General features: G+C 37.9%; 17 protein-coding genes across 37 annotated transcripts; 6 read left to right on the plus strand and 11 right to left on the minus strand.

Annotated features, from left to right (window-relative positions):
* Positions 1-12,755: 12,755 nt before the first annotated feature.
* On the minus strand, positions 12,756-20,818 carry ttll6 (tubulin tyrosine ligase-like family, member 6). 2 transcript variants are annotated; one of them, XM_066666367.1, is made up of 13 exons: positions 20,696-20,818; positions 20,160-20,278; positions 19,937-20,067; positions 19,327-19,483; positions 19,067-19,210; positions 18,808-18,893; positions 18,345-18,570; positions 18,026-18,204; positions 17,625-17,813; positions 16,711-16,858; positions 15,572-15,817; positions 15,199-15,472; positions 12,756-13,477 (listed from the first exon to the last, which is right to left on the minus strand). In XM_066666367.1, the coding sequence occupies exons 2-13, from the start codon at positions 20,178-20,180 to the stop codon at positions 13,251-13,253; spliced, it is 2,028 nt and encodes a 675-aa protein (XP_066522464.1). In that variant the 5' UTR covers positions 20,181-20,278; positions 20,696-20,818; the 3' UTR covers positions 12,756-13,250. The 2 variants fall into 2 exon arrangements, with proteins under 2 accessions (XP_066522464.1, XP_066522465.1); XM_066666368.1 differs by lacking the exon at positions 19,067-19,210.
* Positions 20,819-26,930: 6,112 nt separating this feature from the next.
* On the minus strand, positions 26,931-56,979 carry srcap (Snf2-related CREBBP activator protein). 3 transcript variants are annotated; one of them, XM_066666363.1, is made up of 35 exons: positions 56,789-56,979; positions 53,961-54,034; positions 50,724-53,785; positions 50,359-50,400; positions 49,708-49,959; positions 48,953-49,138; positions 48,723-48,863; positions 48,315-48,504; positions 47,499-47,668; positions 47,305-47,392; positions 47,112-47,201; positions 46,697-46,867; positions 43,910-44,145; positions 43,625-43,802; positions 43,394-43,530; positions 43,134-43,303; positions 42,778-42,970; positions 42,505-42,641; positions 41,945-42,131; positions 41,580-41,749; positions 41,303-41,460; positions 38,539-38,757; positions 38,248-38,412; positions 37,915-38,088; positions 36,959-37,270; positions 36,637-36,797; positions 36,211-36,521; positions 35,898-36,100; positions 35,543-35,712; positions 33,779-33,975; positions 33,491-33,605; positions 33,275-33,394; positions 32,992-33,171; positions 32,806-32,889; positions 26,931-32,684 (listed from the first exon to the last, which is right to left on the minus strand). In XM_066666363.1, exons 3-35 carry the CDS (start codon positions 53,310-53,312, stop codon positions 28,497-28,499), a joined length of 12,084 nt encoding a protein of 4,027 aa, XP_066522460.1. In that variant the 5' UTR covers positions 53,313-53,785; positions 53,961-54,034; positions 56,789-56,979; the 3' UTR covers positions 26,931-28,496. The 3 variants fall into 3 exon arrangements, with proteins under 3 accessions (XP_066522460.1, XP_066522462.1, XP_066522463.1); XM_066666365.1 differs by lacking the exon at positions 50,359-50,400; XM_066666366.1 differs by lacking the exon at positions 37,915-38,088.
* An 847-nt stretch (positions 56,980-57,826) lies between these two features.
* Positions 57,827-71,605, minus strand: fbrs (fibrosin). 4 transcript variants are annotated; one of them, XM_066666059.1, is made up of 19 exons: positions 71,139-71,604; positions 68,254-68,860; positions 67,683-67,844; positions 67,407-67,439; positions 67,220-67,249; positions 67,078-67,126; positions 65,995-66,328; positions 65,520-65,731; positions 64,175-64,452; positions 64,006-64,050; positions 63,778-63,873; positions 63,348-63,431; positions 62,501-62,530; positions 62,321-62,392; positions 62,002-62,161; positions 61,564-61,644; positions 61,238-61,321; positions 60,940-61,147; positions 57,827-60,836 (listed from the first exon to the last, which is right to left on the minus strand). In XM_066666059.1, the coding sequence occupies exons 2-19, from the start codon at positions 68,551-68,553 to the stop codon at positions 59,255-59,257; spliced, it is 3,840 nt and encodes a 1,279-aa protein (XP_066522156.1). In that variant the 5' UTR covers positions 68,554-68,860; positions 71,139-71,604; the 3' UTR covers positions 57,827-59,254. The 4 variants fall into 4 exon arrangements, with proteins under 4 accessions (XP_066522156.1, XP_066522157.1, XP_066522155.1 ...); XM_066666058.1 differs by having other exon boundaries at positions 57,828-60,836; positions 63,348-63,416; positions 67,683-67,862; XM_066666057.1 differs by having other exon boundaries at positions 57,828-60,836; positions 67,683-67,862.
* chmp2a (charged multivesicular body protein 2A) lies at positions 70,504-77,079 on the plus strand. Of its 2 annotated transcripts, XM_066666063.1 has the most exons (7): positions 70,504-70,600; positions 71,744-71,778; positions 74,595-74,762; positions 74,854-75,033; positions 75,474-75,604; positions 75,699-75,760; positions 75,884-77,079. In XM_066666063.1, the coding sequence occupies exons 3-7, from the start codon at positions 74,595-74,597 to the stop codon at positions 76,003-76,005; spliced, it is 663 nt and encodes a 220-aa protein (XP_066522160.1). In that variant the 5' UTR covers positions 70,504-70,600; positions 71,744-71,778; the 3' UTR covers positions 76,006-77,079. The 2 variants fall into 2 exon arrangements, with proteins under 2 accessions (XP_066522160.1, XP_066522159.1); XM_066666062.1 differs by lacking the exons at positions 70,504-70,600; positions 71,744-71,778 and adding an exon at positions 73,692-73,852 and having other exon boundaries at positions 75,884-77,070.
* Positions 77,080-77,348: 269 nt separating this feature from the next.
* Positions 77,349-82,344, minus strand: msl1b (MSL complex subunit 1b). Its single transcript, XM_066666061.1, has 9 exons — positions 81,707-82,344; positions 80,448-81,205; positions 80,162-80,358; positions 79,769-80,073; positions 79,608-79,672; positions 79,441-79,508; positions 79,227-79,354; positions 79,033-79,105; positions 77,349-78,614 (listed from the first exon to the last, which is right to left on the minus strand). Exons 2-9 carry the CDS (start codon positions 81,102-81,104, stop codon positions 78,524-78,526), a joined length of 1,584 nt encoding a protein of 527 aa, XP_066522158.1. The 5' UTR covers positions 81,105-81,205; positions 81,707-82,344; the 3' UTR covers positions 77,349-78,523.
* A 6,361-nt stretch (positions 82,345-88,705) lies between these two features.
* snf8 (SNF8 subunit of ESCRT-II) lies at positions 88,706-92,078 on the plus strand. 2 transcript variants are annotated; one of them, XM_066666117.1, is made up of 8 exons: positions 88,706-89,052; positions 89,683-89,733; positions 89,880-90,018; positions 90,734-90,838; positions 90,994-91,066; positions 91,206-91,347; positions 91,435-91,509; positions 91,801-92,078. In XM_066666117.1, the coding sequence occupies exons 1-8, from the start codon at positions 88,999-89,001 to the stop codon at positions 91,936-91,938; spliced, it is 777 nt and encodes a 258-aa protein (XP_066522214.1). In that variant the 5' UTR covers positions 88,706-88,998; the 3' UTR covers positions 91,939-92,078. The 2 variants fall into 2 exon arrangements, with proteins under 2 accessions (XP_066522214.1, XP_066522215.1); XM_066666118.1 differs by lacking the exon at positions 88,706-89,052 and adding an exon at positions 89,218-89,431 and having other exon boundaries at positions 89,682-89,733.
* Positions 92,079-92,086: 8 nt separating this feature from the next.
* Positions 92,087-99,526, minus strand: calcoco2 (calcium binding and coiled-coil domain 2). The gene is made up of 15 exons (XM_066666116.1): positions 99,459-99,526; positions 98,815-99,027; positions 98,399-98,501; positions 97,868-98,028; positions 96,387-96,512; positions 96,159-96,302; positions 95,933-96,048; positions 95,094-95,163; positions 94,826-94,981; positions 94,337-94,522; positions 93,806-93,901; positions 93,508-93,688; positions 93,315-93,340; positions 93,071-93,222; positions 92,087-92,425 (listed from the first exon to the last, which is right to left on the minus strand). The coding sequence occupies exons 2-15, from the start codon at positions 98,998-99,000 to the stop codon at positions 92,419-92,421; spliced, it is 1,710 nt and encodes a 569-aa protein (XP_066522213.1). The 5' UTR covers positions 99,001-99,027; positions 99,459-99,526; the 3' UTR covers positions 92,087-92,418.
* A 1,175-nt stretch (positions 99,527-100,701) lies between these two features.
* stx4 (syntaxin 4) lies at positions 100,702-109,877 on the minus strand. Its single transcript, XM_066665131.1, has 11 exons — positions 109,669-109,877; positions 108,646-108,753; positions 107,424-107,523; positions 107,185-107,259; positions 107,035-107,105; positions 106,790-106,898; positions 104,757-104,830; positions 102,703-102,840; positions 102,282-102,392; positions 102,121-102,202; positions 100,702-101,695 (listed from the first exon to the last, which is right to left on the minus strand). Exons 1-10 carry the CDS (start codon positions 109,696-109,698, stop codon positions 102,122-102,124), a joined length of 897 nt encoding a protein of 298 aa, XP_066521228.1. The 5' UTR covers positions 109,699-109,877; the 3' UTR covers positions 100,702-101,695; position 102,121.
* A 724-nt stretch (positions 109,878-110,601) lies between these two features.
* On the minus strand, positions 110,602-117,179 carry si:dkey-220f10.4 (tubby protein homolog). The gene is made up of 12 exons (XM_066663924.1): positions 117,138-117,179; positions 116,622-116,778; positions 115,694-115,933; positions 115,476-115,592; positions 114,608-114,748; positions 113,821-113,996; positions 113,149-113,307; positions 112,093-112,205; positions 111,886-112,000; positions 111,700-111,798; positions 111,130-111,301; positions 110,602-110,778 (listed from the first exon to the last, which is right to left on the minus strand). The coding sequence occupies exons 1-12, from the start codon at positions 117,177-117,179 to the stop codon at positions 110,645-110,647; spliced, it is 1,665 nt and encodes a 554-aa protein (XP_066520021.1). The 3' UTR covers positions 110,602-110,644.
* A 1,188-nt stretch (positions 117,180-118,367) lies between these two features.
* On the plus strand, positions 118,368-127,390 carry snx11 (sorting nexin 11). Of its 5 annotated transcripts, XR_010801933.1 has the most exons (9): positions 121,054-121,163; positions 121,279-121,330; positions 121,923-122,009; positions 122,153-122,253; positions 122,343-122,438; positions 122,802-123,026; positions 123,355-123,655; positions 124,363-124,594; positions 125,554-125,680. XR_010801933.1 is itself a non-coding variant. In XM_066665608.1 (8 exons), exons 2-8 carry the CDS (start codon positions 121,286-121,288, stop codon positions 125,686-125,688), a joined length of 990 nt encoding a protein of 329 aa, XP_066521705.1. In that variant the 5' UTR covers positions 118,368-118,538; positions 121,279-121,285; the 3' UTR covers positions 125,689-127,390. The 5 variants fall into 5 exon arrangements, 4 of the variants coding, with proteins under 4 accessions (XP_066521705.1, XP_066521706.1, XP_066521703.1 ...); XM_066665608.1 differs by lacking the exons at positions 121,054-121,163; positions 124,363-124,594 and adding an exon at positions 118,368-118,538 and having other exon boundaries at positions 125,554-127,390; XM_066665609.1 differs by lacking the exons at positions 121,054-121,163; positions 124,363-124,594 and adding an exon at positions 118,900-118,922 and having other exon boundaries at positions 125,554-127,390.
* A 716-nt stretch (positions 127,391-128,106) lies between these two features.
* arsg (arylsulfatase G) lies at positions 128,107-138,966 on the minus strand. 2 transcript variants are annotated; one of them, XM_066665603.1, is made up of 12 exons: positions 138,837-138,966; positions 134,747-134,984; positions 133,968-134,155; positions 133,736-133,783; positions 133,295-133,403; positions 133,045-133,179; positions 131,335-131,528; positions 130,914-130,994; positions 129,481-129,589; positions 129,286-129,406; positions 128,726-128,816; positions 128,107-128,394 (listed from the first exon to the last, which is right to left on the minus strand). In XM_066665603.1, exons 2-12 carry the CDS (start codon positions 134,968-134,970, stop codon positions 128,117-128,119), a joined length of 1,578 nt encoding a protein of 525 aa, XP_066521700.1. In that variant the 5' UTR covers positions 134,971-134,984; positions 138,837-138,966; the 3' UTR covers positions 128,107-128,116. The 2 variants fall into 2 exon arrangements, with proteins under 2 accessions (XP_066521700.1, XP_066521699.1); XM_066665602.1 differs by having other exon boundaries at positions 133,045-133,182.
* Positions 136,635-147,260, plus strand: LOC136692311 (monocarboxylate transporter 7). 2 transcript variants are annotated; one of them, XM_066665604.1, is made up of 6 exons: positions 136,635-136,715; positions 140,344-140,598; positions 140,697-140,840; positions 141,135-141,263; positions 141,541-142,359; positions 143,268-147,260. In XM_066665604.1, exons 2-6 carry the CDS (start codon positions 140,361-140,363, stop codon positions 143,462-143,464), a joined length of 1,527 nt encoding a protein of 508 aa, XP_066521701.1. In that variant the 5' UTR covers positions 136,635-136,715; positions 140,344-140,360; the 3' UTR covers positions 143,465-147,260. The 2 variants fall into 2 exon arrangements, with proteins under 2 accessions (XP_066521701.1, XP_066521702.1); XM_066665605.1 differs by lacking the exon at positions 136,635-136,715 and adding an exon at positions 139,778-139,880.
* Positions 147,261-147,412: 152 nt separating this feature from the next.
* On the minus strand, positions 147,413-154,048 carry LOC136692314 (archaemetzincin-2). Its single transcript, XM_066665611.1, has 7 exons — positions 152,675-154,048; positions 149,964-150,246; positions 149,654-149,827; positions 149,340-149,468; positions 148,951-149,114; positions 148,626-148,802; positions 147,413-147,687 (listed from the first exon to the last, which is right to left on the minus strand). Exons 2-7 carry the CDS (start codon positions 150,244-150,246, stop codon positions 147,556-147,558), a joined length of 1,059 nt encoding a protein of 352 aa, XP_066521708.1. The 5' UTR covers positions 152,675-154,048; the 3' UTR covers positions 147,413-147,555.
* A 1,294-nt stretch (positions 154,049-155,342) lies between these two features.
* On the minus strand, positions 155,343-161,914 carry gna13a (guanine nucleotide binding protein (G protein), alpha 13a). Its single transcript, XM_066664650.1, has 4 exons — positions 161,600-161,914; positions 160,684-160,910; positions 158,394-158,444; positions 155,343-158,217 (listed from the first exon to the last, which is right to left on the minus strand). Exons 1-4 carry the CDS (start codon positions 161,877-161,879, stop codon positions 157,648-157,650), a joined length of 1,128 nt encoding a protein of 375 aa, XP_066520747.1. The 5' UTR covers positions 161,880-161,914; the 3' UTR covers positions 155,343-157,647.
* Positions 161,915-162,682: 768 nt separating this feature from the next.
* On the plus strand, positions 162,683-190,068 carry rgs9b (regulator of G protein signaling 9b). Its single transcript, XM_066663195.1, has 19 exons — positions 162,683-162,760; positions 167,037-167,133; positions 169,978-170,028; positions 172,374-172,480; positions 172,576-172,627; positions 172,814-172,872; positions 173,017-173,093; positions 174,214-174,295; positions 174,719-174,781; positions 176,481-176,510; positions 177,300-177,361; positions 178,004-178,117; positions 178,831-178,946; positions 181,316-181,403; positions 182,014-182,152; positions 182,253-182,335; positions 183,128-183,251; positions 187,432-187,850; positions 189,421-190,068. Exons 1-19 carry the CDS (start codon positions 162,695-162,697, stop codon positions 189,575-189,577), a joined length of 1,986 nt encoding a protein of 661 aa, XP_066519292.1. The 5' UTR covers positions 162,683-162,694; the 3' UTR covers positions 189,578-190,068.
* A 2,244-nt stretch (positions 190,069-192,312) lies between these two features.
* Positions 192,313-227,995, plus strand: mrtfab (myocardin related transcription factor Ab). 7 transcript variants are annotated; one of them, XM_066663188.1, is made up of 19 exons: positions 192,313-192,423; positions 197,364-197,563; positions 200,528-200,572; positions 212,370-212,435; positions 215,977-216,032; positions 216,194-216,269; positions 216,967-217,113; positions 217,235-217,395; positions 217,964-218,080; positions 218,174-218,430; positions 219,759-219,936; positions 220,022-220,390; positions 221,933-222,652; positions 222,844-223,047; positions 224,336-224,452; positions 224,633-224,776; positions 224,948-225,034; positions 225,179-225,239; positions 226,104-227,995. In XM_066663188.1, the coding sequence occupies exons 2-19, from the start codon at positions 197,440-197,442 to the stop codon at positions 226,649-226,651; spliced, it is 3,477 nt and encodes a 1,158-aa protein (XP_066519285.1). In that variant the 5' UTR covers positions 192,313-192,423; positions 197,364-197,439; the 3' UTR covers positions 226,652-227,995. The 7 variants fall into 7 exon arrangements, with proteins under 7 accessions (XP_066519285.1, XP_066519286.1, XP_066519288.1 ...); XM_066663189.1 differs by having other exon boundaries at positions 225,182-225,239; XM_066663191.1 differs by lacking the exon at positions 224,948-225,034.
* Positions 227,996-237,573: 9,578 nt separating this feature from the next.
* shisa8b (shisa family member 8b) lies at positions 237,574-273,918 on the minus strand. The gene is made up of 5 exons (XM_066662763.1): positions 273,792-273,918; positions 272,950-273,554; positions 257,252-257,373; positions 243,809-243,934; positions 237,574-238,055 (listed from the first exon to the last, which is right to left on the minus strand). The coding sequence occupies exons 2-5, from the start codon at positions 273,510-273,512 to the stop codon at positions 237,574-237,576; spliced, it is 1,293 nt and encodes a 430-aa protein (XP_066518860.1). The 5' UTR covers positions 273,513-273,554; positions 273,792-273,918.
* Between the last annotated feature and the right edge of the window lie 7,376 nt (positions 273,919-281,294).

The raw sequence follows: 281,294 nt of genomic DNA on the forward strand, positions 1-281,294 counted from the left end.
AGGAGAGAACCGTTTGAATTACGGTAGCAGTTAAAAGAAGTTAAGAAACTGTTAAAATCAGAAGTTATTTCGTTGTTTTTATAGGTGAAGATGAGTTAACATGTTATGCCATTTTTTTTACTTTTTATTACAGCTGTCATGGTCGAGTTTGAAGTAAAATCACAACATAAAATAAAACACGAGCCATAATTTTTGCACAGGCCTCATTTAATCAAAAACATTCAGCATTAAAACAAGAATTGTGTATTAAATGCCCAGTGTGTTCGCTGTGGTTTATGGGGAGTTCCTTTGACGTAGAAAATCAACAAAATCTGGGGTGGCCAAACTTACTTTATACTACTTTTAAAAAATGTGATTCGCGCAAATGGTTAATAAATTATAAAGAGTATTACTGTTTATTAAATTAAAATGAAACAAATGTTTACCTGTGGAGTTTTTTCTGTTAAAACACTTTTGCCTGATTCACTGATGAGTGTGAAATATATAACATGCTTTTAAAAGACTCTGTTCAATTTGTATTAACCTACTACACAGCGATGACTTTACAGCATTTTACAGTTATGACAGTAATGTACAGCATTACAATCACAGACAGAGTGAGCAGTGGTTTATATCAGAGACTGAGGCACAATTCACCTCAGCAACACGAGACCAGCATCAGCTTCACACTATAGATACTGTCACAGCTCCACCCACAACACCAACCTCCACATTCACTCCCCCTCTGTAATAACCAGCATCATACTGGTCTACTTATGTAGTTATAGCTCCACCCACAACATAAACCTCCTCATTCACTGACCCCACCTATTTTATTGACACCATCAGACACATGCTCGTCTACATAGATATAGTATAACTCCCCACAAAACCAGCTCATTTGACAATCAGAGACGCACTCATCCAAATCTCGCTGTAGATAATGTAGCTAATGCTCCAACACCAAATTTTTATTTCACGAATTCCACCACTAATATAAGCGCCATTAAAAAAACATCTAAATATCATTTAGCTATGGCTCCAGCCACAACAACCTGATTCACTCACTACGCTTTCTTTATAAACACCATCAGAGACACACTCATCTACTTCACTGAGATACTGTAACTATTGCTCCACCAAAACATCAACCTCCTGACTCCACCACTTTCATATACATTAGACACACTTCTCTGTTTCCCCCTTCAGAAGCTAAAGCTGCACCATAACAGCGACCACGTGATTCTCTAACTACAAACCTTACAAACGTCATTTCCAGAAAAAAATGCGTCGTGTTTAAAATACAGTGGAAAAAAGATTGTGATTTAGTCATTTATTTTAAAGTTTTATTTTTACAGACAAAAGCACAAAGAATATATGTGTTTTAACTGAACAATTTGGTTGTATTTTGCAAATATAAACACGTTTAACATATGCCTGCAACACACTCCTAAAAAGTTTGGACAGGAATTTGTTTAACTTCGTTACATTTTCTTTTCATTAAACAGTCAATTCTAGTTTAAAATTCACAAAATGACTTGTAATGACTTGTGACTTTACCCAATATTTTTGTCCATATTTGGGTATGTATTAAAAGTGCAAACGGCGAAATGTTAATCTCTCTCTCTCTCTCTCACACACACACACACACACACACGCACGCGCGCGCGCGTCTGCGTGCCACGGCAAAACGCGACCGACTGGTGTATTTACATAGATTTAAAAGCATGACATATGGACACGGCACAATGCTTACGCATGAATACGCACGCCAGTGATTAGTTTTTCGTAAGAATCAATACACATAGATCAGCGGACCGGGTTGGCTTAGCAATCCAAAGCATTGCTTTTTTCTCCTTCACTAGGACACAGATCTGGACTGCGGGCAGGTCAGTCAAGCATGTAATCTATGTCTGTGGAGCATGTTGTTGTAGCATGTACAGAGTGAGGCCTGGCACTGTCTGGCTGAAATAACCATGGACTCTCTACACACTTAACATGTTATGGTCCTTCAAGAGTCCTTTAGTAAAGAAAATGGTTTTATATAGAACCCTGACCACTCACAGCACCCTCTGCATGATTAAAGTGTTCTCAGTTAAAAAGTTCTTTCGATGGATAGAGTGTGTGCCATAAATGCTTCTCTTTAGCACTTTTTAGAAAGGGGTTTTGTATTACACCAAAAGTGCTTCTTCTTTTGTAATATAGAAGCCTTTAGCACAATTATAATGGTTATGAAGAAGGCTTTCACAGTGCAAAGAACCCTTTAATCACAGAAAGTCCTCTTTAAATGTTCAAGGTTCTATACATAGAACCATTTTCTTACTAAATCAAATTAAATAAAATCAGATCAAAGTTTATTTGTCACATACACAATTATACATGGTACAACTTGCAGTGAAATGCTTTGACAACTGTCCAACACGTTTAACAATATACAAGTTAAGTACAGGAACAGGAAATAGAAAATAGGAAATAAAATACATTCTCAAAATAAATAATATTAAACTAAAACAATTAAAGCTAAAACCGCACAACAAATACACAAGAATAATAAAACTTATAAAAAAAATTAAAAATATAAAAAGTATAAAAATGAGCTGTGCATATGGCATACGGATGTGGTTTAAAATGCATAATGTGCATCAAAATGTGCAAATTAATGCAGAGCAATGTATAAGTGACAAAAGAAAAAGTGTGCAGTAAAAGCAGTTAACAGTCCTGTGTGTGGTGAGCTAGAGGAAGTCTGGGTTTAGACCTGGTTCAGAGGTCTATGTTGTCTTTATGGCAGTCTACACTGTAAAAAAAAAAAATAAAAAAAAAAAAAAAAAGGGAAATTTACTGTGAAAAAAAAAAAAAAATTTCACAGTGAAACATGCGGTCAAAATGTATATGACATTACAGTATTATTTTTGGCAATCATAAATTTTACATTCAAGAACTTTTTGGTGTACAGTATTTTTCTGTTAAAAAACAGATGCACACCATAAAAAACCTATAGTATTTACATAAAAAATAACAAAGAACCATTGTTTTGCCATGAAATTAAGATGTAAATTGTGTGACAAATGGAATAATTGAGATATAGTCATGCTGCAGCCTATATTCATCCCTTAAAAAAGAGCAAGGTAATGTGCAGTATCTAGGTGGGAGATCCTATGCTGGGAGCTCTATAATGAATCTCAGCTCCTCCCAGTACTTAGAAACCTGTACTTCCCCCTAATGGTTTGTGCGTTTAACAGTGTAAAAATGTATTTATTTACAGTAAAGAGATGTAAAAATGTGTATTTTTGCTGATAAAAAATATTTGCGGTATTTCACTGTTACAGAAACTGTTTTCAACCTTTTTAGAGTTTACAGTCATTTACTGTCATGGTTTTACAGTGTTTCACCATAAAATTTACAGACATTTTACAGTGTATGTGTTTCCAAAAACCCAATGTCCACACCAATGGAAAATTCTCACATATGCAGGTCACGTATGCTGTGGTCACTGATGCACATCCTATATCATGAGAGATGTTGGCTTTTGCATTTACCTTTGATAAAAATCTATATGATCCCTTATGTCATTAGCATGGAAAACACAATGTATTTTAAGATGTTATGCAATGTTTTTTTTTTCTTTTTTTATTATTTGAACAAAATCAAGTGGGAACAAACAGATTTCTCCTGAACCCTTCAAAATATTTGCAATATTATATACAGTTAGCAAAATATATTCTCCTGCTTAATATGGAATGATTCAGAATGGTATAATTGAATAATCTATTACATTTTCTTTTTTTATTTGCTGGGATCAAATTCTTCTTCAGTGAAAACAAAATTTTTTTTAAGCTCAAGGGCTTCAAGAGAATGAATATATCACCGTTTCCTTTCTTTTTACTGCACTTTACAAAATGTCTATAGTTTTCTGAAAATGGAGTTTGTATATAAAGATATTTAGAAACACTCCCATCTATTAAGTTTGTACAATATTGGAAGAACTGTCACTATAGTGATACCTTTTGCCGTCTCTGTGGTGGTACCCTCAAGAGTACATCATCTGTACCTTTAATTAGGGAACAAGAACGTATCTTATTCTATTTTAATTGTAGATATTAAAATTGTGTTGGTTTCATACTCAATTTCATCATTCATTTATTCATTGTCTATAACAACTTATCCAATTTCGGGTTGTGGTGGGTCCGGAGCCTACCCAGAATCACTGTATGCAGAGCAGGAACACACCCTGGAGGGGACACCAGTCCTTCGCAGGGTGACACACACTCACACAGTCACTCACACATTCAAACCTATGAACACGTTTGTGTAGCCAATCCACCTACCAACATGTGGTTTCCTCCTGCAGGATGAAACCCAGAAAAACCCACGCCAACACGGGAGAACTCCTCACTGACCCATAGTGGGGCTCAAACAAACAGCCATCTCTGGCACCTGGGGAGCGTTTGGGGGTTCAGTGGCTTGCTCAAGGGTACTTCAGCCATTGATGTTCCTGCCGGTCCTGGGGATCGAACCAACAACCTTATGGTACCAAGCTTGATCCTCTAACCATGCTGTGCCCTACATTATCTTCTCCAGAAGGAAAGGTGAAAGTTTTCTATACTGATAACTGATATGGTGATTTCCACAATCATATTTTTTTTTAATTCAGTGTCACCTGAGGGTTCTAAGATCAGAGCCAGGCAATATTGGTTTGGGGCAATTCCTTTGTATATAGACATTTCTCTGGATACTCTGAAACTTTAAATGACATTATGCACTGTAGATGATGAATTCCCAATGTTTTTTTTAACTTAGAACATGATTCTAGAATTATTTTGATTTTTACCTGGGCAGTCTTTGACATAGTTTTAAATCCCTCACCATCTTTCCTTATGTAAGATTCTGCCTGAGATGCATTTTAAAAACCCATTCATGTCACTGACCTGTTGACAGTTACCTCATTTGCAGCATTACACAAATTTACAGTCTTTAAAGAGGACATATTATACAAAACTCACTTTTTGCATGCTTTTGTATTTCCACCTGGGTCTCTACTGCTCCTATAAACACTCCAAGACACACACAAAAAACATCCATTGGTTTTCTATGAGTCAGTTGATTCTATGAGTCAGTTGAGTCACCAAAGATTTTGGTGTCAGGAATCATATGTTTCTACGAGCAGTATGGATGGTTCCCTTATTGTGACGTCGAATTTAGGAAATTTGCATAGAACCACCCTGGCACCTCCCCTCACCTGCCAACCCCCAACGGAGCCCCACCAACTAGATTTGTTGAAAATCCGCCATTTTGGTCTGCTGAATTTACAAGTGGGTGGGGCGTGGCCAGCAACAGCTTATTTACATAAAAGTGACAGAGCCCTTAAACGGCTCATTCTGAAAGGGACTGAAACGGGCAAGAACAGAGCTGGTGAGATCTCCTTATGTTAGAGTGATTTTGTGAACATGTATCACCCATAGACATATTCTAACATGTTTAATAAGAGGTATAATATGTCACCTTTAATTCCTGCATCTCAAGTTTTTTTGGAATGCACTGCTGGCATAAAATGTATACACGTTTATAAACAATACACTTTCTCAGTTTCCACAATATATAAATTTGCAACATTTAAATATGTCCTTTGTGCATTTTTTCAATTAAATACAGACTTTAAATGATTTGCATATAATTGCATTCTGTTATTATTTACAATTTGCAATGTCTCGAATTTTCTGGAAATAAAGTTTTTATTTCATTGTTGTGATCTCGGTTTTATTTTTTTTATTTTTATTTTATTCATTTAGTATTTAAACTTTTAGGTTATAATTTTTCGATTATATTTTTATAGACAGAAAAGAGACACTGCAAGGAATCTTTGTTTTTCACAGTATTGATTGGTGTTTATTATTGTGAAATAGGGTGCTTTTTGGTACTGAGCTTCTGTTTAGTCTATTTGCTACTGAGCAATATGTCTGTGTTGTTCCCCTTATTCCACTTTATTATCTAGTCCTGAAAGCAGATCTTTTTCTCTCTCTCTCTCTCTCTCTCTCTCTCTCTCTCTCTCTCTCTGTGAGCTCCTCCTCACTAAATTTTTCTCTTGTACCATTCTTCAGCTTGAGTGGGCTGCAACCACCGCCTGTGGCAAAGACAGAAGAACAGAGTACACAAGGCAACGCTGTTATCACAACTTGGGACCCTAACCGAGGTCATGTCTGAGCCCTGTGACATCCTACTTTAGCGACACTGGACACATCCCAGTCAACTAACACTGAATAAAGTGAATTGATGTAAACATTAGCTCCATACACACAACTTTAATATTCTCAGTACAATTGCATCAAACTCTGTATGGAGCAGCTGCACATAAACTTAAGGTCATCATGCCCAATCCCAAGTGTTGACTGGGGTTGTTGTGTATGAGGAGGGTATGTGGAGTACCAGAAATGGGCTGTGGAGTAATGTAGGTGCAGTTTCTGGAGTGATTAAGCAAAATTGAAAATTTGTGGGCCCTAAGTGACATTTATGTGGATGAAAGAAAGTGTATCAAAATGTTTCAAACCGTTCTTGACTTGTTTCGAAATGTTCATTCATTCATTATCTGTAACCGCTTATCCAATTCAGGGTCGCGGGGGTCCAGAGCCTACCTGGAATCCCACCGTGCTGCCCTACTTATAAATGTGCTTAATTGTTATCACAACATGCTGTATATATGTTCAAGATCTATTTATTAATTTTCATTAATAAAATGAATAAAAATAAAATGTTTAATACAGTATAAGATCAAACACATAAAGAAAAAATCAAATCTGTGACACAGCGACCCTGAACTTGATAAGCAGTTTCAGACAATGAATGAATTAATTAATTAATCTGTGACGTTTTAAAATTAGTATGACTATTAAAAACTATATTACTCAGTTAGTACAAACCCCAGAAAAACTGGGCCATGTTGTGAATGCGATAAACACACAAATCTGTTTTATTTAACTGACAAAATTAGAAAGAAAAGTTTTCTGATGTTTCACTTGGTCAAATTGAGCTGCTCTCATAAACAGCTAAGCTGTTGCTTTGTGTTGGTGCCGTAGTATGACAAAGCAATTCTATTGTTTCGAAGAAAGTTAAAATGTTCCTGAAAAGCATTGCAGTAATACAAGATATTGAAGGATACATCTAAGATTGTGGGGAACTGCAGTTCTCTCTGGTATGTTTAAGTTCAGAAGCTCCAAGTCTTTTATGGTGGAACATTATGTTTGAGGGGGAAAAAACACTCTTGTTTGTAAGTGGCTGAAGTTTAACTTGTCTGTAAATGTTAATCACGGTTTGAACCATGAATAGAGAGAGAGAGCACGCAAAGAGACCTAAGAACTAGCAAAAGGTGAGGAAACATCTGAATTTAATACAAATCGTTTTGTGGTTACAATCTTAAACGTATTCTTTAAGTGTTGTTTTACTTTAATCTGTACAAAACAAAGAAAATGGGAAAGCAGGGAATCACACTGTCTCAGGAATGTTTTAATTTTTTATCAATTTGAAAATAAAAGTATTTCCATCACAAATGAAGCACAGTTCTCAAATCAGAATCAAGGATTCACAATGAAGATGAAATTTAGCGAACAGATCGTAAGTGTATATTAAAAAAGGCCTGGTGGATTTCATTGAGAATATACATATAATATAAAGGCTACTTACATTTGTTTAAACCATTCTGTTGAATAGCAGTGACACTAAGAGATTTAAAACTTCAACAGCATATGCCTTGTCTGATCCTCTTGAATCAGCACAACATACACTCAACCACATCCACATCAGTCACGAGTGCTGGGTATTATTAATCATCCAAATCATACCTGGTTTTTCTTTATGGACAGTGGATGAAGAGTGGAGCTGAGAGACTGGAGAGTGAGTGTGGAAAGAAAGATTATAACTGGTCGGGGTGGACACATTTCTATGGACACCTTTAGCCTATTCTTTTGTATATATATATATATATATAAACTAAATTAAAAAATATTTGGTATTTTCCAGATAATTATTGCAGAATAAGAGCGAAAAGTTTAAAAAAAAACTCCCTGAAACACCTCTTTGGAAGCTTAAATAACTTGAGATAATGCTTGTTTTGTTATATTTCTTCTCTCCAAAAACGCCAAAACTTCACGGCATAACGTGTGATGAACTACATCCCAATCCTACAGAATCAAGAACAGAACAAATATAAACATGAAGACTGAATGAGGAATTAAGCTGAAAATGTGTTCCGTTGCTCCAAGTATTCAACTTTGCAGCTAAGCTAAACTGAAAGGCGCGAAAGACGTTTTATGAGGAAACACCCACCTCCGTTTATAACGCCTAATTCTTATGTCATAAAATGTAATTGGGTGTAATAAGCTGATCTACAATCTACTAAAATGACGCCTAAAGACCAAGGAATGGAGGCTTGGCTTCCTCCTTTAACATATTTTAGCTGTGTTGTATAAGATTTGATAAGAAATGCTGGAAAAACAAAATCCTCCCGAAATGTTCTTGCTGAGCTGAACAAAATGGGAGAAATATAAATGAATTGTTCAATGTGGATTAACTTTAGAAGAGACCGCTTTTTTCTCACAAACCCAGTGCAATTAACGATTTAATTACATGTATTGTTTTAACTAAAATATTTTTACAGTTAATGAATACTTACATGAATTACAGAGTGGGAGACATACAACCAATTGGTAAAAATAAGTATAACACGGTACTAAAATGAAGTACACAAAAGTAGATATATACAAGAAGCATCACAGTAGCTCAAAATTTCAGAGTAAAAGAAATAGGTTCAAAATGTACCATAACTTTTGATCAGACAGTTTATCTTCTGCTTAATTTTCCCCGATATTTTGAATTCAGGAAAAAAAAAAGTATTTTTAACAAATCAACCAAAATATGATCTGTCCCGTTTAAGCAGCTACAGTGTTTTACTCATCTTCAACTTTAAGGCCTTCTCATGTGTAATAAAATGTAATTGGGGGTAATAAGCAAGTCCGCCTTCTATGTGAATGTCCTTTAAGGGGCATGGCTCTCACCTTGGGGTCTTCCGCAGAAATACAGCTGGTGAAATCGACCACCTTCCAGCAGCTTGCTCTAAAAGGACAAGCTCCCTGCTGCAGGGATCTCCGGTGGTCTCTGCTTTGGAGTCTGTGGTGCACAACGTGCGTGTGTGGGTTTGAGAGTGTGTGTATGTGTGAGTTTAAATCAGCAGATCTGCACTGACTTCAAACAGCACAGCACTGCCCCCAGACTCTGTGAAAACAATACACACACACTGCGACCAACAGGGTCAACTCCATGTTAAATTATCCTTGTTAGTTTCATCAGAAATTCAATATACTCACAATATTAAAGCAGCCCCTCTACTTTAAGATAAAAAACGCATATAAACAAACAGCGGAAATTTTCCCTGTTTACATATATATATCTGTAGCTCAAACTGACGTCCAACACATTGTAAACACCACCTTGATCCTTGATCCAAAAACCTTGATCTGAACTGTATATCCGAGTCATGTTCAGTGACCAGAATTATCGAGCTAGTCTCACCCAACTGTGATGATGTTGAGGATGGTGCTGATCATGAGAGAGAGAGGGGGAGTGGGCGGTTGTTATTTTGTTATCCTGTTGACTATAGCCTGGCAAAATCCTTAAAATCCTCAAAATGTCTCCTGGAAATTTATTTGAAACCGTTATAAATTAGTTAACATAAAGTTTATATGAACTCTATTAAAACAATTAAAACGTTCTATTGAAACGTTTCCTATTTTCCATGTTGGTAGCCATTTTGGGGGCTCGATGCTAGCTAATATGGTCTAAACATTTCTGATCTTACAAACCTAATATAGGTTTCACATGTAAACCTACTGGTAATTAGTCTAAGATTAAATATTAAAAATTACCACCTTAACAGCTTTTGACACTAGGCCTAAATGTGTTCCAATAATATTTGACTGCACATGATGTTGTGGTATTTGAGTCTGCATTATTGAGTCCACAGTATACATTCGCTAAACATTCTCAGCATAATAAAATGTGTTTGTTTCAGATTAATTTATGACAACACCTTTATTTTCATTAGTCTGAAGTAAACGTGGATAATCCTTGTTGTTTTAAATATTAATATATATTTATGTATTCAGTAAATTGGCTTCCTCTCGCGTCAGCAATGTTTTCAATGATTTCAGAGCAACAGCGCCGCCTTGTGGTAAACAAACCTGCATCAGCCCTGATCTTCACTCAGGGGGTTCATTTTATATATAAAAACATGTTTTATGTTCTCACAACGGCAAATTGGATCGTGGTCTGTCAGGGGATAAAAAAGCTTTAAGAAGATAATAAACAGGAAACGAGGCTTTAACCTCCGTATGAAAAACACTTTTTAACCCTTTAAAGCCTGACACCTGAAATGATAATACAGTAAAACTGCGTTTTTTTTAAATCACACATTATGTGGCCCTTTAATTAAAAATCAAAATGCTGTTCATTTATACATTTTGGATCAAATAATTTCTGAATGCACCATATTTAAGTATATGCCAATATATATGTGTGTGTGTGTATGATCTTTCATTTAGTTCACTGCATCAGTTAAAACAGTTTTACATTTTTTTCTTAATTTTGATTACATTTAATTAAACAATCAATATTAAATGATAGTCTCTGTTCTTCAGAACTTTTCAGGAAAACATAAAATTGCTCCAGAGGCTCTTGACCTACTAGTACACTCTAGTAACACCAAAACCACAAAGGCTATTTTTTGTTGATCTGCACAATCATGTCTCCACATTTAGAGAATCTACAGTTGTTTCTGTTACTGTCTGAACCTTGGCTTGATGTATGAGGTCATTCAACAGACCTCCCACACTCACCTGTATCATCAGCTTCTTCCTCTGAATCTGTCTCACAAAACAGAGCCAACACATTTTGCACACAAAGGCTTTTGGAAAACTAAAAATTAATTTTTGTTTCATAAAATTATACTTTGTAAAATTATCTAAATATATTTTGCTGCTGTAAAGAACAGATTGAATTTTCTGAATATTTATTATAATGAATGAGCATTTGAGAGGTAGAATACCTCTATGAAATGAAACAAAAATGCTTAGTTTTACTACAAGTAACATCATTCAAATCATACAAAGTAGCCTTGAGATTTTCTCCTGTGTTTTTCATGAAGATAGCAACAATTCTGTAATGGTTTGGTAAATGCACGGAAATGTTTCCACTTCATTCACAGTTCAGTAGAGAACTCAGAACACTTGCCCCAAAAGGATGGAAGTTTGTTTCGGTATTTCTCTTCATTAGATAAAAGAATCACCTCTAAAGGTCATGTATCATATTTGATATGTTTGGCTTTATAGAGTTAAAAGCCTCTATGTCAGAATAAAAGAATTACTACCAAAATGAAGAACGATCTGATGATGATTACTTATTTTCTCATTATAATTCCCGTTTCATTGACAAAAAGCAATAATCAGTTAAGCTTTACTGACGGTGTTTACAATTCATTAAGTTCTGAGAAATTCGGAGCAGAACTCTCAGTGAAAATGCTGGCGTTTATTTTATTCTATTTTATTTATGTTACACTTACGGTTTCACAATAAATAGTGTATTTTATTATACCAACAAATGACCTTCTTTGTTTGTTTGTTTGTTTTTGCCTTCCACTGTAGTGGCCTAAAACTAAGTTGTATATTCATGAGATGAGCAGTACGAGGGCTCCATGGTTCGGACTATTTTTTTTTAGGACACAGATGCTTTATCACGCTGAGGTCTGGAGAATGTGAAAGCCAAATCAACACCTCAAAGAATTTGTCATGCTCCTCAAACCACTCCTGTACATTTTTTGTAGAATGGAAGTTTGCATTTTCCTACTGAATTGGACCACTGCTATTAGGGAATATGTAGTTGTGTATTTCATCTGCAGCAATGTTTAATGAGGTGAAACATTTCAAGGTAACATCACATGAATGCAGGACATTATCTTTCTCAGAACATTGCCCAGAGCATCACACTACATTCGCCATCTTGCCTTCATCAACTCCTTCACAAAAGCCTACACACACACACACACACACACACACACACACACACACACACACACACCCACACACACCTTATTCCTTTGCTCCATGGTATAGTTCTGATATATGCCCTGTATAGACGCTTTCAGCAGTGTACAGAAGTCAGCATGGACTACCGTTCTGTAACCCCATACACAGAAAGCTGTGATGCACTGTGTGTTCTGACAGATTTCTCTCAGAGAAAACATGAACTTTTTCTGCTGTTTGTGCTAAATCAGTTCTTCTGTGGGATCAAACCAGACAGGCCTTGTCTATCTATGAGCTTTGGGTACCCATGAACCTGTCACTGGTTCCCAGATGTCCTTCTTCATTTTCTGGATCTATTCAGTGCATACTGGGAATACACCAAAAGACCTGCTGTTTTGGAGAGGCTCTGAAAACATGACATAAACTATTGATCAAAGTTGCTTAGATTTTAGTTTATATTTTCCTGCTTATTGCTCACATGCTGTAAATTATATCCACCCATCAACAGCTGCAACACTAAATCAAGAAAATCAGTGTTACTTACCTCACCTGTCAGTGTTGGAGTGGAAGAATGGATTAGTGTATGCATTCATAGTTTTATTTTAATGCTTGAAAGGGTTAAATAAGGCACAATCAACATAAGTAGAATAAAAAAAAACACATGTTTTTTCACAGTCAATTAAGTTTGTTTTTAACATTATTTAAATATTTCTGCTAATGTATTACAAGAAGAATTCTGAATTAAAAAAAAAACATTAAATCCATATAATATTCTTGTTTAGATATTATTTTCTCTCAACATGTCCTTTCATATCTCTGAATAAGCTGTGCATAAACATGAGAACTGGTATACATTGATCCCATTTTTTACACCAAACAATACTGCAAACAACAAAGGACTTATAAGATTTATTTAAATACTAAGTAGACCCAGGGGGCTCAGAAAACTCAATGAAGAAATTCATTAATCAGTTGTGTATTGTATTATCCAAAGAAATGATTAAGAATTATTCCCATTAATTCATGTATATGTGTGTGTGTGTGTGTGTGTGTTGCAATCACAGACAAAGAATACTTTCTAATTAAAATACCATCACCAGTTTTTCTCAAGAATAAAGCTAGAGCTTATTTCTGATTGTGAACGCTGAATGTAGGTGACTCCTGAGATTGTTTTTTCGAGCACTGTTATGTAGAGCAGTAACTCATACCATATTAATGGCTCTGCGGAGGGTCTTTATGGGGGGCTTTGCGGAGGGTGTAAGAGAGCACTGGCCGGGAGACCAGAGGGGCCGCACTGGAGATGACGAACAGATTTTGCAGAGCTTTAGGGTCAGAACATATCGGCGCACAGTGCAGTCGTCTGGAGATCAGCTGAGGCACAGCAGTCCGAGTCCTTGAGTCAGCAAAAGAAGAGCTCTGCTTTACTTGAGGGCTAGTAACTAAGAAAGTTAGGTAGACCGAGAGAGAGAGAGAGAGAGAGAAATCTAATCATCTAATATGCTAGCAAAACCATGTCATTGTCATTAAGCTGAGCAAAATTAACAACAGGTTGTGAAGTGTCCAATAAAAATGCCCCTTAGACCTTGTCTAACTGGACCCATTTGTTGTTTTTTTGGGTATTTTTGTTTTTGCCTAGAAAAGGTATTGTCTTTTTCTGACAGACTGACTGAATGTTGAAACGCGAATGCGCGGGCCGGAACCTTATTTCACCTTCTGCTGTTTGTTCGGTCATCTTTCACAAGGTGGCGCTACTACACCGTCTGTTGTTAGTTCAGCCATATTTCATATGTCGCTTTTCCAGCAACGAGGGAACAGTTCCAGTTCATGAACTAAATTTGGAAGCATCCGTTGAGTTTCCACTGACAAACTGGTTCGCGAACCAGAAAAATTAGTTCCCAGCTGGAACCAAAGTAGAGTAAGTTCTTAAGCGTGAACCGTTACTTCTTTCCTGGGCGTGTCGAGGTTCAGTAACTCAAAGAGCTCAGAATTTGGAGGGGGGGGGTACATGAGCTTTGCCTGACGTAAACAAGGACTACTGACATGCAGACCGACCAATTAAATGTTTACAGAGAAGGTTATCAACCAATAACGGTCGCTCTATAGTCAGACCGTCCAATCCGAAGATTTTAGGCTACTTTACCACGCCCCCTTCTCACTCAAGCGAACCAAACGGAGTAGGGGAGGGCGGGACTAGTTTGTGAATGAAACGCGTCTCGAAGTTCTATGTAAACTCTAGAAAAACAAAATACCGGACGTTTGTGAAATTCCGGACATTTTTTAAGTCTAAAAATGAAGACATGCCCGGGTAAAAGAGGACGTCTGATCATCCTACATATACATAAATAATAGGAAATAAAACAGGAAACGGACTGTTTGGCTCTGCGTTAGTTACGTTACTCTGCTGTTCAGAAGCTCAGCAGGACCACTCGGAACTCTGTAACATTTACACACTTATTATATCACAGAGAGAAGAGCACTGCTGAATTTGTCTTATTTCATGTGAATATGTGTCTTTGCATGAATTTTCGTAAAGGGAAGTGGTGGGGAAATTTTTATGGTGTTAGTGTGTTTATAAAACTCCATATATCTGCACACAGCCACATTAAACTTCATGTGTTTTACTCTAACCTGTTACATTGAATAAATACGTAATTGTTCTTGGTCTTTTTTTGTTCTTTGGTGGTAGATCATCTTGTATTTATTTTAAAATAAAATAAAATAAACAAGGAAAACACTGATGCTGGTGTTATATATTATAAACAAAACTTTGTGCTCCTTTTTTTCATTTCTGCGTTTATTAGTCCTGCTCTCCACATGTTCTGTACAACACAATCACATCATAAAAGACACTTGTAAACAAAGACATTGATATGAAGCACCAAAGCTTCTCCAGACCTTCCAATGACAAGGGTATGTATTTTGGGCTTTCCTGTTTTTGAAATGCCAGAAACACCTCTGTGAAAATGGCTATATGGCTAATGGTGGTTCAGCAAAACTAGGCTTGCCTAGTTTTCTTTTTTCTTGTTTTCTGGACAGAGAGATTATTGGACCATTTTGACTTTGGGCTCAACTTATGTGTTTATCTGAAAAATCTTACTTTGTAAGCATCAGCACATTTTACTGAAATACATTACTGAAAGTGTCTGGTGGGTGTGCTTACTTGTACACTGCATGCGATGGGCACTGGTGGCTCTTCTGTGATCTATGAGACCAGGCTGCTTGGCTGTTGTCATTTCCAGTAGGTAGTGCTGCAGACTGGTGGGTTCACTGAGACCAGGCCGAGCCGACCTCCACTCTTGCATGACCCACTGTGTGTCCTGCTGTAGGACACGAGTATGAACATATTGAAGACAGGGCTTAGCTCCTACAGGAACCTGCCTCTGGATAACAGCACACGGGTGCTTCTGCCTCCAGAACTCTGCCAGACAATCCAACTGCAACAATACACAACAATATATGAGGACAAATTGGGACAATAAAACTAATTGACATAACCTAGTTTTTACAACTCTGCCTCCCTTTCCCTCTCTTACCTTGTTCAGCTTCTCATGTCTGTTGTGTGAATGAAGATTGGCTTGTTTTTGTAATTCTCTGGCAGGTTCCAATGGAGGTTGGGAGCCCTGGAGAAGTCTGTAAACCTGATCAACAACACCCAGTTTTCTCAGCAAGTTCTCCCTCTGGAGGAGTTCATTCATTCGCTCCACTTCCTCTTCCTCAAACACATCCACAGCCAGAGAAGTGTCTCCTTCTGGAGCAGGTAGCGGGGGCATGGTCAGCAGCTAAAGAGGTCAACAAAGGGTATTCATAGAATATGTAGTAGGGCAAAACATGGAAATGTATAAAATAATGAGCCATAGGCTTGATATATTTAAATAAAGTAACAAATTAATTTATTGCATGCACTGGATCAGTTTTCCACAGGTTATGTGGGACTCATTCTACAATTATGTAGCTCCCTCTAGTGGTAGATTGAAGTTAACTACAACAAAACTTCCAAAATGATTTAATTCTTGAATTGTTATTTCATTATATAATTTTATAATTATTAATAGTTTTGTTAAATAGTAAAGTATATAGTAAGCTAGACACCAAAAGGTGTTTTAAGATTTTTTAAATTCCATATTATGAAATTATTTCAAATAATTTTTGGGAACACCAAAAAGTGTTTCAATTACATATACTAACAATATTTTTTGTTAATATAAATTAATCATTCATTCATTCATTGTCTGACACAGATTCTGGGCCATGGCTGGTCGGGAGCCTACCTGGAATCTTTGGGCACGAGACAAGGACACACCCTGGACAGAGGCATTCCAGATGTGGGTTTTATTAAAATGAATTTTTACAGTATAATTTTCTATCATATCCTGACCCACCCTTACAATTTTTGAAAGAATTTCTTAATGTACTTTAAGACATACAGTAAGTACACAAACACTGTTCTGTTTCACTCATTATATGCCTGATTCATAAAGGGGCTCCAGAGGGGCCCAGCAGTCTAAGCACAGACACTATCATTGTGCTAATAATTGAGATTATGTTTAAAAAAAAATAATAATAATAATAATAAAAAAATGTATTTACACACTACACATCAATTAGAGGTTAAGATTTACAAAGAGATTCAAAAACATTCAAACAGATACAGGCATTCTAGAAGATGACTTACATTTTTTTGTTCAGTCTTTCTGTTGTAGTTTGCAGACTGAGTTGGTGGCTTGTGTGCTTTGGCTTTTTCACCTGCAGATTCTCCTTGTAGGTCCCGCCTCTGATTTCCCTTCTGCTCCTGCTTCACCCGCAACTCCTGCAGCTGCTGCCTGGATACAAACACAATAACGCCATATTGAGAGTCCAATGTCTTACCAAAGACAGCTTCCAAAACTGTTACTTGAGTAATGCTTTATCCACATATTTTAGTATAGGGACTGAAAAAACATGCATTATTTTGAATTCAGCATATTGCTCATATAAGGTATTCCATGTGTAAGCATACTTTCTCTGTGAGCATTTGTTTTTTGAACCTTATCAATGATATTTTTTAAAATTATCCTGTAAAACAGTATTCCAAACCTAATGTTATGTCCTGTGTACATTTTCACCCAGAATGGAACTGGACTCTAAAGTTCAAGGTTGTTTAGTAGATGAACAATGCTACATGTAAAAACAAACCACCACCTTAGTGTATTGAAATGACACTCCAAGTCCATTACACTTCAGCATTCTTATATATCAACATCAACAACTCACATGTAGTCTAAACTGCCAAAATATCTTAATTACCATATTTGACAAGGTCTACATTTTTGTGGATATTTGTATATATGAATTTGCATTATTGCAGTTAAGCATTCAGTAGTGTTACCTCGAACATACCATAATAAGGAGCATAGGCTTTATCAGTTTTATTACAGAGTGCCTGGTGACATTCAATGGAAAATGTCCATACGGAAACATATATCAATTTTTAATCATACATCAATTTTTGAAAGAAAAAAAGAAGTAATTCATTTTTCTCTTTAAGAACCTGCTTAATAAACGTTGCTTACACATTGATGACACAACATTGCTTAAAGAGGTATGTACCTAGCACATTCCTCCCTCGCTTTAGAGGCTGCTGTCTCCTGAAAGAGAGAGCTGCTATGTTTAAAGTATTTCTCATATTTCTCTTCTCCGTCTCTGGGATAGATACGTCGGAATCCTCCCATGTGTTTGGCTTCATATTTCTGCATCTGCTCCATACTGGCTGCCTGGAACTGGCGAAGTTCCTCACTCCTAATCACAGAAAAGATTAGCAAAGGCTTTGTTAATATAAATGATGAATTTCATCAAAACTCACTTAGAATTTATTTGGCCAGTACCATAAAAAGGATTTCCATTTCCAATGCTTTTGAAATTATTGAAATTTTGCTTGAAATCATAAAGTATACAATATCAGTATGTTTACAATAAAATGTAAAATGTTTGTCAAAGCAGCAGTGCAGGACCTAGCCTCTTTGGAGCGATTCTGCTGTAGACGTTCTTTCACCCTACGCTTGTCCTCTTCTATAACCTTCTTGCGGTCACAAGCTCCAAGGTTAATCAGCACCAGGGTGTCATACAGCAAGCCGTCTTTCACCTCACGGTCCAAACGAGAGTCTGTTGTGAAGCTTGGAGAATGGTTGACCTTTATATTAATACAAGCAACACAAATACAAAAATAAAACACTGTGAGAATGCTTCAAGTCGGATAGACCTGATAAAAGGTGATCCAGTGCTTAATAATGACTAGATAAAAAGAATTAAATACTCCCAAATGGAGCCCACCTCCAGGAGCCAGGGTTTGAGACGGTGGTCGAGCAGCACATCAAAGCCTAGAATCTCAAAACAGGCACTGCCTGATGCATGGTTAGGAAAACAGGTGTGGTAGTTGTGCTTAAGAATGGGGTGAGCTGAGATTAGGGTCTTTATGATCACATCCTCAATGTCCATCCACACTTTATCTGTGTCACAGCTCATGGTCTCTAGATGCTTGTTGAAGGTAGATAGTTTCCTGTCAAGAACAATGTTGTAAAAAAAAAGCAAGTTATTATGACATTTGGAGAGTTATAATAATAGCTATGTTATTTAGTTGAAATGAAAGATAATATTGAATGAACAGGCAGCATTAACACTCCTATTTATTAATGCTTTATACAGTCCTACAAACTACCGTCCTTTGAATTTTTAAGATTATTGTTTTTTCCACTACCATTTAGTGTTACAGTACAAATTAACTTGTATAGATCACCTTTTGCTGCCAGTGTCATCATCCCGAACAAAATTTTCACTGTGCTTGTTGATGGCATAGTTGGTCAGATGCATACAAACTTCAGCCTTCAAAAATAAGGGTGAGGATAAAGAGTGAGATCAATATTAATGGGTGAGTATTCTGTTTCTCAAATTTGGTATCAGCAGTTTTTGCACTTTTAAATGACAAGTATGATGCTAAAGGTTTAAACTACAGTTTTTCTACTTTGTAAGTCACAGAGTTGTGTCCTGCCTCTCACCATGTTGTTACTGGTGGGTTCAATGTACTGGGTAGTGCAGAAACGAGCCAGTCCCTCTTTGTACACGAAAATACGAAAAGGATCGCAGCTAGTCACCAGCACATAAATGCGCAGGTCAAATTTGAATCCATCAATTATGAATGGCTATGGAAAAGTAATACATTTTAACATAAAACTATGGTTATACAGTTCAGTATATGGTGCACATACTGGACAGAACAGAACAGTTTACTGTTATAGCTGTGTAAGCAGTGTCTTACCCTGGTTATATACACCTGGCAGATCATGTGCTCCCCTGGTTGAATGTCCTTGCTGGATTTGGTGAGAAAGATACCACGACCTTGGCAGCCAGCGTCTGGCTTGCAAATGTATGTCTTATGCTTTTTGGCTCTGATGTAGGCTTGAAAATCACTGTAACTAAAGAATATTTAAAAAATTTGATCAGTGATAAAAATTCCTAATCGAGCACATTTGGTTCATATTACTCCATATTACAATTCATCATATCTTTCTCCTCCCATTCTTAGTGCAGATTAGCCTCATGAGCAACATCAACACTAATGTTATTTATATAACCAGCCAATGAAGACTTTGTTTTGAGATTGTTTGCGTAGTACTACACACAGACACCTAATTTTGTCCAACACCAACTACTGCTAAATTTGACCAGAAAGCTCCAATATCTGAATATTAGAATATTTCAAGATTTACAGGGTCATAGAGCTACAGGGCTATATTTTGGCACATATTGATTTCCTCTTGTAAAATTCCATATGAACAAGTAAATCCTACAGAATTGCAATTTTACAATTTACAAAAATAATTAGCCTCCAGTGTTACCAATGCAACAGTAAAGAATAAATACTCAACTCTGCAGGGAGGCACCAGGTTCGGGGAAAGATGTTATAATCTTTGGGAAAAAGCTTCAACATTCGGTTCATGTTTCTAGCAAGAAGATCCTTCCGGCAGATCTCGCTCATTCCTGGAAAATGGTTGATTTTCTGTATGGCAAAAATGAACATCAGTGCAATTATAGGACAGCTGACAACAAGCATAGATACTAGCGTGTACATAAAGAGGTATGAATAAATACCTGATACCGCTTCATATCCATGACTCTGTCCAATGAAACAGAACAATCTGTCCAGAATAAGGTCCAGTCATCCCCTTCCCCTGCCTCTCTCAGACCATATTTGTGAGCAGCCCGGCGCACTTACAGAAAAATCAGAAAGCTCAGGTAAAAACATAATACCAATTATGGTATCGGTCAGATGTTATCATAGACTACGTTTGGTCATGTATGATAGAACAGTAAACTTGTTAAAATGGAACTCATCAATGAAACTCAGTTATAAATGAAGCCATGGGCAGGTGCTGAAGAAATGTTTAAAACACATGACTATATAATGTGAGTTCTAAACAACAGCCATTACATGCTAAGAACAAAGGACATAGCAAATCTACCTTTTTCTGTAATAGGTTTGTAATGTATAAATTGCTGAAAAAAACTATATCTGCATGATACAAATGAAGGATATGAGAATTAAGCTGAGTAATGGTATATTACTCTTTTAAATACACCACTTAATACAAAAATAAATCAATAAGTCCATTGCATAGGAAACTTACCACTCTCATATTTACAGTTGGTGAGATTGATCCACAATCATCTGGAAGACAGGAAGCAGACAAAGGGACAGACCTGTGCATTGCTCACAACATCAAATCGTATGACTGTTATATTTTTTGTTGCCAAGACAAACTAAGATACATTGCAACAAATACAGTGGCTATTTATCATCTGTTGTGTTTTTACTGCTCAAGATCAACATTTGCTGATGTAAACTGCTTACCTCTTCTTCTTTTTCTTTTTCTTCCTGTTCTCTGTAGATAAAGGAGGTGGAGTGCAGGCTTCAGCATGGCTGTCACTGCCCCAGCCCTCTCCCTCCTCCCCTGCTTTGGGCTCACACTGAAACGAGTCCTGGGGCTCTGGACTCTTTGCAGGAAGCCCCATTCTTAGAGATCAGAAAAAGCACTGGTGTCAGCCTAGAAGTGACCATGTCAAATTTACCTTATATGATCTGTAAAACCTGTCACTGTGCCAAGAAAACTGTATATGAATAGTATATGAATATTTAGGCATATATTTTGTTTATTTTCAGAGATTTACAGTCTTCAAAAATGAATGTGCCCTAAAACTTTTTTACAACACTGTGGGTCTAAAGTCTGTTTAAAAACCAAAGCATACACACAGCTTGGTTTCAGAGCACTCTGCAACCACACAGAGCATCATACAACTTGAGGGTCCTGTTCATGTCCTGTCGATCATTTTATTTCACATACGAGTTAAAAAATATTTAATGAATACACGAGTGAACACAAACAATAATACAATGTAAACATTAAATTGTTTATGCACATAAAATAAGGAATTTAACACTGTATTGGTCCTGAAGGAAATTGTAGTAAATAGCTAATACATAAAATTATGTTCACACACAAAACTTGTGTGGCACATGGATAATGTTTATATATATAATTTGTTTGAAACACAACAAATAAACTAATAATCAACTGAGATTTTTCAGCCAGTATTAAACAGTAATACTTTTTTTAATTATTGTGAGGTCACTCATACTTTAGTGCTCCTATATAGCTGCTTATATTTTATACAGTTAAAAAAAAACAGTGCATACACAGTAATACACAATATTTTCAGCCACTTATTAAGCAAATATGCACCCATTTGAGGCAGATTTCCCTACAGAGAAAGTGTCGCACAACACACATAAACCATATCTGCAGATTTACACATATTCTCAGTGTAGTTTTCAAGAGCATCCTGACTGTGAATGTGCCAAACTATTTGATGTCATGTCCCCACACTGAAACTTAATCAACCATCTTATCATGTTAGCCTGTAGCATGCAAAGAACAAACTAGCATCATGTTACTATTTCTTTTTTTTTTCTCCACAGGAAAACTAGGCTATCTGTCAACAACAATACAATCCATATCATTATACAAGAGTAATCATGAATAATGGGAAACATATACACAGGCAGAGTCGTTAATGCCTCATTACTGATGGACAGCTATATTGACCTCTGTTGGCCAGGTGAGTGTGCCGGGACATCCCTGAGAGCTGTGGGAGGCTTGGGTGCTGGGTAACTGTATTTTGATCCACTGATCTGGATAATCCTGACCATGAACTCTTGACTCTTGAATAAACTGAAACGGCCTACTGACCTAACAGGCGGCTAATGTTACAACTGAACAGTCTTGTTGCTTTCAGTACTGGAAGAGCCTGTTTGTACATTTAAACATGTAATAATTTACTAAAGACCTGTCTACATTGTATGAAAAAGAAAATGGTCTCCAGTTTTTACACAGTACTTCACCCTTCTGTACCTCTAATCCACATCTAAACACCGTGAAGAATCAACTCAATGACTTTTAAGGGCAATAATTAGATGGACCAGGTAGATCTTAAGAAGCTGGAGCAGAGTTAGTGATCTCTGCTCTATACTCAGAACATTTCAGGAGAAGGCTGGCATTGTTGACAAAGGCCTTGGCAACCTCCTCAAATTGAGTCGGAAAATGACTCTGCCTACATTAAATGTCTGCTTTCCACTGAGGTGCTGTCATTCTCACTGATGAGTATCTCCTCTCTCTTAGTACTGACATGTAATGGCTGAAAAAAGTAACAAATTCATTGCCTCTGAGAAGGGATAACTCAATACGGAAACCATCACATGTCAACGCACCAAATCCTCAAGATCAAGTGACCAATTAGAAACACATAAGTCAAACACTTGATATGTGCCAACGATACAGTGAGGAACAGTAGGCAAGTAAGAATAAGAGAGGGGAGATAATCCCTCATATTTGTCCAAGGTAATTAGAGAAGTGTTCAGAGATTTTTTTGAGCTTTCTAAATCTGTGTGGGAACAAATACAGAGGGTCTAGGATTTGATCAGTCATTGGAATGGAAGCAGCATTAAAAAAAAAACAAACAAACAAAAAAAAAACATTGCAAATAAGTTAGTCATCTGTACTTACATTTATACTTGTAAACAAATGCTAAATTAAATGAATAACTGTGAGAAATTATTCAGCAAGTATAAACTTTTATGATTCCATAAAAGAGGTCATATGAATTACATTTACAAATATGTACAAGTAAAAGTCATTTCAAATATACAACATTTGCAAATAGGGCCTTTACCACGCTTAAAGGAATCAGCAAATAAACAACTCAGAGATATGAACAAAAAGCAGTTTTGTTTAAAAGCTGAAATTTCTGGTGTCCAATACATTCATAAAACAAATTAAATTATATAACTTGAATTAAGGGTGTGAATTTTCCTGATATAGTAGAGGAAAATAAAACATGGAATTACTTAATGTTGAGAAAAAAATGTAGAATCGCCTAACAATTTGCATTTCTAAGACTAATCCACACATAAGTTAAAATGGAGTGCTTAAAGACTAACAAGTTTTGGACTTAATGAAAGAAAATACACCCACGACAAGACAGCTTTAAAACAAAGAATATATACACTTCAAGCAGGAAACCCAAAACTGAATGTGGCAAACGGTGTTGCATGTTCAAAATCAGCTGGGTCTAAAATTTGGTACAAGTACACAAAAAGCCAAGATAACAGAAAACCATATTTGTACACCAAGGTAGATGTCACTATATTAAGATGGACATCTCGGAGCAATATGCTTTGAAAAAAGTATGTGTACAACAAAACAAATTTAAATGTTAATGTTTGTGACAAAAAATGAGCTGAATGAAATAGGATTTAAATCTAAAAACCAAACTGTAACCAGAACTAATTACTGAACAGAAGAAAATAAAGTAAATAACGAGTTAGAGAAGCAATCACATATTATTGGACTTAAGTGATATTCAGTGATGAGTCACAAATCATTAACAAAGGGGACGAAGCTGATACATTTATCGACTTTTTGAATGAAAAACAAAGCAAAACAATCAAATTTCAAACGTCATAGGGTAGGACACAAATTTGGACACATTTTTCATTCCATCATTTTTAATTAAATAGTATTTACATTATGTTAATGCATCTTGTCACTGAGAAAAGACTGATAAAGCTTTTCCACAGGAAAACATGTCAACTCAATGAAAGAAAAAATTGTTTTATATTTGTGACTTGTTTATTTTCTATGAAGTAAACATCCTCTAATATTAAATCTGCCATTCTTTGAACATCTTTGAGCATCTTTACAGCAACATGTAACATAAAACATTGTTATCTGGCCTACATAACTAAAGAGCTTAAGCCACAATATTTTGGATGCTCCTGTTCACTTTATTAAGGTAAAATTGTCCTTAATATTTGAAAGGAAAGGTTAGAATGTCTTTACTGTCCTCAGGCCAGTAGCTCGGTGATGGTGAATCACACATTTGTATTCGACAATGAAATTACAATACATTCTGCTCTTTTACATATCTAAGCTGCTATCTGCAAATAAACCTAAAAATACAGCTACTATTCCTGATTTTTGAATTATTATAATACATTTTTAAGTTAAAGGAACTGAATGACTTCCAAGATACAGGAAAAGTAGCGCGTGGAAGGTAAAATTGAGATTGTTGATAAAAAGGCACAAGACAACATAGCTTAAGGAACTTGTATGTATTTTATACAGGGAAATTAACTCTATTCATTGTTGAAGTGGATCTCGAACAGAAAGCTTTTCAAAGCCGAAAGACTCAACCTGAGCGCAGTCCTCCGCGCGCGACTGCGTATTCATCATTGCCATGGAAACAGAACGCTTTATTATAAACAGATTAGCAGCTAGTGTGGCTAACTACGCACTACACAGCCAGAAATTAAAAAAGCCTATTGCAGAATGACAAGAAATACTTACCTGTTCCCATTTGAAAAGGAGACAGCAGCAGAATATGGACAAGTCAGGGAGTTTTTGTCATGTCCAAGTAAAAGCGTGTCCTCCGGACGTCTCCGAGCGTGAGGCGATTAGTGCAGAGGGTGGGTCAAGAGAACGGGGTCGACCAATCACGAATCGTGCTCGTACAACAGCTTCGTTTTGATTCGTTTTTGATCTTATCGACCTTGTAAAGTGTTCTCTCCTGTAAAACCCAGGGTAGTTTGCAAGCCAAGATTTTCCAAGTTAGCCGGTTAACTTAATTCAGTCCGGTCCATTATAAAAAGAACGGCGGGGCATTCTGTTGGACAAATCCTGCTTTGTGAAATACAATGCCTTTCCCAGAAAAGTATGATTTATTAATTATCTCAAAGTTTTGTTTAACATTTAAATGTACAAAGGAAAAATTTGTAATAAAAACGTATTTGATGCCTGCAACACACTCCAAAAAGTTGTAAAAGAGGTAAAATGTGTTAAAAAATATTCACGTTACAGTTTTTTCAAACATTAAACATTACAATCAAGTGAATATAAAGGGTAAAAAAGGTGGAGCATGTTGAAGAGGACAATCTGATGACAGTAATCATGAACTGTTGAGCAGCATAAATTCCAATTTCAGCTATTTTTGAACCTCATTTCCCAAATGGTTAAAAAGTGTAACTAAAACATCAGGTGATGTCACAGTTGTCAACATGACTGACTCAAAGTTCTTGGTGTGTTGAATGTATCACACTCTAAATTGTTTATATTTGCAAAATACTATTGTGTGTACATCTTGTAAATTGATCGTTTTCAGTGGCTTACAAGTCTGGACTGCAGGCAGGTCAGTTTTGCACCCAAAAGTTTTACTCTAGAGACATACTGTTATATACACCAAATATGGTTTGGCATAGTCTTGCTGTAAATTGCAAAACCAACCTTGAATAAAGTGTCTGAATGGCAGCATATACCAGTTATGCACACTCAATCAGTGCAGTCTTTTGAACTGTGCACTTATCTCAAGCTGGTCCCTCTCCTCTGTAGCCTGGAGGGCATTCATGATTTCTAAAAAGAAATTAAAAATTTCCACTGATCACATGACATACTATTTCACTTCACTTGGACCCAAAGGGTGGTGTCTTTTCTGGGTCCTGCATTTATATGCTTAGGTCTTTGCTTGGTAATGTTGTAATTTGCATTTATAAACACAGCAGTGAATTGTTTGCACAGATTATCGGAAATGCTTCTGAGCTCATGCAATGATTTCTTCTAAAGAATCTTGTCAGTTTTTAATGCAGTACCACCTGAGGGCACAAAGACCAAATAGTAGCTTAGATGTTCCACCTTATATTTTTAAAGCATTTTACATTACCAATCTGTTGATATTTTCCCAATTTCAAATTCAAAACTGTATAGTTTAAGGGGAAAGTAAAAAAAGCAAAAAAGCAGCTTTTTACTATTTTTAGAATTAGAATCACTTTATCGGTCATTGTACGGAGGAATTTGATCTCTGCACTTAAACCAATCCATGCCCTAAAACACACATATATACACACACACACAAACACACACACGTGACCTGCCCGCTCTGGGGACTGAACCAGGAACCTTCCAGTTACAAGCCCAGTTCCCTAACCATTAGACCATGGCTGCCCCACAGCTTCAGCTTGTTATTAAATAGGTTATTCATTCATTGTCTGAAACCGCTTATCCAGCTTAGGGTCGCGGTGAGTCCGGAGCCTATCTGGAATCACTAGATGCAAGGCTGGACCATGGGAAGAAACAGGAACACCTAGAGGAAACCCACACGGCCAAGGGGAGATCACTAATTTTTTTTTGCCCTTTTATTTATTTTCTTGGAACACGGTTTTAGTTTTGAAGCGCAACAAGACTCAAATTTCCTTAACATTTTTCCTTTTGCATCCATTAAGAAAAGACTACTAAGTTAAGTAATATTTTTGGTCTTTTTATTCAACTGACTTTTGTTGTTTCAATCTTTCAAGTAAAACAATGTGGAATTACAAGGGAACATAAGGAATGTAACACATAAGAGACCAAAAAAAAAAAAAATTATAAAAATAAGACCATCACATCATTCTACCCCATCATACCCCAAAACACATCTGTAGCCCCAAAACTGGGACAGACAGCAACATACTGCCAGACTCAATTGAAAAAACAAAGGAGGAAAAAAAAAAAAAAAAAAAACCTAAAGAAAATCTCAGAGGGTTCTTGCAGGAGTATTTCCATTTTGTCTTGCCATAAAAAGGACCAAGTGTAAGAAAAACATGACAACGATTTACACTTGAGGTGTTTTCAGTTTGGTTCCACTTCAACAAAAGATACACCTCTTGTGTTTTTGGATAGAAATGTCTTTATTACACTTTAAACACTAAAAATGTTTGAAGCCCAAACGTCTTTCTTAACAAGGCATACAGGGATCCCCTCCCTTGTGGATCAACAGGCACTCTCATTTTGTCACACTGATTTGAGACTGTCTAACAATAAAATTTAATGAGAAGTTGACCATATTGACTAATACTTTGGAAAAGGGTGAAAAAATAAGGTTGCCTCTCATATCTGTATTGCCACAAAGCAAATGACAAGCAGACTTCAAGACTCATCACAAGCTCGAGAGCTACACATATACATTGTGAGGTACCAGTAGAGAAGTAATTTGATTGAAAATGATTAAAATAAACTGTCACAATGCACTCAAATGCCAGGGACATTATGTGAGATGTGCAAATGGAAAAATGCAGGTTGGACTTAAAAGTAATGGCCAAAAAAATTACAAGACGAGGTCTGAGCAAAGACTAACTCCAGCATAGTGCAGCAAAATCACATTTACAGACCTGCTCTCTTCTTTATACCCTGGAAGAAACCACAGAATATTCTTACTTTATAAACTGACTTGAAACAAACAATAGTCAACAGCTGGCAAACAGCTTTTCACACTCCAGCTGTTTAAAAATGTTATAACAATTATACAATCCCACTCAACCATTTGAATGTAGCATAAATGACTTTTCGAGATCCCCTCTGCAGCACAAGTAAACTCTGTATAAAGGGTACAACCTAAGTGACCCATCTGAACACATACTTTTTTTTTTTTTTAGTATTCCAGTCTTTAAATGATTACAGTACATAGTGTGAACTAATAACAACTGTTGCCTCCTGCCCAGCATACCAAAGTCCTGGTGGTATGGTGAGGTACTGTCCTTATGATTTCATCACCAGAACTGCAATGCCACATTTAACAGGTACCCTTTTTGCCCCATCTCGGTCCTGCATCTATGCTCCTTCTCCACACTGAAGATGGCTTAACTTGACAAAGTCGAGAATGCACCAAAAGTGAGTTCTGCTCTTGTCACAAAGTGCAACAGATTCAATTCCCCCTCTCCTCAGCAACAGTGTTTAAAAAAATGGCAAGTCACACAATTGATCTTCAATGGCCAAAACCAGTGAAACCTTTCTTTATCTCTGCATTTCATTGTGTTTCCACCAGCCTACAGTTCTATATCTTTCCTAATCATGTCTTAGCATGCCGGTGTTGGGATGTAGAAGATCGAGTGTTGCTGGCCGGGGTGCGAGCCTGGGCTGCTGCAAGTGCAGCTACACTACGAAGCACCCTGTCAGGAGTTCCCTCACTAGATCCAGCACTGAGCTCTGGTTTCTCATGCTTCTGCGAGCGTCTCTCTCTCCTGCTTTCATGACCTCTGCTCTCTCCTGTTTTTTTCTGCCTGCTTTTACTTCTTTCTGTGTCACTGCCAGAAGAAGGGGCTCTTGAGCGTGAGTGCGGTGGTCCAGTACTCCGTGAACTCAAGCTACGAGTGCACTGGCTACTGTTGCTGCTGCTCCGGCTCCTGCTGCTGCCAGCACCCCTTTCACTACTCAAGCTACTGCAAGCACTGTGGCCTCTTGAAAACCTTGTCTCTCTGTTCTCATCCTCCATATCTTCCTTAGTGTCAGCAGTTTTTTTCTTTTCCTCTTTTTTCATCCTCTTGTTTTCAGCTTCCAGTGGAGGGACAAGGCTACCTGGCCGCTGCCGAGTAGAGCGGGTAGCAGAGAGATTTGCTTCACTGGTCAATCGAGAAAAATCTGATGAACGAGTTGGGGTTTGTTGTTCACAACCTGTTTTACTATTAACTGCATTTGTCTTCGAGGAGTCCTGCCCTATCTTACCCTTAGACTTACTGCTTTTTTCAGAAGTTGGTTGCTGCCCAACAGCTTTACTCTTGGAGTTAGGACTTGGTGTATCTGGTCCTCTTCCCCTCATAGCCAAAAGCTTAGCAGCAGCATTGAGCGCTGAGCAACGTTTGCCCAGTACTTCAGGCTCAGGGGAGGTTGAAGTGGCCAACTGTGAAGCACGCTGAAAGCCTGTAGATTTACGAGTTACCCTAACAGGAGTGGCTCCTCTAGAGTCCTCTTCTGTATTGGCTTGAGGACTCTTTCTGTCTGTACATCTCTTCCGTCTCTCATCCCTGTTGTCTTTTCTCATCTCTTTCTCTAAACATTTTTGTGATGAGCGCGTAAGGCGTCTTTTTGGGCTAGATGGGTCTTCAGAATCTGAGGAAGAGGAGGAAGAATTGGACCGTTGTCTCCGAGCAGGTTTCACAGGCTCTTTACCATTCCCTCTGAATGTAATCTCTTTTTCAGAGTCTGTATCCACTTTTTTTCTCTTTGTAGGAATCCTACTCTGCCCAGACTTTTTTGACCTAGATGAACGGGTCCCACAAGAAGAAATGGAGGATGGAGAAGAGGACCGAACTGATTCTTGACTGCTTTGTCTGCTAATGCTTCTTTTCTTGCATGAAGCTCTGCTTTCTTGCTCCTCAGTGGTACTCTCTCCTTCTACAGGCTTATCAGCCCCATCACTCTCAGATGCAGTCTGCCTCATCATTTCTGAGGAGGCAGGTAGAGATGCATCAGACGTTTGACCCTCTGACAAATTCTCCAGTCTTCTCCTTTTGGCCAGAATTTGGGTATCCTCTTTGTCTACTTGTTCAACTTTTTCAGAGGGCTCCACCTCCATCTCCTTCATACTTTCAATTACCCCATCCTTATGTGATACATTTGTGTTGCTTTCATTCTCAGTCACAGGCTGCTCTGCAAAGGAATAAAGTGTGTTTTCAGGGTTCTGCCTGGAAGACTGTGTAGGCTGAGGAGGATCTGTTGTTGTTTGGATGGGTGATGCTGGGGAAGGGACAGATGCCTGAGTAATTTGGCTTGAGGGTAAAAATATTCTTGTTTTTTCAGGCTTCAAACTTTCAGAAAGAGCGTTAGAATTAAATGTCAGTTCTTGCACAGTTTCTGGTCCATCAGGTACATCAGAAGGCCCAGATAAGTCAGATACTTGTGTTGGCTGAGGAGAGCCAGTGGTCACATCAGGTTCAGCTGAATCATCGTGGGACAGTTGTGGAGAAGGTGAGGACGGCAGAGATGTACTAGTTAAAGTGGTTCCTAGAGAAACTTCTTGAGTGCTTGTATGTAAAGCCTCACATTCAAGAGATGGCTGCGATACCAGTTTACTAGGTGCAGTTAAGTTTAATGGAACAGCTGCACTTTGATTAGATTTAAGTGCTAGCTGCGAAGTAGCATCACCGCTTGTGACAGTTGATATTTGTAAAGTAGAAGTGGTTACTGGGTTGCTTTGGGACACAGACGCAGATGAAGATGAAAGATATTGGGCTGGTACAGGGGCAGAGCTAGCAACAGTCTTGCTTAGGGTAGCAGCAGGCTGTAGTGGAGTTGAAGGGTCTGTGTTGGCCTGACTAACATTTGCTGTCGGAATGGCTTCTGACAAGGTTGTAGTTGAAATGGTTTGAGAGTCAGAGTTTGGAGATGTGGACTCCGGATTTTTATGTTCATTACCAGTTGAGATTTCTGATGTGGCTGTTAGGTTTATCTGAGATTCCACTGGTGTGGAAAGTGAGAGAATATTTGTAGTGGACTGAGTGTCTTGAGAGTCTGATTTAGGATCTAGGCTGAATTCAAATGATGTGCAAGTACCGTCAGCTGAAGAGTTTACCCGTGAATACTCAACAACCGATGGTAAATCTAAAGGTTCAGTGTTGGAACTTGATACATTATTGTTCTGAGAGGGAAGGTTTTCCTGCAGTGGTGAAGAACACTGTTCCTCTTGTCTAGATGAACTAGTATGCATAATATTTGTGGTGGATACTTTGCGAGGACGGCCCCTCTTCCTTTTTGGTGAGAGAGGTGGACTCTTTTCTTCAGTCCTTGATTCCTGGACAACAGGCATCACCTTTTCTGTTGGTCTTAATTGCTTAGATGCATTCTTGGGAGGTCGACCCCTTTTACGCTTCACAATTGTCGAATTAGCTGCACTGGGATCAAAAGCAACAGAAGGACTGGCAGGGCTTTCCTTAGAAGAAGTAGGCTCCTGTTTCTTTGGTGACAAGTGTGTACGCCGGTCTAGTCCTCTACCTTTACCTGCATACTGTTCTCCTAACTGAGCAGCCATACGAGACTCTGTCTCCAGGCGCCGGCGCACTGGTAAGTTGCGAAGGACGGGCATGTCTGGTGAATGTGTAGGAGAGTAAGGCTGGTACTCTTTCCCTGGACTTGAGAGTGACGATGATGGGGAGATATGGTCCTGACCTTGCTGAAACTGCAATGGAGATGTGGAGGGTGATTTAGGAAGAGTCTTTTCTTTGAGAGGCTGACTTTCTAGATCAGGAGATTTAGAGAAAGAATCTTGTACTGTCTCAGGTTGCTCCATCTCTTCTGATGAACCTTCAGTCTGCACACCTCCACTAGCCCCTCTCTTCCTCCGCCTTGGTTCTTTCTCTTCAACTACAGTCACCAAGCGACCAGGAAGTTTCCTAAGGACCTTAGCAGATGGGGAATCTTCTGGAAGGCCCTTGAGGACTTCTCCATCTGCAGTTTGACGTTTACGTGGTGAACGAGGATGTGGAGAAGCCACCGAAAGACCATCCTGTTCTGATTGATGTTCTGGAGAGCAGATGGAGTCTGATGATATAGATGTCCTTCTTTCTCTCTCTCTTACAACCTGCTGAAGAGTACATGTTTGTGCCTCTGCTTCAAGCTCATCAGCTGCTTCTGTGTTTGCTTTCGTCAGCGTAGAACTGTGTTCACTGGAGGTTTTGTCCACTGATGGAGAGGTTGCTGCTGAAGGCACTGAACCAGAAGGAGAATGGGGTACATGATGTGGGGATGGTGCTGGTTTGGGCTTTGGGATTAAATCTTGTGTTGGGACAGACTGTGCTTCCAAATCTGAAGAGTGTGGATCAGACTGGGATTTCGCATGCTCTATCTGGGTGGATGTTGGGGAGGCTACATGTTCTTTTGTCACCCCTCTCCCCCGCAAACCACCACGAAGTCTTTCAGGCACTTCTCTAGGCTGGGGAGACTTGTGGCTGGAGCTGGACCCAGAGGAACGGCTCCCACTGGGTTCAGAAAACAGCATCTCCCCTCTCCTCCCTCTCTCTCTGTCTGGTGATGGATGTGTTGTAGATGTATCATCATCCATTTTAACAGGTGTTCCTCTAAGTCTACCACTAACCCTTGTAGATGGGGCACCTTTCTCTTTGTGTTTTCGTGTACGGCGAGTCGGTGGCTGCTCTTCAGGAGTGGGAGGCATGGAGTCCTCTTCATCATTATCAGATGACTGATGCAGTTTAAGACCCTCCTCCTTTGCCTGATCAAGTCCTTTCCTTGCAGCTTCAACCTGTTCCTGTTGAAATAAAACGTCATTCTGGTATTTTAAAGTATTATAATCACCATCATTACTGAAATTTATACCAATAATTTAAGAATTAAGTCACAATTTCTATTTCTAATTAACACTTGTTTACCTCTGCCTGTTTCAATTCCTCTTTGCAAATATCCTCAAGAGAAGCCTCCAGGAAATTCATGGCATATCGCTCAATGGGAGTGAGCTGTTTAGAAGAATAAATAAATAAATTAAAAAACCCATAATGTTCACAGGGTATGACACACAGAATGTAAAGGAAAACCAATAATTTAATAAAAGATATTACCTGCTCAACTAGAGCTGCAATTTCTTGCTCTGCCTTTGAAAGTTCCTCCTCTTCTGGGTCTCTGCTCTCACCCTCATCCAGAGGAATATTTTCATTAAATTCTGCTAACTCGGCTACCTGTTCGGCTTTGGCTTGGGAAGCCGCTACTATATCTTCCTCATCTTCAGCACGGCACAAGGCCTGATAAGAAGAGTAAAGACAGTTGTTACGACAATCACTTCAGAATAATTGAAATGCAGTAAATCTAAACATGTATGCACAAGTATGTAACAGTCAATTTTACCTGTTCTAAAATGTTGGTTTGTTGTTTGTTGATAGCCTCTTCATCATCTGATGGAGGTACACTTGACTCAGATTCTTTCTTCTCCCCTTCAGAAACATCAAACAGCTCCCTGATAGTTTGCTGCAAGATAAAGAATAATAATACACCTTAAATTTGTCTCATTGTGCATGACTTTAAAATACAAGTGGGGTGGGGACCAAACAAAAAGATATTCACCTGCTTAAAAAAGGCAGTGGTGAAGTTTCCCCCTTCAATTGCCATATCCCCCAGCATTCTCTTCTGGTTGGCTTTTTTCAAGATGTTTTCCTCCACAGTTCGCTCACTGATCAGCCTAAATAAATTTGTATATGAATAAATATATGTATATTGTACTCAGTATACGAAAAAGTGGTCTACAGAAATGTTGTCTCGTTTACTTTCTTTTCACATTATTGTAATTTTGATGTTTGCTTAATCTTTGTAGAAAAATGTATATTTAATTAAATATTAAATTAAAGACTGCACCTGTAAATGTGAACATCTCTAGTTTGCCCAATACGATGGCAACGGTCTTGGGCCTGGGCATCCATGGTGGGGTTCCAGTCACTATCATAGAATACCACTGTGTCAGCGCCTGTCAAATTTACTCCCACGCCACCACTACGGGTGGACAAGATGAAACAGAAGATGCGGCGGTCTGCATTAAAGCGTTCCATCAGGGCCTGAGAGGTAGAGAAAATAGTGTTTATCAAAAAATCTAGCTTCATGAAAATCATTCAGCTGTGGGGGGGGGGGGGGGGGGGGTAGGGGAAGCAATTGGCACACCCAAACATCTCAAATTTCAAAATCTGTGCTTGTTGTGAATTTCTATCACTGGCAATGGGAATTTAAACCATTTCAGTTACAGCTATTTTATTCATTAACTGCTTCAGTGTTAGGGTTATGGTGGGTCCGGTGTCTGTCAGGAATCACTGGTCTCAAGACAGGAACACACTCTGGACAGGGGGCCAGTCCATCAGAGGACATAACACACTTAACCATAACACCCAAAGTAAAGCCACAAGGACACAGCAACACTACCTATAGTGCCATCATTCCACCCTTGCAATTTCATCATATGATAACATTATGCACTGTTAAATACAAACCCCATTATAAGAAAACTGGGAGAAGTCTAAAAATTAACTACAATGAAATCTGTAATTTGTTCATATCTGAGAACATTTATGTAACAGACAAAAGAAAAGATTTTCAGTGTTTATATAAGGCTAAAATAACAAACTCCAAAACAAATCTGGGACTGAAGTACCTTTACCACTAAGTCACATCACCGGCTATATAATTTATTAATTTAGATTTTTAATGGAAGGTATTATGCAATTGCAGTTCTGCAAGTGGTATTTTGCACTGACGGCTTCCTTTTTGCATAATAAAAAGACGTGCCTTAGCCGCAGAATGTTAAGCGACAAGTCTTCTGGAGTACTCCCACGCCAATGTGGGCTATATTTCTCACATAAGCATGATCGATTCTCATTCAGTGCCATCCAACGGTTTGAATATTATGACAATTCAACAGCAAGTTGTGGCCTTGCATAACATGGACAGAAATTTATCTGGATTTCCTGAATATTTTCATAATTCTAAGAAAGAAAGAAAAACTGGCAGTCTTGCTTTAAAAAATTTAGTTTGAACTCTTTAACAATTATCTCATTACATTTGGCACAAGGTAATGAGCAATGACCTATTTTTGTTTGCAAAGACTGAGCTTTGGTGATTACTCCTTTTATATCTTATGATGTATTACACTATATGCAGGTGAATGTATAACACTTTACTTCATTTTCTTTCAAGTTTTCACTCACTATGCCCCTGTCCCAAATTTTGGAATGTGTAGCAGGCAACAAATTCTAAATGCATTCATATCTGAAAATATTTGTTAATTAAAAAAATATATTATTTCTATGTACTTTTGTCAGTTAAGTAAATGTTCAAGAGAATTAACAAATCACAGATTCATATTTTTACTGCATTCTCCAAAATATCTTTTCTTGAAAGGTGCTTTTAGATTTTTAAACATATTGTACTCTGCCTGTTTCAGTTCAGTTTCCAGACTACTGGCAGTGTTTTAGTGCTAACATACACAAGGAGATGTGTAATTGTGATGACAGAAAGCAATCATAAGTCTGCCTTAGTGGGTTATAGGTCTTCCTCACTGCTATTGTCTCTTAAAACCTTAACCTTGTTGATTAGACACTCCAACCATGTGGTTTTCAAGTTTACTTTACTCACTTGTCTCTGCTCAACTCGCGTACTGCCATCAAGTCGCAAGTATATGTGTCCATTGTAGTTGAGGAACTGCTCCAGCACATCAAGCATGCGGGTCATCTGAGTAAATATAAGTACTCTATGACCTCCAGCCTTCAGTTTCCGCAGTAGGACGTGGAGAGTCTGCAACTTCCCTACACGCATAAACAAAAAGCCTCCATTATAGAACTACATATCTTACACTGAAATTCAGGAATAGCAGTTTAAAACACAGACCTGTAGAAGATAATTGTCCAGAACAGTAATAGGGTCAGAACTATAACAGTTTAGCAATTTGCTACTCAGCTAAATAAGCTAATAAGTGTATCTGGGCACTCACCACAGTCGTACTGAATAAGTCTAAGGTCAGGAAAATGAGTCCGCATATTGCAATGAATACGATGCAGTATATGCATAAGAGGGGATAAATGGGCAGACAGTGTAGAGGAAATAACAGCCTTCTGGTGGCTGAAGGAAGGTGGAGGATGACAGCAGTGCATGGTGATGGGCTTTGCCTCCACTGGTGGGATGACAAATGTGAACCTGGGAGAAGGAGAATTAGTTATGCATGAACATTTATACAAATGTTTTTTAACATTTAAAGGACTAGACACTGTAAATACAAGAAGGATTGACAGAAACATTAGGCATACCTGTCTATGACTCCAGACAACAACTGAAGTCTCTCCTCATAATTATGAATGGCTTCCCGCAAAGTTTTGCTTTGCTCCAAGTAGTCACTCTCATTCTGTGATTGAGCAGTAAGGCAAGAACTATACCCAAGGTTGTTCCACCTGTTGATATTGGGACGAGCTGACGCAGGATTCGGTCCTGGGAGGAATGTGAGGAAATCCAAAACCTCTCGCCCGTACACGGGCTTAGCAATGCAGTGACGTTCATTGACTCTAATAATCTGAGAGATTCTACCATCTCTCTGGGCTTTACGTCGATCTGCAAGCCAGGACTGTTAGAAGAGGAATACAAACAAAATTGCAATAGATCTACATGAGAAAGAAAGACAGAAAACCAGAAAGAAATAATCTTTGAAATGCCACCATGTAGAACATTTTTATTCTTACCATGTAGAATGGGGATCGTGGTGGAGGAGGAGGCTGGACTCGGGGACGGTAAAATGTAGAGCTGCTGCTCTGAGATGAGCATGAAGGCTTAGTATTACCCATTCGCAGGGTGACAACATCACTACCACTCGCTTCAGATCCTAATGAAGAATTCACCTTAGCTAAAGGGAAAAAAGGAGAATTAAACATCAAGATGTAGATGTTTTGATAATCACTGTATACTTCAAACATGAACATACCAGTGAAATTTTTATAGTATAATGTCTTACAGTATAAAATGTGTAATGATACACAAATACTATTTAATCAAACATCTGCTCACCTGGCTCTGAATTTCCTGGTGATTCCTGTATTACCTTGAGCACAGGGCATGTCGGTGGAGGTTGGCATGTGCCCAAACTAGGAGCTCGAGGAGAAGCAACATGAACAGGAGGCCGATGGGGAGGCTGTTGAGGAGTAGGTGGTCTGAAAGCAGGACCTGGGGTACCATGTGGGTGTAGCAAAACAGACTGAGGAGGGGCAATCCTAGGGGCAGTGGGCACAGCTAGAGTGGGAACCTGCCCACCCTCATTGCCTGCTGCCTGGCGCACAACAATTTTAACAATTCCTGGTCCGCTTACCATGGTAGATGGTACTGCATGAGAGAATGAAAAACAGAGGTCAATATTTATTCTGAACCCCACTTTAGCTTAAATACAGACAAAAGTGCCAATTCGTTTGGACTGAGCTCCACACTATGCTATTGTACTATTGCTATTACTATAGCTGATAATTTCAAGCATATTTTTTTCTAGCAGAATCTTTGGGTCTTAAGCTTAATTCCAAAGGCATGTAAGGCTTGAGGAGGGTATAACAACATAACGCATATTGTAAACTGCTTACTACAGCCAACTTTCACCAGATGAAAAAGGTAAAACATACAGAATCATGTGCTGTACATACTGTTTAAAAATCACACCACATGGTTCTGAAAAGAGCACCTCAAAAATATTCAATCCAGTAAAATTAAAGAAAAAAAAAGCCCACTTGGCTCCAAATTAATTATTCCCATGTGTCCTTTCACAAGTTACAAAAAGCTGTCCATTCAATCAATTTTTTAATGTATCTTCTATTTAGTACGCCATTGTTCACGCCACTCACTGCAAACAAATCACCCAATACCAGACTACCTGTATCGTGCTCTGCTGAGTAACAGGTAGTTTGGTACCCAGGGTACTGCACCATAGCCATTATCATGAGAATGATAGTGAGGAATGGACTCAAGGACAGCACCAGTACCTTGAGCAGCAGTGAGGGGTACTGCTAGTCCAGAGCAGGTTGGGGTTGTGCTGCCTGGGATGGGATTTGCTGAGCTGCTAACTGACTGACTAACTGTATGGAGGACTGCCACCTGAGCTGGCTGACTAATAAGGTGGTGCTGCCCACCGCTGGATACCAGATGCATTACATTTCCTAAAGAACACACAACCACAGGAGAAAGTGTTAGGCCATAGACTACACCAACACTTACAACAGACTACAGGCGTGCAGGAATATGGATCTACCCGTGGCTGTTCATGCAAGAAATGGACCCAAATGACAACAGATAAGTGTGACAAAAGTTGTGCTCACCTTGAATGGGCCGTGGTTGGGGCACAGGCACTTGGTGAAGCGGGGCACCAGAGAGGGTGAGTTTGTTGCCTTGCAGCTGGAAGGTAACAGGTTTACTGCCCTGACTGGATGACACTGGACGACCAGCTAAAGAGGCCAGTTGAGCAATACTGACCACCTCTCCAGCTGTGTGTAAAGACAGAGAGAAAAAAGATTTTAAGTCTCATTTGTAAAAACAGTCAGCAGCATATTTGAAATAAAGTATATATTTATACGAGATAAAGTACAAAGAATTCAGTGATGTGAACTTACATGGTAATCTAGCCTGCATGTCAGGGCTTAGGAGGACCCTCTGTGTCATGACATTGCTGGGGGGTTGAGGTGAAACCGGCACAGTCTGGGTGCTGGAGGGTGGTGGGGGTCGAACAATCATGGCTGGCTGCGGAGTGATTGGCCTGATTGCAGAAACAGTGGAGGAACTACTTGGACAAACAGGAGCTCGTGGAGCAGCGACAGGAGTGACCGGACAAACTGAAATCCACAAAGGTAGGTAAAGTAGAATTTAAAATCATTAGAAAAATTCACAGAAAGTTGTTGATTCTTGCTTTTTAATTAGGCAACATTTATTAAAGGGTATGTGCACCCTGCTGGTTTAAAAAAAATCTACCCATTTCAACTTTGACAAATGCTCAAAAATGGGACGGGTGGCACTTATGTACTGGATGAGGTGGGGCTAAAGGGTTAACACTGAACTTTGCCTGTCTGTGTCCCACCCCATTTCCTGTTCACCTTTGTTTGCCCACCCAAAATATCTAAATGACAGCCAAAGATGATATCCTAGTAATGCTTTATATGCCCCAGGACCTTTTCTCTCTCTGCCTACTTGCTGGATCACTCCATGCTCTGTGCTCCCATACACTGTTTCCTAATGGTAATTATTTAGGTTGTAATCACATAAAAAGTCAAGCATTACATTATGGCCACTTTATTGTTTCTACACCCATGGTCTATTCTCTCAGCCCCCCTGTCCATTCAGCAGCACTTAGTATTTCTACAGAGTGTACTCCATATATTGCTCTGAATAAATTGTTAGCCTCCCACCTCCCTGTTCATCAGTGGACAGGAACCCCACAGAGCAGGTATGATTTGGGAGGAGGATCATTCTCAGTGCTGAAGTGAAAATGACATGGTGGTGTAGTGTTTGTGTGTTGCACTGATAGGAGTGGATTAGACACAGCAATGCTGCTTGAGTTTTTAAACCCCAGTGTCACTGCTGGACTAAGAATAATTCACCAACCAAAAACATTCAGCCAACAGCATCCTCTGTCCACTGATGGACTAGACGACGAACAATACAAACTGAAGCAAGAGATGAGATGCTGTCTCTGAATTTTATCTACAAGGTGGATGAATGAGTTAGAAGTGTCTAACAAAGTAGACAGTGTGTGGATACAGTGTTTAAAAATTTGAGCAGCACTGCTGGGTCTGAACTACTTGTTCCAGTGCAACACAAACTAACCCCCAACATATCAGTGTGACTGCAGCACTGAGAATGATCCACCATCCAAATCCAAATTGAGGAGCTGAGAGTATAGACCTTGTGTGTAGAAACAAGGATGTTGTCATAATGTTATCGTTGATCTGTGTATAACACAGAGACAGAAAGGGAAACAGTGATCTGTTATTTGACTAATAATGAACCCATATCCATCTACCTCAGATCTCCAGAATACAGACGTTAACGAGTTTAACCATGTAACCACAAGGTTTAATCAATCAACCACAGACAGAATGTCTTTTAAGACATTGACGAGAATGTAGTGTCTTAACATATGAAAAGACTAGATTCACATTCTCAGGTCTTAGCTTATTCTTTGCCTTGATATTTTCAGTTAATTCTCTGACACTTTCATTTCTAAAATAAAAAAAATGTTAATTAAATAATATTTAAGTTGTTTACAACATCATATATATCCATGTAATAAACAAGTTATCAATAATTTATAAATAACTATAAATATACAGTGGAACCTCTACCTACGAATTTGATCCGTTCCGTGACCCGGTTCGTAAGTGGAAAAGTTCGTTTCTCGAGTCAATTTTCCCCATTTAAAATAATGGAAAAGCAATTAATGCATTCCAGTCCATCCTGAAAGTCACCCTTTTTGCACTGATATATGTTTACAAAACTCTCAAATTAAAAAAAAAAAAAAAATTACATATAGCATTACTAAAAATAAAACGGTAATAAAAAAGAAAAACACGTTACATATCGCTACCTGGAAGACGTGACAAGGAGTGACAAGGCTGGAGGGGTAAAACAGGCACTGGCTGTATGACGGGAGGTGGGGGGTGGGTGGAATAACGGAGAGTAGGTGGGTGAATGTGTGGAGACGAAGCGTAGATACGGCTTAATTTAGCACGAATTTTGATGTCTGCTATTTACACTAATGCTAAATTGCTAAAACTACAATTTGCTAATCTTAAAAGCTCACTCAAGTCGCTGGGAGACTCGCCTATAGGGGTCAGTAGCCATTTCCAGCCACTGGCTCGGTGGAGGCTCGGGTTCGTTTCTAGAGTCATGGTTCGTTGGTGGAGGCAAAGAATATTCAAATGCCTGGTTCATATCTTGGAAAGTTCGTTAGTATAGGCATTCGTTAGTAGAGGTTCCACTGTACTCTTATTTTAGTAGTACTGACAAAAATATCTAAAACCCAACTGAAAACCCCCTTGTTCCAGGCTTGTATGCTTCTCATACTTCTGAGCACGGCACATAATGGGTGTCAACGAGGAGCAGTAACACTGTTTGACTGATTTGTAGAACATGATTTCGTCACAATTTGGGACGAAAACATGTCATCTACATCTATAGCAATCTTGAAGCAGAGGGGAGCTGGAGAAGTGGAACTGGCCACAATTTTATAAATAAGTCAGAAGGCCTGTTTTATTTTAATATTACCATTATTTCCATTATTAAATAAAAATATTTTAGGATATAATTATTCTTTAAATAATTGTTACAATTGTGCTGTTTTATAGGCCATTGAAAACTAGCTGCAGAGTGGCCCAAGCTGACCTTGTGGTGCTGGCTGTACAGGGGCCTGAGGGGGAGTGACCTCTGTTATTAGAGGTGGCCGTGGAGGCTGAACAGCAGGTGAGATGGGACATGAAGGTCGTGGGCTGTTCCCAGTTGTTGATGCTCGCCCTTCAGATTTAGGAAGTGGCTGGAACATCCTTCACATATACACATACACAAGTTACCACAGGCCAAATAAAATTTCATCAGATTGTTCTTTTTACAGAATACTAGATCAAGGGATTATATTAAATAATGAAACCAATTTATCCCTTACCTGTTCACCTTCATGCGAACTGGTTTTGGTCGGGGTGGAGCTTCAGGGGATTCCACAATCTCCTGAATCAGCTCACGAGTCACTTTCCTGCGAGGAAGGTAAATGTCTGCTTGATATCGTGACACGCGTCCCTCCAGACCAACAAGGTCAAACATGGAGAAGTCACAGCGCTGTGGGAGGAAGAAAATGTAACTGGACTAAAACAATGTTTCCAAACAAATAAAAAGAATAATAAAATGTTCACACCAGTAAGCAACAGATACCAGCACATTGTGTGTCCATTTGAAAAAAAAAAAAAAAAAATTGTGGCCCTTATCACAAAAAGATCATTTGTTCATGTAAAACAAAACACATGGAAAGCTCACCTGAAAAGGAGATGTCTCTAAGGCCTGAAGGACTAGGGAGGCAGTGGAGTAGACAATGGGCTTCGTGATGAATGGAGACTGGATGGGTCGTGGATCAAACAGGTTGGGGTGGTTACACACTTTACGCAATTGCATCAAGATGTTGATCACAGACATAAAGTGGCCACTAGCCAGAGTCTCCTTTGTACTATTGAATGAACAAAAACACAAATTGAAGAAAAATTGAGATCATTTAGGAATGCTGATGACACCACAAAATTCTGCAAATATCACCAATTACAGCATACAAAGTAAGCTTGCAAAATCATGAACAATGTACGTTCTCCCAAATGCACTCCCTAATCATCGCTGATTGATGAAGGTATTATAAGGCTTATGCTACTTGGCCCAAAAAAAAAAAAAACAGCAAAGCAAAGCCATCGCCAAAGATAATTGGTCACAACTAATTAATACCAAATATTATTAGAGCATTTCAAGCAAAGCAATCAAAAATAATATGTCAAATTCTCTCTTTCAACAATGTGTCACCACCACCTTTATGATATTCTTTGGACACTCACGATGCTTGTGCCATAAAGTCATCATAGAGGAAGCGCTGTCTTTTGGAGAGGCGACAACGCACAACATGCTCATACTTCTTAGGCATTTGTTTCTCTACGTCCGCCTTAATACGTCGAAGGAGGAAAGGCCTCAGCACCTTAAACAACAGAGGCATTGAATATAGATTAAACAGAAACAATATATTAATGTAGAATAAATTTGTTTGAATATTCATGCAGTGAAGGAACTCTTAATTTATTCACAAGCACACCGTGTTACAGAGTATTACATACCTTATGCAGCCTTTTGACAAGACCCTCATTATACTCTTGACTGCCCTCAATCATGCCTGTCAGCGGGTTAGAGAACCACTCTTTAAACTCACGGTGAGACTGGAAGACATGTGGCATGAGGAAGTGCATGAGTGACCACAGCTCCATCAGACTGTTCTGTAGGGGAGTGCCCGTGAGAAGCAGACGCCGGTGACTGCACAGGATAACAATCGAAGAAGGAAGGAGAAGAGGCTTTACTAAAATCTCACAGCAATATTTAATGTATAATTTAAAGTTTTTCCTCTAATAATCAAAATGGAAAACAATGTATATGACAGGAAATTGTAATGAGAGAAAAAATGCAGTTGCTGAAGCACCTATTGAAGTTTAACAGACTCTGCCAGCGTTGGGACTTGAAGTTCTTGATGTTTTGAGCCTCATCTAGAATCAGGTACCTCCAGGACTTGCGCCTAAAAGCTTGATGATCCTGCAAAACCAGCTTATATGAAGTGATGCATACATGAAAAGCATTGGGTTTGGTCCAGCCCTAACAAAAGAAAGAGGAAGAAAAATTATCACAAGTAACACACAGACTTATTCAGCTAATTATATGAAATAACAAGTACAAAAGACTTACTTGTCTCTTCAGTTTTCTCTCTTTCTGACTGCCATAGTAAGTGAGGATTTTGAAACCAGGGCACCAGCGCTTCAACTCCATCTCCCAGTTCAGCATCACACTTGTGGGCACTATAATCAGGTGAGGCCCCCAGTTACCTTTGAGAAATGCAAAAGTTGTTGTAAAATGTAACCACTCTCCTCATAAGGTACTTAATACATGGATGAAACATATCAGCATAGTGACCTTTACCCTTTTCACAGGCCAGATGTGCCAACAGAGCAATAGTCTGAATAGTTTTTCCAAGTCCCATTTCATCTGCCAAAATGCCATTGAGTTTCTTTTCATACATGGTGACCAACCAGTCCAGCCCAATGTGTTGGTATTCACGCAGATTGCCGTGAAGTAAGAACGGAATAGGTGTTTTCACCTTAAATGAAAGAAGAAAAAAAAAGTTTTACATATTACATAATCGTACTACATAATTTAAGAACTAGATCACTGGGTTTACAAGGTCTATATAATTTAAATCCTTACCTTTGTTGTGGCCAGGGTGTATCCTTTAGGTTGAAGGCTCTCAGCAGTAGCAGCTATATGACTGATCTCCTTTTTAGGACGTGTAGACGTAGATACAGAGGGGCTGTGTTCTCCTTCTCCAAGTAAAATTTCCATTCCCTCTTCTCCATCATCATCGTCATCATCATCACCATCATCATCAGTTTCCTCAGCTACAGCTTCCTCCTCTTCATCACTATCTTCAGCTGCAGCTGAATCTGAATGATAAAGAGTAAATGTTAAGGAGATAAATTTTAAAATAATCAAAACGTTTAATTTAAAAAAGACAACCGCTTACGGTTATGATGTATTAAACAAACTAGTAACAATCTCCAAACTAGTTATAAGTAGAAGTATACTTAAACAAGAGCAGGTTTAATGTGCAGTCATGTGAAAAAGTTAGTACACCCTAAGATAATCTTGGTCTTTTTGAACATATTTAAACATATAAACATTTGAGCAGTACTGAGAGATGGAGCATTTATAACTAAAGAAATTATTTATAAACATAAGTTGTAAAATGTAATGAGCAAAAATGTACATTTCTTGTGAGGAAAAGGACACCCTATACTCTAATAGTTGGTATTTGTCCCTTTGACTGAAATAACCTCAATTAGATGTTTCCTGTAACCATCTACCAGTCTCCGACATCGACATCAGTTTTTCCCATTCCGCCATGCAGAATTCTTTCAGCTGTGTGATATTCCAGAGGTGTCTTGAATGCACATGACCCCACAGCATCTCAAAAGGATTAAAATCCGGGCTCTGATTTGGCCATTCCAGAATTCTCCATTTCTTACTTTTGAGCCATTCCTTGTGAATTTACTGGAATATTTTTGGCTCATGGTCATGTTGCATGGTCAGATTCAGTTTTTGGAAAGATATTCTCACATTTTCCTCAAGCATCCTCTGATACAGTGAAGAATTCAAAGTAGATTCTATGATGGAGCTTACCAGGCCCTGCTACAGCAAAGCAGCCCCAAACCATGACATTTCCACCTCCCTGCTTCACGGCTGGGGTTCTTGTGCTCAAATGCTGCTGGTCGTCTTCTGATACTGTGGCCAAATAATTCAGCGTTGGATTCATCTGTCCAAAGCACATTGTTCCAGAAATCCTGATCTTTGCCTTGTGCTTTCTGGCAAACTTTAGTCTTGCCCTGATGTCTTTTTTTACATCAAGGGTTTCCTAGTTGTGCAGTCGTTTCCTGATGGTAGATGCATGCACCTTGACATCAACTGTAGGTCCCGTGATGACATTTTAGGATTGTTGAATACTTCTTTATCCATCTTGCGGTCTGCTCTTGGACTGAATTTGTTAGGATGACCTAACCTGGCCATGTTGGCAGGTGGTTAAAAGGTTTTCCACTTAGAAATCAGCCACTCTACTGTCTAGAACATAATTTACAATTGTTTTGAGATCTTTCTACATCCATTCCCAGACTCAAACATCTATAACCTTCTTTCTGAAGGCCACAGAGATCTCTTTAGATCTCAGCATGGTGATACCACTAACTTCAAAACTAAGCAACTAAGGGCAAATCATACAAATGTCTGAGGTTTAAATAAGAGCCAAATCCAATGTCCTCTTTAATGCTGGCCTAATCATTTGCAGCTGATGTGGTGCATTTGATTCTAGATAAAGACATTTTAAACAGTAATAAATGTAGGAGTTTCCTTACTTTTTCCTCACAAACAATGTACAACTTAAATTAAATTTCATTAAATTTTACAGCTCGTGTTTATAAGTAATTTCTTCAGATTTGTTTAGTTATATAAGCTCCATCTCTCAACACTGTTCAAATGTCCCTATGTTTCAAAATGTTCAAAAAGACAAAGGTTTTCATGGGGTATCCTAACTTTTTCACATGACTGTATATGAAAATAACTCCTTATTACTGACTTCAGGTATTTCAACCACAACCAGGTTAGTAAAATCAAGAACATAGAAAATGGAATGTTTAAAATTGTCATAGGATCTCACAAGCTTTGTAAAGTAATGCCTGCCCTTCTATAACTGCCCTTATTAGCAGAATGTGCTATTGTTGTGAAATGGAAGTGTGTGAAAACAACTGCTTAACTACAAAGTAAGACACCACAAAAACACAGTAAAGCTGATGAGTGCTAAAACATGTAGTGTGTAAAACCTCTTACCCTCTGCTGCACTCAAACTGGTTTAGGAAGCATCATCAGTACAAGGACATTTAGCTGGGAGCTGCGATAAAAGAGTTTCAGTACCCGAGCAGCTGTACTATATGTACTATGGAATGATGAACCTTACTTTATTGTCTGGCTATCTTGACGGAAAAAAAAATCAGCTTTTCCTTTGCCAACAATTATGGTCAGTCATTCATTATCTGTAACTGCTTACCCAGTTCAGGGTCGTGGTGCGTCCGGAACCCACCCGGAATCACTGGACATGAGGCACACCCTGGAGGGGCACCAGTCCTTCACAGGGCAGCACACACACAGGCACATACACACCACTGTGCACAATTGTGAGTTGCCAATACACCTACCAACACGTGTTTTTGGACTGTGGAAGGACACCGGAGCACCCAGAGGAAACCCACGCGGACACGGGGAGAACACACCAAACTCCTGACAAATGGTCACACAGAGCGGGAATTAAACCCACAACATCAGGTCCCTGGAGCTGTGTGACTGTGACACTACCTGCTACGCCAGTCTCCATGCTACCATGTCTCCCCAAGAAGAGTATTTTTTTTTTTTAATAAATGTGTGAAACTTTATATCATTATATGGAACTACCTGAAGATGTTCCACTGTCATCCCCACTGTCATCCCCTTCAGTTTCTTCCTCTTCCTCCTCTTCAGTGCCCTCAGACTCCTCTGAAGATTCTGGTGATGCTGATGGCTCCTCAAAGTCAGAAGCATATGCCCCTCTGTATTTCTCCAACAGCTCCTCCATACTCATCTCACCTGAAGGACAGGATACAAAAACATCAGCAAATTGCTCAAAACGTGCTCATCAAACAAACTTATTATTGTTATTTGAATCAAATATTTAAAAAAATGTGTATATGATAAAAGATATCATAGGTAGGGTTGGTCAGGAAATAATTATTTAAAAGATGATGAGCTAGAAAAACATGAATAATTAGAAGAAATCTTTTTTTTTTTTTTGCATTTAAACGAACACAAAATAAAAAGCAAAACTGTTTACCCTCTCGGGCCAAGTCATCAAGTTCCTCTGCATGATCTCCATCTCCCTCAATCTTCTCCTGTGCTTCAATTGTGTCTTCAACATCTTCCGCTTCAGAAGTAAAAATAACAATCAATACCAATGATCTTGAAAGGCAGAATTGACTCATGATAATTCAACAAATGAGAATATGTCAATATGTTTAAGAACTCACCATCTTCCTCATTAGCAGAAAATTCTTTGTCCTCGTCCTCAACTGGACTAGAAGACTCTTCTGAAGCTTCTTCCTCTGAAGCAGAGTGCTGTGAGAGCAACAAGTATCACAGTAAGTAGATGTTAAGAGCAGACAACATACAGAAGCCATTGATTAACAACACTACAGGGACAGGTGACTAGAATAAACAGAACCTGGGGTAGAGTAAGGGTGCTGAGCAGCTGGTCCAGTGGAAGATTTCCCTCCTCTCTCAGTAATTCTATCTCTCTTCTCCGCGTCTCTGCATCATTCCCCTCTTGTTGCTCCTCAACCTCGATTGTCTCTTCATCATCCTCCTCCTCACCAGGAGGTTCAAAATCTCTATCTGTATTGGATAAGAAACATTTTAAGTTTCACAACAAACAACAATTATCTTATATAACTGAGCATGTAATGGCTGAAGCATTAGTTGCAAATTATTGACTTGAAAATATATCAAAATTATTAAATAAATAATTTTAAAATATAACAACTGAGAGTGAAAGATACCAAATATTTGAGGATTTAAAAGCCTCAGAAAGTTATTCCATTATATGGTTGCAAAAATGCTGCCTAATGCTGAAGACATTTATTTTTATTTTTTTTTTAATAGTTATGACATTGAACTAAAGTTATTTTTTTTTAAACCATTTATGGTAGAAAGGTACATGTGGGAAAGCTGTAATGTATTCAATAAACCAAATGTATAAAAAAAATCCACTATTTGTCATTTAATATAAAGAAAAAAAAAAAACCCAACATGTTCAGGTGTTAAATTTGGACAGCAAATATATATATATATATATATATATATATATATATATATATATATTTGTTTTGTAGACACTGCATCTCCTTTTCCATGCAATTCAATTACAAAGAAATCTGAGTTTCTCTTGAATGCACCACGCCATTTTATGAGACTTAGGGATGCCTTAAAATGATTAAATTCACAAAGATTTGCATTTCCAGTCCAGGTAGGTTTTCCTCACCATCCTCATCAGTGACATTCAGTTGAGAATATCGTGGAGGAATACTGGTGCTAGCTACAGGTGTGGCTTGCAGGGACTGACTGAGCAGGTCAGAGTATCGCTCTGTCTGGCCAACAATGAAGTCCAACTGGAGATCCAAAGCCTTTTTTCGCTTTTCCTCCAATCGAGACTGTTGTTTATACTGCACTACCTGTGTAAGAGGCAGATATCAAACATGTAACACAAAAGATAAAAATTAATTTTTTTTTTTTTTTTAGAAAAGTGAACTGAATTTTTAAATTTGGTCAATCAAACGCTGTCTTTAAATCTTTAGTCTGGCAATTGTATTTTTGTTTAATCAACTTTTAACCAAGCAAAAATATCCAACAATAATGAAAATCATTACAGCATAGCAAACAGAAGCATCACCTTCTCAACACTGCTCCAGAAAGCACGGACTTCTTTAGCAATGGACGCTGCAACTCTCCTCAGTTTGGCCTGCTCTTCGCGCTTTGCTCTCTCCTCTTTCTGTCTTAACTCTTCATGATGTCTCATTACCATCCGCACAACCTGCAACCACAAGCTAATTTATCTCATAATTTTGAATAACAGGGCATTTTTTATATAGACCATAGTTAGAATACAAATTCAAAACATACTTTTCTTGCCACTCCTCTCTTCCACCTCCTTTCCTGTGCAAAGTCAGCAGAAAGCCACTGCATTTCCTCACAAAGATAATCCCATTGCACCTTGGGTCGGACTGGCTCTGTCACACGAGACAAACGCTTTAGAGACCAGAATCCTTCTCGTTTCAAGGCAAGCGTCCGATGCTCAATCTCTGCTTCCTGTTAAAATCAGAATGTATGGTAGTCAGTGTGGTTCAAACAAATAAATTACCATGCAATGAATAAAGCTAATTTCTGATCCTAATTATGTTATGTTGGTCTACAAAGTAAGGTTAAACAATACTATGCACCATACTGCACCTAACATATTCCTTGGAACTGGATTTCAAAGAGTCTAGAACATTGGTGATTCGTTCTCCCAGTACACAAGATAGCATTCAGTTTAAATTTTATTGTACACATTTCAACTGATGTCATTTAACGATCCATAATTATGTTCACATCATACACAATTCATATACTGTTTGCTGCATTTGTTGTGAAACAGGAAAAAAAAAAAAAATATATATAAATATATTATATATATATATAAAATATATATATATATATATATATATATATATATATATATATATATATTTTATAGGCTTTGGTACATAAGGGCTTGGAAGTTTATTTGCATACTGTAACTTTCGTAATTTCAGTACTGTGAAGATCCAATTCTATATTAACATTAAAAATACACAGCTTTAGAACAAGGCAACAAAAAATGAAAAGGCTACACTCACATGCTTGGCCAACTCCGCCATGTCACTGTGCTTCTCTAAGCGAGGCCGCTGGGTGATTGCTTGATCTGACTGTGAACCTCCACCAGAGATATGGGAAGAAGGATTATGTTTGCCGTGTGCGCTGAGAGTTGCAGTCCTGTCTGTGTTCAGGTGGGTCCAGTCACCCAATGAGGACGCAAGAGGTGGAGATGGTGTACGAGACGTGGAGGGAGTAGAGCCTGCGGTGGCTCTGCCTGCTATCCATTGACGAACCTTGGAATGGGAAAGTACACAATGTAAGTTAGTTAGTTTGTTTGTTTATATATATATATATATATATATATATATATATATATATATATATATATATATATATATATATATATATAACATAGAAATATAAATATTAAGAACACGGAATGAAACAAGAACGCAAAGCTGTTCATAAAGACAGCAATAATGGGTCTACACATACAGGGATCATTTTTGTTTTTAATCAAAAAACCTTGGTATTCCCTATCTTATATATGTGAAACATGCAAATGTGAAAGGAACTGAACTTTTCTGTGAACTTAAACTAGGCTTTAGTTATGTTAGAATTAGCAGAAGTGTCAGTTCAGACTGACAGTCTAAAAATGAGAGATGCCCAGTGAAACTTCTGACACCTCTTACCTTCATAAAAAAGGCCTGCCTGTGTGTCCTGCTCTGTCCATGCTGCAAAAAACACATGGCTCAACATGCAGCCAACTAGTGCACCAGAATCGGATGATTCACACAACTATGAAAAGTGCAAATAATTATGAACAAGCAATCTACAACAGCACTGTTAACTGCTTCCTGACACCTTTCTTTTAACTTACAGAAGTTGACTCAGTTTTGTTTTCAATTCTAACACTGACTTCATTTGTTAATTTTAACTGTGAAAACAAAGATAATAATCAGGCAATACAGGCTAAACAGCATGCCTTATTTTCTAATTAATAAAGCATGAATACACACTTAATTTGATCAAAACAAATTAACAAGATATTCCTTACCTTGTTCTGTGCTGAACTGTGCATAACAATGCTATCATCTGCTTGGGCTTCCATAGAACACTCTGCTTCTCCATCACTGCTCTCTTCTATAGAAGCATCAAGTGTGTTTTGCTGAGAATCCTTTGCTCTTGCCAAATGTTGAGCTGGTGAGTGCTGTTCCACCACGTCCAACTCACCCCCCAACAACATGGAATCTTGGCATGGTTGTTTAGCAGGAGATTGTTTAGGCTGTATCTGTTCAGCAATGGCACTGCACACACTTCTCCATTCACTGCCTGAAGTTGGAGGCAGGACAGGCGAATTAGGTATCTGAGCTGGGGTAGATGAAGCAGACTTTGAGAGAGGCTCACATTGGAGATTCTGGTCTTCAAGCCCTAGGGAATATTCAGATTTGATTAAGGCCTCTTTTTTCAACTCATCCTTTAAGGATGAAGTAGAGATATTGTGGGGGAAGTTTGGGGCAGTAAAGCTGTGAGATGACATGGTCCCTTTTTCCGATGGACCAGCTATGCTTTCACGCACAGAATCCATGGCTGAGACATTTTCAAAAAGGCACTCAACAGAGACTGCGTCTGAGCTATCACTGGGGGTGCCAGACTGAACATGTGGGTCTGGGTTCCTGGAAATCTTAGCTGACACAGCAAGAGGGTGTTTTAGAAGAGGAGTCTCACCTCTTCTCAAGATGAGCAGCTTTGGATCAATAACACCAGATGGAAGAGAAACACAGGACACACCTGGCTTCTTTTCTGTCAACTTTACTACTTCCTCTTGCAAAGAGGAAGTTGCATTGATCAGGTTGGGGTCTGACAATATAACTGTGCTATCAACACTGGAGCAGACTGTGGATTTTGAAACCATATTTTGCAAGCAACTTTCCTTTTGGGTGGAGATTTCTTTTTGGATGGAGGGCGCAACAGTTAATACCTCCAGAGGGGTTATATTTGTTGGGTACGTTGAAGCATTTTGTGAAGTGAAAACACTTTGAGGAAGAGAAGACGTTCTACCAAGCTCCCCTGTCGATATTTTGGTCAAGGGTTCAATAGAGTGTTTATTTGTGGGATCATCCTCTACATTTTCTGGTAGCAGCACCTTAACCTCTTCAAGAACAGTGTCTGTTGGTAAACATGGCACTGCACATTCATAGAGACCAACAGACGACACAGATTCAGGACAACACACAATGGCATCTGTGCTAACATCCACTGACTCAACATCCTGAGTGCTTTCACACTGTCCCTCTATCAAAGAAGACTCACTTACAACTAACCAAGTATTTTCCATACTAGGCTGCATTAGGATACCTACATCAATTAAATTTTTCACCTCAACAGTGCCTAGTCCAGATAGAGCCTCTGAACTCTCAGTCTGCTTGTCATCCTCATTCATATCACCTGGTACAGAGAAGCTATCATTTACACATATTATTTGTGAGAGCTTACTATCTGTTGGAATGGATTCCTGTTGAGTCAAACAGTCACTGCTAAGGCATGGCTGATCTGAGTTCAGTCCCTCTGAAGTCATACATTTGCCTTTTTGTAAGAGACTGCTCCCATCGGGTTGGCGATCTGGGAACAGAGTCACTTGTATGCTGTTGGCACAGTCATTCTGTTGAACAATCACGTTTGTGAGACCACAAACCACTACATGAGACCCTTCAGTCACTTTGGGGGCCTGTACCTTGCGAGTGCAAGTCCCATCCCCCAGCACCTTTGGTTCTTCTACAGAAATATTATAAAGTACTTCTGTAACCGCCACACTGTCAAACAGATCTCCATCTAAAGACAGTGTGTTACTCCCCTGCTCCCCAATTGCTCTAGTCTCATTCTCAATTAAAACTGGTTTAGGTGTTTCACAGCTATTCGCAGAGTCAGGGCTCAGCTGGTTCTCTTTTGTAGTCTGTGTATTTTCAGGCTCCTTAGATGGGACAGGTTTCTTGTGAAGGAACATTGCATTAGGAATAACGGTTCTCTGTGCAACAGAGGCCAATTCAGTCTCCACTGTAGCAAGGGGAGGTTGTTGGAGGCATTTAGGGAGGTAGCCATCACCTTCATCAGTGTCATTTGGAGTGTCAGGTCCATTGTCTGTGAGAACAGGCGAGTTAGACTGAGTATTTTCTTGCTTTGCAGACAGTCCTCCTGAGTTTGGGTGATGTTCACTGCATGCTTGGCTCTCTTTCTCAGCTGGTTTTGTACCTGAAAAAATACTCTCCTCCTTTGTGATTTTATCCATGGCATTCCTTGTATCATTAGGCTCACTGGAGATTTCTCTGTTGTCTGTGATGATTGTTGCTGTAAGAAGAGAATTTTGGGACTGCTCTGTATCTCCAAGTTGCTTATGGTCTCCGTCTGTTGCTTTATCTGCAATGTAGATAGCTGAGCTGGACTGAGATGGAGAGATCTGGGTGCTTTCTCCTGCTGTGTGCAGAGTTCCAGACAATAGCTCATGACCAGTCTGTGACTTGAGTCCCACATATGCTTTTTCTGGAACCACATATGCCTTTTCCACCTCAGCAGGAGCAGAATCATCCCCTGTAACTTCTGTGCTAGGAGTCCAGTCTTGGCAGGGGCCCATGCCTGTGCCCTCTGCCATGTTGGTCTCACTGTGTGCAAGGCTTGTTTTCTCAGTGTTACACCCGTAATGTAAATCTTGCTCTTTTCTAATCCGGTCTGTCTCACAAACTGCACGCCTGTGTGAGAGATTTTGTGAGTCTCCAACAGAAGCTGACACCAGTTGTGTTTGGACAGCCCCAGTACTGAAATCCAAGATTGGTTTCTCCTCAGACTCCTTGGTATTGCAGTTTTGCCAAGCCACTGGGATGCTCTGCAATTTATTGGCAGCGTCTGTGTCTGTTTTCTGCTGCTCCAACTCAGTGGCTGGTCCAACCGGCGGTGGAGGTAGGAGGGCAGCTGCGACCGGCTGCAGGGCATGCTGGGGTGGCCCGGCCACATTCTGCGAAGCCGCAGGGATGCCACCCAGCACAGCCACAGCCGGAGGGGTGCACTGCTGCACCACCTCCTCCTCAAGTCTCCCTTCTTCTAGACTGACTCTGCTACACACTGCACCTGAAATAAAGAAGAAAAAACAAGGATAAACTAAGCTATCCATACTCAATACTCACAGAAATCTGACAGCTTAACAAAAACCCTAATATATGTTCCAAATCATAACTTCAGGGAAAGCAATCAGCCAGCCCTGACAACCAGTCAAACCATAATAATTTAAACAGCAATAGATTACCTGTATGTGGTGTGGGACCAGTTTCTTCCTTACTTTCCACTTCCAGGATGCTGAGATCAAGGATACCACTGCATCTAATGTACAAAGGTTAAAAAAAAGTTAAGATACATAATCTTCATAATCTGCTACATAAAACGAAGAACAGTTAACAAATGATAAACACAGAGAAACAAAACAAGCAAATTTTTTAACAACACAAATTATAATGCTAGTGGTAGAAATGTGCATGTGTGTTGCAAACTGTCTCAGAAGTTTCTACATGTTTGATTTTTAAGGTTCAGAGGCTTACTGGGAATTCAACAAAGCAGTATATCTCAGGTTAGCCAGATCAATTAATCCCAAACCATGCCTGTCCAATAGAAACAGAGCTGAGGGAGATTGGACTGCCCTAAATTTTGGGCCTAAGTTGTTTTGCCAACTGAAAAATCCTGCTTTGTGGATTAACCCCCAAGTAACAGTGAGATTATTTGGCACGCAAGATGAGGACATACTCTAGATATGGTTTTGATTAGTCTGACAAATATAGTTGAAGGAATGTCATAGAAGTTAGATTCTATAGTGCAACACAAACAAAATTGTAGGCATTATAATTAGTTACACATCATATATTACTTTAAAAAAATAAACAATGTAGTATGAATAAAGATACATATTTAGTATTCTGTCATCTGTATCAGTGGCATAATGTTTTATTTCCACTGTCTTTAAGGAAATCATATTGTGATCTGCATGATATAAACACTTGTTTAAAAGAAGGTGATAATGACAAAACGTGATAATTCAGAGTAAAGGTGATAAACAGTTTAAAACGAGTCCAGGATAGGGTACTTTAATTATATGCAACTATACAAAACAAACACTGATTCTGGTGTAATTATAAAGTTCTAAACTATAAATAACATCTGTAAGACTGAGCTTATATGTGTGGGTTAAAACTTGTCCATGTACCAACCCCACAACTAAGTGCAGCCCCTGAATTTGCACAAGTGGGACTGGTTTTAATACTCAGTCCACGAACAAAGTAAGTGTAGATCGGAGACATTATAGAGGATGTTCTCGTTCTGTGGCCAAGCTGAGACCCAGGCTCTCGGAGGCGCACTGTTTGGCCTGTTTATTTTAAAATAACGATACACCTAAAGGGACAGGTTCGCTTGATAAAACATAATCACAGCCCGAATACTCGTTCCGAGTATTTGTGTAAACGAGTGTGTGTTCATGGTGCAGCAGTAACGTTAATGTGAGCTGTGCAGCGTTGTGTGCGCGCTGTGGCGAGTTGCCGCACACACGGGCCTCAAAACACATTAAATATTTCTAGCTCAAGACCAGATGATTTATATCTATTCATTCACGATAACTCTACGCCACATCCTTCGGTGTTTGGTGACTCGTAAGGCGTTAACACGGAAAACTTGCAGCTATTCCTAAGCTAGCTAACGCTAATGCGGCGCCCGGCTACCGCGCTCGTCGAGCTTATGTTAGCTACTGCGACGAGAAGGCCCCTGTGATTTGGACTGAGTTTTTAACTTGTCCACCACGGCCTGTCTACTAAAAGCGAAAGTAACAAACACTCCTTTCTCTCATACACTGATAAGTTGGCTAGCTAATGTTAGCCCAGCTGATGACGTCATTACGTGGGGTCACATATGTGTGGCGGGGAATCGATCCTAAAGAATCGACTCTCCAATTTCACAGGTGATGGGATGTAGAGTCGATTCCAAAATTTCTGAATCGATTCCACAACGTGACAGCCAAGTTTCCCGCGTCGCGCACGGCGTGATTATAGACATACACACAGATCCACTTTTTAATAAATACACCTAGTCACAACAGCCGTGCTGAAAAATACATCACTCTACAAAATAAGTTGACTCTCTCTCTTTGATTCAAGCGGAACGATTGAAAAGTCCCAATGCAGCTTGATATTTACCAGTTCTGAATTAATATGAACAAAGGAATACTTTTAGGTATCCCCGTTTGTAAAGTTAAAGTAATAAACGTTAGCTCTCCAAACTGCCATGGAAAGAGGTCTAACAAGTAAAGTCACTAAATGAACATTCTAGCGAGCGCACAAAGTTAATGTGCTAAGAGACCTTGTCATTCATAAGGCAAATCATAGCGGTATAATATGAAGCTGATTCATGTGGTCTGTGCTGTTGTGGCGTGATCCAGTGGAATCGGCTCCTTCCTTTGGAATCGGTATCGACAACAGCAGCACAGTCTGACCAAACGATGACTGTCAACACAGCCTGCACTGTTTGAATTTTTTATTTGATACTTTCCTATTTAAACCACTGTAGAAAATGTAAATACTTAAACTTAATTGGGTTTTAAATTATTAACGTTTAAGCCAAAAAACATTGTGAGATGATTAGCCGTCTTTATATTGAAGTGCTACACATAACATGAATATACATCATTTTAACGAAAATGATGAAAACACTGCAGCGATTTTTACATGTCCTACAGGGAGCTGTTTAACATTAACTCAATAACCAGATGGGATTTCAAGTTCAGCTGTTTTAAACTGCATTCTAGTAACACCGAGTGATGTGAACCCCATTAGCTAGTAAAGTGAGACAGAACTGGTTTTCTTACAGAGTATTAATTTTTTCTCTCCTCTGTTGGATTTAATTTGACCAAATGAAGAGAACCTGGTAAAAGCCCTATGAATCTGCATCTTTATGAAACTGCATAGGTATAAAGAGAAAGTCAACTTATCCCGCCATGTCCAAGTCCCCCAGTACCTCTAAATACCCCCACCCACCCCCTTACTAACCCCCCCATCCCCCCTCCTCCTCTCATCGCCGCCATCTTAAGTTCCCACCTACCTGAAATTTCCGAACACTTTTCTTTTACTAAATTCTCGCTGAAGGAGTCGCCATCCGCGTCAAATCGCACTCAATCCGTGACGGCGCCGCTCCGAACTATCTCTCGGTACCCAACGAGGTACTGGCAGCTCGGTGAGATCACGTTAAAAAGCGGTGTGAAAGCGCCGGGGCTCGGATCGCTGAGCGGAGCGCTTTGCGGGGAGGAGACTTGCGACGCAGCGAAATGGAGGACCGAGCGGCGACGGAGCGGTGAGTGAGATCTCGCGAGATTTTAACTCACCGTCCGCGCCGCTCTGCCGCAGTTCACAGTGAACAGTCTGATCCTGAACTCTGGAGCTTATACATTCTCAATAATAACAGTTTTTTACACTCCCTCTGTCGATATATTCCCACGATTGTCACAGAAATCTAGAGGCTCCAGAATTAAATTTGTGTCGTTTAATCGCGAAGAACCCTGGCATCTCTATTTCTGGAGAAATTGCATCAAGATAACTAAAGGAAATGTTCCAAAACCACAAAGTTAATAATGTTTTCTGTCTGTTCATTTGCATTTTTAAAATCATTTATTTTTAGTGGCGATATGGAGGATTAGTTCCCATAATGATGTTATTACACACAGCAAAACTATCCCACCAGCTATTACAATATTATAGCCATCCCCATCTTTATACATGAACAATTTAGATTGTCATTTTCACGTCATTCACTATTAAGACTATAACTAAACGACCCAGGTTAATTGGGAGAATTTCAGTATATGATATCTCATATTGCATGACATTATATTAAAAAAATGTAAAAAACATTGATTAGTAATATGCATACCCATTCTAGATATCCAATTCCCCCAACTTTTACTAAAATTCAGTCTGATCATAATGTTATCAATAGTGTAGCAAAATGTTTAATTGATAATAAACATGTTTACAGTTTAAGAACCCTAGTAATGTAAAAAAAATTCCAGGGCAGGTTAGCCCTTCCATTTATCATTACTGATAAGTAACAACAACCTTAGTAAGTAACTTTACAAGACTTTAACCCGATAATACCATAAATAAGTTCCAATATATGTTTAAAAAAAGACAAATAAAAACGTACCGATTTTCACACAATGAACTTCTTGTAAGGAATACACCAACACACATGTAAATAACCAACAATTTGTTTAATAATTAATCTTTGTTGCTTTCTTTTCAAGGGGACCATATTTAAAAGGTATAAAATTGTTTTTGCTCAAATAATTAACCCAGAATGTCCTGTACTTATGTTAGAGTCCCTTCAATCCTGCTGTTTGTTTGCAAGTACAAAGCACTCCATTTGTCCAGTGGAGGCCCCATACTTGTCTGCGCTGTCTCTTTTGTGGAAGATGTTATCCACCTTGGGGACTTTTCAAAGTTCACCTCAATCTCACATCATTCATAAATATATTCAGAAACCAGCAACATGTGGGACAAGTTTTGTGATGGTTACAAACCCAGTTCACTGGCAATTTATATCTCATTTCTTGTAGCAGTTGTACAGTTCCATTTCCCGGATAAAGATAGTAAGTTATCCTTACAACGGAGTGCAACTGGTGAGTCCTGAAACAATGACATTATGACAAACAGTGAATATGTTTATTATATAAGGTAATTAATGTTAACAATAATAATTACAAAAGCAATATCACTATTCTACTGTATTCTGTCCCAGCTCATGTATTGAGTCAGAGTGTAGAAGAATGAGTTTTTTTCATTTTAAATTTTAAAATATTATCAAACAAGATGTACAGTTAATAATAGTTTTTAGAGATTAAAATAAAATAAATCTGTAGACGTTCATTGTAACGTTCATGAAAATTGTGCCTCTGCTGTGGACTGATTAAGAACAGGATGCTGAAGATGTGTTTCTTTAAATTCATTTTACAACAGTGCTTTTTCATCTCTCTAGTTATAGACAGAGCACACACTACACAATCTGAAAAGCACTACTTCAGCCATTATTCAACTCATTTTTTTCACTTCTTCATATGCAGATTTCAATCTCTACAGGTTTTTACAGCCATGAGTTCATAGAAGGTAATAGATATATCAACCAATGTGTTAAAATGCAAACATCTCTGAATACAATTCTGGATCCATTGGCCTGGAGACAGCCTTGCAGGGCTTGTATGTATATCTCTTCTTAGGACATGACATAGCTTTTAGTCTCTGAACATCCACATGCCTCTTTGAGAAACACAATCCTAAATATAAATCAGAAGCACAGGGGGAAGGGAAAGAGTACCTTAAATTGCACCAATATAACCACAGTGGATAAATATACTAAGCAGCCCTGTGAAGTCTCCCTGCCCTCCACTCGGGTGGTCTGAACACTCATGTATGATCATTGTAGGTTCAGCAGGTTGGGCTCCTGTGTATAATTCCATTAGCAGGAAGAGCAGTTCAAAAGCAGCCAACCACATAGCTGCTTCAGCCTCATCTAGTACTATCTGGACTCGCCATCTTTGTGTGTACTGAACAGGGCCAAATCTCCAGCCCCAAGTCTGGAACTGCGTGGTGGAGTGGAAGGCCTTGATACAGATGGAATGAGTGGTGGGGGTGCACCCACGGGCAAGGTCCCAACTAGACTTGGGGCCTTAGTGAGAATTCCATTTGGAACATGAGAATGTGGATGCAAAGGGCCCAAGCGAGAATAGAGACTTGGGTGATGTGGCGAAGGTGCAGAAGTTCCAGCAGGATGGAGCTGAGGGTGAGACAGTAAGCCTGCATGCAGTTGTTCTAGGTGGGCTGCAGAACTGGACATATGGGGTGGTGCAAGGTGGTGCGGGACTCCGAAGTAGCGCACCCTTTCAAAGTCTTCTCGCAGTATCTGGGCACGCTGTTCCTCATCCAGCAACCCACCACCAGGAACGCCAACCTGAGGAGGGCGTTCAAAATGAGACATCAATCCAAACTCTGGTCGTGATGCAGAGGATGACGCAGAAGAAGTGGAGGTAGGTACCGGTGGATGATGTGGGCCAGCTGCCACTGCTGCTGCTACAGCTGCTGCTCTTTCTGCCTCCAGATAACGTGCGTGCTGATGCTGAAGTAGGCGGGACAAGTGCGGGTCAGTGCGCAGTGCAAGATGGGGATCTGGTCTTAGAGCCAAGACACTCTCTCTACGCTGCTGCTGTTGGGCAGCAAGATCCCTCCAAGGATCCCACGGGAAGCTGTGCGGAGCCTGTGTGTGAGCTTGGGGTGGCGTATGTGGATGGACTGAAAATCGATCCCCTGTGGCACCTACAACCAGTCCAGGGGGGCCACCTGCACTAAGGTAAGCCTCAATGGCACGTGAGCGATCTAACAGAGAGAGATGGTGGTGGGGAGGGTGAGGGGTAGGAGGGGGTAGAGGCACTCCAGGTGTAGGAGTCAATGAGAGGGTTGAAGAAGGGGTTGAAGGATGATGAGTGTGGCGACTGTTAGGCCGTTCAAAGCTATGAGGAGGTACAGCTGGATGTGTTAAGGATATAGGAACTGGTTCAGGCTCTTCTTTTCTCTCTTCTTTCACCTTTACTGGGGGATGAGGAAGCACAGGAGGGAGACCAGTGGGTGGTTTAGAAACTGGAGTTGTGGTCCGATCTGGTTTCTTGACTGGAAGTGAACTGACAGAGGAGGAGGAAGAGGCTGGACCGCTACCCTCTCTTTGGGATGGATGTGAGGGCTCAGAGGTGAGACCATGTGTTTGCCTGGGAAATAGGTCCAGAGGAGAAGGTGCTGAGGCTGCACTTGGGGGAGGGGTTGCATGAATAGATGATGTGGACGAACGAGGTCTGTCTGGTGCTGTGGAAGAGGAAGCTGGTGCCCTGGAGGCTGAAACTGAATGCTGTCTCTTGTCTGGTTCTCTATCTCGCTCCCTTTCCCTTTCACGGTCCCGTTCTCGTTCCCGGTCCCTGCTTTGTCCATCTGACGGCCCAGAACTCAACAGGCCTAGTCCATTCACATGGGAACTGGGGGTGTTGCTGCGGTGCTTGAAAGATGGAGCACTGGGAGACATTCGCACAGGAGGACGGCCATACATCATGTTGTCTCTGTCAGAGGGGAGGTGCAGAGCAATTAGCATGAAAGCATATATACAGATGTGTAGATTTTAACATATTAAAACAGACAAAAGATACAAATCCGGATGCATACCTGTCCTTTTCATCTTTTATGTGAGTAAGTTCTCTCCTTTCCATCTCTTTCCCTCTATCTCTCTCATCCCTTTTCTCTAGTCCTTTGCCCCAAGAGAGCCCTGAGGGAGGAGCAACATGCAGCCGATTCCAAGGATCATGTGGGTTGCCCAGACCTCCTACTGCACTTGCAGAGGATTCTGGCTTATGGCCAAAAACAGAGCTAGCAGCTATGGAAGACAAAACGAAAAGAATGGGTCAAAACAAGAATGAGCATAGATTTATACTAAGTAAGTTGTTTCCATAATAAATTGACTTACTCAGTGAGGGGCTACCAAGTCCTCCAAAGGCACCAGAGCCTAGGGCTCCCAGAGGTGGGAAGGGGGGTGAGCGGCCATATGGATCTGTAACAGACAACACCCAGCATTAGCATTGTCATTCAGTGATTAACGAATGCTTCTGTGCACAAATGTACATTATTAAATGAAGGGCCCATTTAGGTTACTTTCACTTCAACACATGTTCTTTCATCCACTTGTGTTTGATGCCACTGATCAACTTTAAGTATATGACCACTTTTACATTTTTAAAAACTAGGCTAGGCTACAGCTAGGCTCATATAAGGCTCAGTGGTCCAGTCTCTTACCCAGGTGTGCAGCTGGGGTGAGGAAAGAAGTGTGGGGCGTTGATGGAGAGATGAATGGAGTGGAGGATGGATTGACTCCACCTGAGAAGACACAGTGGTCAACTCAAATACTTATTTAACACCTATTTATGGAGTAGCAGTAGCTCCATTTCAATGTCCATTTTATGCCCTCTCCACACTTTATCACTACATAGCTTAACACTTAAAATCAACAATATTCATTTAATTGCGTTAGACAGCATGGACTAGACAAGAGGTTACATTTTTTTGGTAAGTATGTCATAGCTTTCAGCTGGTAAATTAATGATTTTGTTAATAAGGCATTACTTGATAATGCATTAGGGGATTAATAAAAATTCTCTTCATATTAGTGTATATCAAGTAACTGTCCCCATGAGGTACAGATTCACAATTCACATTCATGATAAAAGCACATACTAGCTGAAAAAAGGCTGCCTGGTCTGGCGAGTTCATGTGTTGTAGTCAGAGGCGCACCAAGTGGTCCCAGACCCCCTATTCCTCCAATTCCACCAGGCCCTGGTAGACGTGGCAATGGGTCATTACGGAAGTCCAGCTTTTGAGGATCTGCCTGCATCAGCTGAGGAGAGCAAAGCATTTAATTATAATGATTACAAAACATGGTTAAAACATTTCACTGTAACACTTCATCATACCTTGAAACTGTCAGAAGAACATTTCCTCAATATATCCCTCAAATAAAAAATCCCAAACAAATCAGGAAAATAAATATACGCACCTTAACTTTCTCTTGATGCCTAAGAATCATCCAGGCAACACGCACATGCATAGCACACCATTTTCCAGGCTTCTGTATTGTGTGGAAAAAAATTCAAATGGTACAAGCTAATAAGCAAAACAGAACATTCCATGAAAATAGTAGTTTTAGGTGCAGAGAATTTAGGCTTATATTACTAACCTTCAATGATGCTGGAAATGGGTCTGTGATCTGTGAATACAGATGAGAAAATATTAACAAGTGCACAACTATGACCGATGAATTTGTTTAAAATATGAGCGATACATGCTGTAATTAGATAAGTCACCATCCCATATGTACATGAGTTGTGTGGATTCCTGAAGATCCACATCTACTGCAAAGCTTTTCCTGTTCTTGGTTCAGCTGCAGAACAACTTGCATAATTATCTAACAATGACCATGTTCACATCTGTCTGTAATGTGAACAAGTCTGTCCCTGAAACAGCATGAATGCGCACATTGATTTGTTTCTGTGGCTCCATAACAAACAGGTCCTTGTGCGGTTTGATGTAGTTCCTTAAATAACTTTGACACCGAAGTATTGCGCAATGTGTCCAACACAAATCCATTTATATTCAGTTAACACCTGCACAACTCAATTTCTAACATTCAGAGCATTTGATTTAGTGCAGAAGCCATAGTTTCATCACTCACACCAAGCACTATGTAGGAAGCAGAGAGCCATTTGAGACACAGCCTGCATTTCGCTACCAGTTACAGCTCTAAGTACATGTGCACAGGCAAACAAGATGCAGAAATATCCAGCCTGACCATTCACATACATATTGCATGTCCATGAATCTGATTCTAATTTGATATGGGACCACCACCACACCTCCGTCCCTCACCAACACAACAGCTGTGTCACATTAAGACATAAAAATGTTTTTAAGTCATATTTGAATTACTTCGGCCCGGTAGCATGAGCACAGCCAGTAAAACAGACTTTTGCAGTAGAGACAGGCGTCTCGGACCAAAGCAGGTACCTTGTATTGAGATCTCTTACCCTAGGGTCTTTAGGTTGCAGATGAGGAGGTACCACGCCAATACGAGCAGTCATGTCTGGAGCAGGTCCCTGGAGGGCAACAAGCTGTCAATCACAGGACACTGTTTTAACCCATTATAAATATGGCTCTCTAACAGCATGCATTAGTTTTCTTATCAAATGTAGTGATGAAAATAGGTCTTGTTAAATGAAAGTTATTTATTCATTCATTCATTATCTGTAACCGCTTATCCAATTCAGGGTCGCGGTGGGTCCAGAGCCTACCTGGAATCATTGGGCGCAAGGCGGGAATACACCCTGGAGGGGGCGCCAGTCCTTCACAGGGCTAAAGTTATTTAGCTTTTCTTATTGCAAATTTATGGTTTTAATAAGTCATGCCATAATAATAATATAAAAAAAAAACCTAAAAATAAATTAATAAACAATTTACCTTAGGCTGAAATGCCCCTTGCAAGGAACTAAGTGGTCCTGTGGGGGGAAGGACAGGCTGAATTCCAGGCACAGATGGCGGGTACTGAGGGAAATACTTAAGAAAACAAAACAGCAATGTCACTTCATTTGTAAATCTTTATTGATGCAAATGTGTCCAAAATATTGTCTGTTTAAACAGTCCCGTCACATGATGTAGCTTCCAGATTTTGTAAAGCAGAGCACTTACCGGGTGTCGAAAAAGACCTTCTATCTTGCCTGGATATTTCTCAAACTAAATGGGAAATAGAATAAAGAATAAATAAAGAATGCAACAGTACTACCCTAACCAAGAACAAACAAATGTCTCAAAATAATAATTAAATTCTATCAGATATAAGCATTTGTGACCTCCTCACCATAGGGGGTGCTGCAGCAGGTGGATGCAGAAAGTGTTGGTGAGTGTGAGTGTGCTGGTGCTGATGGTTGTGGTGATGGAACTGGTACATAGCTGGGATGGAGGCCTGAGCCTGTGAAGACCTGCTGGAGCTGCTGGAGCTGGAGGCAGAGGCAGAAGGTCCTCCTGATGCTGAGCTAACACTGACTCCGGTACTGCCCCCTGAAGCTCTGTTCTCACGCTCTGCACTCTGGGAGGCCAGGAAGTGTGAGTTCAGCTCCTGACGGTATAACTCTTGATCTAGACACAGTGGAGAGAACACACTAGTTTTTCAGAAATTCAAGAGACTGAACGAACAATGGTAACAACTATTTAATTAAATGAAACCCAAACCTATCTAAGTATTTGTTTATACAAACAGTTACTCCACATGCATAATTAAAAAGTATACAGGTGGCATTATTTTCATTGTGAAATAGTACTGTTTTAGTTTTGCTGTCCAGCTTTAGTATTCAAGTCCAACATAGAATTTCAGAAATGCATGACAGAAAGTTAAATCATATGCAATAGCACAAAACAAAACAAATAAATAAATAAATAAATAAACAGCTGAATATTTTGGACGGTTTTTAAATATCAAATCGTTTGCATCTTAGTACCTTAACAAGGATTTAGTAATATTATTTCTACTGTACAACAATGTTCACAAACTGAAATAGGTTGTGTTAGTTTCTGACCATAGGTTCAATATTCACAATGACTATTTTTTTACTCTCTAGGCTTGTAGCACTAGCTGCTATGTGATGAATTGTCATGTCATTTTAAATATCAAAATATGTTTGCTTATTAATCACAATAAAATAACAAAATAAAAATACATGTTACTTATTAATATATTCAGGCACTGATCCCTTTTAAAATTTGGATAAAATGATTTCAAATGTCAGATCCTAACAGTACAGCTTAATGTGTACAAACAATGCTACGTTTTTATGATCCCTAGTTTTTGCCAGATCTTCCCACAAGTATTAGTTGACTTCAAGTCCACCCTTTAAATGACACCAATACGTGCCACCAGATTCAGGAAGGTACAGGTAAACACATGCTTCCTCCAAGATACCTGAAGCCAGTCGAACACTTTTTTTTTAATGCCATCAAATATTTTAACATACAACAGTAGAAGAAAATGTACAGATCTGTCATATAAGCAGACAAACACTTATACCAACTAGCAATGTGGGCAGTGATACGCGTGAAAGGGCTTTCCTACCCAACCAGAGAGCGAGATCAATTGTGGTAAAACTGCTAGCCACAGTCAGCTTTATATCTGTGCAACTCAGGTGCCAGTACAGTATGCTTAATTGTACCTGTAGAAGAGCGAGGCGACTGCAGAAGAGGAGGAGGTGGAGGGAGGCCAGGTGAAGGGGTGAACAAAGCTCCAGGACTGGGCCGAGAAGAGGGCCGCAGCACTCCTGCCCCAGAGGGCCCTCGGCCAGCAGGCACACTCGTAGAAGGTGTGGAAGGTCGAATTGATGAAGAAGAGGCAGATGAAGATGGAGGCTTGACTGAAGAACTACTCCTGATAAAAACCAAACCAACAATGTGCAAACATTCCTACAAAAATATTTGACCAATAATATTTATATTTAAAAGTTATCTAAATTTGAACTAAGTGCATAAAATATTTCTAAAGAGCAATATAACAATTTGCCACCCTGCATAATTTGTCTCAATCTAATGTAAAGTTCACCTAACTTCAGTTCATATTTTTACTATATACTTTCAGAAAGCACCAACACTGACATTAATCACATACTTACAATAATTCTGAACTCTACTAACCTATTGTTGCCTATACCAAAGCCAGAAAAGCTGTGAAAGGGCTTAGGCTTTGGTCGTGGGGGGCTGCAGTCGCGACGGTGGTGCGGTCCAGTGTTTCCGTTCTGCTGCTCAGAGAGGGGAGCGGCAGCAGAGGCAGGAGAACGGGGCAAGAGGCAGGGGAGTGAGGACGAGGTAGAGGTTGCTTCAAGGTGAGGCAGCTCCAGACTCCTCTCCTGACTTCTCTCCAAGCCAGAAACTCTGAGTGTCACAGAGAGACGAGGCGGACCATTGCTCGAGGGCAACAGAGTACAGCCATTGCTCACAGAAGAGGCCATGTTCACTGGATTGGACACCACTGAGGAAAAGACAGAAATTATTCATTCATCTCAGAGTCCAGGTTCAGGCTGTTTTGTATGTTTTTTTTTAATCCAGATATGTGGTTCACAGGACAGCACAGTCAATGATATAACACTTTTTTTTTAAGCATGGTGTGACATGAGGTATATGGCCAGGTTGCTTAACACATACGTTTTCAGTTTTAAACTTGATTAACAGTTGATAAACACTATTTTTTTCACTGATATGGTAAAGAAAAAAAATATAAGCATATCTGACATGCTATTCAGGCTGTAACATGACAATAAAAAGCTTCAGGGTGAGTAGGATAAATAAAAACATTTTTAAACAAACTTGAGCATTTTCTCTAAGAAAATGTGTAATACACAGAAATAATGTGGATTTGCAAACATATTGAGAATGACAGTGAATGGCAAAACCTTTTAAGTGACTTCTTATTGTTGTTATTATCAGGAAATTGAATCACTGTTTTAGTTATTGGTCACAAAAAAAAGACAAAAAACAAAACTCTGTTCTTATGTAGCGTATGTTTAATTAAAATTCAAGCTGTTGATATAATATATACTTTTACACCTGGCCCTTTTTATTATGCTCATGTGCACTCTTTTTTTTTTTTATCAAATATTACCAACAACCATTATTAAAAAAAAATAAATAAAAAAATAAAATACTATTAGACTTTAAAATGCAGTCAATAATTGCATAGGCATTATTTGGTGGAAGTATAACAGAAAAACATCTACCTACCTTCTCTAGTGCTTACGATGAAAGTACGTTCCATATCATTGTCAGAGGCCTAGATTTGAGAAAATGAAACATTAGCCTTATTCACTAAAAGAAAAAATAAACATACTTCAAGTTAACATAAGATACAAAGAAAATAACATACCTTATCTCCTGACTCACTCTCCGTGTCACACTGACATAAAAACAAAGGCACACGAATGACAATACGCACTGGTAAACATTAAGACACTCAAGCACATCTATAAAAACAGTCCCATATTTATAAAGGCATATTTATAAAACATGAGTAAAAGAACTAAAAACATTTAGAAAGGGGAAATTATACTTACAATGTATCCTGTCTCCATGAGATTTCCAGAGACCTGTAAAACAAAATCACAATGGTTGAAAATGACCCAAAAACTATTACTTTTTTAAACTCTAAACAAAATAAATAATGTCATATTTATGCCACGTATTATTGTAATAATGATGAGTAATATCTTTTCAAATGAGTAAAACCGAAAACCCAACAGGATCAAAATAATTACAGTAAATGCTGAAACGGAAGCGAAACTGAAAATCTGAAATCAGACAACAAAACGTCACTATGCCTTTTCTCCCACCTTAGCCTCTCTCTTCCTTTTTTCATTCCTGCGCTTCTCCCAGCTACTGGTGATTGAAGCGGGAGCACCTTCCTCTGGCTCTGAGAGAGGCCCTCCATTCTCATCAACGTCTCTCTTTCTTTTGTTCCCTCTTACAATCAGTACACCAGCTTGCTCTGGAGGCTTCAGAGAACAGTCCATCTATTAAACACATATGTACTGTGAGTTATGATGAGTGATGGCACTACTCAAAATGGCATGTGTCATATAAAGTTAAAAATATTCTGTAATAATTGTTTAAATAGCCCAACTAAAAAACATTGTGTATGGCAGAAAATTATTTTGTATAGCAGTGTAAAAAAATAAATAATAAAAAATTAGCATTATAAAACATCTACAGTTATTACAAGCATTTGGGCAACCCAAATAAAATTTTATGAAAACACATCCTGAGTAATCCAAATAAAGTTAGAAATTTATGTAAGATAACCATCAAAATACATTTTGACCAGGAGCTATCTGGGTTTTGCAAACAACTCTGTAATATCTATAATAAACTTTTGCATTTTGACAAAGATATAATGATACATACCTCAAGGGCTTCCAAGCTTATGAAGCTTGCTATTGCAAATCCATCAATAATGTCTTCCTCGCAGGACACCGATTCTCGCTTCCTCCGTCGTGGAGGCCGGTGTCTGGTGCCAGGAAATACAGGACGGCATTCTCCGCCACTGGCACCAAGGAAAGAGTCTCCTCGACAAAGCTCCTGATCTGAGGCAGAGGAAGGTGAGGAAGGACCGAGGTCTGCTCTCCTCCTCCGTCTCTCTCTGTCACGCTGAGAACGAGAGCGACGGCTCTGTCTCAACCCTCCACTTCGGCTTGGACCATCCATGTCCAAAAAAAGGTACTGTAAGTCCAAGTTAAAGGCACTAACACCTCGGTCTATGAAGGGAACCTTACTGTTACTGAAGACACCCAAAACCTCCTCAATGGATGCGGGTATCCCAGTTTAAAGCAGAGTTAAAATTCTTGCCTATATCTTGATGCCAGTTGAAGACTGCATGGTGTCACCACACTGCTGTCTTATGAGAGTCATGCTGGTCCATCTGTAAGCCTGTTTTCATTAAAAAGGCTGTTGTGTATTTCAGGAAATTCCCTTCTGCGTTATTGTGTCCGTGTCAAGACATGGTCAGCCTCATCTAAAGGGAAGAGAAAAAACAAAAATTAATGAACTACCAACAATTCAAACATCCATTTGAAGATTAAGGAAACTGTATCAAAGAAACATCATGAATTTGAGGACTGCCATCTTTATTTTACAATGATGCTTCCACATGGCAAGGTACGAAATTAATTGCAGTAATGATGTCAACATAATGCCAGCCTCTAATTGTAAAATTATACTGGTATAAACTTTAAAGCGGGGCAAAATTTAAAAGGACATCGACATTAGTTATATGGAAAATGTCTGTAATACCCCTTTACTGTCAAATAATTACTATATGATAAAATTTCTTGAAGCATGTCTAATTGGCTACTAAGAGGATTCTTGTTTTCTTTCTCTGTTGTTCTCTGATTGCTCAGGTCAATGTCAATTCCCCTAAAATCTTTACAAGAAACAGCATTTGACAAAAAAGGAGAAATGAAACACATTAGAGTTAAGTTACTTAATCTTTAGATAAATATGTGTTATTGTCTCTGCAATTCTGAGCACAACTTGTGACTTAATTTCAATCTTTGCTATAACTAGACAAAGTCGATTTTACTTTGCTCAATTGAAAAGCTCCTCAAAGCTGGCTGAACACCAGCTTTTGTATCTTACACCAACATTTTTTACTTCATTTAAAACTGATAAATTAAATATGTAAATAAATAAGCTTATAACAAAAAATATATATATTTTCTGTGAATAACATTTATCTAAAATATACATTCATGGCACTCCTCTGCCAGGAATGTATATTAAGAAAGAAACCTCTAAAATTATATTACAATGTCTCAGGAATTAGGCACTCATACCTGTACAGTAACTTTCTCTAAAATTCTAACTTCAAATGCCAGATGACATCTGAATTCAGATGTCTGGTTCCTATATCTATTTGTGTGAAAATCTAAGTTTCCCTAGACAGGAGTATTTTAATTTGAACCCATTTTGTTTATCACCTAACCATTGATTTATGAAGAATGGATTTGTATCAAAATCTTTTAGATTGTATACTTAGGAAGTTTCTATATGATTAGCCAAAAAACTATCATATTTAAACATTGATATAACAATGGACACTACAAATTAAAATGAATGTATCAAATGCACAACAGGAATATTACAGGCAGGTTTAAAAATAAAAATAAAAAATAAGTTTAGACACCACTTAGTTAACACATCCATTAGAGGAACACATTTCGCCCAATTACTATTCATCAGCTCAATTTAACATATTGTCTAGAGCAGGGGTTATGGCATATATTCCGGTTCCAGTATTAACTAAATCACATAATAAATATTTACAGAAACTACACAAAGTATATGCAGAAAATGTTATATCTCGTTTCGTTCACATATTGTGACTTAGAAAAACGAAACGTCATCTGACGAAGGATGTCACAACATTTCACATACGACAGTAACTGAACACTACTGAAGTCCCGTACTATTAGAAATCTTACTTCTAACACACAATACCTTATTTTTAAGACATAATGGTTTATTTGGCCAATTAAAACGACACGTTCGTTAATGCGAGCTGAAAATCTCATTTTAATTTTTTATGTTAAAACACTGAAGATAGCGAGTGTTTGATCTAAAATGGACTAATAAAACGGGCGTTAAAAAGGGGTAAAAATGAGTATTTGCCAGAATCAGCTGTGTGCGGTTGAAGGCTGAGGAAGCGCTGGCTCGGCGGAGTGGCCTAGCCGACCTACAGCCTCCACAAATGACGGTAAGGTAATTAACATATCGCTAGCTTCGCGAATTGATGCCTTCCAAAATATTCAGAATAAACACTGCCTTTAAGAACATTTTGGTTATTTACTGCATAAAGAACATGTCACTGACATTAAAATCACGAAAAGCGCGTTCCTCATCTCCTCTGCGTCTTTCAGACACATCCATTGAAAACAGCTGGATCTCGGCACCGTTTACAGCCATTTGCTAAGAGCGCTATCCCCCGCTAGCTTCAGTCTCTACGTTCAAAAATTCACTCCCAGTGACACACCGCGAACTCTCTCCCAGCTTTAATATTGTGAATAATACATATATTACAAATTCAGACGACCACAGCGAACCTGTTTGACCACTTTAAAGAGAAAAAACACAAAACGCTTGGTGGGCTAAATGCAGCTAGCAGCCGAGGAGAGAAAGGTGATTTCACCCGAGTTAAAAAAAAAAAAAAAAAAAAACTCTGTAACACAAGAACACAATTCGCCTGTTTGTGTTTTCCTCTTTAGCTGAAATCCCGTAATCCCGCTCGTACCCACCGCTCCGATGTGTCTGATCGCTATCCCCTGTCCGCTGCCCGTTCCGTTTCTCCATCAGATCATGAGTCCCAACGAAGGCCCGGAAGCCCCGAGCTAGAGTTTCAGCCTCAGCGGCGCCGGGCGAGCTCCGAGCGGCCGGCCGACACAAGCTCTTCTCGCTCGCGGCCCTCACTACGATACACTCCACCGGACCAAGTTGGATGTATCTCCGTCTTTTGTGTGGGATTTTCTCTCTCTTCGACACTCTCCTCACAGTGTCCTAACACGCGGGGGCGAGTCCCGATGGTGCGGGGTGGATAAACTCGGGGCTCATTATCAGTGAAAGGCTGGCGGAGGGAGCGCTGGGCGGATAAACCCCACAGCGAAACTGCATTGTGTGTCTCCGTCGATTTTCTGTTTCCTCAGCGGCGCTCTCTCAGCTTCCAACAGCAGCACTGCCGCCTGGAGGACCGGCCTAACACGCTGAAATACATCCAAGTTATTACAGTCTCCAGTATTTTTATGGGCATACACCCATCAGTCATAACATTAAAATAACCCCCTTGTTTTACACTCTCAGTGCATTCTCTCTACTCAACTGACTATACTTTTTCTTCAATCGTCAGGACCCCAGGACCACAATAGGACCACCACTGACCAGGTGGGTCTTTTTAATTTTATGGCTTATTGGTGGATATACACAGTTCAATATTACAAATGATGTAATTAAAAAAAAAAATATTACATTGTCGCTTTATCATTCTGATTTAACTAAACATCAAGTGAATAAGAAGTCTAACAAACAAGAACCTGTCTTTTTCACTCATATTATTACTACAGTTATTCACAGTGGTTGTGTTAAGCTCCTCACAGTCAGTCACTCGAGGCGGGGCTCAAACCCACAACCACAGGTCCCTAGAGCTTTCAAAAACAGTAAAGAAATAATGACAAATTGACTAACAAACATTTTTATTGCTTAGTTTTATTGACGAACATTGAGCCTTAATTTTTACCATATCCAATGAGACACAAAAAAGACATATACAGTACATGATTACAATTATGGAATAACAAGGCTTTGGTGAATTGCTGACTGAGACGACTTAATGATGAATTAATGACTGAGAATGTAGAAAACGATTTCAATTTAACATTGGAGAAAAAAAATAAACAAATAGTTCAAACTTTAAAAAAGTTATAGACTGCAAGTAAATTTTAAGCAAGTCATTAAAATATTGCCTTTTAAGCAACTGTCATCACATAAAATAGTTGTTATAAAAATAAATTAATGAGATGGGACACTAATTCTATCTTTTAGTTATGGAAACATGTTTCCATTGCTTCATAATAAATTCTGTAATTTGTAAATTCACAGGAACATTTAGGTTATAGAAAACCAGACAAAGAAAAGATGAAGATAATTCAATTTATAATATGAATATGAAATTTGGATATTAATACCTGCAACAGCCTTAAGAAAGGCTAAGGATACTAGTAGTGCAAGTGGAATTTGCCCATGCTGGCTTGATACAAGACTTGAGCTGCCCAACACTGTGTGGTGGCCATTGCCTGATTCTTTTTTTTCATGATGCGCTATAGGACACTACATTAAGGTCAGTCCGGCACGCGCTCTGTGTATACAAAGCCATGTTTTTGTAGCACATGCCAAATGAGGTCTGGTCTTGCTGAAATAACTATGGACTTCACAGGAATAGATGACACCATGACAGCTGGATATGTCTCTCTAAAAACCCAATGTAAGCCTCCACATCAGTGGAAACTTCTCACATATACAGGTCACCAAAGCTGTGGTCACTTATGCACCAGAATAGTAGTTTGGCTTTTGACAGTTATCACTACCAGTCTGAATAATACCATACATCTTTAGAAGTGTGGACTTCTCTGAACACAGCGGACGTTTCTATTGTTTTTACAGTCCAGCTGAGATGAAATGTTGTTTTTGCACTCTTTGGCAGTCCTCTCACAACGTTTGGCACCAAGCAGTGAGCCACAAAACAAACATACAAACAAACACAGTGTGCCTTTTTTGGAGCTCTTTTTGTACAAATCAAAATACCCTCACCTATGTCATATACACAGAACAATCACTGGATTATCACTTTGTTTCTACACTCATTGCTCATTTTATCAGTTCCACTGACAATACAGGAGCATTTTGTAATTGTACAATAACAGAACGTAGTAAGTAGCACTGCTGTGTCTGATCCACTTTTACTAGCACAAAACACCCTAACACACCAACAAACACGTCAGTGCCACTGCAGCCCTGAGAACAATCCACCACCCAAATCATACATGCTCTGTTATGGTCCTGTAGAGATCCTGACTGTTGAAAAACAGCGTGAAAAGGGGTAAACAAAGTATGCAGAGCAATAAAAAATTACAGTCTGTAACTTTAGAACTACAAAGTGCTCCTGTGTGACTAATGGAACTGAGAGAATGGACAGGAGGTGGTCAAAAGTTTATGGCTGATCGGTATAATATACAGTGTTTGTTTCTGGATGTTTAAATCCCAAGTTGGTCGTGTGACGTCACAATTTTCCATAGGAAGTGTAGAGAGATGCGGAAGAAAGAAAATAAAACCAACAGCTACCATCTCACTCTCACTTAAACACACACACAGAGACAAACGGCACGTACAGACTCTGAGGTCGGAAGAAGATTAATTGTACGCTTGTTCTGGGGGACGTTACCCGCGAAGAGAAGATTTAAAGGTGGATGTCTAGATTAATTTCTCTGTTGAATCTCCGCTGGGTTCATGTTAATGTTAGCGGTTAGCGCCCTGCTAACAGTCTGTTATGATTCAGTCTCTAACCATTTAATTATTGAAATTTGAGATTATTTTAGCTTTATATGTCAAAATAACGCGTTCATTAAAAATGTTTAGGTGTTAAACTATAGTTTATGGGACACTGGTCTCACAAACTGGGAGATATCATCTTACCGTCGTTGAACTGTTCGATAACAGTTAGGTTCATTAACGATAGCAGTGGTTTCGGCTGTTATTTAATGTCATTGCATTTTTAATGCACTATATGTGAAGTGGCTATGATAATATTTTACTAAATAAATGAACAATAACATCATCGGTAATTGAATGTAATACTGGGGTTTTCACGTGCAGCCTGCCAATTTTGTTTAGCTGTGTTTTAATTCAAGATAATATATTCGTAAACCTAATGTGTTAGAAATGTTCTTTGGATATACACAAAGATGTATGCTTGTACAACACAAACAGCAGGCAAGAAGCTAGTGCGTTAAGGTGTGTTTCTACTAAGGATGATGTGAACAACAAACCCGTATCTGAGTCATGCTTTAACTTTAGTTATCATGTGACGTTAGACATGCTATTCCCACCATTTCATTATCTTTTATTTAAGTTTGAAAATGTTATTCAATTTGTTGTCTGGACTGAATAATATTTTAAAGTGCACATTTTCTTTGTTCCTTTTTTAGATGGAGTTTTTATTTGGGCGGAGGAAAACACCAGAGGAGATGCTCAGACAGAACCAGAGAGCACTGAACAGAGCCATGAGAGATCTAGACAGAGAACGCCAGAGGCTGGAACAACAGGAAAAGAAAATTATAGCTGACATTAAGAAAATGGCCAAACAAGGACAGATGGTAAAAGTCATGCCAATAGAATAACGATTAAAAAACATCATCTAATGTATTTGTGAATTTCTGGTTAAATGCAATGTTTTGATTCTTCTAGGATGCTGTTAAGATAATGGCTAAGGACTTGGTTCGCACCAGACGATATGTTAAAAAATTCATCATGATGAGAGCCAATATCCAAGCAGTCAGTCTCAAAATCCAAACCCTAAAGTCAAACAACAGCATGGCACAGGCCATGAAGGGAGTCACCAAAGCCATGGCCACAATGAACAGACAGGTCAGTCAGCTTAAACCAGATTAATTCAATTTTATAATTATGCAGCTTTGTAAATTTTGTTCTTAGTTCAGAGAATCAAGCACCACCATTCTTGATTCCAAACCTCAGTGAAAATAACATAACCTCTTGAGTTGTTCTTTAAACAATTCAGCAATCATATCATTCATATCACATGATGACTATGTATCTCCTTTCATCATTTAAAAAAGTAAATTATTACATAATTTGAAAACACCAGCTGGACTCTATTATTGGCATATTTCATGACGGACAAATGAAATGCTGTGGAATTTCTTCAAACAATTTCAACTTTCAAAGTAAACAGTGCTTTTTCCTTCTTATAAAAATGAACATTTTGGAGATAAGCCTTTTGTTCAAAAGCTTCAACATGTTAAGTCATACAATCAGTTTTAAGTATTGACAGAAATCTCTGCCCACAGTTGAAGATGCCTCAAATTCAGAAAATCATGATGGAGTTTGAGCGACAAAGTGAAATTATGGACATGAAGGAGGAGATGATGAATGATGCAATTGACGATGCAATGGGAGATGAGGATGATGAAGAAGAAAGGTGGGACTATATACATAACAATGATTCTTGGACTGCAAGGTGATTAGCCTCTGTAGCTGTTTTACCATTCTTACCATTTTTATCTTTTTGATAGTGATGCTGTCGTTTCGCAAGTGTTGGATGAACTGGGCCTGAATCTTTCGGATGAATTGTCAAGTATGAAACCTACCTTGTATATGAAATATTTTATATCAGATAACTCCTGTAGTTTTTATCTATATGTTGTAGTTTACACTTGCTTATCAGTTATTTTAATATTTGTTTATCATTTTCATACAGATCTCCCTTCTACTGGGGCAAGCCTTTCAGTTGCTGCAGGTAAGAAAGCAGAGCCACAGCCAACGCTGGCAGATGCAGATGCTGATCTGGAAGAGAGACTGAATAACCTCAGAAGAGACTGAGGCATAAGTGAACTTCTGATGCTTTAGTATGTTTAGGAAGCTTTCTAACATCATACTGAAATGTTGGGCGATTAAAGCCGTGGATAAAGGAACACTGCAAATTTTGGATGCAGTTTGTTTCTGACATAAGGCACTCCTGTGTGAATATTTTATTTTTATTTTTTTTGTCTTTTTACTATTCTTCTATTTTGGCGTGTGACGTTCAGTGTTTCTCAACCAAACAAATGCTCCAATCAAAGATGTGAGTTCCAAGTCATTCATGCCACACAGAGGTTTAAGGAAAGCTTTTAACTGAGGAAGAAGTCTACTTCCAAGAGACAAACACTAAACAGTACTTAGTTTAAAAGGGGAATATAAAGTGCTTTCTCTTCAAATAAATGTTGATTATATATATTTTTTTTATATACGAATAATGCAAAATATTTACTGCAATCTGGCATGTCTCATTAGTACTCTAGTGGTCCTACTCCAGAATTGTACATCTTTAAAGCATGGTGGATTTATATAAATCACAATGCTTAAAACAATCTCCTGCTATCAGGTTCTGATTAGAGTATGCTTCTGTTAACCTAAAATTGTATTATTTACTCATCACTCTGCAATATATAATAGGCCATTGGGTTTTATAGGTTTAAAAACAATATTTTCACCCATTTAAAAATTTACATTTTATTGGTGATTAAAGGGTTCAAAGGAAAGAAAATGTATAAATACTGGTGTAATGTGGTATAATATTTATCTAAATGTAAATTAAAGTGGGATATTGTATTTTGTCCCCCTCCCCCCTCAAATAAAACATTTTTCACATTTACTTTGGCTGGCTTCCTGCAGTGAACAGAATTAGTAGTAGAGTAAAATATAGTCAACAGCACTGATGGTTCTGAAATAATACAGTTTATACATTCATTGGCTGTAACTGCGTATCCAGTTCAGGGTCGCGGTGAGTCCGGAGCCTACACAGAATCACTGGGCGCGAGGAAGGAACACACTCTGGAGGGAGTGCCAGTTTTACACAGGGCAACGAACACTTAAAATTTCACTCGCACTGGACACTTGAGTACCCAATTCAATTACAAATGTGTTTTTTCTGACTACACTGATAGCTGTCACAACGAACAAACAAGATTTTATTGCAGTCTTCATTCGTTCTATTGTTTGCTTACTTACTGAGTTCACTTCAGAATATATTCAGTGAAAATACCTTTCTATAAATGTAGGCAGCAAAACTCAAAGAAACTGGTATTCCAATTTGTTTACCAAAACTAATGTGTACTTTGCAAGGGCTCTGCTCATGAAGCCTGTAAAAAACAACTTCAGACGTAATAGAATTTGTATTTTATTGCAAAACAATTTTCTTGTTATCCTGTCAACATTCTATTAATATAATATCTATACTGAACATACAACACTCAAACATAAATAATAAAAAAATAACATCTTCCCATATATACATCCTACAAGTATGAAGCTAGACACAAAAATCTTACATATTCAAGGAAAAAAAATAAGTGTATCGTGAGAGAGAAAAAAAATTCACTATAGACTAAGGTGAAGCATGGCTTTGGATCTTCTGTTGAGTTCTTGTATGAGGCACAAAGTATATGATGACCGTTAACTGATATGAGAATTTTTTTTTTTTAAAGCAGTTTCACTTTTAGAGGTGAAAATGTAAAAAATAAAAGTTCCCAATTACAAGGTCAGGTGTAAAGAACAAGAACAACGATCAACCACTTGCGCTACATGAAAAGATAATTAATGTCCACTCAGTCAAATGGCATGGCATGTTAGACAGATTTGGAGATGTGCAGAGCCCCAGCATAAACTTCACAATTAAGAACTACTTGCTATAAAACAAAAGCACACAATGCTTATTCAGCTTCAGATTTGTGACATTAACAGGTTGGAATTCTTACTGCACATACAAATATGAAATTTCTCCTTGTATAGTTTTGTTGACTCAAGACAACCATGCATTCTAAACTTTCTAAAATTAAGTTTTGAAGTCTTAAGCCATTTTATCAAGTGTTGATTTGCACTTTTTGCAATACCTCCTTAGTGCATGTACAGTGAAGGTATATATCAGCACAACTCAATATTCATGTCATTTGAGGAATTACATGCACAGTACGCATCAGATAGTCCATATCCACAAGGTAATGCACATGAAACTTGCTCAAAGCAGTGCCTGCATAAGATCATTAATGTAGAAATAAACTGAGCAGAACCAGAACTATTTTATACAGCAATAAATCAAGCCTGAACACTAGACATATTAAAACAAAAAAAAAAGAAATTACAGGGCATTCAGTGGATGGGTTTGTCCTAATGATTATCAACATAAATAAATCTGCAGTACTGCCATTTCCTCTTAATTGTCACATGGTAGCCTTATTGCGATTTAATTATCAGCCCATGAAACATAAACCCATGAAACTAATCAAGTATCGTCTAGCCTCATACAGGGCCATCTTTCTCTGCAGCATTTAACTTGAATATAGAATCTTTCTATGAGAGTGCCTTATTTGCGACAGGTCCTGTGAGGGGTTTGTTTTTTCTGATTCTCTATACGGCAGCGACTTCTGTCATCAAGCCATGGCAGCTCAAAATTCCTGTGAGGAGTTAGAGAGATTTATATTAAATAATTTTTAAAAGATCCATGTAGAAAGGGATGTTTCTGACATTCACAGAAAAAGAGGGGGAAAAAATTAAACCCAGACATTTCAAATGTTCAGCCAGTTCCTACTCAACACTTTCTCAAGTGGTCAAACCCAAGGGTGTGTTGAGCGTGCTGAAAGTTGGGTTAGATTGCTTAATTCAAAATGGTGGATAATTGCAAGTTGTAATTGTTCAGTACATTTAATCCGATCCTGCATTTTCATGACATCTGTGCCAAATTACCATAGCTACCATTGACATTTTATTTAAATAAAGCATTAAATAAGCAACTTAAGTGTAACAATGTTTTAAAATATCTGAGGAAGAATTTAAGAATCACCTTATCCAACTATATTAATTAAAGTTACTTACTGTGGAGTTAGTTTGGGCAAAGGCCGGCCAAAGGCAACAACAGGCAGAAAGGGGGTGATGACAATTGACTCCACTGTGGAAAAAAAACAGAAGTAATACATTTAATTAGAAAAATCCAGATTTCAGGTTCCAAATACAAACAATTAAATGGCAAAAGCAAACCAGAAAGCTTCCAACCAAAATACAGATCCTACCATCATCAACTTCAGGATAAAATGACAACAGCTCTGGCTCACTCTCCTGAACGTTCATCTTTCTTTTCTCCATGCGCTGTTGCAGTCTCTGGAGCATACGCTGCTCTCGTATCCTCTGAATGTCCCACCTAAAGTGACATAAATAAGGATAATTTAGAAACAAGTCTAATTAAGATACTCAGAGTTAAACTAAAAATAGCAATCTGACACTTACCTTTTCCTTCTCTTCTCATCCAGTTCTAGTTTTGCATGGCGTTTTAAAAAAACACCATCTTCAAGGTTCTACAGTTAGAACAAGACCAGAAAATATTACTAAAGCTGCATTTTGGGAGAAATTTGTAACAACATGGAGGAAATCTACAAATTAGAATGTGATCTCACCTCAGGAATGTCAAAAGCATCTTCCTCCTTCAGTGGCTCCATGCTGTTTTCCCTCCAAGATGGGACTAAATAAAATATTAAAAATACATATACATGTTCATGATTTTTAAAGCATTTTTGTTAAAATAAAATTGAGTAACGTTTGCATTTTAAGCACTCACTAGCAACATCCTCTTCTTTCTTGGGGGATGGCTCACGCAGGGGTGAGACAGGGGGTTGGTGCCAACAGCATAAGTACATTTCTGTTGTTGTCATGTAGGGCACCTCTTCATGTTCAGAGTTATCCTCTCCTTCTGAAAAGGCTTCTGTCTGCCCTGATGACTTCAGTCCAGTCTTCTCTGGGGTCTCCTTGCTTCGCAAGTCCCTCTGACAAGGTGAGGCTCCACCAGACTCAGATTTCTGGGGGGTTAATCTAGAGGTTTTCCCCTGTGACCTCTGTACTTTTGAATCTACAAGGCCAAACTTCCTAAACAACATAACACGATGATTGTAAGAACCAATGACAAACAAACATAAAAATATGACAGGGTATTATAGATGTCTGCACACGTTACCTCTTTTGCACCTTGCTGTTTCGACTAAACGAAGAGGTTTTTTGTGTTTGGGTCTGAGGACTGTCTCCCACATCTGAATCCCAGAAGTCATCAGTGTCTGGGACCCAGCGCTCCAATGGCTGAAACAGACGTTTGTCTCGTGGCTCTTTACTCATAAGCTGTAAGCGCCGTTCCATCCGCTCAATCCGTGCAAGCAGCTGTGAAGTGATGGGACAAAAATGTTTCAAGTCTTAGAAACATAACTAAAACACCTCAGCACGACTGATTCAAAAACCACCTGACATACCGTGTCTCTGTCTGCTTTTAGTTCATCTATTTCTTTGTCCTTGGACTGGAGCTGTTGCTGCTGTTGCTCTATGAGGTCCAGCTGAAGCAGTAGGAGCTGCCGAAGACAGCTGGCTTGGGCATAAGTATGGCCAGAGAGCTTCTTCAAATGTTTACGCTTACCTTCTGTGTGTTCATGAGAAGCAACGCCATGAGCTCCTATAGTGTCCAGCCCTTTTGTGCTGTCTTCCCCACCAGAATCCCTGGAGTTGTGTGAATTCATAGAAACAAATTCTGTTTTGTTGTCCATGGCGTTGGTCTGTCCAAGTGGTGTTTTGCTTTTAACAGGGGTCCCTTCTCCCCCCATTTGTTTAGCTTGAGATGCAAGTGTGTCTGCGATCTCAGAGCTGCTTCCAGACGAAACAACTACAGCTTTGTTCAGTCCCAGTAATGGCCGAGCTGCCTTTCCACCGAGGTTTATGTCCAGGTTTCTGGATGTGATAAAGTGCTGTCCGGCCTCGTTGGGGGTCACACCGATCGGATCGTGTGCTTCAGCTACGAATGTATACGATTTTCTTGTGACACTGACAGTGTGCCTTGTTCCTCCTTTAGAATGGTAAAAGCTGTTTGCCTCTGAGCGCAGTCCCACGTTAGAGATGGACTCGGAGCGCATATTCATGGTGAGAACAAGCTACAGAATAAACCATAGCTCCAATGGCGGAGACAGAATACTGCAGAGACACAGCCAAGATCAAGGCAAAGCGTCGGGGTGTACCTAACCTGTGGTTGAATAAAAACAACACAAAAAAAACGAATTAAAAAACGCTTCCCGACTGATTAACATGGTAGCTCTAATTCCCAAACCTATTTATTGAACGTTCAATTCCACCTTAAATACTGCAGCGGTTAAATAACGTAAGTGCAGCATCTTTTAAGGTGGAACGAAGTATTGCCCATTCACCACCTTTTAAGACACAAGTTAGTTTCAATTCCTCATAATCAACAAGGAGCTTGGAAATCCCTTGGTTTGTTTTCTTAGTTAACTTAAGATTTTAACCATCTTACGCCAGATAACACTGTCTAATGGCGATAGAACATTGGCTCTTTTCGTTCCACCTTAAATGGTTCTGCAGTTACAATATCACCGCTGCACCGTATAAGGTGGAACGGAAATATCGAATATAATTGTTTAAGCTTTGGGAATGAGCCAGCAGTTTGAGTAGCAGGTATGCCAAAGAATAGGAAATGCATTTCCAACAATTTATGAGTGTGTTCTCTCACCTGGAGCAGTGCGAGAGTGGAGTGGTGAAAGGTTCATGTTGCTGCAGTTCAATTCCAACGCCGCTTTAAAGGCTAACGTTAGCTGGTAGCGTCCTCTAACTCACTCAGCCACCTACCTGCTCAAAAGCACTCGTAAACCAATTAGATTTCCATTAAACATAGCGGAAACGTTTAAATCTGTGTTATGTTCTGATTCAGAGTTAATCCCGTTCTTATTTAACCGCCCGGCGCAGTTACTGAGCGCTCGCCTCCATTTTGATCCGCACTGCTGTAAACTAAAGCTACAAACCGAGGACAACAATAACAACCTCTCTCACATTAAACCGACCTATTATCACTGAATTTTACATTCCGGGATAAAGCCGCTGGTGACTTGTCACCGTTTATTCCAGTCGTGTTCTGTCTCGAAGAGTAAAACCCAATTTAAAGCGCCTCTAAAATACCGTTTTATTAATGTCCCCCATTTTCTGGCGTGTTCTCAGCTCCATGTTGAGCGCAGACGGTTTAAACGGTGCTTACTGCGCATGTGCACTGTCCAGAGACGTGTTTACAAAATGTTAAAGGTGGCGCTTCAAGAGCGCTTCTAAACTCTACGGAGCCCTAGTGTTGCCGCCCTTGCTTGATAATTAAGGCGTGTGAACAACTTCATATTGCTTGGGAGCGATATCCTTACCCGTAAACATGACTTTATAATGCATGAGGTGTGGGCCAATAAGGGCAGCCCAGCAGGAGACCATGGTTTGTCCACAGGTTAAATCAGTGGTTCCCAAAGTGGGGGGCGCAGGGCTCTTCCAGAGGGGTGCGGCAAGGCAAATGAGATATGCACGTTTGAGCAGTGCTAGCAAAAGGCGGCCCACAACAGCTTTAATACATGACATATCAGCAGCTGCTCTGTAATGTTTCAGTTTATCCACAATTTATTCACAATTTGAACACATTAAATGGAAGAACATGTGCAATCTCTTATAACGAATATGGTTTTCAAACAAGCTCAAATTATCTCAGACATAACATAGGTTATCAAAGTAAGATTACAACTAATTCAGTACACTTTATCCAGGAGGGACGTTGGCGCAGCACTGAATGATGCACAGTTAACTCTGGCTGCTGATTGGCTAAAATAGTGACGACTAATAGGAAGCGCGTTCTTTCGTGCCGTGGAGACAAATACGGAATAAAACGCCTCCAGTGTTGGCTCCAAACAGAGCATGACTTTTAGCGTGCAAATACGGGAGGGTTGGCCACCCTAATCACGTGCCCTCGCACTCAGTTCTGAATCTGTCTCGCGGGAATGTGTGTTTGTGCCGAACAGTCAGGAAGGAGAGTGTGTCTACGGACGTGAATTGTCACGCTCAGGCACACCCGTGACAACGCCCCTGAACAAGATTTTTATTTAGACAGTTTACACTATTTAGAGCGCTAATTGGGCCGGTCCGGCATCATAACACAAATTTGGCATTAGAAAACCCGGGGTATGTCCCCGTAGCAAGGGCCTAGGCAAGCCCCTGCTACCAACGTGTGTTTTTCAACTGTGACAGGAAACCGGAGCATCAGGAGGAAACACAAGCGGACACGGGGAGAACACAGAAAACTCCTCACAGGACAGTCACCCGGTGCGGAACCAGAACCCACAACCTCTGGAGCCTTGGAGCCGTGTAAATGCGACACTACCCGCTGCGCCACCGTGCCACCCGATGGACAAGTTTGTGAGAGCTAAACGTGCAGCAAGTGATGAGTTTTCTCAAGCCAAATCTTCCATAGGGAAAACAAGAAAATATGATGAGGCATATCTCAAAGCAAGCTCATATTAGTCACTGAAGAGATGTGGGATATTCTCATCTCCAACAGTGGGGCACGGCAGGAAAATTTCAGATCCACTGGGTTAAATGTTGGCCCCACATACGGATGCCAAAAAGTCAGTGATAAGAAGATGGGTTCCCTACCCAGAATGAGCTCATACGGCCCCCATTAACAGTTAACAATTATCTGAGATACACAGACCCCCTGGTTCCAATAATCATACTGGTCATAAAATTAGAATATCATGAAAAGTTGATTTATTTCAGTAATTCCATTCAAAAAGTGTAACTTGTATATTATACACATTCATTACACACAGACTGATATATTTCAAGTGTTTATTTCTTTTAAGTTAATGATTATAACTGAAAACTAATGAAAACCCTAAATTCAGTATCTCAGAAAATTAGAATAATGTGAAAAGGTTCAATATTGAAGACACCTGGTGCCACACTCTAATCAGCTAACTAACTCAAAACACCTGCAAAGGCCTTTAAATGGTCTCTCAGTCTAGTTCTGTAGGCTACACAATCATGTATGCAAGACATGGGGTTTGGCTGTTGCATTTCTTGTGTCAAGCTACTCTTGAACAAGGAACAGCATCAGAAGCATCTTGCTACTAAAAAGGATTGGACTGCTGCTAAGTGGTCCAAAGTTATGTTCTCTGATGAAAATAAGTTTTGCAATTCTTTTGGAAATCACGGTCCCAGAGTCTGGAGGAAGAGAGGAAAGCACAGAATCCATGTTGCTTGGGGTCCAGTGTAACGTTTCCACAGTCATTGATAGTTTGAAGCACTTCATGCTTCCTTCTGCTGACCGATTTTATGGAGATGCAGATTTCATTTTCCAACAGGACTTGACACCTGCACATGGTGCCAAAACTACCAGTACCTGGTTTAAAGACCATGGTAAGGACCCTGTTCTTAATTGTCCTGCAAACTTGCCTGACCTTAACCCCTTTGAAAAACCTATGGGGTAGTGTGAGGAGGAAGATGCAATAGGCCAGACACAACAATGCAGAAGAGCTTAAGGCCGCAGTCAGAGCAACCTGGGCTCTCATAACACCTGAGCAGTGCTATAGACTGATTTACTCCATGCCATGCCGCATTGCTGCAGTAATTCAGGCAAAAGGAGCACCAACTAAGTATTGAGTGCTGTATGTGCTCATACTTTTCCTGTTCATATTTTTAAGTTGGCCAACTTAACCAACTTATTGGTCTTAAGTAATATTCAAATTTTCTGAGATACTGAATTTGGAGTTTTCATTAGTTGTCAGTTATAATTGTTAAATTAAAATATACAAACACCTGAAATATCAGCCTCTTTGTAATGAATGAGTATAGTGTACAAGTTTAACTTTTTGAATGGAATTACTGAAATAAATTAACTTTTTCATGATATTCTAATTTTATGACCAGCACCTGTATACCAGCTCACACAGACCATGACTGTCTTGAACCCAACTAGAATGTTTACCATGAACACTACTTATGTGGGCTGGCTGTAAAAGGTTAGCTTATTTTTTATGAAGTCGTTTCCAAGCAAAATTCAGTGATTTGCATACTAATGAGGTTAGGAAGGATGCCACCAGCAGGGTTCAATAAGATATAAAATATTTTTTTATTACAGAGTTTCTAATAACTGAGTACATGACAGGGGGCACAGTGATTGTAAAATGGGAATGGATATATTGATTGAATCCATGATTTTATTACATTTGTGTCACAAAGATATTAAATTCAGACTGATGCAGATAAAATGCAGGTAAAAAAAGGCAAAGCAAGTAAAATCCCATCCCACATTTCATACAATCAATTAAATCTGTGTAATATCTCATAGCTGAAACCTATTGTGTTAAATACCTATTGTGTGTCATATATATATATATATATATATATATATATATATATATATATATATATGGGGGTGGCTCTACATTTATGTATATTGTATTTACATAAAAATACTGTGTACCAAAACGACCTGCTTGAAACTACATCTGTCCTGGGTCTAATTTATTCCAAGTGTGACTCTATTTCCACATAAAGCCACACTTACCATACAGGAAAAAAAAATCAAGCGCACATATGATTATGTAAGATGTATTTTTAAACATACTGGTTTTTTTTTGTTTGTTTTTTTTAAATGCATGAAATAATAACCGTTTATTTATTTTTCTGAGTTGCACTGTATGTCCAAATATTGGGTTAATTTTTAGTGTTAAACATTTCACTCTCTTAACTAAATAGTTTTACAAATACTGGGCTTTTAATGGGACTCCAAACAATGCATATGTATTCCACAACCATAAATCACTAACAGAAGTGACACAAACCTAAGTCACTTTTAGAAACAGGTTAGTGTTTGGTCTTATGTATCTGTTAGTGTCTGTTTTTTTAGTCATCAATGTAGTGCTTATATTAGTGATAAACACTCATTGTTTTTATCACACAGTGTTTACAGAGATCTTCAGAAAAAGGTATAGCTTATTGACACTAAAATCTGTAATTGAGTCCTAACTTGTTTTTAATATAACTATATTTGACATTTTTAAAAACTATTGAGAAATATTTTCAGTAAACGTTCACCTACACAATCAAAGCCCTACAGGTTATACATCACCACACATGGTTAACGACCGTTTCAGCTTCAAGAACATTAAGCTAAATGACTAATTTTCCCAAGGGAAAACCAGATAGTCTTCCACTTTCGACAAATGTAAGCAGCCAATAGAGGAAAAACTAGTAAGGAAGTGAGCTTATCAGGATTTACACCTGCATGATCAAGTAGTAGCTTTAATGGTGTGGAACTAAGTTATTTTTCCATAGTTTATGCTGTGTGTAAAGTATAAAAAGGCTACAGCAGATCACTGTTAAGCACCTGACAACTTCAAACCATTACTGCTACAGCACCAGAGCTGAGAAAGGTAGGACTCATAAGTTATACTGCATGCTAAAATGACTTTACAACAGCAAGTCTCTTTAAGTGATTAACAACTGGTTTGAATTTCAGGTTGTGGATAACAACAATGAAGGTGGCGCTGATAGCACTGATTTTCCTTTGCTTGAATGGTGTACTAGCAGTCAGTGCAAGAGCTATTGACAACAGGCAAGATGCAACCATTATTACACATCTTTTTTTATGTATTTCTTCACACAAAAATCTTGAAAGTCTTTTACCACTAGTTGAATGTTTCTCTAGTAGGGAAGGGTGGATATACAGTGAGGTATCAATCCAAAATTATAAAGATCAAATGTAAACATAGTCGTGTTGTAATTAGATGGCCTTTCTTTGTTAGGTCTCCTTAAATTTAGATACGGAGACACCTGTACATACATGACTTCCAGTTCAGATCACTCAGCATATGTTACTTTAACATGTATGGAATTATCTAGAAATGTAATGTCTAATGTCAGAGTCTTGCCTAAGATTCTTAAAATTGTTGGACAGGCTTTATTCCTGCCTGATCTGGGAATCAAACCTTAGAAGATGGCAAATGCAAAATCATGTTAACCTACTTTTAATACTACACAGAGAGCCCTGATATCTACTTATATCCCTCTTATTCCTAATGCATCTTGTCCATAAAACAGTGATTAAACAGTGATTTCAAAATGTGCAAAATGATATATTCATTATTTACACATTAACGTTAGACACTAGTGGATGGGGTGCTATGCATTAAGAGCAGAGATGCATTAATATTGTATTTGCCATCATCATTTTTGGTTTCATATTACTCATATGTCAGATATTTGAGAAAATGTGTTGTCGTAACGTGTTTAAAAAAGGATTCACCCATTACTAGTGTCTTAAGCCCACTTTCCTCTGTATTTTCATCATTGAAAACAGCTATTTTCCCCAAGGAACAAATAAATATATTTGCATTTTTGTCTATCGCTAACAGCCCAGCAGATGATAGCCACCACCTGGAGCGCCGCTATGCTGAATCAACTATTGCCAGTGATATCAGTAAAATAATGGACTCCATGGTTCAGAAGAACTTTGTGAACTTTCTGCTAAACCAGAGAGAGAAAAAGGGCATGTATGTATGAAGCGTTACATAAACATTCTATAACTCTAATAAATTATATGGCTAATAATTATATTGTCGCTGTCCGATTAAAAACATGTATCTCCCAAAAGAGTAAATTTACAGGAGATGGAATTTCTATAGGTCCATTCATCATGAAATTGTCCCACAATCTGAAGGACAGCTGCTTTATTCATCTAATGTAATAAAATTAAAAATTCACAAAAATGAGATACATGTTTTAAATGGACAGTAAAGAGATACATAAACCTGTGGATCAGACATCCCCTATGAATGAAATGCACCTTTGCTGCAGTAACAACTGCTTCTTGGAAGGATTTACAGTAGATGTTAGAACATCTTAAGGATTTGATTTCATTCAGCCACGTTAACTTTTGTGAGGTTATGTACTGATGTTAAATGTATAACTCCAATTAACCCCACAGGTACTGATTGAAGCTCCATCACTTCTCACTTCAGCCATCAGTAATATTTTTCACAGAGTTTATGTGAACTGTGTGCTGTTTAATAAGTGTCAGTAAATGGGTGCACCTTAAATTAACCAAATTCACTAATTAAGGTGTCCACAAACTTGTAGAAAATATATTTTTAAATTTTTTTTTATACACCCTGTACACTGCTAAAGGCCATCTATGATGCCAGATGATGCAGAAGTTCACAACTTCAATGATCTGATGAAGGATCTCAACATGTGGGTTCATAGCAAACGAGATATATCCAAGTGAGTGTGGGGATAAGTAACTGTGATTCTAACAAGGAAGTAAAAATAAATTCTGCTAAAATATTATTCTGTTCTTTCTCACAGGAGTCGTTAGAGATCAGCACAACATGCTGGAAGAGCAGGCTGAAACCACTTTAGGTTCAAGCGGCAGAAGATAAAGTCCTCATCCTGCCTACAAAACATTTTAACATGGTGTAATTTTAATAAAAGCAAATTACAAAATTTAGATGGATGTGTGTTGTATTGGCGCCAAACCAATTTGCAGCTGTCAATGAACACATTAGTGTGGCCATCTGTAGTTTAATCCCCATGTAGTGCACAATGACGCGCTCTAAACGAAGGTGATCGTTGTTGTGTTTCAGTAGATGGCAGCAGCTCTTTTATGCCACCTTAGGAGAACCAACAGAAGAAGAGTCTATTCCTGTTCCAATGCGGAAAAACACAGAAGACCAGCGGAGAAACAAAACAGTTTAAACACAACACGGAGGAAGACACAAGTGTTTAATTTACTGGTCACTCGCCTGCAGCATAACAATGTAGAAACATTTTACTCTGTGTAGTAAGTTCAGGATTAGCTCTCGGTAAATAAGTGGGTTTAAAGGCAGTACATTGTTAAGTTACGAACTCAGGATTCCCAACCGGACAGTTTACTGACCTGAAATAAATATTAAAAACGTTTAGTCTAACATTTAAATTTACAAATTTACTACTGTAATCATGCACAGAAGAGGAGTCGGGGCGGGAGCAATCGCCAAGAAGAAACTAGCAGAGGTGACTTTTATTTTGTAGGAGTTTATTGATATTATTTATACTGTGTAAATCATACTGTGACGATTCATGGCTTTAAGTTTTAAACTAGGACATCATTTGCAGTAGCTACATGTCCAAAGTCTGTAGGCATCCCTCATAATGAGTTGATTCGGCTACATTAAGTCGCACTATTTAGCCTCTTGTATTATCTCCATAGAAAACATTGTTCTGTAGAGAAGGGACGCTTTGGAGCAGGTTCATATGAGCCGGAAATCACCATGCTCAATCCCCATCCCAGCGTTTAATTGTGGTACCGGTGTAGTCTGCAGTAGGGCTAGCTCCACTTTCTCTTGCTCCCACCGGGTTTGGCCACAGAGAATCACCTGCCAACACAGCAAATGGGATGTACTTTAGACTTATTGTAAATTATATGCATTATGTCCAAATGAACAAACAACATTCAAATGTTGAGAATAGCAGATCTAATGTTTGGTTAATTCAAGAGCTTTCTCAGTACAGATTAGCATTTTATCTTGTTCAAAATTAATATCTTATTTCAAGACACTGGGATACAATTTAAAATGCTATATCCACTTAATAGAAATGGGTGTAACTGGATTCATTCATCTCATTATTTGCTATTTGTTTTAGGCCAAATATAAAGAAAGAGGAACAGTTTTGGCTGAAGATCAAATTGCACAGGTAAGTCTATATAGGACACTCTTCTTCACTCTCCAAAAAATTGATTTGTACTCTTTATTTTACACAACATTTGCCTTAATGGACTGAATTGGATCACGGGTTATGCTAATGCAAAATTATTGTGTGAACATTTTCTTTCTGTGCAGATGTCCAAACAGTTAGAAACATTCAAAACTCATTTGGAGGAGTTTGCCAGCAAACACAAGCAAGAAATTCGAAAGAGTTCACAGTTTAGGGTTCAGTTTCAAGAAATGTGTGCAACGATAGGTGTGGACCCACTAGCATGTGAGTACTCATATCAGAAATTGTGAATCCAAGTTGTTGGTTACAGAAGATTTCCAGAGATAATAATTAAATTAAATGGTTACTATTTAAGCAGTTGTTATTCAGTGCAGTCTGATATGTTTTATGGTTAATAAGAAACAGCCTCATACAATCGGCAACTTTTACAATAGGTCCGAGACCAAGTTTGGCTTAAAATATTACCTTAAGGAATTTTTTTTATATAGTAAATACAATTACTTTATTTGCATTTGACCTCAAAATACCAGGTTCTCATCAACAATTCCACAAACTGAATTAGAGATTTTGACATTTGTATCATCATATGTTTGAATATAAATTACTCTAATAACAATTAGAATTAGAATCACTTAATTGGTCACTGGGCTTGCCCACAGAGGAATTTGTTTTCTGCATTTAACCCAATCCGTGCAGTGAAAAACACACTAGTGAACACACATGCCCGGATGCGGTGGGCAGCCCTAGCCACGGTGTTAGGTGCCTTGCTCAAGGGCACTTCAGTCATGAACTGCTGGCTCTGGGGATCAAACTGGCAACCTTTCAGTTACAAGCCCAACCACCAGGCCACAGCATTTCTGTTTTGCCTGAGTCATAAAATATTGGATGCAGCGAGAGATTCAATTTGTCAAAGTGATATTACATTTTGATAATTTTACATTACTTTTCTCATTTTTAATCCTTAACTTATTTTGAACAGCTGGTAAAGGATTCTGGTCTGAGATGCTTGGAGTTGGAGATTTCTATTATGAGCTTGGTGTGCAGATAATTGAAGTCTGTCTTGCCCTAAAGCACAGAAATGGCGGTGAGTTAAACTTCAGTAATAGAGCCTAATACATCTTGTTGGGCTTTGTGCTTTTGAGCCAGAGAGTGAAAAATATATATGCATTTCACTCTTTTGAAAACATGAGGAAAAAAATACACCTGCGAGGTAACGCTAACAAGGTTTTGTTCCAATAGGACTCATTACATTGGATGAACTTCATCAGCGTGTGTTAAAGGGAAGAGGGAAGTTTGCTCAGGATGTGAGCCAGTAAGTGCCTTTGTCCTGGTAAAAGTCTTGAAATAACTTAAGGTGGTGGGAGGTTGGATGCAAATGAAAATGTAACTTTTTTTTTTTTTAAGTTAATATTTTTGTCTGTTTACCACTCTTGATTTTCTTTAATACCCAGAGATGACTTGGTACGAGCCATCAAAAAACTCAAAGCAATGGGAAACGGTTTTGGAATGATTCCAGTTGGAGGGTCTTATTTGGTCCAGTCAGTCCCAGCTGAGCTCAACATGGATCACACTGTGGTTCTTCAGTTAGCTGAGGTAATAAGGGTTAAAACACAAAGAGGATGATCGAACTTTCACACCTGTTTTCTAGGGTTTGTGCAAAATACTTTATTTTTCTTGCAGAAAAAGGGCTACGTAACAGTAAGTGAGATCAGAGACAGCCTCAAATGGGAGAAAGAACGAGCATGCCATGTACTTGTAAGTGCAGACATTTTATTAAAAGGAGCACTATTCTCTATAATGTGTAACTCTAGAAATGAACCATCCAAATGCTTTTTAAGCATTGACCTGGAATGAAAAAAATGTATGCTTCTTGGGGCAGGTTCAACACGTGGGCAAATATCCGTTATCTGTCACATTTAATTTCAAAATTAAATCTTTATTGATTGAAAAATTAAAGATTTATCATTAGGACTGACTGGTACTTTCAGTTTTAGAAGAAACCTCAATATCATACTAAAGCTGTAACATGTTTTTCCTTGTTTTCAGGACCACTTGCTAAAAGAAGGTCTTGCATGGCTGGATTCTCAAGCTGCAGGCGAGCCACAATACTGGCTTCCTGCTCTGTTCTCTGAACTTTCTTCTCGTGATATCACACCTGAGGAGGCTAATCAAATGACACCATGATAAGAAGAAATGCTTTTGTATAAACAGAGTAATCACTGAAAGTCCTACAAGGTTGAATATTGCCCTTTAACATATCATAAGCATTCCTTGATGGATGATTGTTAAGGGTTACTTAAAAAATAAATAGATTGAAAACAATATTAATTGAAATTGATAATAAAAGCATTTATTTTGTATGAGAATTTCTATTAACATTTGTTAGCATTTAATATTATTTAAAATATTAAAATTTAATGAAAATACAAATGAAATGGTGATGACAGGAAGTGTTTATCCATGGTTATATGCAGGAAATTACATTGCACACCTCTTTAGGTGCTGAAAAATAGGATACAGTTGAACAGGTATGTGGTATTCCTCCTTTACAAAAAATAACAACAACAACAACAATAATAATAAAAAGCCCTATGATGTACAGATGCCCCAGCCAGGGTGCGTTCCTGCCTTACACTTAATGATTCCAGGTGGGCACCGGACACTTCACAACCTTAGACAAGATAAAGAGATTACAAAGAATGTACCAATCAATACATGAAAAGCTACTTCTAGCTCTGAACTGATTACAATTCAGTCCCGAAGACTTTATAATGTACAATTTACAACCATTTATGGATGGGGGAAAATCTGGTAATGACCTAATAATTGAAATGACTTATAACAAAATATTGACACATTTATTTGAAACTCACTAGCAAAATATATTTAAAAAAACAGTGAAACAAAAATTAAAAACATTATGTTGGAAAAGACACGCTTTGGAACCTTCTTTATTGCAAAAGGCTTAACTTTTCTGGGTTTTACAATCCTAGACTTGGTTTATCTCTCTAAGTCTACTTATCTGCTCACCTCGTTCACTTATTATTCGCTGCTATTTGGGTACTTTAGTGTGATAATAATTCTGAAGGAACTCTAATTCTGATCTCTTTGTGTTTTGAGAAGTGTTCCGTGGCTGTATTCTACAGTGCATTGCTTGTTAAAACCTCTAGCTATATTCAAGAACGAAGAAATCTAGAGAAATAAGAAATCATTAATAAAATTATTTATGTTTTTCAAGATTTTGAAGACATATTCAAGCAGTAATGAATAAGTTGCCTCAGATGGGTCTTTAAAAGCATTTGTGCGTGTATGTTACTCGTGGCTGTAGACATGATCTTCAAACTCCTGCTGCTCCAGATCATCGCAGATAAGGGTACAGAAAGGACACACTTTGTGAGATTGTTCATGCATTGCCAGTTCATCTTCACTGATATTAGGAAAACTCTCTTGACAATGACGGCACACCTTCTGTTTATTGGATTAGAAAAAGAGTTGAGGGTAAACATTTTTATATTACTGTTAAATTAACTAATGTGTTTGTATTTACATATAAATATTACCTTGTTTTCCATGTCAGTAGAATTCCCTAAAAATAATTTTTAAACACTTATTTAATCAAACAAATCACAGTTCATTTGTAATGTTATTTTATTATCTGCTCAGTATATCAATATGTATTACTCTAACTAATCTATAAGCAGTTTATTTTACATATTAAAATCATTTATTAATAGCAATTTTTCAAGAACCTACCAGACAGTTCAGTGATACTCTCATAGTAATGAGAGGCTGACTGTAGTTGCTGCTGTGAGCTGAATGGATCAGTATATGATGGACTGAGAGGATTGGGTTGCTGCTGAGAAACTGCAGCTACTGAAGCAACCTGGAGTTCAAATAATTGTGTTTGTAATTTTGTTGCCTCTTCTCTTAGTTTCTGTCAAAGAAAACAACAAGACACTGTAAATAAATATATAGTGGTGAAATTACACAAAACTGCAGTAAACTTGGGATTGATGCCATAATTCTGAGGAATAACCCAGCAGAAAATCACTTTGTTTTCTTCACAAAGCTTTTCCTTTTCTAATTGTGCCACTTCGGCCACTGTTGCTTGTTCGTGGATTTTCTTCCTTGCTTCCTCAAGCTCTGTCTGAAAATACAGTAGAGGATGCAAAGTTAAATAAAGTGGTTTGGTCACAAATGAAGCTTACAACCCTAGTCCACTTTTGTTTTGTTTAGCAGAAATGTAGAAATTGTAGAAAGGAAATAAATACTTTTCAAAATAACTATCAAAATCTTCAACCCTATTCAATAAATAAATTCTGACATTATGCCTCAAACCACATCCATATGATAATAAAAATAGCCTTGAAAATCTAAAACAGAATCTGGTTTTGAGACTGGTTTGTACAATTATAAAATAGTGAATATTATTGTATATGTTATATTTTCACCTCATAGCTGCTTAAAACACAAGTCTTGGGAGACTGACTAGATTTAGTTACATTTAAACTGACTGCAGATTTTTTATTTTAAATGTAAGCTATTGTGTTGTGCATGGTTTTGATAAATCCCAAAACAACACCTCAATCTGGCTGATGTGGACCTTCCTCTCCTCAGTCACAGTCAATTGCTCAAGCTGCTTCTTCAGTTCTCTCAGCTCCATCTCAGCATCATCTGCACGTTTTCTTGTCTCGTTGTTGTTTGCGATTTCTTTGCGAAGCATCCCTCTGGCTTCTGTCAGCTGTTTTAGCAGGGCCTGAATCTGCACCTACAACAAAGAACATCTCACAGACCTCAGGTGAGCTGAGATTAAGAGATTTCTTGGGCAAGTCCTTTAAATAAACTATATATTTATTTTATATATATTATATTATTTATATATATTATATAAAAGTCTATAATAATAAAATACATTGACTTAATATAGCACACGTACATCATATACAGAGTCTGCTTAAAGATGCAGGAAAAAACTATTAAATTGAGTGAGGAGGCAGATGTAAATATTTTGAAAAGAGGCAAGTCAAACTTAAGATAATGTTCACACTCTGTTTATCCTGGAGTTTCAGACCTTTTTGTCCCCCTCAGAAGGTCCTTGTTCTGACAATGACGTGCGTAAAGCCTTGTTCTCTTCCAGCAGCTCCTCCACCTCCCTCTTCACTCCCATTAACTCCTGAATTTCCGCATGCAATCTGTCATTCTCTTTCCGACTACTTTGTACGTCAACCTTTGACAAGAAGAAGACATTATATCAGAAACTTTGTAATTTGACAAATATATTCATCAGTTGTGTAATAAGGTTTGAAAATGGTGAATAATCATAATGGCATTAGAAAAACCTGCAGCAGCTGGACATGATCTTGCAGTCGATTAAAATCCTGCTCAGTTTCCTTTACCTTGGGGACTAGCCTGCAGGTACACAAAACAGAAAGTATATAATGAGAGGCCTTAAAGGGGATGCAAAAATGTAATAACTGCATAAACACTAACAGCATCTCCAGGGTGTGTTCCTGCCTTGTGCCCAATGTTTCTGGGTAGGCTCCGGACCCACCACAACCCTGACCCGGATAAGCGGTTACAGACAATGAATGAGTTTCTTAATTGTTATTACAAGCCCATGTCTGAGAACAGCGGGGTGCTGTGCAAAGTGCAAATAATATGCAGGTATTTTTTGTTCGTTTGTTTTTGTTTTTTAATTTTGCACAGCATCCCAAATATTTTGGAAATAGTTATTTCTGTAAAATTAAGCCTTAAAATTAAATAATGAACAAGAAGTGAATACACACATGTAATGCTTTGTTTCAGAGTCTTTTGTTTCGTCCCATTTGACTAATTATGAACTCTCATCATTACAGTCAATGCACATTTACATATGTTAATAAAATGTATCAGCATGTGGATCTGGAGATTTTTGTGTGGTACCACTTTTTCTTTTTACCACTAAATAAAAGAAGCAATGCTATATTTATTGTTGAGTGAACTGTGAGTGCAAGTGGAGCTGTATAGCAGTAAAGATGTGCACACACAAAGAACAGTGCTTAAATCATTAAGGAATTGAAAAAATCTATAGCACAGACAAAAGAAAAATGAACAAACTGGCAGCTATTAGCTAGTTTATGATTTTAACAAATCACAAGCATCCCATGTTTTGTGTAGGCATAAAAGGGTTTAAGCTCACTGTGAAATCTCAGCTTGCTGGGCTTCGAGTTGTTCCTTTAGCAGATTTTTTTCTTGTTTGAGCATCTGGATCTTTTGTATGGCTTTTTCGTACTTGTCATTGGGAACAGGTAATGACTGCAGAGCATAATCAAACAAGTGGAGAGAAGCAATCATTGCTCCATATGATTACAATGACTCAAAATCAATAATACACATGGCTCCATAAGCAGTGTTGTTGCTGGCACCTCTTGTTCCTGTTTGGTTTCACTTTCTTCTGCAACATTGGAGAGGAAAGTTTCCTCTTGGGTAACCTGTTCAACACTCTCAGGCATCTGGTCTTTTGGTGGCGTTTCAGTTATACTCTCTGTCTTCAGCTTATCTATGTGAATCTACAGGATACGAAACCACAAGTACTTAGTCACAGGGTTAGATTTAGTTACACAACTTAGTACAACCAGATATAGAAGACCAACCCTGAGGCGGCAAATCTCATGCAATCTTTCGTCCAGCTCATTTTTCAAAATCTTGTTTTCTTCTTTCAAGCTTTCCATTTCATTCAGCAACTCCTGTTTCTCCCTTTCCATCTGCTCTGTTTGTTCCTGTAACAAAAAATAAACAATTTTCTGCCACTAAAACCTTTGGATTCTACAACAAATTTAGCAAAGAATGTATGATTGTTTGGACTTTTGGTTTAAAAAAAATATATATATATATATATATATATATATATATATATATCTTTAAAATATGTTGAGGTTCTTTAAGGTTGAACATGGTTTTCACACACACATCTTGGTCCTGAAGATTTTCAAGAAATCATAGAAACAGCCCTTTCAGACATTATTATACTGAGAATGTCCAGATTACAAATGTGATTTCCAAGTAAACAAAGAATGTTGTTTTGACAGCAAGCTAGAAGACTACATTTCCCATAACAGTATCCTAGCATGTAAAATATGTGGTGCTCTAGCTACAATAATTATGTATAATTAAAAGTACAGATCATAAAAAATATTTCACAGATAAAAATATTTCTTGATAAAATGAGCAGTAAAGCCACTTTTACAGAATATATTAGGCCCTAAGTATCAGCAGGGAATTGGTCCAGCGGATGTTCAAGTCTCTTATAAAAGTGGCATAGTATATGCATATAAATTATGCACATATTTGTGTATACTTTAAATCATGTATAGATCATTTAGAATAAATAATTAAATATAAATGCTATGTAAATAGTTAAAATGCTGTTTAATTTATGGGAAAAGTCTGAATTAAATTCTGAAAAGTTCAGTACAGACAACACCATGGTAGGCCTAACTATATAGTACATATTAACAACAATCTGCATGTACAAAGGGCTAGCTGTATAAAGAAAACATACAGAAACATCAGTGATGACATTTTAATTTTTATGGTTAAAACCAATTGCTTTAAAGTCAATATTTGTGCATGTTTCTTTTTCCACCTGAAGCTCACACTTTGTGGGATAAATGAATATATGAAACACACCTAAACCTAAAATATTTCCCAAATTTGCATTTTCAATTCTAAACTTTTCATCTCTACAATACATAGCAACTGGTTATTTGTTACAATGAGATATAACTAATAATATTATGAGACTGTTGGACAGAGCAACCCACTCAGTTCACTTTAATTATATCATTCAATTACAACATAGAATGGCAAAATAAAGGATGATAATAATAATAGTAATAATAGAGATTTGGCCAGTCAATAGTCACATGCCAGGGAAAATAGGTTTTGCACATGCTGTACTGATTAAATCCAGTTAAACAGGTCTAACTATGCTCTTGCTCTCTGTGTAAGGCCCAAGGAAAAGCATATTGTGAAATAATTTATAGAAATTATATAAAAAGATCAAACTTATGTTCACCCCTACTGTCAGATGACATTAATACTTGCTGTGTCTAGACTGGTCAGGCAAATGCACCTGTGTGGTGATGACTAGAATATCTTTCTCCAGGCTGCAGTCTAAGCTGGATTCTGATGGACTCTGGAAGCAGAAGGGTGTACTTGCTCCTCTGACCTGACCACTGCTGTCCACATAGCAGAACTGATAGAATTCCCCATCATCCTTTGGAAGGTAGTACTCTAAAGCAAAAAACACAAGTGAATACTGCAGTCATGACATCCCCTGATGGTCTCTCTGTGCATGAGTCTTTGCAATGCACTGTAAAAAATTTAACTGCTTATGTAACTGCACAACTATTTGTAATGCTCCACCCACCAGTGCCTATCCACTGACTGACTATCATCAGCTGCCAAAGAGATGGCAGGTGGTGGGGGACCAGATTCTTGCCAAGGTACAAATTACATCACAAGACTTAGTTTAAAGCTCCTGATCATGTGACATATAATTTACAGAGAGTCTCTACTCAAGTTTATTGCAAGCAAATCACAACATTAACTGCTGACCTTCAATTGCACATATCAAATATATATATTTAAGCATAATCTCTACCTTTAAAGGTAACTTGTAGCTGCAGAGGCTCAGTTCCACAGTGATCCAGTGGAGGCTCCACCCATACATAGTTGTAGTATTGTTTAGTTGAATTCCAGCCAACCTTGAAATGAAATGTACAGGCCTCATGAAATCACAGGTAACAAAGTTCATGTGGCATGGCTAATAATATTCTTACACCTATGTAAGATGGGGCAATAACTTCATTGTCTAGTCCCCACTTTTTATTAAGTTGTGGCCACATCTTATTGATTAAGTTTCCATTTACTAAGTCATGGTCATAACTTTTGATTTACCACCTATTAAGTCGTGGTCACAACTTAATTTATCTAGTTTCTACGCCTTACGGAGGAATGTTTCCATTAAAGCTCTGTAACACCGAAGCCTAAGAGCATTAAATGACAAAGTTGGTCCACCTTAAAAATTCCAATCCAGTCTCTGGAGCTGGGAATCAGTCCCTCGGTCACTGTGTAGACGCACTTCACCGAGGAGCTGGGGGGATAGGAGTGAGGGACATCCATAAAAACAACCTGAGAAAACGAGGAGGAAGTGCTGGGGACAATCTCCATGGTCATCGGACCCTCTTCTGTTGTGTCGCTCATTTTCACTCCGCAGACAACTCTGATTTACTTGAAAAACAACACACAGTCAACTGTCACAGGACGTTACAGCAAACCCACTGATTTAAATGAACTGACCACGATAAATATTAACAAACGGCGTCCAGAAAAAATGTCCGACTATATAGGCTTCTCAACCCCAAAAACGAAAGTATACACGAAGAAAAATAGTTTCACTTTCACGGTTCGGTCACCTGTGCTCGCGCGCAGTGAGGTAAACACGAATTAAAATGGTTGCCGGTTTGAGAGAGTGAATAACTCTGTCATTATATTAAATTACAGAGATGATGTGAGAGAGTGATTATTCTTAAGCTTAAATCCCAATAACCTCTAGTCACTGGGATGAATAAAATCTGATAAATAAAGCATTTCCTCTTAAACAAATTGTTGTTTATCTCAGATATGAACACGAGACTAATGTCCATAAATAAACTTGTTACCTCAACTGCGGCTCCGCGCTCTTCACCGTCTCCGAGACACTGCCGCCGGGACCGCGGTGGGGGCTCTATGGGAAATGTAGTTGTTAACTCACACGTGCGCATTTGTTATATTAGACACCCGTTTAAAAAAAAGGACAAAGGTGGGTGACCAAGTTTTCTGACGTCACAAATGAAATCCAGAACAAGACTGGATTGGTTTGTATTTTTAAGTTATTTATACTTACTAAAACTAGTTTTACATTTAAATGTAACACTGAACAAACCCAACATTCTAATTTTATTAGTTGAGAACGGTTTATCATTCAAAATGGACTCAGGTAGTAGTGTTTCATATGACAATTTGATTCAGCACAGTGGTGTAAGAGGTAGTGCTGCTGTTACACATCTAGGGACCAAGGGTTGTATTACACTCTTTGTGGGTTTCCTACAGGTGCTCCTTTTCCTCCCATGGTCCAAAACCACGTGTTGGTAGGTGGATTGGCTACTCAAGTGTCCCTAGAATGCGCCAAACTACAAATGACCGGCGCCCCCTCCAGGGTGTGTTCTCGCTTTGTGCCTAGTGATCTCGGGTTCAAATTAACCTCTCAAATATCATCTCATCTTGTCCACGATTATGGCTTAATTTCAGGGTCACATTCTATTTCATTTCGCCTGTCAATCTTCGTTTTACAAAATTCCAATAAACAGAAATAAAGTAAAAGACTACAAATATATTCATTCATTATCTGTAACCGCTTATCCAGTTCAAGGTCACGGTGGGTCCAGAGCCTACCTGGAATAATTGGGTGCAAAGCGGGAATACACCTTGGAGGTGGCGCCAGTCCTTCAGAGGACAACACACACTCGCACATTCACTCACACCAACGGACAATTTTGAGTCAACAATCCACCTACCAACATGTCTTTTTGGACTGTGGGGTGAAACAGGAGCACCCGGAGGAAACCCATGCAGACACGGGGAGAACACACCAACTGCTCACAGACAGTCACCCGGAGCGGGAATCGAACCCACAACCTCCAGGTCCCCACACTACCTGCTGCGCTACAGTGCCACCCACTACAAATAAATATATATATATATATATATATATATATATATATATATATAAAACTAAAATAAAATAGTAATTATAAAAAACTATAAGCATATGAAACATAAACTCTAACTTCAAACACATTATTTCGTTCCCCAATATTTCAGCAAACAAGCAACATATACAACTGAGTGATTAAAACAGTTTAGTATAATGTTTTATTTAAAAACAATAGTTCCACATTAAAATAAATGAGATTCAACAGTTCAGTACAAAATGACACCAAATCATGCCCATTAATACTGCGCTCTGATCTTGTCCTCCACAAAACAAACAATAAAATATCTTGGGCTACAACACTGAGACAGAGGCACTTAAAAAGTTAGTAACTGTACATATAAAAAGTTGCTTAAGCCCAAATAAATCACATATAGCACCCTTTCATTAAATCATAACAGTTAACTTAGGAACAGTTTCAAATTCCTAAATGTACTTCTAGGTAGTAACTCTCGCTATGTGACTAAATGTAGATCTATGAATTTATCTGGAGGGGGGGGGACACTTCATACATGTTATTTCAGGATGTGAGCAGTTATGACGTTTTAAGAAGCAGATGTAAAAGCAAAAAAAAAATTAAAATTAAATTAGTGTTTATATATACACAGATGTGTTGTGGCTGATCATCTTGAGGAGTTTGAAATAACACCCTTCAGCTCTCAAAGCAATATACATTAACAACTAAAACATTTTACACAGACAAAAGCAGAGGGCTCAATTTCCAATATTAGGTTTATCCTGTGGATTAACTATTCATATATTAACATTTGCTTTATCATTTGGGGTTTCCTGAGAACTGTTTAATTTTATAGAGTCAAAGTTATTTGACAAGTACTAGTTTTAAGGAGACCATCCAAGATGACCTAAAAACACCAGTGTAACACAGGTTTTAGGGGGAAAAAAATAAAAATTAATTAACTGTATAGAATTCAATGCACAGCAGGAAAAAAAGGCACTGTAATACATGGTCAACATTTAAAATAGATCTGAATATCTTTCTAAAGTTCCAACAGCAGATGTGTCAAAGATGTGGAGGAGCTGAATAAACTACAAACATACTAACTTAATGTAAAACATGTTTGTGAATACAATAACACAGCAAGCGTCCTGAAATGCAAGACCCGAGGGACCAGCAGCAACAAAATACTGGAAAAAGAGACAAAAACCCATTAAAACAAAGACAATGATAATATTTTACATAAAACACCAGGGCTGCAAAACTGAAAAGAAAAAAGAAAAAAGAAAAAACAATTATACAAATGATTATATTCTACACCACAGGTAATTGGTCTGTTTAGAAAAGTGGGTGCTAGCTTCCAGTTTTCATTTATGGTCTATATGAAATAGAAATGCATAAAAGGTTCTAAGACATATCAGAATTTCTCTAAGTGAATAATTTATAGACAACCTGCAGAGCACCAGAACTCATACTAAAGTGCATTTTGCTGCTGATGAATATAAAATTTAGAGTAAACGTGCATACGTTTTTTTTATTAAACCATGTAGCATAAGTAGCAAAGTACTTAGAGGTGTTTACGTGTGCAAACCTGCTTTAAAAGTTCTTAACTCACCTTAGCCACTAAGCGTAGCAGCCAGAATAATGATTATTACCAAAATGAAAACCGAACAGATTATGGCAATCCACAACTTTTTCTGCAGAAAGAAACAAAAATTACTTCAGAGTTCACTCTTTACATATCCTAGGATATCTCGAACAATTTATGCAACCAACCTTCCGGCTTTTTCTGTCAGAAACAACAGCTTGTGCAGTTTGCTCAACTGCATTTTCCACATAGTTAGCAGAATTAATGATGTTGTTCTCAATGCGATTAATCATCTCTCCCTGCAAGCAAAAAGTTCCAAATTAAATTTTAATTACTGTTTTTGCTTGATATATAAACTGCTTTTAAAATAAATGTACAGTAGCTTTTAAGTGCAACTGTGCACACAAACAGACACAGATATACAAACAGAAGACAGAGTACACAGGATTTATAAATGGAAAGGGTGAATCCTTAGAAAAAGTGATGCAATTGCAAACTGAGTCATGCATGCACACACGCACACAGTGTGTTTTGAATTCTGCTAATTTCTCTGTCACTTATAACCCATAATCATGATATGTTTCTATTCTTTCTCTTCCCAGATCTCACCTGTGCTTCTACTTCCATGGCGAGGTACTGGAACATGTCATGAAGGTCTTTGATGCTTCTTTCCAGTTTCAGAATTTCATCATGCCGTGTCTCAATTTCATTCAGTGCCTGCCTTGTAGCTTTTGCATCTGTTAAAATCTGCAGAAACATCACATTAAGTGGCGTTAGTATCATGACATGCAGATACTTCCTTTACAGGCAACTACAATATAAATAAAGAGTATTAAAAGGGCCTATATCCTGTATTTTTTCTTGTATGTTATTTTTCTACTTTCTACATAAGGTCCACTTATGGCATTTGTATATATATGTTATAAAAAGCTGGTTTTTGGCCTCTTTCAAAAAGTCTGTGTCAAAATTATCCTTATACTTTCATTGTGTCTAGGCAGGCTAAATTGCCAACGAGGTTTTCATGGCTTTACAAAAACAATGAATTCACAACAGGCTCATTTGGCAGATTCACTTTTAGATGTAGATTGCATGGACTGTGGAGTTTTTGTGTGCCATATCAGTGTGCTGTTTTGCTATAATGATATGTGCCCTTAAATAAAACATTTTATTGCTTTTCTTACATTGTTTTGGGAAGAGAGGAGGATGAATCATGCTTTTTGAAATAATACACATATATATCAAAATACAGAACACACAATGATGCCACAAAAACAAACACTCACTGATGTTTAGAGTTCATGTAGATCCTGAGATAGAAGGACTTCATATAAATTGGACTGAAATCACTGCATTGAGCAAGTTATTGTCAGATAGACACACTACATGGACAAAAGTATTGGGACACCTACACATTACACATACAGGAGGTTTTGTATCACCCCATCAACCTTCTACTCATCTTGGAAGGCTTTCTACAACATTCTGAAGTTTGTTTGTGTCATTCATCTAGAAGAGCATTTGTAATGTCAGACACTGATGTTGGACGAGTGAGCCTGGCTATTCTAGGTTATTCCATAAGTATTCGATGGGGTTGAGGTGAGGACTCTGTGCGGGCCATTCAAGTTCTTCAAAACCAAACTCACCCAACCATGATAGCCCTTGCTTGGTGCACTGGGACACAGTCAGGCTAGAAAAGAAAAGGCTCTTCCCCAAAGTGTCCCCACAAATTTGGAAGCTTTCAATCATCTAAAATGTTTTGGTATGCTGAAGAATTTCCTTCACTGGGACTAAGAGACCTCAGACAGCCCATGAAAAACAAGCCCATTGCATTATCACACCTCACACCTGACCCATTCTTTCACAAACACGTTCACAAAAATAAAAGGCAGACTGCATGGCTAGGTGCTTCATTTTATACACCTGTGGCAATGAGACTGAATGAAATATCTGAATTCAATTATGAGGAGGCATGTCTCAATACTTTTGTCCAAATGGTGTAGAAGAAAACACTTTAAACAGAATTTTGCAAAATTCAGGGGTAAACTTTTGAAAATGCACAGTGACTTAATAAACCTGTGACACCATAACACTATTAAGCAGTCAATGTTGTCTAGTTCAAGTAAATGCCAAGCACAACTACAATGCTAGAACATTTATACAGACAAAATTTCTTTCATTTTGTAAATGTTCTTACCAAATCAACTCACTCCACAGAAAGCAAGAAAAGGCACATGTAATTAACTGAATACAGTGGATAAATGTAATTATTACAATAGCAGAAATAGATGGAGTTTATAGTACAGTCCAAAGTAAACTAGTCAATATCAAATATTTCCAAATAATAATTCCTAAAAAAATTCTCTTCAGACATATTTTAAATCACACACACACACTAACTAACAAAAAAATAACCCTTAAAATGTACTCTACTCTGTACACCTTTATGAAAACATAGCATACTTATATTTTACTATTTAAATGCCTAGCTGCATCATGCTTTTCGAAGTAGCAATTTATTTGATATATAACAGGCTGAAATTCTATTGTGAATCAAACTTTGCTTGTTTTAACTCCATAGAAATCTGAAAACTCCAGTTAAGACTAAGGCTTATGCCATGATCTACAGACAACTAATAAAAGAGGTATTAATATAGTGCACTCACATTTTGTGTGAACACGTCAGTCTGTCCACTCTCAAGCATTGTCTCCAGTTGCTCATCTGACACTTCACTCCCAGCTGAAATGAAAAAATATATATATTTTTTTAAATCACAAGTCAGCATGCTATATTTCCTATAAATGACTTGGTCACTTTAGCCACAGTACTGTAACAAACATATTTTACAAAGTGTAGGCACAATTCACATATCAATATTAATATTAGTGTTATTACTATTATTATCATCATCATTGCATTTCAGGTGCAGTTGTTGCATATAGTAGCGTTCAATTTTAGGACTTACTCATTACTCAAACACAGCTCAAATAAAGCATTCATTTTTTATTTGGTTTCTGTCAAAACCTAGAGGGGCGCTAATTAGTGCAGCACCGGGTTTGTTTTGGAGCGAGCGAGCAAGCGTGTGTGTTTGTAATTGTTTATCATTATGTTTCAGTAATAAAATCAGATGCTGAATGACTATATCTATTTTCATGTGATTTGGCTACATATAAGAAGGGGTCCTGCACTGTGGTGGCTGAGAGTGTCTCTCTGTCGTTTAACCTGCTCTGTGTGTGTTTGTGTGTGTGTGTATACTGAGCGTCACTGATATATTAAATTTATTGTCACCACGGAGAAATTTAATACCATAAACCGTAAAAAACGTCCACACCGCAGATATATTGGATATGATATTGGCTAAAATTCTAATATCAGACCGATAACAATAAGTTTAAAAAAGAAAAAAAAACAAAAACAAAAAAAAAACAGGCAAATAATATAGAGGCTGTCGACATATCATACATCACTGATAGTTATTTAATTTTATTACGGAAGACATGTCACTTTTGTAAACAGGGCCCAGGGAACTGTCTCCAGTGTTCTGAATTTGGAGTACATTACCCATTTTAAACGCATGCTGTCAGTATTACTGATTGCTACTTTAATAATTATCCATGATCTAGCTTGAAGGAGTTTGGCAATAATTTACCTGTACCAACAGTGCGCCCTGCTGGGGGAAATCTGGACTATCTCCACCTACAAATTTGTCTTTCTGTTGTTACATCAAATTTATTTATTTATTTAGTTATTTATTTGTTTATTATTATTTTTTACCTTATACCTTTTTTTTTACCTTGTTTTTTTTAAAAATCTGAATATATGGGTTTTTGTCCAAGAAACTTAAGAAACACATGCTCTAGGAAACCCCGAATGGTCGACTTTTCAATTATATACAACTTCAAATTAAATATATTTTGTGGAAATAAGTAAAAGGTGAGGCACATTTCAGTCTGTGTGTGAGAGTGCAAGCTGTGTTGGCTTGAATCTTTGTTTATTCATAATAAACCCTGGCTGGGGCACTGACACGGTTGATGCTGGCAGTGCTTATTGCTGTTGGAGATGCATTGAAACACTTTAGCGTTCACACTACAAGAATAATTTAGTCATATCCGTCTGTGACCACCTCCAAAAGTGCTTTGAGTAGTCAGATTACAATGTACTCATGTTGATGACAGATGTGAACGAGGCCAAAGTCATGGGATAAAGCTAGCCATTCTGATTCTGTCTTATGTAGAAAGCAGGCACTTCAGGGTTGTCCCGTCTCCAAACCTGAGTCTCTTTAGACCTGTGTGTATGCTTACAATCAGAGTGCTAGACATGCATTTATGGGAGATGAGGCCAAAACAAGCAACAGTTGCATGTCACAGACTTATATTAAGAATTCGTGGAACTATATAAACACATGGAAAAGGCAGTATAATATCTCTCCTTTAACAATATAACATCATTAAGATGTTTGGGGTACAGAATGGATATTCTTTCTGTGATACACGAGTGAGCCTCGTGCACACACTATGAAACTAGCACCTGGCCCTGTGTGACAGCAGGTTAACAAAAATCTATGAAAAAAAAATTTGGACATGTCAGGAAATGTAAGTGTTTCTGTAACAAAAACTAGAATAAGAATTTTAGAACTATAATGAATAACACCCATTGCAAACACCCAAAATTGCATGAAAGGTGAGAAAAAATACTCACTAATCCTGAGTTGTCTCTGAATTCTTTCCACATTTCTGTCCCTGTACCAGGCCTGGGCAGTGTTACATTCCGCCATCAACTTCACAAAGTCACGGGATAATATAGCATGCTGGGAAACAAAACAACACAAAAATGATTTTGAAAAAATCTAATGAGATTAGAGAAAAACACCTACCATAAAATATGTTTATATTCAATTACCTGAATACAAAATTAAACAAATAAAAGGATCTCATGCTACTAACCTGTGTTTTTTGCATTCTTATGTTTATAGGAATATATTTCCCATCTTCCTCTGTTTTTTTGGGTTCAAGACCTTTAATAAAGGTTATTTTTTAAATTATTCAACTGAACAAATGTAATATTTAATGTAATATTTCCATTGTTATTCTTACTCTTCAGTTTTTTGTGGATCTGGCTACCCAGTACTTTGATCTCATCCCGAAGGACCTGAAGTTCCTTTTTCATACCTGAAGTAAAAAGAATATGTTAATAAAATGGTCACATCCTTCTGTAACATGATTACTGATTGCTCATTTTATATGAAGGAGTTCTTATATATTTTTGTTCTGCTATGAATGTGGTCCTCTTAGATACATGTTATCAGAAATAAATTATTTATTAGAGCTATTACTGTCATCTGGGAGCGCCACTCCTAAAACAGTCTTCTGCTTGTTCTCCAGTTCAGAAACTTTCTTCTTAAGCATTTCAAGACCCTCTCGAATCTCTTGGACCTGTAAAGGAAAATATAATTCAATCATTCATTTCTGTAAGCTCTTATCCTGTTCAGGGTTGTGGTGGGCCCGGAGCCTACCCGGAATCACTGCTCACAAGGAAGGAACACACCCTGGAGGGGGCACCAATCCACAGGGCCAAACAAGCACCACCTTGAACTTTGGGCCATGCTAGTATACACAGGACAGTTCTGCAAATTATCCCTTGCATTTTAGGAGGGAAGAGCATGCGTAAGAATGGCTATCCCCCATTTATATATGCAAGGCAAGTATTTTCATACAGTATAGTATCTACAGCTGATAGGTTTACTGTTCCATACATCCTGTCCAATATTTCACAGATTCAGGACATCAACATACTGTGAGATATTACTGAAAATAAAATCACAAACTCTAAAACTGCAGACTACAACTTAAGAATTGATTAAGTATTACACCACCACCTACTGTGACAATCTTAAAACTTCTTTATAAAACTGTTACTAGATTAGTTTTATTAATTCATTAGTCTGTATCTGCTTCAGAATCAATGGGCACAAGGTGGGAACACACCCTGGAGGGGGCACCAGTCCATCGCACGGCAACACACACTCAATCACACCTATAGACACATTTGAGTAGCCAATCCACCTACCAACATGTGTTTTTGGACCGTGGGAGAAAACCATAGCACCCGGATGAAACCCACCCGGACAGGGGGAGAGGGGTCGAAACCAAAAGCCCAGGACCCTGGCGCTGTGTGACAACAACACTACCTGCTCCATCACCATGTTGCCCTTAGATTAGTTTTAGTATTTCTTAATTTTCATGCTCATGATATATCATGTTCAAGATTTTAAATGCTGTTCATAGAAATATCTGTATATCTGATTCAAATGCTAATAAAAACATACCACTAAATGTTATACCAATATAGTTTAAACAACCTTGGCTCCATTTAAAAAGGTATAAACAAATGTGGTACGACCAAGCTGTGATGGTTTTGGAAAACTGGTCAGGTGGAAAAGGCTGCAAATCTTTCTATAATTAAAAAAAACAACTCCTTTTTTTTTTTAAATTCAAGGTGGGATGTAATACATATGCAATAATTACTATTATAATTAATAGAAGAAATGGTTTCACCTTTCTAAAGAAAGTCTCATTTTCTTTTTCTTCCTTCCCAGTGTTCCCTGTGCCAGGTTTTTTCATGAGCGCTGTGTCCTCCTCATCTTCATCTGACCCCTCTGCAGGCTGGAGTGGACATGTGAACACATGAGAAACCAGACAATTAATCAAATATTTTTAAATATATAAAACACACAAATTACAGATACAGTAGATGTTTTCAATAATTACTGCCATATCACCTCAGTCGTTGGGAAATGTGTCTGTTTAAGATTTTGTAAAAATAGTACATTCATAGTTGAAGATTGATTTAATATGTAATGTGCAGGGAATGCATTAAGCTCGGTAAAACCTGATTTGTGACAACAGGAGACGTAAAAAAAAACATATAACATGTAAATAAATTTTATTTGATTCAGCACTAACAAACTGAAGAATCCACCTTGGTAAACTACGGGCACACCTTGTTCAGCAGAGAGGGGGCTCCATTCATCTCAAGAAAGAGGAAAAACCAGCCTCCTGTCCATTAAACATCAATATTAACATAACCAAGGGTCCAACAAACAAAACGGTCAGACAGAAAAATTATATATGTTGGACACAAACGGATGTGAAACTAATTTTGCAAGTCATCTCGTATATTTTCCGTTTTTACATGCAATACATGCAGTTTAAAAACTAGTCAAATATACCGTTGTTTCTGTCTTAAATCATAGGAATGAAACTTCTGTCCACTGTAAGGTCACTTTATGTTTCTCGGAACTTATAATGCAGTGTATTAGCTCGTTAGCTTAACTCGTTTTCTACATTAAACACATCTAACATTCGTCGCCTTTTGCTGTTTATGAAATCAAACTGATAATTTACAAAACCGTAGTGGGATAAAATGTGCACCAAAATAATTAAAGTTGTTTGCATGAAGTAAAACACAGCTAACCTGCTAAACAGACTAACTTTAGCGTGCTAACTTTCGTCCGCTAACAAGCGGAATGACAATAAGGGTGTTAGAGATACACTTTGCGCATCAGTTAGCTAACTTACATTTCCCAACTCTTTGGTTCTGTCTCGCATTTTCGCTGTGATTCTAAAAGATCTGTCGAAGCCTTGTTACTTCATCTAGCGCGGAAACTTTGTTGACAACAACAACAGCCAAAGGGAGTTTCCATTCAAAATCGGTCACAACAGTGGAGCTCTTCCTCATGCTTCAGTTCACCCTCCATTAAAGACACTTCATCACCACCTACCGACTCAGTCTCTCCTGCTCAGAGATCAAAATCACAGGAACCCTCGGATTTTCTCCAAACTTTGTTGTTTTTTTCCCCATGGCCACATGGAATTCTCATACAATTATTTTTTTTTCAAAAATGTATAATAATTTTGTTATTGTGGAAAACAGGACTGTTCTGACTGATGACCCTCAGTGAGTCACTCAGCATGGAGAGGGTATTTTGACAACGTTTACATATGTTTTTTTCAATTCAAAAACCAAACAATAAGTTCAATGAATATAGCTCTATTCAATTTATTTTTAATATTGTTATTATAATAACTGGTATTCATATATATATATACTAATACAAAATTAAATTAATAAAAAGTTTATTAAGTTACATTTTTTTTTACAAATGAAGAAAAAGGAATGAAAATGCAGATACATGTAACTTTTCACAGTAATTGTATAGAACACATTATTTGCTTTTTGTTTAACAAACAAACGACACACCACAACTTCCCTCTATGTCTATGTCACAGTCAACTGAAGAATGAACTCTTATAATATTATATATCATTGCTTTCAGAAACAAATCTTTTACCTGCAAAAATCATTTTACATTACAAGGAGATATGTTTCAATGTCATTTAATGTAACCATGTTTTCATTAGAGTTATTTTAAAATTTTGACCTGATCAACTTGAACACAATGTAAAACAGCAGTTGACATTTTCAAATTATTGTTTTAAAAAAGTCAAAAAGTGAGAAACAAACGTTTGTTCAGATAGTTACAATATAAACATTTCATTCACAAGCCAGTTTTCCATCAAAGGACGACAGAGTGATTGCAAATGCTTGCAGAGCACACATGGGGAAGCTAAAGTCCATGGAGAACACATCCTCTGCCACTCTCCCAAACTGCATTACAATATATTCCTCTGGACAGAATAAAGAGAAAAGCAAAAGTACAGGTAAAGTACAAACTAGAATTGTATATATCTGTGTGTGTGTGTATAGCATATAGTGTGTGTGTATATATATATATATATATATATATAGTGCAACCCACATGATTCAAAGATTAAAAAGTACTTTCACGTGCATATATGAACCACTTTTTGATCTACATCACAGGTTCGTTATGCTGGAGTGATCATGTACTAAAATTTTCGGTACAGAATCTCTAGTACATCTTGGCCACTAACTGTCAGTTTAATGGCTGTTTTTGAGAGAAATGACTGACTGCTTCTTTAAAAGAAAGCATCATCCTCAGATTTTACCCAACTCACCATTATCAGGATGAACAATCTGGAAGTTCTTCACAGACGCCTGTGTAACTCGACCATGGAAGTTGAGCACATAAGACTGAGTCTGCTCATTCCAGCTTGGTGACTTATTCACAAGACACACCAGATTTTCTGTGTTTCCATTTTCATAACGAGTGAGCAGAGATTCAAGCTCCTGTGGTGGGGAAGAGAGTATGAGGGCCTAAAAATCAGTTTCTGTTGAAACTTTAGAAAATGGATAGATCAGGTATGGCTGGTTTCCCAGGCCCAGATTTGGGTCAAGTTAGACTAAATAAGGTTATCATTGGATGCCATGTACTAGTTCACGATTACACTCCTTATTGCAGTTTGTATATAAATATATTATTAATATATCAAAATCAGAATTTAGAATTTTTCCTAAAGAAGAATATCACAGTCCTTCATCATAGCGAAGAACAATTAAAGCAAAAATCCACCTTAATTAGTTCAAGGAACAACTCTCATTGAAAATAAATTAGTTTGTTTGATATTGCATAAAAGAGAACAGATGATTTTATGATGTTTGCCAGAATTAAATGCAAGAATACTTACATTTTTTGGCTGAATATTGACCCTTTCATCATTTTCATGCATGCCAGGAATTATCACAGTCATTTTCCTGGGGCCTTTAAATCCTAGTATATTTTTCTCCTGTGAAATGGTTAATAGTTGCAGTGAGGTTCTGTCCAGTAAAAGATATGGCTGCCCAGACAAGTCATTTTTTTCACTGTAACTTACATAACATATTGCTGCAAGCTCTTGTCGGAGAGATTCTGTTTCCTTTATGAATGGCTTTCTTTCTGGATTCTCACCATTATCATATACAGTGAATTTTGTCCCCAAAACATTTGACCTGAAACAAAATCATAGACATATATTTCTCATTATCTTGAATTGAGCAAAAAGTGAGACAAGGTTACAAAATCAGAGTCTCAAGACAATGACCTTAGTTTGCCTATATAGCTGCTGGTGTCTCTGGATAAATCAGTGGGATCAATGGAGATCAGATAATTAGACGTTGTGCTTTTTTTCCTTTTTCTGCCAGCCATAAGGAACACCTGAGAATGAAAGAATGACAAAGCAGGACTGAAATTCAGTAACTCCATAACTCAACAATAGGGAGAAAATACAGTAATACAATTCTGAATCATTTTGAATATACTTAGATTTACTGATATTAATTTTTGTTGCAATACTAATAAAAATATATATTTTTAATTAGATGATTTTTTTTTTTCAGATTTTCCGCATTGGATTTAATAATTTCAAAATTCATCATATTTATTTCCTGATTTACATGTGCCAATCTCATATATATAACTCATAATTTCATTAGAAATAATCTTATAAAAAACAGTGTTTGCTGTGCTATTGCCAAAGTCTGTGTGTGTGTGTGTGTGTGTGTGTGTGTGTGTGTGTATGTGTTTGGTGATGATCTCACAGGAATCTGTTTCAACAACAGTAAAGAATGACAAACACTTGGTTAATTTCGTGTCTGTTTAAACAAAAAATTAAATAACCTCATCTTACTTTCAATTTAGAGAGCATTTGATACAAGACAAAAGGAAGAGGGAAAAAAACAATGAAAAAACATTAGTTTCCTGAACTGGAACTTTAAAAACAAAATCATAACTGGACTCTCAATGACAATCCAACAAAACATTTTCCAATAGATTAAGAGTACCTCAGTATCAGTGACCGTGTCTGTGATTATTTGAATCATGAATATTTCAAACTGCGATCACTTTTTAGGACTGAGCTTGACCTGAATTGTGGAAGGAAATTTGGAAAATCTGAAAAGAGTGGAGCTATTAATGGAGCTAGAGCAACAAAGCTATAAGACAAAAGGAGGAAACATAAAATGTGGAATAATTATGTAAGCTATTCTGAGAAAAAAAGGTCTTTAACTGCTCTGACACAAACATTTTACATGTGTCCTAATAGGTGTAATGGCAATAAAAATCGCAAATTGTGTTTTCTGAAAAGAAACTTTTCTCTCACCTTTTTCCCATCCTCCTTCTCCATGTGGAGGTAATATGTGGGGTAGATTCCTTTCTCCATTCCTCTTCTGTCCCTGGTAATGCGACACTGGATAGTCATGTCCCTTGGAGCAGCCCGAAGAGCAAACTGTTCCAGATCCTCCAGAGAGACTGGAGAAGTCTGGAAAAAGAAGAGGGAACAAGCAACACACATATACAGAATGCAGCAATAAGCTGTTAAGCATTATGATAATACGCACAACCATTTAATAAATGATTTAGTTTATTATAATCAATAATTGGACATCATCCAATAAGCAGATTGTCAGTACAACATCTATTTACATGACAATGAAATAATAATTATTATTCTGACTTTTAATATAAGTAATGAATGGTCGTATTATTGTATCTCATTTGGCATCAGTTCTGTTGATCTTAGACTCACAGCAAACTGTACTTTTAAAATCAAAATAAGTAATTTGCTAAGCAACATAGAATATAACAATTACTAATCCAGTATAATGATTTGTTTATTAACATAAATGCCAACCAAAGGAATACAGAACTAACCTGATGTGTGCACTTATATCTGCATCATATAAATATTCAAATGTAGCTGAACCATTCATGTTTTAAGAACTACTCTACAGTATATTAGAGCTTTAAAATCCATGGTCATCAAAAGTCTCACCTTTCCCAAATCTGAGGAGTTACTCTCTGATGAGGAACATCTGTAGTTGGAGTTCAGCGATGTAAGGTTGTAATTGTTCTTTGTACTCTTTTTGGACTTTTTCTGTGTTTGTAAATCTTCCTTCTCATCTTCATCAGCCCCGTTCTCCTCCATGCTGTCACTTAAATGGCACCTTGCTGTAATTATAAGAGCAACACTTCACACACACACAAACACTGCAGCTGGTTTGTCAGTGTAGCATAAATCTTAATCTTTATCAACTCAAATAACTACTTCCAATGATAGAGTGCAAAGCAAACTTTTAACATAAATAAATGTCAGTGTATTTATAAGCTACCTAGGAACTTTATGACATGAGCATAAATATTAAACAATGTATTTATAAATAAATACTTCAATATTTGTCAACAATTATGCCATTAATCACACAATGGCATACTATTTTATGAAGTAAATGACATTGTATTTATATAAAGGGCCTTGTACTTTGAGAGATATTTGCTTTATATAACACTGCTATGAAGGAATATCAGTCCAAAGGAATGGAAATTTTATGGCAGATGTTTATTTAAAATATATAATACATCCAACCAAAAAAACTTAAATGGTTGATCCTTAAGTTCCTCAAAGCATAATCTAGGGTTTTAGGGATTTATTTATATATTGTCAATAATATTATTAAAAGACTCAGAAAAGCTCTCTCTATAGATGCATATATTTCCTTTACATCTCTAAACAGATCACTTTAATTGTCTAAAATAAATGTTAAATTCTTTAGTAAACTCACAGGCAGAGAAATGCTGCTTTTTCTTTGTTGGAGTTGGAGGGACTGGGATTTTTGACCAGTCTTCCCTTTCTTCCTCATCACTGTTTACATTAGCTTTATTTTCCTCTCTCTTGAAGTCCACCACTGACTCAATCTGAATGGCTAGAAATGGACAGTGAAAATAGAAATATAACTAAAAATAATGCAGTCAAGTTTGATGAATAAATATTTGATTAAATCTTTGCTAATATCACAATTTTCTTCCAAAAAAAGATAGTTATTCCACAAATGGGGCACAGATATCAGGGCAGGGCCACAGCTATGGGGTATATAGTTTCTTGCCAGTTTCCTTTTAGAAAATCCCATTTAAATTTTAATGAGGCATCTCCTCTACCATTTAGAGAAGATTGTCAGCATTAGAATTTAGCTGCTTCACCATTTAAGGTGGAATAGATGCCAAGGAATGTAGCTGCTGTCCCATTTAATTTGGAAAAGAGGCACACCAAAATACCGTAAATGCTGCATCATAATAGGTGGGATTAAAATGTTCAAAAAAAGTAAAAAAAAAAAATTCTGAATCTGATGTACACACATTGTCACATTCTAACATTCTAATCTGCTGTAGGTCAAGTGCTGCATTGTAGCTTTAAACTAATGTTTAAAAAATTTGTATCTTTATGTGCACCGTTACTGTTAGAAAACTAGCAATGTTACAACTTAATGTCATTATGCTACAACTTAAGATGGGTTGTTACTTAAAAGTTGCTCAGCAGAATTATACTGTTACTATGATAAAACATACCATTAGTTCAGGTAGAATTCTCCTCGTATATTCATTTCCAACAGTTTAGGGAACAGTATAGTAAGGCGTAAGAATGCTATTACTCACTTTGCTCTTCCTCTGATTTATTTGCTTTCTCTTTTGAGTCATTCTTCTTTTCTTTTTTCTTCATTATTTTCTTCTCTTTTTTTCCTTCTGCTTCTCCTACATCATCCTGACTGAGCACTTACATGATAGACAATAGGTTACAACACTAAAAAAGAACTGCAATTACAGTGAAAAATGATAAATGATTCCTGTTTATGTTTTATGTCAAATACACTTACATTTGCCTTGGGCATTTTTAACTACTTTTTTCTTTGTTTTCACCCCCTCTCCTTGGCCCTGTTGGTCCGCTGAGTGTTTAGGACTGTTGTGATTGGCTGTATCCAGGTCAATTGTCTTAATGATGGGCCGAACAGATGAAGGTGTTTCTTTTGATATCACTGCAGTCTGAGGTGAGATGTTCATTTCATCCAAATTGATCTCCTCCAGCATGTTGTCATAAGCCTGCTCTAGAAGAGGATCTGACAGGTGATAGACAACATATTTAACATATTTATTTGAATTCTAAAAATGGTTATTGGCTTTGACAAACATTTTATTTATTTATTTAATAAAACTGATCAAACTTTAAAGTGCACTATGTGGAAGTTCTTTAAACATCACATTACATCTATCAGTGGGGTAGTAGGCAATAATGCTGCTTTCTAATCAGTAGATGGGTTTCAAGTCACAGCTTGCTTTCAGCACACTAAGCTACACCTGTATAACTCCATGTGCCAATCCCTTAATTTATCTGTAATATAACTAACACTTTAAGTCACTCCGATTCAACTACAGTGTCTGCCCATGTTATCTCTCATTTATAAATAAAGTAGATTGAAATATTCATATGAAATAACATATTCACAGACCCATCAGACCAAATACTCTTATCTGGCATGTACATTTTTTTAATTGTGAATGACATGTACATGGTGTTCATAATAAAACAAAATGAGAACAGTTAGGTAATAGTTGACAGTAGGAACATTGACATAGAAACATTGACTACTTAAACACATACAACAATTTTCTTATATTCAGGCCTTCCAATTTAAGCAAATACAGTTTGTATATTCAGGCCCTTGCTTATAAATAATTCATGCCTTAAAGAGGCTTTATGTGAGTGAGCAAATGTTTGAGTGAACAAGGCTTTAGTTTTGTTTTTACCATTTAGTGAGGTGTTGCTTTGAGACTGGCTAATTAACAATGCTGTGTCTTCAGGCCTAGATTTCTGCTTGCGGTTCTTTGGTCGAGCTTCAAGATTGGCCGTTATCATCTGAGTATTGGCTCGTCTCTTTTGCTGCTTCTTGATGAGAATCGTCCGCTGTTTTCATAAATAAATATGTTCCTTTATATATTACAATCTACAGAACAACCTACAGAATAACCATATGTCACATTCTCTTTAAATAACAGTGCATTGAATTAAATATTGAAATATAAGAAATTATAGGATACTGAATGGTAAAATAAATCATAACCTTCAGGAATGGTAAAAAAAAACCCATTCACTTGAAGGTATTCACATGAACACAATACTGATCAGTGTGTTATGAATACAAGAATATGATTGCTGTTCTTAAATAAACAAATAAATAAAGATACCGTCAGAAGGGAAATGCGTTTTGTGCAATATTCAAACACAAACAACAAATAGTAGATAAATGCACAGCCTACACTCACCTGATTATCAAGCTTCTGCTGGCGGAGCTCTTGGTCCTCCATTTCTTTTGTAGGAAGGTAGATTCAGCTAAATCTCTACAAATACGGTGCAGTACATTTATACACAACAACCACTAAAGACGTATAAGGTTCATGCTGGATTCTGAAGCATACAATGGTTTAAAAGCACCTGAAAAAAAAATAGTTTCTTTCTTTCTACTGTTCCATCTGATGTCTCCACCTGTGTATGACAGAAGGGAAAGAAGATTAAAGGAGATAATGTTCTTACACTCTGCACAGCCCTGCGATGCCATGCTGAGACTTACAGTCATCACTGACATCAGAGGCCACTCTGTTACTCTGCTCTAATCAACAGGTCCCACCTCACTCTTGACTACTGGAAATAAGTGGAATAAATCACTAAGAGTTGACTTCATATTACAACATCAGTGTACATTTATTTTTACATGATTGATCTTCCATCACTTCAGTCCCTTCAATGCCCAGGATCGTCTGCCGGGCCAAAACTCCTAACCCACGTTTACCATTTCATTTTATATGTTCATTAAATGAGCAAAGAATAAGCTTGAGAATCAGTTATGTTTTTATGTATTCATGAACTATGCTTTTACAAACTTAGTTTAGCATAAATATTGGAACAAATACATGAATATAAAAATGCAGTGCAATATTTATATTTTATATGCATTACCTGGTTTGTGTCTGAACCAATTTCTACAGATTCATTACGACTAAAGATAAAAAGGTCTGCCAAATCAGACTCATCCAGTTTTCTCTTCAAGAAGTGAAATGTATGCATAATTGGGCTTGAATAAGCAGGGTGAAATATTTTGGCCAGTCTAAAACGGGGTTTTCTTGCTCATTTCCCCTCATCTGTCAATAAAAGCCCACTTCAGACTTTTTCTTGTTTTCAGTTCTTTTTTCAATTCCAGGATGGCTCTTTGTTCTCATGGCTGACAAGACTAGCATATGTTGTGTAAAGTTTGTATTCTTCACCTTGCAGACTTTGTGGGGTGTCATTATATATGCTGTTGTTGTGGTAAACTAAATTATTTAAAGGAAAAAATCCATCTGTCTTTCTCTCTCTCTCTCTCTCTCTCTCTCTCTCTCTCTCTCTCTCTCTCTCTCTCTCACTCTCTCTCTCTCTCTCTCTCTCTCACTCTACTCCACTCCAGAAGAGGGAGCTCTGTTTTGTTAAAAAAAAAAAAAAAAAAACCGAGGCTGGTTGTTGTTGATGGAAGCAGACGCTGGGAATCTGACTTCGACTTCATCCTGAGATAAAGTTTCACTCGCTCTTCTCCAGTAGTCCGCTGCTCCTCCAGTGGGTGTCGTTTTCTTTTCCCAGAGAGAGAGAGAGAGAGGATGATGATGGACGCCTTGATGAACGCTTTATTGATCACGGTAACTCTATTCACACGATTGTATAGTTTTGTTGTCTCACAACTGCAGGTGACTGGCGAAAACATCCCACACCGTAGCGCGAGGATGTGACGTAGATGTACAGGGAAAAAAATAAATACCATGTACAGTGTGAGCTTACTAATGTTACTAAACCTAATATTCAATTTGAGCATCGTATACGTTATACGGTATGTTACATGCCTTTGTGGTAAAGTTTATACTCTAGGAGCTGTAACATGAACAAAAAGAGCCTCGGTGGCATGACGAAGCACTTCGTCTTTAAAACTACAGCTTGCCTCAAATGGGCGAATTTAGAGCCAGAATTTGTCACAAACCTAAGGACCCAATACCGTCAACTTGCGGGGTGGGGCTTTCAAGCTGCAGGTAATTATCGTTGTCCAAAGACAAACATGTTTCTCTCAAATAGAACATTTTGTAGAAGAAAAACCTTAACGTTCAGTGGAGGTCAGTGTAAAAGATAGTATTCCACGTAAATTTGTAGCGTTTCTATTGGTCCATTCATCAAAATTTTTTCATACACTGTGAAGGACAGCTGCTGTTTTCCAATAATGTACTAAAATCCACAAAAATGGAGATACGTATCGCTAGCTTTTTTTGACAGCAGTGGTGTTGCATATTAATTGAAGGCAATAATGTTTGGTTTCATATAAGCTGTTTTAATCATTGTTTTATTTCTTGGACAGAGCTTCTAAATGTAATTTTGAGGAATTTAGATTTGTTTTTAAGTGTTTAATTGCTAATTAAATTATTGAAGGGGGACAATTGAGTTTGTTACAGATATCATTTTGTTTAACAATTTGTTGTCATTCAGAATTGGCCACAGATGGGTTTTTTGTTGTTGTATAAAATGATTGACACACTCTGAAACTGAACTGAAAGCTGCTCAGGTATGCCGGCTTTAATTTGGACAATGCTGTATTTTCTTTGTAATATTTCAGCTTCTGTTCAAACATGACCCCTATTGGTAATTTCCCAGGTATTTTACTACTTCTTCTGTAGGTGAATTCCTGAATGTGTGTGTGTGTATATGTGTGTGTATGTGTGTGTGAGTATGAGGACAAACAGGATGACTGATTTGCAGCTTATTTTCCATATTTAGTCAGGGGATTGATTGTAAATTGTGAAAAATTAGTTTTTCGTTCATATGGACACTTCAACTCCTTTGCTTTCTGTTGTGTAGTAAGGGGGTGTGACTAAAGCAGGCCTAGACTTTTCCTATAATTAAAGCAGACAGAAATGGATGGAGAGCCTTCAGATAAAATCAGACTTCTACTGCTGAACAAGCTGAAACTACCATAAATCAATACGACCAGTAAACATGTACAGCATTTAATGAGTTTGCTCACATAGTTAGGCTCATCTTCCTTTGACTTGGGCCATTCTTTATCTGTATCGGAAAATCAAGTTCCAGGATTGAGCAATGATCAATGGCATTCCTGTCATCTGTTTATTAACCCATTTATGTCCACGTCTGACATTTTAAATATCTGTTTATTCCTATATGTATGGAAATATTTGCTTTTGGATAGAAAAATACACCTTTATTGTCACACAGTGCAAGTACAGGTCAACCAAATGCAAATTAACATCTACCAGAAAGAATAGTACAAAAATGACACTGAGTACAGTTAAAGAAAGAAAAAAAATGTATTTCTTGTCATTGCACAAAATACATCAAATTTATGCCTCAATATTTAACCCAGCTGTAGCAGTGAACACACACACGAACACACTGGTGCACTAGGGACAGCAACCAAATACATAACCAGCGGTAGGGGTGGGGTGGATGTTGAAGGAGGAAACAGTGCTGTTCCACCACTGCCATCACCCACAATTTTCATGCCTTTTGATGGGATTGACACAGTGACAGTTAAAAAAATTTCTCCGCTGTCCCATAATAAATACGGCCAATATAAACAACGTGTAATGTTTGCTAAGCATGAACTGTAAATATACATACCATTCATTCATTGTCTGTAACCGCTTATCCAGTTCAGGGTCGTGGAGGGTCTGGAGCCTACCCGGAATCACTGGGCACAAGGCACCAAACTCTGGAGGGGGCGCCAGTCCTTCACAGGGCGACACACGCTCACACATTAACACCTATGGACACCTTTTAGTAGCCAATCCATGTACCAACGTGTGTTTTTGGACCATGGGAGGAAATTCACGTGGACACAGGGAGAACACACTAAACACCTCACAGACAGTCACCCACAACCCTAAGATCATGGAGCTGCGTGACATATATTTTTTAAATGAATCAATACAATATCCTAATTTTATCATTTAAATTACATTAAATTAAATTAATCAAAACAGGTTCTGTGGCATTGTCTCATTGTACTGTGCTGTTGCTGGTGATGAATAGGTTAAGGCAAATAAAGGGGCTGGGGAATGGGGTGGGGGTACTTCTGCCAAAGGTCAAAGAGCAGGCAGATGATTGTGTGCTGTTTATTTTTGCTGTGGATGGAGAGATCAGCACACTGCTGAGATGTATCCTGATGTAGACTTGGAGAGGGACTTTTCCTTCAATGAATTTTTCAGCCAGGTGTTTAGGATTGTACAATTTTGGCAAACTCAAGAACCAAAAGAAAAGTACAAGTGAGTAAAAACGTCTTCATGGTGTTGCAGATAACAGAGGAAAAATTAGGAAAAAAACTGACCACTGATTTTAAACGCTGTTTGCTTTTCTTTCTTTCTCTTCTTCGTTCCACAGATGTTCAATGTGCTGGTTCGACTTTAGTAGGATGATCAAAAGTCAGGAAGATGTAAGACCTCAAACTCATTTTATTTAATGGATTTGCTGTTATTCTGAAATCTAACAACTCTGATTTTGGACTTGGATTATTAGGGCCAGTTGATCTTTACGGTTTGTGAATAATTAAAAAAAAAAAGCAGAAGTAGAATTAGAAACCTTAAGTAACACGCAGGTGTTATGATTCATCTTCTTCAAATATATTTATGATTTCATAGCTACAGGGATTCCTCATGACAACTGTAATAAGTGCTTGGTGTACATATAAAGAGTTTTAATATGTTTTAAAGCAAAACTTATAATGATGTTATTCTTCAATAACTATTCTTATAAAGCAAATGATTTTTACAAAAGGAAATAATTAAGTTCAACTTAGGCACATTTATATTGAAAGATCCAATGGCTTTATTGAGTAGTTGATAGTTTTTTTGTTTGTTTGTTTTTTTGGAGGATTTTTTTTATTTTATCTCACTCACAGATTGGATAAAATGTAGGAATTTGATCATTTTTAACATCTTAAAATATATGTGAAGTTTTAAAATCTAAAGATGAATTAATTCTTATAAAGATATTGTTACTGAATCCAAACGCTTTGTTGTCGTCAGGAATTCATTACTGTGAGGGTTCAAGATCCTCGGGTAATGAATGAAGGATCATGGAACTCTTATGTGGACTTCAAGATTTTCCTTCATGTAAGTAGCTTATTCAAAGGTTTTTCCTATAAATGTTTTTTAAATGTATTTAAAATATGAGTTCAATGTAAAATGTATAAACTGTTCTACAAAGTAAGTATTATTTTCTTATGTCACCTGAGTTTTTTTGTTTCTGTTCCAAGACTAACAGCAAGGCATTCACAGCTAAAACCTCCTGTGTGCGCCGTCGGTACAGTGAGTTTGTGTGGCTGAAAAGGAAACTGCAAAAGAATGCTGGCCTTGTGTAAGTTGATTTGTGAAAATTCTGAATTCTGAATGGATCAGAAATCCTATATGTATAATAGTATACATTTAACTCTCTCTGACAAACAGACCTGTTCCTGACCTGCCTGGAAAAGCATTGTTTACCTTTAACAACACAGACTTTATTGAAAAGAGAAGAAAAGGTCTACAAAGCTTCCTGGACAAGTAAGTATGTGTATTTTCTAAAGCTGGATAAAAAAGATATCCAATACATTTTGTATTTAATTGAAGTTACACACGAAGGACGTGAGTATTGTTTGAGAATGCCAAACTGCACTTCTTGATTTTGTGCCTTTGTTTGTCATTTTCTTTTCCTCATCGCAACCACCTCATGTGTTGATTGTTTTCTCTTAAACATTAAACAAAGGGCATATCCAAAGCCTGGCATGTGTGCTGTAGTGCAAAAGGCATTATGGCAGCAAAATATTTGTTTCACTCACGTCAGTCTTCTTCCTTATTCCAGAGATTTGCATAGTCACAGCTTGTGATTATGGCATCATTTCATTCATCATTGTCTTTGCAAAACAGGGTGGTGCACATGACCGTGTGTCTGTCAGACAGCCAACTTCATCTATTCCTGCAGACTCAGCTTCCTGTGAGCCACATTGAGGACTGTGTACAGGGACACACTCCATACAGTGTGACTGAAGCCATCCTAACCTATGCCTCCTCTAACCGTGGCTGGGCTCAGGAAGAAAAAGATGGCTCATTGGAGACATGTACCACTCCAGTTTCCTATGAAACCATGGAGAGGTAGGTGGAAGTGAAGTAAACAATACAAACAGTGCTACTGGTGTCTATTGACAGCTAATGTGATACATAAAGTAAATGATCTGAAGTTAGAGAAGGTCTCTTGTTACTCCACACACGCGTACACATCCTTTTCTTACAGATGCCCCTGGAATTTATTACAAACTTGGCAATTCATACAAAACTGCAACTTTTTATTGAACAAACTATAATAAAGTGACAAATACCACCCCCACCTACTGCAATAGCTCTTGGCCCTCCACTTTACATACTTTTATATACTATACTTTTCATTCATTCATTTTAGGAATGTATTTTTTCCCCCTCACAGCCCTTCTCCCCACGTTCCCACTTCCCAAAATAAAGAATGTGGAAACGATCCTGTGATGGACACTGCTGACCACAACTCTTTAGAGCTAAGATTATGTGAAGTAAACATGGCTAAACCTAACCCAGTGTATAAAGATGAGCAGGAAGTAAGAATAGAGGAAGGAGGGAGTTGTAATGACCTGGTGGTGGAGGTCCACAACCATCATGTTCCCCTTTTGGAAGACACTAAGGAAGATGTACCACGGGAGACCACACAAACCCATGACAACAAAGAAGACACAAGAGCGGACACAAACTCAGAGGTACACAGTGCTACAGACATGTCTCAGCTAAAACATATAGTTTTTTAATTCACTAACTCAGAATAAAAACAGTGATCAGAATCTGATCCTAAATGCTCCTTTTTTAGTTAAGTTTTTATTTCAGTCATAAACTGTAAAAAAATGTTTTAATTTTAACAATTGGTTAGTGGGATGCCTGAAAATGTAACTTTAACTTGTAACAAGTTAAAAAAAATAAGTGACTCTAACACAGCCTGGTAATATATGTATGTATATATATATATATATATATATATATATAAAAAAGAAAAAAAAGAAATATAAGATTTTTTCTATAAAGTAGTGGGTGTGAGTTTGAAGAACAATGTTTTGTTCAGATTCTTCTTGATTGCATTAATTTGTTAAATCAACAGCACACATTGTTTAAAATCATTGTTTATTAACCAGTAAATCTAGGTATTGGATGATAACCTCAAATAATATGGACTGCCACTAGGAGAGATTTGGAAAAAGTCAAACCAACGTATTCACACACAGAATATCACACTTAATAGAATAATGTTATTTGTTGTTTGTTTGTTTGTTTGTTTTTAGCTCAGATAAATAGCTTTTTAAATATCATAGTTTCTGGTGCCTAAAGCTTTTGCACAGTACTGTACATATAACATTTTAGTGTTTATTAAATTGTAGCAACCACACTCAACCTAAAATTATATTCCTTTAACCAGATACCCGTTGGTTAACCTCAGCTCTTGGAGTCAACCTGCCTTTCATTAGGAGCTATTAAGGAGGACCAAAATGAAGCCTGATTTTTACAAATTACATATATTTTGTGGAAGTGGCTGAAACACCAATGGTGACTAAAATAACAGAAACCTTGAGGAAATGAAGAAGAGAACAGTCCACTGTAAGTGAACGCCTGTTGTCAAAGACAAGGGGGAAGTCTACAAGTGGAAACAAGTAAGAATAGAAATCGGTTCCAGAGAGACCATGAAAATATCCCTGAGGATCCAAAGCAGTTAGACATTGAGGGTTAAATGATTTTATTTGTTAGGGCCGCACTATATTAATTACATTGTTACATGTCACAGATGACCTAACCACGTTCTGAGATCTTTCACAGCCGATATGTGTGTTGTAGATCTCGTGTCAACTTAAAATTATCACACCATTAAGTACTGATTCACAAATTAGGAGTGTCTGGATATATGATAATGTGCAGTGTATTAAACTAATACTTAACTCATAACTCATCTGCAACAGGGATTTCTCAACACAGCCAGTATAAAACTATCCGTGTACATATGGAAAACAGCTACACTTTCAGTATTGCAGAGGCCAGTATCGCAATACTGCTTATTAAACAAAATAGTGTGCTGTCCTATTCTGCACTACATTAGGATATGAACTACAGTGAAGCAAGCAGTGCTGTTGTGAGGGCAGCAGTGATTAACTAATCAATCTTTCTTTCATCATTTTTAACTGCTTCATCTTTATCAGATTTGTGGTGCATCCAGAGCCCAGGGCATTAAAGAGAAGACGAACAGTGTAAACAGTGATCAAGTACCCCAGAGATAAGCAGACATCACTGACCCGAGTAAAATAAGGCCACATAAACAAATTTAAAAGCTGCTTTAATACATTTCACCCTACAAAGTGTTGAATGCTTATTATAAAAAGCATATGTAGGTGTCGTGTAGCGTCATGAGTGATGATCTACAGAAAAATGTTACACTGCCTGAGATACAGACTTTGTTCTGCAAACAAGCCCCAAACATCTCCTCTAAACGAACTTACCACTGGCTCCATAACATAAATTCCTTACATATTCCTGTTGTGCAACTGTTTTGCTTTTCACGTATAGGCTGTTTTGCTGTTCTAGCTAATGATTATTTCACTACCTTTTTGTGTGCCCTTAGGAGAGGAGGTTTGAAACAACCAATGAGTGTACAAAATATTTTGGATGGCTACAAGATATACCAAATGATTCCAGGGGAAATCTATGTCTCCTAATTGATTCTGTCTTTAAAATCATTGTCTCTCAGTGTGCATGAGGAGGAAAGACAACATTGAGTATATGTGGGAGGCAGGAAAAGATGATTCATGTAGTTTTTGTTAGTTTCTTTTCTCTTGCATTACAATTAATCAGGATTTATTTCCCATATTTAACAAAGAGCCATTCAGTGAATGTTTCATCAGGCAAGTTCAATCATTGTCAGTCTATTATGTATTGTCAGTTGTTCTTTATGCTGGTCTTGGGAAATGTCTCTTTTAAAAACTTGATGAGTATATATTCAATTGACTGCTTACACTTTGTAAGACAGATGTTGGTCTCTGGACACATTCGATTAAACTTTCAAAATTGGTTTCCAGGAGCACTGTGTCAACAACTGCCATGCAGCTGAATTTGTAAATGTCAGCATTGTCCCTTGTGTGTCTGGAATGGTTGGTCACTAATCAACATTCTTACAATGGCTGACAATCAATTATAAATGGCTTATTGTCAAATAAGGTGCAAGAATGGTGATCAAAAATTTGCCCTATCAACAGGCTGTCTCCAGTTATTCAGCTGGTAGAGGCCACATTTCATTGATTTAATTTGCAGCCAAAATAGCCGTTAAGCAATTTTGTTTTTTATTATTGATTCTAAAATAGAAGTTGGTCATTTTGCTGGCTAACTATGATTTGTCTTAGGATTTAAACCAGCTTCCTTCTGGTTGCTGGTTCACCACTCAAACCACCTCTCATATATGTATATATATATAATGACATCCATAATATTTTGTACACTGTGCTTATTTGTTAAGTAATTTTTTTATTGTTGCTTTTATTCCACTACTAAATTATTCAAGGTCAAAAAACTGGTCCTTTACAGGAGTATAATATTACAGGAGTTGCTCATTATGTGGACCCCTACAAACCAAACTGCACTTATAAACACTTAGATAGATGGTTAGGTAATTTCCCCATGTCTTTCAGCAGTAGAGATTTGAATCACTGAAGTCCAGCTGTGTTGTGTATCATTTGTGACAAAAACAAGATGATACAATTTAATATTCTCCTCTAAATATGTTGTTGGGATGCAGAGGGCTATGAAGTATAAAGACTGAGAATTTACAGCTTTTGCATTCACAAACTTTAGAAGAGGTGTCTGTTAGTTAATAAACCCTGATATGGAATTTGATTCGTTAAGGAATGAAAACATTTATGTGCATTTTTACTTTTCTTCTTCAGCTCAGATTTGCAGAGTAATTACCTCTCCATGAGAAATGTTCATGGACATAGTACTTACTAATATACTGTGTAAATGTTTACAAAGGAACAGAAATAAATAAACCAGCACACAGGGTTCATGGTGTTAATAGGGATGCAGTCTTAAAATCGTGAAGTTGCACTGATGTTATGGAGATGATTATATGGTCCAATCACTGGCCCTCTATCTATGCTTACAACCACTGCTTACAATGTCGAGAATGGTGATTGGGAGAAACTGACAATATAGAATCCTTTTAGCCATAGAGGGCACAGATTTACTTTTCTATATTTCAAATGTTATAGTTGTTACTTTATATGATTTTATTACCTATGATATTATTATTTTGAAATGGGATATTTGCCAAAAAAAAGTGCATTTCTGTGGTTTACAGGGATTTTGGGAAAGAGTTTATCTGCAGGGATAGTTTTAACGAGAATACAGAATAGCACCTTTTTAATTTAAATAAAACAACTTATTTTTGTTTTGAAAAGATGATAGATTTTACTTTGTACTGTTTTAGCATAACTTGGCTTATGTACATCACAGTGCATCCCTGTGATTTTATTTTTAATATTTAAAAATGGATTTAGTAGGGTCAAACCTATCTGTGCACAGAGCCTCCAAACTGTAAATGTACAGAATTATGTTCTTGCTAATGATAAATAAAAATAAGAATGAAAAATAATGAATTTGAACTGTTGTTGTGAAAAATATTCTTAGACTTCAGAAGGTTTAGAATGACAAGTCCAGCTTGTTTGTTAATTTTTTTCTGACCTTTTGACTCTAGATAAATACCTGACTTGATTTTTAAATTTATATTAAAAATAAACTACTAATTATCTTTCCTCAATTGTTTCATTGTAAGAAAAAAAAAATAATTGATAATATTCATAATATAGCAGCATAATAACGGCCCTTGTTATAAATGCCCTAGTCTTAGGCATCTGTGAGGGTTCCAAATCAAAGAGCCAATCCTCCACTGCTGGCCCCTTTATGCAAAGAAGCAGTAACTTGCAGCAAATTAATTATTAACTTTAAATGAAATATAATAAGAATTTATTCCATGTCAAACTGAAGCACTTCTGCTGGTCCAGCTTTCAAAAATGTTCATAAAGAGCAGCTGATATGTTCATTTGATGGAATAAAAAAAAAACCCCTGAAATACTACAAATATTTTTCTCTTTGGAGAGTGAGACATTACAAACATTAGGCTTGTAGTACTGGGCTTATCTGAGTGTGAAGCATCTGCAAGCAGGGTTTTGTGGCTGGCAGCACGGCACTGCAGATTGTGTTATGCTGTAGTCTGCAGTAGATACATTGTCTGTGGCAATATCCCACAGCAGAGCCTCTCGTTCTTTCTCCACTTGCTTCAGAACAGTTTGATATTCTTCACTGCTGGGGTCCAGTGCTGACTCCTCTGCTTCATCCTTAGCCAGATCAAATATTAAAGGGGGATCATGAATTTCTGGCTTCCCGCTTCCTCCACCACAGGCTTCTGCACCACCTAAGAGAATAAAACACTGGTTTATTATTATTACAGTACGGAGTAATTATGGACTATTTTTCTTGGTCTATTCATCATAACATGATATCATAACACAATGTAAAAAAACAACAGGAATTGTTAAGCGCTGTATATCTTGCTATTAACTCTGTCCTGTTTGTTTTCAGTATGATCACGTCAATGATGCCAAACCCATTCCACTTTAAAGCAATAATGAGCAGCATTTTTATTAACTGCTGCATGTTACTCCTAGCTATTCAGTCAGTGTCATCTTCTGTTAGACAAGCTTATTGTTTTGAATTTGAATAATCGTATGAGAGTTATGGGAGACCTGTGATGTAAAAGGCCTTGTGACGTCCCAGTCTGACAGTCTGCAGCTCTCCAAACTCCCCTGCTGCTCCACTGTTCGGATGTATGAGGCTCTGGTAATGATATGCAATGTTATTTACAGAGTTTTATGCAGAGGAACACATAGAATGTATGCCTATATCAGAATTCACCAGCCATTTTAATGATGGATGGAGACTAGGATGTCTAAAAGATGACCCCCAGTCTGTAATTGTACATCTCAAAGTAACCCTTATACAATATGTATTTTGTGTAGATTCGAGAAAGGGTTACCTAAAAAGCTTGCTTCCCTGCCCAGTGTCTGGTGGTTATATAATACACCAAAGCCCCACAAATCAGTCGTCACGCCCTACTAAACTCACTATGTTCATGCTTTTATAGTAGCAAGTAGCAAAAAACAATGAAACTGAAATTGAACTTCCATGCTTGCTATTGTACTTCACTGATGAACATTTTCAGCTGTCCCACTCACGATTTAGTTTGGATGACCATCCCTATTCTTTTCCTATGTTGTGTAATTGCGATATCTGTTTACCATCATACCTTATGTCCTGTGTCAGAATGGTGCAGCAGAATGTCTGTTATATCAATGCCGTCATAACGTCTGTCTGAAGGTGGCTGTACGCCAGCCAGGGATAGGATTGTTGGGAAGATGTCCATACCACTACGAGGGAGAAACAAACAGCCTGTGAATCTAAACACTATTTTAATTATCAGCCCTTAAAAAACCTTTCATACCTCAACAGTGCATTACTGGTGGTATTGGGTGGGATTTTCCCAGGCCAGGTAACCACTGTCGGAACTCGGTGGCCCCCTTCCCAAGTGGTCCTCTTAGCTGATCCACCACCTCGTGACAAATACATAAACCAATCATGTAAATAGTTACCTTCAAAATATTCTGATACATGCTGATAAGTAATATCTTGTTATGAGATAAAGTTATGATGAGAGAATGACATGGTTTTCAAAATTTAGCCTCTGTACCCCACTACAATGTATTTAATAAAATTAAGATGTGATTGAAATGTAGACTTCCACTTTTAAAAGAACGGAGGTGAAGAAGAAAAAAACAGTTTAACCGTTTAGGAAATACCCATTTAATATATAGCCCCTTCATATCCACAGGCTCAAAACTAATTGAACATACTTCAATCATTTTAATAATTATATTTAACACTGCAAATTCTTTGCAGTAATACCCACTGAGATAAACAAATGATGTATTTCCTCCCTTGAGATGCTTTGCCTGGCCATTAGTGCATCTGCCTTCAGTTCCTTCTTGTTTGTAGATTTTCTGCCTTCAGTTTAGTCTTCCGTAAATGAAACACATGCTTAGTTGACTGACTCAGGCATTGAAGAATATTCTATATCTTTTTCTAAAGTTGCTCTTGGGTTGCTTTCATAGTGTGTCTTGAGTCATTATAAATGTGTACTGTGAAACAATGTCCTAAGGTTTCTGGCTTTTCAATGAGTCTTTTACAGTTCGTCCTGCTAATTTTACTGGTAGTTCCTTTATCAAATAACACAATTGATCACGTTTTACTAGCAGCCATAAAAGAGCATGTTATAACACTGCCTTCATCATGTTTGACAAATGATGTGGTATGCTTCAAATTATGAGTCCTTCTGTCTCTAAATATCTCTCTGTCCATCATTCTGGTACAAGTTAATCTCAAGGACCCCTACTTCCTTCAGATTGTTGTTAACTAGGCTAGATTCTATGTCTTCAATTTGCAATCTACTGTGGTCTATCAGGCCTTTTACGTGTTTCTGTACTCACCAGTGCATTCTTTCCCCCTTCAGACTAATGATAGGCTCCTTCACTTGCATTGACATTTCTTAGGACAGAATTTTCAGGATTCCCATAAACAGCTACTAAATTCAACACTTGGGATCAACTCCAGACCTTTTAATATAGAGAAAGCATGAAACTCACATCATTAAACTGTCCAATAACTTCTGAACCTGTGAAAATGGAGGTAATGTGTAAAAAAAAGTCTGTAATTCCTAAATGGACAATGCTTTATTTAAACACTGTGAATAAATGCTAAAAGTCTACATTCCATCACACATTGATTTCTCTTTTGTTGTATACACAGGATAAATTAGGGAATTTTTTGCTACTGTCTAAATACTTCTGGATCTGGTGTTTTAGCAGGTTTGATTATTACCTCTGCTAGTCTGCCACCTCCCTACAAAAGGCCCAGTGCTACCAGCAAACTGGCATTTCTGCTCCCAGGGGCCATTATCACCTGAAAGATACATATTGACACCTCAGATCCACAGCCTTTCTGAAAGATCTGAAAAAACGTATTTTATTATATTAAAATTGCATCCGTTCTGAAGCTTTATTCATTATGAACCATAGATGTCCCTCAAGACTTTATATGATTGCAATAATGTAGAAGGTAATACTACTGCATTCTATGCAAAAGACATGGGTTCGGTTACTAGATAGGACAGAAACAATAAACTACTCCAAAAAGGACATTTGGGCATGATTCCAGACACAAAAAAAACTACATTTGTAATGTCATTCAAATGTTAATCACTCTGTATATGCACATGTGGTACTGAATATAATTGACTCACCAGTGAACCATATGACTGTATTGTTCACGCTAAAGGCCTCAGCAGCAAGTTTTATAGACCCCACCAAACTGTCCATATCGCTGAGACTGGCAGAAAAGGCATCCTTTTCAGACACGTTTAGAAAGCCATATTGAAAAAGAGGCACATGCATATGGGCCAAGGCCACATATAACAGGAAAGGCTGCCCTCTGTTGCTGGAAGTATGCGCGCACACACACACACAAATAAGAAAAAGTTACTGTTCATGTAGCAGTGCAATAACAAAATCTGTAGAAATTTTATTATTATTATTATTATTTTTTGCCATCTATATGTAGGTATTTATGGATCACTGTGCATAAGTAGCAAGAGCAACACAATAGCAGTGTTTCCACATTTACAATTTCTTAAAACGGGATTATATTATTACCAAGTTTCAATAGTTCTTTGTCCAAATTTTCGAAACCATATTTCTGAACATAAAACATATATTTTAAATTTTTTGTTCGAAAGCTATGCTATTTTACCTTTGTAATACATATGCAAGACATATCACCACTGTCTGACCAAATCCACAAATTTCCAATATAATTCTCATTTAAGCTTCTCTATTTTTAATGTAAGCTAATGTAAATAAATAAATAAACCTCATTGTGGACCATATTTACTGTTTCATTCATCATGCAATTTTTCTATCTGAAAGGCAGATTATTTTCCATAATGTCTTTTTTTATGATTGTATATTTTGTGTGTGAAAATAAAAGTGAGCTATCAACTGAATGATTCAAATGTATACAGTAAGTATTATAAGCTATGGGAACTGACTTGGCCTTCAGCATTCTGGGGGTTTACTCCAAAGTAAAAGGCAGTAATGTGAAATAAGAGAAGCCAGGGAGTAAATACACCACCAACTTGTGGTCTATCCTTGGACTATGTCAGGGGTCAAAGTCACAGTTCTCTGCAGGATCAGTCAAAATAAACAGGACAGTTAGTAGATGAGGCATATCATACTAAAAGAACAAAGACCCTGTGGTGCCTTTGAGAAAAACGGTTACACTCAAATTTCCTTAATGTTCAAAATGTTAGCCCATTTTTTAGATACTAAAAAGGGGGGCTCTGAGCACTCATGCCTTGTATGAAATCTTATGAGGTAGAGAAGAGAGAGAGTACTCAACAGGAAAGAGGGAATACAAGGGTATAAGTATTAATGAGATGAAGGCCAGAAGAAGCAGTTAAGAACTACCTGGAATTTACATTTAATTGGCCTGCCCGCCCACACTTTTGTGTTGCAGTTTCATGGTTTCAAAAACGAAACATGTAAGTACTGCTGAACCTGTACAAATATCACCATTGTTTTTCTTTTGAAATTCCCAATAAGTTCGATGTGTCACATGACCCTCTTCCCATTGAAAAAACAAAAGTTGGATCCAAAATGGTCACCACCCATCTTGAAAAGTTGCCCCTTCCCATATATTAATGTGCCACAAACAGAAAGTTAATATCACCAGCCATTCCCATTTTATTAAGGCGTACCCATATAAATGGCCCACCCTGTAGTGTAGCATATTTACACAACTCACTGTGCTATACAACCATGATGTTGCATTTTAACTGATTGTATGTTACTGATTTCTTAATTAACTTTATGAATGTAAAATCTATTACCAGAGCATTTCTAATGCTGATAATTTTTATTCATCAATAGTACAGTAATCATCAGGAAAAATGTACCTGGCAGTCAGGATCTGTTTGACAGCTGCTTTAGCATATTGTCCAGTAAGGTCCCAGAGGTTCAAGGGCTGTTCAACTATAGTCTGGTTTTCAAAGAGAGGCAATGCTAATTTAGGGTCACATTCTCCATGCTTCCTGCTGAGTAGAAATTTGGCACTTTTAGTATTGAGATTATGCTAGATTATAGAAGTTACACCTAATGCATATGTCTGCTACATAGTTGATGTTAGTTCCTGGGCTGTGTACTCACCTGCTGTGCTTACTTTGCTCACATGGTGGACAGCTGGGGAGATCAAAGCCAGGCTGATCAGTGCAGCCCATGTCGTTACTATATGGGATTCCAAGGTAATAGTCAAAACCTGTGGTATAGATTTACAAGAGCAAAATAGGTATTTCTGATATTCCTGCTCTTCCTTTATAAGGTGATTTGAGCCAACAGTGCCTCCTAGTGGTGAATTGTCTGCCTGCTAAACCTAACTTTATAATGACCAGAGGATACTTTGGGTGTCACATAAAATGCGAAATATTTACAAAAAAAATAAATAAATTATGTAAATTTGATACATTTTTTAATCATGGGATGAATTAATGATCTTAATAACACTAATGGTTTGCTTCATATTTTTATTCCTACAACTGTTCAATAAGCTTATTTATGACATTAACGAAAATATTACATAATTATACTTAACTCTGTGGATTGGATGGTAGGGACCATTGTGTCCAAGATGCCATTTACCTGTAGCCAGAAATGAAACCATTATTAATTTTTTTTCTGAGTTAAAAAAGTTCAATGTGCAGTTATATATGTAATAACAATAAAATACATGATCAGTGACTATCAGAGACTTACTAAAAATGCTCAGAATGTTAATCAAAATAGGGTTACACTGAATAGTGATTTAAGTGCATATTGCATCTACCAATCATGGCAGTGTAATAGCCAGCGTCCTGCAGGAGCTGAGCAAATGTCATCTCATTGAGTGGAAGTCCTCCCACAGAGCCAACTGCAAAGTTGTGGGTGACTCCGTTGCGTAAGCCATGTCTGCCCGTTAGCAGCGCAGCACGAGAGGGGGAGCATGTTGAGGCAGGAGAGTGAAAATCTGTAAACCTTCAAAACAGCAGCACACAGAACATGAAATAACTGGACTACATAGTCAGGAAAGAAGGCTGTCATGTTATCTTAAAATACTGAACATGTTCATGCAAAAAAACTGCATTAGAAATGTACTGTTATAAATTCAGCAATGTGAAACTGTGGGCAGGTTCACACAGCCAATTGACCTATCAATGTATGTGGGAGGAAACTGGAACAACTGAAGGAAACCCACACAGACATAGGGAGAACACATCAAACTCCTCACAATCAAAAGAGTTGGTAAATTAATCCAAGACCATGGGATCCTAGAGATGTTTGGCTGTATATTTATACAACTCTGTTTAATTTTAAAAGTAATTTATGTAATTTCCAATTAAAAAGCCCAGTAAATTGAAATTAAAATATTAAGAATTAAAACATTTTAAAAAATAGCATTATCTGCTAAAATTAAAAAGTTTTTCGCTTTGAAATAGCTAGAGTGGCAAAACGTCAATTTTTCTCATAGAAATAATCCTACATATTTGCCTTGTCTTCTTCATGATTAAAAAAATATACTCATTAGTATACAACCACAGCAGGATTTTTACCCACATTTCTGTCTACCTTTTGCCTTCCAGCTTTAACATGTTCAGCCAGGGTGTAGAACTTTCAGTCTCTTTAGTCCAGAGATCTCCCCAACCAATATCATCTGCTAGGATAATGATAAAATTGGCTCTTTCTCCCATCTTTGTCATATTTCCATTTTCAAGGCAACTGTTGATGTAAAACAGCAGGCCTGAGAACAAGGAGCAAAACAGGAGCAGCCCGCAGAACCCTGCTTCTGCCATTCTGTGATCCAAATCTATAGAAAAGAAGAAAACATTCATGAAAACTTACTTTCCTTTGGGAAAACAGCTATAAGAACTTTCAAACATTTTTAGGGTTACTATTACACCAATCAACCATAAGATTACCACCATCACTCACTGTCCATTCTCTCAGCTCCACTGACCATACAGGAGAACTTTGTAGTTCTACAATTACAGACTGTAGTCCATCTATTTCTCTGCATAAATTGTTAGCCTCCTATCACCCTGTTCTTCAATGGTCAGGACTCCCACACAGCAGGTATGATTTGGTGGTGGTGGTGGTGGATCATTCTAAGTGCTGCAATGACACTGATACGAATGGAACACACACAACATGGCTACTGCTGGACTGAGAATAGTCCACCAACCAAAAATATCCAGCCAGCAGTGTTCTGTGTCCACTGATGAACGACTAGAGGACGGCCAACACAAACTGTGCAGCAACAGATGAGCTACTGTCTCTGACTTTACATCTACAAGGAGGTACAGAGTGGACAGTGAGTACCAGCACATCACACACTTATAGTGATCCGCTACTCAAATCATACCAAAAGCGCTCCTGTATGGTCATTGGAACTGAAATAATGGACTGTGAGTGTAGACACAAGGAAGTGGTCATAATGTTATGGTTGATCGGTGTACATTGTCCATTAATCTGTAATGGATCATCACAGGCATTTTTGAGTTTTTAATATTTCACAAATATTTCAAACCAATCTTTAACCTTGTCACATCAGGGGTTCACTAATAATTTTCTGTATTTTGTAGTAGTGCTGTACTTAAGATATATAAAATATAGTTTTGACATTTTTCATTTCATGTTATGTTGATATTCTAATTGTAAACTAGTAAGAGCCTCTTCTACAGGCAGCACACTTAAATATTTGACACTTATGCACTTTTTAGTGCACACTTCGAAATTTTTTGAGTTTAACATATTGGGAAAAAAAGAAAAGGTTGTAAGTCTATAATTAGAAAATGTAAGTTCTCTAAATACATATGTATTAGTGCACTAAAATTAACTTCATTGCAAATGATAATTAGCTCCACTTGTTAATATTTTATTTAGGTATATATTTGTGTATGTATTGTAGCTGATTTTTTTATTTTTTTTTTAATCACTTACTATATTACTAAATCCTAAAACATCACAATGTGATTTTCTTCTGTGTCATGCACACCTAGTTCTTATCTGTTCCAGCTACAAAACACAGAGAAAAATATCTGAACCACTGTGCAAAAATGTGATCACAAACCAACAGCTTCCCCTGCCCCTTCAATGTATTCAATGTAAAGTCCAGCATGTCTGTGCGAAGACTGTGTTCTCTCTTCTGGGTCCCAGGAGAATTTCTAGCCCAGCAATAACAGCTGTTACATAAGAGGCTAACAAACTTCGCTTAATGCACCAGTCTTCTTACAAAACACTAAGCCCAGTCTAACTCAGTACCTGGAGTACTACTGGCTCAGAGAGAAAGAGAGAGCAAAGCAGACAAACAGGTCTATCTTTTTAATCTACATCACAAGAGAGAAGGACTGAGAGTATGATTTCTTAATCACTGTTGACCGTAACCCAATCCTTAAAGCTCTTACAGCTGTAACCTCCCACCAAACAAGCTGCATTTTTTTCAGCAGCCCCCGGCTCAGGCACATGTTCTACTGGCAGAGAACACACTACAGTGACAAGCAGTAGACTGCATGCTTTCTTCTTAACCGGGGGAGAAGAGGTAAGAACCACCAAAATTCATGTACTTCTTTGCCTTTACCAACTTAAAAAAAAAAACACTAAACATTTTAATCAGTTTGGAAATTGGGATCCAAACCCATTAATGTTCAACAACTCAACTTAGTATGGTTTACACATAGTTCTGACTGGTTTAAAGTGATCAGATTTTTTTAAGGCAAAGTTAAAGTGATTACATGGCATTTTCATATTTTACACAAATGTGGATTTTAAATTGCAGTATTAAGTCAGTCCCTGTGTGGTGGATAAAACACTGAATGTAATCAGGGAAAGGAACCTCCAAATTTAGCCTTATTATTTAATCAAATTGAAAAAAATAATAATTTAATTAGACCAACTTAAACGTGTTAAATTTGTAAGTGCAATAAATATATGAAGGGGTGAATAAGCTAACAGAGAAAATTGGTAAAACTATTGTCTCTGATTTGAAAAAGATTTTATTCTATACATTCACTCTCAGAAAAAAGGTACAGTTTGGGTATATGTGTTTTCTTTAAGGTACAGTTTACATTCCAGGTGGTAAGTATGTATTTGTGCCTTTTTATTACAAATCACAAGGACATAAATAACAAATGTGTGGCTGCGTCTCAAACCACAAACTCTTTTATTCACATACTACACTAAGTAATGCACTGCTAACGGTGGTGCACTATTTTATTACATCTTTACATATATACATCTTTACAGTGATTTTGGTTAAAGGACCCATGACTCCTTCAGTCCTTACTGAAAAATATTCCGTGTTATTTTACTTAAATTATATTATAGCCCATTAAATGGTATTTATTTATATGACACATCTATCATTTTTAACAAGTGCATTTGACTTTTTAATGTCTATATTTTATATTATGATAAAATTATTCCTTTTTTTCAATGGCACATAAACAAAACTTTATTCTCAGTGATTCTATTTTAAGGCAGAAAACAATAGAATTGCAAATAATTTTCTTACTAAAATGCATGGGCACCACTTTTAATTGTCCAAAATATGTGTAGTGAAGGAACTTTTTATTTTATTTATTTATTTATTTATTTATTTTGCCAGTAAGGGATACAGCATGTCTCCCTAAGGTTACCACCCCTTGACCAGTGTTTGTACCCTAAAAAGTAGTTTGGTTCTGTTCAGCAAACAAATCACAATCTGTCAGAGCCCACTTATTGATCTTCACACTGCTGTTAAAAGCACTCTCTATTGCCTTGAGTATGTAAGCAGATTCAATAGAGCACTTTGTGTAATTTCTATATTTATGTCCTTTGCAATGTTTTAGGGTGTAATGAGGAGATTAAAACTTTCTAGTGAATGCGCTGGCATATAAATCCATTTTAATTAAATTTCCAAACCACTTAAATTTGCCCTAGTGTGGGGTAAACATGGAAGACTGCTGAATTAGGTGAAGGTCATTCACCTACTGGTGGGAGGAGTTATGTGTTTTTTAAGAGTGTTTATAGTTAACAATTATGGATTTTTTTATGTAATGAGATGATGATGTATCAGAGATGTGAGGAATATCATAAATCCATACTCAAGTATATGCATTAACTAAGCAACAACATGTGTATAAGTATTAAATTAGGCATACAATACTTGGCTACTAACAGTGGAAAAATGAATAATACTTAAGTTAAAAAATGACAACACAAAAAATTAGGTTTGTAGGAGTCTATTCTCGGTTTGGTCTAAAATAAAATTCTAAAGCGCCAAAGCTTGTTCTGAGGTGACTAAACACAAAGCAGCACACCACCAAAACAGAGTGAATTTAAATCTAAAAAGGCCATACATATGAATGATTAAAGTATTACAAGTCAAAACTGAGATTATATCACTCACTGATATACCTGAGTATAAGTAAGAGTATTTTAATGAGAATACTCAGAGAAAGAGAAGCAGTGCTAGCCTCTTACGCACATGTGCAGTTATGAATCATAACTCCAACATCAAAGCGCATGCGCACTTCTGCGCAGCTCTAACGCAGCTCCCAGTTTGCTTTAACTGCAGCCGTTCACAACTTCCTCCCGACGACAGAATAAACCAAGAGCTAAAGTTGTTAAGAGGGTTTTTAGACCCGTGTCTCGAAAACGGGTTCCTTCAAACATTCCTCACCGAACAGGAGTTGTTTTGGATCAGTTCCTCTCTCTTCCTAACGGCAGTTTCACTGCAGAGTTGTTGACACGGCGTGACGTCATGTTGTCATCACGTGATGTAAACTATAGCGAGCTAATATAAATAGTTTAATATCATCCATTAGTTTTTATCATTATTATGAGTGGGCAGGACCGTTAACTTTATATCACACTCCACTTTTACATTTTAAATATTTAACCCATTAATATAGGAAAAGTTAAGTCCTCCTTCATTTATTTATTAACTCCTAATATCTCATCTGCGTTCCTCAGAATTATATAATTAGAAGTTTATTCAAAAAACAAAAGCCTCTAATACCTTAACAGTGGTTAAGATGTAAATAATTCGCCTTAAAAGAGTGTGTATAGTCCGTACCTCGATTTACCTCTGCCCTGTTCGACTGCAACATGAAAGCCCCACCCCAAACGTCGACAGGATTGTATCCTTAGGTTTATGAGGTCAAAAACCAGTCTGTCTGAATTTTGAAGTATGAGATTCTGGAACACTGCAGTATGGAGTGCTGAGCAATGGCGTGAATTGCTTTCAATGTTTTAACATATAAATACCACAGGGACATGTTTCCTGTGCTCAATGTGTTCCCTGAGTCTTATTGCTGACCTGAAATAATTAATCTTGATTACATCAAATTTTAGTAGTTTGTTGTTATTACTTAATGCATCATAAACTAGTCTGACTATGCTACTGAGTTCATATGAAATCCAATTATTATTATGAATATACATGATGAATGTAGAACATAGGAAATATAAAAATTAATTATATGTAATAAATATATGATGTTTGCCCCTCTGTGTTGTACTGCAGAGGGAGCTAAGAGAGGAACCAGGTCCCCTTATATATTTTTAAACTCTTTGTAAACATAGACTTAAATCTGATTTCATAACAAACATGTAATAGAGAGTGAAGAGTGTCACAGACCTTAGACATATTTTGGAGCAAACAGTGTGCTGCTTTGAAGACATTACCTTAGTGATTCTTGAAAGTTTCTGAATATTGCTGAAAGTAATTGTGTTTACTTTTTTTTTCTTTACCAGTTAGTCAAATGTATAGGTTAAAGGCCTTTGTGCAATTCAACCAGACACTTCATAAACCGAAGAAACATGAGATTCAGTAGGATGTATAGTTCTGAAGCTAGCTAACCAGAATTTGCCAGTAGCACATCTAAGGTTTAAAAGAGACGAAGTCAGACAAGTTTGGAGCTCATATATAACCTGTAAGATTATGTAAAATGTTGGAAAATGCTTCAATGCTGTGGGACTAAAAACATTCTTATTAATGCAAGAAATATTTTGATAGAAACTCAAGTGGATATATTACAGTAAGATTATTCATGTTCAGATAAATACCAGCTGTAGGATCACAACAGTGTTGTAGTAACAACTTTACAATAAGTGTACATACTCTATAAGCCAGTAATATATATTAAAACATATAAATTAATATATTTGTTTTCTATATTTTGCAGTTTTCACACCTATATTCATGGCCCTGTGGATCTTCAGAAATGGCGGTTGCCTGGGGCCTAAAATCTACTCTGAAATCCCAGATGGAGGTTGGGGTTGGATTGTGGCTGTGGCCTTTTTTCTGGTTGAGGTCTTCACTTATGGGGTCATCAAAAGCTTTGGCATTTTCCTTAAGGATCTTATGTGCGAGTTTAATGAGGGTAACAGTCGTGTTTCGTGGATCATCTCAATATGTGTGTTTATAATGACTTTCACAGGTAAGACCCATATAGGCCAAACCCAATTTTGGTGAAATCATACTTAAAGTTTCTGTGCTCATCTGTGTAAACTTCTCATCCATGTACCTGTGGCTCAGCACCGCTATCAACTGTACTGAGCAATCGGTTTGGATTTCAACCTGTCGTAATACTCGGAGGAGTCTTTATTTCCCTGGGAACAATCTCCACTGCATTCACCAGCTCCATCAGTCAGATTTACATCACTATCGGGATCGTTGCTGGTAAATCAATATGATTGGCTCTAATTTGGGTCTAAGAGAGAATATAGATGAAATGTGGAGGTACTCTAATAGTACATTTGTTTTGGTATGAGAGTAATAATGTTAGAAGCTGACTTAATTATTATCTATAACAACGTACACCTGTAGCACTTAAAGTATACAGCAGTATTACAGCTGATAAACAATAGAGCAGTCAATAGTAAAATGTGGTGCTGTGATTTGCTGCTGACAAATAAAACACCACAAATCAAAAGAAGATAATTATAACTATTATCTGAATTTGCCACTGTGCAGGGTTGGGCTACTGCTTGACATTCCTCCCTACTGTCACAATACTGACCCAATACTTCAGTAAACGTCGCTCCCTGGTGACTGCCTTGGCCTCTACTGGAGAATCCTTTGCCATATTTGCTTTTGCCCCAGGTAAGGACAAACTAAACAATATGAATAGAGACTATAGTGGCAAAAAACCATATTTCCCCTAATACTGCTGCCAATATGAATTCCTCTGTTGTAAGAACTAAATAAAAGTATCTAAACAAAAATGAGATTCATATCATGATTTAATACAATACAACGATGCTGGTATTACAGATAGACTTATTAAATATTTCAGTGAGAGTGTTTCAATGCTATTATTATTATTAGGTTTTATTACATTTTCTTAATTGTCTTAAACACTTCTTATTTACTTTTGCAGCATTCACAGCAATTAAGACACATATCGGCTGGAGACACACAATGGTGGTGCTTGGAATATTACAGGGTACAATCGTCATTTGTGGACTTCTGCTTCGGCCCTTGATCATTAAACCTAAAACTACAGAGACTATGGAGAGTTTCGCCCAACCCTTGAAATCCAGAAAGCAGGAGATTATAAAGTCCTCCCCTGATTCTGAGCTCCGTGGTTCTTTAAGCTCTGGAGACTCAGGTGTACAATCTCTAGAGGAGCCTGAAGTAACGAGACAGAAAAAAGAGGCAGAACCCCTTCATATTCCTCAAAGCCAAAATGACCAAACCCAAGAGGAGCCAGCTAGAAGCAAACTCCTGGACCTAACAGTGCTGAAAGAAGGCAGCTTTGTTTGCTATGCTGCATTTGGCCTCTTTGCAACTCTTGGCTTTTTTGCCCCACAGCTCTACGTGGTGGAGCTCAGTGCAAGCATGGGAACTGAAAGGGACAAGGCTTCCTACATGCTGTCAATAATGGCAGTGGCAGAGATCTTTGGGCGTCTTTCTATTGGCTGGATCCTGAGCTGGGGGCGTATCAGGAAAATATTTGTCCTGCTTGCATGTGTAACACTGATGTGTCTGGTCCTTGTGCTCTTTACTGTAGTGGATGGTTTCTGGGGTTTGGCTGTTTGCTGTGTGCTCTATGGTTTCCTGCTGGGCAATATCGCATCCACACACATCCCCATGCTGGCAGAGGATGATGTGGTGGGCATCAAGAGGATGCCCTTAGCTGTGGGTGTTTACGTCTGTATCCAGAGTTTTGCAGGGCTTGCTGGACCACCTTTAGGAGGTAAGGACATTTTCTATCTGCTTGTAAGGTTAGAACACAAACTCAAACAAGTTTAAATGTGTCAGTTTTTCAGTCCCAAATGGGAGAGTTTAGAGGATTTAGAGTATTCTCCCTACATTTTTACTGATTCATCTGTTTTATTAGTTGTTAATTAAAATGGCAACATTACAACAATGGGATGGTGTACTCTGGCCACAGAAAATCCCTCCTCCCATAGATGCTGTTGCTACATGACAATCCCCCTGATAGCATTGTAACACTTTAAAATGTTCAGTAGCACAAAGATAACACAACTGCTCCTGATAAGAAACTGCTTCTCTAAACCAAAATACTTTAGAACTGACAAAATATGCAGGAAAATTATTTTGTTTTTAGATTTAGAATTTAATATCTATTCAGGAGGATGCTTTAACAACTGAAGCTAACCATTTGGATGAGCTAATATTAGCACAAATGCTAATCAGGACTCAGTCTTTTAAAAGTTTTTCAGCAAACTTAAAAAAAAAAATACACAGATGGCACATGTATTGATATGTATCTTTACACACATTGATAATCAACAATTTAGCACACAGCAATTCTGTTAAATCATCCTATAACCTAAAATGTAGCATTTAAAGAAGCTAACTAGGTAACTCAGTTATTGTTAGACATACTATTAAAATGAGTTTTGGCAAAAAATTGAACACAGTAGCTTAAATTTACCATTTGAAGATTCCTCATCTGTCTGTTAATAGCGCTTGTTTCTGGATGGTAAGAATAGTGCCAGGCATTATGTTTTCATCAATATAACTCATGTCCACACATAGTTGGTGTTAGTACTGTGTGTGTGTACTGTAAATTATCCAGTACCCTATTTTTACTATCCTCCAGACTATGGTTTATTACTCATTTAAAATGTTTTCCAGGTGTTTTGGTGGACATTACTCAAAATTACAGCTCAGCCTTCTATTCTTGTGCTGTGGGAATGGGTCTTGGTGCAATTTTCCTTGGGCTGGTACGCCCAGCAAAGACGGGTTACTTGTGCAAAAAGAAGAAGTTCAGCCCATGTCAAGACATCCCTGCAGTTGAGCATTTGAGTGAGGATAAAGTTATGCCTTTCTAGAGATGGATACTCTCCCAAACCCACAAAGTCAATCCTGAAATAAACTGCTATCTGTGGACTGAACTGGACAAATTTAATTCAAGGGGAATACTAGCAGATCTGTGATTAGCTGGCCATGGAGTAGCTTCAAACTCAGTGTTGAGGCAGAGGGTAACTCTAATTAATGACTGTATACATAATACATAATATAATATACAGTCACAAAAAGTTTACTCAGGCCATATATTCATATAACATAGCTACAGAGCATCTCATTTTGTTTCATGCCTTTCTACAGAGATGCTGCAAGCTGTGTGTGCACAGTTTAATACATATTTCCACAGTAGCTGACTTTTAAAAAACTAATTACAAGGGGTTGCTACAAACCTTTGGCTATATGGTGTACCTAATAACATGTCATCAAGAAGATCTTATTTCTAGAAGACTTGGATTGAAAGATTGCTTGACTATATGCCCAAAAAGTAGTATTTTTATTTTTTTGTAAAACACTTTTATTAGTTTTGAAGACTTTGTAAGTTTAGCCTGCAGGAGTTTATGTTCTACAGAGTAAATGCACTAAAATAATTATTAATTATATGTGTATTAAACTAAAGTTTTACTCAGAAACATAAGAGACAGCAGAGGACAACCAAAGCTAACAGATTCCACAGAATAACACAGTGCTGTCAAATTGAAATTAATTAGTGACTCATTGTTGTATTGAAAGTTCCAATTATCAAGAAATTAATCATCATGGATATGCATTATGTCCAGTTTTACTGAAGGTTCACTTAATGCATGTCATTATTTAGACCTTTCACAATTTTTTAAAAGGTAAGAGCACATGGTACACATATTAAGCATATTGTTGCTGTCCATTTAAAAACATGTATCTCCCAAAATAGTAGCTTTACAGAAGGGAAAACCTGATGTTTGAATGGAAGTCAATGTATAAAAGATTTAATTCCAAGTAATTTTGGAGCATTTTTATTGGTCCTTTCAACAGGAATATTTTTCATGACATGAAGGACAGCTGCTGTGTTCAAATGATGCAGTAAACTAAGAAAATTTGATAAAAAGTAAGATTGTGGACAGTGACGATATCCTAAAAATAAAAGATGTGGCAATTGTATTAATTACTTATCCAGACATGCCAAAAGTCATGGGATAGCAGTATGTAAATTGATTACAAACTGGTGGTATCTTAGGGGATGTGTTAGAAATGCCTACCCCTATAATTTGTGAGGTGTTACCTTCTGAGTTGAACAGTGGCTCATGGCATACGTGAATTATTTGTACAAGGCATGATAATGAGCCCCAAACAAATGAGACATTCCATATCTGTACTTAACTTCATAATCAATTGACCATTAACTGTCCAAATTACTATGACATTTGGCATGTCAGTGTATAACAACTGTAATTTGTTGCACAGTGTCAATCTGCTGGATCGGTTCTACTATATTATTTTCAGATTTCCTAATTATGTTATTTTTTTTATCTAGTGCAATGAAACATATTTATTGATGATATGACTTTAGGCCAGTACAATTGTAAACATGATGTAAATGTGTTCACATAATGGTTAAATGAAAGGACATACCATTTCAGTAACTGTCAAAGCTTAACGTTATTTTTGAGGTTAAAGTTTGATGTGAGCCAATCTACTTTAATGTGAATATTAATTAAGTAATTAATTAATTAAATGTTTTGTAACCACTACATCTTGTTCAGGGTCACAGTGGGTCCAGAGTCTATCAAAGGGGTAACACACAAACACACAGTCTCTCACACCTATAGACAACTGACCTACCAATGTGTTTTGGACTGTGGGAGAAAACCAGAAAACCTGCAGACACAGGGGCAACCAGTGGTGGACAATAACAAAGTAAATGTAATTCGTTATTGTGCTTAAGCATTTTTTGGTGTATCTGTACTTTACTCAGGTATTTCCATTTTGGGCGACTTTTTACTTTTACTCCACTACATTTCAAATCAAACATCTTACTTTTTACTCCACTACATTGTGAAAACATTGTCTACGGTGGCGTTTTAGGGCCACAGCCCTAAAAAAAAAGATTCAAAGAAAAAAGTAATAATTCTGAGAATATTCTCGGTATAATTCTGAAGAAAAAATCTCTGAATAATTCTGAGAATATTCTCGGAATAATTCACTGCGTATGATGGAGCAGACACACAGTGTAACTGTGGAATGCAGTGTGTTGCTTAAGTCATACTATGGTATAGATTTTTTCTTAGAATTATTCAGAGATTCTTTCTCAGAATTCTGACTTTAATCTCAGAATCTCATTTCTCATTCATCGTGCAAAAACAAGTGAAAATCTTTCTCCTCCTAAAACCAATAATACCAAAGGCACTCTTTGTTTTTAAGTGTTGAGCGAGTTTAAGACTGTAAGTAATTAATTTCAGTTCTTAGAACCGTTATGAATTAACAAAATTATTTGTACCCTTTAGTATTTGGCTGTATTTGAGTTATCAGTAACTGCGGATTTATCAGGAGTTATCAGGTATTACGGATCTATAGATGTCACAAATCACTCAGTTAGTTGGAGATTTATTAAACATAATACGTGAAGCAAGGTCAAAACCAGAAGAAATATTCCCAAACCCAAAATCAGTACTGAGAGTTAAACAAGTCCAAAAGACAAAAACGAGTATCAGACAAAAACGCAGCCTGTTTAAAAAAACAGTGTTTCATAATTGCAGAAATCACTCAAACTTTGTCTGCAACTATGTAGACAAAACAGAGCTTAAAGGAATACTACTATTTTTACCTTAAAATTACATCTTCAAAATCATTGTGATGCTTCACTGACCTATAATAGGGAGAATAGAACTTCTGTTGTTGCTACTGTGGGCTCAGCGCTGCAGAAATTGCACTATGTAACATTTGGAGGAAGCTAGGAGACCACCCCTTTCCTTCACCTCCCTACCAATTTCAGTAGTTAATATTTCTGGACTTCTTGATTTGAGCAGCTTGAACCACAGTTGTTGTGGTCTGCGTAGACTTCGTGAGTTACATTTCTGGAGAAGTGCACATCAGGCCGTGCTGCCTACGGCATAGGTTCAACAAAAAATGATAAATTGGGTTTAATATTCAGGCGACAGTGACCTATGTAATATTTGATAACATAATTAATTGTATTTATTCTTTGGCCATTTCTGCTGTGTTCAGTGTCAGAGTAATTAATGATATTCTATTAAAAGACTGGGGGAACCAAGAATGACACACGAGTCATTTCACCTACAATGTGTTAAATATGAGTTGTTACAAAAATGATAATAGGACATTAGAGCTATAATACCACATGGTACTTTTATTTTCAATACTGAAGTAAGATTGAAGGTAAATACTTTTGTACTTGTACTCAAGTGGAAATCTACGATGAGAATTTTTACTGGAGTAATATTTTACCATGTGTATCTGTGCTTTTACTCAAGTACATGGTTTGTGTACGTTGTCCACCACTGGGGGGAACACACTTAACCCTTCACACACTGAGAACAAAGGCAGGGATCAACCCACAACCCCTGGACCCTGGAGCTGTTAGACGACCACACTATGTGTTGTGTTGCTTAATGTGAATATCAATTCAGGTCTCAGGCTTTTAACAATGTGAATGTGAAAAGGGGATTGTTAATTTGAATCAATGCCTATAGCCTGTGGCAGGAGTGTGAGAACCTCTACACAGGATAATTTTCTAAGCAATTTTCTAAAAAAAAATTGTTATAGACTGAGAACTACTGTGTAACTTGAAATTTGTCTTTCTGGAAAAGGACTTTTTAATGGTGTAAGTTCCCAAAGGATGATTTTGCTGAATGTTTTATGTTTTAAAAACAGAAATACAATGTATATAATTATTACACACAATTTTTTTAATTCAAAATAAAGTGATTTGAGCACAATTAATATTGTATTATTTTAGTATTCATTACAGTAGAGTACTGTAGCATTAAACTTTCAAATAATTAATGATGTATATTAAAGGTGCAAAAAAAAGAAAGGCAAATAAATCTTCCTTCGCTTGATCTGGATAAACCAGAACATCCCATAAATTTCCATGCATCATCTTTATTAAAACAAAAAATAATTAGAATATTTCATCGTCCAGTATAGTCAAGCACTTACACAGCCACTCCCTGAAATCTTGGAAAGCTTGAGTGGGTTTGGCAAAACCATGTCCAGAAGTGCTTGCTCCATCATCTATCCAGTGCAATAAAGCCTGCAGGAAGCACTTCATATTAATATGCTTACCAGTCATAACACAATTCAGCACTCAAACAGTACCTGCTCGGACTGTCAACCACTATGCTACAGACACTGTACCGTATTAACTTTACATGCATTAGCTCCTTAATCCTAAAGGCCCATATGTGACCCACAATTCAATTTATGACACAAATAACTATATAACAATCCACATTTGTTCATCATTAGATAAATAACCGAATAATATTACTGAAATTACAATTAATATTTATTACTAATAAATGATCCAGAGTTTGTGCAATATTTTAGATTAAATCATCTTGGGGAAAAAATGTACTGGTGTGTGTGTATATATATATACATATATATATATATGTGTGTGTGTGTGTGTGTAGGCTTTAGTACAAGGTTACCAAAACATGAAGTTCACCACAGAGTGTAAATCGTGAATTTTAAAACTGGTATTATCTGAACACTAAGTAGTATTTTACCTATTACAGTAAAATTTTTCTTTTCTGATGCTTCACTGATCTATAATAGAGAGAATCGTGCCTCTGGTATTGCTACTCTGGGCTCAGCACTGCTGAAACTACATTATGTAACTTTTGGAGGAGGATAGGAAAATCCACACCATCACCCTTCATTTTTGGACAGTGTTGTAAATGTGAATTACAATCTTGAACAAAAGGGAGTGCCCAAAAGCAAAAATATAATATTTACCTTTCATTAATTTTTACCTTTTAAGAGAATGACTTATGCAAACTATAATGACAAAACATTAGAAACTTACAGGATTCTAGATTTCCAGGAAACCACATATGGGGGACTGTATTTTGATAAACAGAGCATGTTCTGATATTGGTTTCATAAATAGCTTGCTTTGTGTTTAATGTCTGTGACAAATCACAGGTGCCTTTTTGGCACAATTTACCTCCATACACCCCTTCGTACCTTGTACCTGTCAGCTATCTTAAAGCCAATGGCAGACTGTAGTTTCCTCAGGCAGATGGGGCAGACATCTGGTGGCCGACGGTCTGATTCCTCCAAATGGTTCGAGCCTTGCATTACACACTGAAGCCACAGGCAGTGCTTAACACCAAATATATGTCCAATCTCATGAGTCAGGGTCTACCAGTGGAACACAGAGAAAGAGTAGATGACAATTCATGGCAAAAAATATTGTTAGTCTCTGTTATTTTTTTGTTTCCAAATTGCTGAAGGACTATGACATAAGAGTTACATATTTGTGTTCTGAAGCCCAGTTATGACAGCACACCTTACATGAGCGGAAAAGCAGCGTGCTGGTGACTGGAGGTGTGTAGTAGCCCTGGAATATGCTGTAGTCTCCTGGCTTCAGTTTTATTCCCTTCATTATCCGCCCTGCATAGTTACGTCTGTAAAAGTCATCGTCATACCGGGCAAAGCTGAAAACTCCTATTCCTGCAACTCAAAGGCGTGGTATTCAGATTTTTATTTTTTTATCAAATATAAATTTATAGAATCCATAACTCAAGGAATGTAAATTCCCAAAAGTATATGTAAGTGCTAAGGATATCAGACATGCTGAACATGGCAACTCTAATCAGATTATCCAGAATAACAGGGATTAGAAAATCTGAGCTTGGGAGAGTGGAAAATGTGACCTCAACTCCTTCAATAAATCACCTTCAGTGAGAGATGCTTGACCAAAAACAAAATTCCAGGAGTCTTTTGGGTACAGATCAATCATTGTGATTCCCACAATGCAAAATGCATCTTTTGGCTTCTTCTTTTTCAGAAAATTCAGCAGTTCCCCTAAGAACAGGGAAAGAAAACAGATCAATAATCAGAAAGTTAAATTCTTCAAAAAAAAGATAACAGAACAACTAACAAATACTAGCTCCTGAGCACTGACTGCCCTTTGTCAGAGATTTACTGATTATGGGCCAAAAACCTTGACTATGGTTTCTTAAACAAGCACGATATCCATAGGCACCTACCAGCATGTAGTTGAAGATTTTTTGTATTGCTGTTAACACGGAAGGTACAACCTGTGGAAGCGACAGTAACTGGTGGCAGGACCTTAACCACCAGACCATAGTAGAACGCCTGACAATATCCTCTCAGCCACTCCACATACTTCTCAGTAATCGCATCTCCATCCCCAAAAGAGCCTGTGGACAGAGGAAACCCAAAACAATATTAAAGACACAAATGCTGCTCTGTAAAAGAGACTGACCAATATATTGTCCTGGCATACCTTAACTAACACTGTGCACAAAATTGATCTGTACACTAACTAGTACTAACCGATGGTCTGTATATAAATGGTTTTGTGTCCGTTGTTTGGTGTGCTGCGGTATGGGTTGCTGTAGAAACTCTGAAAGTCCTGAGCAGCTTCAGGGTGTGAGGGAATCCAGTCTGAATCACAGTGAACAGTGATCGGATGGAACAGTGGGCTGTGAGGAAGGAGACCCTCCTCCAGTAACCTCTGCTCTTCTCGGCTGTACTTTTCATAGATATGGATCAGGTCTTTCCGAGAGGAGTGGAGAGCTAAGCGTAGTTTCTCAACCGGATGCTCTAACGTCTGCATCTGCACAGGAAAAATTACAGAGAAATATATCCTACACAATCATGGACCAACTCACCATGTGATACACGCAATAAGTGTGGCGTCATTTGTGCAGTGGCATACATTTAAATGAGAGAAAATATTAGATTTAAATGAGAGAAAATATTCTGGATCTTTCTAGCACACTATAATTAAAACCCTTCTATTTCAGTTAATCAGTGGTATAATGTGATTAATTCTTAAAGGAGCAATCTGTAAGTTATTTACTGTACTTAGCCATAAAATGTCCAGGGTGTGTGATCATAGATTAAGGAAACAGTCAAAGCTAAAACAATGCTGCCTTGCCTTCAGCATTGCTGAAGTAGTATATTTCTTTTGTCAGTCTAGAGCAGAGCTCCTGTGCTCCTGCCCTCAAAATCCTGCCTGTGATCACACCCTCTGTCCAATCATATTACGTCCAAACCCACCTCTTGGTCTACAATATGACCAAGTGAACAGAGTTAATGTTATATTTTACTGAACCCAAAAAGCCCCACTGCCATTCTAAAAATCCCGATGAGCAGAGACAGAGTAAAATGAGAGGAAATATTGGCCTAGTAGAGGTGTCAGGACTGTGTTTTGTATGTTTTATACGAAGGTGAATAACAATATGATTGAAAGTTGTAAATACCATTGTTTTAAAGAAATTGATGAGTGTTTCTCCGTAGTGTTTGTGTGTGTTTTAAACAAATGAAAGAGTAAAAATCAAGCCTGGTAGTACACAGCAAATATAAGCATTTCACTAGCAGATAGATGTTTTAGTGGGAAATGGGAAATAAGAAGTGTTTCAAAACGGGCTTTGTTTATATCCTTTAGTTTCGCTTAGCTGTTTAAGGTGGAAAATTGGTATTCAATAAAATGCTGGAGAATAACGCAAATAAGACTCTTAAACTAACCCATTTATAGTGAATTTTTTATAATATGAAAATTGTGAATAAGAAGCAAGGATCTGCCTTCTAAAATTACATTTATGGTTGAAGGGGAAATAAAACCAGCCTTGTCTAGTTTAAAAATTTAAGGTGGTTTAGAGAGTAAATTCTTGTAAATGCAAGAAAAATGGCGGGGGCTCGGCTCTTTCCAATTTTGTCTTTCACTTAAGTAAGTAAATGTTTATTGACATCACATACGATTGGTCTGTGTCTTTCAAACGGATAAATTGGAACAGTTGCTTCAAGCTTTATAGCTAGCCTCAGCTCTTAAGGTGGAACAGAATTCAAGAAGCTGGTGAATAACGCCAATAAGCCTCGTGAACGGACACACGTAAGATGGAATGAAATGTTTGACTATGAAAATTGTGAATACGAAGCAAAGTTCTGCCTCCTAAACAACATTTATGGTGGAAAGGAAATCGATACGTAACACCAGCTTTGTCCTGTCACCTGGTGGGTTTGGACAGTAAACGCTTGTAAATGCAGGGAATTAGTGGCCACTCATAGGGTGACCAGACGTCCCGGACATGTCTGGGCGGAATTTCACAAACGTCTGGTATTTTGTTTTTCTAGAGCTTACATAGAATTTCGAGAAGCGTTTCGTTCACAAACTAGTCCCGCCCTCCCCTACTCCGATTGGTTCGCTTGAGTGAGAAGGGGGCGTGGTGAAGTAGCCTAAAATCTTCGGATTGGACGGTCTGACTGTAGAGCTACCGTTATTGGTCAATAACCTTCTCTGTAAACATTTAATTGGTCAGTCTGCACGTCAGTAGTCCTTGTTTACGTCAGGCAAAGCTCATGTACCCTCATCTCGAGCAGCTATGCCGAAACGTAAATGTAAGTTCTCGCGAGAGCTCATCCGAGCTTCAGGTCTGTGGAGAAGGGGGAGGAGGCAGACAGCATTCTCCACTGTTTAGAAATTGTATTATAGTTCCGAATTTAAACGCTTGGTGTCAGTATTACAGACTGCTCCTTTAAGACTATAACAACAATATTACAATTTTGAAACTTTCAATTTTTAATATAATAATAATAATTGTTGTTGTTATTATTATTCGAAACTAATTATAGAGACATTTTCATAACTATATAAACTCTGCTGTGTGAATAAAGTTTATGGTGATTATTACTATTTTCCATAAAAAATAATAATATTAAAAATAATTAATAATAATACATTTCAACCATCATCTCAAACTGTTCTATGAAAAAGGTTTTTTATTATCATCATTAAATAATAATAGTTTTATTATTAGTAGTAGCAATTTTGGTTACAATTCCTGAATTATTCAGTCAACATATCGTGTTAGTTTCATTGTATTTTCTGTTACACAAATCTACTCGTACTCTCTGCTCCACATTAAACGGGAACCTTATAATCATGAATAAATAAGCAAAACTTCAGCTATATAAGGGGGAGCCGAACACTGTCAGAATATTAAATTTACATGTTAAATGCTGAAAACATCTCTTCATCTCACCTTCAATTCAGCCGAACTCTAGCTTCTGTCTCATCAGGAGAATGATTTTATAGGAGAAAGCGACAGCGAAAACTTTAGGTTTCTCCCCGGTGAGTCTCAGTCCGCTCAGGTGTCGAGAAGCAGCTCAAACAAAGATACTCCTGGTTTATTCACCAAGGCCCAGAGCGCCGACGAGATGTTTCATCGTAATATGTTTACAAATGTGCCGTAAACAAACACCTCATCCGCCTCAGCGCACCGAGCAGTGTCCCCACACCCCCGAGAAGGTAGGTGCGGCTCCAAGTGGGAGGTACAAGCTAACGCTAAAGCCCTGCGTAAACCAGGCCCCCATTTGCCTTTCAACACTAGCCACAGGAAATGAGCAGCGGAGCATTTGAGGGTAGCTCTCAATTCACTCTCGTTCATTTCGGGGTGTATTTAACCCAAAGGCATCTCCGAGCCGATGTCTTCTACAGAATGGACTTTCTATCATTCTATCACAAACTTAACAAACACTCACGGTTTGTTACACACACACAAGTCTAAAGACGAACGGATAACGCTGTGATACACACAAAAAAAACCGTGCTGTAATGTTTGAAGGAGAAATTTGCCCAGAGCTGCTCAAAACGGACAGGCTTGTGGCAATAAGTTGTCGTATTTTATTTTACACACAGATAAAACAGCTGTTCATAAAGCAATGAAACCGATATGAGACTTCTGCTGCTGTTCATTTTATGAATTATTGAAGATGACATTTCCCAATATTTATTCGACAAAAGACATTCAAACGTTCAAATACATCTGGTTCTAAGCTGAATTTTTAAAATATAATTTTGGTTAATATTTCATTTACTGCCTATATCTCAAATTATCATATCCACCATTTATTTGTAAAAGAGGCCAGTTAATGTCTGGCTCAAAATAAATAAATAAATAAAACGATATAAAACAACAGAAAATGCCACTGGGGAAATAAGTCTGAAATATTTAAGAAGAATTATAATTTAAGATTAAACATTATAATATATAATTACAGAGATTCAGAATGCATTATACAGACGGTTTATGACTAGAACAGATATATTCTCCAGTAATTGTGATCACTAATGCCAAACTGAGCGCAGCAGGCTCTCACGAATGTTAGTCTGTGCATCAAAGGAGAAACATTTCCATTCTGGGCAAGAATTATTTTGTTGTAACACCGCAGCTCCTACAGACAGTACGGTTGAACGGCACGCCTGCGCAGTCTCTCAGTTTCCCGGTATTGATTGCAAGAGTAGCCGATCAGGATGTGACACGATTGACTACAGTTTCCCCACTGAAATCAGCGCGATCACCGGATCCAGTTAACACTATCAATGGCCCAAACCCAGAGCCCCCGTAATCTCTCCCTTTCTAGTATCCGACAACTTTCTGTGTATGTCCTTCCCGCTTACTGGTCTCCGGTCTGCAGCAATATACTTAACCCCTCCCTTCATTCCCGCCACCAGTGGACATTTCCTAAACTGACAAGTCCCGGCCTAGGGGACTTTTGTTTTATAAAAACAAAAAAACTTTTATTTAAGTATTATACTTAAGTATAAGTATTTATAAAAACAAAAGAATACCTACACAACCAAACCTGGGGCGAGCCCCACCCTGAACCCGCTCTGTGTCTGAGCACGGAAATACAGAGACGGGATCATTATTAAAGACTTTTCTTTGTCGGAGTAAGTGTCTTTTGAACTGCCCTCTGTGCCTTTAAAACTCGGAACCTATCATACTTGTTAAAGTGGTCTTCTGAAGGCCTCAAGCACACTGCTACAACCTTCAAAGTAAAAGTCTCCCGTCTGTCCCATTTTTTAAATAATTGCAGAGATTTTTAGATTATAAAAACAGAAAGTAAAACGAGCTATTTTTTCTCTCTGACACGTCAAAATTCTTTTGAAAAATAAACCTGCTGATTTTTTTTTTTACACTGAAAACTTTAAACAGACTTTAGAAATTGATTTATTCTGATTAACACTTTTCAAGAAATCTGCTTCATTTATTAAATAAGTGGAGCCATTTGGCCCAAGCATTAATTTGTCACTGACCAAAAATTGTAATTAAATATAATAGTGTGTTTTTACAGTAATTTTGTTATTATAATTAGGCTAACTCTGGAAATAACCAGAAAAGCCTGAAATTTTATGATTTATAAATCTAAGCTTTAAAGACACACTTCAATGAAATTGAATCATGTGGTTTACATTATTATCTATATAGCGGATTTACATGTCAGAATACATATGATGAATGAATGAAATAAATCAGTGAACACCATGGCTGCATATCTCTGCTTTGAAAGTGTGGTGCTCTGTAGAGGTTTAGAGTCTCAAACAGACACAATCCTGTCCGAACTGCAGTCGAGCAGATGAGATGTAAGTTCTTAAATGGGCAAATCCAAACAGCCCTGGTTAAATACATAATAAACCTAAAGAATGAGTTTGGTAAACTTTCAGAAAAAGACATTTGAGCTCCAAGCATGTAGTTGAGGGTTGGGTGAAGACAGAGGTGTGGAATAATTGCAGAGTTGCAGTTTCATCAAAACCACTACCACATATTTTCTTACAAATAGCTCTTAATATATCAATGTAATAGTCTATTTGATGGACAGAAGGGGACTTGAAAGTACTGTAAGTAAAAATCAACACTAAGTCTAGTGTCTCTGTAAAATAGTCAGATTTAATAGACCAAACATCGTTATACAAAAGTGATTGAAAACAATGAAATTGATACTGTACATGAAAATAACTGATAGTTGTGGGCTATGAATATACTGAGCAAATTCTTTTGAAACCCATGAAGAAAAAAAACAAAACAAAAAAAACACCAGTGTCTTCAGGAAATATCAGTTCACAGCCATAAGATCTGCAATATGATCAGCGTCTTTGATGTCAAAATTACAGTAAAGATTAATCCATTTTGAAAATCATTTAATACATATACAAACAGGAAGCTACTGTAATAAACAAGAATTCTCAGCCAGACAAATTATGTATGTCAGTCGTTAACAGAAGATGTAAAGAACGTTGTCAGACAGGACAGTTTTTACACCAAAATGTCAACCTAGGGGAGGGCTGAGTAAACCTGCTTTGTGAAATAGCTCACAGATTGTAATGATATATACAGGGTTGTAGAGTAAATGACAATTTCAGCTAAAAGCTGAGGGCCTGAACACCTTGGTCTACATTTGAATCAAGAAATAAACTTCCCCTGCTCCAAACCCTGAGGCAATATCCAACAACATCAACTAAAACAATAAGGTCATTTTGGCTTCTTGAAGTGAAACTGACAGGATAAATGCATATGTACACATATTCATCTAACTCTGGCACATAAACCATCATAGGAAGGCTTACATTGATAATGCTGGCCTTGCTTCACTTAAAGAATTTCAGAACTATAGACAAGGGACCTGTACAACATACTGAGAAAAACAAAAAAATAATTAAAGATTATTTCCCTTTTGTTAAAGATAATAGAACTACATACACATGTACCTTAATTGGGATTCTACACTTTCAGTGTGATTCATGTGCACAGGTATGGTGACTGGGGATTTAAAAAAAGGCAAAAAACACCAATGCCAAAATGCCAAAAAAAAAAATCCTATCAAAATTTCTCTCATTGATTTTGAGTTTTCAAAACATATTTACAGCCCTGAGTGTCACCAGTTAACCACATTTACACAAAGTCAGTTAGCATATGGAGTGTGACTCTGGATGTATACTGCAGCTAAATTTACCGCTTAGCTCTGTGGCATGTCCATGCCTGCACCACAAATATGAAAGCTGGCAGTAGGAAAAAAAATTAATCTAACTGTCCCTGCTTAGTCCACTTGACAGTAGGGTACATTAAATGAAATAAAATTAAATGATAAAAAAAAATGATTTTTTAAACAAACAAATATTGTATGGGATATCCATAACCAAACTGGGCTAATTTTACCAGCCTGCTATACACCGAAGCCACCACTTATTCACTGTTATCTCCTTAGGTCATTTTTGCCACATTATTATGTAATTACTAGTTAAAAGAAAATACAGAAAGGTAATTTTTTTGTTGATGGTAGTAAAACACCTGTATCACAATGTTCATAACGCTGCACAACACTTGCATCAACCCTGACACAAACCTACATTAAACATTTATAACAGCTTATTCAAATAGGGGTCATCAGGTCAAACAAATAAGGCTGTGTGTGTAATAACATAAAAAAAATGACACAACATGGGGTTTTTCACAGTGACTTGATGGTTAACAAAAATAAAAAAAAATGTAATCAGTCAATGAAACTTTGTTGAAGCAAATTGTATCATATTATAAGAGTTACATCACTGCGATACAGTCTTAGCTACAAAGCTTGTCATTTCCCTTCAGGAAGTGTCATTAAACTTAATGTCAGATAAAACATCAATGTCACTTGAAAGATACCATGTAAACATGACAAACATTTATGATTAACCCCCTACTGAAATAAGTGTATAAAAATGTTTATTAGCTGGTGTGTAGGTTTATGAGCACTGTCCTCCTGGAACGTATTACTGAAAGGTATTTTGTACACTCTAGGCAATCCTGTTTTTAAAATATAAGTACACCAACACTGAGGAGTGCTGGAACTTTGAAATTTATGCAATGAAAAGCATATATAGATAGAAGAAGCACATATGTCCTTTCAATCCACAGAAATTCAGCCAAGAGTGCATAGACGAACATAGATCTGATCAGGTTGAAGCACCAGAACATGAATGATGTGTCCAAAAGCACAGACAGCTAGATAAAAATCAAAATAAAAACAAAAAATGAGCTTGGTGTAGTAGTCTTACCTGCCAGTTGAAACAAAATCTACCTGCTTGGGGCAGGTTTTCAATTTCAGGACATTTACTGAATTATGTTTCATACTAAATAGAAGCCAAATATCCCCAAAACCACTCATTAATATGGAATGATTTTTTAAGGCAAATTTCTCATTGTAACATGAGCTGTTTCAGATTTTCATGTAGGATAGTGTCCTTGACATCACGGAAGACCAGTCGGATGTTCTCTGTGTTAATGGCAGTGGTGAAGTGGTAGTACAGGGGTCTCTGCTGCTCGCGGCGCTTGCTGCGGAAGCACTCAACAAGGAATTTCTTCACTTCCGACAGATCGTGGGGGTCTCCTGTATACTCAGAGAAATAGTCCTTGATAGACACGATGTTCACCTTCTCCTCCAGCAAGTCCATCTTATTGAGGAAGAGTATGATTGAAGCATTTGAAAAAACCCGGTTGTTGACAATGGTCTCAAATATGCTGAGAGACTCCATAAGCCTGTTGGTTTGACGGTCCTCCATAAGAACCTGGTCGAACTCACTGGAGGAGACAAGGAAGAGGACAGAAGTGACACAGTCAAAGCACTCGAACCATCGCCGACGCTCTGACCGCTGACCGCCCACGTCCACCATCTTGAATGGAACATTCTTGATCTCAAAGTCATACTCATGTATGCCCTTGGTAGGTTTCCGTGCTAAAAGTATGTCCTGCTGAGTTGGTAAGTAGTCCTAATAACAAGAATTTTAATAGAGAAAATCATAAGATTAAAAAATAATAATAATAACAAAATTATATACATGTGTGCGCTGAACAACACATTATAATTTGTAATTATAATTATTGTCAAGGTTAAAATGTATTTGTTCTTTCTACAGAGCCTATAGTATGAAAACAAAGACATTACCGGCTGCCCAATTCTGTCCACACTGTCAAGAAAATATTTCACAGATTCTCCCTATAGACAAAGAAAAAAGAAAGGAAATTAACAATGCCCTTACATCAACAAATGAACATGATTTTAACAAAGTATGACTGAATTTCATAGGCTTATATAAAAAAAAAAAAAAAAACACAACAAGGATCCAAGTTAAATCCCTCTGACCCCCAAACGTACAAACACTGTATTCCAGAGCCCGATAAGTTCAGTTTCACTCAATACAAGTCAAAATTTTGGCTGCAGTTGTAAACCACTTATGAAAGTACAAACATAATGAAAATTCTTGAGGTGTTTCAGGCTACTTCATATAATTTCAGGAAAAACAATTGTGACCTTTGTCCCTGAGAGCCCAGTCCTAAACCCTGAACAATAAATCCTCCAGGTTTCCCTTCAATCCTTTATTAGAGAACAAGACTCAGATTTAACTTTCTTACAGCAGGCTTATTTCAGCACCAGTTTCACATCACACACTTCACCCATGAGAGGATTTAATGACAACATTTCAGACAGGATACTGTGCCTTCATATAAGTTAAAAAAGGCAATTTTAAGCTTTTTTTTTTTAAATTTTACGTTCAAGAAGAAGAAAAATCATAATGAAAAACAAAACCGGAAAAACAGGAACAGGGAAATTTCCATGACCACATGACAAGTGTTTCACTTTCTGTTAGAGGACACATGCTGAGTTATTGATACCCAAGACTATTGCAGGGAAGTTTAAAAAAAACAGAATATTGTCCATTTAATAGACCAAGAAAGCACCTGAGATCTGATAAATCTAAATAAAAGATGAGATATAAAAGCATTTGTCAATGCTAAAATGGATTGTCTGTTATTTAAAACAAACGCTACATTAAAACATAAAATTAAACTGAATCAGACATGACTTCATGACTCACACCTTTAATGATGTGTGACCCGAGTCAAGAGATTAGAATCTATACCACCAAATTGAAACTGTTGATAGTAACAAGGTCCAAGAGTGAATCTTTTATTTTAATAACAGTCTTAAAAAACATTTCTACTCCTCCATCCCACATAATGTTACAAAACACAATTTTTAAGGTTTAGTTTTAGCAGTTTTATTTTGAAGTTAACTGCTTTGAATGTACTTTTGCTGAGCATTTGAAATAACACAATAAAGTAAATTCCTTTATGGAAATATAACCCTAGGAGTCTTATTTGTACATTATGTTGTGTTTTAACTGTACTGGAAATTTCAAGAAAATATATTGTGTTAATGTGGCTAAGAGGTGGTTGCATAGGATATATATATATACACATACCCAAACAAACCAAATAATAACAAGAGGAAAGGCACCGTGGTGAGAAAAAGGTTTTATCTTGCCACAACACGGAGCAGTGCAAAGTGATTAAACAGATCAACATTCTTAAACCAATAGCATTACCCCACCAGCTCACAAATTTGTCAATGTACACTCAAATACCACAAGTGTTTAAAAAACCCACACATGATGCTATAATCATTCAGAACTAGCAGATCATTGTTTTGAGAGGGAAAAATTTGAGATTTATAGCGTCTGATGGAATGGGATTTCTATATATTCTATTTCATAACTTTTGTAATCCCATCAAAAAAAAAATATTAATTAAAATAAAAAAACATATATAAATGTTAAGGCACATTTTGTCCAAAGCAAAATATATCTTAACATGTATTGAGTTTTTAAAAAGCGCTATATACATACAATGTATTATTATTATTGTTGTTTTTATTATTATAAATACTAACTTTACAGGACAGAAAAACTCTAACTTTTAATGACAGTCAAAATAAAAAATGTATTTCAATTAATTTTGGAACATTTGTATTGGTCCATTCATCATAACGTGTTCACTATGTGAAGCTGCTTTGTGACGTCAGTTGTATATATACATTTGATTTGATTTGATTCACACAGTGTGAAGGACAACGGCTGTGCTCAGATGATGTTGCAAACTAAAAATCAACAAGACTTGAGACACAGGTTTTTCTTTGGACAGTGAAGATATATTTAATAAGTAACAAAATCGGAATTTTTAAAAATAAATAAAAGTGGCAACATGCCATCTCAGGTGTTTTTGTATTGGTACATCACATGAGCATTTGGCTGCCTCTCATTGGACGCTTTCCAAACACAGACCAATTGAATTTCTACTTTTAAAACTAACAAGGCTAGTAAATTCTGCTTTGACAACTGTGCTTTTGACATAAAAATGGTGAATCTTTCCACCCTATTACTATGGATAAGACTCACCAGCTGAAACTCTCTCCGTCTGTCATAGGCAGTCTGGATTCCGCTGTCAGTCCACAGGGCTCTGATCGAAGGCAGATAATGGAGGAAGACTTTGGTCTCTACAATTCCCTGGGCCATCATGGATGAGCGTGTGTCAAAGCCCATCATGGTCTCCCCATGGGCCTGGTTGGAGGGGTCTCCCCATGGGATGTGCAGCTTCTCTCTTGCGTCCACAAGCACTCGCACTCCTGTGAGACAAACCCAAACAAGGAAATTCCAGTGAGATAAGAGTGGCTGATAGTCTGTTGGATCTATTATGCACAGTTGGGAAAACAAGTATTTATGAGTTTTCTTGAGTTACACGTGTTAAAATTATCTCCAGTCAACAGAGGGAGATCATGGCCCATTTTCATAGGAGCCATGAATATGCCCTTAACACTGCTCTATCGTGTACTGAGGAATATTTCATATAGAAAAGCAAAACAATGCAAGGGCGAAGGCAAAGGTGCACACACAGACATGTTACAGATCTGTGCTACAGATAGCTATGGGTAGAGTAGGAAACACACACACACACATACACAAACGCTGGAGAATAAGTCAGAGTTGACCAAGCCCTGGAAATGTCTCACTATCCGCTTTTGTGTGATTCACCGAAGTTTGAGTAAAGGAAATAAATATTCAACACACACAAGGCCTCGAAGGAAATATATCTAGTACGTGTATGTTTAAAGCCCATAAAGCTGCTAGGCGCGGCACTAGCACTGTGTACTCTGTCGTTAGCTAGAACCAGAATCCGAGGACTGTTCTAGAGCTCGTCGAAACTTAGCGACGAACTTCGCCACCCAAGTCACTGAAGTCACTTTCACTTTGAAATAAAACCAACCGAGGCCATAGACTGAACACGAATAGACGTTCAGAGAGTGGAAACAGGTACCTTTGATAACGTTGCTGTAGATAGTGGCCCGGAACTCCTCCTTGGCCCTCTGGTCGAAGTCCTGGCCATGAATAATGCGCATTTGTTTGAGGAAAGTTGACTTGCCACTTTCTCCGGCGCCGAGGAGCAAAATCTTCACCAGTCGCTTCACGTAGGTTTTCTCCCGAGAAATACAGCGATCGATCTCCCTCGACTTCCTCTGCTGCTCCACTTCGTGGTTGGAGAGCAGGCAGCCGGGGAGACACACTAGAGCCGTCCGGGCGGGCAGGAAATCAGCCATCTTTCTACCAGCAACTTCATGGATCCATCACCCGCGGGAGCGCGCGCCGCTTGCTTGCTGCTTTTGTGCGCGTGCACGAGTCTGGGCGGTGACTCTAGCATTAACTTCTCAACATTGAAGGAAGAAACCTCAGCTCAGACTCAGCCTGCCCCAGCAAAACAGCTCCCACACAATGACTCTTACTCAAATTTAACTAGAATCAGAGCTCCAGTTCACACTAAACCACCTTGTTTGCATCACAACTTTTATTGTTTATACATCTTTAAATCGGAAGTGTCCTCTAAGGTCTCATCTGGTCACAGCAAGCTTCACTGCAGTATGATTTCTTTCTTTCTTTCTTTCTTTCTTTCTTTCTTTCTTTCTTTCTTTCTTTGGTGCAGTGACCAGATTCAGATTTGATTCCTCTTACTCAGAAAATATGAAATTAGGCTATTTAAAGATGACTTTTACATAATTTTGGTATGATCATATCAAATTGACTACACACACACACACACACACACACACACACATATATATATAAATGAATAACCAAAGTATTAGTCTTCGGACAGAAATCCATCGATCAGATAGCAGTTAAAGGGCACCCCCTCGCGGCGATGTGTGTGTCATTGTTGCAGGATGTGAGAGTTCTCTGATTGGTGGAGACGGCACCGTCTCTGTGTGTGTATCAATAACAATAAGAGATTACAGGATTAGAAATAGACTCCCACACGTATCTTAGGACTCTGTTCATTCTTGCTGCTCGACGAGCTCTGCTCTGTGTCCTCAGCTGTCTGCTGATCACAACACAGAGACCACCACAGACCCCAAACATGACCATCAGAAACGTGCGGGATCACGGACAGCGCTATAGACCGCGGATGGCTTGTCTGAAAAAGGTGGGTTGAACGTATGAATGGAGAGAGTGAAACACCGCCATCTGAGAGGTATTGTTGTTTACCATGCTATCTTCCAGTTGTTTTCCCCTGATGCTGTCAAATGTGACATACTGCTTGTAAGAGCAACATGGGGAAAATCTCCCATTTGAGATTCCTTGAGATGTCTACAGTCGTGATCAGTAGTTACACACCTGACTTAATGCTTTTCTAGCAACTGATATCAACCTAAATATTTGCATGGTCTGTCTGCAAGGAACTGTTGCTTTGGACTGTTTGGATAAGGTAATGAAATGAGAAGAAGCAGTTTAAAATAAGCAAGATACATGGTGACCCTCACAGTCTACTGATTATGTAGGGGTATGTCCCCATACCTCCAAAGTTCGGACTTAGTAGTTGGTTGCTTTTTCTTCTTCTCATGATCCAAATAATCCCAAGTACATTCACTGATGTCTGGACCCTGGGGGGGGGGGGGTTATTATTATTATTATTGTTATTATTATTATTATTATTATTATTATTTGATTTTCTCATTTCTTGCAGTGGTGCTTGGATGTTTGTGCACCCTTCAGAATTTTTGTATAGCCAATTTCTGCATCAGTATAACCTTAAAATGCATCATAATTTCAACAAGTTCTAAAAGTAAAGGGAACCCAGTTAAGCAATTAAGACAAAAATATTATACTCCATAATGTATTTATTGCTGAAAATGATCCAATTTTACAGATAAAAGTTTAAGTGGCATGAACATGTAAGCCTTTACTATTAGCAATTAAAGTTAAGGTAAAAAATAGAGTCAGATCTTAATGGGATGACAGAGGAGAGAGCTGATGCCTTGTTTTGAAGAACTGGGACCTATCAAAGTCTGTCAAATCAAGTATTTGTGGAAGTGTATCAAGGCACAAACAAGGGAAAATTTGAAGACTTCAGAAAAAGAGCTGTTGATGCCCATCAAGCTGGAAAATATTGCAGATCCATCTCTACAATGTTTTAATTCCAACCTGCAGTAAGACTGACTGTATACAGAAAGAAATTCAAGGCCATTGTTAACCTCTCCAAGAGAACAATTGTCTTGGCTGACCAACAAAATAATTTCAAGAGCAAGCCTTCAAGGTCACAAAGGAACCCAGGACTCTCTCAAATTGGCTAATGTTAATATTCATGTTTCCCATCAGGAGAACAATAAATAACAATAGTACACATGGCAGCATTACAAGTAGAAAGCTACTTCTGTATTTAAAGAACTTTGCTGCCTATATGCACTTTGCTATACAGCACACAGACAAATAAGAAAGCTAGTGGAAACAGGTTTGAATGGATGAAATCATCAGACATTAAACAGAACTTTTTGGTTTATATGAGAATAATGTCTGGAGAAAGAAAAACAGTGCATTCCAACATAAGAACCTTATCCCATCTGTGAAACACGGTGGTAGTAGTGTCATGGTTTGGACCTGTTTTGCTGCATCTGGGCCAGGACATTTTGCCTTTATCAGTGGATCAGTGAAATTTGAATTACCATCCCGAATGATAAAGGAAAATATCAGAACATCTGTATGTGAACTGAATCACAACAAAATGTGGGTCATGCAGTGAGACAATGAGCCTAAGCACACAAGCTGTTTAACCAAATAGTTAATGTTTTGGAAGAGACAAATCAAAGTCCAGCTCTTAATCCAATAGAAATGTTGTGGAAGGACCTGAGTGAGCAGTTAATGGGAGGAAACCCACCAACATAACAGAGCTGAAGCTGTTCTGTACAGAGAAATGGGCTAATCTTCCAAGTCGATGTGCAGGACTGATCAACAGTTACTGGAAACATTAGGCTGCAGTTATTACTGCAGAAGAGGATCACACCAGAACAGGCCAAAACATCACCAGGAACCAAAAAGACAATCACTTGATGATAGGGCCCTCATTTAGAACACTGCGAGCCTAAGACTCATTTGTTGAATTGGCTTGTACTTGAATATACTTTTGAAACTAGTGTTGAATCTACTAATCCGGGTTAGTGGTAGAGTTAAAAACAGTGTGTTCTGACATTTGTCATAATTGTACAACAACATTTAGGAACAAATCTCGTACATGTTCATATTGTTTACATGTTCATTCTGTTAGCTTGTTTGTTACGACTGATTACAACATCCAATGTAAGGCGAGTGTGTGCTTAAAGCTATTAGTCCAGCTTTATCAGCTGCCTCAGGTCTGTTAATATATTGCATTGGGTGTTTGCTGAGGGAGCATTAGCCTGGCTTCAATTGGTGCAATTTAAACCTGACATTGAGTCAGCATTGGGATGGTAATAGCCCCATCACTGGGGTAAGAGCTGACTCTGATCCAGAAGAGCCTGCATGATTCCCCAAACAGCCTTCAAAAGCCAGAGACACCGACAAAGGAAGACGCAGCTTCAAACAGCCCAAAAGAGTAACCAATCAATCACGGGTGATTTTCAAAGAGGTTAGCCAAACACCCATCACACCATTAAACAGCACGAGAGAGCAGCAGGGATAGCTGCAATTCATGTTTGAACATTGCATACTACTGACATTACAGCAGATTAATGACTGGATGACCAGTGAAAAAGGAACTCTTCTGAGTTTTGTCTCATTTTGTTTGTTTATTATGAAGCCATATTTGGCCAGGACATGAACATAAAATGTGAGACGTTTAAAGTCAAAAATAGGTCAGACTCACTCTCCTTTAGAACAGTAACTCATTGCAGAAATGGGTTTCAGCTCAATCTATACTACATGATTGTTTATACAAATTAACAAATAAGAAAATTCAGCTAATTCAACATAGTGCTACAGTATTAAAGGATTCATAAATAGTATAACTATCTGCCACAACATTAAAACCACTGACAGGTAAAATCAACAAAACATTGATTCATGATTTTAACCAAAAAATATATTTAAAAAAAAAACAGATTTTTTTTCTCACTATTTGTTAGTAATCCTGTCTGTTTGTGCCCTGGAAACAGGTCTGATTTGTTTACAAAACCCTAAAGTCGGTAAAAAAAATTGTCTCTGTCAGATATGTCTCTGTCAGAAATGGCCAAGAGATTTCCATATGTTCAAAATCATGAAACAAGATAAGGCTATTGTGCTATTCTTGCTCCATAGGTGGAAAATATTGACTTATTTTTACATTTTCCAATTATTTAAGGTGGAACTGACTCTAAATTCGGGATGAGTTTCTGTGGTAGATCAAACAGTAAACAAAATCCTACAGACAAGTTCAACCACATACAACCAACACTTGTTGTTTACCTAAAAAACTCAACTTAAAAGATGCAGAGCTTCTAGATGTAAACAAATGATAGAAAACAGCTGATGACAAGTCAGATGTCCATCACATCACATCCAGTCACCCACACTCACACCAACACCAGTCAACACATTTGCCCAGCTGATCCACCTTCCAATATGCATTTTGGACTGTGTAAGGAAACAGGAGCACCCAAAGTAAACCAGTGCAGGCATGGGGAGAACACACCAAAGACAGTGACCTAAAGTGATGGATAAACCCAGGACTGAGAATCTGGAACTGCATGACAGCAAAACTATTAGAGAGTTACCACGACTTTCTGCTGACTAATGTGTGCCCAAAACAAAAACAACATATATATATTTTTCTTTTTCTTTACTTTTTTTTTTGGGCATAACCAAACCGAACATGAAACATCATTCTATCATTTACAGGAAAATTAGATTATGGTGTAACAAAATTATCCACTTATGAAATGGGGTTGTTGTGAAAATGGAAGCTTGTATCAAATTATTATGATAAAACGGCATGGGAGTTTACATCAAATTTGAGCATAGCATTCCTTCAGGTGTAGTGTCCTATTTGCATTATTTTCAGACTTCAAGTATCCCTTCACATTTTGTGCAAAATGGACATTTAAAAATAGACCAAAAGAAATGCTAATTTTTAATTTAAATAAAAATATTTTTTTAATTGACAAGTTGATTCCTTCAAATACAAATATTTGACAAAATTAACATCATGATTTACTACCATTTACTATAATCAGCACAGAAAAAGACTTGGGCAGAAGCATCTGGCCATTGAATACTCTTATAATTAAATCTTGAGTTAATATGATTTCTTTTAGTCAGTACAGAAAAGCTCATTAGTATTACAGGTAGTATGTTATGTATGCTAGAAATGTAAAAGATTGTTAACATAGTGGTGAATTGGAAATATGCTTTTACAAGTAAATAGTGAGGAAATTACCTTCATCCAGCATTTGTTTTATTTGTTGTAATGGCAGATGGAAGCTGTGGTGCTGGAGATGCAAGATCCCAAAGCTGGAGTAAAATCTCAGACGCAGAGGCTGGTCATAACCACTATTCCTCATGCTATCACAGGTAAGATCAGAAGACAAAATATTTTTCACCACTATGTGCGCATGTTTTCTTTAATGTAATATCAATATTTATTTATTATTTATCTTTATACACAAATATTTGTATGTATTATGTATTTATTTTTACCGTATGTGTATGTGTGTGTTTATATCTAAAATATGGCAATAAAAGAATAAAACAAATAAAAGAAACAAATAGACAAGAGAAGAGCTGCATCAGAATAAATTATGGGGATATGTATAATTTGCAACAGATGTCCTAGAACGCATCAGAGTTTATAGGAGGTGTATAATGTAGTAAGTTTGTGATAAGATCTTCTGCCCAGTGGCATAAAATGCAAATGTAAAATATATGTGTAACTATACTTGACAAAGTATAGTGATTTTGATTCTGAGACACCCACTGGCTATCAGCTAAATTGCTGAGAACCTCCCACACATGCAGTGATTTCCTCAGAAAGATTCCTCTTTAACTGGGCTGGGTATTATTGCCAGTCCATGCATCAGATTCCTCTTATGTAGGTCTAGGTCTGAAGTATCTATTGCCATGACAACCTCAGAACAGCTGGCTGCATGGCACCCTCCTCCAAGCTGTGTGGTTTCAGGGTTGCAGAGCTTTCCTCCTCTCCATATTCTTTAAGCCTCCTTGCTCTACAACTACCAGATGCTAAAGATGTTCAAAAAGAGTTATTTTACCTGTGTCATTATGGCAAAAATAATCAGTATTCAAAACATTTTCAAAGTACACATCAGACTAGAAATCTTTGACCCAAATAAATATTTAAAAAAAGATTACTTATTAATTAATACGTTCTTTATATTTTGTGAATGTTTTTTTTTTAACTTATCGGCAGATAGCTTGGGATTTTTTTTTATTATTCCTATTGTTTCTGTATGTTTAGAAATGTAGTAAACTGTAAATTTAAAAGCAAATATTTAACAGTTCAGAGTTACCTAATCTTCATGTTATTAATACATATCCGACCTCTTCGATAGTAATAGCCGTATACATCATCCAATACAATTCCTTACATTTGCAACTTAACTGCAAACTAAACCATCAATAAATAATTTGAGCATGTGATGTTATAAAAAGATTGCAAAAAGAAAATATTCAAATGTCCATTCCTACTACACATTATTCACTATGCAATGTGCTATGGAGCTATGGTTGAAGGGGTTAATCATTCGATTACATGTATTTTTAGCATAGTTTGTGTGCTTGAGCTGATGTGGACCCCCCATGTGTTGATGAATGATTTAATGAAATCACGTGGATCAGGTCAGCAGGCCCACCCACCAGACTCACTAAAGAAGCTGCTCTGATTCATACATGCAGGCTTCTGCTCATTAGGCTCCAATTAAAAGTGCCCCTGCTGACCACACACCAGCAAACACCATCCCTATAGGTACTACCACAGCTCTTATATGTTTAGCTAATGCCCTTTTGCACATTTGGCAGATGCTTGTATCCATAACAAATGTACAGTTCTGGAATGTGATTTGTAATTGTTATATTCAAGTTGGTTACAGTGTAGTGAGCACTGTCCCATGTAAGAGCCTAACTGAAACAGCTGTTAAATGTGTTTTCTTTTTCTTCTTTCTTTTTTTTGTCACTGTTACCTTGGCAACACTCATTTCCTGCTGGGACCCAAAATCCTCTGAAGCTGTTTGTGACCACATCAGTGAAAGTACCACGTAAATAAAACTGAACTGAGTTTAATCTGAGCAGAGTTGAGCTGAATTGCTAAATTAGCTACTGAATTTGGATATGATTTTGCTTTGAGCTCTTTTCAAAGTAAAAATAATTTGAATGGTTGATGGCTTTTGGCTTGGATGGTTCTAGAAACTTCTTTATAGGTATATTATGCAATGTTTATTCTTTGAAAGAACAAACAAAACTTTTTTTTCTGTGTCATCAACATAAAGAGCCCATTTGGCCTTTGGTATTTGTAACTAATTCAGAATACTTTATGTGCTGTAAGAATCTGTGGCATTACAGTCCTTAGATGCTTGGTTACTTTCACAACTGAGAAATTCTCAAATAGTCTAAATGGATCGCAGCATCTCACTTCAAATCACTGTGAATGACTTGGTGTCTTAAATAATAAAAAATTAGCAGAAAATGTAAGATATTTGTGGTATGCCCTTTTAAGAGAAAATTTAGTATAATTCGCTATATATGGATCCCAGCTTGAAGAGAAATCCAATGCTATACCATTAGGAGTCCTTGGGCAAGATTAACACTGCAGAAAGAGAACATACGATGAGGACGAATATCTGTAAAATCTTTTCTCACTTTTGTTTTACTCCTTATTATTTTACCTGTCAGCTTATTTGCCTTTATTTTCTGCAGCTCAGTGTTTCAGTAGAGCATGTTTTAAACCTCTTGAATGCTTAAAAAAACATATCAGTTGATTTAAGCATGAATCTTCACAGCACATGGGTGTTTTGTTGCCTCTAAATGGCCATGTTTATTGGCCTATCTATGGGTAGTTCACAAGCCCTGATATGTTCAGTTTCCATTTAATTTCTCTTAGCCCTCCTCAGGAGTAAGACATTTTTAAATAAAATAAGCAGAACACAAGGGAATTCATGCTTTTTTTTAGCTGCTGTTTTCATTGGCTGGCAGTCAAGTGTCACATCTGAGTTCACTGTGAGACCTAATGGTATATGTAGCCCCTGCAGGTAAGCTGGAGCTAATTAAAGCCCACCATCCCACCCGCTGTGTTAAGTTTATCCAGCTCCATCAATGACGGCTGTGTCTTAAAGAGAGTTGTTCTTACTTTTCTTTGCACTAAAGCCTTATTTCAGAAGTGTAACCACTTTTCTCTCCCACTTCCAGGTGAAGATATAGTTGAGTGGCTTGCCAATCGTTTCAAAGTAGATGCCTCTGGTAAGTAAGCTAGTAGGTAGGTACATATGCATAACAAAACCTTGTATCCCTGTTCTTCATTTTGAAATATTCAGCTGATTTTTACCGAGGTTTAAAATATCATACTGAATAGTTCAGTTAAAACCCTCTAAATTATCCTCAGTAGATCCATCCAAACATTTATTTGTTTGTTTTTTGGCATGGCATGCATTCAAGTGGCCATTTTTGGGCAAAAATGACACACTGGAAATAGTGGTTGACAGCTGAAATGTATCTGTGATTGGCTGGAGATGAAAATGTATGAGAGGTGTCCTACTCATTTACAACCCCACCACTTTCGCGACAGTTTTCCTCTTTTCTGTGTTTTGGCACAATGACCTTTTTAACTGACACCCCCCACCAACCCCAGCTTGGAATGTTAAGATTCATCAAAAAAACGGAATATTCCAACAGTAAATAAAGACATTGTTGGGATGTTCATGTGCTCATTTTAATTATAATATTTACTACATGACTTAAAGGCAGCAATAGTCAAAGTGAAAGTCAAATTTATTGTCATTCTTCTATATGTAATATAGAAGCACAGCAGACAATAGACAACCAACAGAATAACCGAAGACAAGCGCTTATCCAGTTCAGGGCTGCGGTGGGTCCGGAGCCCGGAATCTGGGCGCAAGGAAGGAACACACCCTGCAGGGGACGCCAGACCTTCACAGGGCGACACACACTCACACATTCACTCACACCTATGTACAGCTTTTGAGTTGCCAATCCACCTACCAGCGTATGTTTTTGGTGGAAACTAGAGCACCTGGAGGAAACCCACGCAGACATGGGGAGAACACACCAAACTCTTCACATTCACCCATAACAGGATTTGAACCCACACCTTCCAGCACCCTGGAGCTGTTTGACTGCGACACTACCTGCTGCACTAAATACTGAGCACAAGTATTTAAAAACAAGACTATAAGAAAGAAATACAGATGTAGGTCTACAGCAGCATGTGATGGCTGTTGTGTGTTATATAAGTACCCTGATAGTTGAAATTGTCCTTAGCTACATAAAAGTGATTCAAATGCCAGGCACATGAATAAGTGCAGTGTTTTCATTATGTGTAATGGTGCAAAGGATAAGGACTAAGTTAAAAGATTAAGCTGAGTGTTGAATGTTCATTAGGTAGATGAGTTCTGCAGTGGAAGACTTGGCTTTGATGCTTTGTAGCCTTTGTTCATATGGGAGGAGTGTAAACAGTTTGTATGAGGGTAAGAAGAATTCTTCTTGATGCTGCACTCCTTTTATACTGTTTGGTGGAGATGACCTTAATGGTCTTAACCATGAAAATGTGACCTAGAGAGGCACTAGACAATCTTCATCCTTGGCAGCGTATGAACTGAAGCATTTTCCATACCAGACAGTTGCTGCAGGTCAGGATGCTATCTGTGATGCCCTGTAGAGGCAGACGAGGATGGGTGTCTTAATGTTGGTCCTCTTCTTAGGACACGGATGTGTGTTTGTGCCTTTTACACTTCTAAGGAGTTGTTCAGGAACTAGAAGAATTGATTCATTATGTGTAGCCCAAGTGAAACTGGGTACAGTCGATATCACCAAAAAGAGAGTGGCACCTGTCCTCCTGAAGTCCTCAAATCTTTTATCCTGTTTATGTTCAAAGAGAGACTGATCTCCTTACATCTGTCTCACCTCCTCTTTGTAAGCTCTCTCTTAACAGTTGTATCATCAGGAAACTTGATGATATATTTGCTGTGAAGTTTGGCAGCACAGCTGTGGGTGAGCAGGGTATACAGCAGGGGTCTCAGTACACAGCCCTAGGGCCTCCAGTGCTCAGAGTGATACAGCAGGACCGTGTGTTCTGAAGAAGATTTTTGTTGCTCAGAAAGAGCCCAGATGTAGTGTGAAGCACACAAGTAAAACAAATGGAGTTTGCTGATATTGTTCTGGGGCGGCACGGTGGCGCAGCAGGTAGTGTCACAGTCACACAGCTCCAGGGGCCTGGAGGTTGTGGGTTCGGTTCCCGCTCCGGGTGACTGTCTGTGAGGAGTTGGTGTGTTCTCCCCATGTCCGCGTGGGTTTCTTCCAGTCCAAAAACACACGTTGGTAGGTGGATTGGCGATTCTAAAGTGTGTGTTGCCCTGTGAAGGACTGGCGCCCCCTCCAGGGTGTATTCCCTCCTTGCGCCCAATGATTCCAGGTAGGCTCTGGACCCACCGTGACCCTGAACTGGATAAGCGGTTACAGATAATGAATGAATGAATGATATTGTTCTGTGGTATGATGCTGCTGAACTGAATTTAATGAACATTTTTATTGGTATTTTGAAATCATTTTTCTTCCGTATTGGATTGTAGAGGCCCGAACCATGGGAACCATGATGGTAGCCTTTGGATATATTTACCCACTACAGGATCATAAAAGACTCGTCCTCAAACCTGACACTTCACTGTATCGATTTCAGGTACAGCAACTGGACACGTCTCAGAATGTATATAACATATGAACATTGAAATAACACAATTATTTTTAATATTGATAATAATGAATTTTTCATAGACACCATATTTCTGGCCGGCCCAGCAGTGGCCAGTGGAGGACACAGATTACGGTCAGTGAATACTCTGTTTATTCATCCCCTACAAATTCTGAGCTTCTGTTTAACTTGTATATGATATAAAGTGAATATGCCCTCTTTTCACAAGCTGCTGTAACAACAGTTCAGTCAAATTCATTGATTAATGAAGTTGATTTAATGATTCTAAAAACATTCTCATGGTTATTTTGTATTTTTTAGCAATATACCTGGCAAAGAGAAATATACGTAAAAAGGGAATGTTAGAGCTGCATGAACAGGTAACACTTGTGCAGTCATTTTCACATGTACCTCTCTAAATAAACTCCCATTATATGTTGTTACTAAGCAGTGTTTATTATGATATCCAACCTCACTAGCCCTTTGCACAGAGACTAATAAAGAATTTTTTTTTTTCATTTCAGGAGCAGTACAATAATCTTCACAAATGGATGAACCACAAGTGGGATTTCATTGTGATGCAGGCCAAAGAACAGTACAGGTCAGTGAGATAAATATGTCCCAGGTATTAAAAATACAGCGTTTGAATTCACTTTTTAATGTCATTAATCTATATGTAAATAAATAGAAAGCTGTATGACAATCATAGACATTTATGTGGTAATGATGCACCTATATGACTCAAAACACTTCATTTTTCACTATTAGAGCTAGGCCTGAAGTCAGCTACTGTTAGGATAATATTAATTTGTTTGAGTACCTGTAAAAACACTCTAGATTTTATCAGAACTTTGTAGCACATTAGCATATACCTTACAGCTATAAGCAAAGAACCCTAGCATTGGGTTGCCACTGTTTTCACTTGATAGGAAATGACTAAAACACATTCATTTGGCTACCTCTCTTATTCAAAAAGCGATATAGAGAACATTTTGTCAAATAATAGTCCTTTGTAATAGTCCTTTGTAGAGTATTTTCAGGTAAGATTTCAACTGCAACTTAAAAGGAGTGTATTATGAAATGTCAGTGCCTTTGCACATTAATTTGAGTTCTAATCAATATTCTGTGGAACTAAACATTAAATAAAACAAAAAATTTGGACCTGGGCTTTGACTCCAGACTGAGCGGTGGCTCATTCTCATTCAGTGGAACAGGTGCTGAATCCATTCCGAACAGGATGGTTTAGACAGGAGGAAAACGAGGCCAAGTTTTGAACCTTGTGGTATTTTGACCAAAGCATGTTACAGACATTTAATTTCCAGGAAACAGTTTTTTATTGTGGGAAAGCTGGTATAATATGTCCCCTTTAATGAAACAAGTGCATTTATTCAGTAGCTGCAGAAAAGGCATCACATCAAATAAAAATGAAACAAATATTCTAAAGATATTCTTTTCATTTTTAGAAATAACCAGAGCCTTTTCTGAAGGGCTAGAAAGCCCTAATGTGTTCCCCGCTATATTTTATAGATTATAGGTTATGTTTTATATGTTTGTTTTTCATGCAGTGTTCAGGTATCTGTTTTCCAGTATATATATGTTAACCATACAGAGTTAGCCCTTCCAAATAGATGCACTGGATTTAATTATTGAAAATATATGCACTGAAATAAAGACAACCTAAAACTTTATGGAATTTCATAGTGATTTTACTCTATACACAGGGCAGGGAAAGAGAGGAAGAAACCAGATCGAGTGGTGTTTGACTGCCAAGAGAGAGCCTACTGGGTAGTACACAGACCACCAGTGAGTAAGCAGGTGTTATGTCGACAAGTGCTAATCTGTAGAAACTTCAACATGTAGTTTCCAAGTATAATCTTGGGAACCCAAATGCTCTTGGAATTTTGTCCCTCAATCTAACTATATTGAGTTTATATGCTGATTATTAAGTGCTACATGAGCTGACTCACGGGTTTAAGAAAACTCAGGAATATTCAGTATTATATACTCATATCAAGAATAGATCATGCCCCTAAGCTGTTTTGTTACAGTAAATTTTCTGTATATTGTGAAATTCATGTTTATTTTATAGCAAAACATTACCAGAATTTATTGTTTTTACTGAAAGAAATAAATGTATATTTTGCTCTACAACATATATGACAAGCATATTATAACCTGCACACAAGGCCCTGTTTATTTTTCTTTCCTGCACTATTCCCAAAACAGCCAGGAGCTATCAGTGGGATGGAGTATGGACTGGATCGAATGGTAGATCCTAACCAGGAGGAGGTAAAATGGTGAGTTTGTTTTTTTAAGGAGAACTTTAACCTTATGTTTTTACTGTTAGTTATACTATTCAAATATATGGAATGTAATTGCATACAAATGTACCCTATGACTTATAACACAGCCTCAAATTCTAAAGATGTTTTATTTTTCTGCAAAATGACATTGTCATTGAACGAGAAATATTTCCCATAAAATTACACCAACATCTGCTGTTTTTGTGTCAGTGTATTTTTTACTCATAACTGTATAATCAATTTGATAGCTACACCTCCTAAGGGTTAATTCAACACTAGAAATTAATTGAGGATTTTGTATATTTTGTGTTTAGTTTTCTGTGTTAACAAATGCAAAGCACACATTGTCTGCAGTATAAGGAATTGCTGAGACTGCTGTTAATACAGAGGGAAGCAAAAGCACAGGGCCTGTCAAGGACACATTTACTCTATCAGCTTATATACAAGAGGATTTGTGGTGTGATAATCTCACTGTTGCTTGCTAAACTTAGATGTCATGCAACTTGCAGGTTAATTACAGGACAATGTAAAGATTTGGCTTTGTGCTTTTCAGTACATTATGAGGTCATCTGAGGAATAATGTACCGTTTAAATCTTTTAAGTACCTGAGAAATTATGTTTATAATAATTAATCATTATAATATAATTATAGTAGTAATTATTTGCTCAGACAAACTGAAATATTAGAATAAATACAAATATCTTTATTATTATAAGTTTTGATTTTAAAGAACAAATCAGATTTTTTTCAGAAGTATGATTCTTCAACACATTAAAACAACCATTGTACTGACATCTACTGTCCAGGATGTTTCAGAAATGCTGTACTTTACTGACCATGGCGCTCCACATTTTGGGAGTTCTTTATATAGAACATAAAATGGCTCACTCAAGGACAAAAAAACAGATTTTTTATCTTTGTCTTAATGAACTACTGAACTTATTTATTTTACACATTATCATGTAGTGCTATAGCAGCAAATCTCATACATGTCTAAGAAATAAGTCTTAGAGCAGCGGGAGAATTATTTTAATCTGATGTATTTTGTGGTGTCCTACTGCACACACAAATATTTTTCAACATTTCATGACTGAAATGTTGAACATGAAAACTACTGTATATCCAATTGTGTTTTATATATTTGCTATGACTGATTTCCATGCATCTCTCTTTTTTTGTTTTGCAGATTTCGTCTGGCATTTTGTGGAAATAAACCAGCTTTGTAAGAAAAGCTTCAGAATAAAAGAAAAAATAAAAAACTAATAAAAACAAGCATCACCCACAGGATATAACATCAGAAAAATCCAGAAAAAGTTGATATATTTGTTAAAAAAAATCTCCACGAACCTTCAGATTGTGGGTTCAAGTTCCACTTCGGGTGACAGTCTGTGAGGAGTTTGATGTGTTCTCCTCGTGTCCGCATGGGTTTTCTCCCACAGTCCAAAAACACACATTGGTAGGTGGATTGGCAACTCAAAAGTGTCCATAGTGTCTTCCAGGTTGTGTTCCCGCCTTGCACCCAGTGATTCCGGGTAGGCTCCGGACCCACCGCGACCCTGAATTGGATAAGCGGTTTCAGACAATGAATGAATGAATGAATGAATGAATATATATATATATATATATATATATATATATCACTTTCTCCATTGTTTTTAACTACTTTTTTTAACTTATTTTCCAGAAAATAACACCAGACCACTACAGAAGAATAGTAAGTTGTTGACTTGGATATAGTCCCCTAAAAATATTGGGGAATTTTCACATTTCACCTACAGAAACAGTTATGGATAACAGCCTCTACTCTGTTTACCCTTTCGACCAATGTGTGGACAAATCGCTGTGATTCCTAAACATTTCCATTTCTGTAATACCACTTACTGTGGATCATGGAATATCTACATTGTCAGAAAAACTGTCAATGTGGTGGTATATTCCGGTAACTTCAGTTAGGGAACATAATTATACTATATTCTGTATTAATTGTACATTTTTAAATTGTGTTTATTTTGTACACCCAATTTTATCTCCAGAATTTCTACTGTGTTCTGATATTTTACACAGTTCTGTAATGAAAGATTACAAACATTCACCTCTCCTTCTGGAGAAGAGAATGTAATGCACCTTTAGGGAACACAACTGGACTTTAACACCACTGTTGTACCTTTAAAGTTACATTTACACTGTTTGTACCTTTAGTGACAGTATTGTACCTGCACCATACATTTTGTCTTAGAGTGTAGGAAGGAAGAAATTTCACAAACGGACTTTTTGCAATCGTGACATGTACCATGTTCAAATTCAGTGACCTTTTTAGAATGACCCTTTTTTTTCACGAATGTTTGTATAGACAGACTAGCTAGATGCATGATTTCATACACCTGTGATAATTGGACTGAACGAAACACCTGAATTCAGTGATTAGGGGATGTGTCCCAATATATTAGTTCTTACAGTGTATGTTTGAAAACTAAATATATATCTTATTTTTATTTTGGTTCAGATCATCTTCACTCAGCAGTGCATCATGAGACCTAGAGTGAAGTCCTCTGTGTCCATTGGAGCGTATGTCATATAACATTTTCCTTACATTTTGAAAATATTTTTTAACCTGTTATTAATGATAATTGTTTTGAATTAACATACACAATGTAATGGTGAACCAAACTGCATATGCTAGTCAATTCTAGTGTTGTGTTATTTCATTTATATTTAAATTCATATTTACACTATAGACCCAGCACAGTTTGGGAATAGCTGTATACATTTTTCTTCTGAAATTAATGGTATTAATAGGTATTTTGCACCTCTTTGCATTTAATTTTTAAACTAATCTGGAAATACTGTAGACTAGATGATAGAACATTCCTGCGAAGATTTGATGGCATTCAGTAACACCCTACAGCCTTTGAGCATAGTGATCTGTCTCTCGTGCAGCTGCTCCAGAGCATCGCGTTTTATTTAGTTTTTTCTGTAAAGATTATACAAACTGTATATGCAAAATTGGACACCTGTGTCAAATATAGGCGCACCATAGAGTAGCTGAATTCACTAATTATAAAAGGCAAACCTATAGGGGTGGTTTACCAGACAGGGTTAAACTTAATCACAATTCAAAATCCCTGTTTGGGAAATCACCCCATTGTGAAATTAATAGGTGCATTCTAAATACAACTTATTTCTATAACTATGCTATTACAATTACAGGCTTGTGAAGTACACCACAACGTACAAGCAGCATGATCCCTTCCTTTACCCATGCCTCCCCAGCAACCCCTGGTTAACAGATGATGTGACATACTGGCAGCTGAACATGCCAAAGTGAGTCTCATTTTACTGGTAGAATTCTCCACTTCTTAAAAAAGTTGTCTGTATGTAATATTTAGTATGTTTAAATATTTCTTCAAATTGAGGTAAAGAGTACACTCTCAGAAAAAAAGGGATGGTAGATGTACATTATGTTCCCTAAAACTGTAACTGTACCTTTAAATTTGCAAGTCCAGTTGTGGTCCCTAAAGGCACATTACATTCTGTTCACCAGAAGGAGAGGTGAATATTTTTAAGATTACATCCTGGAGATTAAATTTGGTGCATGAAATAAACACAATTAAAAAAATCTACAAATAATACAGAATATGGTACAAATATGTTCCCTAACTAAAGGTACTGAAAATGTACCCTTGAGAATATCACCACAGTGACTGCAAAAGCTACCGCCACAGTGACAGTTTTTCTGACAGTGTATTGTGTATGGTTCTGTAGAGCACCTTTTGAAATGTTTCTATAAAGCACCAAAGCTGGACATTTGAACAACAGAACAATTTTTGTAGTGCAAAATATGAACACTATTTCAAAAAAGGTGATAAATACAGGACCAAACACAACACATTCTCCAATCTAAAGAAAAGTTTCATCATTTAAATTGAGTTGTATAGAAGTTATGATTCTAAATATTACCATTATCTCTAAATAGAGTGGATTTTAAAGTTGCAGCTCTTTTGTTGTCAAGTATTGATTATGCTTTGATTTTGTAGTATTGAAAATCCCACCAAAATGCGAGTGGAACGCTGGACTTTCAGCTTTGGAGAGCTGCTGTCTGACTCTCGAGGACGAGCTGATTTCCGACTTTTCCTGAAGAAAGAATTTAGTGGTATGTAACCTGCTCAATCAGCTGTCAAAAGAAAAACATCTCCAAAATAGTAACTTTACAGGAGAAGTAAAAAAAAAAACTTAAATTTTAATGGATGTCTATGTAAATAGATTTAATTCCCAGTAAGTTTGGAGCATTTCTTTTGGAATATTTCATGAAAACTAAACTAATTCATCATAAACTAAAAATAAACAAAAAGTAACAGTATGAATAAGTTCTGATAAAAGGAGATAAAGCAGAAAACTCTTTGTTTTCATTTTTTGCAATTGTTATGCACATTTAACATTTCTATACATTCAAAGTTCAGTTTTAGGGGTTGGCTTCTACCATAAAGTACTGATTAGCTACTCAATAAGTAATAGTGAATGAATGATTAAGGTAGTTTACCATTAAGTGAACAATAATTACTGAGTCTTACATAACTCCCGGAGACCCTACTAATTATGCCTACATCAGAGTAACTACTCATTAATAACTGGTCACATCAACATCTTACCTGCCACCTGGACACCTATAATCTCAATACATATTCCCAACAGTTGTATCAATGCCAATACAAAAGTAAGCTGGAGACACCACACCCTGTAAGCAGCAAACTTGGTAACACTTTAAATTACAGCCCGCTAATTACTGGGTTAGTACAGAGTAAGTACCTGTTAAGTAAGCTGTAAGATAAAATAATTAAGGGTATGATATGAAATAGTAGTTATTACTGGTATCTTACAAACATTTTACAAATAAGGCATGCTGTAAGTACCTATTAGGTAAGGTGTAAGATGACTCTATTGTCATGTGTTATAAATAAGGACCCAGCATAAGACCAGCTTTAGCTGGTAGATGATTTTGGATGTCTTGAGCTGGTCTTTGATGGTCAAGGTGGTTGGAAAACTGGTAATTTAGGCAAAACATACCCTATGCTGGTAAGCTAGCCGGTTAACCAGCTCTTGACCAGCATAGCATATGTTGCATTTGATTTTGGTAATGCTTGGTGGTGCTGGTCATGTTGCTGGTCATGCTGGTCAACCAGCCTGGTCACTGTGGTCAATCAGCATAGTCCAGCCACACTGCTCTGAACACTCAGAACACTCCATCCACACACACACTGGCGAGAAGCGGCAGCCAAATGCGCACAGCGTACTCTCGACCAGGAACGACCGTCCACCTGGAGGTCCATTGGGCACTAGGAATTCACACAGAATAGAGCGTCAATCCATATCTGGGCATACACACATTCACTCACACATACACACTCATTCACTCACACACACACCAGAACATTTTTATTAAAGAAGTCAATTCACCTACCCTCCATGTTTTTGGAGGAAACCCACGCAGACATGGGGAGAACATGGAAACTCCACCCAGATCCCAGCGCTGAGAGGCGAATGTGCTAGCCACTAAGCCACTGTGCCGCCAATACCCTTACCCTAAGATGGTTAAGATTTAAGCTGGTCAACCAGCTAAACTGGCATGACAAACTTGAGCTGGTCATGCTGTTTTTTGAGCAGGGGAATGCTGCTTCTATTTTTAATTGACTGTAGTTCTGAATGTAATTACACATCCTTTAAAATTATTTACAATGCACATACAGAGAAAGACATGGTCAGATACTTTCATTACAGGCACTAGCAGAGTTTCATGGTGCTTTGTGCTCATTAGGTTCAGGACGTGTGATTTACCACAATAATCATCATCACATACTTCTGAGATATTTTACACTGTTTTGCCTATATGTATTAAGGCATTATATGTACATAGCTGACTAATGATGAAATGGGTGTTTTTTGTGTTCTTCTTCCTTATTTGTAAAATATATGTAAGATACTCAGTAATAACCACATGTTTCTAGTATCATACCCTTTACTTACTCAGTACTTATTTTATCTTACAGCTTATTTAACACATACTTACTCTGTACTAACCCAGTAGTTAGGGGGCTGTAATTTAAAGTGTTATCGCCACCTTATCTCCAATTTTAAGAACAAACATCACTTTCTTCTGTCATAGTGTTATCATTAAGGCATGCATGTTCAGTATATAAGATTACACATGTACATACATTAAGTATTTGACAAACTGATACTTTTTGTATAACAGTTTTGCAGTCTTAATTCTGTAATTCTTTGATTTATTTTTATGGGCAGCATATCTTAGTTTACTGTAGATTTTTCAGCATGGTAATCTAGATAGAACCAACAACACACAAACAGCTGAAAGCAAATAAACTAACAAGGTTTGACAAGGTTAGTGCAATCTACTGGAAATAAATGCAGCTCTAGGCTTAACTGAATTAACTATAAACTGGTAGCTGATTAACAAAAAAGATCTTGAAACTGAAACTGACAGGTTTGATTTTTGTTGATGACCAGGTGAGAACCTTGCATTTTGGGAGGCATGTGAAGATCTGAAATGGGGCACTGCAGCGACAATACAAGAAAAAGCTCAACAAATCTATAAGTAAAATTAACACATCTTATTTGTTCTATAAACTGCTGTTTAATTTTAATATGATACTCTGGTTAATATTTCATTTTGTTGTTTTAAATGCCTGTGTTTAAAAGTCTGTAATAAAAAGCCATAAATAATTATGGCTTCCATTAATTTGGTAAGACTTGATTTCAGTTTTCCTAATCTGCTGATCTCTGGATTTTTAGTCAGAAGTGAAGCACAAGTGAATTCTCATTTAGAATTAACACTGAATAATTTTTTTCCGCAGGCCCTTAGTGGCCAACATCTGAAAAATTATTTGCATATTTTCCCCCTGGTTGAAATCAGAGCACCTGCATATTCCTGTTGTGCAAGGGCAAAATAATGGCTTTCTATATTGTCCAAGGCACTGTTTTTGTTGTTGTATTATTATTTCTGATTGAATGCAAGAGCAACATACTCATCGGTATTCATCGGACATATTCAACATATTCATCGGATCATACTGAACCATAAAGTAAACATGTAACTACATAAACACATCAGGAAAAAAATAAGCAATGACAGCACCCTGAAAATGACCATTTTATTACATTTATTCATTCATTTATTCATTAATTAATATAACTTTATGTTGTAGAACTTTCTTGGCTCGTGGAGCCCCTCGCTGGATCAACATTGATGGAAAGACCATGGAAATCACAGTGAAGGGGCTGTCTCACCCTCATCGCTATGTTTTAGATGCTGCACAGACCCACATCTACATGCTGATGAAAAAGGTCAGCCATTTCCCTTGAGTCCAGTCTCAGCTTTCTGCCTTTATTCATTCTGGTCGCTTCTACTGCCATGAAGCTTACATTAGCCTTACTCTTCATTAAGGATTCATATGGACGATATCTGAAATCCCCAGTGTTTAAGGAAACACAGAAAAAAGCAGTTGCTCCTGAACCACACAGATTCAGGTCAGTAACACAAAACCATGCATTACATAGTAAAATTTAATATGATTTGTCTTAAATAATTGAAGCCGTATAAGTCCATTATGAACATCAATACACCCCTTACATGAGCGTGAAGAAAGCCCAAATGTATTGTTTTATACAGCAGTAGTTCCCAAAGAGATGAGTGCACCTCTTGGGGTGGGGTGGGAGGTTGGGGGTGACATGGAGGTATTGCAGGGGTGGGTGGTGCGCAGCAAGTCCCAAAAACTCTTTTCTACAAAAGTGGGGCACTGCAGAAAAATTTGGGAACCAGTGATATACAGTTAAAACACAGTCGGTCGATTACTGCAATAACTCTCCTTTAAGTTATGAAAGAGCCATTATACTGACACCTAGTGGTTTAGACGTATCAGAAATTCTGTTCCAAACCTATTTTAAATATGGCTGCCCCCCTGTGGGAAACCTGCTCTAGGGAGCCTAAACGACTTCATTCAGGGATTACAACATTACAATGTGAATCTTTGGCTGATACATTTCCATTTTATGGAAATAAAAATTTTCATAATTACCACTTTTCTGCCTTTTCACTTTCACATTCAAGTATTAAGACCATTCATTGTGTTATATTTAAAATTAACACATGTCTTGAACCTGTGTAATAGATATTAACTAATAAAAATTAATCAATTAACACTTTAATGTTCAATTAAGCAATAATGTGGTCAGTTTGTGTCTGTAAAAGCCCAGCTTGTGCACAATGCTTGCCAACACACAAATGTCATAACGCACCCATAACATTTTACTCCCTTTCAGTGATGCCCAGCTGGAGCAGAATGCTAAAAAGCGTAGGCCCAGTCTGAGCCCTATCATCCTGAGGCAGCAGGAAGAGGAACAGAAGGCTAAACTGGCGGCCAGTGGCCCTGTGGACATTACACAGGTTATGAGCAATCTTGCGCAGAAAAAGGGAACTGAATACAAGACTTAGATAATAACCTTGTGTGTATAATGACAGCCTGGTCGTAATTACAGTCAGAGCATGTGATATACAATTTAATTTTATTACAGCAGTAGGTGAAAGTAGTGTCTTGCCCAAGGAATTACCGGTGTAGCATATTGTGCTTGTCCAAGTCAAGCATTGAACCCTAGCCTGTGTGTGGGGAGCAGTGGCATTAAAATGCTGCACCACCCACAGTGAGAGAATCTAATTTATAGAACTGTTATTGAACTGATACCAGCAGAAAATGCATGCATATCCAGTTTGAAATGTCACAGAAATGCTTAAAGTGCAAATTAATGGAAAGCATAGTGATGTATTTTTGCTTACAATAATAGACATAGGTAACATGAACACAGAATCCAGTTATTACATCAGAATAACATTTAAATGTATAGTTTTTGGCAGACACTCATCCAGAAAAACCTATAGTTTAATCATGTTACAGAGGTAGACCAGTGTCCAGCACAGGGTTGCTTATTAGCACAGTCAGGAAAACTCACAATTGCCCAATTCCAATTCTTCCACTAATTTGAAACCAGGGCTCTTACACACATTTCAGCAAGTTCACATGCTCACATGCCACACATGACATTTCTCACACTAAGAAATTAGTAACTTCGCCACACAGAAATTGATCCTACCCTGTGCTCCTACAGCTGTCTTGAATAAGTGACCTATCAGAACCTGTCCCTCCACCCCATACAGGAAACCCCTCCAACCCCCGCACAATGTTGACAGAAACTTGCTACAACACCCCGCCCCCCACAATTTCAGTCCAAGCTAACTTGAAAACTTTAGAGCCCTTTTGCAACAATGCTGAGGTTTTGTATAATAAAGTATATAACATAAATATTTTAAAGTTATTAGCAGTGGCGGATGCTGGTCTTTCAAAGAGGGGAAGCTCAATTTCTGCCTACATCATAAAATATGTCGGCTTATTTATACGTAAATTCTACCCTCAGTTCCTTTTTAAGAAAATGATCTGTGACCCTGTCGTACCAACAAGGCGTCTTTTCCAGGGACTTGACTAGTGTCCTCTCAATGGCCAGCAGAGCTCGGCTGCTTAAACGGCCTTGGCCCATGTGAAGTGTGTCCGCCTGTGCTCCCACGGATCTTTACACCAAAGAATCGCTGATTCGCTAATTTCGCTGCCAATCAAAAAGGGATTCAGCCTCAGACAGATCATCCAATCATCATGCAGAAGCTAAGCGTCCGGGCCAGCCGAGGCCTGCCCACTGCCCCATAGACCCTCAGAGACGCTGAGCGTCCGATGGGCGGGACAAAGCCCAGGGTTTATCCAATCACTCGTCTCGTTTCGCGCTATGTTTACAGCACTGTGGAGCTGCGGGAATGATTGATAGGAATGCCGCGTCTCTACCAGTGATAAGAAGCTGATTCTGAACAAAAGTTAATCGTTGTAGTGCATATTTATTCAATGACATGCACACACAACAGCATATATTTGATCACTTATTTTTGTACATTTTAGGGGAAGCTGAGCTTCCCTTGCAGTCTTAGAGCAATCGCCACTGGTTATTAGTGATTTTAAACACAGTATATTTGACACATTCACATCCTATAGACATCCCTTATATATAGAGTAATCAATTGTCTCAACGGCGCCCATTTTTTGTATAATCTTCATATAAAAACATGAAATGACATAGAATGCTCTGGAGCAGATGCTCATAAGCCTTAGGTTACCAGGCAAAGCGAAGTTTAGAGAAGTATAAACATACTTCTTTTTGCAAAATGCTGCAGTATACAATAAACAACAAGGCTTCTTTATTAGAATTCTTAAACAGAATGTGCTGTACGTCTCTTGTGTTTTGTCGTTCACTGTGTTAAAATTTTGTGTATGTGTTTGAGCTCACAATGTTTCCTCATATTCTGTTATGTTGTGTCAATCACGTGTTGTGTGAATCAAACAAAAAAAAAATCATCAACCAATCAAAATCCATTAACATGAAATCACTGTCCACTTCTCTGGTTTGTTTTATTCTTTTCTATCCCATTGTCTGTTTTTGCTGTGTTACACAGTTTGTCATCCATCTAATAAAGTCATGCATATACACTAAGATGTCCAGTGTGGTCATATCACGTGTCTGTTGTCATTCATAGTGCAGTGTAGTCATTGATTGTTTTGAGTGTAAAAGTAAATAAATAGGGCATCATGGTGACACAACAGGTAGTGTCGCTATCACACAGCTCCAGGGTCCCCCGCTCCAGGTGACAGTCTGTGGTGTGTCCTCCTCGTGTCCGTGTAGGTTTCATCCTGGTGCTCCAGTTGCCACCCACACAAAAACACAAGTGCGTAGGTGGATTGGCTACTCAAAATGTCTATACTATGTCCATAGGTGTAAGTGTATGAGTGTTTGTCACCCTGCGAAAGGCTGGTGCCCCCTATAGGTTGTGTTTATGTCTTGTGCCCAGTGATATCTCATTGGTGTCCAATTAAACCATGTATCTCCATTTTTGCGATTTTTAGTTTACTACATTATTTAAACACAGCAGCTGTCCATCTGAAAATTTTATGATGAATCATAAAATTTTGAATTCTCCAGAATTATTTGGAATAAAATCTTTTTACACTAACTTCTGAAAGTTAAAAGTTTTTTTTCCATCTCCTGTAAAGTTACTATTTGGGAGATACATATCTGTAATTGGGGTGGCACGGTGGCGCAGCCACACAGCTCCAGGGACCTGGAGATTGTGGGTTCGATTCCCGCTCCGGGTGACTGTCTGTGAGGAGTTGGTGTGTTCTCCCCGTGTCCGCGTGGGTTTCCTCCGGGTCCCCCGGTTTCCTCCCACAGTCAAAAAAGTAGGTGGATTGGCGACTCAAAAGTGTGTGTGTGTGTGTAGGACTGGCGCCCCCTCCAGGGTGTATTCCTGCCTTGCGCCCAATGATTCCAGGTAGGCTCTGGACCCACCGCGACCCTGAATTGGATAAGCGGTTACAGATAATGAATGAATGAATGAATATCTGTAATTGGACAGTGAATGTAAAACATTGTTAATGTTGTGAGTACTTGAGAACATCTCAAAGGCAAAATCAGTATTATACTGATAAAGATAACACTAAAAGGCGAATGGTAAATTTTCCAAAACCTATAATTAACAATGTCTTGACTGAGTTCTCTTTAGAAAACCTGTTCAATGATCTACAATCATCAGATTCATCCAAAATCACCAGATTCATCTGCTCAAAAAAGGGTTCAAAGCACAACCCATGATACAGAACATTCTACATGTTGTATACATTTCCACATTTCCACCAGAGAGGTCTCCAAATCCCACAATGTTTGATATTGCAGCTATAATTTGAATTTAAAAGATTCTACTAATCCAACCATGAAGTTAAACCTTAAATTCAGTAAAAAAAACATAGCTTAATACTAAACCTGACCCATAATGGTGAAATAACATATATGGAAATATTCAGTGACCAAAAAGTTTTAAAAATCAATAAATCATTATTTATATATTTATTTTTTTCTTGTTTTTGTGGCCCTGCTTTTATTGCCTTACATGAGCCCTTGGATTGCTTTTGTTTGTTTTTTTTTGTTTTTTTAACATTTACATATATCAGTCAACCTTAACATATATAAACTGCCATGTTTCTATATAATACAACACTGACCATAACGGAGCACTTTGTTGTTCTACAGTTATAGAGTGTAGTCAATCTGTTGATGTGCATACATTGTTTGCCCACTATCACCTTGTTTTTCAGTGGTCAGGACCTCCACAGGACCAGTAGGTATGATTTGTGTGATGGATCATTCTCAGTGCTGCAGTGACACTGATGTCTTGGTGCTGTGTTAGCATGTGCTGTGCTGAAATTAATGGATCAGACACAGCAGTGCTGCTAAATTAATTATAGAATTATAAAGTGCTCCCTTATTATAATAGACAGAGAGAGAGAGAGAATGCTACTTTAAACATTTTGTAAAAAGTGCTATTTAAATATTGGTCTTTGATGTGATTTGTTTTGACAGTGAGTGTAGTGAGTGACCGTTTCCATGTGGAGAGCATTGGTGTTAATCACTATGTTAAACAGACACAATAATAGGTATGTATATATTGTTTTGCTATATAACAGAAACTTTTCTGTCCTCAGCTGTGCAGGTACACAGCCCCTGTGCCCCACCTGGCCGTTTATACAGGAATTTGTGAGAACCAGGCCACAGCATCTCCGGGGTTAATGACACTTCCCAACAGTGCTGCGTGTCCCTCTCCCATCAGTGTGGCCATTGACAGCACCCCTGCTTCAGAGAGGAGGTTCGACAGTGGCGGTCCAGCCTCGTCCCATTTCCCCTCCATAGCTGAGTGTGCTGAGGCATGTGGCTCTGAGGAGACTCAGCCTCCTGCAGCCAGGTCCCGTGTGGCTCTGTCTCTGAGCCGTCTGCTTCGTAGAGGCTGCAATACACCATCTGTTTTTGCCAGTCTCTCTCCCAAATGTGCTGTTACAGCAGGAGGAGGGAGAGTACAGCCCCTCGGAGAACCTCTCCCACAACCACAGCCTAAGAGGATTGCAAAGTTAGTGAGACACACAGCACATAGATACATACATATACAATCTACTCTGAAGCCTTTGTTTAACCCCTTAAATCCTTCACCATTTAAAAAATCAATTATGTTAATTGTGCTAAACTGTACTACTTTAACTACCTCTCCTTAAGGGTAGTTGAGAATGTGAAAATTCATCTTTCTGAGAATATTGTGGATATCAACAACATTTTGAATAACTACTGCGTTTATTCCACATGATAGACAGTGTGTGAATATTATAGTGCCTCCATAAACTGAGGTTCATTTCAATTATTAGGTTTTAAACAGTTTTTACAAACCTAATTTCTGGAAATTTGGGACATTAAGTCAAATTTGTATTAAAAACAACACATTTAGAATTTTATACGTGTGATACACTCCAAAAAGATTTTATTTCCTTGTGATAACACTTTTTAATCATTTGAGAACTGAAGATACAAATTGTTGCAGTTTTGCAAATGGAATGTGAAACTGTTATTCACTGTGGTGGTGACTTTTGCTGTAAGTTTTGGACTTTTAGTTAAGGAAAATAATTGTACCTTATATGGTTATAATTATACATTTTTAAATTGGGACTTATTGGGAATTTCACAAGAAAAACAATGATGTGCTTGGTTTTAACGTAACTTTATTCTTTCATGAGTTATTTACAAGTTTCTGACCATTTATAAAATGTGTTCAAAGTGCCCATTGTGTTGGATTGTCAATGCAACCCTCTTCTCCCACTCTTCACACACAGATAGCAACACCGCAGGAGAAATGCTAGCACAGGCTCACAGTATTCTAAAGTCTAAGGGGGTCAGATTGGGAGACCTTGGGGGCCATTCAACTCTCCCACAATGACCAATCCACTTTCCAGGAACCTGTTCATCATTATCGGACCTGACACCCATAATGTGGTGGTGCACCATCTTACTGGAAAAACTCATGGAACGTGCCAGCTTCAGTGCATAAAGAGAGAAACACATCATCATGTAGCAATTTCACATATCAAGTGGCCTTGAGGCTTCCATTGATGAAGAATGGACCCACACCCCGATATACCACACCATACCATCAAGATATGCAGCACCTGAAACCACGAATACTGGAAGTTTGTGCTAGCATTTCTCCTGCAGTGTTGCTATCAGTGTGTGAAGAGTGGGAGAAGAGGGTTGCATTGACAATACAACACAATGGGTTGTAAAAGTTTTCCCCCTCCCATATACTAAAGTGCTACAAACAGGAAGTTAATATCACCAAACATTCCCATTTTATTAAGGTGTCTCCATATAAATGGCCCACCCTGTATTGAAAACTATACAATTCATCATGAAATGATGCCTTGAAATATCCTGATTTTATATTTAATATTGTCAACCCTTAGAAGTTAAAAATAGGCCTTAAACGAATAATTGAAAAATAAGCATGGAGACTGAGGAGTTAATCTGCTGAAAAGCAAACAGCATTTATATTATTATTATTCATAAATAATTACATAATTAATTGAGTCATTAATCAGTCATTTTGCTTTTTTATGTCTCTGCAATCTTATAAACTGCTGTCATTTCTTCTCCAGCTTTTTCCAAATCAAAGTGGACATCCCTCCTGAATGCCGGATCTACCCCATTGACTCTGAAGATGAGGAGGAGGAGAGTCCTGGAGCAGCAAGAGGGGGAGTAAAAGAAATCATCTGCCCATGGGAAACAGTCACTAAAAATGATGGAGCAGGATAGAAGGAAAGAGAGAAAGAGAAGAAGAGATACATGTGTGCCATGTCTTCACCATCATTACCACCCAGCCATAGGTGGTTAATACAAGGGGTCGACAATTGAAGTAACATCTCAAACCTAACTGTCTGTATTTCTGATAGCTTTTAATTAGTGCCTACATGTTCTAGTAGCTGGTGGAACAACTCAGTTGTAACATGGTTGTGGGAGTTTATAACTGTTTATCTACCTGTTTGATCTGTGGATATAGCAAGAGGAGGCCTTATTTTAGAGGAGTGTTCTTTTTGTCAATTAGTTTAGTACTGCAAAACTAAAGATTTTGTACTTGATACCTTCATCATTTTATATCTCTTGAAGATGCATTAATGTAAACCTCTGAGATATTCTCAATATTTTCATAGTTGTATCACCGCGAAGACAGTAGAACAGTATATGGGAATATTTACTATCTGAATTTATTACCTTTAAATCAGTTTACAGTTCACTGCAGATTGCGAATGTGGTTATTGCTCATACTATGACTTGTGGAAGTGCCTCAATAAAATATTACAAAAATGAATCGCCTCTCCAAGAAGCTCTCCAAAACTACAGTTCACGGTATGGTCAGTAAGGCTTGCATCTTCAGTCTTTTACAGATCCCCAAACACTGGTAAAATTGCCCATTTAAAGAAAAACAAACAAACAAACAAAAACACTGTTCTACTCGCTGTTAAAGGTACAGTATGTTTAACCTTGATATTACAGCTATATGATGCTCCACTGACGGGCGGTGCTTCTGTCATTGCTACCGTGGGGTTAGCACTTTAGGAACTGCACAGTGTAACTTTTGGAGGGAGGTAGGATACGACCCCTCCTCCCTTCTCGTTGATTTCTGTACAGTGCTGTAAAAAACGAATTACACTAGAGGAAGCCACAGGAGCAAAAAAGTCAAACCTTGTGTTCCTTTAAAACACCAGCAGATGGAGCAAGACACACACACACACACACACACACACACACACACACAAAACACATTGTCTAATCTTTATGGTTTTATGACTTCCCCATTGTTTCCCTACACTTAAAGATAACTACTAGTTTAATCCTAACCTTACTCTATACCACTAACTTTACTCTAACCTAAAAACGTATTTAACTTAAAATGTAATTAATCACGTTATAGGGAAATTATTTTGTCTCCATAAGAAAGGCAGGTCCCCACAAAGTGGATGTGTAAACACATTTTGGTCCCCACAATGTAATATATATCTGGACCACACACACACACACACACAAACATATAGTGACAGCTGAAAGAAGCTGTCAGCAAAATGAATCTTCACAAGGTCATAGCTTGTTTTCCTGTGTTTACCTCTCATACACATTCCCTCACACTTTCACATTAGTCAGGCAGAAATCCTCTAACTGAGCTCCAAATATTCATCATTTCAAAATAGTCTCAGCTTCCCACTTTATAGTGGAAACGTTTCATTTTGCTTAGGGTTTATGTTTCCTCCAGTATGTCTTGCCAATTCTCTTCCAATCACACAATGCCTCCAAGCTGGAAGGACAAAGGGAAACACATGCAGATGCCTTCTTGGAGCTGTAGATAATTCTTTATCTACAATTCTATAATCTAAATAGCTTTGATTCGTTGGCTAACACACACCCATGTTGGCTATAGCATAAAGATAAATAGTTATTACCATTGAAAGAATGATGCTATGGTACCATTTAGAGTGTTGGGATATGCCCTCTTAGTGACTCCAGAGCTAGGCATATACATGGTCCTTTTAAGAGCAACATCATGTAAGTTTCATCAAATCATCAAAGGACATTCAATCCCAAAAAGTCCATCTGAGGATTGTTCTGTCTCTCTTGTTTTGTCTTTCTAAACCAATATATTCACATAAATCAACCTATATAGTATGATATATCAGTCTTAAAAAATATTTGAAAAAAAAAAAAAAAATATATATATATATATATATATATATATATATCCATTCATTCATTCATTATCTGTAACCGCTTATCCAATTTAGGGTCGCGGGGGGTCCAGAGCCTACCTGGAATCATTGGGCGCAAGGCGGGAAATAATATATATACATTTTTTTTCAATTATTTATCCAATAAACATGTGAATGTGTTTCCAACAGGAAAACAAACAAACAAACAAAAAGCATCCTAAATTGTGGAATCATCTAGAGATTAGAAAATGGTCAAGTAAGATCAAATAATTTTAAAAAGTAATGAAAATACATTAACGAGTGTAGGAAAAACAATGTAATGTCTATTTTTACTTAGTACTGGAATAATAACAAAGTTATAATGAAAATACTATTACTTTAATAATGATTTAATGTAATGAAAATACTAGATAAATTACAAAATATAATGAAAACAATATTATTAACAAATATAATAGAAATATTTTGGCGATCAGTAACAATTAGGCAATATCAATATGATTATTTGTTGTAGTAACAAGTTAACGTTGTAATAGGCTACTAGTGTAGAAACAATTTAATAACAAAACGTTTACTTAATTTAGGGTTTAGACTACTCCTGGCAGCTTTATTGATTTAATTATATGAATATTTTGATAAATGATGTAAAATGAACACATGAACCCTGTTGCCTCAGTCTCTCTCTCTCTCTCTCTCTCTCTCTCTCTCTCTCTCTCTCTCTCTCTCTCTCTCTCTCTCTCTCTCTCTCTCTCTCTCTCTCTCTCTCTCTCTCTCTCTCTCTCTCTCTGGGCTGTTGAAGCTAGCGCAGATCAGAGGAGCGCTGATCATATCGGCTCATGTTTTGTGAATAAATGTCGAGTTTTATAGCCCGGCTCGTTGTCTCCTTAAGGTGCCCACAGCTCGGTAAGTTGTTGAGGAATAACGGAGAGATTTAAATCCCTTTTAAAAATTGTTTTCCGGAAACATTAGCACTGGGTAATGAGTCAGGTTAGCTGCAGTGTTGTTGCGAGGGAAGCGCAGCACTACATCTTCACAAGGCTCAAGTTGCCTCTTCCTCGGGGAATGGTCCGTTCCACCTTAAATACTGCAGTAGCCACTTTGCCATTCAGAGAGCCTTACAGTAACCGCAGCGCTGTTTAAGGTGGAAAGGACAGATCGTTTAAGAAACAGGCGAAAGCTAACTGCAGCTTCATTTCATTCTTTAAGTCTGAGTTTAGAACAATTTTCGAATAGTTGACATTCTGAACTAAAGTACCCATTGTCTTCAGTTAGTTGTGTTTGTGAGCGGTGTGCCGTAAACTGAACGACATTTGATTACAAAAAAAACATTTGCTTAACTGCCTCTGCACTTCCTGCCGTGTCGCCATGCCATGACAGTTAATCTGAAAGGGTTTAGCTCTCTTAGCTTTGTTATTTGTCGCGTTTCAATCTGTTGCTGTTTAAACTACAGCTACGCTCAGCTAGAGTTTACATCACATCCACACTCCATTTACTGACATCTACTAATAAATCATCAGGCTTTTGGTAATTACATTTGGAGAATGAGACACACCTACTCATATAGCCACAGTCAACAGATGCTGAGTTTAGCCTGCTAGCTGCTGGGGAGCAGCAAAAACAGCCGTATTTTCAGACGGGAACAGATCTTGAACCAGACCTCTTTCTGCCAGTAACTTTAGCTATTTTCACATGCCAAAATATAAATTGTAAAATTGGCTATATATATATATATATATATATATATATATATATATATATATATATATATATATATATATATATATACTGCGTTATTGCAGTAACTGATTCACATCCGGTTCCTGTCGGAATATCTTTAGTTTAAAATTGTAGTGCACTTCTTTTTGGATTATTTGTGACAATTATATATCTGTATTTATCGGTACCCTGCCCTGTCCTGATTATCATGTATGTGTCTTCCTATCAGACATCCTAAATCCTTTAAAAAGGTACTGCACTCTGTTGTTCCTTAATCTTTCTGATTCAAGCTTTTTCTTTGAGATCTTATAATTTATTTCAGTCATGGTGCCTATTCTTAGGTCATGTCCATGAATTTCAACTTGGCACCAACCACACTGATATGGCAGGTTTACTGTTGTTGTGTGATGTAATAGCATTCACTTTTCCATGTGTGTAGGACTACATCTGTGTTTACATTACACAATTACATCGAAACGAATAACAAAATATAACAAAAAACTTCTAATCCTACACAAAATAAGTAGACACATCATTGCTTCTATATAAGATTTATCTTAATTCATGTTCAAATCTAATAAAGGTATTTAAAATGTACCCAAAATGTAAATGTAGAAATGTTGGAATAAAATTTGGGCCTCTTGCCCAGGAGGCTCACAAGACTATGATCCATCTGTGCATGCTGATTGAAACCCCACTTTGAAGCTAAATGAATTTCTGCTTATGTAGTCAAGATTACAGCTCACACTCTGCTCTGTGGGGGCAGAAAACTGCTGCCCTCATTCCTCCTCAGCATCCTTGTAGGTGGAGGTCTGTTTCTTGGGCATCATTTTGTAGATGATATTTGCAGACAGGCATGGGCCTGCACAATGAGGAATGTGTCCATCCATTTTACACTGTACCAAGATTTCATACTACATGTCTGAACACTGCCTTTCACACTGGGAGGCTCATGCTGACTCCAGAGAGAGGCTTTAAACTGTGCTGAGTCTGTATCTTTTAATAGCTGATAATTATGTGGCCAGCAGGGGTAAGATTTTGATATGATCAAAAATGCCATATAATTATGGCATTACAATTAATCAACTTATCTGTGATATATTTGTATTTGCAATCATCCCAAAACTGATATCCGATAATATTTCATGAGCTCATCGGCCAGTGCTGATACAAATATATTATGCAATTGTAATAACATTTCTAAAATATAAAAATCAGCTCAGGTCCACCTGGATCAGCATTACAAGTAGAGGATTATTAATGCAGGATTCATTCATTCATTATCTGTAACCACTTAGTCAGTTCAGGGTCGCGGTGGGTCCAGAGCCTACCAGGAATCATTGGGAGTAAGGCAGGGACACACCCTGGAGGGGACGCGAGTCTATCACAGGGCAACACACTCTCACACCTACAGACACTTTTGAGCCCCCAATCCACCTGCTAATGGGGGTTTTTGGACTGTGGGAGGAAACCGGAGCACCCGGAGGAAACCCATGCAGACACGGGGAGAACACACCAAACTCCTCACAGACAGTCATTTGAAGCAGGACCCGAACCCACAACCTCCAGGTCCCTGGAGCTGTGTGACTGCAACTACCTGCCGCCCTTATTGCAGGACTATTAATGAGAATTTTTTATGTAAAAATCTGCTGATGCCATCATTTAAAACAAGTATTGGCAGATTGTGCTTCCCCATGATTCTAGGCACATAATATTAAATGATTCTCTGCTTTAACTATGATACAAGTAGATGTGTTTCAATCAGTTACAAAAAAATAATTATGCTGATTGCTCATTGGAGCTCATTATATATACGATTTGTGGGATTGGACACTGAGATAATGCACACAGTTGAGGGGTCTTATGTAGGCCTAATAATTTATGTCAAGTCAGTCACTTATGAAGTAAGCAAATAACTAATCTGAGAACAGCAGATTAGTTCCACTTGTAGTAGGGGCCTCTGTCATAAAACACATTTTATTTTCAAAATTCTAAACTGAATTCATTAATTACAACTGATTTATATAGGCTCATATTTTTATATAGTTGATATTGGCCAGGGGCTTTGTAGAATGCGTCATAGTAGAAATGTGTGAAGAATAGGCCAGGACTTTTATTTGTGCTCATATTTAAGAAGACCTTTGTATCACATTTGTTACAATAATACTTGGAGTATTATGTTACTACTATTTCATGTGTGACCATCTAAGCTTTCTGTTCAAAATTCACAACCACAGAGATCCACCCAGTATGCCAGGGTATTTCCCGAACTTACACCACCTCTGTTTTTCTCTTATTTTTTTTTTAAGAAGTCAGTTGTGAAAAAATCCCTATGTGGGAAACATGAGCATCCTCATTTTGGCTATTAGTTTTGGTTCTATAGCCCTTGATAGCAAATTGTAAAAGGGGACATGTTAGCAAATGCGCTGTAAAAACAACACTAAATGCAAAGACATTGGTAAATAAATGGACATTTTATTTTTTAAACAAATGTGGAAATGTGTGGAACCAGTACAGTTGGTTCATTGTGTATGTTACATTATAAACGATATTTTACTTCTACTTAAGAATATTCCTCATTACTGTTTAGCTTGCTGGAAATCTGAGATGTGGTATGCCAAGCCATGCGCATTAAGGCACATGTGTAACTCAAGGCCAGGAGACCAGAGCTAAGACACGACTCATTTTTAGTTCAGCCTTGCAGTGATTTGAGTTTCCAAATTAATTCATTGCACTGATTTGGGATCTGAATGAATGTACCAGTAAACATACTTTGTGCGAGCTTTGTGGTTTATAAGAAAATTGAATGTTTGTCACTCATTTGCTCCTTACGTTAGGATGTTTTGTTTTTTGAAACGTCCCATGACCTCTAATTGCTGCAGATTTGTTTGTGGTGACATGCAAATCACATTAGTTTACAGTTTATAGGTTTATACAGTAGATTAGGGAGATCCTGCTAAAAAACACAGCTATATAACAATGCTTATGAACGGAGATGAAATCTTGTTTCTGGCTTGCACATAGCATTTCTGATATATATATTTAAGTTTAAAATTATGCTGCACATGTCTGTATACAAGTATTACAATAGCATTGTGTACCATTTTTCAGTGTGGACTATCCTTTGTTTTGAGTCATTCCTTTCTAATACAATTTGCACTGACCACATCATGACCAAAATATGTTGCGCTGCTGATTTGTGTTCCTCGCAACAGCTGAAAAACGTATCCTTTGGGGAAATTTGTCAGCTCCAGACAAATTTCAAGCAGCTATAGGGAGATATTCTGATCTGGGATGAATGGGGAAACAAGACACAGTTCTTTCTTCACCGAATGCTGGAGGCATTTACCTTTCTACCTGATGTTATTTGGGGTGTGTGTGTTCCTTGAGCTGTTATTGGTATTGCTCAAGTGTTGCTGCACACCATGATGCATGTCTGTACTTGCCATGTGGCTGCATCTTTCACCTCATTCTGCCTTTTACAGATCTCTGACTCTGCCTGAGCTTTATAGGACATATCCAAGCATCAGATAAAAAAAAAATATTGTTGTATTCAGGTTAATGGAACAGGCTTCAGTCTGCAAAGATGTTATGAAGTGCTATTTAACCATGTGTCTGTTTGTTTTTGGCAGTTTTTGTGTGTAAGAAATATTGAAGTTTGGTTTAACGCTTGGTATTCTAAAGCCTGCTTATCCTTCTAAAACTAATAGCACATTGATACTGCATTTTACAACCATCATTGACTACCTAAGCCAAAAAATCAGTATGAACAGTCCAAATGATGGAGAACGTGCTAGAACAGAGGTACTGAAACCGATTGCCTTGCCTAGAAATGTGTCAGTGGTGGGACACATTTCAAAATTAATAAATAATTAATTAATAGATAATAAAATAATAAATTGATGCAGTTGGGGTTACTTTTTTTGGCAGGCCAAATCAAATATCACTTTTTGGGGTGCCTTGTTCTAGAAAATTCTAGCAATTCTGACCCTCAGTGATCTCTGTTCTCTGAGCATATTGGCACCTCACATTTGCAAAGCATCAGATGCTTCTTTTTTGCTGATTCCTCCAGGCAGCAGTTCGCAAAAGTCTGATTCTAACTCCCTTCTGTTTTCAACTTGTCATAGGTCTGACTGTCATTACCTACGTGTCACCCTGGCAGCCCTCGAGGCTCAGGCTGTGGAGGAGCTGAGCCCTGGCAGCATGGTGTCTGCCCCGGCCTCAGGCTCTGCTCCCAGCCCCCAGAGCGAGGCTGTGACCAGCGAGCTACAGGAACTCTCCCTGCAGTCTATCCCCAGCCTGCTGCCCTTAAGTGAGAGAAAAAATGGTGAGTTGAGTTCAGATTCCACACAGATCATTTTCTTGGAGTGTAAATGATTCTTTTTGAAACATTCTGTACATCATGAAATGATTCATGTTGGCTTTTAAAAGGTATTAATGATACAAATTCTAGGTAGAGAGATTGTGTATAGCTCTGAACACCATGATGATTCTGTTGTCAAGGACAGTCGCTATATCAATTATTGATCTTTTGTTTGCTGCCCTATGTAAGAGAAATTGTAGGTTAGACTGATACTGCTAATGCATTTGAAAAATACAATCCTTCATGAACAACCCACACATATCGGCACATCCTGATATTTTGGATTCAGAAGCTTCTCTTACATAATGCTGCAGTTTCAGCAATTGCAAAGTATCCGAGCACAGTATGTTAAAATATGGTTTCGGTGGAGTGTATGTACATTAACTTTTAGCGAACTGAGATGATTTAAAAGCACTTAAATCTTAATGACAATCCATATTGCATATTTCTGGACATGTCTGTACAGCTTTTTTTATGTTTCAGTGAGCAGTCTATTTTTACTGCCATTGTTAAAAAAGCCGTAGATGAGTAGATTACAATAGGTAAGAACTAGAGTACTGAATGTACTTTTGATAAGTCGTACATAGTGTGTCCAATACACCAGTAAAGTGTGGAAGTTGTGACCCTACTGAGAATGAATTACTGTGACAGGGTAATTCTTACCTGTTTGTACAATATCCCATCTCATAGTCCCTGGCCCGCAGCCACCACTCCTTTTCTTTACACTTTTACCCTGGGGCTGTCTTGCATTGAGGGGTGTCTCAGAGTAGGAGACATGTTATTGCAGGACTTTCTCGCTTATCTCTCACACCAGAGACACTCTGACATAAGGCCTAAAGCCTTAGGTTTCTGTTCATTATATGTTAAGTAATGAAGAGAAGATGAAGAAAAAAGGGATCTCTCTCTTGTGTAATCTCTCGAATTTGAGCTGTTAGAAGGATTATATGTGAGGACTGTGTTTGCGGGTGTGTATTTGTGGGCATTTTTTGTTTGAATCAGTGAAACAAGAATCAGTGATTTGTTCTTTGACTTTCATTTAACTAACAAAAGTAAAAGGAAAAGAGTCCCTATGTGCTGTCTGACCTACTTGAATGTAAATATAAACACATTTTGAATTTTATGCATGTGAAACATTCAAAATATGTTGCTGCAGGGGCAAAATAAAAGTGAAAAGCTAATAGAATTTACACGGCTTTGAAATTACAAGCAAATGAGTATTAAAGGTATAAAAGCAATATCCATCTTTGGCTCAGTTTTTGGCAAAGCTGAGTCATGGCTCACCACTTTGTGCAAACCTCTGCACATGCTACAACAGTATAACATATAGACACTTTGCGTTGTGTGTACTTGACTGGCCAGATCTGTCTCTTGTGGCACATCATAATGAGACAAATCAGAATATAACGTAAAAGTATATAAAGTAATTAAAGGGTAAGGTAATGTTACACTATTGTGTCACAAAAGCCTCTGTTCCAGCTATTTTCAGTGCGGCCATGCATCAAATTCTAAATATTGTTACATTTATAAAATAAAATTAAGCTGGTCTATGAAGCTTTTCTTGTAAACTTCACAGATTCTTGCTTATATTACATAAAAAATCCCATTAGTAGTAAAGCATGTTAAATGGTTAATGTGAATGGTTAACGTGACATGGTTATCGAGTGGCATTCATTATTTCCCACAATAATTGGCCTTTAATTGTCTGGCATATAATTGTCTGGCATGAATAATTTGATTAATCAAAATCCATCCCACACACGCTCATGGTGCTATTAAAGTAGTATTTGGTTAAAATGCTGTAATATTCAGTTCAGTTGATGACAACTGATGACAACAATGTTTCCTGCATACATCTGTTGATGCTGATACAGAGATATTTATGAAAAATATCGATTTATAGACTAAGCAAACCTAGGCCTGCGTTGTGAAAATGTGTAACAAATCGTTGTTGTGCAGAAAATGAATAAAATACAAATATTACTATAGCAAATAACACTATAGCTGAACAACATTAACCAAAGCTGTACACTTCATTTGTGCAATTTTTGAAATATCTGTTAAATCAAATATGCTCTGATACTGATATTATTGTGTATATTTATAGTTAGAAAGTTTGTTAAAATAACAGGGCTGCAAAATTTTTTTTATCACAAACAATACACTATGCAGGCAAAGTGTAGATCAGTGTTATACAATGGGTGGATTTACTGAAAACGGGGCAAAACTGGAGATGATAAAGTAATTTATGTGAATTGCGCAAAAGCATTAGAAATAATGTTACCAGTACTCTTCAGAAGGCGGCATGGGAGAGGAATAGATGAGGCAAGGGTTGTTTCAGAGGAACAACACATGGGAGTTTTCTTACAGATTAGATTGCATAACCTTGTATATAGTAGGAAAGGGGGCTGAGTAGAAAACACTCAGTGAGAGAATGGGAGGGTGTGTTTTAGAGGCCAGAGGTGATCTGGAATGCGAATGCTTCTTGCCGTCTGTTCTTTGACTGTCTCAAGGCAGAGGTCTGGACTCAACTTGTGACCAGAAGTGTCCCCACCCCTTTCTTATGGAAAAAAGGGCTTTTTTTCAAGGAGTGGGAAAGTTTAGGAAGTGGTTCTGTAACAAGAAGGTGGACAGTAACCACAGAATCAGAAGAAAGAAACTGGCTCATAGAAGGACTCAAATAGTTGCACCGACACACACCCACTTAAGCTGGGCGTGCACCCACACGCCAACACAAGAGGGATTGGATGCAGTCAAAGGGAAGGTGAGAGGCAAATAGTCGCACCCTGCAGGTCTTGGGACACCTATAGGACTTTCCTTCCAGCACACTCCAAGTGCTTTGCTTCATTCATTCCTTACTATTCTTCTATTCATATTTCTTTCTTTTTTTTTTTGCCTGGTCTGCAAATGGATTGTTGAACTTGGTGAAAGATTTCTCTTCCTTCTGGAGGAGGAAGGCTATGGCCATACACTCAGGTACAGTCCTTAATTCTTTCTGTATATAATTTGTGGAATTTAGTGGAGCCATAGGAGTTGGTTGAGGGTGTGGTGACTGTGATTGAAGTTAACAGTGCTGTTACTGAATAGCTAAACTCAGAGTGTGTACAAGTCATGTTCAGGCTTTATTGCCCGGTTTCCTGAGGTTTCTCAAGACCACTACAATTAATTACGCAGAAGCAGTCTTTCAGGAATTAGAACCACAGAAAGCACTTATTGTGGAATGAGACGATCACAACTGTGGCAGGGAAAGAAATTTAGAGATTTTAAACTTAAAAGCTTAACTGCTGGTTGCCGTATTTTGCAGTTCACATTAGAAAAGAGTAACAGTTCCAGGACTTAAAATATTAAAAACATTTTCAGAATGTGTATTTGAATTTTTATTATCGCAATTTACATTTCCAAGTAAATCTTTACAAAATGATGCTGCACCTGGAGTTGTTCCAGTTGGAAGGGGCGGTATATGGAATGACGGATAGGACAATCCCCCCCCCCCCTCTCTCTCTGTGTCTCTCTCTCTCAGCTGAGTACACCCTGAGGAATTGGAGTTCTCTAACCATTAGACACCAAGAAACAGTCCACACACTGACATCATTACTGGGCTGGATAAGAAACAGAGACATGTAGTGTGTGGTAAATCACCAGCAACTAGGCTCTCTCTCTCTCTCTCTCTCTCTCTCTCTCTATATATATATATATATATATATATATATATATATATATATATATATATATATATATATATATATATGTGTGTGTGTGTGTGTGTGTGTGTGTGTATATGTGTGTGTGTGTGTGTCGTTTAACAGAAAACATGTATCTCCAAATAAGCAACTTTAAAAGAAAAGGAAACCTTAACTTTTAATGGAAGTCAATGTAAAAATATTTTATTAGAAGTAATATTAGTAAGAAGTAGTATATAGTATAATAATTCTGGAACATTTCTGTTGGTCCTTTCATCATGAAATTTTCACACAATATGAAGGACAGTTCAAATGTTCAAATGATGTGCTCCATGTTCCTTGGTGGTTCCTCCTCCTTGGTCTCTTGACTTTTTGGATGGTTCTGTTTCAGAGAGCCATGTTCTGGTCTTGAGTTATGTGTCAGTAGATCATAACGTTGGCTAAAAAGCACAATCTTGTTTTGATTAGATTTGTTCAGAGTGCACTTAAGTACTTCCCTTACAATAGTAGGGCCAGTGGCTGGTAACAATAACTGACAGTAATCATGTTGCTTCACTATTGATTGTCAAATGCATTTTCACAAACATTAGATGGGTGGCTTTATTCAAAGCTCCATGAAGCTCTTAACACATGATTTCTGTGTATATTGTGCCATGGGCAGTGGTTGTAACAAGTCTGGAGACAGACATGATTCATCCTGCAACATTTTGCATAACTGGGGCAGCACTGAACTATCCTGCCAATATTAAAATATTCTGCATATTCTTCTGTAGTATTTTTCTCTATCGAGGCCACTCACTCTTTTTTACTGTGTGGTATTTTGCAAAGAATCCCGAGTGTATGTATTGTAAAGGTTAGATTGCGCTACTGCTGCCATTGCTGCAGAAAGATGGCAGCAGCCTTACTTCTGTGTCTTTGAGCTGCTCTGTGGTTTACTGTTATGTAACACTGTGGGATGGATGCCAGATTCAGCTCCGGCACGCATGCACAGGCCCAAAACAGAGTGGGATGTATGGTGTAAGAAAATGAGAGAACGAAAAGCAAGAGACCAGAGCCTTTCAGACCTCCACTGAGTGATTATGGTGTACAGCTGGGATTAATTCCTCAGCAGCCAACAGCAACCCGTGCGTAAATACAGTCCACAATGCATATCAATAAAGAAAGGGTTCTTTTATTAACCAGTTATGGTTTTGCTTCTAAAAGCCCTCTCCAAACATACAGCTCATTATCTCTTTGCAGACATGAAAATGCAGGCTCAGGCAGACCTTCGATAACATGGCTTTCTTGATAAAGTTGCATCAGTGCACCTTTGGCTTCCTTGATTTATTATTTGGTTTTGTGAACCAAACACAATGAAGCAATCATGTCCCTGAGCTATGGAAAGTGATTTATACAGTTTTTATGGCCAATGATGACAAACTAATTTTGAGGCTTTGAAGCTTTATTGTTATGTGTAGAGTGTGATGCATTGTCTTATTAATATTGAGTTGAACACATTTTATTTCTAAAAGCACTCCACAAATATATTAAGTTTGATTTCATCCATGTGCTATCAGTGATTAGTAAACTTTACTTTCAGTTGTAAGGGGAAACTAAACAATCAAAACCAAACATGTCAAATTAGCCAACCAAATTAGCCGGAAGGTACATTTTATGTCTACCAAGAAGTTTTAAACCAAAATACAAAAGTCGTCTGTTCTAAGCTGTGGCTCCACAATCAAGGTTATGCTCGATTTTATAACTAAATAACTTATATATTTATTATAATATATATAGTATATATTTATATTATATACTAATATATTTTTTGTCCAATAATTTACTAAAGTTACATAATACTTTTATTTGTTTTTAAATATGCAATATAAGGCATTCATCTAATAGATGTGGCATTTGGACGAAAGGACGATGGTTTGGACGAAAGGACCAAAATTTGTGACCAAAAGAAGTGGTCTCAGTCCAGATCAAACTGAACCTAGGCTTGGTTTGTGTGCAGTGTGAAAACACTTTTTTGGATAGTTCTGACTATTTATTTTAACTGTAAATTCACGTCTCTCCAGTATCAACACAGTTGTCTTGGTTTTAAAAAATATTTATATTTATATTTTTAATATTATTTAAATAGTTTTAATGCCTACGGTTGTGTTGACATCTTGTTTAAAAGGTTAACTTTTAACTTACAATACTGGTATCTGGTTATGTTGAATCTAATAATTCATGGTTTAACTTTCCTTCTTTTTTAATCACATTTCTTAACATATCAGTTGTCTTCTGTGTGTATTGAGCATTTCATTATTGAATTGCTTTTTGTAGCCTTTTTTAAATTACATTTGGTTATAACTTGATCCAAAAGTAGCTTTATCTTGAAGTACACAGCTGAGAATTAAAAGGATAGCTTTCAAAGTAATGGGGACAGAAATTCTAGGCCGCACAGACCATCTAATTTTGTCATGCATGGTCTTGTTGAGCCATACTGCAAAACATAAACATCTGACATGATAATATAATATTAACATGAATATCTTGTGGAAAAAGTGATGGCACACACTAACCCTAACCTTAGCACCCAGCAAAATAATTAAAGGCATATCAGGTCAGAAATACCTCACATGCCTGTTGTGCCGGAATGCCCTTTCCCGTTTATCAGCATAAGATATGAGCTGAAAGTGAGGAGATAGAGATCAGTTTGACATACCTCAACCACTTTCCTGAACAGACAATCAAAAACAGGCTTGTTCTGGCTGGTTCTACCACACTGCTGGAAGAACTAGCACTATTGTTTTTTACTAAAAGCAAAACTGAGAGCTTTGGTTTTGTAACCCAGAGACCCAGACTCACATTTGTTCAGTCTGGGTTTATGGGTGCTAAAAAGTAGGGCATGGGGTTGAGGGGTGCAGATTAAAATGATTTCAGCTGGCTGTTATGTAATATGCTATGACAAGAAAAGCGAGTCTGGATGTGAACATCCTCCCAAAACCTCGCTTGCTGAATACACCCAAACTTTTTTTTTTCCTAGTCCCTCATATTACCACATGTAGGCGCTGAGGTCATATTTCATCTTCCTCTTTCTTTCTTTTTTTCTTTCTTTAATCCTGCCTTAACTGAATAATGAGAGGCATACTGGATAAATGTGTATGTTTGCAGGTAGATCATATTCTTTTGTGATGTAAAGTAGACTTAAACTATGCAGCCTGCCTTTTTGCAGTGTTGTGATTAAGCACTTACTCAGCTAGAGGTAGAGTCTTAGTACTCAGGTACTAAAGTGTCACATTTAAATTTAAAAACAGGTAATGAGAAAAATTCAAAATAAAAGTCAGAAAGTAGACAGTAGAGAGTAGAAAGAAAAAGTAGTAAACAAATGTGTAAACACATTTTGAAACTACACAAACAGCAAGTAATAAAGTAAAGCAATAAATTGTCTGGTCTTTGCTGGGACTTGTACACTTCCTAAACATAGTGTTTGAATATGATTTGCACCTTTGTTGCCCTGTAGTATGAAGGAGGTGATGAACTCTTTTTTTTTTCCTTGCTGAGTAAAAGGCAGTGTGATCCCAGGCCAGAAGAATAGTTTGGAATGTTTTGAACATTGCGCTGAATGTAGTTAATTGTCAACACAGAGAATATTCTGAGTATTTGTAGATTTTCATGAAAGTCCACAGCCTTCTTTAAAATGAGGACACTTGGGTAATTTGCAAAACCTATGTTTCATATTATTAACCGTCTAAATAGGTGAGTAGCACTTAGAGAACAACCAATGTTAAAAATGAATCTAGCTCAAATAGTGCAACCAGTCAGGCTGCCACTGACGAATCTGTGATAATAAAAATGGAATTAAAAAGTTTTAATTAAAAATTTAAAAATTAAAAATTTAATTAAAAACATTAAAAATGTTTTTGCGGCCTTCTTTAATCTTTCAGGATTGGGGTTTTAATTGCAAATGGATGGTTTTGTTCAGTTTTTAATACCTGAGTTAGAGTGATTGGCGTTATATCTGTCTACTCTCTGCCTCCTGTTAACTTTGGAGCCATAAAACACACCACATTACTCATGAGGATAAACAGAAATGTACACATGTACTTATTGTTTTGCCTTTCAAAGTTATTTATCTGTGAGTGTCTGGAGCTTATGGACTTTGGTCATGTTTCTCTGTATTACTGTGTTTGATTAAGGAGGTGTCTTGAAGCTTGTGGGCAGATGTGGGCTGATTGTGGGCTCTGTTAGTCTTCCTGTGAGGTCACTCACACATCTCACATCTCTGCTATTTATTGTTAGCATGACATCAGTCCAAAGCTTTTAGTACTGTTGGAAGTTTCATGTAATCTGTTTCCATGTAATATTGACATCATACTGTAAGAAATATAAGGCTCCCTTGCAAAGTTAGAAGACCTCAGAGCCTCAAGCATTCTGCCTCTGAGCTTCCATCAACAGTGTTCGGTTGGGTTAGAGTCAGATCTCCTTCACACCTTTCGTATTCCTGTATTGCCCTTTCTATTTATCTCCCTGACTGTAAAATGCTTATGTACAGTATATGCCAACATGCCTCTAAAGGGGGCACAAATCTTTATTCAGTTTATTTCAGTTCATGTTTAATTGGAAAGCAATTTAGAGATGTCCAAGATGCAGAAGTGCTACTTTCAGTTAAGATAATTAATCTTCACAGCTTTTTAAAGAAACTTCTGTTCCTCAAGCTTGCTGTCTATCTAAAGTTTTTTTTTTATGTTGCCACAAATGTGTGTGTCATCATAATTGTGGGTGTCTGAGTGCAGGGGTATCTGTAAGTAATTCTACCCAGTGCCTGCACAGGTGATACTGAGCTGAATATAGAGCCTTTTGGCCAGCTGGCCCTACTATTTAAAACTGGTAGAGGACCCAAGGGGGGGAGGGGTCGGGGTTGACCTCGCCAGAATTCTGCTGGAGCCACTCAGAAGATTGAAGCAGAAAGTATACATGTATTGCTTGTCAAGCTGCAAAACATCTTCAAAAACCTGCACTTTGTTCCTGGGCAGGTTTGGGGAGGTCAAAAAGGACATCATCAGAAAGTCTTAGTGCTTCTGCACTCATTATGAACAACCAGCTACAAACTGTTGTTTTTGTGTGATGTGCAGCAGGTGATTGTCAAAATGGTGCACAACCAAATACAAACATTAAATATTTAGTGCCATGTATCAGAAAATACACTAGGATATCTCATTTAATGTTATAATCAGTGCATTATAGTATATCCTTTGCAGACACAGGTTAATTATAATATAAGTAATTGCAAATTACAGTTGAACTTTTCATTGTTAATTCAATGCAATTAATATATAGCATGCCAAATCTTGCTGATAGTTAGACTCTATTCACAGAAACCCACATATTTATTTTTTAATATGTTAGGTCACCAAAAACTAAGCTTTTCTAAAACATTCCATGGAAGACATTTTTGAAACCTCTATTTGCGCAGTGTGGGCGAATCTAAGGGAAAACCCAGCTTTATGAAAACACTCACAACAAAAACTTGTCTGTATCTGAATGTTAACAGCAGTTAATTAGTATGCTTCTGTTTGAACTGTGATTTGGGGATTATATACATGTTTACAGCTGAGATTGACACAAGATTAAATTCACAAGGAAGGATTTCACTGGAACAATACAATTTTCTTACCACACAATAGTAAAAATATTCTTGTGTCATCAAAATATTCTTAGGGCATTACCACCTCAAGCGTTTAATAAATCAGAAAGAGTAAAAAGATAGATTAAGCAGAGTTTAAAATAATTAATGTATAAATAAATAAATGCTCCCAAGTTCTTGTAACAGTGGGAAAACTAGAATGTTTTCAGTTTCGCACGTTCATTCATTCCCTGTGTGTAACTCAATCCAGTTCAGGGTCGCGGTGGGTCCGGAGCCTACCCAGAAAATTCTGCCCTTGAGAGTGTTTATATAAAAGAAGCATCCATAGAAAAATTGCATGCTGAGAAAAGAATTTTATGTGAGGAAAACCACGTCAGGCAACAGAGTTCTTGCAAATGGGAAAACATTTCCCAGGAGGGAAATCTACACTCACCCACCGGGTTCTCCCTGTGCACGAGGGGTATTTTCTGTGCTTGTCGCCATACCAGACGGAAACTGTTGGAGCTCAAATAAGCAAACATTACTTGACATCTGTCCTCCAAAAGTGTTACAGCACCTGTCAGAAATTAGAACATTTGTTGCCTTTGGTAAAACTCACTTAATACCTCAAACCAATGAATGAGGACACGTTCAGGTCAATTTCTGCTTCCTCTGACATAAATATGGTTGCGTGTGTTTGTGTGTCAATTTTGATAAACATTTCTCCCATATAAAATAATATAATGCTTTATGAGTTAACTGAGAGACAGGAAGGGTCTCTGTTGAACATTATGCAGAAGAGGAGACTACTTTATTTTAATGACTAGCCTAATAAACAAACATTGTTTTGGGCTTTTTTTGGACTAATAAATACTCCTGCCCAGAAGTGTGTATGTGTTGAAATAGCAGTTTAGTTGACAATTCTCAGAGTTGTGGCTAGTGTACATTTCATATCACATGATCTGTATACATCTGTAGGATGACAGGCGGAGGCTACAGCTGTTATTATGCTTGTAAAGAGCTTGTCCTTAATGACAAATTATATATAAACACAAATATGAGCGAGTTCTGTAAGCGCATTGGAATTATGAACTATGAACAGGAAATACACGTGTCCTTCCTGATGTCCTATATATCAAAGCAGTCAATGCAGTGTCATTATCTCACTGGTAAATAATGTCATCTCCTAAAGACCATTAATAATTTGGCCACAGTCCTTGTTTTTGTGTTTGTTCAATACATGAGTGAGTGCTTGGGTCTGGGCTGGTGTAACAGAGCCGAGGGAGTGTGTGAGGGTCTGCAGATTGTAATGAGGGAACGAGTGGCAACAGCTGAGGTAGACAGTGCAGTCACTGGCACCCAGCAGCCCTTCCTCTGCCTCCTTCTGTGTGTGGGTGTATATGTGGGTGTGTTGGGAGAGAGAGGGGATAGTGCTGCGAGAACATGTTTGTCTTGAAGCTTTATTCTTGAAGGCTGTGCAGTCCCATTATCCTTAGTGCAGCTCGTCTTTTTCACTCAGGGTTTTTTTTTTCTTGGATATAACATGTGTAGAGCCACTGTGCTCATTGTGGAGATTTGCCATTTACACCCACTATAAGAGAAGCAGAAAATCAAGGGAGAAGGGAAGCAGAGGCGAGTGGAAACGTACCTTTTGACCAGACAGAAGAAGTGGAAACTCTGTGCTATTCATTGTAACTTCTTAGGTGCTCAATTGAGGAAATATTACTGTCCTTTTTGAATAAATCTGACCATTATGGAGAAGTTTCACATGAGCTGCACATGAGAGCTGTCCTTCACAACTCAGGAAAAACAGCTGGAATATTGCTTTATTTTTTCTCCTTCTTCAGCCTTTTCGCTGAATTGAGACACTGACTGGGATCACCACTTTTACAATTGGATTCAGTCATGTTGGACACTAACCATTGCCTTTGCATCGATACCTCCTTTGAACCAACTAGAACTGATCGAGATAAGCAGTCTGTGAGGCTGGACTATAACAGACATGCTTATCATAGCCTTAAAGAAGGTGGGCCTAAGACATCACTAGTCGTTTGCTCAGTAACTCTTTAGCACATGCGCATCTGCCTTTAGGAATTTCACCTTTTCTGCTAATTACACAGTTTATATTGCTCAAAATAACATGGCCATAAACGTACACCACACAACAGTTATGCTTATTTGTCATTCTCATAAAATAAATCAATAACAAGTACTTACAAATCTGGACTATGCTCTGAATGGAATAGACAAAAATGTAAATAAATACAAAGGAAGCTTTTTACATCTTTTATACAGTAACAGATAACATGATAGCACATAGATTTTAATTTAGCAGTTTTACTGTTTTACAGTTACACTGTTGTCAACAGAGATCTGCACATGACATGACTCTACTGTTAGCAGATTTATATATGGGCTTTTTTTTGTTTCCATGGTTGGGTTCACGCATTTGACAATATGACAAGATACCACACAGATATATTTACCATTCAGAAATGTTAACCCCATAAACTGCATGTACTTGAAAGAAGCATTTCAGGTCTTCTAATAACTACATAACTTGCATTTAGGCATGTTGCGATTTTTGTGGTCGATATTTTGACCCCAAAAAATTACGATAAACAATATAATTTTTAAAATTTTTTTAAATATATATTGATATACTGATATATAACGACAATATAATAGCATTTAAACCCCTTTAAATAGCAATGAACTTCTAGCAAAAACTATAGCCATTGGAACTTAAATATGAAAATGTTTAAAAATACTAAATAAATAAAACACACATAAAATTAAACACATCAACACAATGGCTCCTGAATAGAAAGACCAGAGAAAACCACACAGCAAATACTTCATACTGAGAGGGTTAAATTATTACACCAACGGTGTTAATTTAACACTAATAGTGTTGATTTAACATTGGAGAATTTACAGTGCAGACTGGCTGAAATATTGGTGACACTCATTCTAATGTAAACAAACACATCAGTAAACACAAAAATGAGGTCAGCAGAAATAACTGAGGAAATGTCTATATATTGTACAATAAATCAATAATATAATTATTGTGACAGGCCTACTTACATCTTAGATCAATTTTGAACACTGAACAATCCAGTCTTGTTTTTAGGAGTTGAACAGGTTTGTTCATTTTAATTTTCCTTTATTAAGGCTTACTAAGTGTTTTACTACATCAGGTCTATAGCTTAAAGTCTTAGAGGTGAGGTCAGTCCCCTGATAGTCAGTCAGAGTGAGGAGCCAAGAAGTGAGAGCCAGACTGACCTTTGTGAAGTGCCCAGTTCGGGGCCTTTGGGGACAAGAGACATATTTAATTGAACTCACCAACTGGCAGGCTGAGGGATTAACCCAGTTGGCTACTATGAGTATGGGCTCTTGATTTCTTCCCTCCCATTCCAAAGGACAAGTTGCTGTACATATGGAAGTAGAATAGTCACCGGTCTCCATTAACTCTGTTCTCAGCTCTCCTATGCTTCAGTGTAAGCAGAGAGAGTTGGCGTTTAAGGTGTCTGCTTGATTTACAGTAATGGTCCCAGTTTTGCAGAGAAGTTTGGGGTGGGGGTTGTGTTTCCTCAGTGGTCTGCTTGGGACAGAAATAGTGGTAAACGGAGTGTGTGTGTGTGGGGAGGGGGGCAGGTGTTTGGGCATTTAAAGACAGTAGTTAATGTGAGAATGAGAAGAATTTGGATTGACACAGAATAACAGTGAAACTAACAAAATCATTCACTTTACAAGGGGTAGTGGAAGAAGGGGCTGTGTATGAACTAGTCCAAATTGAGGTGACAGGGTGGGATTCACATACTTGGAATAGAATTCCCATCAGTGCCAGGCAGTTGTGCTATTCATGTCCTTTGGTGAGTTTTGGCATGTCTGGCATTGTGTGGCACATGTGTATGTGAAGTGGATAGAGTGAATGGTGCCTTTGCTCTCTAAAGCCTAGCACTAATCCTCATGCACAGTGCCCATGAAGGTCAAAACAGCTGACCATGGAAGACTGCAGGACCGTGCCCATGATGATGTCATCCCCATAGGGTGACAGGTGTTCTCTGGCTAAAGAATCCACAAAGACAGACAGTGTCACCAGAACAAGGATGACTGCATTTAGATTGTTGCCGCCAACTGACATTAACTGAGTCTTTGTTTCCTCAGTTTTGCACCAGAACTTTGAGGCTAAGGTATCAAACATCTATTAATCCAGTACATTGGATTGGTATAGATGGCTGCTGACCGCTGCTGGCCATATTAAAAGGATTAGACAAACATGACCCACAATTGCTATTGTTTCTTAGGCACATAGGACATTGTAGCCCTAAAAATTCAATTACAGAAAAAAATACAGGTCCAGTATGACCAATAAGTCAGTTATAAGCATCAGTAATAATAAATTCCAAAATGTATATCCTCTGGCTTAGCACTGTGCAAAGTGTATTTTTAAACTATAACACACTTGCCACAAGTGACATTGGGTTGTTAAAGGTGCTAAAGTTGTTAAATTTCATATATCTGAAGAAAATATGAAAAAGAGGGAAAATGTGAGAGTGCAAAGGCAAGCTTAATGGAATAAGAGAATATGGATTAAAACCAGAGCTTTTGCTCCTTGCTCCTCACTCCTGGACTCTTGTGCTGAACTGAGCTGTGGCTCATTTTAAGTTAAAAGAACGGTGGCTGAGCGCTGTCTTTTTTAACAGGGCTGTTTAAACGGAAGGAGAATGATGGTGCTTTGTTGTTTGATCCCTGTGGTATTTTGAAACAAAGCATGTCACAGGCATTTAATTAAGGGCCCAAAGGACTGTGTTGACTGTAAAGGAGTATCATTTATCAAAAACAGACTTGCTTATGGAAAAAATTGTGACTTATTTGTGCAACATGCAGTTGTTTATTTATTTATAACAGTATGTCATACAAAAATGTCTTAGCTGACTAACTATATTTATAGTAAACAGAGCTTTGTCTGATATTGCATATTTTACAGTGAATGGTTGAACATGGATCTATTGAAAAAGACCGAAAAAGTGATGCTGATCCTCACACTCCACCCAGTTTACTGTTGAGCAATTCTGCCCTCTCTTGTGCCATTGCTCTGTATGTTCCTGTTTTTGAACCAGAACCTCCTCTTCTCCCCTCATTTGCTCTGTGTGGTACTCTTTTTGAATTAAAGAAATCGGTTGAGCATGGAGAAACAGGAAGTGTGTAACAACAGATCGCCACCATCTTTCACAGTCCCTCCCCTCTGCCTGTACTTTAGCGAGAAAGAGAAAGAGAGAGAGAGAGAGAAAAAGTGACTCCTTTTCAACACAAGACAAACTCTTCCTTGCATACTTCAGCCTCTGTTTACACAAAGTTTGAGACGCGGGATGTGAAGGAGCCACTGAGAGGCGAAGAGGGAGTCATAACTTTGCCATCCTGATGTAACTGTTGAGCGAGTTGTTTGAATTCTCTAGTCTCTAACATTTCTTCTTCTGTCCTCATGCAGTCCTCCAGCTCAAACTACAGCAGAGGAGGACACGAGAGGAACTCGTCAGCCAAGGAATCATGCCCCGTAAGTCCTTCTTGTGTATTTTCCTACAAAAGCTTAAATCATATTTGTGCATCTTTTTGTAGGCAGTGCTAATTTGTTTTGCCAGATCTTCAGCCATGTAGCTCTCGCAACGTTACATGTAAATGTCTAATCCTGCAGTGCAGTGTTAAAGTGTCGTTAACAAGGGAACTCATCAAAGACATCACTGAAACATTTGCATGTGTTTTAAAAATTTGAATGAAAAAAGAATGAGGATTACTGGTGGCTGTATTAATTCAAATAGCTTGTCTGATAAGAAGATTAAGGAAGGGATGTGTTGTAGCCTCAGTTAGGGTGCTGCAAACCTTAAGAAATGTAATTATATAAGCTAATACCTCAATCTTTTAAATCTTTGTTTTGCATTTCAGGTTTGCCAAAACAATGCTGTCTTTTTCCAGTGTCACTGTTAGAAAAGAACCTTGCATCACCATTTTTGTGATATTATATTTATGTAATGAGGAAATACTAGCTTATATATACATAAAGTTTAAACAGAATGGACCAGTAGTTATGACCAATGGCTTGGAAAATAATCTCTTTAAGTAAACTCATGTTAAATGCAAAGAATCTTTATATTTGAAGAAGGAGACAACTTGCTCTTTTTGGTATTTGACTGGCGCTGACCATATGTTCTTTAAACTATATTGCATAAACCATTAGCTTTATTTTGCTGTGCCTTGCATTTTGTATAGCTTCTTGCAGTCACCGTGAGAGCTGTTGTTTTGGTTTGGACTCGTGGTTGATTGGGCCACTGGAAGTCTATAAACCATGGTCTGGTCTTGAAGTGTCATTGCTCAGTCATTGTGAAAGGCTCTGCTTGTGTTATCAGGTGGTCCGGCTTCCCCCTCTGTTTCCACTTCCTTGTTCTGGGTTCTGTGTATCAAAAACGAAGGGCCACACTATTCACACTGTTCTCTGTTCTGCCTATCTGTCAAAGGAGGAAGTACTTCTACAGCTAAAGCTGAATTTTGTAACAGTGAAAGGCAAAGATGACTGTTGTGCTCTCATATCAGGCACTGGGGCCAATTGAAAACCAAAAGATCAGTACAGCTGACCACTCAGGAACTGAAGCTTTATCCTGTTAGGATGATTTCAATCTCCTTTTTGAAAAATAGACCCTGAAACAATATTTTGTTTGTTAAACACAAAACAAGTACTGCATGTAGTAAGAGGTAGTTTGACCACTCAAATGGCCCTGAACCAATGGAGAGTTTGAGTTAGCCTTACAATGTAATAAACCTAAAATTGTAAGGACTGGTTTATGTAACCAGATTAATTCCTTGATCAATGCGAAGGCAAAATAAATGAATAGGGCAGGCACATTTCTTAATTTATACTATATATAAATAACAATTTTCCATGTCAGAAAATCATAATATTTTAAGAATATAAAGTCACTGTGGACTACCAGACAGAACCATGTTCTGCTTGCACATCTATATTGTTTTTTATGGTAGAATGTGTGTGAGCATGCAGGGCAACCAGTATTGAATCTCCAAAAGAGCTGGATCCCATTGGCCTTACAACAGCATTGTATCTAGTGGCCAACTTTTGTTTTTACTTTTATACTTCTTTTAACAATGTGCAGTGGCCATACAAAATGCATTGCTGCTGTACTTAAAGGAGCCGGTGGCTGTAGTTTGAGCACCCCTACTGTGAAGCTTAACATATTATAATGGGACCATTATAATATAGAATAACAGGGCTGCACAATATAGACCAAATACTCATCTTGCAATTGTATTATTACATACTGTTATTGCATATTGTGATATGCATTGCATTACATTTAAAGGAGGAAAAAGTACTATTTCATTATGTCATGTATGAGGCCTGGGAGTCCAAGATTAATTTCTCTATGAGAAAAATAATGTATATTCAGTCCAGTTCATTTCAGTTCAGGCCAGGACTTTTTTTTCTTTTTTAAAACATGACTTCCTTGATTCATGAAAGCGCCCACAGAAACACTTTACAACAAATGTCACTGATTAAGGTTTTACAGGACAGCAAAAATCACTTCGATTCAGAGCTTATTTTATTTTTGCATATTCAACGTCTCGCAGTTACCCAAGTAAATATTGTGCAAACATATACACTGCGTGTACTGTATTTGGCACATCCAGCCCAGAATGGCTTGACATTATTTTGTCCCAGGTAGGTAGGCACCTACCGTAAAGGCATCATGGTACGTAAGCACAGTGGAAGAGAGAGACGTGGGTGATAAACACTGGGATGTGAGAACAGGTGGAGGGTCTGTTTCTGCTATCACATTATGTTCCTCATCATCAACTGAGCTATTAAAAGAGACAAGACAGCTGACCACCTCACACAGCTTTCATCTGTCATCTGTCACACTAGCTTGAGGTGGCATCGTGACATCACGTTGACTGCCCGCTCAGTTTAAAATGTGATTACCACTGTTGGATCAATGAGATCATATCTAAGGCCGTCAATGAGGAAATGTTGTCATGTGCTTGCCATTCAGAGCTTTTACTCCATTATTCAACTGTCACAACCTTGTTTTTTAATCTTTTATTCATTTTGTAGATTTTTCACGTTAAGCTGCCTACTTTGGGACAGATAGAAATGTAGGGTAATTTATGTGATAAAATATGTTACACTTCTATTCTCAGATTCGTTTCTGTTTTAAGAGTTTGCTCACCACATTGCAAAATGCTTGGCTATGATGGCACAATATTGTAGTACTCTTTTTTTGTTGCATTAGATGAATTGCTTCATGTGAACTGAACAGAGCTTTAGTTTCAACCATGGCCCAAGGATATTAAAAAAGGAAATTTACATTTACAAATGTATTCCAAGGAGACAACCCAAACTGCCAATAATACAGAAAGACCACCAAAATTGCCACCAACATGTGAACAGTATTTAAGGGTTTCATCTTGGAGAGACCAAGACTTGAAATGTGAAATGAAATGTGCAATTACTAGTCACTGTACAACATACGATGAAATGTGTCTTCTGCATTTAGCATGTCCGTGGCAATGACCACACAAACACACGCAAACTAGTGCACTAGGGGCAGTGAACTCATACCCAGGGAAGCAGGCAGCCATCTTTGGTGTCTGGGGATCAGTTAATAGGGACTTAACATTAGTGGGGTTTAAAAAATATTGGTCCTTTTGAAGAGGTGAACCCAGGTCACCGGAATAGAATGAAAGCTGTAATGAAGGCAGACATATTTTATTTTTTTAATTCTGACACTGAGAAACTAATTAGATATTAAGTCAAAGAAATGTGTTCCCTGAATTTAGCACAAGCAAACTTTGCTTATCTTCCAGGATAACTTTTTATTTCCCTCGAGATGGCTTTTTCAGCAACTCTCCATTTTCTTCCTCTGTTTACTTCTCCTAATGTTCTTGTGTTATGATAGGCACATTGAGCTATACTGACAATTTGTCCCTCTGGAATGGATCTGAACTTCTGCTTTGAAAGTTTTCTTCAAAAAAGATATGACTATGACTGTGCTTTACTTATCCATTTATGTTTCTGTTTCTGTTTGCAGCACTAAAAAGCCCTGCTGCTTTTCACGAGCAGAGAAAAAGTCTGGAGAGGGCACGGGTGAGTAAATTAACACAATGTTATTATATCCCTGTTGCTTATGAGCAAAATCCCACACCAAGGGGAATGAAAGTCTTAAGAAGATTCATAAAGGTTTAAGGTTTTGCATTAAAAAAGCAGCTCACTTTTGTCTGACTGGCCCTTCCCTTTGTTCTTTGTAGACAGAGGACTATTTGAAGAGGAAGATCAGGAGTCGGCCTGAGAGATCAGAGCTGGTGAGGATGCACATTTTGGAGGGTGAGTGTCAGAGAGTGCCCTGTATTTCAGGAAGTGGAAGATGTTTTCAGGAAAATGTATGTTGAACGTGTAGGAGTTACATTTTCAGTCTCAACAAGTGTTACTTATTTTCTTCAGTTTCTTCTCTTTATCTAAACCCAAAATGTATCTTAGGTTTTTGTATTTAAGTTTAAATGTAAGACTAAATTGGGGAAGTGCTTAGTACAAATATAGTTTCAGGTTTTGGGACTTTCCTTGCACTATTTTTTTTATTATTTTCTGTTTTCCTCTACTCCATTACTGTGCAAAATAAAATGTAAAAAAATATAATTAGGTGATACATTAGTAATTTGCTCAAATACAGTGTGAAGCTCTGATAATTTGCATGCAGATATCTGTATCTTTATGCTCACTGACTTCATTTTCAGTTCTTGATTTTAATAAGACCATGACCCTGAAGTGGATAAGTGGTTACAGACAATGAATAAATGAACGAATGAATATAGATTAGATAAACAGAACGCTTAGACAAAGCACAACACGAACAAACATCCATGTGTTTTTGCAGACATGGCAGAGGTTTTAGGATTGTCAGATGTGTTTTAAGGTTACTGCATATAGAGTTCATTTGAGAGATTTTTGGAATGTGGTTTTGCTGTTTCTCTGAGTACACTATATGTTTTGATTTTTAAAATTTTTCTACCTGCTCCACCCACAGAGACATCAGCAGAACCTTCCCTTCAGGCCAAGCAGCTGAAGCTAAAGAGGGCTCGCCTTGCTGATGACCTTAATGATAAAATCTCACACAGGCCTGGCCCCATTGAGCTGATCCACAAAAATATTCTACCTGTGCCTGCGCTCATAGGTGAGGATTAACAGGACACTTCGTGATTATATTTAAATCCCTGTGTAGGTAAACCTAGTCATATATGTAGTCTCTTAAGTGTCATAGTAATATACTATGTACGTCCTTCACATTCTCTTAGGTTCAGGGTCTCCAAAAGGTGAGAATTCCTCATTGGATGAGGACAGCAGTGATGCCCTGTCACCTGATCAGCCAGGCAGTCAGGACTCTCCACTAAGCCACGCCCCCCAGCTCTCCCCCTCCAATATGCTCAATCTGAACAGACCCACCTCACCTACACAGGTACATTACAGGTTCCTTTAACATCCAGCTTATGGTAGTCACCATATATTAGCACACTAGAGCGTTGTTTCCCAACTCTAGTTCTGTATCCCGTCCCTGCATTGCACAGTTGGTGTTTTCCCTTCTCTATGGATACACAGTATGTTGCTAGTTAGCCTATTGCAATATGGATGTTGTTAGGATAACAGAAGTCTCAAATGTGTAAATGAGCAGTCTAGCCAATGAAATTTCAAAACCCACGAATACCTTGAATAATGATAGTTTTAGAGTTTGTCTGGTTGATTTTTTTCATGTAAGTGTTTATAAGGTGTCTATATTTTCCAACAAAAATAAACAATATGTTCTGAGTGATTTTCAGTCATGTAAGTCTTACTATCTTTCTCCTTTGTTATATTATTATTATGTAAAGGTGGTAATTTTCAACAGTATCGTTCTCTTCTGAATTACTTCATTTTCATATTCAATGTATATATGCACCAGAACAAATATATTTGTAGAATGGGTTTAGAATGATGATTAGCAAAATGCAGATGAATATGAATGGTATCTCTAACTGTTGACCTTACAGTTCCTCACTCAGGCTGCACCTTCTCTGCATAATGCCCCTGACTCCTCCTCTTCACCAAATCTGACCAATGGAACTCTGATGGCTACAAGTGCCCGTCCTCCTACTGGACCTGCCAAAGTGAGCAATTGCTATCAATACATTCTTTCAATAAAAATCTGCTTCTTTAAATTCTTATCTGCAAACTTTCTTGACTATGTGTCTTCATTGCAGCAGCCCCAGTCCAAGTCTAGTGCCGATCGGCCTGCTCAGCGACCTAAGAAGCCCAAGGAGAGCAAGCCTAAAGTAAAGAAGCTTAAATATCATCAGTACATCCCACCTGATCAGAAGAATGACCGCGAACCCCCACCCCAGCTGGACTCGTCTTATGCCAAAATCCTCCACCAGCAGCAGCTCTTCCTCCAGCTTCAGATCATCAGCCAGCAACAGCAGCACTACAATTATCACACCATCCTCCCTGCGCCCCCTAAGTATGTGCTTTTTTATTAGGGAAAGTTGGTGTGCCTGTATACTGTACAGATGCATATTTTGATGGCTTCAATCCAGTATCAGGGAGACAGGGTATTGGATATTGGAGGGAAAAAATGTTTTCTCGTACAGTTTTAGTAAATCTCACAGAATTGTTTGTAGAGCAACAAAAATGTGGTACCATTCACCAAAATAAAAATGAATAGGTCTCAGACTATTATATTATTCATTTATTTTTCATTATTTTAATTCAAGTGTTCTTCCGGTGTCTGCATGAGTTTTCTCCGGGTGCTCCTCCCACGGTCCAAAAACACATGTTTGTAGGTGGATTGACAACTCAAAATGTGTCCATAGGTGTGTGTGTGAGTAAATGTGTGAGTGTGTATAGCCTTGTGAAGGACTGGTGCCCCCTCCAGGGTGTGATTAGAACAGTGCTTGTAACAGTGGGAAAGTTAGAACATTTTCAGTTCTGCTCATTCATTCATTGTCTGTAACCATTTACCCAGTTGGGTCCGGTGCCTACCCAGAATCGCTGTGCAGAAGAGAAGCAGCCTGATCTATGGTGTCGGATCCCATTCAAAAATTGCGAGCAGAGAAGTTGATCTCGCAAACAAAATAACATTTCCCGGGAGAAAAATGAATGCGGTTTCCTATGTTCATTTGCCATAATAGCATGAGTGTATGCACCTTATAGCGTGCTGATGGCTGTGCTAACTTGGAATAGAAATGTAGGTTTATGGAGCTCTGTTACTCAAAGCTTATCATCGTTATCAAGCAAAATTAATCACAAAACAAATCGATATTGTTTTACTGCCCAGCACTTGTTGTGGGTTCAGTCCCCACATCAGTTTACTGTCACCGTTTTTGAGGAGTTTGTTGTGTTCTACCTCTGTCTGGGTAGGATTACTCTGGGTGGTCCAATTTCCTCCCATAGTCCCTAAAGCACATGTTAATAGGTCAATTGGATGTGCAAGTATTCATAGGTGTGTGTGTGAGTGAATAGGTGAGTGTGTGGTGCACTGTGATGGACTGGTGCACTGTCCAGTTTGGGTTCCTGCCTTGCGGCCAGTGATGAGTATGCTCCAGACCCACCATGACCATGACCCTGAACATAATGAACTGGTTAAAGAAAAATAATGAATTAATAATTATGCAATTATGCAATAATTATATTTTAGTTGGTCATATTTAACGAACTATAATGAATTCAAATGTCTAATTTTAACACTGTGAATGGTAGGTTTGTCAAGGAAACAGCATGCCATCTGTAGACGCAGAATTATAGATGTTTCCCTCAGTAAAAAGAATTTTATGCTCTGAATATTTTTAGACTTCCTACTGAGCAACAGCAGCAACAACCACCTGCCACTACTGGTCCCTCCCCTTCACGCTGTACTTCCACACCCTCTACGGCACCATCAAATCAGAATGGCACTAATCGACAGAGTCAGCCAGCTGCAGGAGGAGCCAAGCCAGGAGTATTGCCTGCTAACTTGGATGAATTCAAAGTATGCCAATTTTCTGATTTAACTATTTGATTCTTGACGGTTTTGATATCAATGTTTAGTACAATATCCATCTGCCTTTTTCCAGGTGGCTGAGCTTAAGCAGGAGCTGAAACTTAGGGGTTTGACTGTGTCTGGTACTAAAAACGACCTAATTGAGCGCCTGAAGAACTATCAGGAGCAGAATGGAGGCACAGGGCAAGCAGACGGGTCTGGAACAGTGAAAATAGTCCCTGGGACACCCCAGCAAGTGGCAGCTCAGTCCAAAGATGCCACTGTGAAAGTCACATCTTATCAGCAAGTGTTGAGTTCTAATGCAGTTCATACTGCAGCCCAAATTATGCGCTTTAGTAGTACTAGTTCCTCCCCCCCAGTGTCTCCTACACCATCCGACCGCTCATTGACTGGACTGAGTGCTGATGAGACCAGCTGTAACGGGGATGTGTTTGGAGAAATGGTAAGTTCTCTTTTCCATTCAGGAAGTATTTATGAATAGGTTTATTATGCTTCTGTTGTTCGAAGTTGACCTTAAAACATATCACAGAATGTTTTAGTTCACCTTTTGGTTTTTTTATTTTTATTTTTTTGAAAGAAACAGTATTTATATATATCCCCTTCTTAACAAGACTGTATATTGTTTACTGGTGCAAAAGTTCGTTCTATGTGACCACAGCACTTTTACACCCTATCCCTGTTATTCAGCAAGGTACTGGTTGCTAAGTAACAACTGTGACCTTACTCTGAACTGCTTGAACCATTAACTGGGTAAAAAAAAGAAAACACATTTGACATTAAAGCTATATGTTATGTTTGTATTTGACTGCTTTCTTTTTAATCTTGTAAAATTGTTGTGTAAAATATAAGCTCATTTATAAAAAAACCACCTTTAATATGGCATGCAATAAAAACTAGAATATGTGATTTATTACTTCTCTTGAAGCTTTATCTAACTGAAAAACATACAAAGATTCCCAATGTTTTTATTGACCAGCTTGATTTTAACAAACAAATTAAAAGTTTGAACATTAACAGTCCTAAAATGATGTGACAGGAGCAAAATAATCATTTAAAATATATTTATTATTGAATTTACGTTTTAAATAGTACACTATAAGCAGATGACAATAAAGTGTATAAAAGGAGAATCCCCCAAAAATCCAGTGTTTGCATGCCAGTCATGTTTCATCACATATATTTGTCAAAAAGATCATTTCTGAACTCAGGTGTTTCACCGACATCAAAATGATATATTTCCCTTGGTAGTCCATTATTTTTCAGCAATATAATGCCAGGCATCATTCTGCACATACTACAACAGAGTGGCCTCATAGAAACAGTGAGTGTGTTGAACATAGACTGTTGAGCAGCTAAAGTCTTGTAGGAAGTAATGATGGGCAAAAATTCATCTTTTCTAAACTTTCTCTCAACTCACTCATACCACATCTAGCCCTTCTTTAGGGTCTCATGGTCAGTGTGGTTTAGGAACAACCGACTGACCTACTATGAAGTATAAAGATAGAAAACTTCAAAGTGTACCTGAAAGTAGCAGACAGCAGACAGATAGGCCTATGGAAACTAAGGCAAGTGATCACAGAGGAGATGAAGTCTGTGGGGGAGTCTGGCCCAACACCTTTTGTTTAAAATGGTCTGAAGTGTTAAACAAGTTCACAGTGAGTCATACTGTGCTTTAAACCACATCAACAAGTCATCTGAAACTTACCAAAGATGACAATGTTTTTGAGTTGTTAGAAAAGAAGTACTGGTGATGTGCTTAAGAAATAGATTTGGGTGATTTTTTTTCTATTCGTTTTAGTTAAGATCAAAGTGCTAAACATAAGCAGCCACATTTAGACATTGTACATATCGTACCTGATCTGGAGGTAATCTTGGATAAATAGAATATGTTGTAGATTAGGGTTTTTGTTAAACCGTTGTTTAACTGTTTTTATTGTTCTTCAAAGTCAAGAGCCTCTTTCTCTCTCTCTTTCTCTTGGACCAGGTGAGCTCACCTCTCACACAGCTTACACTGCATCCTTCCCCTGAACACCCCTCCCCAATTAAAGAGGAGCCTCTTGGCCATCTGCAGTCTTCATGCTGCCTGTCCCATCCCACCCCTGTTCCACCTCTGGTTCCTCAGCCTCAGGAGCCCCCACTGGCCCCACCGCTAGGAACCCCAGTCGCAGTTTTGGACAAAGACCAGATGCTCCAAGAAAAGGACAAGCAAATAGAGGAGTTGACTCGCATGCTGAGGCAAAAACAGCGGCTGGTGGAGACGCTGCGCTCTCAGTTGGAGCAGGGCAAACGTGGAGTGACCAAAGAAGTCACAGACATTACAGTGAAGATGGAAAGAGCAGCTCCGGTCAATGGAGAGGGAGTCACAGTGAAGGAGGAGGCAAAGGAGGACATGGAGACATCAACTGATCCACAGCCACAGAGGAAGACACAAACTCAGTGCTCTCAGCAGACGCTGCTCAAACTGCAGCAGATCCACCGGCTTCAAGTGCAGCACCAACAACAACAGGAGCAGCAAATGCAGGTGGAGCAGACAAAACAGCAGCAGCAGCAGCAAAAATCCCAGTTACTGCAGCAACAAAAACTCCAACAGCTAATAATTGAACAGAGCCAGCAGAAACAGAAGCAGGTACAGACCAATCAGAGGAAGCAACAAAGGCCTCAAAAGCAACCACAGCAGAAAGAACGATCGTTACAGACACAACAGGTCAGTCAGGATTTGTCAAACTGTAAATAATACAGGACCTGCATAATAATTGTTCTTAAAGCTTAGACAAAACATCCAGGCTTCCGTATTTCCACACACATCCTTTATGATCTTAGGCCTTTAATAGGTGTGTCGGTTATACTGATCTGCTTTTGTCTTCTGGGCTGTAATACTCACCTTGTGTTTTACAGATCTCACAAGTGTTTATCAACCCACAGACTGGTACTCAGATGACTACATCTTTTCCACTAGACATTTTGAAAGCTCACCCAGCACCTACTCTTGTAACTGATGGCAATGGCAACCATTATCTGATTACTCTTGCCAATAACAGTGTGGAGGGCCTGAATGGAGAATCTCCTCAAAACAAAACCAATGGACGCATCACCCTACAGGTAAAGTACAGAGGTCTTAGTATTGTGTCTCAAGGTTTCAATTTTCCTCACTGTATAAATGGATTAGCTCTTCCTCTTATAGCAGGTTCAGGAAAAAGATAATTTGGAACCATTGCATGGTGCATTTCCTCCAACATAAATTGGTCTGAAAACCAGAAAAATTTGTTCCCAACTGGGTTCATCAGCATGAACCATGATGCCGTCTGTGGCTGTGTCAAACGTAAGAAACTCCAGAAAGTTCACAGAACCTCAAATAAAGCGTTGTCACTCAGTGGAGCTGGACACAATCATTTTCAACATGTTGTATAAATAAAGAAAGAAAGTAAAAAAGGGACATGCTCCATTTGTGTGTTTTCTGGGGCTATGTTCAGTGTGACACAAAGTGCATTTGTTCACTTTCTCTGCTGTTCACAAGCTCAGCAAGGCAACATTTACACATGAACATGGACTCTCTGTAAACAAATAATACACAATGACTCTGTCCGTTTATCTATTGGTGCTTTTCCACCGCATGGATCCAGCTCTACACGACTCGACTTGAAACGTCTCGGCTCAGCACACTTAAGGCTTGTCGCTTTTCCACTGGCAGGGCTCCCCTGAGAAGTGGACATGGTGACACTGCAAAACGCCGTCTCTAACAGGAATCGCTGGCTTTGAAAACCACAACAGCCAGATTGATAAAGTTAGGCGCTGTTTACTCATGGTGTATTTACACACCCCAGTTCCCACAGATCAGTTTTACTTGTTGTACGTTTGGCTTTCACTGGAAATTTTTGTCAGCCACCGACCCAAGGAACATATAAACCTCTTTAAAACACCTCAAGGTAAAATTACAAGCTGCCGTCGTGAGTAGCAGCTGTAAATTAAAAGGTTTTTACAAGCGGCGAGTTTGTGCTGAATTTGAGTGAGCTCTGCATTTCGTGGTGATTGACGTGTCTCTGGCCAATCAGCGCTCTGCAGGGTTTACACATCACCGTTTAGTACCTACTTGGCACGGTTGGAAACCTGAGTGAGTTGGGACTGAAAACCTACCTGGTTCCAGAAACCCTGTACCAGATTTGGTCAGGGGAAAAGCAAAAGAACCGTGCCGAGTTGTGAAGGTTCCATGCAGTGGAAAAGAGCCTTATGGATCTGTTGCTGAATACGGCCACAGCAACACTGCAAATGAGCACCGCAAACCCCACCTTTAACAGAATCTTGAACAGAACTGGTTCTAGAACCAGAGTTCTTTTGGTGGAAAAGAGCTATTTGAAGCACTTGTTTGAAGTTCTTGCAAATTTTTTTCCAGAGATTGCAGTCCACCCCTGTTAAGCTACCAAGCCAATCAGTTCCTGAAGAGGCTAATCCTATGAAGCAAACCCAGCAGCCCCAAAAAGCTGCTCCAGTCAAACAGTCCAGTACAAATGTAAGTGGACTTGCTTTTGACTTCACCTTGATACATATTGCATTATCACATCACAATTGCAAATTTGGCTGAGAAGAAGCATTTCCTGCAGGCTTATAATAACATAGCACTGTTGTTCAATTCTGACATGTTAAATTTAAAGGTGTTGTAGTACATAATCAGGCTTAATCCTCCCTGCAGGTGCAAAAGGCAGCACTGCATCTGGAGACTCCTGTTGTTCAACAGTTGAATCATCCAGTGTCTGCCCCACCCAGTCTCCAGCCTTTCTTCCTCAGTGAAGAGTCCAGTCCTATCAATCAGCCAAGCTCTCCTCCTTCACTTAAGGTAGCTCATCATGAACCAGCTCTGATACTCTGAACTAGCCATGTGTTTCATTACATCTCATTTTCCTCTTTTGGTTTCTGTATTCCATTTACTCATTACTCAAAGTAAACCCTTCCTTTTTTTTCTTCATTTTCTTTCTCCTACACCACGATCGATCTCCCTGTCTTGCAGGGAGAAGTATGCCCCACCTTTGACCGGCACACTTTGTTTACTCCTCCTTCTCCAAAACCAGCATGCCATCCCTCTCACCATCTGAAAGTATGACTTCCTCTGCTCTCTGTTCATCTGCATCTGTTTTTTCTGCTCTGGTGGCTAATACTTAAAAAGCCTGTTTCCTTTTCTGCTGACAGTGCAGTAGATGCATACATTTACGGTAACGTTATTGATCTGCTCTTTCCACAGCAGAACGGTTCCAACAATCAGCACATAGATGACTTGTTTGATATTCTCATTAAGAGTGGAGGTAAGCAAAAATCTCCTTAAATGCCATCACAGAAAGTATTACATAGTTGTTTATACAGATACTCAATATAAGTATAAATGAATAATTAAATAATATATAAAACTATTAAAAACCTTGGTGTTTTTCATGACATATTTTTTTAACATGCTCGTCAAATTAAGTGTAGGTTAGGATCTTACTAATATATATATAATAATATAATATATATATATATATATATATATATATTATATATATTATATATATATATATATATATATATATATATATATATATATATATATATATATATATATATAGCTCCACTGACCATACATGAGCACATTTTCATACTTTCTTATCCCAGTTTCACCCTGCTATTCAATATTCAGGACCTCTACAGGACCATCACAGAGCAGGTATGATTTGGGTGCTGGATCATTCTCAGTGCAGTAGGGACACTGAGGGCTTTAAAAACTCCAGCATCCCTGCTGTACCTGATCCACTTGTACCAGCAAAACACACATTAACACACCACCAACACGTCAATGTCACTGCAGCCCTGAGAATGACCACTAAAAATCATAACTGCTCTGTGGTGTTCCTGACCATTGAAGAACAGCGTGAACTCCGGATAAGAGTGTATGCAGAAAAACACATGGACTATAGTCTGCAATCGTAGAATTACAAACTGAGTGTAGATACAAGTGAGATGTTCCAAATCCAATGATCAGTCAGTGCAAATATATATTTCCTGAAATGTGTCGTGCCAACTAACGCCTTGTGTAAATGTGGTAAAATCGGTGTGATTAGTCGTCTTGTTAGTTTATTTAACTGTTTTTTTTTTTAATTTCTTGTTTCTTTTCCCTCTTACATCTGACACAGAAATTTCTGCTGGATTCAAGGCCAATCCAGACCCTTCCCTTTCAGGCCTGCACTCAAATCCTCCCACCCCTTCTCCTCCTTCCTCCCCTCTGCACCTCTCACCTCCCACCCCTCCCTCTGACCATGCCCCTCCCTCTGACCCCACCCCTCCCCTTGACGCAAACGAGCGCCCCTGCTCAGGAACAGGTCGCCTGGAGGACTTCTTAGAGAGTACCACCGGTGCACCGCTTCTCGGAGTGGAGCCGGGCAGCCCTCTGACACTCATTGACGATCTCCACAACCAGATGCTGAGCACTCCCAGCATTCTGGATCATCCCCCTTCCCCAATGGACACTGGTGACCTGAGCTTCTCACCCCATCCCACGAGCCTGGACTTCGAAGATCCTGCCCTTGATGGCATGGATTGGCTGGACATATCCATGGGAGGTGGCAGTGGTGGGGGGGGAACTGTTCTAGCCCCCTTGGGCTCACACACACCCCCTAGTGTGTTTTCAGCAGACTTTTTGGACAGTTCAGACCTGCAGATACACTGGGACTCCTGTTTGTAGCTTTGGTCTTAAACTGCTCAGCAGATACATACAGCACACCACTTAGCACCTTCATCCTTATACTGTGTACAGGCTTCTACATACAAACACTTCTAAACTACATGCTGTTTATTATGCTGAAATCATTTTTTCTCATGCTACGCCAGTTTAATGTATGGTTTCTGAGCAGTTCTCTTGTTTGATAGGTCTTTTAAAGCACTGAGTATTATCCCCATCACCCCTGACCATACGTAAACATATTACAGTATGTTGTGCTGGTGTGTTTGCCAACAGAGACTCCATGCTCTGGACCAGCAACTTGGCTGCCTACATATCAGACAAGGAATTTCAATTTCCTGATCTAAAAGGGCCCAGGTAATAATAAAGAAAATTTCCCTCGTTTTTGGAGGTCTTTGATATAGTATGTTAACATTGGTAATGTTTTTAAAACATACCTTTCACTCCTAAGTCCAGACAGTCCTTAATGCTAAAACATTGTGATGCTGTAAATCCAATGTGTACACTTGTGTCTGTCATTTCAGCTTGCAGCAGTTTAGCACTGCCCATTAATGCTGAATTATAAGAAGTGTTTTAACATGGGCTGTTCTTTGAATGAGGTGTGATACTTTTAGAAAACAATAATTTGTTTCATTCTAAGAAGCAAAATCAGTATGAAAACGGTTGTGTAAAATTATGCTTCCCTTTTCCTGTTACAAAAAACAATGATAAAAGAGGAACTTATCCAAATAAAATACAAGACGAGTTTAGGATATGGGTCCTTTAAGCTTTCACAACATGGTCATGGTCCTGAATAAATAGTATTTGATTCCTGGTCATGTAAAAATAAAAAAAGATCAGGATTTTTTGCAATTATTGTCCAAACACATTCTTCTGGCGTTCAGTGTTGAACTATTTGGATTACTTCTCCCATGCCACTTTGCTGTCACTCCGCCATAACTGCTTTCCCTGCTGGCACTGATGGAGTTTGGGCACACACTGATGGGAGGAAGGATTTAGGGGAGAGGAAGAGACAAAAAGAGAGAGAGAGTTGTTCTCTCCTAATCTCTGCGTTTGGCTTTGGAGTACCTTCCAACATGCCAGTGCTTTCAACTTTGCACTTAAGCTGACTAGACCAAGGGTTCTGGTCTTAAGGAAATCTCCCAATCAAATGAAATCTGCTGGGAAACTGGGTTTGGTGATGTTCACCAGATCTCTATGCATTGCTGTATTTTGAAGTCATATTATTGACTAAAGTCTTCTTCTCTGATTGTATAGATGAGTTGGTGGAGGTCAGGGCTTGGGATCAGGTTTCTGAGAATTTGGAAAATGTTATTTTTTAAAAAAACAAAATAAAATGTAATGAAAATGGTGTCTTGGTTTGAGATCTGCTTGCTTCTCTGAATTGCAGTGGCATTTATATATTTTTATAAATTAACTGCTTAGCAATCCTTCAATAGCTGTAAAGCTTATGATTGACAGCCATTTGCAGATATTAGAAAAAGTAGTGTCTATACATATTTTTTATTGCATTATTTACTGAAGCAATGAATCAATAAACCAAGTGGAATCAAGTGAAAATCAAAAATCACATGGTTTACATTAATATTTGTATATAGTATTATTTACAATCTAGGAGACTTATAAATAAGCAGTAAACACTATGGCTGAGCATTTCTTCTTTCAAATACATGTATTCATATAGTTGAGTTTTTTGACATCATGAATCTAAGGAACCAGTCCTGTTAGTTTGCAGGGTGGGTCTTGTAAGCTGAAGCAGGGTTGTGTCTAGTCTGCAAGGCTTAGCCCCAAGAAGAAATTTTGCTCTATGAAATCTTTACCAAATGTTCATAACATCAAACCCAGCAAGAACTCGGACCTTACTGTGAGGGGCTTTGCTTTAATAGTACAAGTCTACTAAAACTATAAATTGCAACATGTAAATTTACTATAATATTATTAATAATGTGCAATCTATTATAATGAATATGGTTTTATTATATTTACCCTCACAGACATATATAACATAGATTTTAAACCACAGAACACTGGGTAATTAATTGTGCTTGTCAATGATGATTTGTAAAACAATTTCTGGTAACCAACAAACTATCAATACAAACAAACTGAAATTCTGTCAGACATAACATAGGTTATCAAAGTAAGATTACAACTAATTCAGTGCACTTTATCCAGGAGGGAATTTGGCGCAGCACTGAATACAGTGCTGGACAGTAAACTCTGGCTGCTGATTGGCTAAATAAGTGACGAACAATGAGAAATGCTCACCTCAGAAATACTGAGAAATACTCAGAAATTCAGAAGATATTTCCTCATCATTTGCTAGCTCTCCAGTCTGTTACTGGAGTCAAGCCAGCCTCCACTTGGAAAAGCTTGGTCAAACTAAATGATGGAGGAAATAAAATAAATAAGACTAAAAATAAATGTTTGCTATTTAGTGGATGTAATGAAGATATCAAGACATGTCACTTAAAAATAAAGGATATTTATTATTTTTCTGTCATTTATATTCTAAATGTTATTAAGAGAAATCCTCCAGTTTGCACAAACCACTTTCACTTCATAATGAAAGTACAGCATCTGATTATGTCCCTCACTTAAGATCACGCCATTCTGATGTGTCATTTTAAAATAAAAGCCCTTTGTCTTGTCCTATCCCTGTAACTTTATTTCCAAATTTAGATCATTATTAAAAAGAAACTGTTAGTTTGCACAGAACAATTTCACTGCAGAATGAAAGTACTCCACCTGATTATGTCACTCACTTAAGATCGTGCCATTCTGGTATGCCATTTCAAAATAAAGGCCATTTGTGTTTTCCTATCGCTATAAATTTAATTCGAAATTTAGATAAATATTACAAGAAAACCATTAGTTTGTATAGAAGAATTTCACTTCATAATGATAATACACCACCTGATTATGTCACTTAAGATCTCGTCATACTGATGTACACAGAAATGATTTTCATGTTAAAATGAGATGAGAAATTTTAGAAGACTTCAATGTTAAAACACAAAACCAGAATGTATTGATATTAAATAATTGACACACTCAGGTGCTGTACTATCATTATTATGGAGTAAAACTTTTGTGTAATAACAAGAGGATTCCATTTAATAGCAGTTTAAACATAGAGGAAATACAATTGATAAGTTATAATTTACATGGTAGTTATTCTGGCATTACTAACCAGAATGGCTTGATATTAAGTGAGAGACATATTCATGTGGTGTACTTTCATTCTACAGCGAAATTGTTCTGTGCAAACTAAAGCATTCCTTTTAATATTTATCCAAATTAGGAATTAAACTTACAGTGATGGGACAACACAAAAGGCTTATATTTTGAAATAACAAATTAGAATGACGTGATATTAAGTAAGTGACATATTTAGGTGGTATAATGTATGGCACACCAGAATGGTTTGATATCACGTGAGTAATATGAAGTGAAATTGTTCTGTGCAAACAAGTGGTTTCCTTTTAATAATCATCTAAATTTGGAATTAAAGTTACAGGTATGGAACAAGACAAAGGGCTAATAATGACGTGATATTAAGTGAGTGACATATTCAGGTGAGGAAGAAGATCGGAAACCAATCCTCTACATCAGCAGGAAATTATTTCCAAGAGAGATTTAACTACTCTACTGTGGAAAACTAGGTTCTAACAGTGAAGTGGGCATTGGACTCTTTGAAATGCTATCTTTTAGGTGCTAACTGCATACTAGAAACTGACCATAGGGCATTACAGTGGATGTATAGAATGGAAGATAGTAACGCAAGTATTACGAGATGGTATTTGTCATTTCAACCATTCACATTTAAAGTGCAGTACCACAAAAGCACTCAGAACATTACAGCTGATTTCCTCTCTACCTCTCCTCTCTGAACCAACCCTGATCCTAATCTGTCACGAAGGTACCACTGATCTCTGAGGACCTCCTGGAACTTGAAAGAAGATGAAGGCATGGTGAGAAGTCACACCAACCTGGAGGAACAGGGGCGCATGTGCTATTTTTCTATACTTCTGTTGAAAAACACCCATAGGGCATCTAAAATGAGTAAAGACACATGAGCATAGGTCCTCACCAAGGCTGTATATATATATGTCCACTTTTATTTGACCAGTCTGAGATGAGGATAAATGAGCTGCTAATAGAGCGCTGCGCTGAAGACCTTTGGTTCGATGCCTGCTCCAGGTGACTGTCTGTGAGGAGTTTGGTGTGTTCTCCCCGTGTCCGCGTGGGTTTCCTCCGGGTGCTCCGGTTTCCTCCCACAGCCCACAGTCCAAAAAGTCCCACACCCTCATAAGCCCCCCACACAACACGCCGTATATGCCAATGTCACAAAACGGATGTAAATGTCATCGACATATGCGCAAAAAGAAAAAAAAACTCGATGCTATTGGCATATGCCACTGTCACCCGTACGTAAAGTTCCGATGTCACTGGCATGGGTCAGCGTCATCCGAACGTAAGATGCCGATACCTTTCCATGTTATTACCGCTACTAATGTTGCTGTTCGGAGGGTATTTTCAGATTTCCCCCTAAATATAACCGCCCACTCGCCGGTATCCGCCTATCTACTAGTCTTCGGCCTGTGTGTCCCGCCCACTTGAAGGTCAAGCCATCCAATCATAAGTTACCTTTGTAATTTGTCGTTTCTGATTGGCTGAAACGGAGGCACTTTGCAATGGCTGCATGTGTGACGCGTGCGCGCAGGTCAGGGAACAAGCTGTGTAGGTGCGCGTACAAGAAATCGTGATCCCTCGAAATATCCGCGCGTGCGCAGAAACCTCATTGCTCGCTCAATATGTCCGCGCGCGTGAATGAAGAATAAGGTGTACAGTTACATCTAAAACACTTTGAAGGCTTTATGCCATTTTGTGGTCTTTAAAACTTTTCTAAGTAATCTAGAAGTTTCTCATCTGTCTTGAATACATTTACGAAGCTGATGGACGCTATTGTTTTGTACGATAGTTTAGTGGATCTATTACTGAAGTAAGTGCCAATCAAGCCCCACCTTGATTTTTTCCCTGAAATACCCATATTGCCCAGCAGAGGGCGATACATACTAAGGAAATCACAGTCCCAAAGTGAAACACAACACTGATTAGTACAATTCACAAATTAAACCGTTATTTAAAAACATGTTTATGGTTGCTATTACAATTATTCAAACCAATTACAAATTAAGTTTATTAGCAAGATGTACAAATGTTCAGCTGTTTGTAATCAACCAATGAAATGAGAACAACTTTAGTAGTGTAGTAGTTTAGTAGTAGTTTTAATACTGGAGTTTTTTTAACGGAAACCCAGGTGCACTTGCAAACAGCACAATCTGTTTCTGTTTTAGAAGCAAGCAGAAATAGTCAGAAGTTTTAAACTTGTATAGTAGGTTTATTCTGAAAACATTTAAGAACAGTGTGGTGCAATGTACACATCAGTGGATCTAAGAATGATTTTGCTTAATAAATTCATGTACTTCTCTAGCAACCCATCCACACAGTAGAACAGTTTCTGGTTGTAGTATGTCAAAGGGTTGACACTGTATCTCCTAATAACTTATTGTTTCAAAATTATGACTTTCCTTGAATTACTCCTTGAAATATTGCCAATATTAAAATAATGACTAACAAAGTTAGTTATTCAGAGAACCTCACCTTTTAAGAGCAAAAATGAATCTGTTCAGCACTGTGTAGTGCCCTTCCTCTGACATTCTTTGACCAACATTACACAAAGCTTAGCTCCCCCACCATCATCTAAATTACAGTTTTCATAACACCAGGTTCAGTATTCTTTTCTCAGCATCTGAGTTCAGGTCCCATGTTATATTAAATGACCTTAATAAATATGTAGTTACACATTTACAATACACATAGCATTTATTTGTATGATTTCTAATGATGTATTCAGTGCAGTCGATGGAGTACTGTACCTTATGAAACTACATGTGCCTCTACTTCAGTTTTTGTTCATTTAAATGACTATACTGATGAGGTTGACAATTAGCAGCCAATTAGAATAAAAAAAAATCTTGTAAGACTTTCCTGTATGTACGTCAGTTAATTTGTAACAGGGCATTCATCATCAGTAAAATTATGTTATTACATATATCTCTATTGTGTAGCTACACAGTTATTATAGACACAATATAAAGTGGGGCTGGAGTGTAGATCTAGGATCTGTTCCTGTCAGTAATCCTTATAAATAATTGAAAAATCTAATCCAAGATCAGCTACTATGAGGAGGTGCATGAATACAGGCCCAGAAATCTCATAACATTCAATGCAAATATTCTTAAATTCATAAAATATATTGGGGTGTTTCTACTTCTGGCTACTGGGTATTACATCACATACATGTAACATTTCTTGTATCCAATTGTGAAAAGCCCTTTTAGAAGTAATTTTGTTAAATAATATCAATAATAATAATAATAATAATAATAATAATAACAACAACAATAATATTAATGGTATATACATACATATATAAGTGACATCAAATTGCAACACTCACTATATTAACACATGTACAAATATCTGGTAAAAAGTAGCTTAACACATTTTTTAAACTCTGTAGTTCATGTGCTCCCCACATAAATACTAAATATTCATGTGCAGAGTAATGACATGTGAACACAGTGTGTTAAATGTGAAGATAACAAAAGTGCACAGAAGTGGAATTCACAGGGTTTTCAGGTCTGACTGAATGCACAGTTCAACACTGGAGATGGTTGGAAGCACTTCAAAAAACATACAGAATTGAAAACTACAAACATACAAATACTGTAGTACAAATACTACAAACCAAAATAGATATAAAACATTATGTATTGCTGTAGATAAAATGTGCTTGAAATGCAGGTTCTATATCCTGAACAGTTGGGAAAACTGGTTTAGGCCAAAAACTGACTTGCAGTCTGGAGTGTTGCACTACTTGACCAAATGTTTTTGGACACCTCAGACATTTCTTCAGAAATGAAGCGTATTAATAAGGGTTTGTTCACCCTTTGCTGCAATAACAACCTATGTTCTTCTTGGAGGGCATTTGAAATATTTCTCTGAAGATTTACTGAGGTTCTACTGATACTCTGGCCAGGGCTGTGGGGTTTTATACCCCCGGTAACTTTATAAGTCCTGCTCCAGAACTTCCTGTTGCACATCATTCTTTTCTGTGTAGAAGCTATGTGTGCACAATTGACCATTTGTGTTATAAGAAGCTGAATTCACTGACTCTAATGGTGTCTACAAACCTTTGAACATAGTGCCATAAGTTTGATGCTTTGATTTTCACATTATCTCCAGTGTAAAAAACAAAGTGCAGAGGAACAAATGTTTGAGGTAAGAGTTGCAGTTGTTGTGCTTGATCTTCAGCTGCTGTGAGCTGGAGACAATCAGGATCCATTGGTGTGAAGAAAAGACCTTGCAGGAGCTTCAAAGTACATAAGCTTCACCATTTAGCCATTGCATAGGTCATATTCAATAAAGAAGCAACATGACATAGTGACATCCTGCTCCATAATATCCTTGCAGCGGATGGAACGTCAAGCGCTAGGAGAAATCGCCAAGCTGGATTTTCATATATATTTTTATGTATATAAATATATGGGGAAAGGGATTTCACTGTTCCAGAGTATTGCTCTGGGTTATTAGCTGAATTTTTGTGTATAGTTGTTGATGTGGTACTAGCCTGCAGAGATTAGAAGAACAGTCTGGTTTGACAGAAGCATCACAGTGGCATCTCAACCGCATCATCACAGTTTGAAGAAGCTGAGAATAGTAAAAACATCCTCAAACCAAAAGATTGAAAAGTATCAGAGCTAGATACTAGTGCTAACACCTCACACTAGTGAGAAACTACAGAGGACATGAACCTTTGTGCAGTTCATCCATGAAGCTCCCACTTCTGTGAATTAGAGTAGACATGTCTAAGCTCAATGACAAATTTTAAGTTCATGTCCCAAAGATCTTTTTTTATAAAGAATGACATTGAAAAGCCTCTTAAGGTCTCAGCATTGGTTTCTGGAAAAAGGGATTGTGCTCAGTCACTTCTGCATTACAAGTATAAATGGAGGGGGGTTGGGTGGGTGGGTATAGACAGCAGAAGAGTCCATTCATTTATTTTTTGGCTCTCTAATTTCTGTGTAAAGACAAGAACTGAGGACATGTGTCAGTCTTTTGGTTAGTTCCATGCCATGTTGAAATTCTGAGCATTCATTTTTCACACTGTACAAAGCTAAAGACTCTGAACCCGAGTTGCTTTGACAGTAGAAATGTTTGTTCATGTGAACTGAAAACACTGTAACCTCTGGAGCTTCGAATTGTCCTTTATTGACCACTCAGGGGATGCTTCCAAGTGGTACAAACCCACAGAGAACATGAGCCCTTTGGCCATCTTCAGCCCACTACTAAAGCTCACACATCCTTCTATTTAAATTTTCCTTCATGTTCATGGTTCCCAGTTGTTATTCCCAGTTAGTTTTAATGTGAAGATGGCAGGACGGTGATTGACTCTCACTCTTCTTGCCAGTGGAGGTAGATGTAGGGCTCTGATAGAGATGTGATAGAGACATTATTCCTGTGAAATTGATGTAGCCTTAAGACCATGGAACATTGGGCCAACGTTCTCCAACAAACGGCAACTGATGTGGATGGTAGGGTTTAGAATGTTCCAGGACAAGAAGTGGACAAATGAACCAATGAAAATGGAGGACAGTAATCTAGAACATGGGTTCTCAAACAAGGTCATGACAATTAGAATTAGAATCACTTTATTGGCCACTGTGCTTGCACACTGAAACTGGTTCTCTGCATTTAACCCTATCCATGCCGCGAAACACGCATAAACACACTAGTGGGCAATGAGCACACATGCTCAGAGTTTTGGCCAACCCTAGCAATTACCACACGTGGAGCAGTTGGGGGTTAGGTGCCTTGCTCAAGGGCAATTCAGTCATGGCCTGCTGGCTCTGAGGGTGTTGACCAGTTACAAGCCAGGTTCCCTAACCACCAGGCCAAGGTATACTTACTTATTAGAATCACTCTGAATTATTAAGACCAAGAAACAAAATGCATCTGAGTGCAAAAAATATCATCTTCTATAAAACTAGGGTGCTCCCTATACCTCCCGACATTCAAATTAAACCCTGGTGTAGAGCTATCATTGGACATTACAAATTCCCCCTATCACTCATACACTCACAACTGCTGACAACACAGACAAGCCACCTATCAACATGTTTTTGGATTGTAGGAGAAAGCTGGAACACTTGGAAGAAACCCATACAGACACTCTCCACAGACAGTGACCTCAGCCAAAGATTGGATCAAGGACACAGAGAACTTTACATTGTTACAAATCCTATATGATCATATATATATATATATATATATATATTTTAATTTGGAAATTTTAATCTTATTTCATTAGTTATTGAGCCAAATACTTTCTAATTGATGCCTAGTGCAAAGTGCCATTGAGCACCAGTAAGTGCTTTGTGGCTTGAATGTATTCTGTGGATCAGCAGTGGTTTTCAAACTTTTTTCAAGTGACCCTCATCTTGTCCACTGATATTGCAACCCAGACAACAAAAACTACATTATGAAATGAAATACAACTGATGTTGGACTATTTGTTTCTTGACTTCACTATTTAAAACATTCAGAAATAGGCTGAACCCATTTCTCTGATTTCCTTAGTAGTAGTGTATCAGTCCTTTTGTGGAAATAAATCCTTTTAAAGGTATTTTCTCCTTTAAAACTGACAATGAATTTAAGATTAGTTTTATGTTATAGATTATAGTAATTTATGTTTTATGACTTTTTTTCCATAGCAGGCATATTGTCAAATGGTGAATCGATTACATTGTAGTTTATGACATTAAAGAAACATATAAAGTGGAATGAGAAGGTTTGAAAAAGCTGTGGAATATAAAGCTGAGTTCAGCTTTGTGTCACAGAAGTATTAAGAGTGGGTGATAGTAAATTATTGTTAAAAACATCTGAAAACGCATGACTCCTTAAATTCACCATAGCCTGGATGAAGCACTGCAATTGTTTTATTAATTCATCAGGCTCTTGACGTGTGTTCCTGTTTCATAGGGGAAGATTTTAACCATTACACCCTGTTACTCATTTCCATGGGAGACATGAGAGATGGGATTCACACAATAAAGGGACATCTACAGTTGTGGGGAAACACTTTTCTTTCTGGTTTGTTTACTTTCAGAAGTCCTTTATCTTTTAATGTGGAATGGTACATGAATGAAGTTTAACTGTAAAATTTTATTCATTGTCTAAAACCCGCCCGATGCTGTTTTTCTGCTGTGAGTAAGGCGAAAGAAAGCCTAGAATACTGGACTGAGAACTTAGTTTTTTACTTATTTACTATCAATAGGGTAAACACTTTAGACTGGTTTCAAGCAAACAGACTGGAGAGCATAAAATGGTGAGGACACATCTTCAAACGTGTTTTTGATTAAAATGGTGAACGTTGCCTTTAAAGTTAGAATAGCTGCAACATAAAAAAAAAGGGGCGTTTGTGTACGTTTTCATTTTTTTTTTTTTGCTTATGTGGCTGTAAAAATTAAAATTTAAAATTTAAAATTTAATTTAAAATATTGCAATACCAGTTCTTGAACAACTCCAGTAATAAACATTGGGGATTGCTAGTGTTTGTTGGAGGACATTAGGTGAGTATGCTCTAGGCTTTAGGTACCATTCATTCCTGTGTTCCAGGATGATTCCCCAGTTTATGAAGGAAGAGCATGCTGTAGCAGACATGAAGAGCAGATATTGACCAAGCAAATGGTAACGCAAAGCAGCTGGGTTTGGAATAGAAATGACAGCAGAAATCATAAAGATAGACCCCAGTCATATCACTGAAGTCTGCTGAGGTCTGGCGCTTATAAAAGCTTTCAAACAGTGACCTCTGTCTTGCTGTTGGTCTGGTAGGTCTTGTGTTTTGGAGGGTACTGGTATGTCGAGGGTCCTCCATAGGTCACTGGCTGTGGGTAATTCTCAGGAAGCGTCTCTGAGCTGTACTGCTTCCTGCTGTCAAAGTTCTGCCGGCGAATGGATTGGTTGGGGTGCGAGGTCTGCCGGAGAACATGTCTAGATCCAGAGTCCCAGGCTTTAAAAGCTGATCCAGACAGCAAGGGGTGTGTGGTGGTCTTGGGGATGCAGCTCCGTTCCAGGTGGTTGCTAGGAATAGAGATGGAAAGTGGAGAGTGAACATCATGGGACTGAAGTGGCTGGTGCATGTAGGACTTGTCCTGGTGCAAGTAAGATTTGTCTTTGGGGTGCAGTGCGATAGGCTGGAAAGCTTCAGGTGGGGTTTGATACTGAGAGAAGTCCATGAGTGGGTAGCTTTTGTAGTAACCTCTGGCAGCAGTGTCCGCTAAAAAACAAGAAAGAAAAAAGGTGAGTGGAAAGCAAATCTAGCGAAAAGGTTATTGGCACGAATTCGAAAAAGTCCCTAATGAATTTAAACCACATTGGCCATGATATGCAGTTTCTGATTTATTTTGGAGATCTCTCAGCTGAGAAATATCCTTTGTATTCCAGTAACATTCATACTTTTATTAATTATATTATTTATGTTTTTTTTTTTCATGGAAACAAACTACATTTTCATAGTCATATGTCAGCAATATGTCAATTTTTTTCTCACTACGTTTGTTCAGGTGTTTGAATTCTACTTTCTTATTACTGCAGATATGCCTGATTATATTTCAACATAAAGAAAGCTTTTTATTGTTATTTTAGAGTACCCTCACACACTTTTTTTTCATCCCATTTTACCTCTCACTGCTCACTAGTAACACAAGAAATGTAACCAATGCAGAAATGGAGGGTAGGGAATCATTCCTTAAAATTGTTCCTTTAAATTAGCGCTATGTTTTGTTTTGTTTTGTTTTTTTATTAGTTTTGAATTACTATTGTAATTCATGTTTACAGGGCTATTATGAAATCAGTGGAGGGTGACAGGGGAATGATTTTATACCCTTCTCCAAAAGTTACATAGTGTAGTTTCTACCTTGCTGAGCCTAGATTAGTTGTGTTTCTTTAAATAAACTCTAATTGCTCTGGAACGCTGAGTGTAGTGACTGGAGGGAACAGGGGGCAGTGGTGCTGTTTCAGATGAGTGCATTAGTAAAGCACTGAGAGCTTCAGAGCACCGAGGAAATTATTCCTCAGACATTAATTACTTGTCTCTCTTCAGGAGTTTTACCTGAATGCTGTGCTCTCTAATTTCATTCTCAAAGATATGTTGGTCACTTTCTTTTGAAAAGATGGCACAAGTCAGAAAATATAAAGTTACAGGTTGTTTACGTAGATTCATTTCCACTGGCTCTAATTTTGATTATTTGAATTAATAACTAAAAAGTTCAGTTGTAGAAACAGAAGGCTGTCAGAGCCTTGTCCATTTATTCTCATTTTCTCTGCAGCTATTACTGACCTGCATTCCCATCATGGCCCATCTGTGTTATTACAGACAATTCACTTACTGGGAAATCTTTGGCCTTAATCCTTATTGTTTATAAAATAAGAACTTCCAGTGTAGATGGCAGATTTAATGTTGCTTCACAACATCACAATTTTTTGTGTTCTGCTTTAGTTGTTATTATGTTTTCATCCTTAAATTCAGCTGTTTTTTGGACCACCTGAGTTCATAATAATGAATAATGTAGATGAAATATTAAATACACAAAGTGCATTGTTATTATCTTCTCTACTCTTACAATTCTGTACTAAACCCATTTTAAAATTGTTGGGGTGCCATGTCAGGACGCGCTCTGCAGTATAAACTGGTTCATGTAGAGGCCTCATGGTTTATTTGCTAAAAAATGCTCCTGTAAGGATGTCTTTTTCCTTCTGCTGAATTATTGTTTGGAAGATACAAGTTTTGATTTAAAGACAGTGATTATATGTAATGTTACAGAATAAGACTGTATTATCTGTTTAGAAAAGTTCCACAGCTGTCACAAATAAACAATGAGAGCACAGGGAGTAAACTGACAGTTTACCTGAAAATGAACTTTTCTGTCATCAGGGAATAGAAACAGAACTAGGAGGTTTGAATCATGGAACAGCCTCTAGATCTGATGCATTGAGTTTTTTTTTTTTGCCTGTTTCTCCTCATTTATTTCATTTATTTATCAAGCAGCCGAGAGCAGTTGAGTGGCTGACAGTAGAGAAAAGCTTGAGGAGGCTGTAAAGGTTATATTGCCACAGTGGATCATCATCAGTGGAAGCTGACTGCAGATTTTGCTGCTATATAATCAGCATGAACATGGGCACACACACTTCATATGGATATATGTGCCAGAGACTGTGTGTGTCTGTGTACAGGCAGCAGGTTTGTCTGTATGTCTGGAATCATTGTGTTTCTGTTGCCAGTGGCCTTGTTTTATGACACAGTAATGTAGGGCAGACCAAATGCCCTTGTCCTACAGCTGTGTGTATACGGCACCAAACATACATCCCTCACATGCTTCCCTCATCTGTCAATCAAATGAGCAACACTGATCCGATCTCCCACTGTGCACTTTGTTCATTAGGATGATCAGTTTTGGTTGTTTTCTTATGAGTTTCACTTGTTTTTACGGTGGCCCAGAGAGACAATCACACCAAGAAGTATTCAGGATGCAATGAACACAGAATGAGCATATGGCAACACAGAAGTAGTAAGAACAGACATTAACAGAGAATTGTAAAGCAAAGGGGGGAAACATAAAGGAGGATAACAATATATGATAACAATAGATAAAAACACATAAAAAAGTGAAAGGGAACACAGAAACATTAACAGACAACATAAAATCAATAAAACATCCTTCAAGTATCACGCATTTATGCTCTGCTCCAATGTTGCTGGGTTCTTGTCTTTATTTTTTTATTTTTATTTTTGGCTTTGTATTTCTCTTGTGTTCTGGGCCAACATACCCTTCAACTATAACATTAATTCAGATCATTAAAATTCATTCAATCATTCATTTTCAGAAAAGAAATCTTCAGTGTGTTTTGGATTGTGGTGGGTCTAAGAACTAAGAGCTATCTGGTTCATTCATTTACAAATTGAAGAAATCGTATAGATCAGAAATGTTTGTGAACTATTTCTTGTTCTGAGCTCATTTTCATTTCCTTTGGATTATTGTTATTATCAGTATTACTGCACAGATAGTGGAAAGGAATGACATAAAAAGCTGGACTTCATATTGTTTGTATATTATCAGACACAGTGAACACACTTTTCCCCCCACAGCAAAACAACTGGCTCTGCAGTTACAGCATTCAGATGATTATTTCATTGAGCTTGTTTGATTTGTTGGCTGGCAGAGATTTAATGTTGAAGCTTACAGTCAGTGGAGCAGAAAGTTCTCTGTTAGCGTCCCGTTAGAGACAGGTTTATATCTGTAAACTATCTGTGCTTCATTACTTTATTTGTTGTGAGTGAGCGCTGATTTGATGATGGATGGTAGAGCCTTGTCACACTTAATCAGCCTCATTGTTTATGTAGATATTTGCTGTGTGTACCTCTGTGTGACCTGATTGGTGTTTTATATACAGATGTGTGCAAAACTTGATCCATGGTCTATTACTGTTTATTTTACTGATATTAACCATATTTAAATGTGTCCCATGCAAAAGTTATGGTGCATTTTATATATGCCTTACCTTTTCCAATATGTACATTTGGCCAAAAAAAAAAAAAACTGCACTAAAACCCACTGAAAATGCCATGAAATAGGTTTATTTTTACTGAATAAATCAGCAACACATGTCTCTTAAGAAGAGGTGTCCAAACTTTTGTACACAGCTGTACTGTCCAGTATGTAAACACGCGTGTGTCTCTATTGGCTTAGCGTCTGCACAAATGGGCTTCTGTAGCCAGGGGCTGATTAGTTCCCAGCTCTGGGTCTTTGTAAAAACAGGGCAACCTTAGCCCCCACCACAAACCCAGCACAGTGGAAAAAAATGTCCACTCCACCAAAGGGCTTCCCTAGTTCTGTCAATCAAACAGAAAGAAGACCAACAAATTTAGAGCCTCTTTGATTTAAGCCTTGAAGGAATTGCTGCCACTCTTTGTGAATGCAGCATTCAATGATAAAAATGAATAAGTAATGAATGAACAGCAGGACAAACGTCCATGGGATTTGATTTCTGTGACTGGTGAATAAACAGATCCTTAAGCCCTGTTTACACTTGCAATTAACATCTGGTTTATCTTGATCTGATTCAGATCAGATCATCATCTGATCATTCAAATCTGATCATCAACCGAGCAAGAATCAGTGTGTTTACAGATCAAAACTTTCAAATGCAGTTTGTGCATCCAGATACTAGTCGTTTGTTCCTACAAATTATTAAAATAAAACCTTCAATCTTCCATCTTTTGAATAATGAGAGGGGCGGGAACAAGAGGAAAGTGGGGATGGAGCCACACAATGTCAGATGAATGTGGAAAAGCTGCATTGGTGCAGCCATAGAGTAGAATGGTTAGGGATGTTTCAAACCAATGATGAAAAGGAATTTTGGTTGTGTGAAATGCATTTATATGGTCATGCAAATCTGATTACAATGCATTTTTATGTATAAGGATTTGATGATAATGTATTACCATTAAATTTAAATCATGGTAAATGTATAGGCACACATTCATGTGAAATAGGTTTAAACTCACATGAATGTAGGATCACAGTAGCTTTACACAAACAGACACAGACCCAATTACAATGCATTTATATGCACATGTAGATCTGATCATCATGCATTTATACACACATGAAGAACTGATTACTATTTGTTAATACACACACACACAGATCTGATTGCAAGTTGTGCTTGATTACCTCAGGATCAGGAGCTGGATCTAAACCAAGGGTGAGCAATCTTATTCGCAAAGGGCCAGTGTGGCTGCTGCACAGCAAAATTCACCAGTGTTTAATCAACATTATTAGTGTTAACACTGAGAGTGTTAAATTATTACACTAACAGTGTTGATTTAACACTGGTGAATTTGCTTTGTATTTTTTGTTCCAACCAACCAGGAGGTCATATCATCAGTTGTTTTACTGAAACCAACTAATTAAAGGAATCAGGTGTGCTCTGGCCTGAACGGACTAAAATCCAGCAGCCACACCACACCTTTGCAGATAAGATTGCCCACCCCTGATCTAAAGAAATACCAATCACAAAGCAGCTACAGTTGTCATTTAAACATGTAGACAGACAGTCTCCACACTACAGTGTAAACAGGGCATTAGTGTTCGACAGTTTACCTGCATTTGTGTAGTTCACAAATCTAATCACATTAGATCACAGATCTAATCACAATGTTCTTATACACATGTATAATCACAATGTACATATATTGTATATACACACACATGCAGATCTGATCTCAATGCATTTACAAACACACACACAAGATTTCAATGCATTTATACACACACGCTGCTCTGATTCAAATCCATTTATACACATATGTGCAGATCCAATAATAATGTGTTTATACACATACACAGTTCCAGTCACATTGCCATAGGTCTTTATACACACATGCAGATTAGATCATAATGCATTTATATACTCATGCATGTATGATCACAATGCATTTTATATGAACATAATTTATATACGAACACATGGTCCAATCACAATGCATGCATATGCACATGCAGATTCGATCACAACGCATATTACACAAATTCAGATCTAGTCAAAATGCATTTATATGCACACACAGATCTGCTTTGAATGCATTTATTCACAACAGATCCATTCCCAATGCATTTATACACACACACAGAGATCTGATGTCAGTACATTTATACACACGCAGATATGATCCCCATGCAGTCATACATTCAGGCATGTCTGATCACTATCCATTTATATACAGGCATAAATGAATTCCAGTGCATCCAATCACAATGCATCTGTATACACACACACACACAGACACACATATACATTTATATGCACGTGCAGATCTGATCACCATGCATTTGTTCACACATGGAGATCTGACCACTATTTGTTTAAGCACACATAGATCTGACCGAAATGTGCACTCCACTACCTCAGGATCAGAGCTTTGTAGTCTGACACTTAATCTTCATTAGTGCTTTGTGTTGATTCTCTTACCCACAGCCTTCAGTGAGGTGTATTTGTTGAGGGCGAGGCCTGGGAGGCTGATGTTGCTTTGGGGATGAGGTAGCCCCACTGTGGGGCTGAACGAAGAGAAGGCAGCATTGTTAAGGTGGTACTGCTCTGGAATGAGACAAACAGGGAACAAGGAGGAGAATACACTTCAAACTTGACCAAATAAAAGCAGATCTGATGATCTGTTTTAGTTAAAGTAGATAGTTGTATAGATAATTAGGGATGTGCTATATGGGAATGTACTTGATATATCTCATGTACATATCTGCTAATACCAATGCAGATATGTAAACATTTACAATGTAGAAACTGGGACTGACTTCAAAGGAAACACAGGAACACATTTTCACTGCTCCACAGCCCAGCGTTGGGGTAGGCGAGGGGGCATTATACTCCTGTAGTCCACACTTGGTATTGAGTATGGACCTTAATCTCATGTGTAGTACTCCAGTGCACCTATTTAAATTTTATGCTTTACAGTTGTGTGCACAATAGAACACCAGTACCCACAATGAGTACATCTATAAGCAACTGGATTTGCCCACTTTTAAGTTGTGTCCACAAACTCTGGGTAAATTAGTATAACTTAAATGCAGATGTTTTGGCACAGTTGCCCCACATCACCCAGAGACTGACTTTTCATTCCATGAGGAATTTAAGGATTGCATCCCAAACCCACATTAAAGCTTATAAGACTAGTGGTTCCCAAACGTTTTCTGCAGCACCCTCCTTTTGTGGGTGATAATGGGTCCGTCCCAAAACCTAGTGAGCTGTCTACATAGAGCGTTTTACGTTGTGCGCGCTCCCAACACGTAGGCTGTCCCAAATCTTAAACACATTAAATACACTGCCTACTGAGATACCTTAATCTGGCTGAATTTTAAGATGGCATTGAACCGTTCTTTGCCCGCAAAGGCAATGCCATGATGTAACATAAGCACAACTCCTGTCTATTTCGCTCTTCACCCAGAGCAAAACTAATTTAAAAAATGGGAAAACTAGACTCCATTGCGCTGAAATGCAGAGGGGACGCTAGACACTCAGGTAAGTAAACAACTTATATATATATATATATATATTTTTTTTTTTTTTTTAACATAATTTAGGATATAAGGGAGACCAATCCATGGATACAAATAACACTTGTTCACAAGACTCTCTAGCTGTGGTCTTGTCACCTGATCTAACATATCAGTTTTAACCTCAGATTTATGTTGGTTGTTTGTTGTGGAGGCATAACATACTCAAAGCTGTTTAAGGCAAAACTGCAGCTGTTAATGCTGACACATAGAGAACTGATGCCTGGGGTTATTTTAAATGGTATGAGCATGCATGCACATTAATTTGTGGGTTTATGTGAATTATTTGTGTATCCTAAGCATTTTTTTCCAAAGATGTGCCACAAAACATCACATATCCCTGACTATCAGGCATGGACTGAGCAGCTAATGTCTGTTCTGTGTGTAGGCCACTGAGAAATGTGCTTTCACCCCACTCGTTTCTAATTAATTCAGGATCACAGGCACCACTCCAACTTATCTGAAATGTATTGGATGATGCGCTATCAGAGCATCCCATATCATTCCAAAAGCTGTAAGTGCACAATTAAATGTTTGTGTCCACAATGGCTGCACCTTACAGTTGCTGAATCCACACATTTTAAAGGGTGTCTTCAAAACTTTAGACACATCACTGCCTCCAAGAATAAGTCTAATGACGAAGGGGGGACAACTAAAGCTAGCCATATTTTATGTTGTACATGTCTTCCTTCTCCATTTCTTTAGAGCTCTCTCGCTTTCTACTAGCCATAAGAAACCTGTAAATCTGTACAGGATTAGAATATTATAATCCATTTATATACCTGCAAAGAAACGGGTTTCATACTGCTGAAAACTGATGCAATGCCTTTGAATTCAGTGCATGTATATGCAAACAGCTGAGCAGAACAGATGCATAGCTGGCTTTTTGTGTTAAATTCACAAGGCACCAACTTAAAAAGAGCTGAAACTCTGAGACAGGGCCAAATCTGATGCCTTTGCTGGTTTCAGGCGGAACGGGGCTGTGACCGAGTGTCCTATTTCGCCCTGTTTGCCCACCTCGTCTGGCCATGCTATATATTGACCAAAGAAAGGTGGCCTGGGGGTGTTAGAGAGGCCTGCCCCAGTCTGTGTGGCCTACTTCTGCACTTGGGTGACAGCAAGGAGAGGGCACTGATGCAATTAGTGGATATTGGATGTTGTTTTCTTTCCTGTTTGTTCCACTGCCCATTAACTGTGTCTCATTAAACGTGGCACGGTGTGTTGAGCTCTTCTCAGCCCCAGCTTACCTCTGTGTTCAGAGAAATAAACATTCCCTGTTAGAGGTTGAGAACAGCTTATTTACTGCTCAAAATGTTCATTAAAAGCCAAGAGATCATGCTTCAGAGCTTGCACTAGAATCGGAAAAGAATAAATTACTGTCTTATTGTGTAAACAAGTTCAATGTAAAGTCAGTTTAGTTAAACATTTTTCAGATCAAGGGCATGTTATTTAAGGGTTGCTGGACAAAAAAAAATCAAATAAAAAAAAAAGATCAGTATGTTTTTGTTGTGTGCTATTTGTATCATCACCAGCATAACAAAATCATACATTTTAAATTACAAATGAAAACAACTAATTTAAGCATTGTTCAATATTTTAATATTTTAACTTCTGATAATTTAATTTAAAATGTTATAGAATGTTCCAACAGTGTAAAATATTAGTGTTGTATAACGGCTTATTAAAATTAATTAATGCATTTTTAATATGACATCATCAAAATATCATGAACTTTATAGAAATGTTTAAACTTCTTATAGCATAGGGTCAGTCTGTAAAAATTAAATCTGCCTGTTAAGCCTACAGAAGTTTAGCCCCTCCTGCCACACTGTGTTTCAGCTGCTTTTTAAAAGAAGCACAATACAAGGCAACCAATCAGTGAAGTAAACACTCTGTTTAATAACAGGATTAGGAGAGGCTGAAAAATATTCATATCAAAATGAATAAAGTGTATTCATGCATACATTTACACAAATGTTATAATAGGACCATATGGACCCTTTGAAAGCCTTTAGCTGGAGGGTTCACAGTAGTCCTTGTCCTGTTTTCTGTCTACAAATGCGCATTTTGTTTGTCTTAGATGTGACTAGCTTGTTAAACGAATAAATCCTATAACTTTGTTTCTGTTTTTTAAGCCTGACGTTGTTGTGCACACTGCCAGGGGCCTTTTGGAGAAAGCTGCAGTGCAAATCCATGCTTGTGCTCAATATCTACACTAGAACTGAGCATCATCATTGATCACATCCCTCCACAGCAGCCCCCCTCCACTGTTAGAGACAATGTTTTATAAAGATGGAGAGAAAGTGGAGACTAATGAGGGGCTGTCAGGCTAAAGTGTCTCTCAAGGACCCAGGCCTAATTCACACCACAATCTACATCAAAATTAAACAATGATTTTACTGTAGGAGAGAGAGAGGGGAAATTTTCTAGGAATATTAATGTCCTCATTACGTATTACTGACCGGACCTTTAAACTTATGTAATTATAAACGTAATATATATTATGTCATTATTTTAAACCAGTGTGTACTGCAGACTGCATAGAAGATAAATGAGGAACAAGGTAAGTGTTTAAGAGAAAGTTTCATAAAAATAAAAATCATATAATTTTCTGGGTGAAAATATAGCTCCCCCTTTAAATGATATAATGATAATGATTAATACAATATACTGTTTGGGTCTACTGTTAAATCGGGGCTTACCACAAAAAATATCATCTATAAATAATTTATATAGCTATTAAACTATAGAAAAAACTAGATTAATTATGTTGATTTATTTGGGAAAAACATCCATTCCTTGTATTTTGGGAGACAAAAGTAGACAGAAACGTTATATTATAGAATGGCATGTCATGATTTTACCTACCGCATTCAGTAAACATCCCAGATGTATCAGTTCATATGCAACTGTATAAGTTCCCTGCAGGTAAGTACAAAAAAATTAATAAATCCAAAAATGCTGCTTTGTCCTTCTGAGCTGTAAGATAAATATGAAGCCTTGCAGTCTTGTTTTAGGAGTTGAATGTAAATTGAGTGGGACATTGAGTGAGTGCAGCAGAGATGCACTAATGTGGGACAGAGGGCTTGCTGCATGTTTGTACATTGCTCTTGCCACCATCCCTCACTACAAACCTCCATTGTACTCATAGCCCAGAGCTCCAAGACCAGTGTGTGTGTTTGCGTGTGTAATGGCACACAAAACTTCAGTGCGGGTCAAACATGTGAGCGAGTTTGTACCCTGTAGCCTATGTTGAGATGTGTGTAAGTGTATGTCTGTATATGACAGTCACGCTATGCACAGACATTTAAAAACATAAATGTAAGTAATAGTCAGTGTCATTCTGTGTTTTTCTTATTAAATTATAAAATAAATACCTTGCATATATCACTACAAAATGTGAATGTATTTGTAGTGCAACTCATAAAATTGATTTTACACTTATTTAGATGTAACACTCTAAATAAAATCTTTTAGACACAGGTTTATATTTGAAATCCCTTGTGAAAAGTAAGAATATCTAAGGGCACAGTATATTCAGATTATGTAAAGAATACTAAAAGTACATTTTCCTTTATGAGTTATAAAGACTGCCTCCTTCTACACGTCATGCCAAAAATGGCAGACTTGTGATTGGTTTTTGTCTGTTCTTGGCCAGGTTCAGTGGCTAAAGGTACCAATGCAAGTGGCACGGTGGCGCAGCAGGTAGTGTCACATTAACACAGCTCCAGGGGCCTGGAGGTTGTGGGTTCGATTCCTGCTCCAGGTGACTGTCTGTAAGGAGTTGGTGTTTTCTCCCTGTGTCCACATGTGCTCTGGTTTCCTCCCACAGTTGAGTCGCCACAGTGGATTGGCGACTCAAAAGTGTCTGTAGGTGTGAGTGAATGTGTCTGTGTTGCCCTGTAAAGGACTGGCGCCCACTCCAGGTATTCCCAACTTGCGCCCAATGATTCCAGGTAGGCTCTGGACCCTGAACTGGATAAACGGTTACAGATAATGAATGAATGAAAACTAGGTGTTAGCTGATTATAAATTAATGAATATAAATAAACCTGTCTGATGGACATTCAGAAATTTTGACTTCTTATTTCAACACAAAATATTATCTTATTGCAATAGACATATGTAAATATCAATATTTATAGTAAATGCAACACTTAAACCAGGCTAATGTTTCAAAAACTGGTAAACTATGACAAAACTGGGCCGTTTACTGGCTGTTTTTATGATAGGAGATTTCTCCATAAACAGACAACATGATGAGCGTTACAAGTGTTTTCACATTATATTTTATTACCTACTCATCTTCCAGATTTAGTCATCATCAATTCCAGACTTACCCAATCACGTACAATGCTATGAATCTGGAAGTGTGAGTGCAAGAATATGCTTCCTCAAAAACTTATGAAGCCAATCTCATAAGCCACCCTACTTTATAAACTTCAGCATGCTTGGACAAGAACACACACTGCCTAGATCTGTTATGTAGCTAACTGTTGCCTGCAATGGCTAGCATGACAGTGAGTGATAAGTGAGAAGGAGGTGCCATCTTGCCTAATTTGAGAGCAAGGCCACTGTGCCCTGTTGACTCCTGACATTGGATGGCTAAGGCTTTATCAAGGATTGAACATCTGATACACATTTATATTTTAGCCAGTGTGCCGTCTCCTCCCTTATAGCATTTCTATTGGTAACTAGCCAAGAGTTACATTTTTAGCATTAACTCATGAATTAGCTGTTAAGCTTGTAAGTCAAACATTTCCTGAGAGGTCAAAACTAGAACCTCTAATAGATCATGGCACATTTTGTACGTTTATGTAACCAAGAGTTTTTGTAGTTTATATAACTCTCTTAACCAAGTTCATATAAGTTTTTACATGGTTTGTGTAGGAGGAAGTTTCAAACAAATTGATGCAATCAAGTACACATTGAGTAAAGAGAAGCCAAGAAAAAGAGTTTCTGTGTTTCATTCTCAGTAGTTTGCAGACATGAGTTGTTTTAAAGATTTAAAAAATATTTGACAGATGATTTAAAGGTTAATTCAGCCACCCTTTTCACATTGTCTGTGTAATTCATTTTCACGGATGTAAACAATTTTGTTCAGTGTGGTTTGATTTTAAATGCTTAAACCCATCTAGCCTTCCTGCACATTAAGCATGGTGACCTTAACCTCATGAAGAACATGATTTAAGTGTTAGTGCTACATAATGTTGCACTATGTCCTCCTGTTGGCAGACACTCTTTCTAGTAATTCAGCTACTGTAAGGTATACCCACAGACAAATTGATGCAGTTCACTATGCTAAGTCACAGGTGTGAGCAAAAGAGTTAAAAAGCTTCCCAGGAAGCTTCCATTGCTCCCACTGTGGAGCAATGGAACTGCATTCTTTGGATTGTTGGAACTCCATTCAGTACCTTTGGGATGAGTTGCAGTGATGTTTGTGATCCAGAACTCATCAATATTCAGAAAATTATGCAATATTAGTTGCTAATATCACTAATATTCTTATACTTCAGTGCAATCAGATTTTTACAGAAATGTTTCAGTTTTAGTGTAGCTTCTTCCCAAAAGGGTAAAAGTTGTCCCAGAAGCAAAAGGAGGAAAATACACTATTAATACTCTTCATTTCAGATTAAATGTTGGATGAGCAAGAGTCCACAAACATTTGGCCACATGTTTTGTAATTTTCAAAAAAAATATTTCATAGATTTTTTTGTGTCTTTTGGGAGCTGGGCACAGCCAGAGATGGAGGGAGGAGAGAAGACGAGCAAGTGGAGGGTGAGAGGAAGTTTAAGTGAAGAGCTAAATAAAAGAGAGTATGGAGGGATGAAAGGATGTGCTACCTGAGAGGAAGAGGGAATTCTGAGCCCAGCGGATGAGCGGGAAGAGGGCTCATGAAACGGAAAGATGAAATGAATACTATCATCAGAAGTTTTTTTTTTCTTTTCTTTTTTGCAGCATTTCATTGGAGAGAGAGGGTCAGTTTTCACAGTGATTTTCTGTGTCTCACTCATTTCAGTCCCAAAGGAACCACTGAAATCATTTCAGTAGCTTCTCACAGGAGAATTCTTCATTTTCTCATTTTTTATTACAAAAGGGAAAAGCACACATGCTGTCTCCGGAAAGGTATGTAAAAGTTTGGAGGACCCTGGTCAAATTTTTCTAAAGAAAACATATAAATATGTATGAATTAATGTTTTAGTCCCTTGTATAATCTAATATATATATATGAGAGAGAGAGAGAGAGAGAGAGAGAGAGAGAGAGACATACAGATTGATTACTGAATTTGGAACACCTACCTTGTATCTACACTCTTTGTCTATTTTAGCAGCTCCACTGGCCATAGAGCAGCCCTTTGTATTTCTACAATTACAAACTCTAGTCCATCTGTTTCTCTGCATACTTTCTCAACCCCATTTCTCTCTGCTCTTCAATGGTCAGGACCACCACAGAGCTGTGTCTGATCCACTCATATCAGCGCAACACACACTAACACACCACCACCACATCAGTGTCACTGCAGCGCTGAGACCACCCACCATCCAAATCATTCCTGCTCTGTGGGGGTCCTGCAGAACCACAAAATAGTGCACTATATAGTGAATACGGCACACATACTTTCAGACACAGCATGTAAGACAAGGCAGAGCATGGGTAAACCAAAACAAAAACAACAGCATGAGGGCATGAAAGGGAGTGCAAGCATGGAAGGAATGGTGTTATTTTAGACATTGTACGACATGGTAAACTCGACAAGTTTTTGCTTCGTTTTCTGGGTTGAACACAACCACTTCAAATCAAAATGTGCTTGTTAATTAAATTATTTTGTTGATCAGATGTTTCAGGATGTCGGATCCAGGGGATACTCAGTGAGGTAAGGATCTCAGGGCCCTGTGTCTGTGAGGACTGAATTTTATTAATGTGGGGGTACTCTGATTTCCTCCCACAATATAAAAATATATGACTGTATGCCCATTGGCTATAGAAGTGTCCAGAATATGAATGTTTGAGTGACTGCATGAGTGTGTGATGCCTTGCAATGAGCTGCCACCCTGTCTAGATTATGCTCCTGCCTTGTGCCAAATCATTTGTTACCCTGATCAGGACGAAACGATTACTGGAAAGAAATAAATGAATGAACACCCTGATTCATAATACATTTTAAAAAGATGATGTTAATGTGAGGGGGCTGAATGCTAACGCTTTACTTAATATGTTGTCAGTTCGTCTTAGCAGCGAGATGAATACACACTGTCACAGGCCACATTTCGAGGTCATGTGTCTTTATAGAGACCCATTCATTCCCCAGCCTGTGGTCCCTCATCCACTGCTGTAAATCCCTGTCTTTGCATATAAGGCAGTGTGGCAGGCAGCTACTCGTAGCGTCTCGCCTGTTGAACCCCACGCTGATCAAAGTCTCTCTGCAGGGAGATGTCAAGCATCCTGAACCACAACATTTCTCATCACCTTCCCAGAGAAAGCATTCTAAAGCCTGTCACTGACAGCAGCAATGCTCCCTAATCTCTGCACTATTACTGGGGCAAACTGGAGAGTATACAGAAGATGTGTACAGTCTCTTTCTCTCTCTCTCTCACACACACACACACACACACACACACACATGTGCATAAACCCCCCAAACTTAAATCCATGCCATAGAGAGGGGAGGAAAAGTAAGCCTCACACAGACTCTGGAAAGCAGAGTAAATCCCACTGCAGCTGCTGGTCTGAAGCCTTCCACACTTTCTCCACGTGCAAATCCAGCAAGTGCCATTTTACACAGATGAGTCAACCTTGATTGGGTTGAAACCCAAGGAAGAAAAATTGGTTACAAGGCCTTCTTTCTGGGTTAGGAGAAGGAAAATTAGGCAATGAAAAATGGAATCTCAGATCAAACGTCTCCAGAGCACATGCAGCCATGCACATTGAGCACATGCATGGGCAAAAACATACAGAATTGGCACAAGCTCCATACGCATGTGCAACTGGGACTAATTGGCACAGGAATGAGGATCCTCTCCTCATATATGGGATGTTGGTCTCAGATCATGTTTATTTCTTCTTCCTTCTCCTCCTCCTCCTCATTTCCAGTCATTTACATATCTTACAAATTAAACATGTGCATCTGAGAAAAACTGTGTCACATGATACACATCCAATAGTGCAGTTTCGTTGAGGCAGAACAAAGGGCGTTTTTTTATTTTTTATTTTGTTAATTTAATTTCATTGGATGAGGAGATGATTCATCTGGGTTTCTCACTCTAGCCTACCCATAGAAATGCCCCTAACACTGACATGGTGGCGGCGCTAGGCTATTAAGGTGTGCCCAATATAGGTACAGTTGTTTAAGATGGAATTTAATTGGAATGCTCTGGAGCAACTGCACATGAGCCTATGTTCAGCATGCTCAAAGCCAAATATAAGTGAGAGTGGTATTAAGCCCTCTAGCTTTGGGCTGTGGAGAAATGAAATTCCATTCTCTGGAATGAGGGAGTACCACCTGATAGTTTTTTTGGAGGAGCTAGTGGTGGTAGTGGTGTTTGAGACTGAGAATTAATCACACACCATCTGACCTCACAAATGTACTCATGACTGAATGCAACTGGATCCTAAAAGCAGGTTTCCACAGTTATGCAGCAATGACAATGAGCTTGGGGTTAAATAAAGTTTGTGGGATTAATACAGCATTTTTGTTATATGTATACACCTATAGAATGCTAGGAGATTTTAAATGTTTTCCAGCACACTGCACCTACACTGCCCTCAAAGCGTCCACGTGACCTACAGCCCACTGTACACACATCCACCCGAACACAGTCAAGGTTACTGCGCAATGGGTCACTTCCACATGGCTTAGGGGCACAGCCACATGGAAAACACACACACACTGAAGCATCTCACTAACAGGTTCTGCATCCATAGAACTCATCCACTTCTCCACACAACCAGACTCACATTTGTTTTCATATCTGTCAGTTTGAATACAACACCAATAATTTTTACAGCAACATGATATTTTTATAAACAATAAAAATGTATATATTTATCATATTATCAATTGTATCTTCAGAACAAAACATTCATAAAAACCCCCTCAAGTGAAAATCAAGCTGTTTACATTGGTAATATTTGTTTTGTCTACTAGAAACTATTAAAGCATCTGGATTTTTTTTAATATTAGAGCATCTGGCATTTTCAAATTAAGGCAAAAAAAAAGATTTTGTCAGGCTTGAGAGCTGGAGTCAACACAAGCAGATAAAAACAGAGAGTCAAAGATAATAAAATAACATTTCAAGTCAAGGCCAAAAAAAAAAAAAAAAGCTAACACAAAAAGGAAGTCAAAGGTATAAAAATAAAAACATGAAAAGCGAAACACTTCATACGGACAACACTCAGCAAACACTTGGACTAAAAACCCTGGCTTAAATACAGATTAAATTACCCTTAAATGAGAAACAGCTGAAGTTAGAGTTTGGGAACAACAAAAGGTGACCCGATTGGTTGCACATGGGCTCACAAAGGATATTGGGAAAAGTAGTCCTTTGCTGAATAAGCAAGTCCAAAGAAACAGAACAAAGGAAGTGAGAGCTTCTCCGTAAAGGGCGAGACACGTCAAACAAGAGATATATGGTTTTGTCACAAAAGCAACAAGGGTACATATTCAGTACCTTTAGGTAGATAACATAATTGTACCTTATTCCTTTTATAATTGTACTTAAAATTAATTCTTTCATCCATTATCTATAACCACTTATCCAGTTCAGGGTGGGGAAACCCACACGGACAACACACCAAACTCCTCACAGACAGCCACCCAGAGCAGGACTCAAACCCACAACCTCCAGGTCCCTGGAGCTGTGTGACTGCAACACTACCTGCTGCGCCACCCCTCATTCATTCATTCATTGTCTATAACCGCTTATCCAGTTCAGTGTTGTGGTGGGTCCAACGCCCTGGAGGGTGTGCCAGTCCTTGCAGGGTGACACACACTCACACCCAAGGACACTTTTGAGTAACCAATCCCATATTAAAATTGTGTACTATAATTTCAGTTCCAGGACTTACAACATGTTCTTTTATTTTACACCGTTCTGTAATGAAAGGTTAAAAATATTCAAACAAACAATAACAATAAAGGACTTTAAAACTATTGTTGTACCTTTAAGGAGTTTGGTGTGTTTTGATTTGTATAAGTAATCTCAGCTCTGATTTGTTGGCCTGTGTATTATTTAATAAACACTAGGCTGAAACATGTAATGCAATACATTTGCAAAACCAATACAATTATTTGCAAATATTAGAAGAAATTTATGGCATTTAGCAGGTGCTTTGATCCCGATTATCAACTCAGGGAAATGTAATGTTAGGAGACGAAGGACTCTTGTTTGTGGTACCGTGATGTGCTTAATGAACCCTACTGAGCTGTTTTCACATAAAATGAAAATGAGGTCTGGACATCTTCCAGACTCCTGGACATTGAAGATGAAGGACAAGGCTATTGACTCATCCATAATAATACCCATGCTTGCGTTGATATCAATACTGCATGCATTTGGATGAATTCACAATATCAACAAAAGAGTGGAAAGCAATATGAAGGCAAACAAAAAAAAACAACCCACAAAGCAGCTACACTCAGCTTATGAAGATCCAACTGAAGAAAAAAGTTGCCACATTTCAGATCTGTGTTCAGCAGGAGTGCAACATCATCCACACACACACACACACACACACATACACACACACATTGCTCACTGTGAATTCTTCACATTACTGACATTACCCAGATATATACCAGTGAGCTGGCAGAATGAAGCTTGTTTAATGTCCGGTAGAACTCATTCAGACATTTACATTCTCAGATACAGCTCCTCCAGGTAACGTCTACAAAAGTTTCATGTTGCAGTGCAGAACACTACACCAGCCAACAATCATGGAAAGACTTGCAAAAACTGTGAATGTTGGGGAAGTGGGAAACAGGAAGCTCAGAGATTGCAGCATTACACAGGCACAAACAGCTTAAAAATAAGGGTAACACTTTACAATACGGGTGCACAAATAAGCATATATTAATATGTCATGAATGATCTCCTCATAGTATATTAATACATACATTAATGCTTAATATATCAGGAACTAACAAAGGATATACATTAATGACCACATTATTCATACATAAATCTCCATTAGCAAGGGTAAACATTAAGTATCAACATCTTGTTAATTCAATCTCTTAATTAACACTATGACTTGCCTTATTAATTAACACCTTTGGGGGTTAATTTAATTATTTAATTAATTATTGTGGCCAATAACAACCCTAAAGTCAAGTGACTTTATATAAGTTATTACAAAACTCGTAATAAACTCATAATAATCACTTAATCACTGCTTATGTCCTACATCAATGCACAAAGATATGTAACACACAGTATCCAAATAGATCCAATATGTAAAGGGTGTTAATTAATAAGGCAAGTCATAGTGTTATTTAAGAGATTGAATTAACAAGATGTTGATACTTAATGTTTACCCTTGCTAATGGCGATTTATGTATGAGTAATGTGGTCATTAATGTATATTCTTTGTTCGTTCCTGATATATTAAGCATTAATGTATGTATTAATATACTATGAGGAGATCATTCATGACGTATTAATATATGCTTATTTGTGCAGCCGTATTGTAAAGTGTTACCATAATGGGTGAGGAAAACCAGTACACCACATACATTTACACTTACAAGCATGTAGTAAATCATGAATTATAACCTCAATGTTCACAGCAAAATGTTTAGAATATGTTTGCTTTGATCTGGACACATATAGAAGCTATGGTCTTCATGTAGCATACAGTACTAAGCCCTCTGTAGAGAGGTAGAGAGTCCAATGGGAGACTAATTGGAGAAGCAGGAGGATTAAGCAGAATAACTGAGGTTTTATATTATCATTTGATAATAGAATACATTTGTAAACAAACATACTGTAAACCAGAGCATGGCACGAATAAAAAAAATATGTTTGATCCTAAAAATTCAATCAGTTGTGAAATTAATTTGAAAGGGCAACACCTCACAGCAGAACCTATGTATACACCTAGAAAAACAAATTTCTTCAATGACCAGTTAGAAAAACATTTTCTAGGTTTTATGCTGACTCTTGTTGAGATACTTGTATTCGAAATGTTTATAAAGGCTTTTGCACGTGTCATGTGTGTACTCTGACCAAATATTCAACAACCATGGCTTACTTTCACACCTTTTGGATTTTAATTTATATTACTGGTCAGTCTGGATATTTCAACGGGAGTGAAGCAGCACCATAGTGACGTATGGTAGTCTCTTACCACTGCGGCTGCGTAGCATCCTAGCTGAGACCCCATTGGCCCCAGTGGGTGATGTGTTGCTTGTGGCTCCATCCACAGGACTCGCCTCTCCCCCAGGCTGCTTCAACAGCTCCTGCAGTGTCCTGCAGAACAAACAATATTGTCAGAATATGTTTATGACTAGAGCTGCAGCAAACAATTATATTGGTCATTGACGATCTGCCGATTTTTGATTTATTTATGAGTTAATTTATCGGTAGGCGGCACAGTGACGCAGCAGGTATCGTCGCAGTTACACGGCTCCAGGGACCTGGAGGTTGTGGGTTCGATTCCCGCTCCAGGTGACTGTCTGTGAGGAGTGTGGTATGTTCTCCCCGTGTCCGCGTGGTTTCCTCTGGGTGCTCCGGTATCCTCCCACAGTCCCAAAACCACACTTTGGTCGGTGGATTGGTGACTCAAGAGTGTCCGTAGGTGTGACTGTGTGTGTTGCCCTGTGAAGGACTGGTGCCCCCTTCAGGGTGTATTCCCACCTTGCGCCCAATGATTCCAGGTAGGCTCTGGACCCACCGTGACCCTGAACTGGATAAGCGGTTACAGATAATGAATGAATGAATGAATTTATCAGTTGATCAATATAGTTAATGATTCCAGATAAAAATATTGAAGGTGGAACAGAGAAGTGAGCAGCTGCAACATTTAAGGTGGAATGTGGTGGCGATTACACTTTCCTATAGGAGCGATCTGATACATAAGACTGAACATCTTTCACATTTTTGCTGTAATTCTTTAGGTCTTCATCAATGGCAAGAGAAACTTCACAAAAGAAACATACTAAAGTCCACATAACCTAGTCGTAAATCTCTGTCTTGAAAATTAGGGTAGTTACTCTTTATCTAAGGCTGTGCTATGTCCTGCTTGTGTACTATTTTCTGCCCCCAAAACTGTCCAGCAGACGTGAGGCTGTGATGAGATGGAAGATGATTGTGGAGCATAAGTGTGCAGCCCTGGGCCACAGAGCTTGCCGCCAGCAGTAGGCCACTGAGGTGAAAAATAAGGACAACAATACAATGGACAGACATGACAATGCCCAACTCTGATGTCACCTGAGCATGGGAAGGCATTTCAGAAAAGACAGAGAGGGCAGAGTTGGAGAGAAAGACAATAATTAGGAAAGATAAGTTCAGCCAATCTACTGCCCTCATGAGATGTCTCAGACAGACTGTCCTACTCATAATGAATCCTCCAACTCATGAAGAATCCTTACGACATAAACAGTAAAGATGTTCACAACTCAAACATGACAGCCAATATGTGTTCACTGTATATGTCTCACTGGAAAGTTTCAGTGCTCTCTCCTCTGGGTTTTCCTCAACAGCTGGGTTCTAATGTTGCACAGTCAAATGTTTATCCTTTTATTATACATGGTATGCACAATTTTATGTTTCCCCTCTTATTCAAAGTAAGAGATGATAACCATGAGAAAAATAATGAAAAATCTTATTTACAACATGTAAATATTTTGTCACATTTTATCAGTGATTTGAACTATGATTATAAATCATTACTGTTGTTTTATTTTTGATATCAAAGTTCAATCTCCATTCAAAGAGAGAGATGCCAGTTCTATGTGTGGAAATAACTGCCACCATGTTTGTAGAGTGGACAGACATTTCTATAAAGGCTTTGCTCTAACCTTTATTTATAACTATCCACCTTATAGCTACAGTGAAAAATGTATAAAGTGAACTGCTTTTAGTGGAAGTGGAAAATTTATCCAGCATTAGTAGTGGAGTGATGTCCTAGATTGTGCAAAATGTGTTGCAAATATTCTTAGCCAGATGTGGTCTGACTCACAAATCATTGAGTTCAGCCCTGTTAAGAGCTCCCAGTGAACCTACACACTTCACTCAGACTTACGCTGACTCAGTTCCATCGCCAGCCGATTTGCTGGGTCATACAAAGCCTCTCACTCACTGTGGGGGTGACAAGAGTATATATACACAGACAAATTAAGTTTTTCTGCCGTGTTTTCTGTTCATGCTAAACGAGAGTCACATTACATAGTGAGAAAAATAGTTAACTATTGTGTAACATCTGCTGGATCATGGTTTTGTATATTAGCATGCTACCTAGCTTCATTTCTAGCTTTATTTCAGCTACTAAATTTTGAGGTGGTTATTAGTTGTAACAGCCCTCGTGCTCAACTTTGAGTGACTAAAATTAATAGGAACTGAGAATAATTGTTGATTTAAAACCTGCCAACCCTTGTAAAAAAAAGTATACTTAAATTGGGCTGACATAGTTATGTACTTATGTTGGAACTACTAAATTGTGCCAAATCAGTGCTAATATATAGTTAAAATTATATTAAAGGGTGATGGTGATGACTCAGAAAAAGATCTGCTTAACTTAAAAAACTAACCCTAAACCCACAGAGTCTCACTATTAATTGTGTCGCACCCAGAGAATCAGGTTTAGTGGATGACTTTTCTTTCTACTATGATATCCATTTGGATCATTTAGTGCTGCTGATATATGAGCATTAGAAAGCTTCCATCAGTGTTGCCCACACACTCTTATGGGAATTTTTTTCCATCCTCTGTATTTGTAGGCTGAATTTGAACATTTTTCTCTCCTTCCCCTTGATCATTAAATGATAAATACAGCTGCAATACTTCATAAGCATGCCAGAAAAATCTCCAGCCTACTGAATATTTAAATATTTACCACAGGACATGAGCAATTCCATAAAATAACCACTTTTTTTGTTCCATTGAATGGTTCTCTAAAAACCATTTGTGTTAGTGTAATTTGAGTGTGAAAGACATTTTCCAACTCTTCACATTATAAAATCTTCACATTATAAAGGTTCTGCGCCAGGGCTGCCCCTAGTTTGCCCTTCACAATATTTTAAGTCTACCCCAACAAACTGAGCCAGTAAGAGCAAGATTTTATATTATATATAAGAACCAGACCCAATATTAAAATCAGGAAGGACAACTGATGGAACTCCAAGGCCGGTGTGATCAGCATGGGCACACAGCCGTATACTCAGCAAGCGGTGCTTATAAGATAAAACATAAATGAATACATTTTAAAATGCAATCCTTGCCTTTATTTCCCACAACAAATATTGTTCTTTTTTCACAAGACATAAAAGTTTGGACACCTGTGTTCTGCACAAGTAAATTTGTTTCCTAGAAATATGAGCCAAGAACCTTTCAGAAACTTTTGAAAAGCAGTTGAGAGCAAGTGATAGGACACAGTTGTTGCCAGAAAGAGAACCTGAGGCCATGGCCTTGCTGAGTCCTTCCTGAGCTCCACAGATGTTCAGCTGCCAAGCAGCAGCTGGGTGTGGAAACATCCTGTGTGCACATGTGCACCTTAAAATATCCCTTTTTATGTCTCCTATGTGCCCTGTAACATCAAAAAGGTTTGTAAATACTCATCCAAAATGTCTTCAGAAATTAAGACATTTAACAGGGCCTTTGCTTCCCTTTGCTGCAGCATAACCTCTACTTTCTTGGGAAGACTTTACACTAGATGTTGGAATATAAGTCAGATGATTGAATGGAGAATGAACAGATAGTGATGGAGAATGATCAAATGTTAGTTCAGCTCATCCCAAAACCATTAGATGTAGCTCTGTCACTCCATAAAACACTCTACAGTGCAGTTGTATGGACAGTTATAACCCACTAAAATTGGGCATGGTGACCTCAGTCTCATGCGCGGATAAAATAATCATCGGAATATCAGTGCACCTTTCAGTATATTTCAGTATATAAATTCACTAATTGTGTATATGTCTGGACACTTTCAGATACATAGCGCATATCTTGCCTTTCTTCCTACACCTACACTTATTTTTCTTTTCTTTTTCCCTTAATTTATGCAAAAAATATATTATAAATTCAGAGTGCTTTAGGCCTTTCTTACATTTGCTGTTATGAATACTAAAGTTACCACAGATTTTTTTTTTTAGCAGAACACTATATTACACAAAGAAATCATCTTCAGTCAGTGATCATAATTGATTCAAATTAGCACTCCTGAAATTGTATGAAGTGTATGCAGTGGAACGATAGGGGGCAAATGGCATAATTATTGTGTTTGTAAAAATAATTATACGACGTTATAAAAATAGCCTCTCTTGAGAGAAGTAATCTTTCTTTTTTGTTAGATTTCTTCTTTAGCCTTGTCTTGACTTGCTACATGTCACTGATGCTATTCTCCAAAAGAAGGAATTTGTAAAAGTATAAATGTGTATTTTCCTGAAAACAATGAGAGCTTAATGAAGGATGTTTGTTTGCAAATGGTCTGATGGTTTGCCAGTTTGGATATAATAGGCACTAATTATACAGTATTGAACATGAGCAAACAATTACCACTCAATCGTCTTTAACCTGTAATTATACACTTCATCATTCAGGGATGTCATAATAAAGTGACAGTCCATAGCAGAGGAAAATCAAAAGATGACATCTTAATCTTTGTAGTTTCTCAGAGACAACAACAATATTAAAATCAATCAGTCTTTTCTTCAGTGATGATGAAATGAAAATGAAACACATTATAATGACATGTAGTGACTGGATGTTTCAGTGCTTCTGTACTAAACCTGTTTTAGACATGGCTGCCCATATGTCAGGTACACATAAATAATCAATAATTACTTACACAAATAATGTTTGCTACTTGTTGGTGGTGAAAATGAATTATTGCTCCTCTAAAGGAAGATTAAGTTATATTCTGACAAACAAATTTTTTCAAATCAGATGTCACTATCATATGGGGTCCTATATTGGACACGTATCCAATTAATTTGCATGCGATATGAATGTGGTGGCGCAGCAGGTAGTGTCGCAGTCACACAGCTCCAGGGGCCTGGAGGTTGTGGGTTCGATTCCCGCTCTAGGTGACTGTCTGTGAGGAGTTGGTGTGTTCTCCCCCGTGTCTGCGTGGGTTTCCTCCGGGTGCTCCGGTTTCCTCCCACAGTCCAAAAACACATGTTGCAGGTGGATTGGCGACTCAAAAAGTGTCCGTAGGTGTGAGTGAATGTGTGTGTGTGTCTGTGTTGCCCTGTGAAGGACTGGCATCCCCTCCAGGGTGTATTCCCGCCTTGTGCCCGATGATTCCAGGTAGGCTCTGGACCCCCCGCGACCCTAAATTGGATAAGCGGTTACAGATAATGGATGGATGGATGGCGATATGAATGTGAATGCTCAGGATCAGATTTCATGCATGTTTTTGCCTGTGCACAGTGTCTCAAATGGCCCTGTGCTTTTTACTTGGTGCATTTTTATGTTAGACATTGTATGCAGTACTTCTGTGTAGAACCCATTATTTTAGGACCTAGATCATGCACTACACTGGGCCTAGGGCTCTCCACTGGTAACTGGTAGATTTTATAGTTGACATTTTTGTGTTGTGATCATCATCCATGGAGCTGAGTGTGGTTCTGATGATTGTGAGAGTGGGTGGGAGTAGCACTGACTTTGAAAGAGGCAGTGATGAATGGAAAGGGAATAGAACATGGGTACGACAGGCTGACATTAATGTTGCAGAGCAGCTCATGTAGATATGGATAATTCATATGGTTGAAGAGACGAAGGTTCAAAAGCTAGCATGCTAATCCAAGGCCCATTTGTTCTCATTAAATCTCTTCAGATCAACACTCGTTTTTTGTCTCCTGTCCCCCTGCTTTCACATGCTTTTGCATGGATCATCAGTTTGATCCATGATGAACTGCTCAGAAACACTTCATTAAGCAATATGGGGACTTGTGGTGATGTATGAGTGAGTTAGATGTGGCATAAACAGCGTTGTGTGAAAAGTGATTAATTAAGATGATATGTAGGGAAAGTGATTGGTCTTTGGGCCTGAGCTTTATGATGAAGATCAGGGATGAGTATGACTAATAACATCTCTCAGGGTTAGACATGAAGGGAATAATTTATTTCCATTCAGAAATAAGAGAAGTGCCCGTTATCTCTCTCTAACTGAACAGGATATGGAGAGCTGAAAATAATTGCAGATGAAATCACACTGTCCAGAGCTAGGGATGGAAAGGAGGTCATTTTACAGGACCCTGGAGAAATTGCTGTGTTTTAATGGAGAAATCAGTCATTTTCTCCAATGACTCTTCTTCTGTAATGCTGAAAACTATGCTACATTCACATTACAAGCCTCATTAAACGATTCAGAATTTTGGCTCAGTTCAGATTTGGCAGTTTACATTGATAAACGTTAGTGACCTTTATCTGTCTGTAATATGACCAAATCTGTCCCTAAAACAGCATGCATGCATATACTGATATATTTAAGCTCCTGCCCTAGCTTTATTAAAGCTAAACCTTTAATTTGGGTATATACTATATCTCTAAATGGTGGTTTGGATTTGTGGTGAACGTAAATATTTGGTCATTCTAAATCAAACATGAACATTAAACTAGTATAAAATATAATACATATAAAATATTCAGCCAACACTATCCTGTGTCCACTGATGAAGGACTAGCACAAATGTTCAGCAACAGATGAGTTACTGTCTCTGACTTTACATCTACAAGGTAGACCAACAAGGTAAGTGTGTCTAACACAGTGGACAGGAAGTGGACACAGTGTTTAAAATCTCCAGCTGCGCTGCTGTGTCTGGTCCATTAGTAACAAGCCACTATGTGAGTGTCTTTGTTAAGCCTCTAATGTCTGTTACAGACATTAATCCAAAGCACATGTTTTATCCCCAGTAATTCATCCATACAAATTAATGATATTTCTATGCATAAAAGGAAAATTAAACTGTGAAACAAAAATGTAAATTCTTTAATTGTTCTGCACTCCTTAGAAGTATAAGTGAAAGGGAAGACTCTTCATAAGAAATGTACTGTTGTATTTAATAGAGACTTTAAAACATAAGCAGATATCAAAAGCATAAGAAGACATTATTGTTATTATTAACATAAACATTTCTGAAGATTTCTACAGCTCTTAGATTTTAAAAAATCATTATACTCTCGTTCCCATATTGTTTTTTTCCACCCAAAAAACTTTTTTCTAGAATTGGTTCCGTTCAAATTCTTGAAACCTCTGTGATCTCCAGTGAGCCGGCTCACGTTTCCATCATTGCACGTGCGCACGGTTCCAGCGTTTCTGTAGCTAAATTCAGAGACAGAACCGTACATAAACAAACAGAGTCATGTTTCATCCACTGTTTACAATGGTTTCTGATACATGTGTGTAAGTAATTATGTAAATAACTTTTACTTTTTATAGCACACTTAAAACCAAAGTGCTTTACAATAAAGAACACAAATCTATGGTCACCATTTACACAACAGAAACACATCAATCCACCTCTCATCAAATTAACAGCTGTGATAGAAATACGTTTTGAGCTTTGATTTAAAAACAGCCACACATGAGGTCTAATGTCAATTACAAGTCAGTTCCAGAGCTTTGGTACGGAAACAGCAAAGGTATAATCCCCTTTTAGCTTAAGACAAGCCCTTGGGACAGACAAGGTGATGGCGTTGATGACCATAGAGATCTTGCAAGTGCATATATGTAAAGCATGTCCAAAATATGAATGACTGGCAGCGCTGTCATAAAAGATATGCTTCATTAATTCATTAGAGTACATTGCATTGCAAAAATCCAGCCTAGATGTGTCAAAGGTATGAATGACCCTTTCCAAATGAGAGGGATAAAGAAATGTTTTTAGTCTTTAGTCTGAGCACGAAAAAAAACAAGGCTTGACCACTGCAGTGTATATGATTCAGAGTTCTGAGCCAGACTGCTGAGCTTGTTAACTTTGACAGGACAGCTGAGAAAATTATTGTGTGCCTCAAGTCACACTGAGAAACAAAAACGTGGCATTGTCCTGCATGCCACCAAGGAAAATATAACAGATTACAAAAGACCCCGTCCAACTTCACTGTACTAAAACACTTTATTTGAGGCTCTGTGCTCTTTCTGAAATTTCTTTTGCTCAACACCCCCACAGCCTCTACCATGGTTTATGCAGAAGAACCTACTCTACTTTGTTTCCAGTTGGGAACAAACAGGTGTTTGTTACACAATTTAGGTCAGTGGAAACACGTAGAACAGTTCGAAATAGGTTTGTGAATAAGTTCCTCATTGGTGGAATATAGTGACAGGAAGTACACTGTTATAGTCCATCTTTAAAACAGGCTTTTAGGAAACAGAGCTGGATTCAACAGACATTTCATGTCCACAATCATGGACAGTTTTCCACTGAAAATATTACTAAATTTTTGAGCTCTAAACTGGAATTTTGTTCCATCTTATCTTCCACTACTGGAACAGGGTTCTAGGAATTTCTAGTCGGGTTCCTCCCCTGGCATGTTGGAAACAATTACAAAGAGTTTGCCTCCATGTCAGCAATAGACTAACAACAGAACAACAACCTTTAGCTGTGTCAACTTTATATCCAAAATAGGTATTGTTTGATGCACTCTGAAAATAGCCAAAAACATAAACGCTGTTAAAAATTGTCCAGCCTAGCAACACATAGGTGGAGCAGTTCAGTGCTGGGAGAGGTCAGTCCCAGCAGTGCTCCAGTATGTGGTGCTTAAAACTGATCTGTAAGTTAACATGCCCTGTCTCAGTTCATCACAGACATTTGAGCAGATTTGATCCTGTCTCCTTCAGTCCACCTCCCTGGGGCTACACTGTAGCCAGGGCTCTGACACAGGCCACAGGAGGTCCAGATTCATTTAAAAAAAATCTCAAGAAGGATAATGCGGTGAAGAGTGTGGTCTTGTCAGGGGGCATGGACCCTCACATCGCCTTGAGACCACTCTGTCCTGAGGAGGACAAACAGGAGGGATGGGCACCCAGGCGGTCAGGAGAAGGAAAATGTCAGTGCTCCCCCACCATGACTCAGCCTGGCAGAGGACAGCATGTCGTCCAAATTAGAGAGACACAAACACCTCCATGAACACGCACAAGTCAGGGAGAGACAAACTACTGAACACACACAAATATACTCTCTAGAACATTTATTAAACTGACAAAAGTAGAAAAAATTGATTTCCAAAGTTTCCACTAAATTACTTTAACTTTGAAGATTTTTTAATCATAAATACATTTAGAATTTGATGCCTTCAAAACACTTCAAAAAAGCAGGTACAATGTGTACACCTTCCCATATAATACACTTGGGAATAGAGGATACTAATTGTTGCATTTTTGCAAGTTGAAATTTTGCTCATTCTTGTTTGATATAACACATCAACTGCTCACCAGTGTATGGAAACTGTTATCTGATTCTTCTCTTCATGTTGCCCTACAAGTGACAGATCTGGACTGCAGCCAAGGTAGTCAAGCTCATGCACTCTGTGTCAATGAAGCTTTGCAGCTGTAGCATGTGTAGAATGAGGCCTGCCATTATCTTGCTGAAATACTCATGGACATCTCTGTAAAAGACATCAGCCTGATGGTGGCATTTGTCTGTCTAAAATATCAATATTCCACTCTACATCCACAAAACCTTCAGACTCTTTGTCTTTCACCATACAGACTATGACAAATACTGGCTTTTGCATACATCACTGATGTCTGAATGGTCTCTTTTGTCTTCAGCATAGAGAAATCAACATCTGTATTGTTTTTATTTTTTATTTTTTCAAAAAGAATCAAAAAGAATCAGAAAACTGGACTCATCTGAACACAGCACACATTTCTATTGGGCTTCAGGCAAACGCTGCAGAGTGACAGCACTTTCCTAAAATACTTCCAAGCCCACGTAGCCCATCATGCTAACCCAGAGTGATCTTTTCTCATTCACTGCTGTCTGAGGGCTAGAAGATCTCTCACATTCTAATGTAGTTTCTGGAATTGCTCTACATGGACTGAGATTTGTCTAGATTTCCTGAATCTGTTTTACAAGAAGGAAAAAAACAACTTTTATTTATCCCCTTGGGGAAATTGCTTTTCTGCTTTTGACACATCCATGATAGTGAACACACACTAAGGGCAGAGAACACACACAACTGGAGCAGGGGGCCGCCAACCACCTTGGTGCCCGGGGAGCAGTTTGGGGATTAGGTGCATTGTTCAAAGGCACTTTAGCCCTGAATTAACTTTTTTCTTGCCATTCCTGGGAATTGAACCGATGACCCTCTAGCCTCAAGCTCACTTCTCTAACCTTAAGGCCACATCTGCCCATAAAACAATATAATGAAAAGTATATGGTCAAAGACTTACACTTTTTAGTTTTTGTGTTATATTATATTTTAACTGTTTGACAGTTTTCTCATGAAGTTTGACAAAAAGTGGGAAGCCACAACTTTGGTGGAAGCTCATTTTGTACCCAACCAGAGTGGGGGGATGTTGTATCACTCCAGCCAAAGCTTGGCAATGGGAAGGATGTACAACTATGTAGTTTAAGGCCTTCTAGGAACATAGAAGAAGCACAGGGAACAAACTCTCAATTAATAGAGTTGAATTTAGAAACTGGACAAACATGTGCTTTGGCTGTAAAGATGAAGTTTTCATTAATTCATTATCTGTAATCACTTACCCAGTTCAGGGTTGCAGTGGGTCCAGAGCCTACCTGGAATCATGGGGCATAAGGTGGGAATACACCCTGGAGGGGGCGCCAGTCCTTCACAGGGCAACAAACACACTCACACATTCGCTCACACACTCACACCTTTGTACACTTTTGAGTCGCCAATCCATCTACCAACGTGTGTTTTTGGACTGTGGAAGGAAACTGGAGCATCCGGAGGAAACCCACGTCGACACGGGGAGAACACACCAACTCCTCACAGACAGTCACCCAGAGCGGGACTTGAACCCACAACCTCCAGGTCCCTGGAGCTGTATGACTGCGACACTACCTGCTGTGCCAGAATTTACTATGCTACATTATAATAATATTTCATTAAATGATGCCGTTGATTAAACTGCAGGCTCCATTTCACACAACCCTGACTGGAGCTAAAAAAGGAAAGGAATGAGATTTCATTCCTTGTATCTTGATGACAAGTATGTTTTCACATGTGGCAGATTTATAATGACTCATGTGTCCGATGCAAATACAGAGGTACACTACAACCCGCCAGCAAAGACACACACTGCCAGAGCTGCTCATTATAATGAGAAAGAAAGAGAGTCATACCTGCTTGAGATAGGAGACTATACATTTATATAGTCTTACCTCTGGTTTTGTTTGTGTATTTGTTTGTAATACATGATTAGAAACCTGCTAATTCCTATAATAATGTGTGTGTGATCAATGGACAAATATATGTGGTACAAAATTAGGAATATATTAACTTATATTAAGATATATTAAGGTTAAAAACATTTTGCCTGTGTCCAATGTTGGAAATCTTCAGCCCACCTGCTGGTCCTTTTACAAGTGAAGCCTGTGAGCTACCATCATACTCTTGCGCTGTTTAGCACTACTGTACCAGCTCAACACACACTAAGACATGATCCACCACATTAGTGTCAGTGCAACGTTGAGAAGGAATCAACAGCTAAACAAAAAATCACAAAAAAACTAAAACTATTTCTCTCCAGGATTTCATTCCAACTGCCGTGAATCATCTCAAAGCAGCCTCTGAAGGTTCCTATTAGTTGACACAAAACTCTGGGAAGGACCTGAATAGTAACTTCTGCCAACCACACAGCACCTCACTACATAAATTGATATCTCTAAAGGACACTCATTACAGATGACACTGATGGAGTCTATCAGACATGCTAATTCTCTCTATTCTTCGCCTGTAGATGGCTTACTATACTACACAGTCATACCCTTGGCCTAGAATTCTCTAATCTGTTATCTCAACCATGCATACTCACCTTAAAATGTCATTGCTGGAGCCATCGGTGCATATTGAATTATGACCCACCGAATGGCAACATTGTTGTTTAGTGCTTAAAGGTGTTTTGTTATACTGTCTCTCTTCAGGGGGGCATTAAATTTAAATTTAAATAAAGACTATGAGGGAAAGACATAAACCTTTGGAACGGTCTATGCTAAAGTATTGTGAATCAGTTGTATATCAGTTCTTTCAACTTCTGTTTGGGTTTCTCTGACAGGAATTAAACACAGTCCTGGATCATACCTTTCTGAATGGAGATTCTACATTTGCAAGGCAGGACTCTAGTCAATACATAATCACATACTTGGAAACCAATTATCAAAGTACTTTATACAAGTCTCAAATGTTTGCCAATCATTCATTGTGTGCTGGATTTTATTGTTTTATTAAAACAGTTCTTACTAAAACTCACAGATGTGTAAAATGTAACTACTCACATGTAGGTTACTTGTTTTCACTGGACAGCTCAATGTACTTGGACATCACTAACAGCCAATACTAATAAGTCACTGTAAGTGAGTCATGAACTACCTAGCTTTGTTCTGAGTGAGAGGAGAAAGAATGGAGGAGGGGCAAACTGCTGGTGCCAGTTGTGGTGTCATTCTTATGGATTCCTTGACACAGATGTCTGTGCTATCACATGGAATTAAATCCAACTAGACGATAAGGCCACAGAGTGATTCTCAAACACTTACATAGTCACACCCTGGGAAATTGTAAAATCATAATTATTCAAATAACCATTTTGGGTACTATGAGACTAGTGAAAGTTGGAGCTCCTGGATCTTGAATAGTGGGCAGCAGAACAGAGTATTTAGATTTTTCACCTTGTTCTTAATATTGTTTTTCTAAAAAAAACTTTAAAGACAATTTTGAGCATTTACTAAAAATATTCATGTGAAAACGGTTAAATAGGAGACAAAAACTGAAAAATTCCATTTTCTGACCTCTGCAAAAGTGCTCCGAGGCACAGTGAGGAATTCTGACAAAAGGTTTCAGAGAGAGCAGGAGGAAAACTAATCCTGAGAAGTTTGTTTAATCTTTGTGTGGCGTGTTAATCTTGAGAGAACTCTTAATCTTTGTAAGAAGAGTTAATCTGGGCAGCAGTGTTGAGCACGTGGGAAGTGAACCATTTTCCTGAGGTGTTAACCTCAGGGAACTGCTAATCTTCAGGCCAATTTCTTTTTGTCACCACAAAAACATTGCTCGTCTTATAAAAAGTGCTTACATTATTAGAGCAACACAGAGAAGACTGAGCAAGGCGTGTGTGTGTGTGTGTGTGTGTGTGTGTATTGGGGTGGGGCGGGGGTTGGGGGTTAGTTACCTGGCAGAATTACAGATTCTTTTTCCTGCCTTTATTGCTCCTGACAGGTCATTTCATATTCAGGGAGAGCTTGAATATTCAAATTAAGAAGGACAAAAATGTTTGATTTATACAGAGAATGGAAAAGACAGATCTGGGATGTGGGACCATAGTGGTCAGGAGTCTGCTGAAAGATTTTGTGACAAAAAAAGGCATGAAGGAAGGAAGGAAAGATGAAACTAACAAGAGAAGGCACTTCTTTCATATGGTCAATTTAATGATTCCATGAGCATTGGATATTTTGAAGCAGATGTTGCTCAGTTTTGGCTCCATATTGATCCGTAATTTTGATTTATTTTTGCTGGAATTGGCTCCAAATTCTTTAGACAGCTACCTTTGCATGAAATTAAACACATACATAATATTATACAAAACTAACAGCTTGATATACAAATATGTTTCTGTGTTTTTTAAAAAACAAAAAATTTAAGGCAAGGTAAATCTACTTTCGATTTCTTCTTCAAACATACATTTCCAACATAAAAGATAACCCAAGATACATTATTTAAGGTAGAAATGACTTCAAATTCAGGAAAACGCTAACTTTGCAAACCAAAAGTGATACAAAACTTAACAGCCTGAGTTACAAATTAATATTCAACCACAAACAAGCTACAGCTGGCTTTTGACTCAAACATACTGTTCCATTTTAAAAGATAAGGAGCTTCTGAATGTGTTATATCCCACCATACACAGTGGTGATAGTGGGGAAATGGAAAGTGAATGGAGATGGCAGGTACAGTAGGCTATTTGACCTGCTTTTCTTCTCTCACTTTCTGCTGCATCACCTTAGGCCCTGTGCAGTCAGTCCCAGTAGCTGTTTTAGCAAGAGAACGAGAAAACAAAGAAGAAATCTCCTTTGTATCTTTGTACTTTGTCCTAGAAAATACAGAGGTTAGAAGGAAAGACAATGGAGACTTTAGCTAAATTCTCTTGCTGTTCAGAATTTTCTTCTGGGAAAAGAGCCCAGGAATCTCATGTGTGTCTCCTCTTGAGCTTTAATAGAGACATGAGTGAAGTCTTTGGGCTCACTGGGCTTTGTTGTGCAGAGACAAACTATATCCTCATCTCACTTTTGTCTCTTCTGAGACTTATGCCTTTTTTGTCTAATGCTATGTCTCCTCAGAGTTTTTAGAAGACTTCAAGACCAATAAAGAGCAAGATTTCGAGTGATACATGTTTCAAAATGAATCTAATTTATAAAATGTATGAAAGCAAAATAGCAGAAACATCCAAATCAAAATACAAACACAAGTCTGCAATAATCACCAAAGAAAGGAAAAGTATTGCCAGCATTAGATCAAATAACCAGAATTCCCCACTGGTGTGAAAGGCGATTTGGACCTCTATTGTCTCTGGAAATCTCGAGTTGCTCCCTCCCTACCGTTTCACCAAATATTTGCATGACGTGTCTTCATGAAAGATCTCTGGCCAAATGTAGGAGCCAGTAGAATCTACTGCACAGGTTGATTTCTGTATGATGATTTCTGTGGTTATGGATGTAGTTCTCTGTGTTATGTGGTTAAATGTAATCACCTAGTATATTACAACATACTGACTTTTAGAACAAGCCAAGCTGAATCTGTATTGTTGAAACTATAATGAAATAACTACAACATTCAGTGGGATGTTTTACACATCCCAGTCCTTGCTTAATTTTTATGCAATAATTAGTCATATTAGTGATTTCAACTATCATCAGAGAGCACAACACAATGGAGGAAACGATAGAGTGAGCTGCCCAGGCCTGTCACACCAGTTCATAGATTGACTTGTTGGCTGACACCGTGCCATGTGATGAGGGAAGGGATGGGGCCATCCCACTTACCCACCCTCCCAGCAAAATCAATTGTGCTCTTTTAAGACCCCTAGCCCCTGATGGCTGAGGTATCACCAGGGATCAAACCAGTGGTCTCCCAGTGATAGAATCAATGGTTTGACAGCTGGAATTTGCTTGGCAGGGTGTGTTTGTAAACGTGTTTTAACATACATTCTCAGTGACAAAACACCCACAACTGATAATAAAAGTATTGTAATTGATTTTCTTGTTTTAATGGTGTTTTAGATTTTTCATGTTTTAGTATTTTTTACTTTAAAATTACAGCTTTGAAATCGTATTGCTCCACTGACCTGTAATAAAGAGAATAGAGCATATTTTACTTCTTCTCTGCACTGCAGAAATTGCACTACGGAGGAGAATAAAAAACCATCCCACTTCCCATTGATTTTAGTACAGTGCTGTAAAAGTGAATCACATTCTGCAACTGTAGGGGGAGCCCAGGAGCAAAAATGCCAAATCTTATGTAGTGTTCTTGCATTAGCTGGAGGAATATATTGCATAGTTTTCTCAAGAGAGGTGCCTGGAAAACTGTGATAGCAACAGAAGAGCACCTGCATTTAAAGACAATAGCCCAGGACACATTTTAAATTTAATTAAGCATTTCAAATATGGCTTTTTAATGTGGCCAATTAAAAAACATTCATCAACTCACCGGGAGTTGCCGAGGTCATTCTGACCACCTCTGCTCTTCTCCAGCGCCAGTTTGGTGAAGATCCCAACCAGCACCATGATGGCCACCACTCCACAGATGATGTAGACTATCATGTGAGTGCGGTCTCTCTCGAGATCAGATTGCCCCTCTGTGATGGTGGCCACTGGTTTGCCGGTGTTGGCCCAGATGGGCGTGTCATAGTTGGAGCAGGATGTCTGGTCCAGACGTTGTTGCCGGAACTGGCAGCAGAAGCGGTAGAAGCAGGTGCCGCAGCAGTACAAGAAGATGCCAGCCGTGCAGTTGAAGGGTGGATCCCACTGGCCCATCACGTCGTAGTAACCCTGGCAACGGGTTCCAGTGGGTGGGACTGTTTCCTCCTCCACCTCTCCGGCAGGTGAGCTCAGAGCCACTGCCCCATCCACAGTCACAGAGGTCACTGTTGGTTCCACCGTCTGATTGGCCAGTTGCAAGTCCATTTCGGTGGTGGTGTCATCCTGGGCTTGAGAGGCCCAACCAAGCAAAGCAGCGAGAGCAATGTGGAGCAGAAAGGACTGGACACCCATGGTGCTCCGGATACTGATCTGGTGCTACAAGTTTGGTCTGATCTGGAACAGAGATCTGACCATGTGAACTGAGAAGGACAAAGTCTCCAACTTCACCCTAACTTAGCCATTGTGTTTTCCATCAGTTTCTAAAGCACATCAATGTACAAAATGACAGACGTGTGATACTTTTAAAAAACCACTGCAGTTAATGTCATTTTACAGCATGAAACTACACACACAGATTGGAACAAATGTTTACTATCAGCAAAAATCAGGTCAGCAGGAGTTGCATTTTACCTCTGTCCTAGTAGTGAAATGGTGTTTGAAGCACAAATCTTTGAGGATTCAAAGATTCTCCTAGCTCCAGCATTTCAGTCTCCTTTATATGCAGTTCCCAATAGAATGTTTGTCAACAACACAGACCAGTAATACATCCCAGCACATCCAGGTCCAGTCCAGTTTATACCACTATGGATCAGTGATCATTTCTTCTTTTTTTAAAGACCTCTTCATCTGTTCCCTCCGGATTTAAAAGAATCCTCTGTAATTTAGCCCATGAACACACACATATCTAGCACACACTACATAAACACACACACACACACACATAGAGACAGAGTGAGAGAGAGTACACTCTGACTCCTGTAAAGAGCAACAGATCTGCATTCAAATAAACCCCTCCTCTCTACTCTCAGCAAATCAGAGAGAGAGAGAGAGAGAGAGAGAGAGAGAGAGAGAGAAAGACAGATGGAAAGAGAGAGAGAGAGAGAGAGAGAGAGAGAGAGAGAGAGAGAGAGAAAGACAGATGGAAAGAGAGAGAGAGAGAGAGACAGAAGGGGAGGGTGAGAGTAATAGAGAGACACATGAAAAGGCAGATGGGAAAGAGGGACACAATGGGGAAATACAGAGAGCAAAAGAGTGGGGGCAAAGAGGTTGGAAGCAAGAGAAAAGACAGAGAAAGTAGTCAATGGGGAAAAGGGAGAGACGGTGAGATAAGAGAAGGACAGTAAGAAAGATTGAAAGGAAGTGTGAGGGAGAAGAGAGAATGAGGAGTGAGGGTCAAAGAGAGAAAAAGGGGAGAACGGGAGGGAGTGTGAAAACAAGAGAAAGAAAAAAGCTGAGAGGAGGGATGGAAGAGAGAAAAATATAGATGGGAAAGGATGAAAAAGTGAGAGGAGAGAGAGAGAGAGAGACAAGAAGGTAAAAAGGAGGAGTGTGTGTGTCTGAGAGAGACAGAGAGCGAGAGAGAAAGAATTAAAATAATACACTAATTTTTGTTAATGGCTAATTGAGTTTTGTGTGATTGGTCATTGTTGTTATGGTTATTAATATTTTATTAATTTAATAATAGAGAGAGAAAGAGAGAGAGAGAGAGAGAGAGAGAGAGAGAGAGAGAGTGTTCCTGGGAGATGGTTTTTATTGGCTGAGAGTTTTACTCAAGGGCACCACAATCTTTGAATATCATTTTGAAACATTGGGGAATATTATTTATTTCTGTAGAATTCCATGTGTGTAATTACATGTGGATGAGAGTGTGTTCTGATTGGAGGAACACAGGGAAAGGGAAAGAGAAGTGGAGAGGGAGATTGCATGAGCCATTTTGGTGATGACTGTGTCCCATACTGAGTTTTTCTTCCAGCGCGTGTCATTGTGAAGCCCCCTGAACATCCCAGCTGGAGATAAACACATTTGAATGGCATTATGAGTGTGTGTCTGTGGCAGCACGATTAAGTCCAAGGTTTCGACTCTCAAATCCTCTTCGTGAATTTGCAAACCCCAAAACCTGTCCAAAAGCCCGTTCTGCCTGCCAAGAGTCCTCCACCCACTGTCCATCAGAGCTCATAAACATTCAGCATCTTACAGAAGCACAGGCGACGGAAAAGAGGCGGCATGCATTTATGCTTGGTCTCTGCTCAAAGCCCGGATTGCCATTAGGAATAAATGAAATGTTTTCTTTTCTATTGCTCTTATTTTTTCCTGTTTCTCTGAACTCTCTGTACTTTTCACCAAACCTCCAAGAACAAATCTCTGTTTCTTCTATAATGTAAATACATTCCCTGCATCACTCAACCTCCAGACAGCAAAACACAGCTTACACTCGTACTGCCCGTGATGTCCAGAGATAAATAGATGTCCGAGATAATCATGTCACAGTGTTAGATGAAAGTAGTCTTAAGAGCCTTGTCCATGAACTCTTGGCAGTGCATTGGAGTTGCCTACCTGGAGAACTGACCCCCTGCTGTGCAGAGGGCAGCGATTCTATTATACACCATGGAGGTTCTTCTCATCCACATATCTCATTAAAAATAATGCTTCATTATAGAACTATAAGTTCTCTTAGCAAAGCAAAAGTGTTTCCAATGAACCTTTATTTTGAAAAATGTGCACTTGGGGCATTTAATTTTAGGCAGTAGATTTTTAATGTAATCATAAAGTAATTCACTTAACTAGTTGCTCATTATTATATTTTTAAAAAAATATATTCACAGGGAGGCATTGTTGTGTATGAAACTTTATTTATGCATCAGTTTTTCACAAATCATTTTGACTTGCAACTAGTTCTTTAATAATTCATTTACACAATCTAATGAGACTATAAATTGAATGTTAGGTATTGACCATATGTGCAGTCCAAGAAAACCCCCACATTCAAATAAGGGCCCCAGACCAGTTCTTATTCATTCATTTACCACCTGTAACCCTGACCAGGGTGAAATGGTCACAGATGAATGAATGAATGAATGACTTAATAAGGGCCCCATACCAATTACCATTCATTAGTCATCTGGAACTATTTCATTCTAATCAGTGCTGTGGTGGGTCCTACCTGCGCTGTACCCAATATGGCTACACTACTCACTCCGTAGTGAGTGCACTGTTATAGGGAACTGAATTCAGAAATGTAGTGAGCTATGTGAGTTTTTAACCAAACCACACAGTGGATCTGCTATCCACTAGTATACATCGTGGGATTGTGTGAATGAGCTGGAAATTGTTCACTATATTTTTGGACACTACTACAAAATTGTATCTGAAAATAGTGCACTATATAGTGAATAGGCACAGCTTACAAAGCAGGAAAACACTCTGAGTTTCCCTGAGTGACAGTGTGCTACTCCTACACAAGGCAACACACACATTAAACACAATCACTCACAAACTCACATGTGGCCATTTTCACACAGCAAATCCAAATACTACCAGGTGTTTTTGGATTGTGGGAGAAAACTGGAGACTGAGACATAGACACAGAAAAAACACAGGGCTCTTAACTAAATTCTTAGTTTGTCATTTAATTTTAAGAAAACAAATGCAGATGTCTGAAAAACATGTGTTCTGAAGTGTATGCTCCTTCTATTCAAACTTTAGAACTATATAGAGCTATATTCTTGACGTGAATATAATTTGGGTTTCTCTGTACAGGGCTTATGTGCCCTCACATCACAGAACATTTCTAGCTTAAGGGGAGATGCTCCTGAATATTTTATCTCCCTTTCTTCATTGACATAAGTTTTTCTTTGAACTTTTATCATCTACACGTAATTTTACAGCTGACATAAACAATGCATTTCTCTTTTGTTCTCTTAGTGTTATCTCTCGCTCTCTCACTCTCTCTTTTTTTCTCTCTGGTCCTGCTCTTCTCCTCCACCCTCTAGCATTCTGATGCTTCTGATGTTCTTGCCCAGAACAAAATGTTCTCATCCACCCTAAATCAACTCAACACTTATCTTAAAAATTAAGTTTTTGAAATAGTTATTTGTCTTATGTATGTATGGTTCATTCATTCATTGTGTAACCACTTTTTTTTTCAGTTCAGGATCGTGGTGGGTCCGGAGCCTACCTGGAATCATTGGGTGAAAGGCAGGAACACACCCTGGAGGGGACACCAGTCCTTCACAGGGCAACACATGCTCACACACTCACAGACACTTTTGAGTCGCCATTCCACCTACCAATGGGTGTTTTTGGACCGTGGGAGAAAACCGGAGCACCTGGAGGAAACACACACGGACACAGGGAGAACACACCAAACTCCTCAAAAACAGTCACCCGGAGCAGGACTTGAACCCACCACCCCAGGATCCTGGAGCTTTGTGACTGTGACACTACCTGCTGCGCCACCATATATGGTTCAAAAATTCCATTTAGCAAACAATCTTTGCTTTTTGCTTCATAAGGCTCTTTAAGATTCTTAACATTTTTAAAGGTTCTGTAACCTTCTCTTTTACATTTTTACCCCAGTTTCTAAGTTTAACTGTTGTTATGAGGTAACATCATGGAATTGGTAATTTAATAAAACAAGACAAGGCAAAAACAGGCTTCTTGCACCATTATCAGCTGCATAGCATTTGTCATACAAGTGTCACCGGTGTTTCTTTTAATAAGGATGCTCGTACGTTAAATAAGAGTACTGCTAGTAGAACGTTACTAAATGTGCCTTTCAAGATCAAGATCCCTGTATAAAATGATTTAATACCAACCTCAAAACCAGATTGACATTCCTTTACCTTGTTAATTCTCCAAAATATACATCCTGTATATCAAAACCAAGAGAGTAATGTACGTAGAATCTGGGTAATGTACTGTGTTTGGTGGGAAAAAACGTGTCATCTGTTATACTCAATGTGGTGTCAACATATAAAATGTAAATATTTTACATTTTATCATATCTACAAAAACAATGTCAATTGTATTTTGAGGACATTTTGCTCCTTTTTATTTAATAGCAATTGTACGTTCACAAAGTGAGCTCATTGTTTTATTACATAAATACATGTTGTGCTTCATAAATACAGTAAGACCACATTTAGTGTGTTTAGTCCCTTTATCAAGAGCAGAGGATTATGTGTAAGAAAAAAAATATTCTCCAAGCACTTCTGGACAGTTGCATTCTTTGGTCTCTTTTTTTAATTTTGTGAACTAAAAATTGTGAACTAAAACTTAAATGCCATATTTAGCATTTTTTACTTAAAATCCACAAACTTGCCCCTTGACCAGGGCTGTCCAAACCTTTCATATGATTGTACTGCTCTGAATTAGAAAATGTTACTTACAAGTTTCAACATCTACAGGAGAAGGCCTCACATGGTGAGCACACATCACAAAGTGTCTAAAAATGATGAGGGTGCATTGAGGGGGGCCGGATCTTGCTACACAGCAGTTAAAAGGTCAAAGAGAATGTTAATCAGTGGTGGAGCTGTTTACAGAAAATGATTGGGAAGATTCTCTATTTGAAAATGCCGCAGTGAGTGGGGTCCTGGGTCATTCCCTGATTTATATAAAAAGTGTTTTGTTGATTTAAAATGCAAACATTTTTCAATTCTTAATGAATTGAAAGTGTCACGGCAGTGCAGGGAGGACGAGGAGACGGACGTAAACGCAAGGAAGTTTTATTAAACATAGATATAATCAAAATAAACACGGGTAGATACACAGAAACTAGACAAGACTAAACTATGAATTAACCAAAGACAGAAAGGAGACAGCCATGAACTGGGGTAGACATGTGAGACACACAAAAAGGGAGTAACACACATCTACGCACACAACACCAGACCAGGGAGCACTGAAACAAAGGGACTATATAGGAAGGCAAACGAGGAACACCTGAAGACAATAATGAGACAGAGGCAGGACTAAGGTGGGGCTAGGGCGGAGACAGGAACAACAACAAAACAAAGCCATGTGCAGAGAAAACAGACATGACGAGACGAGGGCGTTACAGAAAGTTATTTAAAGCATGACATCTATGTATTTAAAAGGGATGTACTATACCTCTTTTCCATAAGTTCCAGTTCCATGGGCTGTAAATGAAATATCTGTGACATGCTTTGGTCAAAATAACACAAAGTCCAAACAAGACAGTCTAAACAACCCTGTTCAGAATGACCAATACAGTAATTAATGTGAAAATGCACAGAAAAGGTGTATTTTCAAAATATGTCCCCTTTTGTTTGTGGGAAATACATAGTAAATTTTGGGAATAAGATGTTCATGTACGATGTCATAGTGTTTAGGAATACTTTCATCATCCAGGAATGCTTTTCCCTGTGTTGCCCTTGATGCTGCATCTGACTATGCTTTTATTGCCTCATTCCCTTTAATATGTAGTTTTCGTGCATGTAATACATATTTCCCATGCCTTAAGTATCTAATTGTCTTGCCTTATTAAGTTGTTCTCATGAATTATTTAGTCATTCATATGCCTTAATGTCACCAACAGGGCTTCACAGAACCCAGTACAAAGAGAAGCTGTTTAAAGTTTTACCTCATCATCTTTGTTTCTTTTTGGTAACATACTCATTCAAACTGAAGCCTGAAACCTGTTCTAAAAAAGTTGTAGTAGTGGCAATGTTCGATTTTAAACACTTTCCAAAATCATCTTTAATAGTTGATGATACTAGGCTTTGATACAAATTTTCAGAAAAGGCATAGTACAGTATATTTTTATGTCAGTGCTCACTACTTTGAAAAAATGTACCAGTGAATTATTCAGCAGTTTATTCTTTTGTATTTGACCCTCTATGGGGCATAATAACATCAAAAGTTTCAGGGAAATTATGGAACATTTCTGCCCATAAGAAAGGGGCACAGAATGACAACAAAGACCCACTACTGTGCAACTAAAAACTTGTAATGGATTTATGGCAAATTCAGCTTTCAAAACTGGATCAAATACTGTTTTCAGTCCTCAGATGATTATTAAATGCAACTTTCACGACTGAAATAAGAAACATTGTTTTTATAAAATACAGAATATGCTTCCTGACTATTTGCTTGATCTGTCGTCTCTTTGCCCTTTGTAGGCTTGAATTTGGTCTAATGTGTTTACAAACCCCATTGTCTGCAAATTAATAAAAAAACATACTGTCTCATCTGGTATGCTAGGCTTTCTCTCTCATTGTTTTGTAGACAACTGGGAAAACTCTAAACATTGAAAAGTACAAACCGAGGTGAGGATATTGCACCAGTCATGTTTCAAAGGTGGGTAATATGAACTTATTTTCGCTGTTTCGGATCACTTACAGTGGAAATGTCTCCAAACTCGGGGGATGGCTAACTGCATTACCAAAAATGCAACAAAACTAAACAGCTTGAGTTACAAATGAGTTATTGTGGTAATTGAAACAGTGGGAAAAAAAGCATACAGACAAATTAAACAAGTTAAAAATCCATGTCGTTTTTTTCCCCTGAAACACATCATTCCACCTTAAAAGACACTGAGCGCCTGGATGTAAACAGCCAGAGAGAACGCATTTCCCCACAATCATAGACGTTCCCCTTAGGCAAATTTTGAAAGAACACAATGATTATTACGTTCCCTTCCATCACATCACATTTATATATACTTTATGTATATTTCCAGAAAAACAGAATTTATTTTCAACTGTTTCTAGTAGGTCATATACTGCCAAAACATCATTGAAACCTATGTTTTTACTATTTAAACTGAAAGGAACAGTAACTCATGTTCTGACCATCAAACCACTCCAGGAATGAATAAAGCAGGTCCTACATCTATGTCTGCAGCAATATCCACTGTTATTATTATATATTAGTATCCAAAAGCCCTCCATCTGATCACTTTACCACAGATTACTCTTAACATAAATTATAGACACGTATCTGAACAGCATGCATTTATTTATCTCCAGCCAAAAACACACAGCTTGGTCTCTCTTCTCCACCTCATTAGGCAATTTTGATCGTTATACACAGCCACGGTGCTGCACCACTGTGCTTATATCATTGTCACAATGCGGTTTCTAAAGTTTCTTCCACAAAATGTGGCAAAACATG

Source organism: Hoplias malabaricus, chromosome 3, assembly GCF_029633855.1.
Source record: "Hoplias malabaricus isolate fHopMal1 chromosome 3, fHopMal1.hap1, whole genome shotgun sequence".
In the NCBI taxonomy this organism is placed as follows: Eukaryota; Metazoa; Chordata; class Actinopteri; order Characiformes; family Erythrinidae; genus Hoplias; species Hoplias malabaricus.

Excerpts from the sequence above, each read along its gene's own strand:
- ttll6 (XM_066666367.1), bottom strand. The coding sequence starts at position 20,180 with ATGGATATGAAGCGGTATCAG. Across the intron at positions 19,484-19,936 it reads ACCTGGTGCCTCCCTGCAGA|TTACAGTGATTTTCAAGCCT; the intron begins GTTGAGTATTTA and ends AATATTCTTTAG. Across the intron at positions 18,571-18,807 it reads GATGACACTGGCAGCAAAAG|GAAACTATCTACCTTCAACA; the intron begins GTGATCTATACA and ends TGTTCTTGACAG.
- srcap (XM_066666363.1), bottom strand. The coding sequence starts at position 53,312 with ATGGCAGAGGGCACAGGCATGGGCCCCTGCCAAGACTGGACTCCTAGC. Across the intron at positions 43,531-43,624 it reads ACATCTGGCCTGTGAAAAGG|GTAACTGGGGGCCTCACCTG; the intron begins GTAAAGGTCACT and ends CATTTCTCAAAG. Across the intron at positions 35,713-35,897 it reads ACTTATTCAGTACGACTGTG|GGAAGTTGCAGACTCTCCAC; the intron begins GTGAGTGCCCAG and ends TTATGCGTGTAG.
- fbrs (XM_066666057.1), bottom strand. The coding sequence starts at position 68,553 with ATGGATGGTCCAAGCCGAAGTGGAGGGTTGAGACAGAGCCGTCGCTCT. Across the intron at positions 62,531-63,347 it reads TGCAACCTAAAGACCCTAGG|ATCACAGACCCATTTCCAGC; the intron begins GTAAGAGATCTC and ends CTGTATTCACAG. Across the intron at positions 62,162-62,320 it reads GGCATCAAGAGAAAGTTAAG|CTGATGCAGGCAGATCCTCA; the intron begins GTGCGTATATTT and ends TGCTCTCCTCAG.
- chmp2a (XM_066666063.1), top strand. The coding sequence starts at position 74,595 with ATGGAGTTTTTATTTGGGCGGAGGAAAACACCAGAGGAGATGCTCAGA. Across the intron at positions 75,034-75,473 it reads TGGCCACAATGAACAGACAG|TTGAAGATGCCTCAAATTCA; the intron begins GTCAGTCAGCTT and ends CTCTGCCCACAG. Across the intron at positions 75,761-75,883 it reads TCTTTCGGATGAATTGTCAA|ATCTCCCTTCTACTGGGGCA; the intron begins GTATGAAACCTA and ends ATTTTCATACAG.
- msl1b (XM_066666061.1), bottom strand. The coding sequence starts at position 81,104 with ATGAATATGCGCTCCGAGTCCATCTCTAACGTGGGACTGCGCTCAGAG. Across the intron at positions 80,074-80,161 it reads AACAGCAAGGTGCAAAAGAG|GAAGTTTGGCCTTGTAGATT; the intron begins GTAACGTGTGCA and ends TATGTTGTTTAG. Across the intron at positions 79,355-79,440 it reads GATGAGAAGAGAAGGAAAAG|GTGGGACATTCAGAGGATAC; the intron begins GTAAGTGTCAGA and ends ATGTCACTTTAG.
- snf8 (XM_066666117.1), top strand. The coding sequence starts at position 88,999 with ATGCACAGAAGAGGAGTCGGGGCGGGAGCAATCGCCAAGAAGAAACTA. Across the intron at positions 89,053-89,682 it reads CCAAGAAGAAACTAGCAGAG|GCCAAATATAAAGAAAGAGG; the intron begins GTGACTTTTATT and ends TATTTGTTTTAG. Across the intron at positions 90,019-90,733 it reads AGGTGTGGACCCACTAGCAT|CTGGTAAAGGATTCTGGTCT; the intron begins GTGAGTACTCAT and ends TATTTTGAACAG.
- calcoco2 (XM_066666116.1), bottom strand. The coding sequence starts at position 99,000 with ATGAGCGACACAACAGAAGAGGGTCCGATGACCATGGAGATTGTCCCC. Across the intron at positions 98,502-98,814 it reads ACTGGATTGGAATTTTTAAG|GTTGGCTGGAATTCAACTAA; the intron begins GTGGACCAACTT and ends TTTCATTTCAAG. Across the intron at positions 96,513-97,867 it reads TTCTAGTCATCACCACACAG|GAACAAACAGAGCAGATGGA; the intron begins GTGCATTTGCCT and ends TTTTTGTTACAG.
- stx4 (XM_066665131.1), bottom strand. The coding sequence starts at position 109,698 with ATGCGAGACAGAACCAAAGAGTTGGGAAAT. Across the intron at positions 107,106-107,184 it reads GATCCACAAAAAACTGAAGA|GTCTTGAACCCAAAAAAACA; the intron begins GTAAGAATAACA and ends CCTTTATTAAAG. Across the intron at positions 104,831-106,789 it reads TCAGAGACAACTCAGGATTA|CTGGGAGTGAAGTGTCAGAT; the intron begins GTGAGTATTTTT and ends TTTTCATTTCAG.
- si:dkey-220f10.4 (XM_066663924.1), bottom strand. The coding sequence starts at position 117,179 with ATGGAGGACCAAGAGCTCCGCCAGCAGAAGCTTGATAATCAG. Across the intron at positions 113,997-114,607 it reads AAAGCAGCATTTCTCTGCCT|CAAGGTGCCATTTAAGTGAC; the intron begins GTGAGTTTACTA and ends TTATAATTACAG. Across the intron at positions 113,308-113,820 it reads ACTCCTCAGATTTGGGAAAG|ACTTCTCCAGTCTCTCTGGA; the intron begins GTGAGACTTTTG and ends TTCTTTTTCCAG.
- snx11 (XM_066665606.1), top strand. The coding sequence starts at position 121,054 with ATGTATCCTGATGTAGACTTGGAGAGGGACTTTTCCTTCAATGAATTT. Across the intron at positions 122,254-122,342 it reads CAAAAGAATGCTGGCCTTGT|ACCTGTTCCTGACCTGCCTG; the intron begins GTAAGTTGATTT and ends TCTGACAAACAG. Across the intron at positions 123,027-123,354 it reads TCCTATGAAACCATGGAGAG|CCCTTCTCCCCACGTTCCCA; the intron begins GTAGGTGGAAGT and ends TCCCCCTCACAG.
- arsg (XM_066665602.1), bottom strand. The coding sequence starts at position 134,970 with ATGGCAGAAGCAGGGTTCTGCGGGCTGCTCCTGTTTTGCTCCTTGTTC. Across the intron at positions 134,156-134,746 it reads TTAAAGCTGGAAGGCAAAAG|GTTTACAGATTTTCACTCTC; the intron begins GTAGACAGAAAT and ends GCTGTTTTGAAG. Across the intron at positions 128,395-128,725 it reads CAAGGCCTTTTACATCACAG|GTGGTGCAGAAGCCTGTGGT; the intron begins GTCTCCCATAAC and ends TTATTCTCTTAG.
- LOC136692311 (XM_066665604.1), top strand. The coding sequence starts at position 140,361 with ATGGCCCTGTGGATCTTCAGAAATGGCGGTTGCCTGGGGCCTAAAATC. Across the intron at positions 140,841-141,134 it reads CACTATCGGGATCGTTGCTG|GGTTGGGCTACTGCTTGACA; the intron begins GTAAATCAATAT and ends GCCACTGTGCAG. Across the intron at positions 141,264-141,540 it reads CATATTTGCTTTTGCCCCAG|CATTCACAGCAATTAAGACA; the intron begins GTAAGGACAAAC and ends TTACTTTTGCAG.
- LOC136692314 (XM_066665611.1), bottom strand. The coding sequence starts at position 150,246 with ATGCAGACGTTAGAGCATCCGGTTGAGAAACTACGCTTAGCTCTCCAC. Across the intron at positions 148,803-148,950 it reads TGCTTTTCCGCTCATGTAAG|ACCCTGACTCATGAGATTGG; the intron begins GTGTGCTGTCAT and ends TTCCACTGGTAG. Across the intron at positions 147,688-148,625 it reads AGATAGCTGACAGGTACAAG|GCTTTATTGCACTGGATAGA; the intron begins GTACGAAGGGGT and ends TGCTTCCTGCAG.
- gna13a (XM_066664650.1), bottom strand. The coding sequence starts at position 161,879 with ATGGCTGATTTCCTGCCCGCCCGGACGGCTCTAGTGTGTCTCCCCGGC. Across the intron at positions 160,911-161,599 it reads CTACAGCAACGTTATCAAAG|GAGTGCGAGTGCTTGTGGAC; the intron begins GTACCTGTTTCC and ends TTTGTCTCACAG. Across the intron at positions 158,218-158,393 it reads TGGACAGAATTGGGCAGCCG|GACTACTTACCAACTCAGCA; the intron begins GTAATGTCTTTG and ends TCTTGTTATTAG.
- rgs9b (XM_066663195.1), top strand. The coding sequence starts at position 162,695 with ATGACCATCAGAAACGTGCGGGATCACGGACAGCGCTATAGACCGCGG. Across the intron at positions 162,761-167,036 it reads GGATGGCTTGTCTGAAAAAG|ATGGAAGCTGTGGTGCTGGA; the intron begins GTGGGTTGAACG and ends TTGTAATGGCAG. Across the intron at positions 172,873-173,016 it reads TGTTAGAGCTGCATGAACAG|GAGCAGTACAATAATCTTCA; the intron begins GTAACACTTGTG and ends TTTTCATTTCAG.
- mrtfab (XM_066663188.1), top strand. The coding sequence starts at position 197,440 with ATGGTGTCTGCCCCGGCCTCAGGCTCTGCTCCCAGCCCCCAGAGCGAG. Across the intron at positions 222,653-222,843 it reads GATCGTTACAGACACAACAG|ATCTCACAAGTGTTTATCAA; the intron begins GTCAGTCAGGAT and ends TGTGTTTTACAG. Across the intron at positions 224,777-224,947 it reads GCTCTCCTCCTTCACTTAAG|GGAGAAGTATGCCCCACCTT; the intron begins GTAGCTCATCAT and ends CCTGTCTTGCAG.
- shisa8b (XM_066662763.1), bottom strand. The coding sequence starts at position 273,512 with ATGGGTGTCCAGTCCTTTCTGCTCCACATTGCTCTCGCTGCTTTGCTT. Across the intron at positions 257,374-272,949 it reads AATGACCTCGGCAACTCCCG|GACACTGCAGGAGCTGTTGA; the intron begins GTGAGTTGATGA and ends TTTGTTCTGCAG. Across the intron at positions 243,935-257,251 it reads GATGCTACGCAGCCGCAGTG|AGCAGTACCACCTTAACAAT; the intron begins GTAAGAGACTAC and ends GTCTCATTCCAG.